Below are 288358 nucleotides of genomic sequence, written 5' to 3' on the forward strand. Positions count from 1 at the left end.
CTAAACTTTTTAAATTAGTTTTAATTTTCTTTTTGTTAATTTTTAATTATTTATATTATCACTTGTAGGTTGCGTTAATCGTTAATTTAAATTACTGTATATTTATTGTTATATTTAGGTTTTAATACACTACCTACATATTTTTTTTATATTTAAAGATCAAAAGTAAAATATACTGTAGGTGATTAGTACGTGTTGTAATGAAACAGTGATGTGTCCTGACAAGGACAGTTGTAAACGTTATCGTCATGAAACAATAATTTGTTCTGAAAAGAACAGTTAATTGGCGTTATCGTTAGACCACGATATCGAACTGTTCTGACAAGAACACGTTCGTACCCTTCGACGGTATCGCGCAGAAAAGGACAACTTTTTGCCTTTTTTTTTTTGAAGAAGGAATCTCGCTATTGGCCTTAAGGGCCTTTACAGCTCAGCTCGGGCTGTTTTGGCGAGCGAAGCTCGGCCAGAATGGCGTTTTATCCCGCGGGTAGCGCAAGGGCGTCTCCTGTGAGACTCGAACCTCGGCTTGGGCCGTCGCGGGGCGGTCAATCGCCTGAAGGGCAGGACGGAAGCTCACTGGAGTGAGCGAAGTGCGAAGTAAAGGTCCTCGCCTTCCCCGGTGAAGGCGGTTTTTTACCCTAATCTGTGATTGGCTATTTTTATTATTTTTGGCCGCGCGGGCGGCTTTTAATTTATCGTTTGCTACGGTAATTGGATCATCCGGATCCGTTAGTATGGGTCGGGGCCTCCTACGAGCCTTTTTTGTCGGGAAGGGGTAATAGTTGATGCTATTACGCACCAGCGGATTGGGATGGTGTTTAGCCTTGTCAAAGTGGCGTGTGGACGCCAACTTCATCCATTGGGCTATGGTAGGGAGCTCCAGGTCGTGGTGGAGATCGACGTTTCTCACATAGAAGGGCGCACCGGTACCTGTAGCCGGTGAATATAGGAAGGGGCACAATGCGCAAAGACTACGCTAGCGTATGTCATGCACGGACGGATGCAGGCCTTGTACAGGGTCACCTTGTGTCTGAGAGACATGTGACTCCTTTTATTTAGGAGGAAATGGAGGCGAGAGAGGACAAAATAGGCCTTCTTGCGAACGGCGGCTATGTGCTTACAGAAAGACATGCCGCTATCGAGCGTGACTCCTAGATATTTAACGGACTTTTGCCATGGGATGGCTAGCCCGTATAGGGTTACCTCTGTCTTGAGGTGAAATTTATCCCTAGCGTTAGCACCGAGGTTGCCCCTGGCAAAGAGAACTGCTACGCTTTTCTCGGGATTTATTTGGAAGCCCCATTTCCGTAACCATTCGCCTAACGACGTGGTAGCGGTCTGGAGTCTGTCCACGATGACACCTCTATCTTTGTGGGTGGTATAGAGAGCGGTGTCATCGGCATAGAGGGCTAGCTCCACATTGGGAGCCCTAGGGATGTCGCCGGTATACAGCGTGAACAGAAGGGGCGAGAGGACCGAGCCCTGAGGGACTCCGGCCATGATGGGGCGAGGAGACGATAACGTTCCTTCTACGCGATAGCGCATTGAGCGGTCGGACAAGAAGTCGTGTACGATACGCACGAGTCTTAGTGGCACATTAAGGTGGTAGAGCTTTTAAACCAAGCCGTTGTGCCAGACCTTGTCAAAAGCTTTCGCTATGTCGAAGAAGAGCGCACCCGTGGCTCTCGGTTTCAGGGAGCTATTCATCCCGGAGAGGATGTGCTCCGTGATTCGATGGACTTGATGAACGCACGAGTGGGCCGGCCTGAAGCCAAACTGCTCATCGGGAATGAGCCCCTTATTTAGGGCAAAGTCTAGGAGGCGCTTTTTAAGTACCTTCTCGTAAAGCTTGCTAAGCGTATTGAGAAGGCTGATAGGGCGGTAACTGGTGGGGTTGTAACGGGGTTTGCCAGGTTTGTGAATACCAATGACAATGGCCTCTTTCTACTGCGCCGGGAAGGGCAGCCTTGAGAGGGGGCATGGACGCCACCGTGTCGGTTTTAAGGGAACGCGCGAGAGACCAATAGGCCGTGTGCGAAGGTGACAATTCGCTGGTAAGACGGTCCCAGCGTTCGTTTCTAATTTCCCGCATACGCTCTTTGACTCGGCGCTGCGAGACGCGGAGTGCTCTGCGGTTTTCGTCGGTCGGTGCTCTGGCGAAGGCGCGAGTCGCCGCGTTCTTCTCGGTCATTAGACGCCTCGCGTCCGGGGGAAGCTCCCAGCGTTGAGCGAACTCATCTGGGACCTTCCGGGACGACTCGGCGACCTTGGTCTGAATGTGATTAGTGACCGAGGAGATCGCGTCTAACGCGTGAGTGGACGAGACTAAACTGTCGGGGACATTTGGGAGGGCAGAGGTGTCGGCGGGCTTGAGGGCCTCGTCTAACTTCTGCCAGTCGACAATGGACTTGAACCTCTTCTCTCGAGTGTTAGGAGGGCCGAATTCAAAGTGATCCGAGTCTAACTCGTGTAACGTCTCTACGCTTCGCGGCTGTAGGGCCACGTTACGTAAAACCGCTACGTCTATGACGTCCGTTGAGAGAAGGCCGTTGCCTGTTATGCCACGGCGAGTCGGTTGTATGGGGGCAATGACGTTGAAATTGAGCACGTCTATAAGCCTATTAAGGGATAACCCATTAGGGTTCTGTTTTGAGCTATTCCAGACCCCGTGTTTGCTATTGAGATCCCCGACTAATAAGACCGAGGGGCCCATCGCAAATAGGGTTCTGAGATCGCTCTCTAGTATGTCCTTGGTGGGAGGGAGGTACACCGACGCGATAATAATCGGCTGATGGCCGGTCATGGCTACGCGCAACACAGAGCACTCTATGTTGGTAAGGGAGGGCGGGTCTAACGGCGAGCAGTGAAGCGCTCGTCTATAATAAATGAGCGTACCGCCTTTCGCCGTAGGTCGGTCGTTTCGCACTACGTTGTAATTCGCGAATCTGGGAGCGCGAACGCTGGGCTTGAGGAAAGATTCCTGTACTAGGAAAATATCTATTTGGTGGCGAACGAGGAAATCTCGAACCAAATCTGCCTGCGGCTTGAAACCGTTTGCATTGAAAGTCACTACGGAACGTGATCGAGCCTTGATCCTAGACGTGGTTGTAGCTATTGCGATGTGGTGGAGTCTGCAAATTGTCGCACGGACTTAAGGAGCTGGACGTGCTCGATTACTAGTTGCTTCTTGTCTTCCGCGTTATTGGCGGATTTGAAAGCCTCGGAGAAGGCGACAAGAGCGTCTATATCTAACGCGTCTACAATGCTAAACGCAAGATTTAAGGCGTCGCGGACCTTTTCTGATTCCGCGGCGGCCTCCGCAGTGTGGCTGAGGACTTTAGCTGGAGGGCTCACCTTAAGTGTGAGCCTCTCCGTTATGACGGGGTCGGCGCCGGCGCTTGGGAAGGCGTCACGGGTGCCGCTTTAGTTGGCAGAGGCGGGCCTCTGACGTGAGCTGGGGAGGGCCCTCCGTATCGGGGGGCTTGGTCCAGGCACTATTCTTAGGAGGTGGGGCCGGCGGACGTGGGCTTTGCTCCCGCGCCACGACGGACCGCATCGCGCCCCGCCGTGCGCCCAGACGCCGGCTTATGCGCCTTGGGGGCACGAGGGCACCCGCGATAATTCGCTGGGTGGCCCTGTTGCCCACAAAGCACGCACGCCAGCGGCTCCGCGCACGGAAGCGTTCTTTTGCAGTCCGCCGTGCCGTGGTCGCCTAGGCACTTTACGCACCGTGCCCTAGCGAAACAGTTACGGGCCGCGTGCCCGTAGAATTGACAGCGGTGACACTGTCGTGTGAAGGAATGTTTGAGGGGGTTTCAACCCTCAGCCCCGAAAGCTTGCAACACTCTCTCAGGCTAAAAATCTTTTTCCCACTCGGGGTAGGATCAAGAACGGCGAGCCATATCGTACTCTTCCTTTGTCGTTCTTTTGAGCATACGGAAAACATCCCTTACGGGGTATCCCTGCTCAATGAGGTCCGATTGGACAATCCCGGAGTCTATCTCCTTGGGATATAAGGAATGCCCTTAATAACTACCCTTAGAACGCGCTCCTCGGGTAGGGGGAAGGTGTGGCCACCGATACCTTCAGAGCGAAGGTATGAAGTTAAAAATCGATGGTGATCAGATGAAAAGACCTGAACGCAAAGGTTATCCCTCAACGTTCGGGCCTTGTAGGTTATCGACTTAGTGTCGAGAATTTTTCATAGGGCCGGCCAGGCGCCCTTGTCCCTAACGTATACGGGCGGGGGGGTTTTGATGCGGTCCGCGGGGGCGGGGGGCGCAGGTTTTCCCGATAAAAGGGAACTAACATCCCTCTTCGGAGGGTTCGTGGCTTGGGTGGGCCTTTTAGCGGGAGGACCGCCGTTGGCCGAACGCTTTTTCTTCTTCCAGCCGACGGTTTGAAAGCCATCGCTCTCGGAAGATAAGTTTATTGCGTCGGCCGCTACCACCGGGGCGGATTGGGTCGACATGACCGAAGAGGGGCGTGAATTTTGACCCGTCTCTTCATCGCTGGCGCTTCCCACTTCAGGGAGTGGTGAGCGCGAGCGTGAGCGAGAGCGGGTATCGGGTCGCGATGCCTTCACGGAGGCATTTTTCTTCGCCTTATGCGGCGATGGCGACGGCGAACGCGGTGAATCCGCGGTTACGGACTCGTTAAAGGCCCGCAATGCGTCGGGGAAGCGCTCTTGGAGAAAGAGCAGAATTCTTCTTATGTCAGGGGGTGGATCCCCGGACGCCATTCTGAAGGCGGGAAGCCAACAGGTTGACGACGGGTGTGTGTACCTAGTTTGCCTAAGTGAGGTGAGTACCTAAGCTAGTGATTTTGCCCTACAATGTGGTGTGTCTCCGCTGGTGATAGCGGAGGTGTGGTTTGTCACCGACCTAACCAGCTCGTAGGAGATTGGGTATAAGAGCCCCTACGGATGTGACAGGACCCGTCCAACAGTGGACCTGTGTTTAGCCGGTTGCTAGAGAGTAGTTGGAGTACCTACTCCCCAATACGTGCCTACTAGGAGGCCCGGCCGTGCACAGGACTTGAAGGAAGCGGAGGGGCTGTTACTCGCCTTGAAAAAGGCACGGTGTATGCACCCCGGACAAAAACACTCCCGCACAAGGCGTTAACCAACAGATAACCGTTTGGCACCGTTAGGTGGCTATCTGAGGGCCGCAGGCAAGCCCGCGTTCATAAATTGCAGCCTTCAACCCGATGTCCAAACACCGAAGACGCGAAGCGACCAATGAGAGGGCGGCAGGCAGCAAGGCAGCGATCGGACAGCGCGTGCGCACTGTACAGCGGCAAGCGGCGATGACTCACACGCGAGCGAGCGAGAGAGCACTAGAGCACTGATGACTCACACGGAGAGAGCACTGGAGCAGACGGACCGCACGGGTCGGCGGTCGGAAGCGAAGTCCAACTTTTTGCCGCGCCTCGATTTTATTGTCTACGCACCCTTCGCATCTTGGTACCACATGTTACCACTAGTGGCCAGTGTAGGATATTTTTTGTATATAAATCTACAGTTTTTAAAAATTAAACACATTCCAGATTCCATCTTCACCTCTTCTTAACGAATTATTATGAAGTTTTATTTTAACCAAATAAGGACCAATCAACATAAACCCACATAACCTAAAATACCTTTGTGTGAAAGTAAACGCTTGGGCATTATGCTAAAGAGAAGCACATGACGAGAGATAGCAGGTTGAAATCGACTTAAAACTTACAGAATGGCAACAACGAGATGGAAAAAGTAAAAGATAAAAACAGAGAAAGAGATGGGAGACGATATAAAGAGAACAGGAGGAAAATTGGACAAGAAGAGCTAACATTAGAAAATCATAGAAGCTGGAAGGCCTATATGTCACAGGACACGCTTATCACCAAAATAGGCACATCTGATGAATAAGGTGAAGTTAAGTTATGTTACTTAAACAAGTGTATATATAAATATATATATTATACTGGGTGTCGGAAATAACGGCTTAATAATATATCTTATTAGTATGAATACGAATATACATGGAAACAAACATAATAACGTGAGACAGACATGAAAGCGATTTTGTACTTAACGCTCAATTTCAAGTAGTAAATTATAGAAGTCATGTTTGACCTCTAGAGTCATAACTGTGGATCTAGTTTTTGCATAATCAAATGATTATATATGTTACGTAATACACAGATAACCAAAATAAAAAAAACACGTGTTGATATACAATTATGTCATTATGTAATAGGAATGCCAGTATAATGAAGGACTTGGATGCAATTTTTTACAGATTTTTAGCATAATCTATCTCATTTTTATACGTATGCGACTGTGAGATAGTGTCCCTAATGCCAAACCCGGTCGTGCGGGAACTAGCTTCCAAGCGAAATATCATCTCAATTAAACTTATTTCCACCAAAACCTGTGTCTCAACGTGTAGTGTCTTCCCCTCAATCTATTTACTAGATTTTTTAATCGAATAACTATGGCCAAAATTGCTAAAGACTTGATTGATTCATGTGGTGAAGTGTTTTCAAAATTAAATTCTTCCCTAATGGATTCGAAATTTAAAGTAGAGAACTCTGGCCGAGTACCTCACTCAGGTAGGTTCGGCATGACTTTTTTATTCCAGTTAAGTTATTGACCTCGACTTCATAGATTATTAATAGATTCAATATTACCATATAAATCCTTTTTAAAATACCATTTTTCTTATAAATAATAATCATTCATGAAATGTCTGCTCTACGAAGACTCTGCGACTACACAGTTTACTTATGTAAACGTAACTAGAGTTTTTAAATACTTAAGGCATATGCAGAAGATTATAAAAAGAGTATATTCAACAGATAGCCTATATTGAAAACAGAGGTGTAAATAGTTATATGTTAGCATTTTAATGTAACTTATGTACCTAAATACGATGTTATAACTACTATGTAAAGTTCTGTTAGATATTCTGAATCGATAATAAATATTAATAAGCCAGTGGACAACCCCATATAGGTCATGGGCTCAGATTGCATACGTGTCTTTGATAATCTTATTAAGTAGGTGATTATCTGACAAAATGTCGTCGAATTTGTTTTGACATACCGGTTTTTAAAACATTTTGTAACAATACTTTCCTTCACCGTACGAGAAGAGTGTGCACATTGGCAGAGAGGTCATTAGTGCGCAGCTAGGAGTCAATCCCAAGACCTCAGGAATGAAAGTCACACGCTGAAGCCACTAGGCCAACCGTGCTATTTTTCTTATTCAATCATATTTGTGATCAAAGACTCGTTAGTTTCAAATATAGATATTTATATTGTACGTTCTTAAAACGCCTGGAATAATATTTTAGCATTGCTATTCGTCATCGTAAATCTCTTATTTTTCTTAACTGACAAGAAGTGGATCAGTGTTTTGTGCCTGACACACGCCTCGCATTTTAAGTCCAAGGCATGTCTCTTCCTTCCATCCGAGCGACTGTTATATGTGCGTAAAGACCTCCCCTGCCATTGCGTGCCGGGACTTTTTCTATCTTTTACACTTTTACTAAAAAATATACATAAATTAATTACTCATTCTTGTTACGCGTCTCGCGCAATACGCCTCAAACTACATCGGTAATATTTTTATTAACAATAAAAAATAAATTGATAAGCGAGCCGAGGCGCTTGCTAGATTCGTTCTTTCATTTTTGTTTGTCTCTTTTAGATATTTAATAATTTTGTCGCAGACCCGTTTCAGGCACAGTCTGTGTTTTATTAACATATCCTGTAAGCCGTTACGGTCTACAGTTATGTGTTTGTTGGTCCAGGTCGTGCTTGGATGGTGCGAATATAGGGCAATATATGGCTCTAGCCCAACTAATACAAACAAATAACTGTAGATAGTTTGATTGTCATTTTTGCAGGCACATGTTCTATCTTTAGCGGATATATGGTGTAAATTAAATGCCCAGATACCTAATAAATTAATATAATTCAAAGAAGAATGTGAATTGTACAATGATCGTAGGTCAAGTGACATGAGTAGACAGATTTGTATGAAGAAGCTTCAAGCGCCTGATGAGGGTGACGGCAATGTTCCCGCGATGGTGTTTTGGCGTCATATTTGCGCAGGCGTTAAGTCTGAACACACATGTTGGGCTTGGCTTAATTTTAAACCCTGTAAGAATTTGCGCCATCTTTGGTGTGAAATGATTATTTTATTAACTTATATGCAGCTTATCATCTCCGTTGAACATTTTGGTAGTTCCAGTTGTTTCACCCCACAGGTAGCGCTCATTCATAATTCATACCTAGTGTAGCCATGAATACTGAAAAAAAAAAAAAACCGTACTCTAAAACTGAGCATAAATCGTAATCCTGATCATACTCATGAATCATAAGACTGATCGAGATCGGGACTAGACGATGGCCAGTGTTCAGCTCTGATGAAATCCGAAACGTTCGTTATCAACCAAGCTTTGTGCCCGCCGCTGAGTTATTAAACATGGTGTAGTTGAGGGGCTTCACTTTCTTGTCAAGAATGGTATCTTGATACACTTGTGCTGATGTTTTGATACCCTTTTCATAAAAGTATGGCTCAGACACTCCTTCATAGCTAATATCCCACCAAACCATCACCGAAGTCGGACTGTGCCCTCGTTGAACTCTGTCGACTAATTCGAAATCTTCCTTAGAGCTTTGACCATAAATACGGTCATATTGTTTGTTAATATATTCCTCAATTGTAAAAAAAAAACTCATCCGTAAACAAAATGTTTCTGTGATCTCACTTTGCATACTGCTTCAGTAAATTATCAGTCAAAAAATGACTAGTACGCCCTAAGTCATCTTTTAAAATACGCGACATGGTTCTAGGTGTTATCTTCATGTCTGTCTTTCAATTCTTTCCTTCACTGCTTTGACAACCTTTTTCGTATGAACACTACATGGACGGCCAGATCTTTTTCTGTCACAAACAGAGGTCTCGTTGTACCTATTAGTAGCTCGGTACACAAACACTAATATAAGTAGCAAGAATACCAAAAGTTAGAAGAGTTTTAAAAATTGCATTTGGCTCCACAGCGATTCGGTACTCTTTATCACCACACTCAATTTTAATGTCGCAAAATATTGTACAATGTATTGGCGCCAAAATGAGAAAACCCAATGAACAATGATATAAAAATAGATAGATTCTAAATTTCTTAATTTTCAATTGTAACATTATTTATGGCCAGACTAAGTAAATGGTGTATGCGGCGTATTCAGGATTTATTCTAAGTTTTTCCGCCGCATCTTTTGCTATAGTGTCCGCCCCATAGTTCCTTGGCGTACCAATCTGCACCTAAACCTAGAAGAGGCTAACATTCCGCTTTTGGACTCTTCTGGGGATCGAGAGATCGTCCACTCACAATTGCATCTAATGCTGACCTATTATATTTGCTGTAGATTTTTGATACACTTAGTTATATCAGGTCTCTTTATTAGACGCTAGTGCATTAGTTAGACGTAAATTACTGTCATATACAATAACGTACTCCTTTGCACTAAGTTTTATTTTTTTAATTCACACTACAATTAATGCAGACTAGCTCAAAAGGATTTTTTTATTTTTCGTTGACTTCTTGAGGTCGAAATTCAGTTTCTTCTTTTCGTTAATATTAACGTTTATAAGACGTACTTACCTATTGGTAATTAATTATATTTAATGAAATACATGTTGATTTACTTTGTTTAATTCGAGGAGATTAGTGTATGAAATCAAACTCATAATAAACAATCAAGTTTAATATAACAAAACGTTTCCATTATTTACAAGATAATAACAAAGAAATATTGATTTATAAAGGTCTTTATTGTCCATGGCTATAGTAGCCAACACCTCTTCGGTAACAATATATAGCTTCTTGTAAAAAAAAAGTATACATACTATAAAAACTAAATAATTCCAATTGCATTTTTCTCTCTCATCTCTTACTGTCAAATTGTCTTTACGGATAGAAAAAGATATGATAGTCGGAACTTGGACTAATTTTTGTAGAGTAATGATAAAGACTATATAAATACTTTTTTGTTTTTATTTCATCTTTTTATTCATACTCATACATTACTTTTGCCATAGTTCGATGGATTTTTTTAAACAGTACCAATTCCAATTATTGAAGTTCTGTAGGGAATAAAATCTTAAACTGGTAAATGCATTTTTAACCTGGCATCGATCATTTTCTATATTTTTAAATCATTTACATACTAGTTTTATAAAACCATAATATATCTCTCATTACATCAACAATTAACAAATAAAATATAATCTAAAACACTTTATAAACGGATTAAATCTATGTATTATTATCTCCAAGACAAACAATCTGCGAAAATAGAGGACACCGTCATTTCTGCAAAAAACCCGTCATCTTTTAGTGGATACCAACTCCGGGGAAATAAATACAGATAACAAAACTTTCTCTACAGTTGTGATACTTTTGACATTCAACGCCTTTTGTCTTCATCACCGTGACCACGCACGCTGTAAAGCACGCGAAACGTCGGAAAAAAAGTTTAAAATCATGTAAATAATTATAAGTTTATAATAATAATACATAGCAAGTGTTTTCTTAATGTGTAAAATTTATGTTAACATAATACAAATATAATCTATTTAGGATATTATTAAAATACAAAAATCTTTACACGTCTTCTTTGTATGGAACTCAGTATGATAAAACGATTTGAGTAAGGCTTTTGACTAAGTTAATCACACTTCATACTTAGCTTCTAGCAAGCATTTCTTTCAAGTAATCAGACATTTCTTAGTATGACGACACTTTCTCTCTGGCTTGGCTTCGATCACAAAATGTTTACTTGAATGCAGTAATAAGTACTTTACGCAAATTAAAATACATACAAACAATAATAAATTCAGTCATCTTCACTATTATAATCATATTTTTTATTTATAAGTAGATAACTTTTTGACTAACCTAAAGACGATAAAGTACTAAGCGTACATTTTCTTTAAATCCTTTCTCAATATCTTACCAGTGTTAGTTTTAGGAATATCATTAACAAATACAACTTCCTCTATTTTCTTAAACGCGGCTACTTTACTCGCTACGAAGTCTTGGAGTTGTTCAGGGGTTGTTTCTTGGCCCGATTTCTTTATTATAAACGCTTTTGGCACTTCACCGTGGTATTCGTGGGGTACGCCTGAAATTAAGTAAAGAACTGCTTAAGTATAATCTGGACAGATTATTTTTATTTTGTTATCTAAATTCAATGCTTTACGGACTAAATATTTTTGTCATTTCATCATTCCTTAGTGTACGCCTACGAACGTAACCAAAATAAATGCTTCTAAATTTACATCTACTACTGCCAGTTCTCAAGTCAAGGGCATGGATGGCACGAGAAGAACTGCCAAGGTTTTTTTTACAAAATGCTAACAACCATTACTGCCTACTTAATTTATACGTTAAATCAGTCAATTATTGAAATAAATAATGTGATAGAAATAATAAGTAAATACAGGACACCAAATAATATTTATTTACATACATAATCATTTTGTATAATCAAGTCCAAAATATTATGTAAAAGCCGTACAAGCTATTTTTATTAATGATAAGATTTTCCGCGCCATTTCTGTACAAAATATTGAACATGCGCATAATGTTGCTAATGCTAAATTAAAGATGTTAAAAAAGCTATTGATGATGATACTGATGAACCCAATTAAATATTTGTTGATTGTTTTTAAGTGTCAGGTGAACAAAAAAGGACTTCTTTCTATTTCCCTTTTGGAGTAGGAACTCATGGGCTGTGAGGTTAAAGGGCACAGGCGAATCAAAGATTTCAGTTGGCTTCTGGTAGATAGAACTGGTGACCTCAGAGCTGGTATTTCCTCGCTCAACGAATAAGTATCGCAATACAGCGAGGAAATGCTGCCAGCGTTAAAGGTATACTGCCACAGGGACCAAACCTTTCTTTATGATCATGTTAAGAATATTATAAATTCAGTGGGATCTCTATAACTCGAATGTGAGAAAAAACGTAGTTATCGCGTTTTTGACTTAACAAGTACTTCGAGATACATATGATGTTGCTATTGAAATTTCGATTTACAGCGGCGCGATTTCTAAGTGTATTGTTCGAGTGTATGTAATGAATGCATTCATTGGACGTGTACAAGACAAAAAATAGATTAGAATCCCCGATGTCGAACATTCATTTTGTATTTTATTGCTATTATTTTGGGGAATTCCAAGACGTCATTATATTTTACTAAGTATGACTCTGTAGTCTCCATTTTGAAATTCGAGTTTTTGTGTATATATATGTATTATTAATACTTCGTAAGGAAATAACATTTTGTTAAAGTTATAAAGTCAAAATAATTCGAGATATCTCGTATTCATATATTCGGGTTCAGCGGAAGGAAATCACAATTTTATACGACTTATTGAAGATTTCGACATAACAAGGTTCGAGTTATAGAGATGCCATTGTACTATGTGTTTTTGTGGGTCTACAATAGACGAGATCTAAGTCCACTTACCAATAACAGCCGCATCTTGTACAGCAGGGTGTGTTCGAAGTAAACTCTCCAGTTCAGCTGGCGCCACTTGCATGCCTTTAACCTAAAAAATATATTATTTTTTTAAGTTGCGGTGTGAAATCCTACGCACATAAGTATTCTCATCACAGAGCCATTGTATTTGTCACAACGATTCTTTTCAAATGAAACCCAAAAATGTGACGGTAATTTTTTTTCCAACGCCGATGAAGAAGTTTCACTTCAAAAAATATATACTACAATAACTAAGTGTAAAAATCACCTTTATAAGTTCCTTAATCCTGTCTGTGATGTACAGACCGACATTCGGTTTATAATATCCTAAATCCCCAGTTCTAAAGAAACCATCTTCAGTTATTGAGTCCTTAGTGGCCTTTTCATTCTTGTGGTAGCCTTTCATCACCGTTGGGCTTCGAATTAGCAGCTCACCTTGCTATAAAAAACTAATCATTATAATATGTTCGGAAACATATTAATACAATTAGTATAAGGCGATGTCTTGGACATTGATGCCAGGGTTCGAAGCCTGTTTTTAAAGTGTTCCAGTGATAAGCATGATCGACCGCAGATCCAATATGCTAGATTTGGAGAAAAATATGTTTTTGGCCTAAATTTGGAAGTTGCTGGTGTTTGAACACCTCTGTGCCTATGAGATGTTTTCATGATACTGCGCGAATGTCAGACACAGGTGCCATAGATGAAAGTTTAAGCATGTATTACATTTGTATCAATTCTTAAACTTTTTGTCAAGTATTTAAGCGTGACAACGACCAGGCAATCTCTGTGCGGCTTGATCCCATGGCGTTGCGTAGAGATGTGGGGTCACTCTACATCTCCTACCGCATTTACCATGGAGAGTGTTCAGAGGAGTTGGTCGGATTAATACCTGCAGCTTAGTTTCATCATCGGACGTCGAGGCTGAATACGAAATTACACCCGTATCACCTCGACGTCCGTCATTCCACAACAGAACGTTTCTTAAGGCAGTTTTTGTCGTGTACCACCACTATGTGGAACGCCCACTAAAGTAATTCCGAACCAATACGACGTAGGGTCCTTTAAGATAAGAGCGTACCAATTCTTGAAAGGCCGGCAACGCACTTGCGACCCTTTTGGCAATGTGAGTGTCCATGGACGGCAGTATCACTTAAGATCAAGTGAATTCTGCCCGTTTGCCTTTTATTACACAAAAAAAGATATTTAATTACACACATATATTAAAAACAAAAGGACGAAGATTCCCCCGGAAAAAACTCAAAGCAAGTCTCAACGAGATATTTCTAGTAAATTTGATATACTCACATCACCAATCGGCAAGTCTTCACCCGTCACAGGGTCCACAAACTTCATCTCAATGTTAGCCATTACTTCGCCGCAAGACGAATTGTCGAGGACCGTCCGGCCTATGAACGTGGTTGACGCCAGCGAACACGTCTCAGTCGCACCGTAACCTTGACCAAATACTAATTTACCCTGAAATTAAAATAATATCTTCAGTCAATAAAATGGATTTAAACTCAAACTAAAAAAAAACATTATTCATATAGGTAAACAAGTACAGTTATAAACGTCAGAGAAGATGTTAAATTGAATCGTCTTTGGTTAACATAGCTTTTACACATTGAAAGAAAACAATTTTTTAACCGGATTAAAGCTATTTTTATTATTATAAACTTATAATTATTTACATAATTTTAAATTTTAATTTTTCCAACGTGTGCGTTTAACACTCGCTAGTACGGTAAAGGAAACCATCATTAGGAAACCAGCCTTAGACCTAAGAAGAGACAGCGCATGTGAGACCTTGAAGAAATAGATACTGAAATCCCATGATGATGAAGTTGTTGCGCCATTGGATTTTACTTAGAGATTTAAAGAACCTTACCTCAGTCTTTTCAAGAACACCTTCCACGTCAGTAGCAGAGAGAGGCGCTGCTCCACAAATAATTCGTCTTAAAGACTTTAAATGATCTTTTGTTACGTCTGGGTGCTTTCCCAACAGAAGAACTGAAATTAATTAATTTTTAATAATGTTTGAATTACAGTCGATAAATCAGTATAAAAAACTTGCGAAAACGACTGAATATATACAAATACATACTAATATTTACCGGCCGTCCATAACATTCTTTTTACATTTTAAGAATTTTATTTTAAGTTATTGATAATGTAACTTAAAATAAATAGAATAATTAATTATATATTTTTAAATTAAAGCCGTAAAGTATACGTACGTAAGTAAAAACTGTGCAAATAAAACACTATAAAACCTATTATTATTGTAATACCATTACTTTTAATACCTAGGTATAAATATCATCAATCGATTGTTTAGTACCAACTTTATCTAATCTCATTAAATTGGGATTGAACGACAATAATAAAAGGTCAATGTAATAAAACTAAACGCGCGACACGAGCACAGACACAGATTAGTAAAATGGTTATTTTCCACATATACTACTATAGAAATTACACATTTCGAAAAAGGTAAGGTAAGGTAAAAGTATCAGCCAGGGATTTAAAAAAACTTACCTATAGGCGGCACCACATACATGACCGTGGGGTTCTCATTCTTCAATATATTGAAAAATGTTGATGCAGAGAATTTAGGCATTGTAACGATTTTACATCCTTTAGCTACGTGACCGATCAAATTGATTACTAAGCCGTAAATGTGGAAGAACGGCAAGAAGCAAGGCAGGACTTCTTGAAATGATCCTGTAATGTATAAAATGTTAAGAAATATTAATAATTAATAGAAAAATATTATCAATGCCATAATCATAAGATAGGTTAGTAGTTGGTAGTGACTTGGCCTTGAAGAACGGATGAATGAGAAGTATATACATGACAATCGTGGTGTGGTGAAGTCGGATTGTGTAAGCCTGGTCGATCCTACCAAATTCAGGAGGTACCAGAGAAGGGAATGGATCATAAGTGGATGAAGCGAGAGAGATTTGTCAAGAGTGTAGCAAGTGGAGATATAAATAAATATATAGATAAATCTTTGTAATTGGATATGGTCTTTGATATATTGTCTCATAATAATTTATCAACGTGCTTGTAAGAGGCTCCATACCATGCCCCACAGAGTAAATCGTAAAATAAAATAAAAGTCTATAAATTTAAAAAAAAAATGTTTTGACAACAATTCATTATAATGTGATTTGGAAAAAATCATCTGTATCAGGGTTCCCAGGTCTTCCAACACAAACTTAATTGTAAATTCCATAAAAGTTAATAGTAATTAGTTACATCATTTTTATTTTTACAACTGTTAAACATAATATATATAAATAACGGATTCACCTACGGTGAGATCGTGAGAAAACCGGCATTTTCAATCAGAACTGATCACCTACTTGTCTATAAAATATAGAGAATTATCAAGACACGGATTCAGTCTGAGGAGTCAGTCAGATTTATGACCCTGGTACAGTGTTGCCAACCTAAGCCAATTAAACATACGTCCATATATGGGTATCTTATAGAAATCTGCCGTATTTGATATTACTACTTTTTGTTCGTTATAAATGGATTTTGGGAGGTTTAGCAATTTGATAGATTCGTGTAACAGTTTTGGGATTATGCCGATAAATGATGGAGACTGTTAATACTTTGTTCCACATCCTATTAATTTAATTTTTTAAATCTCTATGTTTCTTCCTTTTCTTTCCTTTTATGACATATTGTTTCTTGTAACTTGAAAGTGTTGGGGTATGGTGATATCAATTTGAGATTTTGTCTGTTTTTTTATAGAACAGGGGACAAAGGGGCAGGAGGCTGATCTCATGTTAAATGATACCGCCTCCCATTGACACTCTCAATGCCAGAGGGCTTGCGAGTACGTTGCCGGCCTTTTAAGAATTGTTACGCTCTTTTCATGAAGGACGTCGATGTAGTGTATTGTTTTGTCTGCTAATATCTCTTTCAAAGTACAACATGAGTGTAACTTTCTAGAAGCATTTTTAATACGTTACGGGGGTTATGTAATTAGTTATATATATATATCGGAGAAACACCTTCCCCAGTGACGTCATCAACAGTGGTTGCAGATTTGGTGGGCGTCATGAGGGTAAAGCGCGAGCACAAAACACGACGATTGTAGTTTTCACAATATTTTATTTACACTGATGATACACTGATATTTTATGGTAGTTATTAATAATAAATTATAAGTTTTAAGACCGAGCAGTGAGTTCAATGCACCAATCTAGCGACCAAAACTCAGGGATCCAACTCGATCCGTCTCCACTACAAAAAGGCCCCGTAACAACCAACGGACTGGCCTATATATAGATGGCGCTTCGACCCCACTCGAGCAAAGTGCTCTGCTCTCATTGGTCGTTTGTTTAATAACGATTACAATCTTATAAATTAGAAAAACGTAACTAATTTTAACTAAAATCACTAATTTGTTAACAGAAATATGTTTTAGGTTTTATAATATCGTAAAATCGCGTATTAAGTTAAATTAAGATAAATGCAACGTGTTTAAATGATAAAGAGAATTTAATGTGTTATTGTACAATCAACAAGCAACTCGTTGAATGGCTTCCTCCGACATATATATATATATATATATATATATATATTGTTACGAAGACGGGTCGACTGCCATGTTTCTAGATTTTTCCACTAGTTAGAGAACTTTTCAGCAGGCTGTAATATGATTTCTGACCGTTTCAGGAGAGGGTCAATCACATATTAGAAAATTGTAATTTCCATAATGTTACCTTAGTTTTCAGGAAGCTGAAACCTTTTTTCAGTCAGTTTCAGAACATGTGTAGTCGATTGGTGCAGTTTTCAGGAGACCCGTTTTCAGGCGTTTTCAGGCCTAGTTATACCCCTTTGATGAAGGAATATTCTAGACCGAACTTTCTAGGTGTGAGACAAGGACGAAATGATACGAGAGAGAGAGAGAGAAGATCAGAACTTTCTCGAAACTAGACGAGCACTCTAGAACGCCGTACGACAAGGACGGAGCAACGTGCGAAAGAGACAAAGAGTGCGGACGTTCTAGAATTGTGCAATCGCTACTCAGTAGCAAGCCCGCCTAGAAAGTTCTCGAATATTGTTTAGAATTATTCCCAGGGATATATAAGCGAGCCGAAACGCGACTAGTCGCCTTTAGTTTTGAATGCGATTACACGAGAGGAACACCGAAGCGATAAAGTGCGAATAAAGTGAATACAAGTGATAAAGTACAGTGTGAAGTGTGCATAAGTGAAGTAATTAGTGACTGTGTTTTTGCGTGCAATTAGTGCATCTCTGCAATTAATTTGTGCCCATAAATTCCTCATTGATTTATCAAGAAATAAACCTTTGAAGAAATCTACGGCATTTTCTATCCGATCCCCTAGCTCGTAACATTTTGGTGTCAGAAGTGGGATAGAAAAATGCTAATTACTCCAAGGGAGAATCGTGAGAAGTTTGTGGCAGAGTCTGCAGCAGCTGCGGAGATGCAGACAATGAAAACTGATTCTTTAAAAGATAAGTTTGAAAACCTGGACAGTAGGTTATCTAAACAGGAGAAACGCTTGCTTAAGTTGGAAAAGGAGGTTCAGTGCCTTAAGATGTCAGGTTTTGTGGAATCATCTGGGACACTGGAAATACCTACCTTTAATGGTTCTTCTTCTTGGGGGGCCTATAAGGTACAGTTTGATGCTCTGTGCAGGATGAACGGTTGGACAAATGATCAGGCTGTAGCTGCTCTTATGTTGGGACTGCGAGGCGAAGCCTTGACCGTTTTAGAAGCCATGACAGGTGATGTGACACTAACGCGACTGCTGGATGCCCTTGAGTCACGTTATTGGGACTCACATTTGGAGCCAGTCTATAGGGCTCAATTACGGGAGAGAGTGCAGCAACCAAATGAGAGCTTACAAGTATGGGGCCTGGAAATAGAGAATCTGGTAAGGAAAGCCTACGCATCCTTACCAGATGTAGCAGACAAGATATTAGTACAAACCTTCATTGATGGAATAAGAGATCGTGAAGTCAGGATAAGTGTAAATCTTTGTCACCCCAAGAACCTGAAGGATGCTCTAGCCCATGCGTTGGAGGTGGAGGCGATTCGGAAAGATCCTCAACCTTACCGCATTAGGGCTATCACGGAAAAAGCTAAGGGTCAACGTGGGTCAACCTGTTACACCTGTGGGGAAGTAGGGCATATGAGGTTTTCGTGCCCTAAGAAAGACTTCCGAGGTGATGTGAAGGTTAGACGTGGGAATACCTTAGTCATCGACGGAGAAGTCAATGGAACTAAGTGTAACCTAACACTCGATACTGGAGCTTCACGAACAGTGATCAGATACCAGCTTTTGAAGACATTTTATAAAAGCCCTTCTAGAGGATTTGTACAGCTTGTTACGGCAACAGGTCAGCGCATAACCGATCGGGGAGAAGGTATCGCAACCTTCAAGATTGGTGGAAGTTTATACAGACACAAGGTTGTTCTTGCCGACATAGTAGATGACTGCATAATCGGATTAGACTTCATGAAGTATTATAAGTGTAAGATAGATCTAGAGAACGGCACGTTCAAGTGTAGAGATGGGGTAGTTTCTCTAAAAGGTAATACATTGAAGGGTGGGTACGACGTCTATAGATCCATCACTGAAAATAGTACAGTTAGTAAACGAGATATAGTTCAAGAAGTATTAGAGGGCTGTAAGGAAACCTTGTCGAAAGGAGAAATGTTGAAAGCAAAGGAACTATTGAAGTCATTTTCAAACATGTTTGCTACACACGATGGAGATCTAGGAAGGACAGGTGTAGTTAAACATCGAATTGAGACTGGAACCGAAAGACCGATACGTTTGCGACCGCGACGAGTACCTGTCGCATATGAAAAAAATATAGACAAGATGATTGCGGAAATGTAAAAACCATAATGTCATCGAATCATCTTCCAGCCCTTGGTGCTCTCCAGTAGTTTTAGTCAAGAAAAAAGATAACAGTTTAAGGTTCTGCGTCGACTACCGTCGTCTTAACGATATCACAAAGAAGGACAGTTACCCCTTACCTAGAATAGATGACACCTTGGATACCTTAAGTGGGGCAAAATGGTTTACAACTTTAGACTTGAAAAGTGGGTACTGGCAGGTGGAGATAGACCCAAGTCATAAAGAGAAGACAGCGTTCTCAACTGGAAAAGGACTATGGCAGTTTAAAGTTATGCCGTTTGGGCTTTGCAATGCACCTGCTACCTTTGAAAGACTAATGGAGAAAGTACTGTCAGGACTGATAGGACAAGCCTGCTTAGTGTACTTGGATGATGTAGTCATCATTGGGAGAAATTTTGAAGATCACATACGGAATCTGCAACAGGTGCTCACCAGACTCCATAAAGCCAACCTGAAATTAAGTCCAAAGAAATGTTTATTTTTCAAAAGAGAAGTGAGCTACTTGGGTCACATTATATCGCAGGACGGAGTTCGAACAGATCCCGAGAAGATAGTTGCGGTGAAGGAATGGCCAGTACCTAAAGATAAAACTGAAGTCCGTGCTTTCTTAGGTTTATGTTCTTACTACCGAAGATTCGTGAAAAATTTCGCGGATATTGCAAAACCTCTTCACAGACTCACCGAAGAGAAGAGGAAATTCACATGGGATGGAGAGTGTGAAGTTGCATTTAATGAGCTCAAGAACCGACTATGTGAGACTCCGATACTAGGCTACCCGGAATATGATGGCGAATATGTGGTAGATACAGATGCCAGTGGAATTGGCATCGGAGGTGTACTAACACAGGTAAAAGGTGAGCGCGAGGAAGTAATAGCCTACTTCAGCAAGTCGTTATCGAGACCAGAACGAAACTACTGTGTCACTCGGAGGGAACTACTGGCTGTTGTGAAGACGCTGCAGCATTTTAGTAAATACTTACTAGGTCGCAAGTTCCGTCTTAGAACAGATCATGCTGCCTTAAAATGGCTACTTCAGTTCAAGAACCCAGAAGGACAAGTGGCTCGATGGATCGAACAATTGCAAGAGTATGACTTTGCTACTGAACATCGCAAGGGTAGAGCACACGGGAACGCAGATGCATTGTCTCGTAGGCCATGTGAGGAAGACTGTAAACTTTGTACAAGACACGAAGGTAGAGAGGTTGCCCACGTGAGGATACTACGGACAGACACCATAACTACAGATTGGTGTGGGAAATTAATTCAGGAACAGCAACAACAAGATTCCGACATTAAACCAATTCTGGACTGGATGAAATCTTCAGCTGTCAAGCCACAATGGAGTAAAGTTGCATCAACAAGTACCACTACTAAGAGTTACTGGGCTCAATGGGATAGTTTAGTTCTCCATAATGGGGTGTTATGTCGTAAATTGAAAAATGCTCAAGGCGATCATTTGCAGTTAGTTGTACCAAGATTGAAGGTTCGCGACATATTAGAAATGTGTCATACTGACTTGTCTAGTGGACATTTAGGACTAAAACGGACTCTTATGAAGGTTAAGGAAATGTTTTATTGGACACACTATCGTGAAGATGTAGAAGACTGGATCAATAAATGTAGAGCTTGTGCAGCTGTTGAGGATCCGCAGACTAGATCTCGATGGGAAAAGATAATGGCCCCCTGTAAAGAAGGTAATGATGCTCGGGACGAGCATGTCTAAGGAGGGGGTAGTGTTACGAAGACGGGTCGACTGCCATGTTTCTAGATTTTTCCACTAGTTAGTGAACTTTTCAGCAGGCTGTAATATGATTTCTGACCGTTTCAGGAGAGGGTCAATCACATATTAGAAAATTGTAATTTCCATAATATTACCCTAGTTTTCAGGAAGCTGAAACCTTTTTTCAGTCAGTTTCAGAACATGTGTAGTCGATTGGTGCAGTTTTCAGGAGACCCGTTTTCAGGCGTTTTCAGGCCTAGTTATACCCCTTTGATGAAGGAATATTCTAGACCGAACTTTCTAGGTGTGAGACAAGGACGAAATGATACGAGAGAGAGAGCGCCGTACGGACGGAGCAACGTGCGAAAGAGACAAAGAGTGCGGACGTTCTAGAATTGTGCAATCGCTACTCAGTAGCAAGCCCGCCTAGAAATTTCTTGAATATTGTTTAGAATTATTCCCAGGGATATATAAGCGAGCCGAAACGCGACTAGTCGCCTTTAGTTTTGAATGCGATTACACGAGAGGAACACCGAAGCGATAAAGTGCGAATAAAGTGAATACAAGTGATAAAGTACAGTGTGAAGTGTGCATAAGTGAAGTAATTAGTGACTGTGTTTTTGCGTGCAATTAGTGCATCTCTGCAATTAATTTGTGCCCATAAATTCCTCATTGATTTATCAAGAAATAAACCTTTGAAGAAATCTACGACATTTTCTATCCGATCCCCTAGCTCGTAACAATATTAAAAGCGTAAACCAAATGTAAAGAATCGTCTTGAAGCCAAAATCAGCCCTTTAGTTTTTCCCACACTTATAAATTATTATAATATGCATAAAATTCTTGTTTATATTATATAAAAGATCTATAAGATTTTCCATTTTATTGCTAAATTGAAGTAGTATAATACGACGTGTTATATGACTGACTTATGCAATTATATGCTAGATCATAGAAACAAGTTTTGTATCGCTCGTGTATTTAGGTCAGTTGCAATTTTCCGTTTAGCCTCCTTGGAGTACACAATTTTTCTCATTATAAATAGAATTGTATATTACACTGAATTCTGCAACATTTTGGAAAGTTAAAAAACCACAAGATTTACATTTAACTGCAAGAGTTGAGATGAAACGTATATTCGGTAACTAACCGGCAGCCGGTTCCCATTTTAAAGCCGGCATAATACCGGATAAGAAACTAGTATCTGGCCGGATATAGCATATCATGATAGTGCCTTCTATAGTATGTGATACGGCAAATTGTAACTGACCTAAATACTATATAAATGAAAACTTAACCTTCAGCCAAACGAAGGGCAAATTATAATGAATATAATACAATTTCTCTGCGTTAAAAGGCAACAAATGATTTTGCTTATATTCATATACAAGGCCAGCGTCCAAAAAATCTTTCGCTGTATATCCTTTAGACTTTAGTTAACTTCGTTTGGGTATTATACAGCATTAGTGCCCACTCGATTATGTTCGGATATTCGGCTATCCAGCTTCAAGCTTTGCCGAATATTCGGTATCAGGCCCAACATTTATCCGTTTTAGCTCTAAGTAACAGTTTATGTTTAACTAAACACTGAACATATGTAAGACCACAAATCTTTAAAACCATACGTGCGTTGAAATTAGTACCCGATTCTACTGAATTTTACAATTTATTTTCGTTTAGACTACTTACCATTAGCCAGAACAGAGTCATCAACTCTCTCATGATGCATTATAAGATTAGCTGCAACCAGGTTACCGTGTGTCACTTCTACGCCCTTGGGCAATCCTGTTGTTCCACTGGAGAATGGAATAAAAGCCACGTCATCCATTTTCCTCTCAATTTTATCCAAAAGAGCATAATCAGCTTCTCCGTTTTCAGCAACTTCAGAGAAACGTATAGTTCCTTCTGGTATAGGTTTGTTTGTTCTATCTACTATTATAACTTTCGCTTGATTTTTTGCATTCTGAAGTCCCCGTCTAACTATTTCGTAACATTCTGGTATTGTTATCACGATTTTTGGATTTGTAAGGGATATTTGGTGGGTTATTTCAACTGAAACGGAAATACCATTTCATAGCGTTACTACATATATAAACTTTTCAAGATTTTAACTATTTATACGAAAACTTAGGTATATTAGATTGCGCTGTTAGAGGCTCTACTAAATAACAATCTATGAGGGGTGGTTGCTTTCTTCAGGAAAAAAATTCTTAAGTAAGTACAAGTAACTTATAGACTTTCTGTCTATGTGCACATTTAACATTCACTGAAACGGCGAAGGAATACATCGTGAGGAAGCCGGCTTGCCTTGGATCCAAATAGTGGACGGCGTGTGTCAGGCACAGGAGGCTGATCACCTACTTGCCTATTAGGTTGACAAATGATCACGAAACAGACATAGAAATCTAAGGCCGAGACCTAAAAATTTAGCTCTACTGGTTTTTTATAGACACTATTGGGAACCAGGCATTATTTAATTACGTTAAAAATACCTTACATTCTTTATAAATTGGATTCATAGTTGTCATCACCCCGCCAGCTTTAAGTGTGCCAAATGCTGCCACCGGATATTCCGGACAGTTGGGCAACATTGCCGCAACTACGTCATTAGGCTGAAGTCCGAATTTCTTTCTTAGCGATGTCCCAAATATCGAAGTGTACTTCCATAGTTCAGCATAGGTATAGCTTTTCTGTGTTTCTGCGCATTTCTGTAATAAATAATTATATGAGTCTCAGCTATCAGAGTATTATTGAGTAAGAGCTTGCATGAATCGATACGAGAGTATTTTGTACGTTATTTCTCATATTACTATATTGATATTTAGTTTATACTAACAATAATCTGGAATATATAAATACTATAATATATTCTTTAAACCTATCATAGTAATACTAATAATAATTAAAAATTTATAAATAGAAAACCCGGCAGCATTTCCTCGCTGTATAGCGTTACTTGTGTATGTAATTAATACGGAAAATCTATATTTTATTTATTCCATTAATGAATTGTTTCTCTATCTACGAGATCTGGACTAGCTTAGGCAATCAACCATGATTACAAAAAGGATATATCTTCGAAAAAATCGACGACTTGCCGTGAAGGTCTGTGTACATTAAGAAAATCTATATAAATTATTTTTGTATAAATTATGTTGGCTAAAAAGGCTTGTTGCGAATCTTGCATTACCGTTCACATCCACAAGTGGAAATACAATAGAGATTTGTTCAGCTGTTATCAATAAATATATGTATGTTTACATACATACTTCTTAGACACTTATAAAGATTCTACACAGTAATCACACAGATAAACAACTCTTCAAATACTTGATAAATTGAGGTATTTCTCTACGAGTATAAAAAAATAAAATGTAAAAGATATAAACGAACTTAATATTTAATTAAAGGAAAAAACCTATGAAAGACTAGCCTGCGCCATGGTCGAAAAGAAAAAAAAAATGTAAAAGAATTACCCGTCATTACGTCATAATTTTAGCACGATTATGTATTTTAGAATACAATTTTGAAAATCGGAAATTCAAACAAATCTAATACTTTATTTTTATTACATCATTTTCTCGGCTTGAATAGTAATTTCCGTCACTTCCACCAAATATCAGCAGCAATTAAAATCTCATCACATTTTGAGATAGAAACAGCGCCACGTAATTGTGCACAATAAAATGTCAAATTAGCGCCAAAACTTACCAGATGGCGCGGATTTACCACAGACAAGCATAAGCAATCAAAAGAAACGTCTAGTCTACTATAGTGCTATAATAGTATCTACCTCTACATGTTGTTATACAAATAAAGTCTATATTTATGAAAAAAGTGTCTAACTGCAATAAAATCACATTTTAAGCACTTTAATTGTTTACGATACGTCATCTTTGATTTCGAGTTCTTAATTTAATTTTAACGCCACATGAAACAATATAATGTTTTTTTTTATTTTTTTAGATTTTTCGCTTTGTTTGATATTATCGGTTTATATTGAATTTAGAAGAATTTAGTAGTTTATTGCTATTGTGAAAACACGCTAAGGTCATTCATTGTTGTCAGCTGTAATGCATTTCATCATGACATGTTTACGATGACCTTTTATTATTTTAAGTATTTCTGAATCCTATATTTACATATCCATTACAAGATACTTCTTAAATATTACTTATGTTTCAGATAATATTATTTATGTTAATCAAAATTAACATCAATCATAAGATTTGGGTAAAGGAATTAAAAAAGGCTATTTCCGATGTCAGATATTTTCGAAAAGTATTCATATTTATATTTTTCATTGGATGGTTCTCACAAATTTATAATTATTCTTAATTACCATTAGAGATCTTTTTTGAGATGTAGTTCTTAAACTTATACTAAAACAAGTAAATTAAACAGAAATTAAACGCAAATTTTTGGAATGATAACCTAAGTAACGGATTCCTTTAATAAACAAACAATTTATTAATAAATATAATTTACATAGATATTTTTCTTCGTTAGAGCCGTGTTGGCCTAGTGACTTTATGGTTCAATTCTGATCCCTGAGGTCGTAGGTTCCATCCCCTTCTTTCTATGTGCACATTTAAAATCACTCGAACGGCGAAGAAAAACATCTTGAGGAAACCGGCTTAGACCCAAAATGTCGACGGATACAGAAATCTAAAGCCCACATCTAAAAAGGTTGTAGTACCACAGATTGATTTATTTTTAATTTCACTTAATTCTACCAAAGACAATATCATAATACCGTTAATCTAATACAACAACCGTTATTAATAATAAGAGAAAAATATTTGTCCCAACGTCAATGAACTGAAATCTGCAAAACACGATAATGGGTGAATCATATCGCCTGTAAAGATCTAGAAATATCTTATCTAGAAATTTATCAGTATTTATTGTTTACTTAATATTTCAAAGTCCAAAGTTCAGAGAATAACGTTATATTAAACGTACATATTAAGTTTTATTCACATTAAAGGTCTGTTTCACAATGTATGGATACGTTCTACATAAGTTCTGCTATTTATTACTTATTGGTAGGATAAACACTATTGTTGTGTTTCACGACTAGCGCTATTCGTCACATCAACTCCATCATAAGTTGTGAGTCCGATGAAACGCGAAGTTTCTTATGCGAAACTTTTATCTTTCATTTATTTACATGTTTAGGTACATTATTTACACTAATCCCTTTTTTATTTACAGGATTGGAGCGTGGTGGAAGGGGAGGGAACTCATTGTTATCTTTTGTGATGGCAACGCTTGCATACGTTATTTTATTTTTCTTTTCTAGAATTTTATTCATTTTTATCAAACACATTTTAGATATTGCTAAATGAGATCCACTGTAATTTACACAGCAAATTTCATGTTGTTTACTGCAGTCTTTATATGAATGTTCACCTGAACAAATAGAGCAACGCTGTTTGCCATTACAAATTTTTGCATAATGATTAAATTTCATACATTTGAAACATTGTTTTTGAGTTTGCCAAAAATGTGATACTAACAGTTTGTGTTCCGACTAATTCATTGCCAATTTTTTGATAAATCCCCTAACTGCAATTATTTCACTTGTAGAACTTACTTTAGTAGATAGTTCTTTATTTGAAATAATTGCAGTCACAAATCTGATAATACCAGTTTTTTTTAATTTGAGCTGCTGGAATGTATGCTTTCATATCATGTTTCTCAAGAAAACTTATATTGTGTATCAAGTTGTTAGCTGTATTATGTTGTTTAAATATCACAACAATTTTATTTGCGCTAATACGCCTTATTTCCACCACGTCTTTATTTTCAGAGAATATGTGGTTAAAATATATTGGGCTTTTGTCTATTATTTTATTAATACTATTATTTACAAAGAAATAATCTTTATTTTAATTAAAGTATAATTTTATAAAAAATTAGAACCGCGTTTTTTCAATTTCCCGCCAAGCAGAAGTCTATTTATTTTTAAAACCAAAGTCAATTGAATTGACAAATTGAAATAGCTTCAATTGTCTTTGGTTAATAATAACAGGCAAAAGAAATTGAACCTTAGCTGTGTCTCAAAAATAATATAATGTAAAATGAATTAATTGTCACATATATCTGTAAAGTACAAAAATTATTGTGGTGTATAGTTGTCTGCATCGTTAGTAATAATAGTCTATATTATAAATAATAATATAATCTGTCAATTTTTATTACGCAGCCTTGCAACTTCAAAAAGGCAAGAACAAGTGATTCGATAACAGAACACACCCATTTTAATTACATCACCAGCGCCGGTACTCTATAAATTCCAGTAGCGATATCAATCGTGACGTGTTTGTATGCAATTCCGATGTAATTCTCTCAATATTAGAGTCTTCAACTTTCACTTACTCCTTTGGAGTAAAGAGTCTTGGGCCATGGAGTTCAAGTGCATATAGGCTAATTAAAGATTTAAGTGGCGCCTGGTAGATAGTACCAGTGACCCCAGAGCTGGTGCTTTCCTCGCTCAACGAATAAGTATTGCAATACAGCAAGGAAATTTGCATTAAAGGTACACTGCCACAGGAGTCAAAATTTTAAAATTTGTTATTATTTTACTTATCAATTTTTATTTATTATTATTAATATATAAGAATAATGTTAATACTGTATTTTTGTAAATTAATTGTTAGACTTCATTTTAGCAGCATTACCTCGCTGTATTGCGATACATATTCGTTGAGCGAGGATTTTCGGCCAAAATCTTTTAATCACCCATGTGTCATACGAGTAAGATATTTACTAGGTAGGTACATAGGTAGGTCTATCTGTTTTCGTTCATTTCGAACGCGCCGCGTGGTCAGCTAGGACGCCCCGGAAAATCTGCTTACATCGGTTTCTGTCCAGCGTCCCTCTTAAGACAGTATAATATTGAGGATGATTAGTCTTTTACACACTTGATCGATTCCAACGGGCTGGTGAACAGCCACGTGATAAGTTGCCTTCTGTGTTACCAACCATGATCGATTCCTATAAGTTCTCATCGCCTCAGCTCATTGTATGTCCGAAATAAGATGCGGAGTTGGGTCAGGACCGATTTGATCGATGCTTCGGAGACCACGGTATTCGTAGCATTTGCCTCCAGCACCACATCTTGACGCCACCAACCTTTGCTATTCTAGAACTAAGATAGTCCCTCAGGTAGGTAGGTAGGTTGTAGCCCTATTGATTATAATAATAGCAATATTTCAAACATTTTATGTGTTAAATAAAAACAATAACTGGGTTCTTTAAGTTCAAGCTTTTAATTTTATGCACAACGAAGTGATATAGGGATGGTAAGGCCGGCCTGCTTATTTGCTCGCGACTTGACATTGCCGTGCATCTAGATGTAGCGATAAACATGCATTATAACATTCTACGAGTTTGTCAACAAAGAAATTTCTCCTTGAAAGAAATTGTAAAAAATATTCTTATCTTAAGATTAAATGTTTTATGTGTAATTTTATTGTGGCAGCGGTGATCAACATCATTATCTAAATTACATCAAATGCAAATTGTTATCAAAGACTAACTTCTAATCAAATAAAACCCGCGGTAACTAAAATGATAAAACCTTGGTTTCAATAATTTAAATTAATAAACTTTATGTAGAATTCGTTATTTTTATCATAAATAATTGTAGTAATTATTGATATATGATAAAAAAAATAAAGTCCCTATCATACATATAGCTTTATTTTTTTTTCTAGAATCCACAATAGTGTAAAAACAAATATTATATATACATTCTGTATAAATTATATAGTTTAATTATTATATTTTAGTTTTGCTTTGACATATGACACGTGTTAAAATGAGGACTGAAAATATGTTATAATATAAAATTCTCGTGTCACAATGTACGTTCCCCGTTACTCCTCGGAAACGGCTCGACCGATGCTTATGATTTTTTATGAATATTCAGTAAGTCTGAGAATTGGCTACTATCTATCTTTTAAAACCCTAAGTGATAAGGGGTGTCCATCCCAATTTTTTTTTATAACACTTTATTTTTTATTTTTTTATGATCCAAAAATACTGTATGTATACCTGTACGTATACCCTTAATTAAAAATACGATTAACTTATATTTTTTTATAGTAGATAGGTTATTTTTATTAAACTGAAAAAATCCTTTAAATAATATACATAGCAAGACGACGTTTGCTAGGTCAGCTAGTATGTTATAAAAAAATTTATACACACGTGTGAAAATGACATAAGAACTTGAGCGGGCGCAGCGCTATTCGCGTCCATGCAATTTCCTGACAATCTAGTAGCCCGCAATATGGGGACTCTTTGTATCGAAGAAGTCACATGGGTCAATAATTAAAATTCTATGGAGTTAGTATTGTCTTTGGTTAACATAGCTTACACAATAATACAAATAGCTTTAATCCGGTTGAAAAATTGTTTTCTCTATGGAGTTGTTGAAAACCTCCACCGAGTCACGATGAGCCCAAACGTAAGACATGGCGTAATGGTGTAAATGGTATACTATTTCATAAAATAGCTCGTTTAAAGTCAAACATTACAGGGAATTATGTCCAAAAACATCGAAATGACGTCGTCATGTTCATTATTATTCGGCTCAAGGAAGTTGAAATAATAGTTTAAAAAAACAAATATTGCCGCATCTCGACCTTGTTCGATCGCCGGCATTTTCCTGAGACGTTTTTGCTAACTACTTGGCCTGTTGTTTGCAAAGCAGTGTTTGCCTGTGCTTCAGTGTGCGACGCTCATCTCTGAAGTCGTCGGTTCGATCCCCGCCTGTGCCAATGCAGTTTCTTTCTATGGGCATTTGAAAATAGCTCCAACGGTGAGGGTAAACATCGTGAGGAAACCGGCTTGTCTTAGAACTAAATATCGCGAGTCGGAAAGCGCTATTTGTTGCCCCAATGTTGTTTAACCCAAGCGCAGATGCAGGGATAGGGTCACGCATAGAAATACAATTATAATTCCAAAATTTATAACACATTACTATATGTTATATTACTGTGCCTTTAAATAAAACTAAAATATAGTTTTCGTAACAGAAGACAATACGGACACTTGCGTAAATACTTTTAAATAATAGTAGTCAAAGTCTAAACATTTATTTACTGTTTTAAGTTTCTATATATACATATATAAAACTTAAAACAGCGAGGAAATGCTAGTATTAAAGGTACACTCCCACAAGAAACAATGTTATAATTGTAGTTTGTTTATTGATAATTATTATTACTATTTATGTAGATAATATTGTCTGTATTATGTACGAGTAATAAATTATCGTTTAAATCTGTTTTTTTCCTAGAATAAAATTTACAAAAGAGAGTAAGACTTTAATAATTATGGCTAATAAGTAATTATTATTAAGTTATCTTGACTGAATTTTCTACAATACTAGTGAGTAGCTTAAACTTACGTAATGTTCATTAACAGTCTTATTGTACTAAAATGTTTTGACAATATGTTCGTGTTTCTGAGAATATATGTACATATATTCACTACACTAGGTTATTAACTCAAAACGTCTAGTTCACTTTATACGTCTTGTTAATGCCGTATTAAGAAGTTCTATAAGTATAATAAACACGAAGCAGACATGAAAATCGAGACCCAGATCTACACAGGTTATAGCGCAAGTATTTTTATAGTTATAAATTTTAATAAAAGAAAGCGGTACATTCAGATTGATTTATCACAAAAATAGGCCGGCAAATGTCATATTAGTTATCATATTGTCTTAATAATTACACTTAAGTTATTTATAATTGTTGTCAAAATTTCTTAATGTATTTTTTCCACGTTATATAGTTTCCACGTTATAAAGGCGTCCATGCGTCGGGTTGTGTCTCTCCCTAAAATATGGCGAGGGGGCCGATGGCTGGCCATGCGTGTTACTTGTGAACGGCTACTTGTGGTGACTGGTTGTACTTGAATTCGTGTATGCGGTGATGTTAGTTATTTTTGACTATGTATTTGCGTGTTGTTCCCACGAGAATGTAAGTGCGTGCTCCTATTTCACCATGGCTTCTGCTGATGTCATGTGAAACATGGTGTTATGGTTGCAGCTCCTTACAAACGTTGTGTAATACAAAAAAAAACTTTGCGATTAAAAAGAGTGGCGGAGAGTTTATTGCTAGTTCTTCTCTTCCGTACTACGATACGATTTGAGAACTGGCAGTAAATTTAATATTAGAAGCATTTAAAGTACATTTCTTTTTTATTGAGGTTCATAAGTGTACATTGTGTTACCTAAATGATTTTTGTCTTTATGTTGGCTTTTAAAATGTAATTATATTTAATTAATTAAACAGATAAAGTCCAAAATATTCGGTAGTTCTATCCTACCTTTACACGATCCTCACATCAACACCAACTATATAGATACCGGCAAACATCTTGAACAAATGTTGCCTACGCAGAAGCGATTTGTAGGTATCACTGGGAGGGGGGGCGGCGAGAAAGTAACGTATCGATCGCGTGATTGGTAAATCAGTTGATGTTTGTGTCCCGCGCTGTGTACGATGCGCAAACTTTCCCCCATTCCCTTGTTTAATACTCAAGAAGTTTGCCGATATCTGAACCTAGTATAAAAAACTCAGTTTTGTATCACGCTGCCCGGACATACAACGACCACTTTTTAAGCCTTGACTAGTTTACATGCATCATCCTGCATGCCTGCAAGAGCACATCCCACATACAAATACTACGCATCCTCACGTACATTCCCTTTCACTTTCACACCATCAAACAACACAGCCGAATTAGGTAAATAAATGTATTTAAGATTTTTTTTGTTTGTTTTCGTAAATGTTTAAAACGTTTTGTATATTATATATTCCATCTTTGACTATATCTTTAGTATAATTGTTTTTTATTATATGCTTTATGTTAGGCGTAGGAATAAGAAGTAAATATTTTTGCGTTTTACTTTAACATATACGTATATTCTTTTGTCGTTTAATCTCATTAATTTTTTTAGCGAGTTTAAAACCCAAACCAGAACTAAAACTTTATGTGGTTGAGTAGAGGCTACAAACATAAAATAAAGTGTAGAAATACTTCATATAAACAATTATACTTCATAGTTTTACGTGTGTACGGAATACGACCAATTTCCCTAACGTTATCAAACTATTCCGCGTTCACGGTGATAAGGAGTAGAAGGTATTTATACTTCGATTAAGAATCGACACCGGCCGTATGCCAGACCAAATAGATACATTTTTGACATACGCAAGTCATACTTAGCCCTATAGTCCAGATCTTTAACTTAACAGTATAAAATAAAGTGTGAAATATTGATGACTTATGTCCTGCGTTTTATCACATAAACGTACCACGTGCATATTATTTTCTGAAACTACACGTACCTATAACGATTTAACGACAAAATTTAAGATAAAATTAAATTGTTGAAATTAATTAACACATCGATTTTAATTGACTTAAAAGTTTCGATCTGTTAATAGATATAGATTGGGTGATGCACGCAAGTGACATTAAAAAAGTAAATATATCTTACCAGGGCAACATGAGCGCCATCCCAACGATGAGAATTCTCCCAGAGTTGATCCAAAAAATTCACTTCAGGAATAACTATATCTGGTATAGATGATTTAATTAAAACTTCTTTCCTTACAGCACTAACTGATAATTTCCTAATAGATTTCAATTCTTTTATTTCACGTAAAAGCAATTTACGCGCCATTTTTTAACAATTTGCGCGCGCTATTCGCAACAGGCAACAAGCGACTGAGCGGTGTGTGTAATTTACGCACACAAAACGCGCTAATTTAATCCGTAAAGTGATGAGGTAAGTATTTATAAAAATTAATTCCTTACTGCTCTTGATATCATCATAGATAAAAGCGTAATCAATGTTGTATTAAATACCTTGAAAAACAGTTTGCGCCTTCTCAAATGGAGTAACTTTTCCCGATAAAAAATAGGTGACATACGTAGATGTAGTAACGCCCGCTCAGTGAAACATAAAAATAAACAATACGTCAGGTTCAGATCACGACCTTTGAAAGGTTAATGACTCCAAGCTTATTTCTGGGGACTTTGTTTACTTAAAAATATCGTTTTATAGCGGTTGAAGATTGTTAGTCTAAAGTCCAAATTGTTCGTGTTTTTTTTTACATTTTATAGATCCATACTTCCTCTCTTCAATCAACAGCTCATGCCTTAGCGTTGTGTGGAGCAAGGAAGTATCTTTAGCGGATTATCTGTTTCCATCGGTTTCTTTACAGCGCCTCTCTTATGACAGTGTATACTTTTGAGGACGATGAGTCTTTCAGTCACTTGATGGGTCCATCTGATTGATGAACAAATGAATTAATCTTTTGCCTTCGGTGTTACTAAACCCTTATCAGTTTCTACAAGTTCTCATCGCCTCTGTGCATTGTATGGCTGAAATACGATACAATTCGCTGTCGGCATATGGTTGACAGGCGAATCCGTAGTAGTAGAGTTGAGTCAGGGCCGATGTAATGGTGGGTTTCGAAGTCCACTAAACATTCGCCGCCTCAAAGGCATCGATCCTTTGCCTTCCTCAAGCCACGATTCGACTCCATACAGGATTTTAGGGAATACTAGAGCCCGTAACAGTCTTATTTTAGTTTTGATACCAATTTGCTTTTCATCCAGATGTTGCCTAAACGTGTCATGGCGTCTTTAGCCATGCGGATTTGATTTTAATCTCGGGGACAGAGCTACCGTTAGGGATTTGGAATCCGAGATATATAAAGCGGTCAAGTATTGATGCGAGGAATGTTGCACGTCACACATGGAAGCTTTCTGGCTCGGTCTACTCACATTAGGTTAGTTAATGCTCTATTTAATGTGAGGCCTATGTTCCTACTTCCTAGCTCGAGTCTTTGGAACAGTTCTTCCATATCTGCCATGGATGGTGCCAGAAGAACTGCGTCGACTCTTTCTGATGTACAAATTCTGGATTAAAGCTACGAGGTGTTAAGGAACTCCATACTATAAATGCTTTTGTTAGATTCTACTTTTGGCCTATTAAATTTCGAGTTTTAGTTGAATTATTATTGTATTACGTTAATTGTACTATACATTCTGTACAACACACACAAAATATATTCTGATTAATAGATAATGTACTAGCGGATTTATAATATGTAATATATAATGCCGTCAAAAGATGAAATACGGCATTGAAGGGCTAAGAAACTTGACTAGAAACTTGTTAAACAAATGACAACTGATCTGTATTTTAACTATTATTATAACTTTAATTATTTTAGTTCAGATACATAGATAGATAGATAATATGAATTCGTTTTTTTGTGTCAATATATAAAAAAGTATTTTTCCGCTACGTTTTTATAGACGAAAATCGATATTAAAAAGTAACCACAATTTTGGAGAAGAACTTTTTGCGTAAATTTTGCCTTGGTTGTCTTTTGTGATTTACAATTTTTGCCTAACGTATCTACGAAGGCCAAGCGGAACAAACACGCGAACAAACGAAGCTAAACAGGCGTAATATGACGTGTTTTGACATGTTTTAGGCCAAAAACAATCAAAGATACAAATATAAGGTCACCATAGATTTTTATAACGACATTTGGTAAAACTGCCACTAATAACACATAAGTATGATATTCTAGAATATTTAATAGAATACTTCTTACAGTATAAAATTATTAATAATTTTTATCGTTTAAAAATAAATTTTACGTCTGAAGGAATCTGTTATGTTAAATAAATAAATAGATCTTTGTCTCACACTACAAAATTTACCATAAAGTTGTCATAATAGATGTTATAACATAACCTATAACAGGGGTCAAACGGGCAGGAGAATGACATTAAGTGATACCACCCCCAATGGACACTTACATTGCCAGAGGGCTCGCAAGTGTGTTGCTAACCTTTTAAGAAAACTCTCTTTTCTTGAAGAATCCTAAGTAGAATTGGTAAATTTTATATACAAACTATGAAACTAATGACAGCTACTATCGAGCTGTTGATACATAATTGCTATTAATAAGCCTAGCACTGAGAAGAAAAAACCTTGATAACGACATCTAGCGGTAACTGTTGCAAAATTAGCAATTACAAGAAGCAAAGTTTACATATGTAAAAAATAAATAATTAAATCAAAATGGGGATCCGAATCTCTTTTAACGCTACGTGGTGTCCCTATTCTGGTACCAACTGTAAGTTAAATTTCTAGTAATTATAAGTACGCTCTTTACTTGAACATTGATCCGAAAATACTTTGATAAAAAAAATAATACGATTTATTGGGAAATATGATGCTACAAAAGATTTCGATTGGTTGGGAATACTTGGATTTCCTATTGATCCTCGACATCCGAAGGTAAAGCTTATCTGATGATATAAATGCGATCTTCTCCTCACCAGGAAAAACGAAAATGTGGTATCAACGATAAAATATAAGGAAATTATTTGAATCAAACAATAAATCAACAATTTCGATACATTTTGGCGTGACCTTCAATACGATTACGCTCCATGAAGAGGAAGCATATTATCAAATATATATAGGTACTACTGTCTAGATTAGCTAGACTAGCGTTGTTTAAAAATTTTAATTTATTGATAATCCACAAATTATTTAACAAAGTTTACATTAAAAATAAGTAAAAACTGATTAAACCTTACAGATGACATTATGTAATAATTGGCTAATTTATTAGTTGAGGTGTGTGTAGGAATGTGTGAAGGTGTGCAAGTATTGTGGGTGTGCATTTGCTTTGCAAATCTATTCGATTTGCTTATCTCTTTCGAAAAGGCGCATTCAGAGATAATATACACGAGTACTCCTTATTATATAGATTTAAAATACTATATATTCCAAGCATAGTTTGTACCAAGATTGGAAATATGAAACGGTTCAGTATGACGAGTTCTATAATATATTTAAGTCACTTGGACAGACAATATGTCCATAAACCATAAAGAAACATTAAGACTGTCATCTTACGCCTAAGTGTTTGTGAATCAATGTTATTATTTTTAGATTTGATTACATAGAAATATTGTAGTGAATAAAAAATTGCGTTCTGAATGGAAATCGAAATCGACCATATGGGTCCACTTCGGAAACGTGACTTAGCCAAGCATGACTCCCGTTTGTCAAAATACTCTTTCTGCATCTCACCTAATTGCCATATCTTTACTACACCCTAATTCAAACTGTATGTTTTTTATAAAAAAGGGCAAACGGGCTGGAGTTAAGACCGTCGTGAGATGCTCAATGCCGAAGGGCTCGCGAGAGCGTTGCCGGCCTAAGTTGGAATGGATGAAGTGGATCGAAACTCCCCGTGACCACGCACGCTGAAAAGCACGCGAAACGTCGGAAAAAAATTAAAATTTAAAATTATGTAAATAATTATAAGTTTTTAATAATAATACATAGCTTCAATCCGTTCAAAAAGTGTTTTCTTAATGCGTAAAAGCTATGTTAACAAAAGACAATACTATGGATCGAAACTATCAATAAACTTATTAAAGAATATAGTATAAAGAAATGTTTGCGAGTTTTTTTTATCGAATGCGACCCGGATATACCAAGTGAGACATTGCCCCCTTGATAAGTCGATTCCACCTTCGTAGCTGATAAGATAACAAATCTTCCACCCACTTTAAGATTATAGTAATTAGCAAAGTCATTGTGATATTTTACAGTGAAGATTTATAATTGATTAAGTTTAGTATTATTTCTTTGTAATCTACATTTTGTTTTTAATTACGCAGGCACACCTTAAATATTTGAAAGACAGTCACAAAAGCTGACCTGCTATTTTGTTCCTTTGGAATGATCACGTGTCAAGCCAGTGACCAGTCATGCGTGTCCTATATGTATAAAAACTAAAATATTTATTGATGTACGCTAATAGCCTTTATCTTTATCATAAATTTTCACTGTAAAGGTTAGTATTATATCTTTGTTATCTACATTTTGTTTTTTTAATTATACAGGCACACCTTCAATATTTGAAAGACAGTCACAAAAGAAGCTGACCTGCTATCTTGTACCTTTGGAATGATTAAGGTGTCAAGCCATGCATGTCCTATTTGTATAAAAAACTAAAATACTTATTGATATACGCTAATAATGATACAGGGCATTGAACCGCTAATTGTTCCAATTTTAAAGCATTAAAAAAATACGTCCAATTGATAACCACTTCTTCGGTTTTTTAAATTCGAACTATGAACAAATAGTTATACGGCTTTCCCCGGGGAACAAGGTCGTAAAGAACTATTGAAACTGTGTTAATGTTTTCTCATTTTTGACTTCCTTGGGTGATGTACTATTATAGGAATTATTACGGAATTTTTGCAACAAAAATTACAATAAAAAAAGGGGGGTTTTACGAAAATTATTTTGTGAACAATGTGAGTTATACCTAATATAAAGTCAAATTTCTGTCAACAATACAAAGATGTACAAAAATTACACATACATTTATCTAGGTTTGAATACATTTATGTAAACGTGGGTAACACTGAAAATGTTTAGAACTGGCCAATTAGAAACATTAATAAAGAAAACTTTTTTGAATTAGAATTTTAGAACTCTTTGGTAACCTAATGTTTTTGTGAATTGGCGGCAAATCTAAAACTCTTGTTACACGTGAAAATTAACCTTACGCGAGAAAATTTTCGGTCAATGATTTATTATGACTTTCGTTGTGGGCTTACTCAACAACAAAGCTATAATAGGCTGCGATTAGCATTAATATTAATGAAGCCGATCTCGTGCCACTATTTACAATTGGTTTAACGAGTTTAAGCGTGGACGTAGCAATCTTATCCGCGTGAGGGACGTCCTTTAACAGCGACTAATGAATATAACATCAGAATGCGACGAATGTGTAGTGGGGAACGGAAATGTCTTCGAAAAACAATAAAAGTATTAGCAACTTTCTACATTAAGCCGTTTTTTTATTTTTTGGATTTTATGGATTGCCAAGCTAAGTTACATTAGACATCTATGGCAATGAAGTGCGAAGAAGAGTGCAGACAAGATTCCTATGCCAAATATTTTTATTTTTTTACTTATTCCACATCATTATTATTGTTATTGGGATCTTCAGGTTTTGAAGGGTAAGTACACCAACGACTTCCACATTCATACAATAGATATACTACTCTCGAAGAGCGGCTTCATAACCAGTGTTTGTATATCTGGATTGATAATATGCCTGTTGAAAAAAAAACGAAGAAATGGATATGGGCCATTCAGCGCGCTCGGTTGATTCGACGTGCTGTGATTATCTAGTGCACTATCCGGCAACAAAATATATATTCGGCTGATCCGATCTGCCCCTTTTTGGGAGTAAATATACAAGTCAAATGCTTTTCTTCTTCACGCATTGGCAGACTTTCTTCTAGCACTCGACTGAGGTGGACTGTCCATCATATATTTATTTAATTTACTAGTGTTCAAGTTATAAAAATCAGAATTCTTCATCTAGAAATCTTCTATAATTTCCCTTTAAGAATATAAGAGAAAAAAAACGAATAATCAAGAATATATTTCCTTTACAAAACAAAATACATACAAAATCTTACTTAAAGCACCAATATTTAGTTTATCCTAGACTAGGGATTATTTTACAAATTCTAGAATTCTTGTTAGGATTTTGTCTTTGACATACGTAAAATTGTATAAAAAATACTCTACAGATATAAAATTGAATCTTTCCGATTCTAGGATTTAGAATTCGATTGTCGATAACAGAAATAATAATAAGCCAACGGAATAACGCTATTTCTAATATAATTTCTAGAAAACGTTAGACAATTATATGTATATTTATATAAAACATACAAAAATATATCACCTATAAAACTTTAACAGTTTACACACTTTAATATAAATAACGTCGAAATACTGAAATTCAATTAAACATATTTAAACAAAGCTTCTATAATAGACTCAAACTCAAAATAACTTTATTCATATATAACCAAGTACGCTTATGAACGTCAACAGAAAATATGTTAAATTGCTTCTAAATTTACATTTACTACCAGTTTGCAAGGCAAGAAGAACTGGGAGAGAATTGTTAATCAACACGCTGGCGTTCGGTCAGACAGATAGTTAAACGTTTTCGACGCTGCTTTATTTAAATCAAAATGCTAACGGCTTGATTAAATGAACCTTTAATTGACTGTTTAGAGATTCAATTATCTCTCTGATTAAACTACTTTACTGCAACATAAAATATAACATATACCTTTAAATTAATATTCTTATAAATTTGAAGATTATTTTAATGATCTTAATTCTTGAGATTGATTTGCTCCAGTTCAAACAATTTGTATGACACAAAACTTAGCGATTAAAAAGAGGGGCGGAGAGTTTATTGCCAATTCTTCTCTTTCGTTCTACGGCCTTGATTTGAGAACTGGCAGTAAATGTAAAATAAGAAGCATTTAATGTATATTCTTTTTTTGTTCATAAGTGTACATTGTGTTACCTATATGAATAAATGATTTTAACTTTGACTTGACTGAGAGTCCTTCAAGAGTCAATTCTTAAAATGGCGGCAACGCATTGAGTGTCTATGGGTGAGTCACTTAACATCAGCTGAGATTCCATATCGTAAATCCCAGGGAAAGTCTCGGGAAAAAATGTCTTGTGACACGGATGTCCTCCAACCATCAAGGTGATGCGGATGAAATGAGTTAACACGGTTCGTATGGTGATGAGGTAGGATGGACCAAGCCAAACCCTTCAGAACACTCCCCATAGTAAACTTTGTAGAATATTTACTAACAATACTTTTCCTTGATAACGCGTCTTAAAACCTTACCAGCAGGGTTTTTAGGTATTTCAGTCACAAATTGAACCTCTTTAATTTTTTTAAACGCCACCACTTGTTTGTTCACGTATTCTAACAATTCCTTCGGGTCAATGCTCTGTTTGGCTTGTGGCACTACGAAGGCCTTGGGCGCCTCGCCGCTTAACGAGTCCTTAATACCTACGACAGCGCAGTCGAGGACTTTAGGGTGAGTACGGAGAATGGTCTCCAACTCCGCTGGAGGGACTTGGAATCCTTTCACCTGAAATCATATTTATATATTATGTGTTTTTATATAAAGGGATCTGATGACAAAAAAGTAACGAAAAAACTAGAAGATGATCTATTAAACCTAAATATTCGATTTGATTTGGTTTGACAGAATTTTCGAATTTCGAAATTTCGAAGAATGATCGAATAGTGAAGTACCGAATCGGAAATGCAGTCAAATTCAGGTAATTCCTGTATTCGAACTGATTTTCGATTAACATTATAGTATAGAGTTCAAAAATAAATAAAACCAATAAGACGTCTAAATATTTAAAAAATCTAATTTAAATTTTTATTTGTACCATATATTGGTGGTCCAAAGAGATAGCCCCTTAATAAAGACTGTAAGTGTGATTGGACACTTTATGTTATATCCTACTATATAATATCCTTTTTAGTAAATTAGGCGGGTTTTAAATTACTTATTAGTCTTAACTCTGGATAGGTCATAATGTTAAAATATGTCTTTGTGCAGAGACAATAAAAAAAATATAAGCAAATACCTTCGTGTCAAAAATTATAGAAAAAGAAAACAATGTTCTATATTTAAATTAATTTTACCTTAATAAGTTCTTTAAGCCGGTCAGTGATATACAAGTACTTATCCTCATCGTATTTGCCGATATCACCGGTTTTGAACCAGCCATCTGATGTGAACACTTCCTTATTGGCTTCTTCGTTCTCATAATACCCGCTCATGAGCACCGGGCCACGGACCAAAATCTCACCTTCCTAGAGATAAGATTTATAATATAAATAATGGAATTAGACAAAATCGCTTTTCTATAGGCGTGACGCACTAATGAATTTATATGAAAATAGTCACGTGACAGATGTCATTCTCCTACAAATCCGTTAGTGTGCTCTCGCCTGCATGCTCCACCACGATATATTCAAAAACTGTTACACCATGGGTATAAAACTATTTAATCAGCTTCCTAGAAGTTATTATAGGCAAGTTACCTTGTAGTGTGGGGCAGTATTTAGACCATATGTTTGACACAAATTATAAATAACTTAAGTTATTTTTATGACATTATGTTAATGTTCTTGTTATATGTCATTGTAAATATTATATTATTTGTAGTTGTACCACTATGGAAAATGAACGATTTTTTATTATTACTATTATGAGGTGATTTTGTCGCTTGGTCACGTGATTAATTCTATATATACAATTTGCGTCTCGTCTGGTACAGATAAACGCGCAGTTCAATTGTGTATTTATAAATAATATACATCACTATGTTTGCAAAGAAAGTGATACATTCATTATAAAAATCAGCCATATAAAAATAGGCATACAAATGTCATATTAATTATCATAATGCCATAATGAAAACAGTTAGATAATTATGATTGCTGTCAAAACTTATGGTCTTCTTGAAATTAAACTTCAATAGAAATGTAGTTTTTAACTACAAAATGTGTTTAAGCGCCATCTATCGTCGCATATGAAGCTATTTTAGCGTGTTCTATGTTTATGTTTTGTTAAAATAAATTTATCATATTTTTATATATTACAGTCAATATTAATTATCTTTGACATTCGTTCTTATGAGTGTTCGACTCTGTAGTCAATTCGGTTCGGTCGTTGAAGGAGTACACGAAAAACCTGTTTATTACAAATTCGAGTTGTACAAATACAGGAATTGGTTGGTGCGGCCCTCAGTTTAGTAATTCCATAGTCGTTAATTTGTAGATCTATTAATGTTGGCAAATCAATTAACAATATAACGGGTTTGCAGCTAATTTGACTTTGATGTTATTAAAATATAATGAAAATAGCAGTCGATACCAGCGCTATTGCTCCGACATATACATGTTGTCTGTGTACCGTGACAGTCATCCAAATGGACTTTTTTGAAGTGGAACTTCTTTATCGGCGTTGGAAAAAAATTTACCGTCACATTTTTCCGTTACATTTTTCCGTCCGTGCCATCTTTTTCTTGTTTCTACCACGGTTGTTTCGAAGAGATTCGAAGCCATTAATAACAAAAATATATAATAACGATAACAATGATAGTAATAATCATATTACAATTAATGAAATTCTGTAATAATCTTAGTAGTAATAAGGTAAAATGAAATTATTGTATTATTTGTATTCATGTCTATGATATAAAGCCTTTTGTTAAACTTTATCTAATTTAACTTTATTTAACCAATTTCTGTTAAGTTGATATATGCAATATAGATCACTTTTCGAAAAACAAGGTCATAAAGAAGTTTCACTTCTTACGTGTGTACACTAGTACACGCACACACTCCAGTGAGCTTCCGTCCTGCCCATCAGGCGATTTACCACCCCGCGACGGCCCAAGCCAAGGTTCATGTCTCACAGGAGACGCCCTTGCGCTAGCCGCGGGACAAAACGACAAAACAGCTCGAGCTGCCCTTAAGGCCAACAGCGAGATTCCATTAAAAAAAAAGTATCGGCACGCATTTTATTTTAGGTTGCCAAAAAAATTTTGCCAGCTCTCAGTCAGCCGCAACATTAGGATTGCCAGGTGTCAACAGTTATAACATTGTTAATAGGCATATCTTTTAATTGTTACACGAAATTAAAGATATTTATTTCCTGTTTACAATAATCTATGGTTGGATTAATCTAAATAAATAAAACAAAGTCGTGTTAGTAACACCTCTTATAACTCAAGTTCGGCTGGGGATGTTAGTTATCTCAACTTGGTGCATTCCTCTCCGCTCCGAATAGCAGTATAAGTAACAAAATATGGGATATGTTATCGAATAAAAATAAACTAATTAATTAATTTTACGAATGCAAACAGCATGTGGTGCCATCTGTTGACGAAACTTTGCATATAAAAGAAACCTACTAATCAACCGCATATAATACACGCGACGATACTCAAAGACAAATTCAAAGGTAAGGAAGTTCTCATTCCGAGGATTCTTATGATCAAAAGAATCAATCTTTCAATTTCAATTTCAATCAAGAAGAAATCTTTTTTTAAAAAATCATCGAAAAATCGAAATTTAAAAATAAAGTGCCAGTGACAGAACTTTGGGACCAACTACGTATATCTAGAAAATGCATGTTTCTTTTAAGGTCAATTGTATCAAGCACGTTCACGTGTCGGCAAGCCATCAGCCTTATTTATACGTCGTTTACATAAAATAAATAATTATACAAATAAAAAAACTAAAGTAAGTAGGTTACATAAGTTATTAGGCAACAGGCGGCATTTAAAGGTTTTTTTTCGACTTTTATTATTCTATATATAGAAAATTGTTTAGTTCTCACCTGTCCCGACCCAAGCACCTCCTGGGTTTTGAGATCAGATATTTTAATCTGGCAGCTCCCAACCACATGTCCAACAGAGGCATAATTCGTGTCATCATTGCGTCCAATTGCTATGCCACCGTTGGTCTCAGTCAGACCGAAGCCTTGACGGAATCTGATGTTCCTCTATTGAATAAAATTCCCTGATTTTAGCGAACGCATACGGTGTAATATACGGAATATAAATTGAACTTCTTAAGAGAATATAAATTGAACTTTTTAGCCATTTATAGTAACTTTTAAGACAATAGACTCGGTTGGACTGACAAATATGAGAGAATAGGAAAGGATTGGAGCGTCAAGTATATCTTGGTACACCTTTAAGCCAACTTCAATATCACAGGAAACCTTGGAGAACTTGCGCGGACCCAGTGGTCCATTGGCAAGCAGCGTTGAAGACGTTCTCCTGTCGGAGGCTGTTCTGTGTGTTTGAGGGCCACACACACAACACACAGTATAGATAAAATTTCGATGTCTGATCCTGCTGCTGAACTTAGATAGGACTTTGACGTTCCAGATTACGGGCCTATGATAGTATGGCCAACTGCTTTAGTTTTGTTTGTTTAAACATCTTCGAAAATGACAATTGATAACAAAAAGTAAGCTAAGTCAATCTTAGAGAGTAGATATGGAGTAGCAGACTGTACTGGTAGTACTGACTAGAAGTTTTAAGGACTACCGTCATTTATGATATTATTATAGAAATTAGCTTAACGTCAAAATAGATTTTCTATCTTAATATATATCAATCTTATGTGTATGTCTTTGTAATTAAGCTCCTACGAAACGACTGGGCCGATTTTGATGATATTTTTTGAGGTTTAATGTTTTATACAATAGATGAGTTTTCTATATTTCTATCTACTCGTATTTGCTAAAATGGCTTACGTTTTTCTTTAGCAGAGCTTCAACGTCGCTTTTGGCTAAAGAAGCCGCTCCACACACGATACCTTTAAGCGATTGAAGATGCGCGGGCGTCACTGCCGGATGTTTTGCCAGAAATATTACTGAAACACGTTTTAGGTTTAAACAATAAATGTAAAGATACTACTCCAAATACCTGTCAACATTATGCCACCTCATATCTGAGACTACTGAACTAATTTTAATGAAACTTTTATTTTTACTAACATAGATAAGCGAATATATTAACCAATTATCTTTTTTTAATTCAGTTAAAAACAAAGATTAACAAACTGAGATTTTGTTGTTTATAACACTAATAATATCTTTAAATGGTAATATTTTTTTAAAAAACCTTTTTTTTTCACGGCCTACCATCTCAAGAAAATCATAGATTATAAGAGTTCTGACATACTGACGTGGTATATTTTTAATAATTCAACTGTGTCTATACTTTGACATTTGACTTGAGGACTTGAGAAACAAAAATTCGAATATTGATTTAATAAAGTATGCGGTCAATACAGATAATTAATATAAGGAATCGGTTGCCTAGCAACGCTAAAAGCCATAGGTATAAGAATTTCTAATTATAAATGGCTGCATATTACGTGATAATCAATGTCAAAAATAAACTTTTGACAATAAATTAATTATTAACGAACATAGGTTGTATGTCAGTTTCTTCATAATAAATAAATAAGTTCTTCGAAATTTAAAAACAGCAAAAGTGAGTACGTTCATGGAGGTATAGGCAAGTATCAATGTCACTTATAGAGGTTCCCGCGTGACATGACTGTCACGTATACAGGTTTCATGTTTCTCACTTATAGAGGTTTTGGGAGGGCAAAATTACGGGACCTGGTAAATACTCTCATTGATAGAGTTTTCTCGCTTGCCTCGTTGTCGCTTATTGTAGTTGTTCTATATGAAGTTGTATTGTTAAGCATATATGTGTAAAGTTACCGCGTTGGCTGACCCGTTATAAGTTATTTTGTTACATTATTTAAATACATGGTTAGTATACTTTATTCAACTCAAACTCAAAAAAACATTATTCATATAGGTAAACAAGTGCACTTATGAACGTCAGAAAATATGTTAAATTGATTCGAAATTTACATTTACCACCAGTTCGTCAGTCAAGGGCGTAAAAAAAGAACTGGCCAGAAACTCTCCGTATTTTTTTTAAATCGCCATCATAAATCACTTTCACACACAAATTTGTAATTTAATATATAATATAATAATAAATAATATAATATAAGATAAGAACTTTGTAATAGACCTTAAAAAAAACTTACTCATAGGTGGAACAGCGTACATATGTTGAGTTCTATGACGGACCAGGGTCTCCAGAAACACTTCAGGCTTGAACTGACTTATTGTTACCAGTTTAACACCCACACACATCAAGTTCATCATAAGGACGTTGAAGCCAAATATGTGGAAAAATGGCAGAACTCCCGGCATCACTGATTGATAATTCGCTGAAATTAATAACCATAAGTGAAAATTTGGAACCCTGGGTGGGTTTACAATTGATAAATAATAGCTATTGATTTATACGTGATCTTACAGAGCTACACATAAACATATTATAAACAAAAACACTAACAATATACAAACCCAAGTCAAAGTCAAAAATTATTTATTCATATAGGTAACGCAATGTACACTTATGAACAAAAAAAATAAATAAACATTAAATGCTTCTAATTTTCCATTTATTACCTAAATCTGTCTCAAATCAAGGGCGTAGAACGGAAGAGAAGAACTGGAAATAAACTCTCCGCCACTCTTTTTAATCGCCAAGTTTTTTTTGTATTACACAACGTTTGTAAGGATCCAAAACAGATTACATTGATAAACAAAAAAAACATTTATGTGTAAAGGTTACTGACTACTTAGAAGACAAAAACTCGTGGAAATAGTTCCAGTTATATTGTTATAATTTATTTTCTTATCTTTGAAGTGTGGAATGGTGCATGTGGTAAATAACAGTAAAGTTTTTTTTTAATTTTTTTTATGTAATTTTAACGACCTTCCTTTCATAATTTCATCCTTAAAATAATTTTAATGTAGAGCGAGGATAAAACTTCCCGTTCTTCTCAGAACAAGGCCTCCTGGTAGTTTTGCGAACGCATGGCGTAGTCTTGCTGTTTCGCGATTAAGTACAATAATAGATTCAAAAAACAAAACTGAAATTAAACATATACAAATACAAATAATATTTCAATGAAAAAACTAAATTGTTAGTACAGCTAAATAATCAAGGTTTTCCCGCTTCGTAGATCATTTCCTCTCCTCCTCTTTGGTAAGGTAAAAAATACTTAGCTAAACATTGGCTAATTAGCCGACAGTTCGTACGAGGCACATGAAACAAATGTATAGGGAAGGAATAATAATATAATATTATTAAATTTTATTTGCGACAAAATTCATACAGATAGTAGATCACAACTAGATATGAATTAATCCGTGGTACATGGTATGTTTAAACAATATTAGAAAAAAGGTAATTTTAGTGATACTATATATAATTAAGTATGAGTGAATGTGTGAGTGTGTGAATGGGTGTGTATGCGCATGTATTTGAGAGTGTAGCTGAGAGGTTTTATGATCGTGCGCGTGTCTGTGTTAGTTTTTGGAACAAATACATGCCAAGATACGTAGTAAGGCCTCTATAGATTCGAAAGCCAATAACGCTAGGTTATAATCTTAAAGAAATTGATGACACCTAAGCCAATCAATCTACCCATTACACGTGTAAAAATAATAAATCTTTTTGACTCCGCTGAATTACAATGAATTTATATTTACTAATATTGACTGTTTAAAACCAAGGAATTTCAGCTTTCATATAGTATGGAGACCAAATGAAATTTGCATACTCCAGCATCTTTCTAGTATTAGCAAAATAAAAGCATTTTATAATTTTTGTTTTTAAACAGACCATGAAAGATCCTACTTGCTTATATGCTTTGCTTGTTATGTCATGTACATATGTGTTCCGAAGACCAATTTTTCATCAAATAATATTGCAAGGTTTAGACTTTAGTTAAATTGGTTTCTTAGTCATTTTTTTACATTATTCACACAGTTTTAGCCCTGTCTTAACTGATAAAAAAACTTTAAGCAAACACAAATCTTCCCCACAGCTCATGCGCTAATTCCATTTTATTTACACATCTAGCACCAGGCTGTAATTATATACCTTGCTACGCTATGGCAATCAAACTAAGTTACATTCTACTAAAAAATGTACTTTCAATCAAAACAAAGTTAACTTCTACAAAAAAATGTACTTTCAATCAAACAAAGTTAACTTCTACAAAAAAATGTACTTTCAATCAAACAAAGTAAACTTCTACAAAAAAATGTACTTTCAATCAAACAAAGTTAACTTCTACTAAAAAATGTACTTTCAATCAAACCAAGTTAACTTCTACTAAAAAATGTACTTTCAATCAAACCAAGTTAACTTCTACTAAAAAATGTACTTTCAATCAAACCAAGTTAACTTCTACTAAAAAATGTACTTTCAATCAAACCAAGTTAACTTCTACAAAAAAATGTACTTTCAAACAAACCAAATTAACTTCTACAAAAAAATATACTTTCAATCAAACAAAGTAAACTTCTACAAAAAAATGTACTTTCAATCAAACAAAGTTAACTTCTACTAAAAAATGTACTTTCAATCAAACCAAGTTAACTTCTACTAAAAAATGTACTTTCAATCAAACCAAGTTACCTTCTACTATAAAAGGGCCTTATGTGTGCTGCTCTACAGATACTTTTTCTAAAAACTGGAAGCGTTCTAGATCTGCGTTTAACGCCATATCTTGGATAGACCGCATACGAAATACAACCGTGCTGGACAGAATGCAGAAAAACAAAGAAGTGTTAGGGTTAAGAGAAGGAAACTTGAGTATTTCGAACAAATTTTACGTAACACCAAGAAATACGAGCTTCAACTAATCATACAACCCAAAATGATTGAAAAACCTAAGACAAGGTTTGGCCAAAGCACCAAGTCAATGTTGGAAGCGCTTTATCCAAAAGTATACTAGCCATGATGATGCCAACCTTAGCAAGGAGATGACACATAAGAAGAAATAAATAATTACCTGAAGCCTCCTCCACAGAAACAACATTCGGATCTAGAATGGCGGCGTTAAAGGCCACAACGGATTTGTGGGTGCAAACAACGGCTTTCGGGAAACCGGTTGTACCGCTCGAGAAAGGCATTATGGCGACATCTTTTGCACTCCGTTTCACGGCCTTCAAACAGTCCACATCCACATTCAAGTCATTTGCGAACTCTGAGAATCTTATTGTTGTCTCTGGTAGCTCATCATTGTCTATTAGTATAACAGGTAGTTTCTTCTTCATAGAGTTCAGAGCCTCTGCAATGTTCGGATATGATAGCTTTGATGATACTATCGCTTTGCATTTTATCATTTCCAGCTGGCGTTGTAAGTCATCTGAAATTGTTAATTTATTACAGTTATATAACAATACTAATATTATAAAGAACAGTGTTTGCTTCGTGACTTCAGCGTGCGACTCTCATCCCTGAGGTTGTACCTTATGCATCAATGGATTTTCTGTCTATTTGCGCATTTAAAATTCGCTCGAACAGCGAAGGAAAACATCGTGAGGAAATTGCTTGCCTTAGTCCCGAAAAAGTGACAGCGTGTATCAGGCACAGGAGGCTGATCCTACTTGCCTATTAAATTGACAAATGATTACGAAACAGATACTGAAATCTAATCTAATTAAAAAGTTTGTACTGCCATTGATTTATTTTTAAACTATTTGAGGTTTTAGGGGGTAATATACTGATTTTAAAAAGTCAGTTACGAATAAAAAGCCATGTTATGTAGGAGTTGGATTTGCGGTGAAAAAAGAGAACGATTTTACGAATGTTCTTATAAGATTTTTCTGATCAAAAAGTTTATGAGTAACAGTCAATGACCGTCGTGGTAGATTAGCTGAAGTTAATTTATGATTTCATGAAAGTTATACAATAAATACAACAGAAATAAGTTTACTACTATTTATGAATTGCAATACTCAACGTTACGTGCCTTTGATGCTTTGTTGTATATTTACCTTATACAAAAAATAAATTTCTGAACGCACATTTGATAACCAATATCAATCCTTTTCTTTATTCTAAAATACGAATATTGTGGATATATTTTCGATTCGAAATCTTTATTTAAATACGTTCATTAGTTTGAAGGGAGAGTTTAATCGACGGAAACCTTAAATGAACCTTACTATGGACATTGTGTATTGGAATTTCTTTTTCTTTTTCTCGTCAATTTTCCAATAAGTTTATACTATAAAACCATGGTAATCCCAACGGTTCTCGCTCGGCGTTTTACGCCTAAATATGAGTAGGTAGTCCCTAATGATGTCGATATCGTTATAACACATTTTGACTGTATTATCACAAGTCATTAAAAAATAATTAAAATTACATTTGATGTCAGTATTACTATTACAAATACTGATAGGTTTAGGAATTAACAAACCATAAATAACAAATTTAAAACAAAAGAACAATGAAATTTGATTTGCCTGATCGTATTCTATATTATTAAAAAGAAAATATATAGAAACTGCCTGCTAAGAAAAAAAAAATGAAAATTTTGCAGCCAAATCATTTACAAAATTAATTGGTAATTAATAAATGGTGGTAGTTCCTAAAAGGACAGTAACGCATTCGCGAGCTCTTTGGCATTAAGAGTGCCAGTTCTGTTTTATAGGACATGAACGAAAAAGCGATACAATATTTCTAATGTGGCTATCTGAGCGCTAATTATTTTATATTTACACTTCTCTTCTCACGAGACAAAAATTCGATAGGCAATCTAAAGGATAAGTAGAACGGGCAGCCTTATAAGCAATATCTTCTTATACAAAAACAAAGCTAAGATTACTACAGAGAAGTGGCCTTATCGCTTATAACCAATCTCGTCTTATACCAAAAGACGGCTAAGTGTTGTACAGACAAGTTGCCTTACCGCTTATAAGCCATCTCGTCTTGTACTAAAACAGAGCTAAGAGTAACAAACAGAACTGCAAACCGTACAATAGTAAAGCTAAAAGGAAAAAGATCAGCTATCCTAATTAGGAAACCAAATTTTTAAGGAATAAACGTGAATTACACAACATTTTTTTTATTATTATATTTTATAGCCTGGCGTGCTATATCTTATCACTTTAATATAATAAATTTGTTTCTTTGGAAGCCATTTCATATAAAAATAACTCGATATTACATTCATTTCTTTTTTATTCCAGAGGGCGGGCTCGCGAGTAGGCCAGTCTTAAACATCGATACTCTGTATTCTTGAATGTGCATAAACAATGTGATAAACAAAAGGTTATTGATTGATATGAAGTCAACAGTAAACAGAACTTCACTTTAATCTGACCTATTATGGCCATGGCTTTAAGGGCGGTCAGTAACCCAAATCACTGATCGCAGATTTGATTTTATCTAAGAATGTGATGCTTGAATTACAAACAATAAATATGTATTGATCCTTCACTATAATTTCAATGGTTGACTCTAATTAAAAATATAAATTCCTCGATACAAAAAAAATAACACAAAGTCACCTCTAACTTTTGGAGCCAATAAATAATTGAATTACAGAACTTTGGCTGAGTTGTTGCTAGCGATTTGATTAAAGCATTTCGCGTTGATATGGGATGCAACCTGTTTAGAAAAGAATTAGTCAAGCTATTCAAAGGAGATTGCCAGTATCTTCAGAACCTTGCCTAAACCCTTAGTCATTGAGTTTTTCTTATATTCATTTATTTTAGCTATAGGATTATTTTATATAATTTTTTGTTATATTTTGTGTTATTTAGTCCGTTCGGTAGATTTTTAGCGAACGAACAATAAATTGTGTTGGAACCACATCAGAACACATCGCTACAATTTTCTTTGTTTAATGATTCCTATATCTAATAGTACTGTTGGGAACTTCGTTGTATGTAACAATAAAAGTAATCTTCATTTTTGTTATGCGAAACACTGTATCATCCGTCTCATGAGAACTTAAGGGCCTATACGGTCGCCAAACTCCAAAAAAGTACATTGTTTCTTTGTCATCTATTTTTTGTCATCGTTTCTTAAAGTATGGCGAATGGAAAAAAATATATGGTGGAGTTGAGTTAATGTATCCATTTTGAAAGATACACGATTTAAATAACATCACTCGATAGAAAAAAAAAACCAAACATAGCTAATTTTTGACACTTTGACTTCATTTTACGACGAAAATCTATATTGAACATGATTTTGAAATGTACACGATATATTTTGTCGCAAGCCAAGCAATCCATTTCAAAATAAAATTTGTTAAATTCACATTAATTTAATGTTTTACATAACTAATTGTTATTACGGGCCGGCGCGTCTCAGCGCTCCAGCTCTCCACTGCGTACCGCAGTCCACCCCGAGAAACTGACACAGCAATCCGTTCTGGTATAGGGCCTTAAGCATACGTTCGTTGCACTAGTCACTGGGGCGAGAGGAAGACGCGCGGGTGAAATCATGAATTTTGCTTCCCTATTGCGCGCTCTTAAGACAAAACATTACGGCAGGTGATCGACAACCGCCAAAGGCATTTGTATATGAATGCGTTTCCATACAATGAATTTTTTTTTTATTCGTTTGGCGTGGATCACTCATGTCGCAAAGTGCGTGTTAAGCCCCTAAGGAATCTCAACCTACATAATAATAATAATTAATAGATAGAATAAGCAAATTTAAAAGTTTGATCCTCACTGTATTGAGATACTTATTCGTTGATGAGGAAAGCACCAACTCTGTGGTCACCGGTACTATCTACCAGGCGCCAACTAAAATCTTTAATTAGCACCTGTCCACTTGAGGTTCAAGGCCCAAGAGTCTACTCCAAATGGCAGACAAAATATGGTTTCCCATGAGCCATATAGGTCTGCAGATCGCCAAATTCCAGGTTATGTCTCAGAGTCGCCTTTTGATTATTTGGAAATATTAAATTGTATAATTTCTCTAAATGTATAATATATACGGGACGAGTAGATAATAGCCAACGTAGATGTCTCACTGGACAACAACGGATCCATTACGGACTCCGATATACTTGTAACGATGATTTTCATACATGCTGTCTCCGCTTTGGTGGAAGCACATGTATGACAATTGTCGTTACGAGTATAGCGGAGTCCGTAATGGAATAAAAACTAAAGATGATAAGTTGCTTAATTTTAATAACAGCTGCGGCCATATAATAAAACCAAACGCTACCTTGTAGGTAGGTGTACTGAGATTTATGTATCTGTTCCGCGATTATTTGTTATAATAGGCAAGTAGGTGATCAGCCTTGAGCCTGACAGACGCTGTCTTGTGTCTAAGGCTAGCGTTCAGTCCAGTTCAGTTAAGAATATTCATTTGAGTTAATAAGTAAAAGTTAAAAATGTTGCGAACATTGTATTGTATAAAACTGAAGATAACTTTGATCAATTGGCAATAGTTTATTAGCATTATATATTAGTATATAACTATTTTTCCCCACCTTGGCTAACGTCAAAGAATTGTTCATATCCAAGGGAATTCAAGTAAAATTCTCTCTTCATAAAAAATTGATCTAATGACAGCATTTCTCCGTAATCTCTTTTTTGATCACAATTTGTCAAAACTTTAGTATAAGACTAGTAGGTATATAAGGAATAAGTAGGTATGTCATGAGCAATTCTTTAAAATTTAATAAAAACCGGTAAAACCTCCGAATACATAATTATATAAGATTATAGTAATTAATCGTGTATTTATTAATTAATAATTAATTGATAATTTTAATTCCCGCCAAATCACGTAAAACATAAATTTTTACGTGATAGCTATGATTGTTAAAGTACACAGCTACCCATATTTCGTAGGAATTAAACTCCAAGACAGTGTTACGCTTAGACAGGCGAAGACAATTTTCAAGTCGAGCATAATTTGAGATGTCTTGGTTATACATAAAGGAATGCAACACATTTTACAGTTTTCCCAGCATTCACTATTATTATTATGTACATAAACACACTAGCAGCTTAATAAGCTGTTGCGCGCGTATTTGGAGAAACCATCCAACCTATTTTTAAAAGAGTTCAAAGAGGGTGCACTAATTACACTTTCCGGAAGCCTATTCCACTACTAGGTTTGTAAGAAAGTTCTTTAGGGAATTTGTGTTATATTGAGTGGTCTTCAGTTTTAAAGAACTACCCCTCAAATGTGTATTTTCACTTAAAATAAAGAGCTTCTCAATTCCTGGAACATTATAGTGGCCAGTGAGGATTTTGTAGGTTTCAATGAGATTTCCTCTTAATCGCCTACTTCCTAAATCAGTAAGGTTGTCTGCTTTCAGAGATTTGTTCCCAAGTGACCTGATCATTTTCGTGGCTTTTCTTTAAACCCAGTCAAGTACACTAATATCCTTTATGAAATAAGGATCCCAAATGCTGTAGGCATACTCTAATAGTGGTCTAATGTAACATTTATATATCTTTAAGAGTGTTCTTGGTGAAAGGCATTTGAATAATTTTCTCAATAAATAGAGTATGGAATTAGCCCTTTTTACAACATTCATGATGTGTCATACTTTCTTAAAGATCTTTTAAATATATAGAATATATATTTTAGAGTACGTTTATATTTGTATATAATCACTGATCTATGAATAAAAGGTTTAAAAAACTTACGAGCACTATACGCAGGATTCATCATACTGATTATACACCCAGCTTCCAATATTCCCAGTGAAATACATGGATATTCTGGAACATTCGGTAATATTATGGCGACTGTATCGTCATTCTTCAACTGCAATTTCGTCCGGAGCGACGCAGCAAAGTTTATCGACATACGATGTGTTTGTGCGTATGTATATCCATGGCCTGTGGTGGCACACACCTGAAAATATTCATTTAAAAAATTATAAAGAATATTTTTATTCATTTTGTACAGAAATATAGAACACGGTACGAATACGCATCTGAGGAAATTAATATTTTTCGTAGTGTGTATATATATATGTGCGTCGCGTGATTAAACAAGTTTTTAATGGATTTTTTCGAATTATCAGAACCAAATTCTAGTACACAAACCTATTAAATTCAAGGTCCACACTACAAAAACTTATAACTTTTTTTCGTCATATGTATTTCTAAAATGTAAATTGTTAGTACGTAGGATGAAAAAAAGTGAAATAATTAATGATCGGAAAAACCGTTACATAAAATAAAATAACATTACGTAAACTTTGTACTGTATTATTTACATAATATAAAGGGGCCTACACGGGCTACACTTTTAATAAAATGTGGCTACATCATTACCGCCTATATCCCGAAAATAAATAAAAAACATTTTAATGCAGCACATGGCTGAAAAATGTATATCTCGGCCATATTTCTTCATCAGTATATAGCTCATTACATCGTCATTTACTTACATAGCTTGGCTAGTACTTATAACCAAAATAAAAACAAAACAAACACAAAACGAACATAGCACAACAACGCTACTCGAACCAATCGTGGCAAACTTCACGTTGCGTCAAAAAGGGGCTTAAGCCGTAAAGCAAGACAGCAATAATTTGGTTGAGAACTATAGCAGTATTTTCGATTGCAAAGCGATCGTTTCGGCCATACTGTTACTAAACATTCATCAGACATACAAAAAATATTCGGCAATATATCCCGGTCATACAAAAATATAGCCGACTATTGCATAGTCTAGCCGTAAATGCTGGCTGATGCGACCAGCGATGCCCTTGCAGCTGTACATTTTCGTCAAAAATGCCCGTCTTTTTACTAAAAGAAATTCTGTTAAACAAGAATAATGCTTCATTATGTTTTTATAGAAACAAGGACGACAGGAAAAAGTAATTAATAAAAATATCTTTACGAATTACGACACGCCCATTTCAGGTGATCTATTGACCTTGCAAAATTACGTACCTACCTAAATATTTGTGAAAAACGCAATACATTTCGTACAGTAGATGCGGCGAAGGACATGCTTCTACACAATATAAAAAAAACATATTCTTTCACTGAATAGATCCATAGATTATCGCCTCGAACCCTACTAACTTTACCTTTTTTATATTATTTTAGATAATAAATATTTTGTTTGGTTTAAACGGAAATTCATTAGGGTTAGGTTAGGCTAAAATTATTGGCATGTCTGGAGTGTTATTTCAGAGTAATCAGGGCACCAAGTAAATTTCGCAGTTTAGCATAGAATTTCGAATTGGACCAACTAGTCCCCCCCCCCACCCTTCTATATACAAAAAAAATCACTAAATTAAAAAAAAACAACACACCACAACAAATTGCAACTGTATAATTAACATGAACAAAGCAACAGGAAAATGGTATATTTTTAATATTACAATTGATCAGGTTTTAAAAACTTGTTTGTTTCATACAATGATGTCACTTGTCTTTGTAGAACAAACCACAAAGAAAAGAAACCATGACTTTGTTTTAACACTCTAACCACAAGTTAATTCAATATTTTAAGTGCAAAACTGCAAAAGAATTTAAAACAAAGACAAAAACAGCTGTGCTGTATTAAAATAAAATATATACTTCACACCACAATTCTAATTCATCAAAATTTGTTCAGCAATTGAGTGAAAGCAAGGTTTTTTTATAACATTTTCCTTGCAAAACCATTGAATGTTATGATTATCTACTAATAAAAGCTATCTAGCTAGCTAAATACTGCAAAAAAAGAATTAGTCTAATTAAAAGAATTTACATTAGAAATTGAATTGACAGATCACGGAATAGAAAATATACTATTTGCTGATGTAACTTTACATATAAAACTATGAAGCAACAAATTTATAGACATAAGTACCTGATAAGACTGACCTTAATAAGCACTAACACTAGAACATGTTATGATTATTATACATTACCACAGCAAAATCATGTCTATGTTAATAGTATTTGAAAATTAAATATTTTGTGTCAAATTAGTTTGTAATTGGGGTCTTTTATAAATAAATAATAACAATGAATAAGTTAACATATATTCAGTATTAATTCCATACAGAATTAATAATTAATGCATTTATTAAGAACAAATTAATAGTTTATGCAACATTAATTGCAAAATTTCAAGTACATTTTAACAATATTAATATGCCATTTGAGACAGTTTTAATAATTAAATGTAAAATACTTACTGTAAAAGTTTTGTCTGGCCATCTGTCCAAGTTTTGCCACACAAATTCATTAATTGTAAGATTTGAATCTTCTAAATCCTTAAAAACTGATGTTAATATTTTTGAATCTGTGCTGTTTTGTAAAAAAGACGTTTTATACACATTTCGTTTTTTTATTACTAGGCTTAAAGCACGTCTTAATGTTGAAGCCATAAGGCACTACGTTTTTTAATATTTTTAAAATAAAATTTCAGACGTTTATTTCAAACTTTCTCTTGTGTGAACTGGTTTATTAAAAAAAACACGAGTCTAATAACGACACACCTCCACACATCTGAGTCCAAATAACAATTAAATTTGTTTCGAAGTCGGGTCCGTCTTGTGCTCGATTCCGTGCTAGTAACGGCCGTAGCTCGCAGTCTTACGAAAGTTGAATACTGAATAGGCTTTGTACTCAACAGTCAACACAAATTATCATATCGCATACATATGGTAGTGTAGGTTGACGGTGACCGGTTAAATGGCCTTGCAAAGATGGAATATAAACAATGCTAAGTTTTTAATACTTAACAGCTGCAAGCAAGCAGAAACAATTATATGTTGATTGGAATTAATATTATTTTTAGTTTGTTTACTTTAATTTATATGCATTGATATGGAGTACAAATTTTCCATTATGGACAATAATTAAATTTGCTTGTACAGTACAATACGTATAATACTCAGTCTACGCACTGGTGGTCGTAAGATTTCATTGTAGGTATAAATTAAATTTTCTGCTACGTTTATTCATGTTAAGTAAAGTTATTAAATAATAATTAAGAACTATGACGATATTAAAAAATAAACAAAACCTAGAAGTTAAGTCTATTCACTATTGTCAAGATTAATGTTGTCAGATGTCACCTAACAAGTGATCTTTACTTACTAATGGTTCATTACTTTTTAGATTATCATTCTCTCCCAAAGACGGGTTATGTACAAGTTATGAAAACAAAGTGATTATTACTAGTACTACGTAAGGTGTTTTTCAGAAAGGAATAGGAAATTGTGCTTGTGCGTTCGCATCCCTGCTACGCATAATACTAATTTATTTTACTTAGGTATTATGAAGACCTAATTCGACGGTCTTGGCGTAAACCCACCGAGAAAAATATACTTATATTAAATATTACTAGAAGTCGAACTGGTTACTTAGTTTACCCTAGGAACCCACGGCCGCGCAAAACGGATATTGCTTGGTTGTCCCAAGAGTGAAAGAGTGAACTTGGTGTCCAATTTTTATTCAAAACGTATTCTAACGGCCTGCAAAGACAGTATTGTTAGAATTTCGGTGCGATACACAAAGCGAATCAAAAAGTTGGGACAGTCTCAGTGTTGTTGAGAGAAATATCTCTCAAAAATCCTTTTCTATGAAAAAGTTTTAAAAAATATATAATTTTGTATGGGAAAAAGTATGTTTGAAGTTTCCAGTATTGCTATCGGGAGTTATGTTCACAGGCGTAGCTGTAATAGCGAAGCGCACATTTAACATAGTCTTGAGGGTTTTTCTGGGCGTGGTTTAAACGGTTTCATATATATTTAATTTTACTCATGGATTTCTATTGCGGATATATATAGTTACTGGTAAAGTCGTAAAATTTTTATCTCACAAAGGCTTGGTTTGCGGTGTGCACTTTGAGGCATTTATACTTACGCTGATATTTCTATTATGGACTCTCAAATCTTCACAAGTGTGCAAGTTTATTTTACTGAATATAATTAGTGGCACAGCCACCTATAACACATATTACGTACATAATTATGCCGATTGCAAAAACACATTCTTCGGAAAGTTAGGGATCTCAAAATATTCTCAGGGGATATTGTCATAATGTTGACGTGGCTGGGTTTTAACTTGCAGCGCTGCCACCTATAACCTCGATTTATGGATTGTGTTTATGGTTTTGTTTCTTTCAATCGGTATTTTAGAATAAATGCAAATGTTTTGCGACCACAGAATATTCCGCTTTAGGGTAATGTGCGGACGAGGATTGCCTGGCGAGTCTTCCCGGCTGGATATAGGGCTTCAGTGCCACTGGATTACACACATTTATATTCACTATATTTGTTTATCATTATTTATTTATACATAATTGATGTTAATTAAAAAGCTATAGGTATTCAAATTGTTTATTAAACAAAAATGGCGTATCTTAAATGTAACAGCTAAATCTTAAATGCTTTCAAATGTCAAAATTAACTCAACTGTACGGCTAAAATTTACAGACAATTTTAATTGACAACTCTCATATCTGTCAAAATGTATCAAACTAAAATATTATTTTGACAGATGGAAGAACTTCTTCGTACTTAAGATTGTGTGATGCATTAATTTTAGTCTATGGTTATGTTGAGACTAGAGACAAGTTTATTTGCGACGTACCTGTCCAGTCAAATTGAATCTATAAAAATCTAATGACGAATTAACAAATGGATCTATTCACAATACGATTCAGAAATGAGACTCGACCTTCGTATGTCAAAATCCAATACATTTCAGACGTGTGGGAGTAATACTTAGCGGTAAGTCTCTGTGTGAAACAAAATCTGCAAAAGTTGAAGAGTCCTTGGATATTGATTCCTATTTGCATAAGCTGATTCTCTAAATGAAGTTGACAAAAACTTAGCTCACTAGTTACATACTAATTTGGCTTAAAAGCTTTGCAAACTAAAAGGAGTAAAAAAATATATTAATTATTAAGTACTCTAAAGTAATAAAATAATAAACGACAAAATTTTGTAATTGCCATTCTACATTGAAGATTTTGGCGCAAATGTAGAGACAAACTTATGACAGATGTTACAGACTTCAAACAATGTGACAGTTCCACATGCTACATTGTTTGAATTTTGTTATAGAACACTAACTGTAGCTAATGCAATATGCATACAACACAGAATATAACAATAGTGCCATAATTATTTCTCTTTTTCTTATTTGTACAGTTTACGTCATATAACCATAGATTTTATATTTAAGCTATTATGGTACAAATATAAATCCAATACAAATTAATACATATTTTAAGACTCATAATATTTTCGACATATTAAATCAATATTTTGTGTGCATACAACTTACACAACCCTATCTCTAAGCAACACAAATAATATACTATATAAAATAATAAAAAATAGAATAAGTCAACCATCATCCTAACCATAAATATCCAGTCTTCCAATTCAAACACTACCTATGACCAATCCAACATAAAATGAGGTGTGCAGCCTCCATAACACATTAAACAGTGCATTGCAGTATCATCTTTATTACACATAGAAATGGTTAACATAAGAATGTGAAATTACTATTTGACCAACTTTTGTCTGTCACTATGCCCATGGCCATAATTAAACGAACTGACTGATTTTCTCAAATATTTATAGTTATAATAAAATCATTAGTGAAAGTTGAACTCTGAATTAACTATAAATACATAATATTTTGTATTTTTGTAAATAATAGGTTATAACAAAATTAAATGAACAACATACATTAGCGTGACAAAACGTAACAGATTATTATTCTGGTTATGCTGTGATTGAGATTTAGGACTGAGACTCATAAGAATCATAGCTAATGACAATTCTCCTGGTATTGCTTTCTGAAACAGATTAACAGATTTTAGCAATTTCATAGTCTTTTAATACCTCAATATAATATGTAATTTTATCGCGAACAATAAACATCAAATACCGTATACGACAATACAATCCGTCAGTTTTTGACAGTTCAATGTCAAATGTCAATCGCATGTAGCAAAAGCTACTAAGGCAGTTGCATTGTGATGGAAACTTTACTATATTATTGTTGAACTATAAAGTTCAAACAAAAAGCATACATCGGAAAGTTTTGTAATCTTTTTGAAATAAGGAAATGTCTGATTGCTGTAATTAGTAATTTAATTAGCAAAAACTAGTAATTATAATGTTTTCGTCAAATTAAAATCAAAACGATTATAGCACTTACCACTCTTTAGAGATTCCCAATCTCTGTCTCAAACAGTTTCCCGCCCTTCAATTGCTTCTCAGATTCATTATTGAATTTCTTCATATATTCTTCTAATCTTATCAACCATTGTGCCCAGTGTTCTCTTAATTTATCTGTGTGTAAATGATAAAAATCTGCTTTAGAACCATCGGTGTAGGCTATGACCAACAAAGCATCTCGTACATTCATATGTTTGTAGTTAAGGTCATTGCACACAGCTCCAAAGTAAGCCGCTAGTTGGACAGGATTGTCATATGTTAGGGCTATGGATTTTCGAGGTTTGTCTGATTTCTTCCATTCAATTAGTGTTGGTTTATCTCTGGAAAGAATTATAAAGTACAGTTTGTATGTACGTGCCTAATGGTGTAAAATAAATTCTATTTCCCATTCCCTGCTTACTTTCACAGCTGAAAGTATTTTATTAACATAACTTTTACGCATTTAAAGAAAACACTTTTTTAACGGATTGAAGCTATGTATTATAATAAACTTGTAATACATAGCCTCAATACATTAAAAAAGTGTTTTCTTAAAACCTTGTATGTGTATTATACTACGATTTAAAAATATAATTTTCTGGTTTTCTGTTAATTAAAAAAAAATTGTTAATTGTTTAATAGTTTAATCATATTTTTTATGAAATTTGGACATGTTTATACTATAAATAAATAAATTATACATATAATCTCTAATATGTGCTAATTTATTTGTAAAATTTGTGTCAAATAGTTAATAAGGTAATTGAGTTAATACACTTTAATTGTTGTTTCTGTTGTCAACAATGCATATCTTTATTAGAATATTTCCAATGTCTTCTTATTAAATTGTCTTTTTTGTTAAAACATCTTATATATTGTATTTAATATAAGTCTTGGCTCGCATTACAAATATTTTTAGCAGTTCAGTCTAAATCAAAAGGGGTAAATTTTTAAAAATAAAATATCATATACTCACTCATAATCAGCAATGGCATCAAACACCCCTCTATATTTCAGTACAGGATGTACAACATTGGACTCTATTGCCTTAGGTGAAGATATATGTTTCAATACCTCTGCTACAGAGACCCACACCCCTTCCACATCTTTTTCAATTCGTAATTGTGTTTGCGGCTGAGTAAAATAGTTCTTTAGTGTACTGTGGAACTTTGTACCAACTGCCATTTGTGCTGGAATCATAATTATACATATGAACCTAATTTAATTTTATATTTTATAGTATAATATATTTCTGTATCTGCTTTTGATAATTGATTTTATGTAAAAATTCATTTTCATATCATTCTACTTATATTCTAGTATGATAATTAGGATTCAGAGTGAAGAAACTCATTTTAGTTGTAATACAACAATTCCATCATTTTTTTAGGCCTGATATTCCTAATTGATATTGTAAAATTTAATACCTTTCGTAAAGAAAGTCAAGTTGCCAATTTTGCAAGTTATCCCAGTATATCCCATGTATACAATAACTACTACAATGTTTTAGGAAACAACATAAAATAGGAATTTAAATTGGCATCAGTCTGAAACTTGAATACATAATACTATATTGTGCTTGTTTACCAGGTCACCTTGCAACAAGCCATTAATATTTTTGGGTTCAATGTTCTTTCACAATTCAAACAGCACTTAATTCAATGTAGAAACCTGTTATATATTTTAAAAAGTATTTTTTAAACAACACTGGCAATGTTTTTTCTTTGTGAATATTAGAACAAATATATATTATTATGATGCAAAATTACCAGATACATAGTCATATTCTCTAGGACTGATACTGTAGCTGTATGTCAAATCCATTACACATGTTTTGACATACATTCCCACAACACTAAACAACAAGCAGGTATAGATAGGATAAACTGCCACTTTAGCTGAATAAAATCTATAAATAACAGCATTCCAAAACGGATGTGACATAAATGTGGACTGTAAAACTTAATTTACTATTTTAAAGGTGTAAAAACATTCAAATATTATTTAATCTGGTCATTATAAAGAGCCATAGAGATAAACTAAGAAAGCAATGACAGTACTATCACATTATCAATATTAAAACTGAGGTGTGTTAACAATCGACCAATAAGTGTTTATTATTTGTTTTATTATGTGTTTATTAAACGACAGATAAAAAGTCCATGAACTTTGTGAATCTAATCAATGTAAGACATACATGGATTATCTCTTTGTTCATATGGCAATGACCTTGCCTTATATTGCTTCTAAATAAAAATAGAATGTTATCACATACAATAATTTACTTGATTTTGAAGTTCCAACAGTTTATATCATTCTTTAGATTTTATTTTATTTAAATGTTCTTCACATACCTTAAGATTTGACTAAAAACAGTTAAACAATATGTATTGAACATACAAAACTAACCTTCATGATACCTATTAAACTCCTCTACACCCATTTCTTCAATCCTTTCCTTCTTCCATTTTTCTAATGCTTTTCTTGACTCCTCTGTCATTGTTTTGTTAAGAATTAAAGTAACAGATGGAAATTGTTTAGTATAATCATTTTGATGTTGCCTAATTTGAAGAATTTTATCCTCACTAGCAAATCCTGGTTCAGCAGGAAAACTCTTTGTTGCATTTGCAACAGATGAAGTTTTAATACTTCTCACAGCAATGTTATAAACTACACCCGTAGCATTAAATACATTTCTTGTATTCTGGTACATCTTGTTTTTATTTATAATTGGAAACACAGAAGAATTGTAGACTGGTGCAATTAATGTACTTAAAGTGCTAAAAAGACTGCTTGCTGCTGAGTGGCAAAACTTTTGCATACTGTCACTCTGAACTTTTGCTCTGTTTTGATGTGTGTTATTTTTAGCTGCAAGAGATAATTTTAAATAGTAGATGCGTATATCGCACGGCGCTAATGTCATATGATTATTTATATTGGCAAAAACACCAGGCACGAGTACGCAATAACGCGTAGTTACCAAATAATAGCAAGTATGTTTATTGTGAGAATTATCTATTTCTTTTAAGATTAAATAAGTAGTATAATTTAGAATGTCACGTGTAAATTGAAGGCCCAACGTCGTATTAAAATAATTACAGTGAATAATAAGTTCCTTGTATGATTGAAATAGATTTTGTATTAAATGAAAACAAATCGAACTTTTTAGCCTTGAAATTTGTTGAAAGTGAAAGCTACTAACCTTCTTTTTTCAATCTACTTTTCTTCTGCTTATTCGTTTCCAACAATGGACCAAATAATTCTTTATTTTCCTTGTTATATAGTTTCAATTTACCAGCAGGATTTAAAAGTGAAGCAGGGCTAACAATTTTTTGTCTTATAAATTCCTTTTGAATAGAAGTATTGTAACCAATTCTAGAAATTCGCCTCAGCATGATGTTATCCAACAATGTTAGTGGATCATTTATATCTCATACGTTGACTAAATATTGTATAATATAGTACATATTACACAAATCTGTTTCCTTTTTTTTATGTATGAAATGGAATACTAATTTAAAAAATTGTTTAAATTTTTGAAAGCAAAATACAGATATTTATCATTAGCAGTCATATATTTTACAGATACAATATAGATAACTGTTACAATCACAGAACACTATTACTTCTAGCGAGGAAGAACAACAACTTCATAGGAAAAAAAATGCTTACACCAACGCTCCAGTTAATGCCATCCGTACTATCGTATGGCGCGAGAATTTAAAATGGTATGCAAGTATTTAAGGAATAATTTCGATTTTCATGTAGAGAAATGAAACAAGTAAATGGGTAACAATATTGTAATTTTTTTTATATTATGCCGCATTTTAAGCATTTTACACACAAAGCGTCAATATAGCACAGTAAAAGTCTCTATCTCGTTAATGTTAATATCACAACACAAAAGCGTCAATACAGCACAGTTAAGTCGGTTACACAGTTACATCTTGTTAAAATGTTGATATCACAACTCAAAAAGTCAATTTTGCACTGGAGTCTCTTCGTAATTGATGATTATACAGCACAATTAGTTCTTTTGCAGTCTCGCTCTCTTTTCAGCAAGCACTATTTACATTAATTCAAACACTGAATTTTTTAAATCAATCGGGTGTTAGAAAAGAAACAGCAAAACGATTTACGAGCTTTTCACTTTGCAACGTATTTTGTACAGTGTTACTATTAAAGAAAAACCTGAAGTCCCATTAAAAAAAATAGTAACAAAAGTTTTTTTTACACTAGATATGTACCCAGTGTAGCTTTTTATTGTAATGAATTCAATAGATAGCCATTATTATAATAAAATCATATGTCTATAGATAATGATGTTATTAAGATTAATAACAAGAGCAGAGTTCGCTAACGTTGAATAGTTTTACCTAACAATATGGTAGATATGTATTAATTAATACTGATCTGGATATAGCTGATCGCTTCTTTTCTAGAGCGCTTTCTCACTTTCGCAGATAGCGACATTGTTTGGCATTGGCTTATATGAAAGCTGACGGACTGTGGTTACAATGCTTTTTATCAGTGGAACTTTTTGTGGATATATCCAATGTGTTAATTTTATGTCAATTTTTTGTTTTATATTTTTAGAGATGAATCTGTTTTGTTTCCTAAATGAATAAATAAATAATTAATTAATTATGCCGTATGCGGTACCCAGATCTAAGAAAAGGAACAAGAAAAGATACCGCGTACAAGTAGACTGGTAACACTAGGTCACACGACTATTAAAAAATATCCAAAAATCAACACCCCAAATGTTTATTTTCATCCAGTTTTTTTTCCTTATGCGATGTAAACATTTTATCATTCATTAATAATAAAAATATAAAAGAAATAGTGGTTATCACAATTTTTTTAGTATTTAACGATAAAAATGTCCTGCATATGATATGATATTACAATGAAATAAAAATAATAATTTTTGGCGCTCGCGGCCTCTTGGCCCAAGAGGGTCCAAGGGTCCTTGGGTCGGGGGCCCGTGGCATTTTGCCAGCCACCCTATTGTTACGCCACTGTATCTCAAGTAGATAAAGTTTATATCTCATGTTAATAAAGTTTATATCACAATTTAATAACGTTTATATTTCAAGTTAATAAATTTTATATCTCAATTTAATAAAGTTTATTGCTCAAGTTGATAAAGTTTATTACTCAATCTAATAAAGTTTAACCTATTGTTACGCCACTGCTACCGCCTATTATATAAAAGCAAGAAATTATTAAAGAGATGTAGAAATTTGAGGCCCAGTCCCAAAAGGTTATAGTCCCACGGGTTGTTTGTTTTGCTACTTGGAGTAATATGGATTAGCAAAATAAACCCAATTTAATATGAAGTTCTTTCATCTAGGTTATACTTTTGCACTAGATTTGTTCTTTGTTATGCTTTTTTGGCTAAATAGGTACTATTACTATATAACCTATAACTGTTTCTCTGAACTTTTTTATGTACATTCTGCGTTACGCAGGCTTAGATAGATCCACAGATATTAAAATGGCGAGAAAGTTGTATCATGGTTTCAGAGTGGATTTTGATGCTTTTCGGCATCTGGTCACTCCCAAAAGAACCACGATGGGAATAATGAATCCACACTTCGCCAACGGCAGGTGAAGTAGTAACATTAATATGGGGTTTGTTACTATACCGTAAGTATGTCGAACGTTGGCTCTTACACTAAATTTTGAGTTTATTATGAATGCGTTTTATTTACATAATTACAGTTTGTACAGTGATTACAGCGGCGGCCATCGCAATTCCACATACTTGGCTTTAAAACTATAATGTTTGCATGTCACCTTCCAACATTGATGTATCCTATAGATCCATTGACTAAGCTGTGTATTAAACTAGTACTGACAACTGACTATTAACACTATTAAAAAATATTATTACTACTATGGATTGACACATGACATACGAATTGTGAAATTTGTCTGTTGTCACTTAGTATTTGCTTGTTCTAGGTCAAATATTTGTGAAAAATTGTTATTAAACACACTTGCAGTTAATAATTTACTGATTCTGAGAAGTTTTTTTAATAAATAATCTTAAATCCTGGACTTATAAGAACTCTACGTTACGTGAATTTGTCTTTAAAACAATGGATTCATGCCTGGGCGTAGAACAAGATTTAGACAAAGCAACAACAAAATTTACAGGGATTCACGATCATACGAACAAAATACTGCAGGATCTGATAACTCAAGTCGAAAATATAAAGCAGGAAATAGCTAAACGTAAGAATTGTCCTCTATTTCCATATAATTGTGATGAGCTTTAGGAATTTGTATCGTCATGTACATGAACTAGCAGTTTTGTACAGTTTAAGGTTTCACGATTACGATTGTTTTTCAAGACATACTTGTATTATATTACATACAGAACATTTAGAGAACAAGTAGTATCATACTAGATTAGTTATGAATCATGGTGAGCCTCATAATAGGATTATTTTTTAATGTTTTCTTGATTCTTCTTCTGATTTCAGAGCCTGAAAATGAACAATTATCTGAAGATCAGGCATTATTGGTTAGTGAGTTAGCAGCCACTTTGAAACAAACAGTATTTCAGATGTCTACAGGTATTTTAAATCTAGATTGTTATAAAAAGTCAGATGGTAAATCATATCTCTTATATGCAAGACATTCATATTTATGATTCCTGGGTCGAGAAAACATAATATTTTTTTAAATAAATATTAATGATAATTTAATTCAATTTGATATAACTCAAGGAACAGTAAGCCTTCAGGGTTTCTTTCTAGACCACTTTTTATTTCTTTATAAAACCTTTTATCTAAACACAACATAGACAAAAAGGTCAATCATGTATAAAAATAGAAAAAAATTGTTATATTTCTGTTTCAGAGCATCGTGAACTTCATGCAACAGTATCCAGAGTTGGAAAGTCTATTGACAGGCATTTTATTGTGGATTATGCAGCAGTTGCACCAAAAGCTGAATCATTTTGTAGTGAAACTAATAGACCCATTATGGAACAGGCTATTGCACAACATTTGTATAGACAGGTAAAGTCGTACACAATTTATTTCGAAATCAATGACTGCTTGCCTGGAAGATGTCAATAATTAGACTAAATATATAATATTATGTATAAGAAGGTTACATTTAAATGAAGGCAGAAACAAATATAGTGTATCATTGTATGAACAACTTTTAATAGCTAGGTAACACTGAAAATGTTTAGAAAATGAAAAACGGCATTTGTAGAAAGTTGCCAATACTTTTATTATTACTTTCAAAGTAATCTCCACATATCGTCACATTCTATGGAACCACTGAGAAAAGCAGTGGGCCTATTCTTCCTTAGGCTTCTCTTCTAGGGAATTTTCGTACTTTCACTGCATTTTCAGAGCTTGTCAAATTTTATCTTTAGTTATTGGGTATAAATGTAAGTCACAGGGCGCCAGGTCAGGACTGTATGGCGGATAACTCATTATCTCGACACCTGCCATAATCAAATATTCACCATGCGAAGGTGTTACTGGTCGTCGGTTAAAGTATGGGGAATCCATCTGGTACAAAACTTTCTGACGCCTACATGTTTGTGGAATATTTTTTGAACATGACTCATACCAATGACTAGGCTTGCATGTATCTGCTGAAAGGTCACTCTCTTATCTTCCTCTATCATGCCTCACACACCACTGATGTTACCTTCATTAGTCGCTGTTAAAGGACGTCCCTCACGCGGATCATCATTGAGATTACTAAGTCCACGCTTAAACTCGTTAAACCAATTGTAAAAATAGGAACGAGATGGGGCTTCATTAAAAAATGCTAATCACAGCCTTTCATAGCTTTGTTGTTGAGTAAGCCCACAACAAAAGTAAATAATAAATCGTTGACAGAAAATTTTCTCGCGTTAGGCTCATTTTCATGTGTAACAAGAGAGAGCAATTCACAAAAAACAAATGACAAATGAATGCTACATTAGGTTACCAAAGAGTTCTAAAATTGAAATTCAAAAAAAGTTTTCATTAGCAATGTTTCTAACTGGCATTCTAACATTCTAAACATATTCGGTGTTACCCACGTAGAAGACTGAGAATGCCCTGTGCAATTCGTGGAAAAAAAAATATAGATAAATGTATTTTTCATATAAATAATCTTCTTCAGTAGGTGTCATCTATAAGCTTTTGAAAATATGTAAAGAGTTCATGGCAGCTCATAGTCTCATATAAAATACGATAAAAGTAATTTAAAGAACAGTCAAACGAGTTAAAGAATATATTGTAGTATTTGGGTCATTGAGATGCAGAGGATTTGTCTGATGGCGCTGATCTGGAGCAAGAAAGAGCATCAGTTGTAATGGGAATATGCTGCACTGGAGGTTTGCACTAAGAAGATGACTAACTTATTCTGTTCAAAGCATATTGTCAGACATTTTGCTCATACAGCATATGGACCGGTTTATCAAAAGGTGTTGAATACGGTCCGCATTCAGTATAACAACACTTTTAGGATGCTATTGGGCTTGCCGAGGATCTGCAGTGCGTCAGGTAACGAGACCTGAACTGATGGATTTAATACAATCAATTGGTAAAAGGTGGCATTCTGTACAAACATTACCTGTCCACATCGTATCCCTAACTTTCTTTCCAACTACTAAATGACGTGAGACTTATCTTAAATTATCGTGATTTATGTTTCTTTTTACTTTCTATTTTTAATGTGTCATCTTTTTAGTTTAGGTTTTTTTTGTTCCTGTTAGTTTTGTTTTAATAACTGTGTATAACATGTATTTTTGCACTACTTGCCTATCTTATGTAATTTAATTATTTATATTTTAATTTTATTTTTATTCTTTACTCACAGTGGTTGCCTGGAAGAGATCGTTCGAAAGCGATAAGGCCGCCAGTTGTCCTTTTGATTTAATTATGTACAATTTTTTTTTATTGTAGTGTAACGAAGTGGTTATAAATAAAATAAATAAATTCTTGATGCATCCTCTTAGGCATATCACCAGTGGTATCCTGAATGTGTTGATTACAAATATTAAATTATCGAGTAAAGTTGTGTTAAATTCTTCCCAAGATTGGTACGCGAAGCCTTTGAAATCAAAAAGCACCCAAATTTCAATAGAGAAGACGGGCTAAAATTATCAATTATCACCTGGTTTCCAATAATAACCAAATTAAAATCACAAGATAAACAATCCGCGAAAATAGAAGACGCCGTGAGTCATTTCTGCAAAAACCCTTCATTTTTTAATCGATATCAACTCCGGGGAAATAAATACAGATAATACAACTTTCTCTTCAGCAGGAAATTAAAATTATGTAAAATAATTATAAGTCTAAACATAGCTTCAATCCGTTAAAAAAATGGTTTCTTATGTGTTAAAGAAGTTTTGTTGCAAAGAATAAATATTTTCAGAGAATTAATTAAAAATTGAAAACTTTTGGTTCTTATCTTCCCGTTTAGTGGGGTTGAGTGCTTTGGAAAGCAATTATATTCAGCAAATAATGTATCAAATGTCTATTCATATCTGTTCAAGAAGTTTCTTTGTGTATTACGAGTATGTTTGTATTTTATATTTAGGGTCTTGAAGACGTGGGCGACGTGTTCGTTGACGAAGCGCACATTCCGCCTGTGGAGCGTACGTGTACGTTCGCTCAACTACAGCGCTGTGCGGCTGCACTTTCGGACGGAGACCCGGCGCCTGCATTGCAATGGGCAGAGAAAAGAGTGCAGGAACTTGCACATTCACCGCTCCCCTTTACCCTGCATAGGATGCAGGCCCTTAAGGTGATTACGGTACCTGAACCGACTGAAAGTTAAGATTCGGTATATTGCTCTTATGCATAGAAACGAGAGGAGGAAACAGTGGTTTTATAATTTTACTTTGATCCTTAGAAACATATATTCACTAAAAACAACATTTAACTTAACGGGTTCATAGTTTGGATATTATGGAGAGACTGGGTTTACGGGTACCAAGTAGAAACCTGAGGCTTCCGGCATAACTTTTGGATGTACCGCGAGCACATTCCAACTTGGTTAGCAAAGCGCCAACCACACTCACAAAGTTTCTACTGAGGTAGACCTATTTGTTTGTACACTGACTGAGTTCACAAGAGTTGCTTGCTATATTGTTAGTTTTAAGATTTAGGCATATAAATATAATTTTTTTAATGTTTTTTTTTGTAGGATAATCGGTGTAGGTATTATTTTGACGTTCTATCGAATTAGTTGTAACTGTTAAGGCAGAATAATGATGTGGTGTGATAAATAAATAAATATTACGTAATAAAATGTGACGGTCCTATTTTCCACTTTGACTAATTATTTTCAGCTAGCACGCGAACAGGGCGTAGTATCGGCGATAGAGTATGTACGCAAAGAGTTCCCGGCGTACGCGTCCCGCCACGAGCGCCAATTGCAGGCCGCGGTCTGTGCACTCGCTTGGTGCACGCCCGGTGCGCCCACTCCGCCCGCTAACTACGCGCACCTGTTAGATCCTAAGGCACTTGGTAAGTTAAAATTGAAGCATTGTGTGTTCTGTTTACGGTTCATACTTATTTTAGTACTTTTAATTATTTAAATTGGAACCAAATATTAATTGCGTGTGCGAATTGAAAATGGCTGTCGTCTACGTCTCATCGGAAGCACCACACGTCATTTTTGTCTAGCTACACATTTCTTTTATACATTTGACGATTATTTAAAAGATCCTAATCGAAACTTGGCGATTAAAAAGAGTGGCGGAGAGTTTCTTGCCCGCTCTACGGCCTTGACGCAATTTAAATTTTTGCTGTTGACGTTCATTAGTGTAGGTACTTGTTTGGTATATAAATAAAGTTATTTTGAGTTTGAGTGCATTTCCGTTGGATCTCGAAGTTTGTTCAGTTATATGTTGTCATTAAAATTAATATACAGTTTACATGCAGGCTATCTTCAAAACAAATTCAAAATATAATTTATTATTTAGGTTTAAAAAAAATATTGACGTCTTATTATCGACGATTATCGTAATGCCGGTCAAAGAATAGAACGGACTGTAACTGACAAACTATCAGTTTTTTAACCTAATTAAAAATAGGGGGCAAACGGGCAGAAGGCTCATCTGATGTTAAGTGATACCGCCGCCCTTTGACACCCACATTGCCAGAAGGCTAGCAAGCGCGTTGCTGACCTTTTGAGAATTGGTAAGAGCGTTGTTGAAGACCCCTAAGTCGAATTGGTTCGGAAATGATCTTAAAGTTCTCATATTAAAATTTCTGGTTGTCTTTTTTTCGCGCGTATGCACCAATGCCATTTGTGACTTATGGAATATGCTAAACTTTTTTTACATATATTATTTTTTTATCAATAAATCAATTAATTAATGTAAAAATTGTTATTTCATCTACCCCATACACATATTTATTATTTTATAATAAAGAATTGTCTAACGATGATCTAGAAATAAAACAAAATCCTCGATCTAGGCGCAGAGGCAGCGGAATTGTTCATTCGCGAATCCTGCGCAGTGTTGCGATTGGCCGCGTTGTCTCCTTTAGCGGGGGCAGTGATCGCCGGCGCAAGGGTTCTACCGGCTTTACACGACATTCGGGCTAAGATGAGCCACCCCAATGTTATAGCAGCCTGGGCTGATGATGAACTCCCTCTGGAGGTGAGTGAGTTGACGAAAATTTTAACTTGTACCATTTTATTGATGAGCATACAAATTACTGAAAATATTATTTTTGGTTATAATATTTATTTATATTATCACGACTTTTTACCTTAGGGTCCGGCAAATACCACAGATCACATGCTACACTCCAGATAATCCTCTCGCTTCAACCACTTTCATGACATCATGATCGTTTCTCTAGTATCTCCTGGATTTAGTCTGACAAGGCCCTCCGACTTCACCATCCACGGTTTTTTTTCTTTTTAAATCCGCACACTCAGCATTTATAAATAGGCATGCAAATGTCATATCAATTTCTACAATGTCTTTTTAAGAATATAAAGTAATGTCAAAGTTAAGTTATTTACAATCGGTGTCAAATCTATGGTCCAAATACTAGCCTTGGCTATAAAAGCACCTTGCCTTTAACAAATTTATCACCTTGCCTTTAACTAATTTATCACCTTGCCTTTAACAAATTTATCACCTTCGCCTTGAAAGAATTATATGGCAGTGATCTGTAACTTCTAGGTAGGTGATTAAACAGTTTTATAGCCATGGCGTAACAATTTTTTGTATACATCGTGGTGGAGCATGCAGGAAACCACAGCCGCGATCGATCCCCCACGGCTAGGCAAGTTTCTTGGAATGTTTTGAACATTTTTGAATAACTGCTTCAAGAATATATAAACTTGGTACTGTCGGAATACCCAGTTCGTAAAAAAATGGTCTACGGTTTCCATGTATATCCATCCTTAAGAAAACACTTTTTAAACGGATTGAAGCTATGTATTATTATTATAAACTTATAATTATTGACATAAATTTAAATTCTTCCGACGTTTCGCGTGATTTACAGCGTGCGTGGTCACGGTGACTGAAGACAAAAGGCGTTGAATGTCAAAAGTATCACAGCTGTAGAGAAAGTTGTGTTATCTGTATTTATTGCCCCGAAGTTGATATCGACTAAAAGATGACGGGTTTTTTGCAAAAAAATTACTCACGTAATAATAATACATACCTTCAATCCGTTCAAAAAGTGCTTCTTTTAACTATACAATAGGAATGAGATTCGCACGCTGAAGTCAACCAAAGATTGTTTTTGCAACAAACAAAAATGAGAAATCTAAGTGTAGGGTCGGAATTGTTACGCCTTTGTTTTTCTTACCACAGTGGCTTGGAGAACTATTTTAGCATTATCTAATAAATAAATATTACAGGTGGAGTTGGGTGAAGATGGCGGTGGCTACCATTCAGTGTTTGCGTGTCCGATTTTACGCCAACAGGCTTCTGAACTGAACCCGCCAATGAGGCTTCTTTGCGGTCACGTCATATCACGGGACGCTTTGAATAAACTCGCTATGGGCGTCAAGTAAGTAACACTTATTTACACAAACAAACACATACAAAAATATATTTCAAAGGAAGCGTAGGTACATATACTATTCCTTATAAAAAACATTACTAAGGATTTACCAATCCAATTTGTGTATGTTTCTGAACTTCAAGAATTTCTAAGATTATTTTAATTGTATTATCATAACCACACAAAAAGTTATGTATCACGCTGACTTGACTGCGTCAAAATTTTTATTAATTTATTTTGCCGGGATTCAAACCCACGATCTTTCTTTTACCTCTTAGTTAATGTTTTAATTTCTAAACGGTAAAGGAAACAAAGAAATCGCCCTTAGTCCCATTGGCCCTATTTATTTTTGTTCCAGATTGAAATGCCCATACTGTCCCATGGAACAATCACCAGGCGAAGCCAGACAAATTTATTTCTCTTGAAGTGTTTAATGTTTATTTTAATATTAAGTCTGTACATAAATTTTACTTAAACTAAATCAGTTTATCTGTTTTAAAATCAACAGACTTAAATTAAATACATAAACGCCAATTTATTGACATTTTGAATGCTTGTCAACTTGACAGATAACTACGTTTTAATCTTTCATGTTGACATCCTATGACGTCTATTAAAATGTTGCCATGCCGCAGGAAAACATTTGTTGTCACATTTTATTAAAAACGACACGTTCGTTGCTGTTAAATAGTGATCTTGTAAAAACAGAATTAGGCTGATTTAGTTTTTTAATATTGATGAAAAATTAATTGTCAGTAAGCAAATATACGATTATTAAAAGACTTTTACTTTATATTACGTTTTTACCCTCATGCGATCCTTTGTTTCAGAGGAAATAACGAAAGTAGTGATTCCTTAAGAACTCGGTGATTATTACACATATATTAAAAATATTGAGGCCAAAATTTGTTTCCATGTCCTTCTGATATTTAGATAATTGATGATTTTAATTCTTGATATAAAATATGCAAGTATTTAATCACATAATTATAGCGGTTCTGGCTTTAACGTGCGACTCATTTCTGAGGTCGTAGGTTCGATCCCCGGCGTTCATCAATGAACATTGTCTATGTGCGTATTTAACATTCGCTCGAATGACGAAGGAAAATACATACATCTGACGACAAGGTTGAAGCTCCACCGATTTATTCTCCATGTATTCAGATTTTTTATATTAACAACAAAAAATCGGTTCTTAGGCCTTCATAATGTAATAAAATTCACATAAATAGAAAATACCCATTTCAACTAAATCACTTTTATTATTAGGAAAAATAAGCAGAATTATTTAAAGTTATAGATTTGGTCTATTAGCTTTATATTCCTCTTTATATGTAGTTATGTAAATGTTTAGTAATGTGTAACGAAATGATTTAAAATATTTTAAGTGATTAAATTTTAGAACCTAATAAACTCGTATTAGTTATTGTACTTTGATAAAATTATTATACTAATTTGGCTGGTTATAATTTAAAATCAAGACAAGATGGCGTCATTCGATTGTCAACCGGAATGTTGCGTATCTGTGATTTGAATATGGTTGACGTTGAATCAAGCTAAACGCGCCATTTACATTCAAAGTCTTACACGGATTATTATGAAAAATACCTTTGATTCTTTTGTTTTGGCACAATTTTTGTGTTTGTTCCTATAATTGGTTTTGTATATTTCCAAAATTTATATTTAGGTATAGTTATAATTTTAACAAGTATGAATACTTATAAACGCATTCGTTTTTTCATCTAAGCATCTGGATGCGTTAACGGGAAACTTATGTTCCAATGGGCAAATAATAGTTAATAAAAATGTAGTTGACTAGAATAAAATACATAGATGTTTTAAATTATTATGTATGAAAATTATATATGAAAACTCGATCATCAGAAATATAGATACCAGCAAACATCTTGAACAAATGTTCTTTCTTGCCTGCGCAGAAGCGATTTTTTGGTATAACTTGGAAAAGGGGGGCGGTGGGAGAGCGACGTCTCGATCGCGTGATTGGTAAATCCGTTGACGTTTGTATCCCGCGCTGTGTACGTTGCGCAAACATTCCCCCACTCCCTTGATTAATGCTCAAGAAGTTTGCCGGTATCCGTACCACTATATGAAATGATAACATAAATGTCTTTATATAAGATTCGCACTGTGACAAACAATTCTTGAAAATCATTCCTCTTTACGATTTATAGTACGTTTAAGCAGGACTATGAGCAGTAGGTGTCTTTGACAAAAAGGTGTCTAATTTGTCGCAGAGCGAATCGTTACGAGCCAAAAGGAGATTTTATACATTGATCAATTATATATTAACATAGAACTATTGCATTATAGACTGGTTATAGAATATTGTTCTTTTGTAATAAAGCATATTTAGAATTATTTGTCTTTTATTTATTACCTTGCTTTCAGTGCATATTGACACTTTACTATAACCAGGCAGCGTATTTAGTTAAGCTCAACAAAAAAAGCTCAACCCGTGGCGCTATTCGTACCACTCATTTGAAATTGTTTTTGATTAAATGGAATGAAACCTCCTATTTTTTTATGTAATAGGAGGCAAACGGGCAGGAGGCTCACCTGATGTTAAGTCATACCGTCGCCCATGGACACTCACACTGCCAGAAGGCTCGCAAGTGCGTTACCGGCTTTTCAAGAATTGGTACGCTCTTTTCTTGAAGGACCTTAGGTCGAATTGCAGCTGGTTCCACATAGTGGTGTGTGGCAAAAATGCCTTGGAAAATGCTCAGTTGTGGAACGACGGACGTCGAGGTGGTACGGATGGTATTTTGTATTTTGCCTTGACGTCCGATAATGAAACTCAGCTGCGAGTATTAGACCGAACAACTCTTCTGAACACTCTCCATGATAAATGCGGTAGAAGATGCAGAGAGACCCCCATACGCAACGCCAAGGGTTGATTCCTTGGCGCCGCACGGAAAGTGATTGGTCTTCGACGATTCGAATTCACTCTTCGTTGAATACGGTTAAGTGGAAGGAGCTGGTACTGGGGAGGACCGTCATTCGATATGTCAACACCCAGTATTCCGATGTTAGCCTTCTTCTTGTGTCTCCGAAAAGAGGAGTAGCAACAAAGGGAGTTTGTTTAGCGGAAAACGCGCAGACTTGTATCTTCTTGGGTTTAAATTGGATTAGTTTTAGTCTACCCCAGTCCGAGACTCCACGTAGAAGAGTTTCGACTTCAGACACAAGTTTGTTCCGGTACTCATCGACAACATCCCGAGAAATACCTGCCCGGCCAGTGTAAAGAGTATCCCCAGTGCTGTCGTCCGAATAGCAATGAATGTTGCTAAGTAACATCATTGATATGCAGAAGAAACAGGGTCGGGGATAGGACCGAAGCCAACTCAGGAGCACAAGTACGCAGCACAATCTTGCCCGCTCGACTTATGGATGTCCAAGGAAAATAAAGCTTTATTTTGTCTTTATAGGATATACACGTTCATTTATTTGTTTTATAGGGGCCCACATAATGTTAAATAATACCACCTCCCATGGGTACTCAATGCCAGAGGACACGAGTTTGATCTACCTTTTATGAATTATAACGTTTTCTTGGATGCTAAGTCTAATTGGTTCGAAAATACTTCAGTGGGCAGCTGGTTCCACATAATCGCTAAAACTATCATAAAATCGCTCATTTATGGAATGGCGGACGTCGAGGTGATACGGGTGGAATTTCGTATTCTGCCTCGACATCTATATGTAACAAATAACTAGACGTTTCGAGTGCCTATCAGTAATCGTGGTAACTGTAATAAATCGTGTTTTTAAGAAGTTTAATTAACATTAGAATTCTTAATTAATCCAAAGACGTTTTAGCATGAAGTATAAGGGTTTATTTAGGTAGGACAGTTGACATCAAAAGCTGCTCCATTCAAATGTGTTTACACAACCAATTGTGATCAGTGCGTTCCTGAGTTCCGAATGATTTTTGCTAGGTGCAGTCTTATTAAAAGACTTCAATGTTACTAATATTTTGGTTTGTCATCAGAGCATTTTTCTTCATTGATTCATATAAAATTAATTGTTTTTTACTTCCTAAGGAGTATGTACAGCAAAAAAAAAAACGCAGTGACGCAACAACCAAAGGTCTGGGCCTCAGATTTATGTATCTGTTTTATAATCATTTGTTAATCTAATAGGCAAGTAGGTGTTCAGCCTTCTGTACCTGACACACGCCGTCATCGTTGGGTTTAAGGCTAGCCTGTTTCCTTACGATGTTTTCCGTCATCGTTCAAACTTACCGTTCACTTAGAAAGTGCATTGGTGCACAGCCGGAGGATCGAACAGAAGGCTGATCACCTTCTTGCCTATTAGATTAACAAATGATCATGAAACAGATACAGAAATCTGAGGCCCAGACCTACAGAGGTTGTAGCGCCATTATATATTACACACCACCTACATCATATAATTAGTTTTAGTAAAGTCCTTTTATAGGAAACGGGAGATCCAGCTGTTCCTCGGCCAAAGATTTACCTGACCGCGTGGCTATCAAAACGAATACTTCATTCCTGCACAACCGGGAATTATATACTGGAATTCTTAGGAATCGGTGTTTAATAAATAAAACATAAACTCATCGGTACATAATTTATTTTAATGGATATGTACAGAGAAAGATTTTTGACAAATAAAAATTTTGGCATAAATTTTCAACAATAGCAATAAATATAATTGGTGTCATTTGCAAGCTGGCGAAAATATAAACAACATTATACTTAAATATAGTTCGGACATACCAACTTAACCTATGTGACGTCACTATCGCTATATTAGACGTATCATGGAATCGTTATTCATACACAAGAGACATTTCGTACAATATGTACGAATTAACGTAATGTATTTTGTGTGAAAATTTTATATCCCTTTTAGTGCCATAAAAGTTTAACCAATATATTGGTAAAAATGCCAGTGCATTTTTATAGACAATTTATATAACAAATGGGGGGTGGGGGGCGGGGTGTTCCTCTTGTATAACGTTACGATGAAAGGCGGGCATTGAATTACGAGTTATTGTTAATATTATTTTCCACTTTCCAGTACCTTACACCACATAATGGTAAGTTTTAGGTATTAAGAGTCACTGGATGTGGTCACGAAACGTTTTACTATTGGATACAGAAAACGTTACAGCGGCGTTTCATGGGGGGGAGGTCAAGAATCTCCAAACATTGCGTGACGTAATACTTGAACGCTTCCTTACAATACACAAATATTAAAAAAAATACAACATTCTCTTCAGGATATACTATGATAATACAGAAACAACTGAAATTGAATACTACATATCTACTGTCAAAAAGAGCGCTGTCGCAACGTTTGCATTTTTGAAAACTAGCGAAACTAGCGCGTCGGCGCTCCATGGCACTAAAAGGGTTAAAAACCACCAATTTGTATTATGCCTTCCCCCAAGCATTGTATTGTTATATACATTTGGACATACATAACATATATATAGATGTATTCTTATTGTAATTACTATAGTCGACGCATTTTTGAACTGAGGCTTTAGGTCTTTTTCTTTTTTGGTGAATACATCAACAGTAATTATTTACTTTTTTACACATATTACCCACACATTGTCTATATTAGAAAACAAAATGCATTTATTTTTGAGAGCTGTGCTTACTTTGCTGACAGGGGTGGGGGGGAATAAATTGCAGTAAATGCGGTAACGTAATACTTGACCGTCTATTTCAGTATTCGTGTTAAATTATTTGTCGGGTAAATGCGATAGCGACATCAACAAATTCACAAAAATCATAACACCAATCAAAATCAACATGAGTGTTGTCGTTTTACGAACCGATCACTAGGAAATAATAACAATTTTACTAACCTAAAATAAAATAAATAAATTAAATTTATGATTTCGATAAATGAGCCGTAACAATTTTAATATCATATCGATATAACTTCAGTTTGGAAGCATAAACAATTTACAGCAGTCCGTTTAAAACGAAGACGATTGTTTATGGTTACACAAATTGTAGAATAGTTTGATATTCTGTGCTTTTACTTTTTACAGTTCCTTTTATTTAGATGCGCTCAATACTTCTATAATAACATTTAAGTCAATTGCATAAATAACTCCAAAATACATCACAGAAACACATTCCATTATCGACATTTATTATGCATTCTTGTCTACGGTTGACAGCTGACAGACGTCAACGTCACTGTCAAAAGTAAAAACACAAGCCGAATAACTTCAAAACCTCAAGTGTATCACACTTAATATTAGCCTACGAGCGAAAAACCTACATTATAATTAATTATTGCTGTAAGTTCTACATGTTTATAACACCAAAAAGGCTAATAGGCGAGGCAGTAAAAAGTCCGCGATTTAAACCCGTAACAGACTAAAACTATCCACGCGGGCTCTTTACCATATTTATAAGAGAAATTATGATAGATGGAAGACGCTTCTAAATACAGCATTCACTTAAGCGAACTTAGCCTAATATATCTTTCTGGTATTTGGATTCGCTTGCATAGGACTCTCATTTGGCACAAGTGATATGAAATAAAGCGAGGAGCGAAACTTAACTTCGGATTATTTCCTAATAAAATATTGCTTTACGAATCAGTCGTCCATCAGTCTAAGTTAATCTAATGTATATAAAGATCAGACGATTATGTCTACGAAGTTCTACACACGCTACGACGGTTATTGAAAAGATTAGAAAAAATTTCATACTTATTTAATTTTGACAATTTCCAAACGCGATAAGAGCAGGCACTTGACACAAATTGCGTAAATAGCCATTTTATTATATCGAAGTAATTTTAAGCTACAACTCTATTTAGATTCCCTTATTTTTTATAAACATGGGGCAGGAGGCTCAGCTGATGTTAAGTGATACCACCGTCCATGGATAATCTCAATGCCAGAAACTCGCGAGTGCATTGTCGGCCTTTTAAGAATTGATACGCTCTTTCTTGAAGGACCTCAAGTCGAATTGATTCGGAAATACTTCAGTGGCAGATTCCACATAAACAAATTACCAACAGTTTACTACTCGAAATTCGAATTTACTATTCGAAAACGATCGTGCTTTCGTTTAGTTCTACATACACATGTTATACAATTTAAAACCAGTAAGATCTCATTATTTATAAATACAACCCGATAGGCCGAGAATGTGGTTTTAAAAAAAATTCATTAACAGTCGAAATTTTATAATTTGTTTCATAGTAAATTTCATTAATTTCATTTCATAATAAAATCAAAAATAGAGTTGTAAGCTTCGTCGTTATGAAACAACACGAAGATACGAATAGACTCGAAGAACACAGCGTTGAACACAAAACTTTGCTTACAGCTAATTATATACATATTCTGTATTAAAATAAAGTTGATCATTCGTTGGTGATGTTACGAACCTGGTATTAACGCTCGCAACAAACCCAATTTAGAATATAGTTATTTTTAAAATTTCGATCGTAAATGGTCGTCGAAAATTTCGACGTAAAATATCTTTTGCATGAAGCCATACGTAAAAGACGTCTTTAAACTATGGCACTTATAGTTGTGATGAGATTATTTAGAAAATTAATTTATTGTAAATAATAATTATTGTTTCATCAAAATTGAGCCAGAATTTCTAAAATCCAATATTTTGACGATGCCGTCACGCTCGCGTACGTGACGTCACACGTCGCGGTCGCGGTAATTTATGAAGAAAAAAAAACTTCATTAAAAAGAAGACTTTTCCCGCTTTAGAGACGCACAGTGAAAAGCCGTTCAAAATAAAAATGGCGCTCATAAGTGACAGATCACTATAAGCTATTTTGTGTCTTACGCGTAGTTTTGTTCTTAGAACTAATATGTAATAATCACTTTGTGGGCTTGGCCCAGGTTATATATGAACTTCCAGTTAACGCAAATTATGAAGGAACTCCAATACTTATATCTGTCACCGTAAAATTGTAAATACCGTTAGTAGTAATCTATCTCGCGAGATTGTGCACCTCAACGTACTGTTTACAATTTAACGTATTATTATTCGGTAGATTGTAATCTATCGAAGTAAAACCGTTAAATTGTGAAACGGAACGCAACTCGCGCGCTGATTGGTTGAACTCCATACGCCCCGCGCCACCATCTTCGTTTGTTCTACGGCCTACTATAAAGCCGACCAATCAGGGACAGCCTTCGGACAGTTGACAATTTGACAATTATAAGATTGTAATTTGACGGTTTCACTTCGATATATCACAATCTACCTAATAATAATACGTTAAATTGTAAGCAGTACGTTGAGGTTCACAATCTTTCGACAGTTCACAATCTCGCGAGATAGATTACTACTAACGGTATTTACAATTTTACGGTAACATATCCAAGACTACTACGAGCTTCTGCTTAACTACGACTCGTAACAACTGTAGTTTGGATATGCAAACCGGAAAACCTACTTATTGAGCAGAGAAACGATTGTTCAACGTATTACTTAAAACTAATTGCTTTTTAGCGTGTTTCTGAAATAGATTATAGAAGATACGACGACAAAATAAATTTGTTTGGTGTAAATAATATTAAAAACATTGCCTTTCCAAAACTAATCTATAAAATTCCGGTAACTGTAAATTATTCTACATTCCAAAAAAAAAAAAAAATAACAACACAATCCAAATATTAACTAACCACGATTCAACTAAATTTAAATTAATCATCAGAGTGGCCAACGCTTTGGTTATTTTCAGTTTTCTAGTTTCACAACTCACAAAGTGGGATTTTATACGAATTGTTAATACAAAAGTTTTTTTAAAATTTAAACACAAACACGACAAACGCAGGAATGACAGTTATAAGATATATCTTTGTCATGTTTAAACAGATATTCGAAAATTGACAGCCGTCAAACGTCAACCTTCAAATTGACAGCAACCTCAATTAGGTTTTTTTTAATGTTTGGTTCTTGCCGATATAAGTAAAACTTCTTTAACGGAATATAAGTCATGTTGTCAGATTTCTCTGGACGTGGAATTAAAAAAAAAACATTTTCAACTATTTTACTCGCTAGACAGTATACGCGTAAATTTGAAGATAAATATATATTAGACCTAGTAGTATTCCGTTAAAGAAGCCTCCGCAAACACTATATTAAATACCAAACGCTGGCCACCCCGAACGAAGTAAACTAAACGCCTCACCCGAAGTCCCGCTAGCTAAGTGCGGCGTGAGTGTGGCTGGTCACCCCGGCTAAGTTGAGCAAGGCCTCGGCCGTGCGCCTCTCTTCGCCACTGCCGCTGTACGAGTGCTCGTCTCTTGCACATCGCGATATCACTAAGTGTGCTTCTGGTGGCAGCTGGAATTTCATTCATAAATGATTAACCCCTAACTCTGCCGTTTCGACGGACTTCAGTTAAATTACCAGTAAAAAATGTAATTGATTTAAGTATACATAAAGATACAAACAAAAGTAAAAGGAAATTAAGGAAAAACAACTTATCAAGAGCGATAACTTTGTATGAATGTGTAAATTAGTGTGTATGTACATACGATTGATACAATATGAAAATACATTTCGATATTTTATTGCATAGAAGCTGTTTGTAAAAATATATAAATCGTAAAATATTGTATTGTGTATATGTATATGTAAGAGCTGCGATCCCTGACGCAGGTATTTTTTACTTAAAAGGGTTCCCAAATCTTAGGTATAGGTAAAAACACATTTTATTTTTTTACTTAGAACCCACTAAAGGGGAGTATCATCATAAATACTTATACAGTATGAGATATAGTGTTTTGAGAGCAACCTGTATAAAAGCGTTATGGAGTTAAAAATCTAGTACATAATAATCTCTATACACATAAAATTCTCGTGTGACAATGTACGTTCCCATACTCCTCCGAAACCGCTCGACCGATGCCTATGATTTTTTTTATAAATATCCAGTAAGTCTGTGGATCGGCTACTATCTACCTGTAAGTTATAAGGGGTGTCCACGCCAAAAAAAATAATTATTATTTATGATACAGCAGATAGGTTATTTTTATTTAACTAAAGAAATGTTTCCTGGAAATAATATACATTGCAAAACGACATTTGCCGGGTCAGCTATTTCATTAACAAAAACTAGATATATTTAATATTGATTTTTATACGTCAGTCACGTGACACGGATCACAGATTACTCGAATCGATGACGTAGCATGCTTGTAAACAATGTCCTTGCCTGTCAAATCCTATTACTGTCTGAGTTTAATTGTGTCAGATCCTATTTCGATCAAAATGTATGTGTTTGTATAATTTAAGAATGATACACGTAAAAACTTGACGTTTGGTTACATGTTTACAAGCATAACACGTCACAGGTCCTATAGTCACAAAAAAATATCTGAAATGGCTTTTGGAACGACGTTCCTTATCGCGCGTTGCGAAAGGGGGCTAGACTGAAGAAATGAAGACCAAAAGTTGTAACGAAATGTTTTGCTATAGTTGTAAGCCGTGAGGCGTGCTCGTGTTTCTGTCTCTCTCTTTCTCATAGGAAGCACGCCACTTATTTTCGTTTCGTCTTTCAATTATGTATCTCAAACGCTTAGCAGATACAAAAAATTTAGATAAACTGCCACTCATTTTCGCGGGTGATTTTAACAACAACTTCAGTAATGAAAAATCCAAACCATTGCTACAGTTTCTAGAGGAAAAAATAACATATGGTTATCTATTTCAATAAAATAGATAAACATATGTTTCCTACTTGAGTTAGCACAAGCAAATTATTACTAAAAAATGTATTTGTTGATAATAAAAAAAAAACTAATACAATTCCTTAACTAACTAATCGAAAGAAACTTCGTTCCATTCGGGTGACCCATAGTATTGTCTTTGGTTAACATATCTTTTACAACTTGAAAGAAAACAATTTTTTAACCGGATTAAAACTATTTGTATTATTATAAACTAATAATTATTTTACATAATTTTAAATTTAAAATTTTCCGACGTTTCGCGTGCTTTACATGTGTGGTCACGGTGACTGAAGACAAAAGGTGTTGAATGTCAAAAGTAACACAGCTGCAGTAAAAGTTTATAATAATAGAAATAGCTTTAATCCGGTTAAAAAATTGTTTTCTTTCGACCCTTGACCTCTCGAGTTTAAAATCTTGTTAATCGTTAATACATTATTTTTAAATAGACAATATTTATTCTGATGGGAGACTTCAACGCTTGTCTTATCAGCAGCAAAAAAAAGAAGAACGCATTATAGGTCATTATTGTTATCTCAAAACAGAGAGAGATGGATCCAATTGGAGGAGGCCTATACTCAGTAAGAGGTCCTTGAAAAAAAAATTATATATATATTATGTGTGTGTATATTTTGTAAACTTTTCAATGAATATTATTATTATTAATAATAATTAGACAATATTAACCTGGTCTAAGACAGCCGGGCCATACTTCATGGCGAGTACGGTAGCGGCTGCCAGATACTCATCAGCGCCAGGCTCACTGGTGTCGGCCAGACGGCGCGCCAGGTACGGGAACAGTTGTGGGTCTGGGGCGTTTTTGCCCGGCTCTGGGGTTTCCACCTCAGGCGGTGGGATTGGTTGACGACCGAATGCCTGGAAATTATTAAGTTTAGTTATTATCATTTAGTTTTTCTTGAGGGATTTTAAGACTTATTTTTTTTTGTCTAACAGTGCCACATCTCGAAAATTACTATATCAATTTATATGAAAGTTTTTCTTTTATTCTTCTCTTCCCTTCTTCAGTCTTTTGTTCCCTAATTTACAATATATAAGACTGGACTTGGATGATTGACTTGAATTAAAAAAATAATATTTAGTACATAATTTTTATAACATTGTCTTAGGGAGCATTCAAGTATTACGTAACTAATTTTGGTTGGGTCCTCTTGTAAGACGTTACGATGCGGGGCGGGGATTGAATTACGCGTTATTGTTAATATTATTTTCCACTTTCCAGTAATTTACACCACAAAATGGTAAGTTTTAGGTTTAGAGGCACTGGGGGTGGTCACGAAACGTTTTACTATTGGATACAGAAAACGTTACGGTGCGTTTCATGGGGGGCGGGGTTTCCCCCAAGAATCTCCAAAAATTGCGTGACGCTCCCTTACACATATTTCACCATCTATAATAAATTAATATATAATTACATATTTCTAATTAATTAAAGAATTGAGATTTACAGATAGGCACAGGAGTCTATGACCTCCAAATCACCAACAGCTCACCTGACTGACTAACAATACAGGCTTTAAGTTAAAGACTCTCCACCAATTCAAAAATAAATGATTTAACCGCAGCAATAAAGATTCACACTGCCTTTAACTATTGTAGCAACTGACCTGTAGCAAGGTGGAGCGATGTTGAGGGTCCACAGTCCATAGAGAGCCTTTTCCTACTCCGGGAGCTGCTGCCACCTGAAGTTATTGAATAACGGATTAAATCTATATAAAGCCTATACATATAATAAATATACAAGTAACAAGATATCTTGTAAATGAACTCAAATAAAACTAAAAAAAATGCGCTACCACCTTTTTATGTCTTTAATTCAGAAACCGGTTTCCTCACGATGTTTTCCTTAAACATTCGAGCAAATGTTAAATGCGCGTATAGAATGAAAAGTAGATTGCCTTACAGCCGGGGATCGAACCTGCGGACCGGACAGACATTGCCCTGCATGATATTAAACAAAGTAGTACCGAGTGCGGCAATATTTGCCGGGCTGATTCGTCTGAACCAACCAGGGCGCCACCCAAACGCATACAAAAAAATACATTAAAATCGGTCCAGTCGTTTAAAAGGAGTTCAGTAACATAGTGATTATTAGGAAATTCTGGCGCATGAAAATCTGAATGTTCTCTACAAAGAAAACTCAACTACTCCAGCTAAAGTTCTTATATATTCTCTGGTATGACGCCTTATGTATATCACGGCTTCAGAATATAGTTTAGGTAATGGTTTTAAATAATTAATAATATTAGAAACATTGGGAAGCAATGTAACTATCACATAGTAATTGCAATAAAGATATTATAATTTCCAATTTCTAATCGACTTCAGATAAACTAAGGAGGTCATTAGATTTTTAGATTAGTAGGAAAATCTTGATAAGCGAGTATTCAAGTATAACGTAACGAATTTTTAGTCCTCTTGTAAATCGTTAAGATGCCGGGCGGGATTACGCGTTATTGATAATAATATTTTCGACTTTCCAGTACTTTACACCACATAATGGTAAGTTTTAGTATAAAGAGAACGGTGCGTTTCATGGGGGGGGGGGTTCATCAATCTCCAAAAACTGCGTGACGTAATACTTGAACGCTCCCTAATATAAATACAAAAAAAAACATATATTTTTAATAAATACTGTAAAAAAAAATCTCACCTTATGAAAACATTTATTCAATGACAAGTTGTGCCGAACGCTGTTCTTCCAGCCTTGGGGCGCGTGCTTGAAGTATGGAAAGTGGCGAATTATCCACGCGTATATCTCCTTCACGGGCAGGGCTCGAGCTGGTGCGGCTTCGATGGCCATGAAGATGAGGCACGAGAAGGAGTAGGGAGGCTTTGTGTGGGTGGGGGAGGGGGGAGACTTGCAGGGTGTGCGAGGTGGGGAGGCCACGCGGACCGAGGGGGGAGGAGTTTTCGATTCTGTCTGTGAGATACATAATATTATAACGATTGCAGCTGTTCGGTCGGATTGACTCCTGATATTTTTACCTATAAAAAGTTCGAGATGCCTATCAGAAGTATGTACTCGATATCACGTCATAAATCAATATTTTTAGAATTTTTATTTACACAAAAACATTGTAAAATTATTTTGTTCACAAGAGGTAACAAATAACTCACTCCCAGATAGCTTTATTATGATGAGATTCAGAAACGAACAATGTCCCTCAAAAAACCTCCACTAAAATGGGTGCCCATGGGCGGCATGACTGCCCATTTTGGGCATCTCGTAGGCTCGGTTGCCGCCGTATGCTATATAAAACAATTCCTGTTAGTTGTGCTTGCTCATGGAGACTTAACATACCTTGATAATAACTTCGTTCCTTAGAATTTTTGAGTCCTCCATATCACTCTTCGTAGTAAGATTGATGCCTGAAAGATACGAATTATCTTGTTAGATAAATAATATTACAAGGTCCTGTTATATAGAACCAAGTTTTATGAACATTATTTACGCGAGTATTTATAGCGAAGGAAGCCATTTTAAAATACAGTCAAACGTGAGTAAGCGACAACTGGGTAAGAGAGAAAACTTTATCAAAGAAACTATTTAGTTATTTGTTTATAGTTTTAGTTTAGTTTTCTATTGCATTAGTATTAAGTTACTGTAAAAATAGGAAATAAATAAATAAATTTTTCAGGTCCCGTCATTTGCCCTCCCAAAACCTCTATAAGTGAGATTGATACTTGCATATACCTCCATAAGCGACAGCTAATTCTTGTTTTCTATGTTCAATAAATAAATACAAATATAAAATGTTTATTATGGAATATAAGAATCCACGTCATATGAATCGGTAGACATCCTTACTCATCGGCGAAGAGCCTCTGGGATTTTATTAAAGAAAAGTATCCAAGTTTAGTACGGGGAAATTTCAGCCTGCGTTTGTTCTGAGTATTAGCTTTTTCTTACTAGTCATAGAAGTCTAGAAAACTGAAGAATTCCTTTTTGTCTTAGGGACAAAGGAGCGTACGGGACACCTAGTTTAGTGAGCAGACAATTGAGAGAGGAATATACACGCTCTTTAAAAAATTGTGGGATCACCCAGGGAACAGATTCCACAGCTAATTCGCTAAAGAAATTGTCTTGTAAAGCGGACCGTGAAGACTTCCAGACATCAATGTTATGCTGATGAAATGAGTTAATACGGCTCGTACGGTGATGAAACGAGACAGGATCAACCGAAACCACTCTTCAGAACACTCTCCATAGTATACTTTGTAGTATACGCATAGAGACGCAATGTCTCTGGGTAGAGAGAGAGAATCAAGTCGATGAATAATACAAGACATTCCGGCAAGCCATACGGTGAATTTGGACAAAAGGCAGAACCTTTTCTTAACCTGTTTCATTTCTAAGGTTTCTATTTATGGGGTCACACTAAGCTCGTCTCTGAACCCTGGGATCAGATCTAGTCCTATTAAAATTATTTAAACGCAATTCGAGTCTTCATAACAGTCTGTCGAAACCTAAGTAAAATTATAAACGAAAATAACGTGTTTAAAGTTTGTCGGGCTTCTGCTTTACCGAAACAATTTCTCCTAAGTCACGTGTCGACATTATAACTTTTTAATTTACACAAAGTTTTATCGCACGTGACGATTGAGATACTGTTGCCGAGGAATAAAATATCAGAATTAGATTAATACAAGTAATTCTTTCATACCGATAAGGTATTTTGCATTGCCTACAGGTGAGACCTTGGCAGGCTGATTTATGAATATCATTTCGTCAATAAACGTCTTTATTTTAAATTAAAATCTCGTGTCAGAGATAGTCATTAAAATCAGTCAGTTTGTTGTCAATACACGTTCCCGCTTAAAACGCGTTTAAAGTGAAATCTTAAATTGTTTATTTATTAACACTTCGTTACCATAAACCTACATATAAGTTTTTAGGCCACGGGCGGCTTCATCGCTAACAAGCGATTTCTTCCAGGAAACCCCAGTATGGAAAAAAACCTACTTAGAGTAAAGTACAAGTAGTGCATATATAATTAATAATTTGGAAACAATGTTTTACATCTTGGAAAGAAAATAGCGTTCAGATTCACGACATTACGATGGTATTTGATCAGGAGAAAAAACCTATTTTAACTAAGATTAACATATATACAAAAAGCGTTTATATTAAGAGCCAGAGAGAAATCCAATTACCTCTGAGTAAATTCCTGTCCTGTAACCAGCTCAGACTAGTCAGATCGTCATCATTGTCTGCTGGTGGGAGGGTCCCGGCATTACCACCACACGCTAGTCTGTAATTTGTTAAACATAAATTTTAGATACATTTTGAATTATAATATAACCATATATGCAAAATCTGTGCCATTCCAGAGCTGTCCGGACAGATCACGATCCTGGTGGGATCCACGAGGTTACTTATTTATATTTTAATTAGTTAATTACTTAAAAATAATAAATATTGATATGAATAATAAAAATTTGATTATTTACAGAGTTAATAAATATATTATAAATTAACTTTGCATCATGCTATGTAGAGTGTATAATTGTATGACAGACAAGCTATTTTTTTTTTAATGGAATCTCGCTGTTGGCCTTAAGGGCCTTTACAGCTCAGGCTGTTTTGGCGAGCGTAGCTCGGCGGAAGACAAGCTAAACCAACCAAAGCCAATTTCGGCGCTTTACAAATTCGTCGTTATATCAAGGGACGTTACATGGAGTTTACACTTTGTAAATTATTAATTCAGTTTAATTAAACCGACTGTTACACGGTCACCTAAAAATCAAGATATCAAACAGTTGGCATTGATTGATCGAAATGATAGCTTATCATATAAAACATATAGGCGACCTAATTTTTCTTTTCCTAGTTCTAATCAAAAACACGTTCAAACAAATGTTATGCTTAGCTTATGGCTTAATAAGAGACAAACTAGAAAGTTCTCTTCTCTAAATAGCTTAGAAATATTCAATTCTGTCATGAAATTGTCACCACTTATGATTGAATCGTCAACGCTTAATGACATTCAATTAACTTTTGGTCACGTCATAAATTGATAGTCTCAAACATCACACAAGGAGGACAATCAGATACTTATGAAAATATGTTACACAAAAGATATACACATGTGAAAATGACATGAGAACTTAAGAAGGCGAAGAACAAATCTCTACGGTCGTTTAAGTGGAGTTCAGTGACATACACACCTACACCAGAATATATATATGTAAGCTATCCTATCTTTTAAGTTAGATCATACTGCAAACGGTATGCAAATTCGATTGAAATCGGTTAAGTAGTTTAGGAGGCCATAGCGGACAAACAACGTGACGCGTAATTTATATAGATTAAGATATGTTTTAAATGTGTTCGTATATAAGGAATCGGTTTTGGCAATTTTTACAATTTTAATTGTAAATATTATCTTATGTTGTAGATAGTCAATAATTAAATAATCCGTAAATATTCACAAACAAAATCTTTTTAGTAACAATATAAATATTTGTGATACAGCAAGACCTGTCCAGATAACAGCTGGGATTCCAGACCAACATAGAAGGACCTATATAATGTATTGTGCTTTCTGGAACACATTTGTTGACACAGTAAATGTACTATGTTGTATAAATGAATGTTTTGAACAAATGTGACAAACAGTTACGTTCACGACGCTGACATTTTCATTAAATGAGACAGAAAACCTCCAAAAACACGATTTAGAGATTGGCGTCTAGTTGCAACGTATGGATTGCATAATATATCAACTTTCATTTACCTTTCAAAATTTAAACATACATGAATTTATTACAATTATTTGTAAATTGAACTCAGGAAGTACTACATGAGCAGTGTTAGTCTAGTGGTATCAGTGTCCCTTGGGTAAATTGCCTGGCGAACCCCGAAGGCCCATCTCAAGGTCGTGTGAAGGGCTGAGGTGTTTTAGTGGGTGTGGTCTCCTACCCCTCTGAAAAGCAGGGCTTTGAGTGTAGACCCACCCCCACAGTCCCCGCGTCAAGCTTGACATCCTAGGTGCGGGCCTGCGAAAGCGCATTTTCACCTCATTTAAAAAAAAGTGGTATCAGTGTGCGACAAAGACCTGACATCGAAGGTTCGTAACGCCGCACCAATGGACTTTGTCCTTTACTGTACAAGCGAGTGTTACATACGCTAAGTGCGCAAAAGAAAACACCGTGAGGAAACCAACCATAGACCTAAAAATAGACGGCGTCAGGCTCACTGATCACGTAGAAAAAAAAACTACGAAACAGATACAGATAACTGAGAGCCAGACCTAAAGTCGTGACAATTGTTGACAGTTAAATATTTTTTATAGTTCACATAAAATCTAACCTTCTTTCAAAGTTCTATAACCATAATAAGTTATTTAATATTATGTTGACCATATCGCAGTGCATATTTGTCTATGGTATATAACACTCAGATATATTTTAGTGATTGTTTTAATTATGATATCAATCAACACCAGCTCTATATTTCGTTATAAAACATTAAGTTTCTCTATATTCTGTATCGAGAAATAATAAATCTTATACCCAGAATATCAAATCGGCGTATATCTTTTAGAAGAATAACCTATTCCTTTAATTAAACAAAACAACCTTTTAATCCAGCTTAAACAGCTTTTTATTAATTAAGAGTATTGAACTGAATTGTAATTGCGTACGCAGCGAAAAGTGAACTTTAAAGACTATATGGAAAGTACTAAGGGAAATATGGAGAAGAGAGAAGAGGGCGCCCCAAAAGAAGATATAATAAATACATGCGTTCGCAGGAATGGAGAAAGAAAACCATGAATGGTATTTGTAAAAATCTGGAGGCGAGATCGTGATGGGCTTCCGTTCAATGAAGGAAGCTAGGATATTAGGACAATAAAAATATGTATACAACAAATCTAAGTTGTATATTCATTCTTCTTTTGATTCAGTTATATTGTATGCCGATGGAATTTGGCAACCATCTTCCTTACATATTCCCTGAAAGGTCATTGCCCTTTAGTCTGGTTTATAACTACTGGATAGACCTTCCCTTATCATTAATGTCTACTATTACCTCATTACCAGGATAAAGAGGTGTTATTTTCTTGGATATCATACGAGCGAAAGTGGTATCATTATATGGCTTACGCAATGGTTCATTAGCACAAGTCTGCGGTTGATATGTCGCGATGTGTAGCCGTTCATAGCTAACGTTACAATCAACACGTTTAAATGAATCTAGGGTCACTAGCCTCATTGCAGGCCTCACGCACTGCCAAAAATTAAGTGTCATGACTCATCCAAGTGCTGCAAATACTTTCTATGTAACTGGCTAGTACATTAATCTCATTTTACTATTTGTAACTTTTTATAATGTATAATAATTTAAATGAAGTAATACTTCGCAACGCCTTTTTAGGTCTGGGCCTCAGATTTCTGTATCTATTATATGATAATTTTAAATAATAGACAATTTTTGCTACGCACCACCACTATGTGGAACCACCCACTGAAGTATTTCCGAACCAATTCGACTTAGGGTCGTTCAAGAAAAGAGCGTACCAATTCTTGAAAGGCCGGCAACGCACTTGCGAGCCTTCTGGCAATGTGAGTGTCCATGGGCGGCGGTACCACTTAACATCAGATGAGCCTCCTGCCCGTTTGTCTCCTATTACATAAAAAAACAAGTATCATCCACCTGTGCCTGACACACACCGTCGACTTTTTGGGTCTAAGGCAAGAGTTTACTCACGATGTTCTCCTTCACCGTTCGAGCGTTTTTTAAATGTCCATAGAAGGAAAATCCTCAGGGATGAGAGTCACACGCTGAAGTCACTAGGACAACACTGCTTCTTTACTTTGAGAACCTTGGATATAAATTACAGAAAACTTGATAAAATGATTTGTCTGCATCGTGCATCACTCAGCACTTACGATCTATCACGTTTAGAAAATAATTCTCACGATCTTTAAAGCATATAAAGGACTGAGAAAAACTTACGCAGGCTGCGGAGTTTCCATATCCGACTCATCAGATGCGCCATCCAGGTCATCGAAATTGTCAATCACGCGACCGGATACTTCAAGTCTACGAAGGGATCGGCCGCTGGAGGCCACATGCCTGGCGATTTGCCGGATGAGGCGACGCGGAAGTGGGAGTGACGCGCGTGCACCTCGTGCTGGGGAACCGCCACGCTCACCACGCATCGGCGCCATCTTTGGATGAAAAAATATAAATACGTAAGACGAAAAGTTGTTATATGAAAATAACACGTACTCCTAACATAAATTAGAGTAAGACATCTTTTTGCGTATATTTCACGGAGTGTTATGAAAAGTTAAACGCTAAACGTGTTCAATTTAATCACAATAAAGTTAATATAATTCATTTATATGGTTTCATTATTATTTATTTATAATCTACAACAATATTTCAAAGGAAAAAGAACATACAGTACAAATTTTTACTGTATGTTATAACAACGAAGCGACTAACAACCGATGACGTTGTTATTCAGTATATGAGACTAGATCTAATATTCAGTATCTAATTAATACAATGTAATATTTGACAGGATTTTAAAAAGTCTTTCAGATTTATTAGTAACTTTAGATCCTTTACAATTTGTTATATTTAATCACAGTCAAATCTGTTATAACGACTCTTATGTTGTCGTAAAAACTAATAGTCGAAACAGCCGATTTTTTTTATGTAATAGGGGGGCAAACGAGCCTGCGGAATGCCCGAAAAGGGCAGTCATCGCAGCCCATAGACACTCATTTTAAGTGGGTGCGTTGTCGGCCTTTGAGGGTCAAATTTTGAATCGATGACGTTGTTATTAGGTACCTAATATTTTTACCCGCCGAGACCTTTGATTTTGGTCAATATCACCTGCATGTTGCTCTAAACTATGTCATCGTAAACTGTTTTGACTGTATACTCTCTTTGTGCGGAGAAATATTTAGTAATTGCGTTCTGAATCAATTTATTAATAACTGTAAAGGTAACTGCGTATTTTCCTATAATTATATAAAGGTCTCCGAGTCAGGTACAATACTGTGTACCAGCCACGACTTGTTTACAACCACAAATATGCAAACTAAATTCATAGTGATTTTATCAGAATAAGAAATTGTTCTAGCAATACAAATACAGTACAATGTATACACCCGCTGTAAGTTAAAAACTGTGTTACGGCCAGATGGCCCAGGAAATGTACCCATCGAAACACCAAAAATATATTTTCAAAACAAAGCAACATAAGTACGAAGAATAGACAACAACAGGGGAAACTTAGCCGTCACACCGAAGCCCAATAATTTTATTGCCAAAGGAAAATTTTTGAGTGAATCTCAAGCGAATCTTTATGTGACCGCACTTATCAATCACACATTTGAATATTGTATTGTTAAGCAATTTCATAATAATACTAATATCTAAAAGTATTTCTAGGAATCCAGGCTCTAATATATTACTAATCTTGTATTACCCTGTAAACAAATGGGGACGTAATGTGACACAAGTCTAAACTAATAACAGAAATTGCTGGAGGATGTTCCCCTCCAAATGCAACTCTGGTGCTGACAAGGACACTCAAGATACGAATGACCAGAGATAAACAAATGATCTTCGAACTGACACTGAATAATTCATGAGGAACGTCCTAAACTATATTTTTTCAAGTTTTATGTGTCGCGGTTGCCCACAGCCGGGGCGGGTCGTAATATATAAATATCATACATATATAATTTTCAAATGTCAAATTAACATATTAAAACAAATGCATAATGAATAGCATTTAGTTTCTAGGTTATATCAATAATTTACTACGGAGATTGCATAACATTTCGATTCTTGAGAACAAAGGACGTCGAACAATAAGCGTATCTTCCATTTAATAGTAAACATTGTTGATTGTATTCATAAACAGTCGTTTAAAAAATAGTGGTCCTACAACCTCTACGTCTTGGAAAATTTCTAGGTGATCAGACATGTCCGTCCTGATAATGTTTCTAGTACACATTACGAGCGGGTATTAATTGCGTATTTAGAACTCCCTAACAAAAAAAAAACCGAGTCGAATGAAAAACTTCAGGGTTGAAAAGCCTCTGCCAACTCTGTTCTAAACAGTCAACTAAAGTATTTTTGATGACCCAAATAAATCACTATTTTGACAGAGAAATCGCATTTAATCTATTTTCATTTTTAATTTCGACATTATCCTTATCATGTGGTAATGCTATCCTGGGTCGTCAGGGTGCTTTAAATAATACAGGATTTTAGTTTGACACTATAATAACCACTCGCGTACAAAAATAGAATACAAGCGAAATAATGAATGTTAATTGCTATGAAACGAATTACTGCAATATAATAGTTAGAGTGTCGCGTCTGGCTATACTCTTGGGGCGTTACTGCGACGATTTAGGAAATAGTCACGCTTATAAAACTAAGAAAGCCTGAGTGAGCAAAATGTACAGCCTTGGCTCGTACATACATAGGAAATCGTCATGCTTGTAAATGAGCAAAATGTGCGAGCCTTGGCGCGTACATAGGGATCATCACGATTATAAAACTAAGAAAGCCTGAGTGAGCAAAATGTAAAGCTTTGGCCTGTACACTATGTATGCTTTATACATTTTAGATTTAGGGGACACAAACACAGCAAAGGTTCGCTCAGTTTTAGGGCTGATTGCAAATACGCGCAGAAGAAAAAAGAATATGGGGAAAGAAACGATGGTATGTCAAAAACTTTGGCAAAAACACCCTAAAAGATTCGGTTTTAATGAAGTTTCTGAACGAGTTGTCGATGGCCAAGCTTAGGTGTAAACGGCCTTAATTTATTTTCATAGAAAACAAAAAAGCGTTGACCTAACCACGTGTTTTTTCGTGTAGCTAAAATTACACTAGCCATATTCAGGTCAACTATTAATCGAATTAAACGCTTAAACCAATAGCCCTCAAGAATATTCTTCAGGGCCATGCTTCGAAAAACGGGTTTCCTTTTGTGATTTATGCAAAAATTATTTTTTATATTTTGGACTTTAAAAAAAGGTAATCTGTTTGAATTGTATTCTACTGGAGTTGGTTTATGAAGTTAAACACAAGTGCGAGATTTCGTAAGTCTTGTTTTGCCTTTAATGTGTTACTTAAAGACCCTGACACATGCAGAGGTCCTGATAACTCGGATATGGTTGTGGTGACCAGTTGACTGGAAGGCACGAAACGTAGAGGCCGATCCCCTACCCGCTGAACCGACCATGTCTTTACCGAATGGGGGGGGGGGGGGGGGGGGGAGAATGATGTAACACCAACACGACCTCCATTAAGAACGCGACTTAAAGAAGATGTAAGTTTGTCCAAGAATATGACTTCAAATCGAGATGATCCTTCCTAAAATATTATCAAAATCAGCTTAGTATTTCTCGAGATATGGGTATGACATGGGGATGGAGAGAAATTTCTGTATAATACCAATCGGCGTTCAAGAAAAGAGCGTACCAATTCCTAAAAGCCCTCTAAGCGGCGGTATCACTTACCATCAGGTGAGCCTCCTGCCCGTTTGTTCTACAAAAATAATACAGTATCTCGCATATTTTTAAAACACAGGTTTTAACAATAGTAAGGAATCGACCGTAATTTTAAACTCGTGATCTGGAAACACTGATTACGACACACTGACCCACTGATTGACATAGTCGAGTTGGCAGTTGGCACCGGGTGATAAGAATTTCTAAGATATAAAAAGATACTATTATGTAATGATAACAATGTAGGTATATTTAAGTTTCAAGTTTAACATTCTGGGATAACGTTAAATTATCTTGGTGTATCTTTTTACGTGTTTTTTTCTATTAACCTCTATTGTTGCATTATTATAAAAACGCTGGCCCTACTGGAACGTTCCTGTGTGAGTTACCACTGTTCCGGGGTACAATAAAACCTACTTAAAAACAAATGATTAGTTTCCTCTTTGTATTTTCTTATTTAGGTCCAAAGCAATATTTATTGGTGGTTTCCATACAAATACTTTACTGCGTTGTATTATCCAAACCTATATTGCTTATATGTTTTTTAACATAGATAAAAGGCGATGAATAAATACAGTACATGTATTGCTATTTCTGTTGCTAGGTCTTCAATGATACATCGATTCGTAGTTCACGTTTAAAGGTCATCCAGTGACGTCATTACTCACTCCAACAATGCTGTACATTGACGGGATTTTAGTTCTCTATTCTTATATGACGTTATAACACGGTAGGAGGGTCTGGAATTCGCTTATAGATAGACACTTATCTATCTCAAAAAATTAGCAGCAGCCAAGTCTTCTATACATTTTAATCACTTCACCAGGAAATTCAACCCCGAATCCCGGTTTAACATCCTCTGCGTTCTTGTCTGTCGTATTCTTCATTGCAGAAGGTCGTGTCTACTAGCCTGTTAGTGATAACCACCATGTTTGGTTTGTAGCTTCCGTAAGCACAGCTGGTATGGGGACACCAGTTACAATCGTGGCTTAGTTACAGCGGGTTGGCGTTCTGCTCCACGACCTGTTGCCTTCCACCTTGCCGGCGTCAACCAGCTTCTCCAGGTTATCTGGTTCGAGACGGGCGATATTATCAAAGAAAAAACTCTTCTATAGTTCTTGAGAGCCTCGTACGAAATCCGAGTTGATTCAAGATTGCATGGTTAGTCAGACCGGTCTAAGGAAGGTAAGGCCATACACCATATCTCCAGTAAATCAATTGTGTTAAGAAGTGTTAAATATTAGATTATTTATTCAGTAGGACTAAACCTTAACTCAAAAAAATATAATTATTAAATACACTATATATATTTAAATAACATTCTTAGGTGTTCGACTATTTATAGATAAGAATCCAACGCTACAAATGTTCGACACCATATCGGGTTTTTTAAATGTTTACACTTGAATTTGTTTTAAATAAAATTGAGAGAGGTTAGTAATGGCCATTGTTAACGTCATCGCATTTCTTGTATATCCACAATCTATTGACGTAAGTTTATGGCCCACAGAATCAAATAATTTGTTAGTACTCAAGACGGGAAACCATCGTTAAGTGCAACAATGCTTAATATTGGAATTGTGTCTTTAGCGACTTAAATTTCGGATAATTTGTATTAAATATTCTAATTTAATATCGGATATAGTACATCTATTTTTATTTACACGTGTCTCTACGGTATTTCTATGCGTATAACCTTGACACTGACAAAATCCGTGGCAGGTACCGTATCACCCTAAAACGCCATAAATAACGTGCTTCTTTGGAACATTATATAACAGGACTAAACGGATGTCCCAACAATGAATTTACATACGGATATCCGGCCTGGATAATTTGTCTAATAATTCAGCTCTTTTATAGAACAGGGGACCAACAGGCAGAAGTTTCAACTGATGTTAATAGATACCGTCGTCCATGAATACATACTCAGCCAAAAAGATAAAGAAATGCTGTGTTACCGGTATCTATATCGCACTTGCCTCGAACTGTACTTCACTTAACAGTGAAGTTTCAGCCCCCTATTCTAGAAAAAAGTAATATTACAACAAAACATAATATGCTGAGGGAAACAATCGGAGCTACTTAATAAGTTTTTTGTTAATTTGGAGAAGTAATTGAATCTCGCAAACAGGAAAAGGCAACCGCAAATTTGTGACATCATCAAACATTCCAAAAACCGTGATAAACGAAATGAGTAGATAAACATTTGTATACTGTAAAAGACGCGTGACGAGGTGACGTCAACTACTTTTATACTAGTCAAGTACTGTAGTACACATTGAAACGAGGAAAATACTATCACAGATAAATACGTGATTGTCTCGGAAAATGTCGAATTAAGAGTTTTTAATGTCGTGTGCACGCCTCAAACGGTATTTTTTCTCAGTAAATAATGTACTATTATAATAGAGACAATTGTACTCAAGGGCCTAGCAAATTTATTAAGTAGTAATTGGCCTTACTAAATTGTACTTTGTTTACGCGTAGATACGCTTCTGTTGCGTCATCACAGCCTTCATTATATGTACAATCATTATAGTATTCATTAATTCTAAACAAACAAAAATACATGTAATGTGTATGGCATCCTAGTAGTTCTATCAGATAAAAGTCAAATGCATATATGGTAAAAACATGTGTGGTAAAAACTAAATATTGATATTGCAATATAGTATGTTGAAAATAGTTTCAGAATATTAAAACTATCCACCAGTGCATAACGGCACTATTTTGGTTATTTCAAAAAAAGCTCCAGATTATAAAAGTATAATCATAAAATGCATGTATTACAATAAATAAACAATTAGTTTAAGGTATTTTCTAATGCATGCATAAGATATACTAGGAGGTTTATAGGAATTATATAAAATTTTCACTTGACTTGGCAAATGAGTAGCTTTTCAAAATAAACAGTGACTAAATTGATGCTCCTAAAGTTTGATTATATATGATACAACTCTATAATCAATAACAATAATAGTCATGATGATGTAATAGTTACATTACCAAAAATCTGTTTACCTTGCATTTTTGTATTAATATAAAACTAAGCAGTACCTATTTAAAATAAAAATAATAATAATAATAATTAATTAGCATACAATATGTAAATAATAAAACTCAGGGAAGTTCTTAGTAATTGTAAGATGTATATTGTATATCTATTGAAGATGAAACGTCTAAATAGTTTATAATAGATTTTTCAAGCAAAATGTAGGTCAACTGCGGTGTAAGATAACAAGAAAAAAAATTACAAAATCAGTTGATTTCGCAGCTTGCTTTATGAAATAACATGATCAAGGTTGCATGCAAGAAAAGCTTTACTTACAATAAATATGTCCACTTGCTATGTAAATTACAGTTGAATGTTATGGCTAATCAAAATACCTAGCAACGTGTAACGCGAATAGCGACGCGTGGACGTGATGTAACGATTACCATGTGTTTTTGGGTTCATTAGGTCAGTGCAGGCGCCAGGGCGATGGCGTCAACGATAGGTTGCTAGGAAACTTAGGGTTTTGCGACCGCGTGCCTCGTCTCTACGTGTCGCGTGGTGCATATGGTATGTGCACGTGCCAAGCAACGTTAAGGGTCATTACATAACTGTAGGGACTAAACTTTACTAACATCAACACAACGCAAATCTCAGCTAAACGATTTACGAATGCTTGGTTCCATTTTTAGCAAGAGTGAAGCCGACATCGCTACGTTACTCGTGTCTTGTCACATTTTTAGAATCGCATGTAAACGATACTGCACCCCACGCTGACACACGCAACGTGATCCTTTATTTCTGTTCTTTACGAAAAATACGAATGCCTAAATTTCTTAAGCTTAATGCGTCTTATCTATCCATGTATTGACGAATTGCACAACTACAAATACCACTTTTATACAAAACAAACTATATATAAAGATTTTTTACTTGGTAGCTACTTGGCGTTTACTTACCTTTAAGTATGTTGTTTGTTTATCGCACTAATTAAAATTGTATAACAATAAACAGCATTACGCTGCCTTCGCTCTTAAAAATCAACACTCAATAAAAGACAAACACTTTGCACAAATCAACACCCAATCATTGATCCATAGGCTATAGAGTAACCTACATAAATAAACATATGATTTTTTTGGCAATATTTGTTTATGGTCCGTTGTAATGTCACCGTGACATAATTGTTTTTTTTCTAAAAAAAGATATGGTTGTGTAGAATGTTTAGATCTTTTATGCAAATTTAAAAATAAATATTATTTCTGTGAGCAAATGTTAGTTTGTCAAAGTTGCCATAGTCTGTCAAAGCAACATGACAGATTTCATTTATATTTTCCTCTGGCAATCTTTTACACTAGCCAAAAAGAAGAAAACACGTTAAAATTGACGTGGACTAAAGTAGCTGGCTCGCATAGAAATAATAATGTACTACATTTTCTTTTAAGAAGCTTATTGATCAAGGAAAATAAATTTAAATTAAGTTAACTAATGGTATTTACTGAATGAAGATGGCCATAACTTTCGTAAGTTAATAGAACTTTATTAAACAAGCGCGCAGTGACAGCTTTAAAGAAAATTCGGAGATGTGTTTCCAGTAAATTTACGTTCTTTATCGTTTTTTTACAGAAAATGTATGGTGTAGTGTTTCCGATACTGCTATCTTTATTATTAAGTCAAGAAACCGATGCTGCTGCAGTGATATCCATTGATTATGGTTCGGAATGGATAAAAACGGGAATCGTTTCGCCGGGAGTTCCTATGGAAATAGTGCTAAATAAGGAATCCAAACGAAAAACACCAGCTGTTGTTGCATTTAGGGATGAAGTTAGGACATTCGGCGAAGATGCTGTGACAGTTGGAGTTAAATTTCCCAAAAATTCGTATAAATATCTTCTAGATCTTTTGGGCAAGCCATATGATCACCCATTAGTACAAGCCTACAGGTAAGAAAGTGCCGTTACTTTGACGTATTCAAAACTATTCCGTAGCAATTTTTAAACCTTTAAAATTTAGCTTAATTGTTTATGACTTTTCTAATTATGTTACATTCTATCTTTCTCATGTTTTAGAGAAAGATTCCCATATTATGAAATTGTAAAATCAGAAAGAGGAACACCAGAATTTGTTCATGATGATAATACAAGGTTTACCCCAGAAGAGTTGGTAGCTCAACTACTTGCTAATTCCAAAGAATTTGCTGAAATAAGCCATGGTAAGTAGTCCAATGTATTCTTTCTATACCAATAACTTAAAATTTTTAGTTGAAAGTGACAATATAGTGTGATTTAAAATGCTTACTAAATCTGTGTTACTATAGGTCAACCAATCAGTGAGTGTGTCCTTACCATCCCCGGCTACTTCAACCAAGCTGAGCGTAGGGCTATGAAGGAAGCTGCTTCTTTGGCAGGCTTGAATGTACTTCAACTAATCAATGATTATACAGCAATTGCTATCAACTATGGCATTTTCCGGAGGAAGGTAAGAATTGCTTTAGATTATTGTAGTCAAACTGTGACTACCTATTTTAGTTTTAGATTAATTTTTATTTTCTTGAGAAGTTTACTGGCTTGAAATATTTGTCTGTTACTAGAATATCAATTAAATGAAACTATTTGACTGTAGAAACTGAATTCTATGTAGAACATTTCTTTTTTTATAAAAGGAGTTTATGCCATAACATATTCTGGTTACACTATGATAAGAAATTATCTAAATTTATAAAAAAGAAAATAGGAGGTTAATATAATTACATATATAGGAAATGAGAAGATATTTTTATCATTAAGAACATTTTTTTTAGGAAATCAATGAAACTGCATGGCACACACTTTTCTTTGACATGGGATCGGCATCCACAAAGGCAGCATTAGTTGAATACAAAACGGTGAAGACAAAAGAAAAGGGTTATGTTGAGACAGTACCTCAACTGCAAGTGATTGGTGTTGGATTTGATAGGTATTTATTAAATACAAATTCACTTAAACTCGAAAATCAAGTATTAATGAATGTCATTTTTGTTGTGTAAACCACAATGTTTTTCTTAGGCCATTCCATGTTTTTGAAATAGTAGGTTTTGGATCTTATGAGCTGGTTTTAAATAAGTTTTGTTGCTTTTCAGAACCTTGGGTGGCTTAGAAATGACTTTACGTTTAAGAGAGCATTTGATTAAAGCATGGGAAGCAAACGGTGGTGGTGATGTAAGGGCTTCACCCCGGGCTATGGAGAAATTGTTCCGAGAGGCTGAGAGAGTCAAGATCGTATTATCAGCCAATACAGAACATTATGCGCAGATTGAGAGCTTACTTGATGATAAGGACTTCAAATTACAAGTAAGTTTCTTGAATATTTTTAACTTTATTCTCATACATTTTTTTCTTGTGTATTATTTTGTGATTGTAATTGTCATAAAGTTTATATTTGGTATAAAAATATAGCCTTACAGGATCTTCACTCCTCTTTTATGTAAATAGAAAAGTTAACACTTTATACATTTAGTTCTGTTACCAAGCCAATCAAAATTATATGAATAATAAATATTGTTATTAAATAATACGATATTTATTGCTTATCATACTTTGAAAGTTTGTTAAATGAAGTTATTTTATTTATTTATTGTTTAATTTTAATACATTTTACGTATTTTATATGTATGCATTTCATATTATAAAGGTGACCCGTGCTGATCTAGAAGGCTTATGCTCTGACCTTTGGGCACGAGTGTCGAACGTAATCCACCGAGCCATCTCATCAGCTGGTGGAGCGGGTGCTGGAGCGAAAGTGATAGTGGCCGGTGGTGCTTCAAGAGTACCCGCAGTACTTGAGGCTTTGAAAACTGCAGCCGGTGTTGATCCCCATAAATCCATCAATGCTGATGAAGCAGCTACTCTTGGGGCTGTTTATAGGTGACTATAATATCATATAAACCATAAAATCCCAGCATTGTATACAACATATATATGTATATTTCGGTGTTCCATTCATACAATTTAAAATAAGTCCCTTAAGTGAACATTATTATCCAATTTATCGTAACTTTCATTACACATTTTGTTTTTTTATATATAATTAATAAACCTTTAGAAATTCTTACTGTATAAAACTCAAATGATTTCTCTATATATTTAGAGCTGCTTCTCTCGCGACGGGATACAAAGTGGCAGCCCTCAACGTCAGAGACGCGGTTCTATTGCCCATACAAGTCGTATTCAGCAGACAGGTTGATGGAAATGAGAAGTTGGTGAGTTATTGTTTTGTTGGCTATAGTGGATTTTCTTTAAGTTAAAATATAACATTTCAAATAAAGTTACTCAAACTTTGTGATGTCTAATTTTACTTTTACATTTCACTGTTCAAAATACTCACAAGTTATTTCTTTATTTCAGGAAGTGGTAAGATTTTTATGTACTTGGTGCTATTTGTTTGTGTGTTTGTAAAAATACTGATTTTTTTTTACAGTTGATTGATTGTGGATGAAGTATACTCTTCTACAATCATTTCATTGTTATTTTTTTAAACTTCTAATTTCTCTGGGCCTTTCTTTTTATCTTTTGTTTATTTTTTTCCAATGCATTTACATCTTATTTATTGCTTATAATAATTGGTCTTGGGAGTTTATTATAACATAACACTGTGTTTTAAATATCTAAATAACTTTTACAGATAAGAAGAATTCTCTTCGGCCCGATGAACCCCTACCCCCAAAAGAAAGTAATTACCTTTAACAAACACACAGACGATTTCAGTTTTAACGTCAACTATGCTGAATTAGATCACATCCCATCCAATGAACTGGAAAACATTGGTACATTAAACCTAACACAAGTTGTTCTCACTGGTGTCAATGATGCTCTTAACAAAAATGCGGGAGACAACGTAGAAAACAAAGGCATCAAAGCACATTTCAATATGGATGATTCTGGAATTCTTAATCTAGTTAACGTAGAATTCGTCGCAGAAAAGACTGTCACTGACGACGAAGATGCGGATAGTACGTTATCTAAAATCGGAAGTACTATTAGCAAACTATTCGGCTCGGACTCCGAATTGCCAGAAAAACTTGAAGAAAAATCTGAAGAACAACCCCAAGAAGCCGAGAAGAATGATACAGCCAAAGTTAATGAAACCACAACTGAAAAACAAAACGCAACGGAACCGGAAAGCAAACCGAAACCCAAAATTGTTGTTCTAAAAGAACCCGTCAATGCTAATGAACAGATACTAAACTTACAACCATTGTCTCCAGATCAATTCAAAACCTCAAAAACTAAGATAAACAAACTCAACGAAATCGACAGAAAACGAATCGAAAGAGAAACAGCACTTAACAACTTGGAGGCGTTCGTCGTTGACGTCCAAATGAAAGTAGACATGGAGGAGTATGCAGAATGTGTTACTCTAGAAGAGATTGAGGTAATCAAGAAACTTTGTAGTGAAGTTTCCGATTGGCTCTATGATGATGGGTATGAGGCTGAGACTGCTATGTTTGAAGAGAAATTAAACGCAGTCAAAGAAAAGACAAACCAGATGTTCTACAAACATTGGGAACATAGGGAGAGACCCGATGCGATTGCCGCAATCAAAAGTGTTCTAAACAATTCTCGGGAATTCCTTAAATCGGCCAAGAATTACACTAAAGAAGCTAGCCCTGAAAGAGATGTGTTTACTGATGTAGAGATATCGCTTTTGGAAAAGAAAATTGATGAAACTAAAAGTTGGCTGGACAAATCCGTTGCAGAACAAAACGCGCTCAAAAAGAACGAAGATGTGAAACTGACAGTCGAAAGTATTAGGGAAAAAATAACAAACTTGGACCGGGAAGTCAAGTATCTGCTCAACAAACTGAAGATTTGGCGCCCCAAGAAACCGAAGAAGATGGAGAACAAAACGGAAACCCCAACTGAATCGGAAAAAACGGAGGATCAAGAAAAACCGGTCGAGGAACCTGAAAAGTCGGAAGAACCGGAAAAAGTAGCAGTCGAGGAAGAGGCTACTGAATTACCGCAGTTAGATAATGAACATTCCGAGTTATAATGACGATAACTTAATTTATTTAGTTAATTTAATTTTATAATTTTTTAGGGCGTTCGTTTTTATACCGCGTAAAGCACAATTATGTTTCAGATTTGGCGGTGTTGATTGTTGAATATATTTTGGTTCATTTAATGTTCCTTTATTTGGATGTGAAAAACGAATGTTACTTTTTATCTCAATGCCGCATTTTTCATGTTATTTTTTATTGAAATTTCGTTAAAACAGAATTTCCTTTGTTGAATTTATTTACGTCCAATTTTTACAGCGGCGTCGTAAGCTAAGAAAAAATGGCCCCAATGAATTCGCTATGTAATTGTAATTTATGTGAAAATGTGATATGTACTGTCTATTTATGAGTGTGGACCCTTAATGTTCTCCCAATACGTGCTTACAATAGCGATTTTGTTTGGTGTTTTTGGTTAGAAATGACGCTATAAGTCTACGGAGTGGAGTACCAATTAGAGTCGATGTCGTTATCCATGAAACTGTCAGTATAATGTAAGTGAGATTTATTCTGTACCCAGTCGCAAATGATAATAAATTATTGGAAATTTATTATAGTTTTATTTTGCTTCATATATTAGAATGATGTATGTGATGAATTTTTAAAATTATTCATTTATATATTTATTTCAAAAACAATGACGAAATAAATGATAAAAAGCAAGTAGGTACATCTTTATATATAATTCTAGTGTACGTGTGTATGTTACTGACCCCTTAAATGTGTGTCCGATTTGAATGATTTTTTGGAGTGAAACTTTAGGCGCATGAGGTTATTTTTTTTACGGATGAAACGTCACAAAGATGTGCAGCGTCTTTGTTGCAGAAAAGGGAGAGAACGATGAGACCGATTGAGAGAGAGTGAGAAAGGGAGATCGAGAAAAAATACACGCTATTGGTAGATGTATTCGTTTAGTAGTTACTATTAGAACTAGATAGCAATTCTGTCGCATAACGTCTTGTGCAGTAAACGCAGATTTTTTATTTATTTTGATTATCATTAGCACGTATACTGTTTACACACAGTGTGAATATAGATATACAAATACGTGGAGTGATCGTATACTGGTACATGATCATCTATTGGGGCTTCACCTTAGTAATAATTAATTTACAAAGAAGTTTCACTTCTGACATATGTACTTGGTACGCACGCACTTTTTTGTATGTGTTTAGGTGGTCCAGGGCGCCAGCATGGTTTAGACAAATCAGCCCGGCAGGTGGTGTTGCAGTCGGTGACTAGGTTATTTATCTATACAGCAAATAAACAGCTGGTATATAATATATATATATATATATATATAAATCTTCTGTAACCTAAACGGTATGACAGATTTTAATGAAATTTTTTGTGTGTTCAAGTGGAGTCGGGAATGATTTACAATTTACATCTTAAGATTATTTTTGTATGTATATACGTGTTCAGGACAACGTCCGTCGGAACCGCTACTGTATTAAAAAAAAGTAAGAACAACAGTGACACATAATTCACAATTTTAATGATAACGTCGCTCCAACGTTTCCATTGTAATAATAATAGATTGGAATAATATTGTAAATGTTTTATATTCAATAGAATTAAAATAAAAAGCGTTCCGTTTTTGTAATCGAAACAAAAAAAAAACGTAAATAGGTAAATATACTATCTATAGATTTTTATAGACAATATTTGTTTCGTTTTGGAATAATAATGCTTATTTTTATCAAAATTTTAAATTTTCTTATATCAGCCAACCAATTAGTACACAACCTCAAAGTAGCTAACTTTTATGTAAAGATGGCTTCCGAAGTCGAAATAATTAAACAATTTGAGCTGATTACACACTGCGCTTCTGATTAAATTTCAAAGTAAAATGTTTCGTTTATTTAAAGATAACGTCACTCGCAGCAGGCAGATTCGTCTTAAAGGTGCGTCCATAAAATTAAAGACACGCACATAGAGAAAGAAGAGATAATATCGCGCGACACCTACAATCTTTGGCTACAAATCACAGCTATGACGCCAAACAATGTAACGCGCTAAAAAAATATTCCAACCATAAATACTTCTTCAAGCTTAGCCACTGAGGCCTTCGGAGCATTCTGTGTTAGACTTCGAGCCTCAAGGCATCGTTACTCCGAACAAATAGTACATACACGCTTACTCCGAACGCAATTTGATTTATGATTTCTGATGACCTGAACAACCTTTTAATGACTGTCTTTTGCTTCTAATATAGAGGTTTGGTTTCATTCCCGGTAAAGCGAATACTATCGGCTAACTTGCAATTAAAGCGATCCTAATTTTACTACTGCATTAAAAAGTTAGCGGTTTCTTTAACGTAAAGTATAAGATAATTTTATAACAAAAATATGTTGTATGGCAAAATAATCTTTATATCCAGTAACAAGAACAATCAAAGCAAAAATATTTATTTATCTATTTCCTATAGTAGTTTTAGTAACAATTATTCATATTTTCTATTTACTACATACTTTTACACACAAATCTTCAAAGACTTCTTTACTAACACTGTTAATTTTTACTATTATTATTGTTTCTTCTATTATTAGTATTACATCATTTATCTGTCTGAGGCGCAAACTAACTATAGCCTATGCAGGATGACCAGCGCTGTGGAAAACGTCTGCTCCACAGCATAATGCTGAGCCAGGGCCAGTTACAACCACAACACACACACACATTACACACTTAAAATGAAAACTTATTACTTTTTTTCTCCATAATTTTTTTGCTTATTATTATTTTGTGTGTTTCGTTAGTAATAAATGTTATGTCTATGTCTAACAATGTCAGGTTTTACCACTGACAGTATTAACTTAATACGCCTCTATAAACAAGACCTAATATTTATTCACATTTAGTAGACGACCTTTATAAAATAAGGTAAACACACTTAAAATATTTGTTGACTAAGTCATCTTTCTCCTAAGTTTACCTAAGAATAGGTTTATCATTTCACAACAAACATTTGAAATACACTTAAATATTATGATAGTCAAATTTGGGCTTGTTGCCATCAGGCTCTGTATACATTAAAAATATTTAATAGACGTAAAACCCTTACTAGGACTCCCGTAAATATTTGAGGTGAGTCTAGGCTTGGCTTATACACATTTTTGCTTATTTTAATTTAAAAATAACTCCTAAGAAATTTTGCGCCAAGAAGATCCCCAGGATTGCAAACGGGCAGGAGGCCCACCTGATGTTAAGTACTGCCAGAAAGCTCGCAAGCGCGCTGCCGGCCTTTTAAAAATTTATCTCTTTTCTTGAAAGTCGAATTGGTTCGGATATACTTCAGTGGGCAGCTGATTCCATATAGTGGTTGCGTGGCAGACATTGCCTTAAGAAACGCTCAGTTGTTGAACGGCGGACGTCAAGGATGTTACTTTGTATCCTGCCTTGACGTTCGATGATGCAACTCTGATGCTGCTGAACAACTCTGAACTCTCTCCATGGTTCGTGCGGTAGAAGATGCAGAGTGGTCCCACATCTCTACCCTGTGCTTTTATCCGTCTAATGAGTGCTGTACTAAAACTAACAAACGTCTTGTCTTTAAACCTGCGCATAAGTCAAAGTTCTTATGCGTGCGTTTAAAAATTACGATAATGTCTATGATGAATATTATTGTTTATTATTTAAAAAAAATGCCATATTTAATTAATAGTATTAACCTTTATAATTTTAGTACGTAGTTTAATGGGAAATGAAATAATTTATTTCACAGAGAACTTGTCTGCAAGAGATCCTACTGATAGTCTTTAAATAATTAATTAATGGTAAATGATTGAGCCAATGTCTGGAATCGCAGTATGTCCTTCCGTTCCCAACGTTCCCAGGATGGTACAGTTGCCTACAAAAGTGATTTATTTAAATAAATCATAAATATTAATAAAACTATTTTTTTGGGGCAAGCGACTGGCCCAAAATTATGAGATTTCAAGGACTTTAGGTTGATTACTAGGTATGGTAACGTGTTCCTTATATGTGTTTATATAAAGATTAGTTCGGTAGTGAATTGGTAATTGTGTATAGTAAATAATGCTGGTCACATATAAATATATTGTATACAAATCAATAGAGAGTTACAAATTAAATTGTAAATAATAAATTACCTATCATTATTATATAATCTGTTAATTCGTTTGACGTCCTGATGAACAGAAAAGCTATGTAAGGTTATGTTTTTAATTCCTTTTTTATGATTTATAAATAAGGTTTTTTAATAAAATACAACAGTGTAAATAAAGTGAACAACTGAACTACGCAAATAGTTTAAAGTTACTTTGTATTATATCATAATAAAAGCGTAATTCATTACATTAATTTTCAAATTGACAGTACTTGTCAATCGTCGATCACAGTAGTAAAAACACAGAGGAAACGTATCAATAAATAATAGCCAAGAGTTAATGGACACTATGAATTTATTAAAAAAGATATGTCGTTTAATGATGGGGGTTTTTATTCTTTTCCACGTGATTCGCTAATACTAAGGAAATTGTTTCTTATGAGGCATGGGAACTTGTTTTTCACATCATATTGACTCAATTATAAAAGAGTGACCTGGCCTTTTCCAAGACCCTTGGAAAAAGAACACGAGGTCGCCCTCTTGCAAGGTGGGCTGACGAACTTAAGGAAGTTGGTGGAGGAGAGGATTGAGAGAAAAATGCCCAAAACAGAGTGAGATGGAGTCAATTGGACGATGCATATAGTCAATAAGAGGTCCTTGAAAAAAAAATCTATTTTAAGTGTATATATTTTGTAAATTGTCAAGGAATAAGTGAGGCTTAATTACCTTTTATTTTTATTTATTATAAAAGAGTGAGACAACAACATAGTAGGTTAATTTACCTATTTGTGTAGATTACAAAATTTCAGTTTAAGTACGAGAATATAATAAATAAAAAAGTTTTTTTATTTCTTGCAAAAGACCAAAGTAAACTTAACCATTATTATATATGTATTATAACATATATATGTATATATTCCTTTAAGAACCTTTCCTCAGGTGAAAGCCTCCTCTAAGGATCTCCAGGTATCTCGAACTTAGGTGAGTTGCAACCAGCTCGAGTCATCCGTTCTAGTAATGTCATCCGCCCATCTCATGAGCGGTCTTCCTCTGTTTCATTTCCCAATAGGGCCTCTAGACAGTCTTGCTACATGCCCTGCCCATCTCTATTTAAGCTTTAGAACATAGTTTAGGTCATCAAAAGCTTTAGTGACGCTTCTTATCTTCATGTGTCTTATTTTATTTATAAAAACACGTTATTATCGATTTGAAAATAAAACCAAGGACGCCGTCAGAGGAGCAGAGGGCAAAGAGGGCTTTATTTTTATTTATTAATATATCTTATTAGTTAATATGTTTTCGCTTGCTTTTTAGAAACTCTTTTCTTTTTAGAAAAAAAATAAAGGAAAAAAAAACAATTGTCGTAATTAATAACAACGGAAGAAATATATTTGAATCTTATTCGGAAATATTGGTATAATGTAAGCAGTTCAATAATTAATTGATAATTTACTATACATTAAATTGAATAAATGTTCAATGCAGCTGTCCCTTAGTACAAGACTATTGTAATAATTATTTTTAGTTAAGCATAAAAAACAAGATACATTTCATTCATTCCAATACACTAGTTCATGAATGACGTGTTACGGGTCGCAAAATACGCCCCGGCTACATCGGTAATATTTTTATTTACAATCTTCATGGGCGAGCCGGAGCGCAATTCCTCGCGAGACTCACTCTTTCGGTTTTGTTTGCCGCCTTTGTATATTTAATAATCTTTTAATTAATAACTAGTCTTCAGTAAAGAGTAGTACTAACGGATGAAAAAAAATGTATTTTACGACACAACTATAATTTCGTGTTAATAATGTTGAGATTAATTCTCGGCGAAAAAAAGGCTTTATTTTAATAGGCTAATACGCGATTAAAATTGTCAATGCGTAGTTTCAATAAAATCAATTAATTTCACTTAGATTTGCCGATAATATGTTATTTAGTTTTTGAACTGTACGTGTACGAAAAAAATATATTGGTGTCTTGAGATAGCATAAGCCAAGGGTGTGAGTCGTATGCAAAAGTGCTAAGCTAACAATTATCCAGGAATTTTTACCCATTTAGCCCATATCCCCCATTCAGTTGACGCTTGGCCGTCCTAATCAAGGAAACGCTTTTTTAAATACATGAAGGTCGTAACTCCTTGGAAAGAAACAAAAGAAAATTACTAGATATTAAAGTGAATGAGTGCAAGGTCAAGTCATGAAGTTGGTCCGCTGGAAATCTGGAATTCTTACGGCTTGTGCGGCTTTACTATAACAATTGAAGCTAGTGTACATTATAGGGCTATAAAGTAATTAGTATATTAATCTAAACTTTACTTTTTCCTGTTGAATTCGAAAGGTATTCGCTGATTTCTTTGATATTAAAAATCTCTTTTCACAACGTTCTGCATCATTGTTCGAATTTTAAAAAATGTTTCTGCTAAAGGCTTTTCGTTTTTTCCCCGAACGCGCAAAGAATTTGTTCAGCTCAACATTGCATAATTACACCGAGTATTTAAAAGGATGCAGCAAGATATTTTCTTGTTATTTCGCCGTTGGTTCACGACAATGAAGAAATTTTTCGTTCGCCTTGTTTAAGTAGAGCTCATTTCCCGGCACTCTGCTTATAATTTAATATCGTTTGTTCTTTGTGATTGCATTATGAAAGTTGAGGATAATGAATGCCAATTTACAAGTGCAATATTAAGTTTAGATTATTTTCTCAGGTGGGTTATATTAAATCCGAATGCAGGCTTTACCAGTGTTTCTCTTTTTTATGACATGCCCCACCTTAGCCTCTCTAGATGCCTTCTATGTAATGTAGATAATTTTTAATGTTAATAAATTAAATTGTTCATTTAAGAAGCTAACGAACGAAGTAATTGTTATAGAAACACGGTAAGTAAATTTTCAAAAGATAATGAAAACCCGAAATTCTAATTACAAATAATTATTAAATTTTCCCTTAACAATCTCATAACCCCTGTGGGCCGTGACCATTAAACGTTTTTTACCAAAAGCAAAACCGAAGGGTTTTACTATAATCATATAATTAAACTTGCCTGTAAATAATTAGAAAAACCAACCTTGTTTTACATATGATAAATATGTTTTATATATGATTAAAGTATTGAACTTATTTGTACGCATTCGCCATCATACTCCTAATCCCTTGTTTTTTACTTTTGTATTGCGAGACATTTATAATAATGCAAAAAAACTTCGAGTCCTAGAAGTTCATTACTCTACACCTGAGGCCACGAAGACCCATTACCGACAACTTGTTCAAAAGAGCTTTTGTTTTGTTCAAGAATCCCGAAGGAAGAACTCGGCGCCCGCGCCTGCATTGGCGCCTTCCTTTCCTAAATTGAGATAGCAATACGTCTGCTCTGGGTGCAAGAGAGACAAAGTACATACGGTCGAGCCGGACGGTCGGTCCGACCGAATCCAGTTTGCTTGTTATACGCTAGTTATTCGGGTGTGTTATTTGGTGTCCGTGCCACTGTGAACTAATGTTAAACAAAAGATTAATTAACGTGTGTGTTTAAAAACAGTTTGACGAGGTGACAAACGGATATGTGCTAGTTGACTTCCGTGCACGTCCCGAAACGGTAAGTAAGAATGCAGTTTATTCCCTCTCCCGGCCCTCTTGGAAGAATGCAACGACTCAAGCGCACCTTGTTTAAAAACTTGAATCAATACAATTACAGGCGTAATCGATTGTTGGGGAACAAGTTACTTATTGGGCCAGATACCTCAACTTCCTCGAATTCCGAACAAAAAGCTATCATGTTTCTGTGTGAATTTGATAACAGTTCATTCATAAGCTTTTGTAAATGCATTTACGTTTAATTGAATAAAATAATAGAAAAACTTGTGATAAATATAATTACTTATGTATTTGGATAATGAATGTCATCTAAATAACAATTTAGACGCCTACATGAACCCGAATACAGTAGGCTAATCCAATTCTAAATCATACTCGCTTTGGTACGTTTGTTCACATCGAATATTTTTGAACTAAAATAATGAGTTCAGCAGTTTTTAAGGAAAGTTTGAGCCAAAATATTACAAATTTAGCTCATTATTTTTATCGGGTGACCTTAATACAACAAAATTAAGATAATTGAAGATGTTTTTAATATACAGTTGTAATTTTATTGTAGGTGTAGCAGACACCTTTTGTAGTTCTTTAATTTTTTTTTTTGATTCCTTCCTTCCTGTTATTTTATTATTTAGACTTTCTTGGAATAATAAATAATAACCGGATTATTAAAAACGTAGAACCATTTAGTATTTATCATGGTGTGTTAAAGAAACTATTGATACTTTAAACATTTAAAATAGTTAAAAACTTCAATGTTATTGCATAAGGTAGGAATGGTCTGTCTTAAATAACGATAGTCTTATTATTTACGGTAAAAACTTTATGGCAAACTGATCATATTTCTGTTATTAAAATAATCATTCGTCTCTTTCTTTGTTTTTAAGATCATAAGAGACAGATTATATTTATTTAATTTTTTCAATAAGAAATATTTTTTATTCAATAATGTTTGTTTATATATTTAGATGTGACCCGCGTCAAATCGGTGGTGGATTAATCCCAAATAGTTTAAGAAATTATCGTAAACACTTCGCCTTTATTAATTTTCAAGTATTATTTAGATGAGCCACACTCATTCATACATATAATAAAAATCGTAATTCCTTTTGCACAAAAATAATGAAACTTGAAAATCGTTGACATGTTTATATAATCCATTCGCAGAATAATGAACCGGACATTCTTGCGAACCATTTTTGGAACGTCTCCATACGATAAACCACGTGTGATAGTTGTGAATGCGGTAATCTGTGGTATTTGTTTACAGTAAAAAAGTTGTACGCTAGACACGATTATATTCTGTAATACATTAACATATATTGACAGAAAATATATTTATGATTATTTATTTTAAAAAAATACTGCGAAGATATTTTAGGCCATTTCTCCAGTTACAAGTTGTATTTCTTTTCATTTCATTTTTTATGTGTACATCACACACTTTCCTTATTAAATAAATAAATCTTAGCGATGAATACATACAATGCACTCATTCGAACTTCAATTAAATAGGATTAATAGTCGGTTATTCATTGAATGCTTATTAAAAAAGACGACGGACGCGTTCTAACATCTGTAGTTTAGAAATTATCAGAACCAACACTACATTAGGGAGTTCATAGGTTACTTATGAAACACGTAAACAAGGGATTTAAGGTATTTTTATTACTATAGAACAGGGCAGGAGTCTCACCTGATGTTAAGTGATACCACCGCCCGTGGACACTCTCAATGCCAAGGGCTTACGAGTGCGTTGTCGGCCTTTTAAGAATTGGTAGGCTCGTTTCTTGAAGGACCCTAAGTCGAATTGGTTCGGAAATACTTCAGTGGGCAGCTAATTCCACATAGTGGTGGTGCGCGGCAAAAATTGCCTTATATAAATAAAAAAAATTGTGTTATAAGTAGATTATGACTTACTCTATATATCTAAATGTTTGTTGAAATACTATATATATATTGAAAGTACGAACTTAAATACGAACCAGCCGCTAGATTTAAGAGTTGTAGCGCTACTGGATACTGGATACAAATATACAAACAGCGAACAATTCACAATCCTTTTCATGAGCATTGTGGCCAACCGTTTTTATTTTTTATTATCCTCACGAGACGCTGAATGGAATTTCCAAGTCTTATGTATTCTAGATGGGCATAGAAATCTTGATAGAAACCGTCTGGCAATATAAAAGCTAAAATGAACTGTAAACTTTTGTAAAAAACGCGACACTACGCTGTTGAATGAGAATTTTCTTTTGAGACGCAAAGTAATCTTTCAAATATATATTTAGGCCGGTAAACATATAATATTCTAAGGTTTTTTTAATTGTATTTATGATTTAATCTGGCCTAGGGGCTTGCAGCGTGCTTCTTATCCATGAGGTCGTAGGTTCGATACATCAATGGACTTTCTGTCTATGTGCGTATTTAACATTCGCTCAAACGGTAATGGAAAATTTCGTGAGGAAACCTTCTTGCCTTAGACCCAAATAGTTGTCGGTGTGTTTCAGGCACAGGAGGCTGATCACAAACTTTTCTATTAAATTAGACAAATGATCATGAAACTTACATAAATCTGAGGCCCAGAGAGAAAAAGGTTTTATTTTATTATTAGGCTATGTATTTAAACCTATATATGTGTTGCGAGATACGCAGTCACCCAGCTGCGTCACTCGACATATTGTCGAGCATTTATAATAATTGAGGCAAGGAAAGCAGTATGATTGTTATTTGTAGTTATTGTTCATTTGTTTTGACTATTTTTTACTCAAAACAATGAGTAAATGGGGATTAAAAAAAACTTTAATCCCAGAGAAATTCTCTGATATGAGAGAGAGTTGAAGGAAAAATATAAATTGACGTTTTAGTGCAGCATGAGCTCATAAATAATTTAATCGTATCCAATTGTGTTTTTATAGATATGCTTACCAATTTTTTAATCGATGTATGTTTTGATTATACAATGAGATTTTTACTCCCCCATTATTGGGCAGCAAAAATTGCTCGAAATTGTTACGTAACTATTAATATTATATAAGCAGAACTCGTAAAATCAGTTGAAAAAAATATTTTAGTGTCCTTCCGTGTTCTTGGAAGCGTGCGGGCTTGCGTGAATGTTAGTTTGGCCAAAACATATGTACGATACCGGCAAACTTCTTGAGCATTAAACAAGGGAGTGGGGGAAGGTTTGCGCATCGTACACAGCACGGGACACAAACACAAATCACGCGATCGAAACGTCACTCCCGCCGCCGCGCTAAAAATCTCTTCTGCACAGGCAAGGACATTTGTTCAAGATGTTTGCCGGTATATTTTTTATATATCCATACAACCCATGGAGGCAAGTCAGTAAAACACAATACATCTAATCGTCCGCTAATAGATTAGATAATGTCTGAAAGGTCAATTTCTTTAATCAAAGACGTCATCGTAAAACGTGATGATGATGAATGTTGAAATTAATGGAGAAACTTTACGACGACACCCGTCAATAATAAAATATTGGGGACTGTTCAAAATTACGACTGCTAAGACCTTGGATACGAAGAATGAAATTTTTAAAGCTTTGATATTTGGATCATTGTACCAACTTGTAAGTCTCGTAGACCACGATCGTTGACAAGAACACGAGTTATTATTTAATTGTTCAGATAAAATAATCCGTCATTATGTTAGTATAAACTTACAGACTAGTGTTAGTATATTATTAATAAAATGCTAAACATAAAACTCATGAAGAAGTTTTCATACACCAGTTGGTCTGTACCGACAAGTGTACGCACAAAATGCCTCATGATAGCCGAAGACAGGTCATCTGCCACAGTCTTCATGATGCTGTTCCAATGAGATATATAAATAATGTAATCAACTGATTAATTATCAGTTAAAGGCGATTTTAAGTTTCCTCATTACGATTTTGTTAATACTATGATTTTTCATAAATCTATTTTTAATGCAATTTAGTACACCAAATACGCGTGCTTAACCGACTTCAAAAACGGAAGTTAACAGTTTATCCTGTTTGTGATAGAGTAAGAGTATATTTGAGTATTATTTATTTCGGCTTCTAGGTACGTCACCTTATTTCGTAAGATTATAAATTTCACAGAAACTTAAACACTGGTCCAGTTTTATCCTAGTTCCTTATCCTCCTATCCAACAGTTTCACTATCCTATATATATATAATCTTAATCTTAAAAATATAAAAAGCGTGCTCTTCACTACCGAAGGTCTAATTAGTGACACCGCACAATTTCTATTGCCCTGTCTTTGGCAAGCTTCAGCGCCTGGTCGATGGTAAGACCTGTAAGTTTAGTAGGCTCAGCCTCGAGGCTAGACCTCTTTCTCAGCTGGGTGAGCAGAGTGCCCTCCAGTTTGCCAATACGATTTGCTTAAATTTCAGGACTTCACCGTTAGTAACAAAGTATCGAATGAGTTTTTACCTGTAACCGTCTTAGTATGAACTCGTGTAAAGGTCAACTATGTTGACAGGTATTTGAATCGGTTTAATACGAAAGTAATAATAATAGCGTACCTAAAGCTATTTCACATTATCGCCAAATATTTGTTGTTATAATAACTAACTAGAGTTGCCTGGAAGAAATCGCTTGTTATTGATAAGGTCGTCCTTTGCCTAATAACTTATGTAGTCTGCTTAACGAAGTGTTAATAAATATATAAATAAATAATTCGGACTTAAACAGCATCACTGCTAGACATTTTCGAGTGCACAACAGAATTTTTGTGTTCTCCGGGGCGGACCATACAAGCTCATTTATTACGGATTATTATGGATTACGTGATAACTGTTTATTACACTACACTACACTACACTACACTACACTACACTACACTACACTACACTACACTACACTACACTACACTACACTACACTACACTACACTACACTACACTACACTACACTACACTACACTACACTACACTACACTACACTACACTACACTACACTACACTACACTACACTACACTACACTACACTACACTACACTACACTACACTACACTACACTACACTACACTACACTACACTACACTACACTACACTACACTACACTACACTACACTACACTACACTACACTACACTACACTACACTACACTACACTACACTACACTACACTACACTACACTACACTACACTACACTACACTACACTACACTACACTACACTACACTACACTACACTACACTACACTACACTACACTACACTACACTACACTACACTACACTACACTACACTACACTACACTACACTACACTACACTACACTACACTACACTACACTACACTACACTACACTACACTACACTACACTACACTACACTACACTACACTACACTACACTACACTACACTACACTACACTACACTACACTACACTACACTACACTACACTACACTACACTACACTACACTACACTACACTACACTACACTACACTACACTACACTACACTACACTACACTACACTACACTACACTACACTACACTACACTACACTACACTACACTACACTACACTACACTACATTACATTACATTATATGCTCATTCAATGTTCGGCTGCAGGGATTTGGTAAGTGCCGGGATCCGGGGAAAGACGTAACGTTATATATTATTAAGCGCTGCAAAGTATCTTTGTTTAGATATATAAGGTGGAACTCCTTTGGCTGACCTGTTTTAAATAAATAAATAAAGTATTGAGGCGTACCTCAAATAACGATAATGTTTTGTCTTTATCACTCTTGGCACGTTTGTGAATACGACCTATGTTCGTATTTTAACTAACGTGGTCTATATGTCTCAAATCACGTAGGCAACGCTTTATCATTACTAAACATTGTTTATGATTTAATCTTAAAATAATTATGATTATATCAACTTGTTTGCGTATTGTTTACGTTTGATTAGTGATTCGTGACGGTGTCACTGTTACATGGCTATTTATAGGTTTTAAAGTTAGAAACCTTGAATAATTCTATACTAAGGATAATATTTCAGACAAAATTGGGATAATTTTTTTTGCTAAGTCTCAACCTCAAAGCAACCTGAATAAATCTAACGGGAAGTAAGTTGTAGGCAGTTTTTGCCGCGCAACACCACGGTGGGACCAGCTTCTCACTGAAGTGTTTCCAAATCAATTCGACCTGTTATATAAAAAAAGGTCAAATTGAGGAAAAAAGGTAGTTACTCAGTACGAAATTTAAATATTTAAAAGGAATGAAATAACAATTGCAGACTGGCAGATTGGATCAATCATAAAAATGATAAATTTGTCAGAGATGCTATAAAGAAATTAAAAACTAGCTGCAGAGTACCAGCACTTCCCTTTATAGATCTGATCCCTATGCATTAGTACAATATATATAGTCTCTCAACCTCCGTTGCGCTGATGACATAATATTGGAAGTCGTTAGGTACAAAGACACAAAATTGATCGCGATAGCTATTAGAGGAATAGATCTCCTGGTGACATGATATTACGACAAACAAACAAATTAACGTACATACAAAAATGTAGATAACAAAATGTGTGCGTGTACTAGTGTACACACGTAATTGAAACTTCTTTATGACCTTATTTGTCGAAAAATGTTCTACTATATTCAACTTTACAGAAATTGGCAAACGGCTTTGATTATCATAGACATGAATACAAATAATACATTTATTTCATTTTACTTTATTACGAATTATTACTATCATTGTTATCGTTATTATATATTTTTGTTATTAATGACTTCGAATCTCTTTGAATCAACCGTGGTAGGGACAAGAAAAAGATGGCGCGTAACGGAAAAATGTGACGCGTAACGGTGTAATGTGTTAATTCACAAATTTAATTATCGGTACTGTATCAAATTCAACTCTTATCCGAGGCCAGAGAACCATGAAACACGTCAAAACTGAGCAATGTCATTATAGGAGCGACATAACCTATTAATTTATTAATTGGAGAGTTTCAAGGATTAAGATGCTTAGTTGGAGACAAAGAGAAACGAACCATGACGGAACAGTTAATAAGAGTACCATTGTCCCACTCTTGTAATAATTCTAATATCGTATGATATTTCAGAAACTTACGAGGATTCTTAAACTGAAAACGCACTTAGCGTAAAATTTTAAAAGCCCACATTAAACTTTTCAAAGCATATGACAGCCTCCGTGGATAAAAGTTGTAAAAACGCATTGAATCCCAGCTCTCCGAGTCATTAAGGAGGCCTTTGTCCAAGGGTCGTAATGGACTGTTACTTTACGTTTGCCTTTTGAAGCATTGTAATGGATAACTCAAACAAGTTCAGGGCACTCGTTTCGAGTATTGTTTAAGCAGAATATAGCTATGTATATGGGGCAGGGTTGCCGCGCTTTTCTTTGTCCATGTACTGCTAAATTGTTGTGTATGATTTTTTAGGGAGTCACCTATTTGTTATATAGTATTTACAATTTTCTTAACCTACATAGTAATAATAAAAATAATTAAATATTCATAAAAGGAATATTAAAACAAATTTTAAAAGTTTGGTCCCTGTGATAGTATTCCTGCTGGCAGAACTTCCTCATTGTATTGCGATACTTGTTCGTTGAGCTAGGAAAGCACCAGCTCTGGGTCTCCAGTACCATCTACCAGGCGCCAACTTAAATATTTAATTTCATATATTAATTTATTATGTTTTTGTTGATATATTCTTTGTTGTAATTCTCTATACTATAATGGCCTCGCAGGTATTATGTTACTTATGTGTATTAGTTTGTAGGCTAAGAAAATTTTATATACTGTATATTTTCTTAATTAGTTATGTGGAGTATGCTTCATTTATCAAAAATAGAGTTGTAACAAGAATCTTATATGTATATTATTAGCAGCATTTGTAACTAATATGATTAAGTACTATTTATTTCGGTTAAGAACTTTTTATATTATATTTCGAGCAAGTTTAAGAAAGGTATCTTAAGAAGTGTTGCGACTATCTAAGGTCGTAGGTTCGATCTCCGGCGCCAAAGGTTCTACCTAAAACTGATTAATTTTATTAACATTAAAATACTATGTTCAAGTGAGTATCGACTTCTTCTCGGGTTTTAACTCCAACGACTTCGGAAACAGTGCTTGTGAACTATAAAGACCCGAGTGAAAGAAAGTAGTCCGTAGCTTGTAAACAAATAAACAAAATAAGATGTATGTTTAAAATTAATCACGATTATTGGCATAGAAACGCGATGCGTAACTTTATAATTGTCGTTTCTATATAAATTTTTACGCGGAATTCCCGCGGCTTGACTGGTGGAGGCTTATGTGATACGCTACTGTAAACCCACAAACCCCACAGCGCCTCCAGCAATCGCCCGAGGCAGGACACAGTAACAGCGTAGACTTGTCCGCATCCCAATACTACCACAATATGTTAAGCTAATTACTAATTATCATAAACATGCTTCATTTGCACACATTCGCAACTAGTTAACTCTACAATACCTCACACAGGCAATGTTCTGGAATTCCATCAAGATAACCTAACACTACAATCTTCATAGCCATAATTAATCTGACACGGCAGACGGATCTCGGAGATTATCAAATGAGCCGTTTGTCTATGAGAAAGATTAATTAATGTAATTACCGACTGTGAGACGTTTTAAGGTCTTGCGGGAACTTGAGACAGGTATTTAAGGTGCTTATTGGGGCAATGTACGAGGTGGTGTTAATAAACAGTTTGTTAGTTCAACTTGAATATTTCTGATAGATTTGTATTACGCTGTTGTTTGTGTCTGTTGATTTTAATAGGATTACATTCGTAACATACAGTAACCTTTATAACGCATTTTGCGCGATTTCAGTCCGACATATAACGCGAGATTTCACACATTATAATATATTATATCGTAATATTTATAATGATTTGTACGCACTTATTTCGTCCATAACAGTTTTCTCTTAATATTCGATTTAAATCTTTAACGAGAAACGTTAAACGTGAATTACATTATATATATAATGTACATCAATGTTACATAATACATATATACGAAGACCTGTTAGGATTTTATTCGATTTTCAAGAAATTCAACAGATTTTTAATTGAAGATTTAATTTATAATGAAATCTCCCTATGTTTAATTAACTTTGCTGCTCTTTGTCTTACTGTAAATTTTCTCATCCAGTCTAGAAGAGATTTCCTTGTGACTATGTATTTGTTATGGTAATAAGAAAAGACACGATAATGTATCCTGGTATAATTACCAGATAGGAGAGAGAGAGAGAATAAATACTTTATTAACTTGAGATATAATCTTTATTAATTTGAGATACAAACTTTATTAACTTGATAATAATAATAATAAAAAAATATAAATAGAAATTTAAAACAATTTTCAAAAGTTTGGTGCCTGTGGCAGTGTACTTTAAATGCAGCATTTCTTCTCCGTCTCGTCCTATGGTCATTCTGAACCTTTGGGAACGCACTTGCGAACCTTCTAGCACTGGGTAAGAAGGGTGTTATATGAGCTTGAAACTTTAGCGGTCCAAACGTCTGCGATTTCGCACAAGAGTAAGATTCTTTAGATTTGGAACGAATTGCCTGCCCGTTTTCCTTAAAATAGTCACGAAAAAATTACAAAAGAAAACCATAATAAACTTATAAAAAATAAACTTTATAAATAACAACAAAAATTTGTTACAATTTTACGTACATAAATTTTGGGGTTAAAGTGCACAGGCGAATCAAAGATTTCTTCTGTTCAAAGTTGGCTTCTGGTAGATAGAACCGGTGACCTCAGAGCTGGTATTTCCTCGTTCATCGAATGAGTATCGCAATACAGCGAGGAAATGCTGCCAGCGTTAACGGTACACTGCCACAGGGACCCAACTTCTGGAATTTGTTTTAATTTTCTTTTTATTTTTGTATTAGGTTAAGGAAATTGTAAATACTGTATATTTGATTTGTTAGTTGTTTGTTTAGGTTTTAATAAACGTTGTTTCCGTTAAAGAAAAGCAAGTGTAATATAAAATTGTGGTGTAAGGTAATTCACATGGGAATTTAATTAAAACAGTTAGTTTTTGTTAGACAACGCATGAGTATTGGCTACGCCGTTTAACCTTAATCGAAGGTTGTAAAACTATTTCGTGATAATTATTTTAATTTCACACAAAGGCTCCGAGATATTTTTAATGTAAAACAATAATTTTTAAATCTATTTCTGTGGTATAGCTGTCTTCTATCTACTAACGGGGCGCATAGCTTTTCTGTCTATTTGCGCATTTTTCACTCGCTCGTACGGTGAAGGATAACATCGTGAATTAACCAGAATGTTTTAGACCTAGCCTAGATCTAAAGAAGGAACCTACTTGACTATTATAAAAACAAATGAGCACCAAATAGATCGATAAGTCTGAGGACCTAAAATGTTGTAGGGTCACTGGATCATTGATTAAAAATGGTATTACGCCGTGTACAATTATAACCATATTTAATGAGCTAGGAATCAACCACGATGAGTTCCCACATCATATAAGCCAACACTAAACAAATGGGGGTTCGTTTACATATTACCTTACTTATTTTAACCCCACAGAATAACTTAGATACCTCTTTGATCTTCTCGAACTTTCAAAACCAATAATTTGCTTCGTTTAGTGTTTACTCCATTAGGCGAGAAACTAATCACTATGTACCCGCAAAAACCACTAATAAACTTGAATAAAAACTTTGCCAGTAACCTATTAAGTATGTCAATCAATAACAACATAAATAGCTTTTCCGGATAAATTACATAATAAAGACTACTGGAAAACATATAGTTACACATAAATGTTTTCTATTTACCCACAACACAGGGACTAGTATATGAATTTTGTCACAACCCTTTTGACATAAATAAAGTTTTTATTATTATGAATGTATTATAAATCGCGATAAAATTTGACTAGCAACAACTAGAGCAATTGCGCCGGTTCTAGCTTGCGTGTCAAAGTCAAAACTGACAATTGACATTCCTATTTGACTTGTAAATTGGAATGAACAACCTGACGTACAAAATATTTGCGATTTACGGCTATCACACAATGGATAAGGCTGATGTTACACTGCCTCACGTCGCCTCATAACACAATATAGGGTGGGGCCTGCTCAAAAAGCTTGCACGTGTGAATAGTACTTAAGCCACGAGCTACTCTTCAGCGAATTTTCAACTCTACGGCTTGAAAAATCTAGGTGGTCTTCTAAAGGCCTGGGGTTTATAAATGGCACAGCAAGTGCTTTCAAATGAAGTGCTGTATCTCGGAGTAATGAAGTATGCTTAATTATATGGTTTAACGGTAAAATGAGATAGCCCGATAAAACATTCGTTGAATAGCGAGGGAAGACATTTTGCGCAGTAGATGTTATAGAATATTTATACAGGGCATTTTGTGCCTAATTTAGCGTGCCAGCTGAGAGGGATTACAAAAGGGTATTTGAGAAAATATTGAGAAAGTTTGTGAGGGTAAATGTCTCGAGAAAATCTTTGGATTTTTACACTAAATAACAATGGGTTGGCTTATTACTTAGCTTCCTTGTAAAATACGAATTTATGTGATGAGTTTTATATAAGGGATCTGTTGAAGGCATTGAATTGCTCATTCTTGCTTTTCGTATTCAAAAATCACTTCGGTGTAACGTTTTTGAAATTACCAAATAAAATACAATCTAAACTAAATATATAAAATTACATTGTTTATTTCCACGTTTTAGTTTGTTCATGAATCTTGCTTTTTTTAACGGTACCATTGTTACAGCTATTGAGAGAACACAATTTCTATGTGTACATAATTTGTATCACTATGGCTTTTGGAAGATAGTACGGGACGGATCTAAGTACATTGAAATTTTAATAATTGTTTGAAATATATATTTTTGTTTGTTAAATTTTGTGAGGATTTTTGAGGATGGATTTATGGACTCAGCCGATAGTCACATTAGATTCTCTTATTTTTATCTTTAGCTTGAGTTATGCTAGACGTACTTGAATTTGATTACACTTTTGACAATTATAATTATTAATTTCAATTTTTTCTAGTGAGTGTAGGAACTATTAAAAGGCAAAGTATTATTTATTTACACTTCAAAATCAAAATCATTTATTCATACAGGTAACACAATGGACACTTATGAATGTCAATAAAAAAGAAATAAACAATACATTAAATGCTTCTAATTTTACATTTACTGTCAGTTCTCAAAGGCGTAGAATGGAAGAGAAGAACTGGCAATAAACTCTCCGCTACTCTTTTAAATCTTATTTTTTATATATTTTTTATTTCTTAATTTTTTTTGTATTATACAACTTTTGTAAGGAGCTGCAACCGTCACACCATGTTCCACATGACATCAGCAGGAGGCATGGTGAAATAGGAGCACGCACATATTACATTCTCGTGGGGACAACACGCAACTTCGTTACATTTATAAAAAAAACAATTAACAAAATTATAAGGAATGCAACGGGCTTTATCGCTAACAAGCGATCCCTAACTAATAAAAGATATATGATGGGTAAAGTGCATAACCAAATCTTACAAAATAATTATAGAATCACCACCAACCTTTATCTTAAACAATAACAAAAGAATTTAATAAAATAAACTAAAACGTTCATGTCACGGATTCATGAATTGCGATACAATAAGAAATACAAGAATTACACAAATTCTAAGTACTACTTACTTTATTATCCCATAGTAATTGCCTCCTTATCCTGGACAATTGTGTGTCATTCATGTTAAGAATATATCGAACCGAGGTATGTTAGGGGCTTATTATTTTAAGATAAAATTGTGTAACAACTCCCGCAGAACCGCTCTTTGTCGTACAATTACTAATAATAGTAAAGTGCTTCTGTAATTTCTTCTTCTTTATAGGCAAGTGACCAGCTATCTGAATCATTTAGCTGATTCCGGTAAAGCAAGTCAGTTTGCACATAGAAAATACTTCAATCTGATGACAGAGAAATTATTTTTATTTCAATGTAACAAGAGGCAAACGACATTGCCAGAAGACTCTCAAATGCCAGCGAATTGGTTCGGAAACACTTTAAAAACGCTCAGTAAATAGTAAGCCACGAATCACTTATATTAAGTTTAAAATATTGTTTGAACCCGCCCGCTATTATATTAACCTTAAACAAAAGACGCGAGCATGCGCTCCAAACTGCATTAAGGTCTTCGTAGAATCAGATTAGCGATTGTTTGTAGGAAAGTGCTCAAGGCGTCGTTGAAAGCTTTTACATATGCGAATTACTAAAGAAAATAGTGTTAAATTTTCGCTGGAGTTTATAGGAAAGCTGTTTGACACAATCGTTTGTATTGCACTGTTTAAGAGCAGGCACTAACTAACATCACTTATAGAAACCTTGATTTTAGATGCATGAATTAAAAATAATAAATATGTTGATTGAATTGAGCCTTCACTATAATGTCAATGGTTGACTCTAATTAAAAATACGATACAATATAAATTCTTCGATACAAAAAAAAAACACACCTAACTTTTGCCGAATTTCATTTTTATTAAATCAAGGCGAGTATTGTGAAGCCAACACAATAATTAAATTAAAGGACATTAGTTTGGCCAAAAGTTGTTACTAGTGAATTGATTAAATATTGTATATTTTACGAGTTATTTAAATAAAAAGCATTTGGCGTTTACTTCATTTTTGTTACGAGAAATCACTATATCGAACTTATGCAAACTTCACGTATACTTTTGTTTCACTAGTTACTAGAGCGGGCGGAGGGAGGCGCGCGTAGATCATGAATTTTGCTAGCATAATGCGCGCTCATAAGCATGAGGATGTCGATACTTCTGAGTGATGAACTGGTTTTTTTTTAGTATTGTCTTTTGTTAACATAGCTTTTACACATTGAAAGAAAACACTTTGTTATAAATTTATAATTATTTTACATAATTTATAATAATACATAGCTTCAATCCGGTAAAAACTGGTTTTTTGTGGTCGCATGTTATATGCGTTGAAAATAACATTTTTACATTAATTTCTTTTCTGTGCTAAAATTGTCCCGGCCGTATACAAATTATTTTTGTTTCTAAGAAATCTCCGTAAAGAAAACTTAAAGTAACGTATACGAGAAAATGCTAAGTAATTAAAAAATATTACACTGTTGCAACATGAGAAAATACAACCTTTTTTCTTATTTGTACAAGCAAACATTAAATGGGCGTAATTATTACAATTGTTATATGTTTCACGTATGCCCGGGTTTGTATTACATATAAGATTCTACTTCAGCTTAATTAAATGTAAGAATTAAAATAATTATCATTTACATATTGTATATGATAATAATGTATAATAATAATAATAATAATATTATTATTATTATTATACATATTGACATTGTCTGACATCCTTTTTACTGTATTATCTACTTGTGAATACTGCTGTCATGTTTCTATATACCCGCATGCCATGCAATGCCTTTCGGATATAAAATAAAAGGTCTACGTTCTGTGCCTGACACACGGCATCGACTTTGAGCCCGGTTTCCACACAGTATTTTCCTTCACCGTATTGAGTTTTAACAGGGCATATGAACTCCATAAGCACAGCAGTGATTCGAACATACGACCTCAGGGTTAAGGTCTACTGTTCAAGCCACCACTGCTCATATACATATAGAACGGTTATGTAATAAATAACAACGTTCAAAACATCTCGCATTTTCAGTTTTATTAAAAATTCTCGCAATTGTTAGGGGCGCTATTAAAAATTACTCTTATTTGAATTCATTCCCTTATTACGGATTTAACGACAGTTAAAACTTTTTCGTGAAAAGCTGGGATTAAATCGACTCGCGCGACCATATTTACCCAAAAGTTTGGGTTTATTACTGTGGAAAGATTAAATTGAATTGCAAAGTGAGTATAAAGACGCGACTGATAAGTTTATTTAAATTTTCATGTAATTCATATGCTGTTTTGATGACTAACACAGCGAAATTAAGTTATTCGAAAGTTTATTTCAAAAACTGTTTTTCTTATAAATGTTCTAAAAGATATACGTAGATTCTGATGATCTAGCTGGTGTGTTTTTGATCTAAATTGAACAAAACGTTTGATAAAATGAATGAATATCTGTCTTTATTTTTTATTATGGGTAGTTACAGTCACAGACTATAAGACGGTTAATGAAATATAGAATGTTTAGCCAAAGAGTATAGAATGCACACGGAATAAATATTGTAATGGAATTAATGTTAATGGTGTCACATACAATTAAAAAAAGATAATATTTGCATCAACGATTGGCCTGCAATTATTAAAAAAAACTTTTTCATCGCAGACCTGTTTTATTCTACATATTTTGTATCCAAAAATCGAAAACAGAACCAGAGGTGGTAACGAACTTCAATTACGAGGCCATGGGTGCTGTGATAGTGTTTCTAACAATTCCAGTTTTTTTTATCAGCGTGCCGAGCGTTGGCAAGCTTTTATAAATAAAGTAATAAATATGATTCAAACATATCATATACTGTGGGAAATCAATCTATTATACAATTTCTAGCGATTTCGATTTGAATTAATTTGAGTAATTCAGAAAAGTTTCATCGATTTCCAGTTAAGATTATTTGCCGTTTGCATAGACGTTGAATCGGAGGCTCTTTGTATCGGTTTTAGGTTAAACCAGCTACATATTATCATATAGGATATCCCATACATACCCGCGAATCAATAAAATCGATTACCGAGTGGTTATTTTGAAACTCTATAGTGTCGATGAGGCCACCAACGGCGTTTCCGGTTTAACTTGAGTTTCATTGATGCTACACTACATCCTTACACGAATCAATCAGTTTTTTATGCCTCTATAGAGTTTATTAATTATTTTAGGGGTATAATAATTTGTTAAATAAATATTTATTTCCAATATACAATATACCTTTAACGCTGGCAACATTTCCTTTATGTATTGCGATACTTACTCGTTTAGCGAGGAAAGCACCAGCTCTGTGTTCACCAGTACTATCTACCGGGCACCAACTTAAATCTTCAAATTTGGAGGAAGAACTTGTATTTGAGCTGTTTATTATTATTCCCCTGCTATGCAGCCGCGCCAGCTTTTATGCTTGTGCGAGGGAGTTAAGACGGGGCTAACGTATAAAGCGATGTCTGCTAGCTCCAAAATAGCTGGAACATGGACAGAGAGAAGAGAGCGGCATATGATAACAAGACTAGCGCTTATATCGAGTTGGATGTTGTTTATTTAGACTACGTATGTTAAGGGTCACACATCAATTTGGAAAAGGGATCGTTACCGTATCACCTCGAGCCGCTCAGTATTGTTTGTATAAATCTCTCTACTGCAACGCACACTAATCGGAATCGTAACGTAATTGCCGCGCCTCTGGACAGGCTCCGAACCGCAACTCAGTCAGAAGTCTTTACTTCAGTTCAGACCCAAAAAATAGACGACATAAGTCAGGCACAGAAGGATGATCACCTACTTAATAAAAAAAATACAAAAATAAAGCTATTTGGTATTGACAGTGTCCATGCACGGTATCACATAGCATCAGGTGAGTCCGTTTGCCCTCCGTTATATTTTTTAAATAAAATTAATATTTTAAAGTGTTTTGGCGTGATGTAGATTGGCGACATCAGATAAGCACAGTTCTGTGTTCCTTTTTTAAATAAAAGAAAATATTTTTGCTTTAGATAACATTGACTTTATTCAAAACATAGAGCACGTTGACGTAATTCTGACTTTCTATTAGCATTTATTTGTTGGCTTAAAGGTCCCGTTAAAATTAGATGCATTTAATGTATTTTTTTTATTGACGTTCATAAGTATACATTGTGTTATCTTATGAATAAATGATTTTTGACTTTCGACTTTGTTACCAGGCCATAAAATAAAAACAAATAGCATTAATTTGAAATCGCCTCAGTAGTTTTTTATCTAGATACAAAGTTTATCGCTTTATAACATCATACATGTATACGTACATACTACAAGTGCATAAATATTAAATAAAAAATCTATATATTTAAAGACATAGCACGAAGTACTTAATGAAATTAAATGCGCATTTAGTGCTACGACTCGTAGCTATTAACTGACAGGTAGGTTATAGCAACCGTGTGAAAGGAGCTATACAATTGATAATAATGTCTTATGTTTACATTATATGGAATTAAATTATGATAAAATAAAATATAAATTTACATTATTATCAAACGGAAGTAGTTAATCAGCTTAAATAGTAGTTCATATTAAAACCAGATTTAATGTTAATCTGGCAAAAGCTCTACAACCTTTCGTAAAACACAGATTCGCGTATATATGCCATTACTTAAATATTCACAGAAACATATTAATAACGAATTTAATCAAAATTGTAATATTTAATAATTAAAAAGCGTACGAAACCCGTTACAACCACAGCGCAACACATTACACACTTGAAATCTACATTATTCCTTTTATTTCTTACTTTATTATTTGTAAAAAAAAAAAATATTATTATTTTGTGTGTTTCGTTAGTAACAAATGTTATGTCTTTGTCTATAAATCGGCTATTATATTACTTTTATTTATTTAATAGGCACTTTGTACTATAATATAGACCCAATTGCAGGCCGACAGCGCCAATACACAACATTAAGTTTTTCCGCGCGCCGACCGAATCTCTGCAGCCGAACCTTGACCAAGTCACTCACTTCTACATTACGAAAACCCTGTTGTGCGTGACGATATACTAGAAGTGATGCTGTTATAGCCTAAATTAGTTCTAGAAACCTTAATAACAAATATTTGACGATAATCAGCGCTCACTGGTTGACTCGGCTGGCTCGAATCTCCGGTAATACAAATTATTGATAACGTTATAAAACAGCTGATCAGCTCCACCTTCGATGCTCGAGTCTGTTTATTTTCAATTGTGGTGCAAGGAATTTGCAATTTTCTTCTACTGCTAATAAGAACAGGTTTTTTGTTAAATCGGCTCGGTTAATTTAGCTTGAAATTGGCTTTAACAATAGAGTGATAAATATATCTTAAGAACGGTGCCTTAAAGCTAAGACTCTTTATATACCTTACTACTTCTTGTTAAATCTACGAAGGAATGAATAAATTATCGCTTTCGATGGTGTCAATGACTTTGGGTAAGATTTAGAATTGAAATTGAGCGCGAAGCAGCCCCGTATGTAAATCCAATACATTTTTGAGATATGGAAGACATAATTATTATAATAACAAGTTAAAAATATAAAAACAAGTGACATTAGTAGCCCCGTCTAAAAAGTAGTTTTATATGTAAAATATTGGGCAATCCAATCCAACCTCCACACTTAATCTTTTAAAATTCCTTTTACAATATTTTGGCTATCGTACTCGCGGACGTCTAGCTAGCGATTGCCGATTATTAAATTATTATGCAGATACTTACATATGACATTTGTTAAACCGTTTGAATGCCTTTGTATTCAGAAATGCTGAGAATTCGTAAATATAGCAAGACATAAAAAGATTTAATTTGGAAATTATGAAATATCAATGCTTTTTTTTAGCGCAAAGTATTGGGCTTGCGTATATCAAAATCTAATACATTTAACGGAAGTCGTACTTAACTACACTGTCTGAACTAAGAATTTTACCGTTTTTGATTTCTAAAATCGGCTCAGTACCTCCAAAGATTAGTTGCAAACAATTGTGTTTAGAACAATGAATATTCTGATAAAAATATATTTTTTGATGGAGTTGCTTACAAAATCCTGAGATTTACACTATCATTCATTCATATGTTATAGCCAAACGCAAATAGCTAAAGGTCAAGGCCAACCTGAAAATTATTTTCTTTCTTTTGATACAAAATTGTAATTGATATTGCGCTTCTCAGAATAGTTTCTTTCGTATTATTGTTTTCTTGGGCTAATTAAAGACCGGGATATGGTAACACAGGCACGTTTCCAAGTATAAATATATTCAAGTACTTAGAACTTATTACCTACATAGTAATAATAATATTTTTTTACATAGAAAATTAAAACAAATTTAAAAAGTTTGATCCCTGTGTACTATTAATGCTGGCATCATTTCCTCGCTGTATTACGATACTTTATCGTAAATCGCTATTTAATAGGCGCCAACTTAAATCTTTAATTAGCATAAGTAGTTATCTGATGTAGCAAATATCTTACTGACAACCCCTTTCTTAAAATAAAAACGCATCACACGTCTTTACGGTTACCTTATGCCAGGCAGTTTGGTACAAAACTTCGAACGAGTTTGTTTAATACGACGCTATAATGCGTTACGTTTATGGGCTGATATGTTTTTAGTGAGTGGGGTCTCGCTGTGATTCAGAGGGCTTTGAGTTCGACATTCATGGCATGCGTAAGCGCATTTCTACTTCGTATAAAAAAAGACCACTACATTATGGTACATACAGTTCACTTTGCTAATTGAAGAACGAGTTACTAAAAACACGGTCATGTACAAGTTTTTCGTTCTTTGTTCAACAAAACCTAGGCTAAAGGTATTTAGGTTGCGGATTGTACGACTCCGCTATATTTATTGAATTTCCAGAAAGCCGGCTTCCAATGTGTAATGAGAATAATCTTATTGACAGTAATATTAAAGTGAATATTTTCATACAGTTTTCTGGCATTTCTTGGCAATATTTTGGCAGTAGTTTTCGCTGACTTAGAACTTATTGTCTGAGGAAAATTTCAAGATATATTTTGGTATGGAGTGTAGGGAATTTTGTTAAATTCTTTTGCATGAATTTAGACTTTACAAATTATGAATTTGCTACTATCATGGCTTCCCATAACATTGTTTTTTAAATATTTTAGAAATAAATAGAGTTGTATTCAGGGATGTTATTGTAATTAGTTTTTAAAATTAGTAGTTTTAAAGTTTATTCGTTACATACATAAAAAAGTCCCCTCTTTGTATATTGACATAGAGAAAAATAAAATAAAAATGTGTTTATTACAATGTCAATTTGTAAGATTTGGGAACCCTTTCAAGTAAGAAAAAGTTGTGTCGGTGTTCCCGTAAATTTTAATTACAATTAAAATATCTACGGAACTTAGCCACCCCACATTAGGCACTAAAATTCTTAAAATTTAAATTTCTTAAGGTCTGGACGTATGAGTCTGCCCCACACCCTGTTGATGGGTCTTACATAGATAGGTATATGTCGTCTATATTGTAAACTTCATAACCAGATTCCCACCATTCAATTGAAGCAATTGATTTGATTGAGACTGCATTGGGACTTGTAAACAGTTGGTATAAATGAAGTCAGCCAATATTAACCCCCGGTAAACTATGGTTAGTAGAAATATTTAGCAAATATTCAAGCTCGGAACCGCCGTGCCTTATTAAATTCCTTAATAAACAATTTGTGTTAGATCTATAGCTTATGGATTTGTTATACTAACTAGGTGTTAAAGTGATTTTACTTGTATGATACAAAAGCTGATATGTTTGTTAGAGAATAAAGAGAAAACGAGGTACAAGAAACCAGAAAGGGGAAAATGAGTGGATACGCCATGCTCGTTAGATATGTTCTATGTAGAGAATTTTCTTTTTTAATGTAACAGATAGCATAATGCCATACCTGATCAAAGGCTTTGGCTATATCTAAATTATGCCAGCGCCTTCACTTTAGGCTCAAATGCCTCTGCCCATCTATGTGTATGGTAAACGATCACGACGAAGCCGTATTGAAAGTCGCTGGAACAGTCCTCCGTTCCTTCAAGAAAAGAGCGTATCAATTCTTAAAAGGCTGGTATCGTACTCACGAGCACTCTGACATTGCGAGTGTCCATGGGCATCACTTAATGTCAGGTGAGTCTCCTGCCCGTTTGCCTCCTGTTCTATAAAAGAAAATGTGTTCCACACTTTGTTGACACCTCAAAGGCTTCTTTTATGCGGTCGTGATGGTGCTACCCGAGGTGGTTTTAATGGGTGTAGCGCACCCGGTACTCTTAGTAGCAAAGGTGGGTTGTGGTCGTGTCCCACATACCCCATTCGCTTGTAACGCATCTCCAAAAGAAGTTTCTTACCAGTTCTTCTTGTCTGCTCTACGCCCTTGACTTGCGAACTGGTAGTCAATTTAAAATTAGAAGCAATTTAACATCTGTTCTGTTGACGTTCTTAAGTGTACTTGGTAAGTAATATGAATAAAGTTATTTTGAGTTTTAATTTTAGAAATTTATGTAGTTAAAGAAATAATTGAGTCCTTATTTTTTAGATTATTACTCTTACATTAAGGCATTTGTATTCATAACTGGACCTCCGCGAATATGTAATAAAATATATGAACTCTACCGCGGTAGTGTTGTATGGACCCGCATATATTAATATGCAGTCTTCGATCGTAAAATGTTTACGGGACGGTTAAACAGACTGCATTAAGTGCAAGAACACAATGCGGTCGTAATTAAGGATAAAAAGCGCTTTCCCGCACACTAAACAAAGGTATTTACGAACAATAATTACCATTAAAAATATTTTTAATAGATACCATTAATTAAGAAATATATTTCAATTTATATAACCTTATTTTGTCACAGTAAAAAAATAGATGCCAACCTGTACCAGGTATGTTTCAGGCATCATATTGAGTAAAAAGTATTCTTCTTAGCAGCCATCTTGGCATTGTATATTTGTAATTTCTTAGTGTCCTTTTTTTAAGTACATGACGCAAACGGGCAGGAGAACTCCACCTGAAAGACACCTTATATTAAGTCCTGCCCATTGATTCACATTTTCTGAATTTCCTTTACAGTTCATGCAACCGGGCTTGTTTTGCTCGAGAATTACCAAAATTATATTTTTCTAAGTATACATTGTTTTGCTTTGATATGAGTGCAAGATTTGAGATATGAGGAATCACACACTACATGTGTTTATATAACATGTATTTTTGCACTACTTGCCTATCGTATGTAATTTAAGCGATAAGGCCGCCAGTTGCCCCCCTTTTGATTATGTTCAATTATTTTTATATTGTAGTGTAACGAAGTGTTGATAAAAAAAGAACAGTGGTGTTGTTTTGGATGTTGGAACGGATAATGGAATTTCAATTAATTTCAATGAGATAAGAATTTTAGAAAGGCTAAGGTGGTAGAAAAAAAGGTTCGGAAAGACTATTTATTATAGAGGATCGATCTTATTTAAAAAAACTTATTCCTGAATAAAATATTCTATATTTTTTTCCAAAATATTTTAATAATGCGCAAAACTAACACATTTATATAAAATATAATTCGGATCGCCTTTGATATAACTAACTTTTGAACTGTATATGACGTAGTGATAACGACTGTTTTGCTAATTAATCACGTCCGTGTCCCAATTCTCGACCAATTAGGGGAATATTGGCCCATTCTCCAATAACGGGACGTTACGTGCATGTAACTATTAACCATATTAACTATGTTTGGAATAAATAGGACTAATCTTGGTTGACATGTCCTTTCTTTTATTACCATATATATGCCACGGAAGTATAAGTATTTAATGATTGCTAAGTATTTTTAAATTAATTTTCTAAGAAAAATACTTTTCCTGATAAGGCTGGTTAAAATGACAACTGTTTGAATTTGGAATATTTTATAAGACACTATTAACAAATTACACGCCTAATTTTGTATTTGTTATTTGATTTATTTAATTACTAGTAATCTTATAGCTAACATACACATACACATACATAACGGAAAGCCAAAACAGATTACATAGATTCACAATATATATGTAACAGAAAACAAGTAAGTACATTTACAGACAAAATATATTAAAAAAATTAAACTAAAGAAAACTGAAATTTAACATTAGAAACAGCAAATAATAATTAATAATTTAAATTACTGCTAAAACAAAATCAGAGTCTTCCGGCCTCTTCTAAAGCTTTCTCACAACTATGGTGAGGTGGAAAATATCAATATTCTCATAGTTGGTGTCATAGTTAGATAATAATTTAATGTAATATAGTAATGTAAGCATTTAACTATGTCCCTCGACGTTTTAATGGGGGGTGCATTTCTGTGTTTTTAAGTTATCACTTTTGAAGCAAAGAAAATAAAGTAACCGATCTGTTTCTATTCAACAATAAAATATTATATAATTAAATCCCAGGATCTGCTTACATGCCCTTTGTGTTTAAGTGTATGGGACGTTATGTCACTTCACAACGATCAAAGCCTACGGAAGTCCATGCTTGTAAAAAACAGGAAATGATGAACCTGTCATCCAATTAACGGTCGTATTAATAAAATTCAAACACTGGTCATTTGCGATACAGGACGCTACAAAAGGATGTAACAAGGTGTTAGGTAGATTTTAACCAAGATCACCTAAAGATTTGAGGAATAATTTCATTTCCTAATTAAAATACAGGGTGTGTACGTCTGTGCCTGTGGCTGGGGTTTTGTTTAGCTTGAACTGAGCAGAAATAAGAGAAGGGTGAATCAGCTCATTATGCTGTTGTTCCATTGTTGTCAAATACATACATCTTAATTCGTATTTATTCTCTAGACTGATACTGATACTAGTTAAGGATTGAAAATTTTGCAGAGAGATCTCTAGTATATATTAACTTCAAAATCCACAAATTACTGTTGGTCTAGTGGCATGAAGGAGCAATCCTGTCGTGAGTTCTCTGTGCACAGCGAGTGTTAGGCACAGGAGGCTGATAACCTAGCCTTTTATGAAAAATAAATGACCACAAAACCGACACCATTAAATTTAAAATTATTTAAAATCCATAACGTATGCTTCACGCTTATTCTGAGCTATTAGTTCCCTCTGAACTCATGGTTACGAGATAACGATATATCAAACGAGCCTGCGGGACGCTCAAAAAAGGCAGTCATTGCAGCCTATGGACACCCATTTCAGAGTATGCGTTGCCTTTGAGGGAAGAGTATACTCTTTCATGAAACAATTAGAGGTCGTACCTCTCAGGGAAGGCCATCAACGATACCACAGTTCGCTAGTTCGCTAAAGAAAGTGTCTTGGAAAGCGAAATGTTTAAAGAAATTTCATCAGCATCACCTTGATAGCTTTCAGCTATTCCGCTGTCCAGCCAGAGATTACGGTCCGTACGTGTGCTTTAAAAAAATCTAAATAGCCATTCCAGTCCCGTTTACGACCCCTCATGGAAAGCGAAAACCTAAACCGTGGTATTAAATAACGCTTACATCCTGTATAGAAACTTCAAGGATACTTTAAGTTCGAGGATTAGCGAGAATACGTCAATATATACACGGTGTGAATAGTAATGAAATTAAATTGTGAATGACGTGTTCCGATTACAGTTGTGAATGAACGAGTGATTTTGCGTTTGGTTGTGTATTAATTTATGCATCTGCGTGTGATATTTGATTATATAGTCTTAGATTCTAGAAAAGTCCGACCGCAAATTTATGCTCAAAATACATTTACAGTGCCTTATACTTTTCTTGGCCGGTATGACGTCGTCGGCCGCTGTAGTAGATATTAGTATTGCCAGGAAATAAAAATTAACCATCATAAGGGAAATAATTTGAAGTCATTATATTGAAACGTCTTAATAAAATAATGTATCCTATCTAGAAAATACAGTTCTAGCTTAAATAAATGTAGAACTTAGGAACAACTGATTTGATGGGGTTTCTATTTTAATTTTATATCCTCACGCCTTAAGCCTGAAGGGGTAGACAGATGGATTTCCACTTGCATACCTGATTCCATTTTTCGACATTAGGTATTTTTGACCTGCCCCTTCGACAAGGCCTATCCAACGCGATTTCACCATTAACGGTTGCCTTAAATATCCTACTCGTAAACAGGTCTTTAATTCTTTCTTATAATTAAATAATATACAAAATAACAAATATAGTATAAAATATAGGTATCCACAGAAAAAAAATACGTCCGTTTGTCTAATTGTTTTGTGTAAAGCTCAAATCCCAAGAATTCTGTGTCAGAAAAATATTTTACACATATTTTCCGGTGAAATAAGAAATAAAATTAAATTCGCGTGAATACTCGTTTCGTAGCATTCAGTCTGCAAGTTGATTTTCTTTTTGTTACTATTTGCTACAATTTTATTCCGAAATTATAAATTATCTCCTTAGTTTTCTGGAAAATAACTAATGTAAATAAGCTTTAATCTTTTTCTATACGAATCACTTAAATACAATGTCGAATTTTGTCCTAGATCGGTGCTGGTTTGACTTCTTATTACTCAAGAATTGAGATTAAGTAAAAGGCATATTTGCATTTAGTTTATAAAAACTTGTAATAAAATCTCTTTGGTTGTACTATTAGTATCTGGCTGGTTGCCGATTGTAAAGGTTTTTCTAAGAAAAAGAAAATATTTTAAAATGTTGCTATCATTTATTTTTCTTTCTGTTAATATGTTTAAAGAAGATATTCGATTCCATTTTTAAACTTCATTACAAAACAGGAATAATGCAACACAGATAACAGCTGTATTTAGTACAAAGTTATTTTTGCGCCATCTATTATTAATATATTACGTTTAAACACTTTCTTTAATATCTTTCAAGAAAATCAGCTTGCAGCTTTAGGTAATAAGTTGAAAAGGTAAACTATGTTTAGTGCCGTTTCATAGTTTAAAAAACAAAATAGCTTTGTAAGAAATACGACACAACATGCCACAGCAATCACTGCCTGCGAGACGCAGACCTTTTAAAACCCCAAATTATTATAAGAACCTAAGTACATTAAAAGACAAAAAAATAAAAACAAAATGAGATTAACAAAAAACAAGCGACAATTATTACTTAATATTTCAAAGCAAAAACTAAACTGTTTCTAAATAAAGTCAAAGTCTTTATTCTTTTCCTCCATATCCTCATTGGTGAGGTGGAAAATATCAACATCCTCACAATTAGTGTCATAGTTAGCTAAAACCCGAAACATTGGCGAATTATGCAGGTAAATCGTGTTCGTACAAGGAACATAGAATTGTAAGTATCTTGTCGTATACGGCAGAGGGATTCTTAGTGAAATTAACGACAGCAAATAGGGCTTATATATTCGCCCATTATCGTGCAAAAATAATAAGTTTTGGTGACTCCACCTACATCCTAATGAGACTAAATTAAAATATTTCCAAGAATCTTTGATGATTTTCTGACTTTGATTTTTTTCTCTGTGTTAATGTAATGGTAATGTTTTCGTTTCGTTTTTTCCAATAATTGTAGTTCTTTTTGACTTAAGCAATATGTTCTGTGGTTTTCACCACGGTTAAACCCTTAGTGTTTTTTTGGTGTTTTCTGTTGTTTTAGTTTTATATTAAGCAAATTGAAAAAAATATCTTAACTTAAATATTCATAGACAATTTAAATAGAACATTTAGTTTTATTCGAGTAAACAAGGAAACTATTCATAGTAATTAAACTCTAGTGTAGCTACTAACGCTCCAGTAAACGAACGCAAACAGTCGAAATAACTGTTTTTCCTCTGCCATTTCTTTTTAAAACACAATTTTCATTTGAATTTTTGCATACATACTGATTACTTTCTTTGTCCATGTTTAATATTGAATTAATCATTTAAGAGAATTCAAGGCTATTCACAAAAAGGCTGACAGTATGTTAAACAAAGATTTATTTTTATATAAAACAGGAGGCCCACCGGCAGTCACCCGAGGTGATGTTAAGTGATACCGCCTCCAAGGACGCTCAATGTCAATTCGTATGCTCTTTTCTTGAAGGACCCATAAGTTGAATTAGTTCGGGAATCTATATAAAACATGAATTTTAAAAACGTTATACGGTGAAATAAATTGGTAAAAATCATTAATTTATCACAAAAATGAATAATTACAAATGTTAGTTATCGTCAGTCACGTGACACAAAACAGTTACAAATTAGTCGAATCGACGAAAGACATAAATAATATGCTAGTAAATGTCTTCGCCTGTCTAATATTAATATATATATATATATATATGTACATAATCGAATCGTTTACGACGACATCGTTTAGAATAACATATTGACGAAAATCGAAGGTCAAGGCAGGTGAAAGTATATTAAGTACATAATAATAACGTCATCGGCTGTTACAACTATCAATTTTAACGACCAAATACGAGTAGTCCCTTCGATGTCGTTATAATAAATTAAATATAACAAATTGAATAGGATCTAATGTCACTAATAAATAATATGAAATGGTTTTTAAAATCTTGTCAAATAGTACATTCTATTATTTCAATCTCATTCTCTCAATTTGTGTTTCTACTGTTATGAAGAGACATAATATCTCTTTTATCTCTGCCTTTTAAACTTAAGAAATGTATTAGAGAAAAGCTGTGTAAAAAGATTTACTACAAAGTTAACGATTACCTAGTTGATAAAAGGGCCTGGGACTAGTGCTACACAGGCCACTTCTAATTAATTTGCGATATTTGTTTAAAAATAAGTAATGTTTGATGATTTGCTATTTTAAAAGAGTACCGAGTGTTTTTTCACCCGGCTTTTTCTCTCTACACCCTCTGTCTTCTTTACCGATGAGTAGGGATGTCTACCTAATCAAATTTAATGACGTGGAATAAAAGATACCTGTATCTTATGTTCTATAATAAACATATTTTATTATATTTTAATTTTAATACTTATAACGTTTATTGCGGAGAATGCTTGGTTCTCACTGTTTAACTGATTTAAATTTGGTTTAGATGAGAAAAATAATACACGGCTACTGAACAGTGTATGAAGTTAAAAATATAATACATTTTTTTTGCTAGTTTTATTCATTCATGCGGAGATTGTGATTTCGTTATAATTGTACTCAGTTGAGACACCAATCAAAACATTAAAGTTGAAATGATTCTGCTCAACTATTCGTATATCATCTGTTTTTTTTATATTTATAACAGGGGGCAAACGGGCAGGCAGGCTCATCTGATGTAAAGTGATACCGCCGCCCATGAACACTCATTGTCAGGAGGCTCAAGTATGCGCCAGCGTTTTAAGAATAGCAAATTCCCCTTTTTTTTAGAAGGACTGGATGGACTGAGGATCTTTATCCTCGTAAATCATCAGACACTACGGAGGGATGATGTCGTGCGGCCCCAAAACCAAGTGATTTAAATCCTTTAAATCCTTTACTAGAAGTTACAGGGTACCAAGCCTGAACTTATTAAAAAAGTAGTACCATGTAACACTTACTTATTAATTACGGGACTACAGATACAGCCGTTACGTTTCTAGCCATTCAGAATATCGAATTAAGGTTGGAAACTAATTTAAATACTAATGGACGTATCGACCATAAACAAACCACTTTAGTGTTGCCACTTGTAGATAACGATATTACTTGTCTATTAGCTGAAATAGGATCTGGATTCTGTGTAGACCTTTATGCAATATTGAAGACCCTTGTACTTGAACAAGTGCTCTTCGATATTAAATTCATTTAATTTAATGTATAAATTCTGAATTATACATACTGCAGTACTTTCTTAAGGGGATGAAAGCGACCTTTGGTACTTAAGATACTTACTTACCGTCTAGACAAAATCACTTTCCGGCAGTCATGGTAGTCAATTCTTAAAAGGTCGGCAACGCACTTGCGTGACTTCTGGCAATTTGGGTGTCTATGGGCGTTATCACTTAACATCAGGTGAGCCTCCTGCCCGTTAGCCTCCTGTTACGTAAAAATAAAAAAAGACTCCTCGAAGCATTGACTAAATAGGTGTCCATGGCCCACGGCCTTTTAAAGCTCGATTTCCCGCTGCCTTTAGCTAATAACATCCTCATACAATTTTATACTTCGATGGTGGGAAGGTTTGCTCCTACGAAATAAGTTACAGCTTGTCAGAGCCTGGTATCTCAAAATCAAAAACACATTTTCTTTTGCGAACTAACGACCTGGAATCGACTGGTGGGGGTCTTCCCTAGAAGCTACAAGCTCCTTAAAACCCCTCTAGTTTTACGGCCTTCTCTTGGAGATAGGATGTGCTAGCAAATGCAGCATACAATTGTTACAGCATTTAAGAGAAAACTATACAATCACATAAAACAAATACACTATCTCCCTTATTCATACAAACTAAATCAATCTTAAAAATTCATTTAACAATATGGAAAATGAAGTTTGATTGAGGGTTATCTTTTAAGAACATTATTTGCATGTTCTTAACAGATAATCATAACTTTCAATCGAACATTAAACATTTTTATAGGTCAGTCACGTGACACGAAATAGTCACAGACTAGTCGAATCCACGATGACATAACAGGCCAGTTAATAATATGTATATTATATCTGTCTATTAATATCTATAACTATCTAATATTAATCTGAATTTAATTTCGTAATCTGTATAAATTATAGCTTTAAAAGGGTTAAGGATAACTCGCAAATTTATCAAACAAATATATTTAGTCTGCTTACAAATAATGTCTTTTATGCTAACTAGAAACTAACGAGTTACTTTTTGATTGAAATATGTATTTGCGTAACTTAAGAATGATACAAAGACGAAATAATCTTGATTGTTTATATTATGTTTACAAGCGGTTTGGCGGGTGCTAGAAATTATGAATATTTAATGTCATTAGGCTGATGATGATAAAGGAGTATTTTACTCCTTTATTTATATTAGCAGAGCAGTGTTGGCCTAGTGGCTTCAGCGTGCGATTCTCATCCCTAAGGTCGTAGGTTCGATCCCAGGATGTGCACCAATGGATTCTCTTTCCATGTGCGCATTTAACATAAGCTCGAACGAGGAAAACATCGTGAGGAAACCGGCTTGCCTTAGACCCAAAAAGTCGACGGCATGCGTCAGGCACAGAAGGCTTGTCACCTACTTGCCTATTCGATTATAAAATGATCATGAAACAGATACAGAAATCTAAGGCCCAGACCTAAAAAAGGCTGTAGCGCCATTAATTTATACATTTTATTTATATTAGCACCATAAAGCCGTGCTATGTATGTGAAAGTATATCTAGTTCGTACTTGTTGTAGTATTTTTACCTAAATAATGTATTCCTAATCGTAATGTGTAACATTACACACAAAATCAATTACTAGCGTACGTTCTATTAAAATGTTAAATGAAAGCGAGACATTAATTGCTACTTCAGATCTTGTTTTGTAAAAGGTTCTACATTTATCGCGGCCCTCACCCGACCTGAAAATAACTTCGTGATTTGTTTTAAATGAAAAAGAGCTTAGGTTTTAATTGCCTATAATTACAATTTTATTTAGATTCAGTTATTCATAGAGAAACATATACATATAACAGACTTCTATATAAATACTAGCCAACCCGACAAATGTTTCCCCATTTAATGATTATTGCAGTTAGGGGTTGTTTTTATTTTGGATTTAGATGCTACCAATGGAGTTGTCAAGGCCCTCATTACCTAAGGGGTTCGAAATAGATTGCGATAGCGGCATATAATTGAGGAAGCAAAGGCCCCTAAGAAGACTGTATAGCAATTGATGGTGATGATGAAACGTTGGTTACAAAAATATCGTAAAAGAGGATGTAAGAAAAATGAATATCGTTTAAAATAAATGCTTATGTTATTATATTGATAAAATACATATAAAATAATTACATTCGCTAATTGTTTGTGGCTCATAATAATAAGATTCATATCTTGAAAATCCATGTTTATCACATGGCAAGTTATAATTATATATGCGGCCAGAAAAAAAAGAGTGTTCATCATAAAGCATTTTTAGTTAATTATACAAATTCGAAATCAATATTCATAGTTAAGACAGGACAACGTCTGTCGGGTCCGCTTGTATAAATAAAAATGTGGTCATTCATTTGACAACAATTCATTATAATGTGTAAGATTTGGGAACCCTTTTAAGTAAAGAAATACCTGTCAGGATTCCCAGCTCTTCCGTAACTAACTTAATAGTAAATTCCATAAAAATATATAAATTTAAACAACTTTTTTTATTTATATTCGTTTAATAAATAGTGTATATTTTTTTATAAGTGTTGTTTTTTTAATGTTTAATTATATATTATAACAGTTGGAAACAATTTTTTTTCGTAAAGTCAGAATGTATGAATCGTGGACCTTGTTTGGAGGGAAACTATTCTTCGTATAAAATGTTTTTGATTATTATAGAAATAATATGCTATGTTATTATTTCCAGGAGTTACGATGGCTGTTCACCTTCACTTGCTGCTGGTAGCTATCGTGCCCGTACTAGCAGGTTAGTTAATTTTCTGACAGGCTTAAATTTTGCATATCATTGTATGCCCTAAACGTGAATGAATACGAGTAAATACCAGTTGCTAATGTCATAGATACATGATAAATGTCACATTTAGTATCCCGATGTGTTCTGTGTTTTGGCTCGAACCTACATATAGTTCGTGTATTCTGTCCTAAGTGTTATATTTAGAGTTGACAACTTCTTAATATGTATTTTTTTAGATTAATTTTAAATTTAAACTTTAATTAAGTAAGGCATCTGTATACCTACCTATTTATACAGCCAGCTAGATCAGGAATTTGTTGTCATCCTCTGGAGGAATTTATTTTTATTGTATGCATTGGATGTGTTGTAACATAAAGCTTCTAATAGCTAATTAATTTAATTTTGAAATTGTTTGACTCAATGTTAATTATTTTATTTTTAGTAATTTAGATGTACACTTAACCGTTATTATTTATTATTGCTTACTAGGGTTGCATTTGGGATAATGCCGCCCGTTGTTAACTTCATATGTTATATAAGTTCTGCGAGTGTAAACGTAGAGAGCAGTGTTGGCCTAGTGGCTTCAGCGTGCGAACCTCAACCGTGAGCTCATAGGTTCGATTCCCGGCTATGCATTGATGGACGTTGTTTCTATGTGCGCATTTAAAATTCGCTCGAATGGTGAATGTAAACATCGTCTGGAACACGGCATACCGCCCGAAAGGTTGATGGCGTGTGTCAGGCACAGGAGGCACATCACTTGGCTATTAAATTGACAAATGGTCATTCAATAGATACAGAGATCTGAGGCCCCGATGACTGTTGGCACTGATTTATTTATAAGCTACAATTATTTTGTATGGCCCATTTTTAAGTATTGTTCAAAAGCGCGTTAATTTCGAAACTAAAACTGGGTTGCTTTGTTCTAAGTGCATTCGTCGCATATAGGGCACTGCAGTAACGAGCACTTAACTTACATGAAGTTTTAATCTCCCTGACAAAAACTAGTTTCTAACATGAAATTTAAAGCATTTATCTGTTCGGATGATTTAAAATTGTTCATGGTTTTCATTCCTAAAACTAAGGAAAATTAGTTTGTGCAATATCTAATGGATTGGTTAATTTTAAGGTCTTATATTTTCTCTCCATATTTAATTTAATTATCGTGAAGGAGGCTTTTAATATATTTTTTTATAAAATAGGATTTCTTGGCTATGTTTTGCAGTAAGTACAGAATATCATTTAGTTTGGAATTAAACCAATTAAATTCTATAATAGCATGTTGTGTAAAAGTGTTTTACGCCGTGACACACAACCAACGAACAAAAAGCAAAAAACAAAACACAATCAAGTTTGAGAGTTCCAAGAAAGCATGTATGAACCATCATCAAGAATGTTTTGCGATGATAGTATCTGTCATCCTGCTCAATGTCGTATAACCTCTAGGTGGGACAGACGGCGTCCATAGTGAGTCTCCAGTATGTACGGTCTTGATTCTCGTATTTCACCTAGTTCCAAGTCTTTCCGGCTCTCTGCCTCATCTGCTACTGAAAGGTTTGCCTGGGATGGCCATGATTCCGCTTTGCTTGCTGGTTCCTTTCAAGAGCCTGCTTAATAATATCATTGGGATCCCTTCGGAGTGTATGGGCCTATCTATTTCCATTTACATCCTCTTTATCTGCTGGTTAGGGGTCGAAGTTTCTTAGCAGCGTTCCCAAAGTTGCTCATTTTCGAGGTATTCAATTTTTTTAATGATTGTTAGTTATAGGATATTTTCTACGTTTTAATAATGATAAAAATAATTTAAACTGATCAAGGATTTTGACAAATCATACCAAAATGTATAATTGTCACAGTTAAAACTTTTATATATATAAATGTTATCCGTTTTGAATAAATATACTCAATACTACTAGCTAGTACCTACGATGAAAGGAAACATCGTGAGGAAACCAGCATGCATTAGTCAGTATGTCAGGCACAGAAGACTGATCACCCAGCCTAAAATACAAATATCCGAGACCCCGACCTACAAGTTTGAAGCGTATATTTTGTACTTTTCTTAACGTACATAAGAGTTAAGGCCAAGACGCAGGCGAAAGCTTAATGAATCAATAAATACAGCGTTTCCACCTCAAACTTGTATTTAAACCATAGCTTTCGGCTTACGCTATCTTTGCATCACGATTGATGAGTTCAACAAAAGATATCGTTTAAAATTCCATGTTCATTATCCGTCGCTGCTTCAAGACAGATGACGTATAATTTGTCATTCAGTAAAGTAGCGTTGTAATCGTTACGGTTTTTTATGTTAAGCGGATACAGCAGGTAGTCACACACACTTCGACAATTGTAAATAAATAATCCGGTAGCACCAAAATGGGTTATTGTAGACTTATGGACCCTCAAATAAAGCAAAGACGGTTTAATATTTGAACGTAAATTTACTGCATTAAAATTCTAGTGCCATTTAGCGGAATTTGACTGAATATTGGTGTTAATTAAACGAAAGCGGCAAAATTAGGAATGGAATCTTCGATTTGAAATTAATATACTATACTATATAGGTATAAGACTAAACAAGATATGGGAATAAAACTAACAGAGACGAACTTAAAAGAAATAATGTTCAACAAATATTAAGAGAAACCTTTCTGGAATTTTCTGTAAATGTTATACAAAAAGTTCTTAAATAGATAGTTAAGCTTAATAGGCCGGGTTACCAATACCATTTACTTAATTTGTACATATACGTATGTTATTTAATACCTCTGACGACATAAACGGGGAATTGGCTAGAAAATAATAAAACAGGCCCTGTATATTTATAATAAAACTAGCTGACCCGGCAAACGGCGTTTTGCCACGTATATTATTTCCAGGAAACACTTTTTTAGTTCAATAAAAATAGCCTAACTACTATAATAAATATAGGGGTTGATCGTAGAGGGGTTACAATTAAGGATTGTATGTATTTTTGTACGCTGTATCATTAAAAAAAAAAATTGTTTAAAAAATTAAATTTTGGGGTGGACACCCCTTATCACTTAGGGGTTTGAAAGATAGATAATATCCGATTCTCAGACTTTATTTATTTACAGCCCATGCACGGCCAAATTCTAACTAAAAATTACATAAAAATAAAATACAAATAAGACTTACTGAATATGCATTAAAAAATTCATAAGCATCCGTCGAGCATACTCCTCCGAGTATGGGAACGAACATTGTGACACGAAAATTGTATATATATATATGTAGAGATGAACCTAAGCTAATATTGCTAAATAAATAAATAAACTATCAAAATGGGGAACCCTGCCAGTATTTTCGGAACCATGCCTCCATTTAATAATATAGGTTATTTATTGTTTTTTGTTGTTTAATTTATGTTAGTTGTAGGATTTCTTAGATTAGATTATTTAATACTAATTATTTATATGTTTAATAAGCGACAGTTGGGACTAAATATTTGACATGACATATGTGAAAATTGATATATGACAGTTGACACTGTCAGTCTGTATCTTTATCTTTTTATTATTATATATTTCTGTATCTTTTTATTTTTATTTGTCAATATAATAGGCAAGTAGGTAGGTACTAACAGTAGTAACCCTATGTACCTGACAAAGGCCGTCGTTTCACCGTTTGAGCGTATGTTAACCGCTGATAGAAAGTCCATTGGTGCACAGCCGGGCATCGAACCTTCGACCTCAGGGATGAGAGTCCCACCCTGAAGTTATTCTTTATAGAATATACGAATTAAGAACGTGTATCAATTTCTCAGATGTAGAAATGTGTCTCAACTCTGCTCCTCAGCATAATGCTGAGCCAGGGCCCATTACAACCATATCACACACGCATTACACAATTAAAACGAACCCTTTTCTTTAAAAAAATGTTACCTCTCATTCTTTTTTTTATGTGTTGTTATTTTATATGAGGCTCATGTGATGTTAAGTGATACCGCCGCCCAAGGACACTCAATGCCAGAGGGCTCGCAAGTGCGTTGCCGGCCTTTTAAGAATTGGTACGCTCTTTTCGTGAAGTGTTTTGTTAGTTATAAATGTTATGTCTATGTCTATGATTAATGGCATATTTTCATAGTGCACCAAGGTAACTCTCTCTTAAAAAAAGACGTACACAAAAACAAATTAAGCGCTTTAAAGAACGTGTATAAATGAATCAAACACAGAAATGTGTCTGCTTTATGGCATAGTCAGTAAGATAACTCTCTCGCAAAAGCTATTCAAAATAAACCAGAATATGAATATAAACCAGAGTTGCAGTGAGTGTGTAACTTTTTAATCAAAACTTTACTTAACTTCGCATCTACTTTCTTGTTCAGACTTAATTTATTCTAAATAACACCCTGTAAAATGTCTTTATAAGCACGAAGCTTTTCTTTGCCCGAAACTTTCGGAGAAACAAATATAATAAGTCCTTTTTATTGACGTACCTAACTTGTCAGAAACAAATTATTATTATTTATTTAACAAATCTACATTAAAAGAAATCACTTTTTTACCGGATTGAAGATATGTATTATTATAAACTTATAATTATTTTACATAATACTTTTTGACATTCAACACCTTTTGTTTTCAGTCACCGTAACCACGCACGCTGTAAAGCATGCGAAGCGTCGGAAAAAAATTAAAATAATGTAACACAATTATAAGTTTATAATAATACATAGCTTCAATCCTGTAAAAAAGTGTTTTCTTTAAATGTGTAAAAGTTATGTTAATAAAAGACAAACCTACATACAATGAACAACACGACATGAAACAGTAACAGTTTGAAAACTTTACAGAAAAAAAAACTATTTCTTGTTATTGTTAATTATTTCATTATTTATTAGTTCATTATTTTCATGAATTGTATCATGTGTGTCCTTAGGTTAGTTTTTACTGAGGGTGAGGCTGAGGTATGAATAGTTTGTTTTTTATTTTCTTTTGTAGTACCCTGCATGCAGGAGGCTCACCTGATGTTAAGTGGTACCGCCGCCCATGGACGCATGCCGGCTCGCGAGCACGCGACACGCTGCACGCCTTTAAAGAATTGCTACGCTCTTTTCTTGAAGGACCCTAAGTCGAATTGGTTCGGAAATACTTCAGTGAACTGCTCGTTCCACATAGTAGTGGTGCGCGGCAACAACTGCCTTAAACGCTCAGTTTTGCAACGACGGCCGTCGAGGTGATACGGGTGGAATTTTGTATTCTGCCCCGACGTCCGATGATGAATAGTAACGAAGGTATAGTTTCTTGGGTATGAATAAAACAAAAATCTAGACGAAGGACGACCTTCTCAAGAACCGCTTGTCTTAAGTAGTTTAAAGTTGATGTAAAAGATGTCATACATCTCAGAAAGTCAGGTTGATCAGACACTACCTACGCCAAATATTGTTATGAAAGGGCATTTTTTCTACTCCTTCAAAAATTCCGTCAATGTGTTCGAGAAATCTTAAAAACTTTATTTTTATTGATGAAGGCAAGCGAATGCGTTTTATTTGTTATATTATATTTTTAAATGCTCTCCTTAAGTAGAATAAAATTAAATTTGAATAATTATTGAAAGTCTGATTTATGAATAATACGATTACTAGGGTGATTAATAATAAATATCATTAATAGTTGCCTGATTATAAGTTTCAAGTACAATCTTGAATAAAAGTTAATTTATTACATTTTTCTAATTCTCTCCCCTCGTCAAACACCTATCTACCCTTCCTGATGTATTTACCCTCCAAAAAGTGACACAATATGATTAAAGTGCCTTGCCCTTCCTTAAGACACTGTGCGCTCGTTTAGTAGAAACATTTTTTGTTGTTGTATTACGGTAATTTTATATTTCCTGTTAGAGTCAAATTAGTGTGTTAAACACACAGAAACTTCAGTGATAGTATTATTTACATGTTATTTAACAGCTCACTATGTTGTCTCTGCTAATAGAGTGTGATATGCACCCGAATTACTTTGATGGTCGAGTTTTAAATGTATGTCATACTGCATTTATTCATAGCCTAGGTTTTAGTTTATTTGACGTTAAATTATATGAAAGTCTAAGTCTTTTACGTAATAAACTATAGAGGTTTGGAGGGTTTAGCGCAAATTAAGCAAATGGATTACGCGAATACCAGATCTGGATGGTCATATCGGAACCAATTCGACTTAGGGTCCTACAAGAAAAGAGCTTACCAATTCTTGAAAGGTCGGCAACGCAATTGCGAGCCTTCTGGCAATGTTAGTGTCCATAGGAGGCAGTAACACTTAACATCAGATGAGCCTGCTGCCCGTTTGCCTCCTATTACATAACAAATTGCGTTATTATACATTTAACAAATAGGGTATATAGTCTCTGTATATATATATATATATATATATATAATTCTCGTGTCACAATGTTTATTCCCATACTCCTCCGAAACGTCTCGACCGATTCTTATAAATTATGCATATTCAGTAAGTCTGAGAATCGGCTACTATCTATCTTTCAAACCCACAAGTGATTTTTTTTATGATAAAACATACAAAAATACATAAAACCCTTAATTGTCACTCATCTACGATCAACCCCTGTTTTTTTATATATATGATATTTTTATTGAACTAAAACGTTTGCCGGGTCAGCTTGTATTATTATAAATATACAGGGCCTGTTTTATTATTTTCTAGCCAATTCCACGTTTATGTCGTCATAGGTATTAAATAACATACGTATGTGTAAGTAAATAGTATTGGTAACCCGGATGATTAAGCTTTACTACCTATTTCACAACTTTTTGTATAAAATTTACAGAAAATTCCAGAAAGGTGTCTCTTATTATTTGTTGAACATTATTTCTTTTAAATTCGTCTCTATAATTTTTATTCCCATACCTTGTTCAGTATACATTGGACAATCGGTCAGGACATGTAACACCGTCTCTTCAGCTGTATTGCTACAAGAACAGGCATCACTTTGTCTAACCCTGAACCTGTAAAGATTCGACAAGAATCCACCGTGACCTGTCTACATCTGGGTAATCAACCCCGATGGTTTTATTAGTTTAATTATCGAAAAGGCCGAAACTACATTTGGAAGGAATAACTTAGTTATTAGGGAGAAATAAATGAGATAGAATTGCAGTATTTATGGATAATAAATGCTTTACGCTTTACGTTACGGAAAGCTCGTGCGCAATTAGTCAATAAAATATTTATAATTAAGCTTATCGTGGTTTATAACTTATTTTTATTTTTGTGAAGTTAGACTTGTTAAATAGCGTCGTCTGTTAATTGCTAAAGTTTGAAAGTTAAATTGAACATTGATATATTTATACATTAAAAACTGCTCCATTTAATGTAGTATAACTAACTTCTTCATACAAACGGAAATAAAATAAATCAATAGCGCTACAACCTTTTAGGTCTGGGCCTCAGATTTCTGTATCTGTTTCATGATCATTTGTTAATCTAATATTCAGCTTTCTGTGCCTGAGACACGCCGCCGACATTAGAGTATAATGCAAGGCAGTTCCTTAACCGTTCGAGCGAATTTTAAATGCGCACATAGAAAGAAAGTCCATTGGTGCACAGCCGGGGATCGAACCTACGGCCTCAGGGATGAGAGTCGTACGCTGAAACCTAACCTAGGTTAACCCTGATCAATCGGAAAGCTTCTAAATTCTGCTTTTAAATTCTATCTTTCGTACGTCAAAAATGTATAAGATTTTTGGAGAAATAGTTAGCGTCTGGTTTCAGATTCTTATAGAGAAAATAACAGTGAAATCTTGCGCCATATAAATAGGCACACAACGGTAAATTGTTCATTTTATCTCCACTTTTCACATAATTTACACCGATCGTTAAATAGAAGGTTATGTTAGCTCTGAATATTAAATTATATGGAATCTTGTTTTCGAATACCATACAAAATTAAAGATAATATGTATTTATTATAAAATTTATGTATCCATAATGATCGTTAAAAATAAAAAAAGCCTTTGGTGGTGCTGCTTAACTTAGATGTCAGTTATCGCTCATGCCCTGCGGGAGACAGCAAGTCTTTAGTAAATATAGTCCCTTCTTAGGAAAGGGGAGATTTGACAACCTTCTGCTGTCTAATTTCTCTGCCACAGATCTGCCTGATTCTATAAAAATGTGTGCGTGTACTAGTGTACACACGTAAGAAGTTTCACTTCCTTAACAAAAGGCTTTTATCATCATAGACATGAATACAAATAATACAATTATTTCATTTCACCTTATAACTACTAAGATTACAGCAGAATTTGATTAATTCTAATAGATTTATTACTATAATTGTTATCGTTATTATATATTTTTGTTATTAATGGCTTCGAATCTTTTCGAATTAACCGTGGTAGGGACAACAACAAAAAAAGGGCGCGTAACGGAAAAATGTGACGCGTAACCGAAAAAGGTGACGGTATTTTTTTTACAACGTCGATAAAGAAGTTTCACTTCAATAAAAAAAACACATGATATATTCTGTAAATATGAATAATAATCCAGTGGCGCTAAAAGCCTAAATGGGTCTTGGCCTCAGAGTGTATGATCATTTTAAATTTCATATGTATAGTCATCTATCTCATACATGACGATTTTTAAATTTGAGATATATCGGTTTCCTCACGATGTTTTCTTTCATACGACTAAGTGAACATTGACAGAATTGCTAAAATGAGGACAATCAAATACTTATTAAAATATGTTTAAAAGAAATATACACGTGTGAAATTACATGAGAATTTAAGAAGGCGCAGCGCCAACCATGTAACCTCACAATCGAGTAGCCCGCAATGCAGTACACAACTCACGAGGGGACTCTTTGTATTAAAGTCGCATGGGTCCGCCAAGCATCCGCGAATATACACTGTCAATACAAAATTATGTACGAATAAAGAAAATAATACAAGGAAATAATGACATAGCAAGATATCTAAAACGACTCGGCGGAGGACTCTCTATGGAGTTGCTGAAAATGTCCACCGAATGTTTCTCTATTTTTGTTTGCGCTAACAAGCCATGTACAATGTACGACACATTTTTCTTTCCTCTACTTAGAACTTCGACCCTTACCTGTGTTTTGATGTATAACTAATATAATTGATAAATCATTTTGATCTCCAAAACATTCCGTCTCCGTACGTGGGAGTGGCTTCGAAATTCCGTACAGGTCACCGTCGTTTATACTAAGTGCGCGTTCAATTTAGAAAAATCTTTATTTTAGTAATATATTTCATTAACATTTACTTGATACTATTGATTATTTTAAACTAATAAACGATTTGACAGTTTAACCTGGTTGTAGCGTGATAGTTGTAGTCCTTATTAACATATAATGTATTTTGAGCATTTCAAGCGCGCCTATTTTAGACATATAGCATTATTCGAATTGTGTTCGAAAAATACATTTCCGTTAATAAAGTGTACCACAGCATATGCAATACAATGTTCTACAGCGTGTTTATGGTTTTTTTAATATTATGGAAATAGTTTTAAATGTGATTTGTTGTTTTAAAGAGACAACGGTTAACGTAAAATATGTAAAAAATATTAATTTATAAAATCGCTTACAAATGCGTTAAACTTAAGTTTTTCATACAAAATCTATTATGTTAAGATATTAAGTAAACCCCTTGTACATGTGTGAATGAAACAATAATCTAATTATTATAAAAAAAAAACATAGCGTGGTGAGTCAGCAACAAATAATTTCTTTATTTAAAATTCTTGAAACGGTCATTGGCACATGGGAACAATCTGATACACCTCTGAGATTCTTTTTCTATGATCTTGATATAAAGCTTATATCACTTGAAACATGATATAATAGTGTTATGGTATGTATATTAAGTTGCGTTGATTGGTCTTTGTTGTATAATATATGTTAATGTGAGGCTAATAATTATTTTATAAGCTTTAATATGTTTTGGAGCTATGAATGTTTCCAAATTAAATGGTAAAATAAATGAAAATGGTTTTCTATTTTATGCTTTTAATTGTACTAGGTATATGAAATAAAAATCTTTCACCAATAATTGATTATACGTACGAAAAATCTGGTCCCAAAGCACAGCGTACCAAGCTTTAAAAAAAAAAAAAAAAAAAAATATATATATATATATATATATATATATATATATATTCAAGATATGTATTTTCTCAGGACCAGGACTTGTCTTAAACATTTAATAAAGTAGATTATTTTATACTTTTTAACAAATCTCGCGTAAAACATACCATGTATTACTATATTATATTTCTATTTAGTAACAAGGATGCGTCATTTGATAATAATCGTTCGAAACATAATCGCGTTTCAAGGCCAAGTTGATCGTTATTTATTCCAAGTTTTGTTCATAAGAATGCAAATAAAAAGCGTCCGAAGTCTCGCCGCTTGCGCACCTTCGCTCTTAAAAAATAATAATATCTTTATCCACTACTATAAAGTGGAATTTGAATAATGTTTATAGCCTGTTCGAGCAGCGTTAAAGACAATATATTATCTATGATAATTGACTTTAGTTTTTAGATTGGTACCAGGTCTCAAATCTAATTAATATTTAAAAGTCATTTATCAAATCTACACATTTATCTTCCTTCATATCGCAAAATTCGTAACGCATGTATCAAGTCAATCTATTTATCCCATATTTATAAAATAAAATATTGATATAGTAACTAAGATGTTGTTAGGTTATCCAATTACGTAATAACTTAAGACGGCAGACTCCGAAAGTAGGAACTGAATAAATTAACGGACTTGGTATTAGTGGATCTCACTTTTTATGGTAGAACTGAGTTACGAGTCTTGGATTGCATATCATTTCTTTTTTATAAATAGTCCATTTTTTCCTTTTAGGTACCTACCTAATTATGAATAAAATATACTGTGTTTATACAATGTCTGCTTGGTTACTTGGCTTCTAGTTTTATTTACACCGTAGTTAGTCGAGAATGTCTAAAAACTATTCTCATCAATCAAGAAAAGAATAGTACGGTCGTGCCACCTTTTTTGAACGATTAACGCTTATTGGAAATCATATGTATAATCTGTCTCTATTCACTCATATATATATATTCATAGTCTGTAAGGATAATGTATGTATTTCTGTAATAAATAAATATATCATATATCTATTCACGTAAATAATTAAAACCGAAACAATACTTTCTCAACAAAATATTAATATTTTTTATTCCTCGACAATAATAAGCATAACAATTTTCCCACCATGGAGCTGTCATCATTTTCGTGATTCGAACGCATATTCAAGCGCCATCTCTGTGGTATGTCATGTTCCAATTTTGACTTATCTGTGGCAGCGTCCAAATGAGCTTTGGCGCCATTTCGTATAGTATTAAAAAGTCGTGACTTTTTCTTATGATTCGTATTTATCTAATTTGATTATATCCAGATATGTTTTGATGTCGCGTTTTAACTGAGCGAGTAGACAAAATAAATACTTTTATATATAATTATTTTATTATGTTTCTGGTATAGAAAAAATTACTATTAAATTTAAACATTCCAGAAATCGAAATGGAGTTCACAAAGTATCCTGAATCGGTAGCGGCCCCGGTTGGTGATGAAGTCACCTTCGAGTGTGCCGTCAGAGTTCCAGGAGAACGTCTACAGTGGAGGTGGAAGGCTGCTGATGGGGACTGGAGGCAGTGGAAGGAGATACCAGCACGGGATAATGACGGAGTGTCCACCAAGCTGGTTGTGGATATCAATGAGAATATGGTTGATGGCTTATACCAGGTTCGTTACACAGGAAATATTTCATAAACGAAATCGCAAATATTTTATTGTGGTCTATTTATTAACACTATACTAGGCTTGTTGAACGCTCACTACTAAAAGTTGTTTGAAATCTAATCTCTGCTACCACGGCGTAAAATTGAAATTCTTTTAAGGATCGGATAAAAGGACAGCTTACATAAATTCAAGAAAGAACGCAGTCCACAATAGTTTCAAATCATACCTTTATGTCAACAGAACTACATAATATTAGGGTGTCTGTGCCAAGACACCATACTTTTGTTTTACCACAGAAAGGTTTTTCTAGAAATATTCCGAAAAAAAAATTCCTTTAAAAAAATTGAACCGACTCCAAATGCGTTAAAAATTATTATATTGTTACTTTGGTGTTTATTTCTTTATAAGGGTTTTGGCTCGCTTATATATCCCTAGGAAGAATCTTGAACCATCTTGGAGAATTCTTAAGGCAGGGTTGTTACTGAGAAGGGATAGCACAATTCCAGAACGTCTTTACTCTTTATCTGTTTCGCACATTGCTCCGTCCTTAGGTCCGTCGATAATTCGGTCTAGAATATTCCTTCATCGAAGGGGTATAACTAGGCCTGAAAACGGGTCTCCTGAAACACACATGATCTGAAAACAAAAATGTTTCTGGGAATAGGATGAAACGCCTCCTGAAAACTTTGGTAACATTATGCAAATTATAATTTTGTAATATGTGATTAACCCTCTCCTGAAACGGTCAGAAATATAAATATGAATATTTCAGCCTGCTGAAAAGTTCTCTGGTGGCAAAATTTAGAAACATTGCAGTCGACCCGTCTTCGTAACAATGTGATATTATTTATTATATTCATTGATTGGTCTCCAGATCAACGGACGGCGAAGCTAGCTTCCTTGGTTTTTTGTCTGTATGTAAAAATACTACATACTCATTCGCTTAGACACCAATTTAGAGAATAATACACTAGACTGTTCAAGGAAATTATTTGTTACAGTTGTAAATTCTATTAAAAACAGAATATACTAAGAAGCAAGTAACGAAGTACTAAAAGACAAACACATAAATCTTGTCGCCGTTTAATTTAATTTGTATCAATAATTATTAATGGTTGTAAATCAATTACAAGTTTAAAGTAATAACAACATGAGTTATTTGCAAAACAATACTCGCAATCAATGTTTCAAGTCTATTGATAAAGCAATTACATATTACTTATTTTTTACAGCTGCTTTTTTAATTATTATTTTTTGTGACTGCGTCAATACTATTGCGGTAGTTTGTGTGTGTGTGTTTTCCTCGCTTCAGCCAGATGGCGCGGTCACTGGTACACAGATGATCTTTAAAAAAAATCGCGGTCGCTGAAATGTGACTGATGCAAAAAAATAGATAAAAACAATCCTCGATGCTGATTATATATCATACTAAAATTTCAGCTCGATCGGTGCAGAAGTTTTTGAGTTTTTGAAACGTACACAAACCAACAACATTTTTCTATATATATAGATTTTTTTAAATCTATAATAATCGATTCTGTGTGCCTACGGGCAAAAGGCCTACCCCATTGTCCTCCATCTTTCTTATTGTAGACCAATCTCATCCAGGTCTTAGTCTTTCCAGCCATTTCCATTTCATCGGCCCATCGGCTTTCAAATGGCCACTTGGTTGCCATAGTGTTACGATTTTGCTCCATTCCATTCTATGGTATCTGTAATATGGCTTAAATTATTATTATTATTTAAAGACAATTTATCAATTTTTCAAATCGAATAGGCAAGTAGGTGATCAGCCTTCTGTGCCTGACGCACGCCGTCGACTTTTTGGGTCTAAGGCAAGTCGGTTTTCTCACGATGTTATTCTTTACCGTTCGAGCTAATATTCAATGCGCACATAGAAAGAAAATCCATTGGTGTACAGCCGGAGATCGAACCTACAACCTCAGGGATGAGCGTCGCATGCTGAAGCCACTAGGCCAACAATGCTCACACTATGTGTGGGTACTTACAAAAAAAAAACAATACTGCTTCAACCATAGATCTGGGCGTCAGATTTGTGTATCTGTTTCATGGTCATTTGTTTTCTCTAATGCAAGTGATCAGCCTTTGTTGTTGTCCAACACGCACCGTTTATTCCTAGGTCTAAAGCCTGTTTTCTAACGATAATTTCTTTCACCGTACTAGCAAGTGTTAATATATATGTATACATAGACAGAAAGTTCATTGGTGAACAGTCAGGATTAAAACCAAAATTAGAATTGAGAATCCCACGCTGAAGCTACTAGGTTTACATCTTGTGTCATATGACACATACACTTGCTATTTTGTGGATTAAACAGCTTAGCACATATTCTTAAAAGCGCAAACATAATCGCATCGCAATAACGGGGATCTGTGCAACAGATCCGTTAACAAAGACTTTGCATTTATAGAATACTGTCTCTGACACTATCGACATATTTATATGTTCGCAGAGTGTGTTCCCAGTAGCGATATTGTCTATCTTATGTTTTTAATATTACATTGAAGTAACTTCTTTATCGGCGTTGGAAAAAAGTTATCGTCACATTTTTCCGTTACTCGCCATCTTTTTCTTGTCCCTACCACAGTTGATTCGAAGAGATTCGAAGCCATTAATAACAAAAATATATAATAACGATAACAATGATAGTAATAATTATGTTACAATTAATGAAATTCTGTAATAATCTAAGTAGTAATAAGGTTAAATTAAATAATTGTCTTATTTTTATTCATGTCTAATCATTTATCTTTATTATTGCAATTTCCGTTAAGTTGCAAATAGAAGATAATTTTTCTAAAAATAAGATCATAAAGAAGTTTCAGTTCTTACGTGTGTACTAGGACACGCACACATTTTTGTTTAATTGCGACATTATCGTATTAGCCTAGTACTGTAGTAGTACTTCTTTTGCTAACTAGCGAACTGTGAAATCCCGGTGGCGGTCTTCCCTGAGAAATACGACTTCAACTATTCGAAGTTACAGTGCTACTACTCCCCCTGAGAGCCCGGAAATGCACCTACTAAAAATGAGTGTCCATGGGTTGCGATGATTGGCCTTTTTGGGCGTCCCGTACGCTCGTTGCCCCTATTTATAAAAAAAAAAAACTAAGGATAATTTGCGTATTTTTGGGAATAAATGTTTAATTAAGGCTGATAAACTAAGCTCCGAATGCAAAAAGGCAATTCTTCGAATGCAAAATCTGACGTTTTACACAAAAGCTCCATATATCTATATCTATTTGATTATTTATTGTTTATTATTACATTATCACGTCTTTTTTCGGATGGCAGAGACCAACGATCTCAACTCGTTACGGTCTTGAGAAACCTCTTTCGCTTGATCCACTTTCATGACATTCACCAATGCATGGTGTGGCTCATCAGGTATGGGTACTTTTAACTTATCCCTTCTGCCGCAAAATGTACAAAAAAGCTTTAATAGAGAAATTTTGTTATAGACGAGTTCAAAAGTTATTAGACAATAAAGTCCTAGTCCACAAATGATGCATGTCTTAACGAGTCAAGAGGTGTTAGTTGAATACCTGCACTAATTTAGAATGAAGATTTCTGCAGTAATATAGTCACTCACTGCAACAAGAGCGTAGCGGAGGCGAGACGACGTGTCCACACTGGCCTATGGGGCCGTTCAAGTATTACGTAAGCACTATAGAGGGATGGTTCTTTGATTTCTTATTTGGTGATTACATCAACAGAAATTATTTACTTTTCTACCCATATTACCCACACATTGTCTATGCTTGAAAACTAAAGGATCGAGGACTCGAGGATTCCTACTTGTCATATAGTTATCTTTTAATATGTGACAAGTGAATTATAATGCTCCAAGTATGTTTGAAGTATATGTAAATTGTTAGACGATAATGTATCGGGATAATATTGCGGGACTTCTCCTAACAACAATGACAGATGTTACATTACGCAATACTGATAAAGCGTGATTGCCAATTCGTTTTAGGAATGATGACAGGAATGTCTAAATTGAAACAGGAATGCCTATTCGCACAACAAATTTAACCATCGATGAACGTGAAGCGATTCAATCGTTACATATCCTATAATTGCTATTGCTTCTCACTGCTGACATTTAGGATCTCTTTAGTTCGAGTTGCGGGTCTTTTGTTCTCACAATTTTTGTTCTCAATATCATAATAGAACCAGAAATTTGTGACATACTTGATTTATTTCAAAATAATATGGTGAAATCTGGTGAATTATTTAACTACTGTTTAAAAAGATGAAAGGCGTTAATCGGAAAGAGGATTTAACACGAGCAGCGTTTTAAATACAAACCAATTTTACATATCTTTTATCTTTATTATATGTTACAGTTTACATCCACAAAAGAATACAATTCATTCCGAATAAAAGGCATTTCATTATTACAATTCAATTTAAGCGTCAAATTTTAAAATTTAACTATAGATTAATATATAAATGTGACACTCGCTTGAATAATAAACAATATTAAATTTATATGTTATTACGCGGTACCTATTTCCTTTATATAAAGAATTTCTTTTCAATTTGGCCGGTCGAATTTTTAAATTTTTTTGCCTTTACTTTTTCGCATGGTAATAAAACAAAAGCATATTTCGGAATACAACTTTTATCGTTAACAATGCTAGTTATTTCATACGTATGAGGTCTAGATCAGTTCCCAAAGTGAAACCACGCCTCACAGGTGGCCAATTTGGTTGTTAGGACGTTTAATTATCAGTACTTATAATGACACATAAGACTACATTAAGCGCTTTTTTCCTTTGCTTTGGAAGCAGGTAAAATGTACTAAAACAAAGAACACATATAGAAAAAATAAGACAAGCGGAGCGGAGGGCGCTTCAGAAAATGGTGGATAGAATAAAGAAGCGTTAGCTGGAAGGGAATTGAGATGGATGGATGCCTCAATCAAGGATTAGGATTAGGAAGTTAGGATTACGAGTTACAAGAAATAAAAATGTTTACAACAAATCTAAACTGTACATTGCACATTTGAAAAATATTGGACATAAACGGGCTTTATTATTTTTAATTTTTAAGCACTTAATTTAAATTTCCTTAATAATTTACATTTTGTGTCCGTTCCTAATTAGTAACTAAAATATTTATTTGTAGCTTAACTAAAGTTGGGTTACATTACTCGTGTTAAACAAATTAATATACCAAATTGATAAAGCTAGAATGAATGAATGAATTTATAATTATTTCGATGTTTAAACATAAGCTTTCAATAGACTGAAAACTTGGCTACGATTAATTATTCTTGGAAACCAGAATTTTGCCCCGTTAGATATTCCTATCCTTGGGGTATTCCCTAAGGCGAATATTTATCTCGACGTTAGATTTAGCATTTCATTACGTACCATTTCAATATTCGTCCTACACAGTTTACCAAATTTATTAAAATCTTATTTTGCCCCAATTTTTGACTAATTACCGAACTTGCTTAATCCTCTTTGTTTTATTTATTTTTATTTTAAGGCTTAAATTATTTCCGGATTCACTAATATCTGGTTATCCTTTGTGTTAGTAAATATTTGTAACAGTTACTATGTATGAGGAACCCTCTCCGGTAAAGGCCTCCTCCTCCAAGCCATCTCTTTCTCGAGCTATTTGCATCCATTGAGGACCTGCGATTTTTTTGATGTCATCATCCCATCGAGCGTAAGGTCTGCCTCTGTACCGTTTGCCTGGTGGGCCTCTCCATGTAGTTACTGCTTTCGTTCATCTTTAAGGCGAGCTACATGACCCGCCCACTTCCACTTCAGTTTTTTGGCGTAGCTTAGAACATCAATTGCTTTATTATGCTTTGGTCTCTGATATTATTTCCATGCCTCGTTGACATGTATTTATATTGTTTTTTTTATTTTATTTCTAAATTTCCATCTTTGACATGCATATGTCAGACATGGAATAAGGCATGAGTACATAACTCTCTTCTTAAGCATTATGGGCATAACTCACTCTTAAATATTTCTTTACAACTTAAATATTTATTCCACGTTCTTCTAACTCTTCAAAGCCTTGTCTTTTCCAGTTTAGTTTACATATAATCGATTCTAATACCAATTTTTTTTTTGGGGAGAGTGGGTCACCTTGCCTGACTCCTCTACGCACTGCAAAGCTTAGTCCTATGGATTTTAGCTTCACTCTACTGTTGCTGTTTTTGTTTATATATTTTAGTATAGTTATGTATTTGACTTCTATATTCTGCGCTTTTAGTGGTTCCCATATACTTTCGTGAGATACAGTATCAAAGGCTTTTTGGCAGTCAATAAATGCGATGTAGAGGGGTCTTTGTTGCTCTTGATATTTTACTATTACTAGCTCTAATGTATGAATGTGGTCAACAGTATAAAAGTTTTCCGAAAACCAGATTGTTCCTTAGGTCGTTGCTGCTCTAAGGGCCAGCTTATCCTGTGGTTTATTATTATAGTTTAATCCTCTTTAAAAAGGGGCAAATCCTGGCACGAGTGAACGCTTAACGAAGAAGAAATCTAGTTGCACCACAACTCGTGGTCTGGGCCTCAGATATTTTTCTATTTTCTCTATCTGTTTCGTGATACCTATAACTTAATAAGCAATTAGGTGATTAGCTTCTTGTACCTGAGACACGACGTCGACATTTTGCGTCAATGGAAAGCCGATTCCTCACGATGTTTTCCTGTACCGTACGAGCGAGTGTTAAACGTGCTCATAGAAAATCCAATGGTACACAGCCGGAATTACGCCTTAATTCAGTATAATAAAAATAATAAAGCCTTTTCTATTTCCATATATAAGTTCCATTTGTTGTCATTGTAAGGGGCAACACAAGGGGCTCCCTAGTGTGGGGGACTAGCGTCTATTTTGTCACAAACATATTTCTGTCATGAATAAAGTTTTATTTTTATTATTAAAATGTTGTTAGTACACTACTACTGTTCGTATCTACTTATAGCTAAATGTTAGTAGCCTGTAGATATGGTCTCCTCTTGACCCCTTGAAGGCCTTCTGCCTGATGCCGCTATCTTTACCAATAGTCTGCCAGTCTTTTCCTGCTATTTCTACAGTATTATGAGCCCACTTTCTTTTGGCCTGCCCACTTTTCTTATAACCTCGGTATTATATTTGTATTTAAAAGCTATTATAATGATTAACTATGATGATTAATTAAATTTAATAAACATCATTCGGGGTCACCTTTGATATTCACATTTTCAGGTACTCTCTATAAAGACCATGCGATGTTAATTATTTGTTATTATTCTATTCTTCGCTTGTGAGGAAGTTGTATGGATCTGGTTGGCGCTGTGCTTTCTTAAGTTCTTATGTCATTTTTACACGTGTATATCCCTTTTTTAACATCGTCATTTTAACATGTGTGATGTTTGAGAGCAAAAATTAATCAGAAATATAAGCATGATGTTTTTCAGTGTGTAATATGGTACGGCGCAATTAGCCTGGTATCGATACCAGCAAAGCTGTCCATTGCCAGACTGGACATAACCCAGAACACGCCAGAGAAACGGGTGATCACTGCACCATTGTACAACACCGTGGTACTGCATTGTAAGGAGCCGAAGTCTGAACCGCCGGCAGTGTTGAGCTGGTGGAAGGATAATGGCAAGGTAAGCTATTAAAAATAAATTTGTGTATTTATTTATATTAAAATACCTTGAATCTTTATTCCATTCCCGTCACTAATAAATGAACGAGACAAAAGATTAAAAAAATAAATATTTTCAAATGTATTATATCACGCTCGTTCGTACATTATTACATACACGGTAAATTATTTTAAAATTTAAACTATTTTTTTTCGTATAAAGTTTGTAATTAAAACGGCTTTTTTTACTTGGGCTTCAAACGTTTATTTTATTTATTTATTTGTTAAAGCTTACCACATCATACATTGTACTTAATCTACTGCATATTTTTTATAATCTTTCATCTAAAATGTATGGAAAATATACATTAGAAATACAATTAAAACATATAATACAACAAAAAAAAAACATCAGCAAAACAGCGAATTAGATTCGTGATAGGCACCTAACAATGCTTTCTCTAAAACCGATCAGCCTACTTCCGAATATATCCAGCTCCGGATAAGCACTTTTCAATTAAAATCACGAAGAATTCGTCGAAAGAGAGGTGCTTGTACTCCTAGGTTGGTTTTTATTGGAGGAATTTGGAAGATATTTCTGATTTTAGACCGTTTATTACTTGCGCAGATACTCTCTTACCCTTAAAAGCGAAATCTTCATAGCGCTATGTCATGAACCTTGGTTGGTATATTCTACTGTTATCTTCATACAAATAAGCAGTGTTAACCTAGTGGCTCCAGCGTGCGACTCTCATTCCTGAGGTCGTACTGCATCAATGGAATTTCTGTCTATGTACCCATTTAACATTCGCTCGAACGGTGAAGGTAAACATTGTGAGGAAACCTGCTTGCCTTAGACCCGAAAAGTTGCGTGTGTCAGGCACAGGAGGCTGATCACCTACTTGCGTATTAGATTGATAAATGATCATAACCGATACAGAAATCTGAGCCCCAGAATTTTAAATTTTTAAACCTTACTTATTAAATGAATGTCAAATTAGGGCTCTCGCAAGCAACTGGACACACCGCACGGTGTGCTAGTCATCCACAACGTGACAGTTGCTGATGATGGCACCTATGGATGTGCCGCTACCAACGAGATAAGCGGGCAAAGTATCGACCTTCCCGAGAGGACCTATTTGAGGGTGCAGCATGAGGGAAATGGTGGAGCCAGGTAGGTTTTTGTTTTCAGTTCAGTGTAATATTTTACATTTAATGTTATATCGTATTATATTTGTATATCACTAATTCGTAACGATAGTAAGTCAGATTTGCCTGACACAAGTCTATTTGGGTCTATGATATTCCGGTATTTTTAATCACGGACATGTGTGCCTGACGGTATTCTGTCTATTTGGGTTTATAATATTCCGGGGTTTAATTCAAAATTATAATGTAAAGGTTATGTCCTTTATATTGTAAATTTGAATAATGAAAATGAATTCGCAAAATATGAAAAATCTGTATGTTCTGTATCTTCTGATTCCAGGGAGTCGAACACACGATCTATGAAATTATAATGTATATCTTCTAGGATCCCCGTAGTAATTTCTAAATAATAAATATTGTATTATTTATTTATTTCGTAATTCTACAGCAAACATAAACTAAATATTACATTTATACTAAAGATGGTCTTTGTAATCACCCACCGTAGCCTTTCTAAAATTCTTTTATAACATACATAATCATTAATACTAAAAAAATAATAATATAATAAACTTAATTTATATGTTTTACTTAATCACTATTTAACTGTTAACGAAATACAGTATATTAATTTTCAAAACATAATGAATAACTGAAATTCAAATTCCAAATAATCCAAAGGGCCTTTGGGAAATATTATCTATATATATACAAAAATATTCAAATATAAACGCAAGATTTTTTTATTACTTAAACAGATTATTAACTTAATAGTTAAATAATTTTGTCTTTCGATCGAAACCTTAAACAATCTATGGTCTACAGATTTCTAGAAACAGAAGAATACGTTGGTAAATACGAGAAAGAAGTTCTCATAGCGCCAGTGGGTCCTGATGATGGACTGCGGCTCTGGTGTGGGGCAGTGGGCACTCCTCCGCCGAAGGTCACTTGGAGTAAGGAGGGATCACCGAGCCTCCCTCGAAGACATGACCACACTCTCACAGTATCACCGTTTACTACAGAAGATGAGGTACGTAACCTTTAAAAGTTTTTACGGGTTTGGTTCAAAGTTCTGTATCAATCAAATTCATTTGTATAGGTCGATAATATGGTTAAAAGGAGTATTAAAAATATCCATACCGCAAGATGAGCACATACACTCATTCACAAACATACACTCACTTTTACACCAACACACAACACAACCAAATTACGTATTACTTAGGTAATTATAGGTATTGAATAATTTTTATTGTTTTCAACCTTTTGTAAATATTTGAACCTTTTCGTAGATATTATATATTCCATCTTCGGCTATATTTTAAGTGTTCTTGTTTGCTTTTATATATGATTTTTGTTAGTTGTAGGATTATTAAATCAATGGCGCTGCAACCTTTTTAGGTTTTGGCTTCAGACTCATTCATCATTTGTTAAACTAATAGGCAAGTAGGTGATCAGCCTTCTGTGCCTGACGCACGCCGTAAACTTTTTGGGTTTTAGGCAAGCCGGTTTCCTTACGATGCTGTGCTTCACCGTTCGAGCTAATGTTAAATGCGCACATAAAAAGAAAATCCATTGGTGCACAGCCAGGGATCGAACCTACGACCTCACGGATGGGAGACGCACGCTGAAGCCACTAGGCCAACACTGCTCTAAGTGCTCTAGTGCTCTAGTTGTAGGATTACCGAAAAAAAAACCATTCATTATTTCATGAAATGGCCAGTTAGATTTGATTGAGTCGTCTGCTTAAGGATACTTCAATAAATAATTATTAAAGCTAGATAAGTGTACTATCTCAAAGGTTGTCAACGCACCCACTAACATGCCTGTCCATTGGCAGCAGATGCCTTTTCTTGCTAATCCGTATTCCCGTTTGCCATCCTATAATAAAAAAACGTGAATAGTACAAGAACAGAAAAGTTTTGTTACGCACTTGCTTACGTCTTTATTTAAATTAAAAACATAATCGAAAAAATAGGTTTAAATATAAGACACAGTGTGTACAGGGACACAAAGGATGTACAGGGCGGTCTTAGCGCAAAAAAAATCATCCAGTTAACTTCAGTCTTTTTTGTCTAAGGCGGATTTTTGGTTTTATAAAATCCTTTTAGTTACCTTATACGAAGTCAGTCTAAAGACGAGTCTTAGATGAAGACGTTAAATGAGATCCATACATACCTTTAAGTACATATAATATGCATTATTATTTACAATAAAAATTACAATTGGTGTCACAAACCCAAGCCCAGGCCAGGCCAAAACAGGCCCAGACGTAAGAACGTCTGGGCCTCGGATTTCTGTATCTGTTCTGTAAGATAGGTTAGCCCCATCACGATAAGATAAGAGTCGCACGTTGAAGCGACTAGGCTATTGTAACTAATATTGTCCATTGTCAGATTATGTATCATAATATTAATAAACCTTATTTATTCCGTGAAATTTTAAATTTTTACAAAAGATCTAATCTAAATATAAAACAAACTCCTGTCAGTCACACGACTTATAACTCAAGATCGGCTGAAACGATGTTAGTGAATTTGTACCTTATTTGGTATTCGTATGTCATAATAAGGTATGATGCTCTTCGGGACACAAATATTTAATATAAGTGTTGGTACTGATTTATATGAAAATATCATAATATAAATGTATCGATATTAATCATGCAGGCACAGATTCTTCTCCGTTCCGAAAAATTAGAGTAGCAGAATAAATAATAAAATAACGGATATTTTATTGAATAAAAATAAACAAATTAATTAATTTTACGAATTCAAACAGCATGTTATACATGCGATGATACTCAAAGAAAAATTCGAAGGTAAGGTAGTTCTTATTCCGAGGATTCCGTTGATCCCAACCGATTTACCCTTTGAGTTCCAGCGAATTCAATTTCCGATCCGTCTTGCATTCGCCATAAAGATTAATAAGTCAAAAGGACAATTCTTGAGTGTTTGTGGTTTATATCTAGATGTTGCATGTGGCATGTTCACGTGTCGGCAAACTATCAGATTTATTTGTTCTTGCGCCGGATAACAAAACAAAAAATATTGTCATATCAGAAAGTGCTTTAACGTGCAGTTAATATTGGCGCTATAGATAAGGGGCCTAATGTGTATAACTGCCATTCGTCTTTCGCAATGGCAAGCAATAAAACATTTCTGTCTTTGCAAAAAAAGTTGTATTAATGTTATTACCTTACTCAAATTCTACATTAAGTTTAACTAGAGTTAACACGATATTATAAGACTTTTTGGCGGAACGGAGTTCGCCAGGTCAGCTAGTAATATTAATAATATAAGCCTTTATTCATACAAGATACTTAAACTAGAATATATGTGTTTAGTATTGAAAAAAATACTTATTTATTTATTGTATAAATGATCTTAATATAAAAGAACTTAGTATGGTGGAAACACAAACTGTACACATATTTAAATCATTAACATATATACTAAGGCCAATGACATATAAACTATAACATTATAACAATCAAACCATTAAAATTGCACGTAAAACGTCATAAACCAATTGAAACATTGACGCGCCATAGATAGCCGATGCAAGAAATCTGTTCTTGTCGAGAATTCACATTCGAATAAAGGAATATAGTAAACGAATATATACTTAAATATAGTTGAGTATTTAAATAGTCTCGACAACCGTGTCTGTTTGCCTTTTCCTGGCAAAGGGCACCTCCAAGTTCCACCATTAATTTCTGACCTGAGCAGTTCGGGTCCATGTACCACCTACCACGGCTCTTACTTCATCGACCCACCTTAGGAATGGTCTACCCGTTTTCCTCTTCATGTGACCTGTGTACCATTGCATTAATGACTTGCTCCATTTTGACTGTCCTCTGATGGTATGCCCACCCTACGTCCATTTGTTTTTAATCGTAATAGTTACATCTATTGTTTCTGTGTGATTTTTTTATTCTGTCTGAAAGTTTTTTCCCCACCATGTTTCTATTCATTGCATTCTGTCATGTTTCAAGTTTTTTGGTTTGTGCTTTTGTTAAGGTCCAAGTATGACAGCCGAAAGTCAATATAACACACATTAGAGTATAGGCTTCCTCCAACTGGTTCCAACTCTCTCTATCTTGAGTATTTTTGTTGCAATCTTCACCACCAACTTCTTGAAGCTTGTTAGATCTATATCTTTTTTATAATATATAGCAAACTAAATTTATCACTAAACCGTGTTTCATATTATAAATAGTATTTTAAAAATATTACATACATGTAAAGGGGTTTCCCTTAAAACATATTATAACAAATCCCTCGTATAACGCTGGCATTTCACACGTTATATTTCTGTACTGTGACATTTATAATGATTTGTACGCACCTATTTCGTTCATAACATAGTTTTAACATTCAAATTAAATCCCCTTTAACGAGTTAAACGTCAATTATTTGTACATAACACGTTAGCGCGTTAAGCGAGAATGTTTCAACAATAAGTTTCCTATAACGTGGTACCAATCTACCTTGGGAGTGATGACTTTATACCAATATTACAATTCAATATCTGAAATAGAGCTTTTATAGATCTAAAAATATAAGAAATATGAAAACATAACTTAAGATCCAGAGATGTGCGTTGAATATAAGCCGATTTGGGTCTTTATTTACCCGAGTTGTGAGCACTTGACATTTGCTAAGCGGATTGAACGAATGCAACATTTGACGATACTATTTCAAGCATTTGTGGCTTTGTGTAATGCAAGAGATAAATTTATAAGGAACTAATCCTTATTTATTACTTTGTATTTTTCATACTTCAGTGTTTTTAAATCTATTCTAGTCTAAAGGAATATTAATTTAAGTTACAGGGTAACTAAGTTCGAAAACCGTGTACCAATTTTTAAATGTTTGATGATGTTACTTGTGTTCAGATTAATAACAGCAGCTGAGTTTTATCATCGGTCATTTAGAATACGAAATTCCACCCGTATCACGTCGACGTCCGTCGTTCCACAACTGAGCGTTTTTAAGGCTGGTTTGGGCCGCGTATCACAACTATGTGGAACCAGGCCACCAATTTCCGAACCAATTCAACTTAGGGTTCTACAAGAATAGCGTACCAATTCTTAAAGGTAACGCATTCGCGAGATCTCTGGCAATGAGAGTGGCCATGAGTATTTTAACTGGTGACCCAGGAGGGTCGGATCGCTAACGGGTATGTCCCCGTTTGCCCTCAGTTGAACTATAATAAAAAGAAAACTCAAGAAAATGAAATTGTGATTGAAGCCGTGGTCCCAGTGCCGAAGTCTTTGCGCTAGTGATGGGCAAAGCCAATTACGGCCAAGCCAAACGTTCGCCAAAACTGTTCTCTATTGGCCCTAGCGCTTAAGATAGATTCCAAAAAGAAAACAATCAACCGAAAGCAAGGCTTGCGTCTTTTGTTTTTCACCGCTTAAAGTCAGCCTATCACTTAAACGACATGATCACGAATCGGTCTTAAATCATGGGTATCATGTAGGCTATTGAAAAATATTTTTACAACATGCAAAAAAAAAATTGAAAGTGTCAAGAAAACCCTTTCTCTTAAAACGAATTACCTTATACCAAAAGGTATTGATTTAGCAAACCTTTTGCCAATAGGACGCATAATAATGGCGGTAATTTTTTGACACACAATTTATCAATTGTTCCTGTATTGTATATGTAGAAAGCAAACTTGCAAGAACACTGTTGGCATCAATGGTATCGATTTCAATCGTCTGTCATTAATGCTTTGAATTACAGGAATTATTCTCGGAAATATGTTATACGCTTAATCAAAGGCATCATATATGTATGTTTCAATTCAATGTTTAAAATTAAAGGTCAGAAAAGCTTTTTGTCATCTCAGCCAATTACTTTCCGTTAGGAAGCTGTATGTCCTAAGTTTAATTTTAAAAGCACATAGAACGCTCCCGTATTATAGTAGGCTGTATTTAAGAAAGAGGAATGTTTTTCGTCGGACAGACAGTAAGTACTGACATCGCTAGACGCAATTCGCAAGCAGTTAGTATAAAAATAACGTAACTAAAAAGTGATCCAACTGAAGGGTTGTACAAGTCTTGCAAATTTAGGAGGTACCCAACCTCTTCACGTAGTCCCGACACACCCCAAAAAAGGACTCAACAAAATATAATTAGCTAAGCAATTTGCAAAACTGTCTTTGCACGTAATCAATACATTAATCGCTCAGCTTATTTCTGCAATAGTTTAAATAAAACCCTTAACTTTTATAATCTTACATACACTCGGCTCGGTACACTCAACTATAACAAAACAGAATCATTGTTAAATCCTCTAATATAAATTTTTCCTTAATCCATCTTTTTATTCACACTTTCACTTAGATTTGTTTCGTCCTTCACACATATACACAGTTACACAGTCATTATCATATATTCATATATTTATTATTTTTACAGTATCCTTGTTTTAAAACCAATTGTGTTGGATGTCTTTTTTAACTTATGTTATTTTAACGAAGAGCGAAGCACACAGGTTTCTAACTTACTAGGGAGGCTTCAATCTGAATTGTATTGTATATAGCTAAACAAATGAAGAATTTTGAATATAAATAATAAATTAAATAGGCTGCTTATATATACCCGCCCATGTACATTTAAAGGACTGCTTATGAACACACTTCACGCAGTGAGATGCTTCTGAGACCTAATACGTAGTTACACATTTCATTCATCCCTCACTCACATGCACTAATACACTCACTCATGTACTCACGCGTGTTGAAAACAGTTAAATAATCAAAAACAAAAATAAATAAAATAAAATATGTAATTAAACTACTATACTAACTTATGTATATATATATATATAAATATAGAAATTTTTAATTAAGTTTGCTATGGAGGAGCTGGAAACCCAGACTCAGGTATTTTTTATACCTCAACGGGTTTCCACATCTTACACACTGTAGTGCAAATGTACCTACTCATAATGAATAAACACATTTTTTATTTATTACATTTGACAAATTGATATCAATTAATAAAGCTTAACAAAGTTGTGTGAAAGTAAAGTGAGGTCTAATTCCCAGATTTCTATATTGTATCGTTTTGTGATTATTGTTTTTCTGAATATATAAAATAAAAAAGAAACTAAAAAAACTAAACATAACACGCCAGTATTCCGCGAGGTGTGTGCATCTCGCTCCGTTAGGAGTCGCCAGCCGTAGTCATTTGAAATTGTATAATATGCAATATATTATTAGGTCAGGGATTAATTGTATCTAATAAAACCTAACCCGATATTTATACATTAAAAAGAGTGTCTCAGTACTAAAGAAAACTTTTACCTACCCTTTTTTTTATATAACAACTCAATCCGGTAAGAAACTGGCCTGATGTTAAGTAATACCGCCGCCCATGGACACTAACATTGCCGGAAGGCTGGCAAATCTGTTGCCGATCTTTTAACAATAAGTAAGAAAAGATCTTGAAGAAGACTGAGTCTCAGTCGAATTGGTTCAGATATTCTTCAGTAAGCAGCTGGTTCCACATAATTGTGATCGCCGGCAAACACTGCCAGTTGTTGAACGACGTCCGATGATGAAACGTGTATTGATTAAAGCTTTTTTCCTCAGGGCATATACTCGTGTTCAGCGAATGGGATTCGTCGTTCTTGGAAGGCGATTTCCCTACAACCACCGCATTGGGAAGGCTCAGCTGGAAGTGTGAACGCAAGCGAAGGCGGAAGTGCGCATATTGCTTGTGGGAGACTGTATGGTCAACCACCTCCAGCAGTCCATTGGATTCTGAACGCGGAAGTCATTGAAAGTGGGAAGGGAGTTAGGGCTACTGGTATGTTAAACGAAATCTGATAATTCATATTAATTCAGCCGACTCTTTTACAATTCAGAGACGAGACATAGTATTGTCAGGTTAATAATAAAACATGAAATAACTTCTTCTTCTTATCCGGTACACTCTTGACAGAGAGGTCGTGATCGCTATGTAGTAGTGGCAATCGAAGGGGCAGATGTGATGCGCTTCACGATATTTCGTCATCGTTGCCTATTAGTGGTCATCCTGCTACACTCATTGAGTGTACCTCCTACGGCAGACTTGATCTGGTCAGTCCAACGCGTAGGTGACCTTCCGCGCGGTCTAGTGCCTTCTATCTTCCCCTGAACGACAAGGCGTTCTATGGACTGAACACCACGCTGAGATACGTGTCCAAAGAATGTAAGGATGCGAGATTGTACTGTTGATAATACACGCTGCTGCCGAGTTCTTGAAGTATCGAGACATTTGTACGAAACTCGGTCCACGAACCCCAAGGATTCTCCTCCAGCACCACATTTCCAGAGCGTCTATTTTCTGTCTTTTCACATCTCGCAAGGTCCACGTTTCGGCCGTGTACAGAAATATGGGGAATATAAGAGTATTCACGAGCCTGGTCTTAATGGCTTTTATTATATTCCTGTTTCTCCATATCTTTTGCATCTTGTCCATAGCCTTTCTTGTGATGCCCATACGTCGTTTGACCTCATCGATGCATCCGCCATTGTTTGAAATCTGAGCCCCAAGATAAATATAAGATTGGACTACGTTGCATTTCGCGATTTGAGTGACTTGAGGCGAATTATTTCTGGCACGGTCAACGCAAGTTTGCAATCCGGTATCCACCAACTGTTACATCGTCTGTCCAGTCTTCCAAGGTGATGCGCATTATGTTCCGTGTACACGTTGAATAAGAGCGGCGATATTATGCACCTCTGGCGTACGTACACTTGGATGGAAATCACCTGATATCTAGCAGGGTCTTCCACAATACCGGCCAAATCACCGAGTCGAAAGCATTGGAGAAATGACTATGGATTGAATTTCTTTTTTAGTCAAGAACTGCAAATATCATCAGAAAATTGACATAATGACTCGTAATAGTCTATAACAGAAGTGACATGGCCTATTAAATATATATGAAATCTAATCAAATTAAATATCTTTATATAATTATAATTGATTCTAATTAAATAACATATTAAAGTTAAATGCATGTTTGACACACGAAAGTCACACTCAAGGCTAAGTTTCGAATCTAAATGTTACCATGAACTTAATTTAAAGTATGATATATGTATAAAATATTTAAGATCAGCTGCTGATACTATGAAATTTGAGATTTTCATACAAAATAATACATGATTTAAATAGAGCTACATTTTTTTCTGAATCAAACTTGTTTTTCAAGTACAATTAAAGTAATCACAATGTGTCATCCACAAGTCTATTGATTTTGTGTGTTCATTGCCCGATTTGTGCGTGGCTACTTATATTTACATTCATCGATATTTTGATTTGCGGCAATAGATGGCGTAAATGACAATATTTCATCTGACAACTGATAACACACAAGCAGTCGTGGCAACTTGCCATTGTTAAAAATCACAAAACATCGTAAATGATTTTATCGCGATTGATATTATTTAAGAAGTTATATTTAATATAAATTTAATAAGGAATGTATTAATTATACAATTTATTATTACTATTTGTTAACTGAAAAAGTTGACGGCATGTGTCAAGCCCAGAGGTTATATTAACGAATTGATTTTTTTACATATTGTTCATATCATCGACGTCCGCCGTTCCACGACTGAGCGTTTTTCAAGGTAATTTTTGCCGCGCACCACCGCTATGTGGAACCAGCTGCCAACTGCCAACTGAAGTATTTCCGCGCCATTTCGACTTAGGGTCCTTTATCAAAAGAGCGTACCAATTCTTAAAAGGCCGGCAATTCACTCGCGAGCCCTCTGGCATTGAGAGTGTCCATGGGCGGCGGTATCACTTAACATCAGGTGAGCCTCCTGCCCGTTTGCCCCGTTGTATAAAAAAAATATCCATCCATATCCATAGCTTTTAAACCATACATTATGAAAAGTTGATGCTTTCCTCACTCTACTTTGAGTATCACAATACAGTGTGCAAATGCTGCTAGCATTAGAGAACTCTGCCATAGCGTTCAAACTTTGTAAATTTACTATTACTTTTTATAAGAACGGTGTTGGCTTAGTGGCTTCAGAACCTACTCTCATTCCTGAAGACGTAGGTTCGACCCGAACTGATTACCAATGGACTTTCTGCCTATGTGCGCATTTAACATTCGCTCGAACGCTGATCGTGAGGAAACCGGGCTTGCCTTAGACCCAAAAAGTCGTCGGCGTGTGTCAAGCACAGAAGGATGATCACCTACTTGTCTTTAAGATGACTAACGATCATGAAACAGGTACAGAAGCCTGCTCAGACCTAAAAAGGGAAAGCGTTACTGATTGCTAGTATTATATATTTTTTAATGATTTTTTATTTAAAAATATTAAATTTCATTAATTTTTCTTTCAGACTCGGATCTCTACATAGACCACGTTGAAAAGCGTCATGCCGGAATCGTCCAATGTTTTGCGTGCAACGAATTAGGATGCGCATACGACGCTGCCATGCTTACTGTTGTTCCTGTGCAGATATCAGAACAGGTACCTTGATGGAATTCCCCCAAAGGGGACTAATACATTTCCGCGTATTATTAATATTCCTGCATATTTTTTGCTGTTATAAGTCTAATTTTCAACACGATACTTCACAGGAATCGAAGTCGTCAGTGAAGAGGAGGTCACCTTCTTTCTTTTTTTAGAATCTCTTAATGGCAGAGGGCTCACCAGTGTCTTGCCGGAGTTTTAAGAATTACGCTATTTTCCTCTAGAGCCCTAAGTCGAATTGGTTCGGAAATACTTCAGTGGGCAGCTGTTTCCAAATAGTGGTGGTGCGTGGCCAAACCAACAACTACCTTACATAACGCTCAGTTCTGAAACGATGGTCGCCGAAGTCTTCCATGGTCCCTTTTCTTTCTTAGCGGGCTGTGGTATCAACTTCCGGTGGGGGTCTTCCCTTTGAGATACGATCTTCAACTGTTTTTTTTTGTTTTTTTGCGTCTCATAGGTTAATTTGCCTTCCCCCCTTATAATGAAAAAACAAATCACTCATAAACGATTCAAGTATATTAAGTCCATACTTTGGTTATAGCGATGTAACCAGGGACTGATTTTTTATGAATAAGGACAAAACTCTTTTATTCCTTAACGTAAACCAAATAACGAATACCAAATGTTTCTAGGATTACACAGCAGACATTCCCAAATCTATGCACATATCCCAACCTCCGAAGAAACACAACAGAAAAAACTCCAGAAAGAATAAAGGTGAGAAAAACTTTCGACTGATTTTGTAATGAATTGAATTATGTTCACTAATTTCCCTCAAGCGTCATAGCGATCTAAATCTATTTTTTAAGTTTTCTTAAAATCGTGCTAAACTGATTTTAACTTAATAAATACTATAATTCACTGCAGCGATTTTACGTACTGATTACTGTATCGCTTCAAAGTTATAGGAAAATCCTCGTGCGCATGTGCATCAACTTGTTTTATGATCTAATCCCTATTCTGCGGTTATTCGACGTGAATTCCTAACCAACCGAACGAGTCATATTAGCAATTATGCCACATGGGCGTATATGGCAGAAATTCTTATGAATATGTTTATATATTTGGATTTCATTAAATAAATATTAAAGCTAACACGTATTTCTGGAACGAGGTTATCATTTTCTAGATTATCAAAGATACTGAACTCAATCAAACTTTGAAAGAAAACAATTTTTAAATAATTATAAGTTTATAATAATACAAATAACTTTAATCCGGTTAAAAAATTGTTTTCTTTCAATGCGTAAAAGCTATATTAACCAAAGACTATGTCAATCAAACTTATTGTTATTCTAAATCCAGGATATGACAATTAGGTTAAGAGGTTTTTAATTACGCAGTCTGTTTTGCGTAATTAAAAAAGTCTGCTACAAATAGTCTGTGAATCTTGGCCTAATAATAATAATGAATAATCGCCTTGATTTAGTAATAAATTATTTTTTATCTTAATATCAAAATTATAAGCTCTATATCATATAGTTTCAGATGATGTAAGCTATTCAAATAGATGAAATAGCCATTAAGGGTTATTCATAAAAGTTCCTTTATATGTGCTTTATATATTCCAGTCAGTAAATATTGTAGTAAAATTTTATATATGTTTACCAATTTTATAACTTTTTAATTTGCTTATAAAATGGTGTGAAAGCGCCATGAATATTTATTGTACAATCCTGTGATATATCTATACAAGTTTTGCTGAATTTTTTTACATCCTTATTTGAAATATATTTTTTTAATACGAAAATTTTTCAACTATTAAGTTTATAATAATAATTTGTCTCATCCATCCAATTAATGTTTCGAGTTTAATTTTTTTATATTTTACACTTTTTCATATTTATTATACATTTATAATCATTATAATTATAATAAAATATTATTTTTAATTAATAAAAAATACGTTTACAGCGGTCCTTATAGCTCCTACTCGACCGAATGTGACAAGACTCTCTGATGAAAGAGTAATGGTTTCTTGGACACATTCGAAACACGGCCTGCCGATACGGTTTTTCAAGGTAATATAGCTTTTACATTTAAATACATCATATCCCCGATGTTCCATATGAATATTTTTTTTAATATGACGGTGAAAGTTGACAAATTCGAGTATTATGACTGTATGATAATATATTCTTAAAGCCCTTTTGTATATACAAAAAATATATTCGATTTTAAACCAAATGGTGGCTTTCATTAGTATAATACGCGAAAGAGAATTAATCTTGCTCCAGAAGACAAATCACTCCTTGTATGGAAATTGTATTTGTTTCTACAACAAACTCCCAAGCGAATAAATTAAAATCTCGAATAAAATAAAAATGTAAATAAATCAATAAAGCTTTTTGTAAATTTGACGAATATTTAATGATCCTAATCCTTGGGATTGATTTGCTCCAGTTCAAACAATTTGTACCACACAAAACTTGGCGATTAAAAAGAGTGGCGGAGAGTTTCTTGTAAGTTCTTGCGCGCTCTACACCCTTGACTTGCGCACTGGTAGTAAATGTTATTTAAGAATCTCTTTAACATCTTCTGTTGACGTTCATAAGTGTATTGGTATATATGAATAAGGTTACTTTGGGTTTCAGTTTGATCCGTTACTCATTTGCAGCTATTTAGAATTATTTCTCGAAACAAACTTGAATTAGTTTCCTATATTACACGCGCATTGTTATCCCTTTATTATTTAATGGGCTTAAGAAGAGGTCTGTCCGCCTATTAATAAATATATAAAATTAATTTACATATTTGAACGTATCAGAAAATATCTCAATTTTAATGGTTTACGCACGAACAAACAATAATTAAATTCGTTAAGGAATGTAATATAATGTAATCCCTAAGGATTATCAGAACAGTATTAATCTTAGAAATAATCTATATACACATAATTGATTTCATATTACTACACCACAATTATATTTGCAATAGACGGTAGAACAACACAGGAAGTACCCTAGCCGGAGTAAGAGTCGTTATTAAAAATAAACGAATACTTATTGTAAAGGTTCATAGCTCAAAAGGTATTCAATTTTGTATGTGCGCCATTCCTTAGATATACGAGTGTAGTTTATTGTTATATAAATAAAATTTGGATCAAGTTAATAATATGAAAACCGGGCAAAGGTTAAATTCGAAAAAACATCTAGGGACAGACTACATATTGGACGTGTTGAGCATTTATCTTCTGCCTCGTATATATATTAATTGGGACTCATTAACCATTGGATTAGCTTTTACATTTTGTTTATATTATTATTATACTTCATCTTAGTTATAGTTAGTGTTACATGTTATTTTATATTCTTTATTATTAGTTTTTTTCTTCTGGTATTTTACCCTCTGTTGGTGTTTATTTTTGTATTTTTGCATTTTTGGGTTGTCTGGAAGAAATCGCTTGTCAGCGATAAGGCCGCCCGTTGCCTAATAGCAAATGTGGCAAATGAAGTGTAAATAAATAAATATTCTGTGTGTAAACGTACATCGTATCATAACCGAATGAGCCATAATATTTAAAGAACCCGTTTCACTAGTCATTTTATTTTGCGAAACGGTCTACAGAAACGGTTCCAGATTGAGGTCTTCCATGAGACATCTAGTTATTTAAAAATATATCTTACTGTTCCCACAAAGACCAGCAACGGCACCCACAAAATTAGATTGTCCATGGGCTTCGTAAACTTTCATGGCTGACCGGCGGCCCCGAAGGCTTCTATGTTAAAAAATCCGTAGCAAATAGCTAATTGCACTCCCTTTTGAAGTGAAACTTCTTTAGAATCGTTGTGATTTCAAACCGGATGCAACGAAAAAACGACAGGTAAGAGACACAAATACAAAAATGTGTAGGATGAAGCCAGGGGAAAGAATGAGACAGAAATATACATACAATTTGTATATTATCGGTCTCTCCTCTTTGTGCCATACTTCGTAGCGTCCCCACTCCCGTCTTCTAAGCATAGTCGCCTGTAATTTGTGAGCCAGAGCGAGAGAGCAGATGTCAGTGTGTATGTATATTGCACACTGTTTAATACGTGCTTGTATTTGAGCATTTAACGTGTGTAGTGCATGTGAAAACTACGTGAGCTTACTGTACACTGTATGCGGCTGCGTATTACAGCGTTTTAGTAAGATAGCGTGGTGTGTTATTATTTAACTGTTTGTGAGTATTTTTATATCTTGTACTAAATAATAAATTTTATAAAATGCCGAAAACTAATGCCGAAATGTGTCCTCAATATCGACGCAAAAAAAATGAAATTAAAATGAAAAAAAATTCAGCAAAAAGTTCAACAGAACGTAGTCGCGAGTTTCGTGCACGTAAAAAACAATTATTGAACAATCAAAATAGATGTTCAGATATAAGTGTCAATGTGACTGATGTAATAAATGGTAAGTGTAAATATTTTTTAATCCTGTTTTAAGTATAAACTAATATATCAATGTTTTTCAATCAATAAATTTGATTTTTATTTTAAACTGATCATGGATTATATATATATATAACCTCAATACATCATGTGTCTAACCTTATTTATTTTTTTCTGTTTTAGACCACTCTCAGCAACAAAATAGTGTTCCAACGGGATATAATTTAGTAAATAATGATTGTAAGTACTAATAATTAATACTAACTTTCATCATTTAATGTTAAATAATTTAAAGAAATTTTTCAATTTAATAATAATTTTAATGAAAAAACTTAAAAAACTTAAAAATTTAATTTAAAAACATGTACCTAATTTACAATTCATGATTTAAAATATTAAAAAAAATTTAATTTAATTTAAACTTATATTCAATAATTCAATAATTCTTAAATTAACAAAATGATTTAATATTTAAATTTATAGGAAAAAAAAAACAATTTTAAGACGGATGAATATTTTTGAATGGTAAAATAAATTGTAAAAAAATTCAAAATTAAAATGATATTAAAAAAAAATAATTTAATTTTAAACTAAAGAGTGGATAATTTTTAAATGGTACATATAATTTAATAACCATATTTGAAAATAATCATTATCTTAAAATGAGTTTTTAAAATTAATTTTATATACATTTTTCGAATTTACGATGTAAAAAATTTTAGTTTTTTAAGGAATTGATTCTCAATACACAGTCGATAGATAACTCGTTACATACTTTGAATTGTTTTTTTTCAGATAACCCTCCAGTAGATGTACAGCCAGAAATTCCATACTCACGGTTTCGTCGAAATAAGTTTGCTCATAAAGAATTTAACGACAAGTTTTTAAACAATATGTTTGGTCATAAGTGCTCCGTTTGTGATCGATTGTGGTTTAAGTTAGATTTAAAATCACCACGTGCTGAAGATGAACAATTATTAAGGGTAATAGTTGAAAATTACAATACAGTTGAAGATATTTTACTGTGCAACACGTGTTACCAAGCAATTGGGAGGAAAGTGATTCCTATAATGTCTACTTATAACGGTTTTAAATATGAAAAAATACCTGAGGTTTTACCACCGCTTGACTTAATTTCGGAAAGACTTGTCTCACCACGAGTTCCATTTATGCAAATTCGACGGTTACGACATGTTCATGGGCAATATGGAATTTATGGACAAATCATTAATGTACCAGTCGAGGTAAACAATATGGTAAAACTCTTACCCCGTAATGTCGATGATGATTACTGTATTAACGTACACATTAAAAGAAAAATAATACATAGATCAAGCTATTTAATGGGACTAGTTAATAAAAGGACAATTCGTGCATGGCTTCAGTATTTGCTTCAAACTCCACTTTATTTATTTTACGATATTAAAATTGATGAAAGCTTCTTCAACAATAATAGTAATAATGAAATCGATCTAGAAGAAATGAGTGAAGATATACCGGTCGAAGAGAGTCTAACAGCACAACAGAAAACTCTACTTTGGAATGAAGATATGTATTTACGGATTGCTCCTGGAGAATATAATATTCCCAAAAGTATAATTTTTGATGAACATGCCGAAGAACTTTCTTTCCCATCGATTTATTTGGGTCATTTCCGAAAATTCAGAGAGGGAGTAAATGCAACACCGTTCGCAATAGCAACTAGCGAATTACGAAGATCAGATCGGCGTGGAGTTACTCCACATCATTTATTATATCTAGCAATGAAAATTATGAGGTTAAGAGTTCGTGACTCGCTTACGATTGCATTTAAACATGTGGGAAAAAATACTAATATTACACGGCAGCAAGTTGAGTCAGCTGACTACATTAATAATTGTATCGAAAGTAATTTAGCTTTTCTGCGCTCAATACCAAATTCAGTATGGTATTGGAGCGATCGAAAAAGAGATCTTTTTGCGATGATTCGGCAACTAGGAAAACCTACGATGTTTCTTACTTTGAGTGCCAATGAAATCGGATGGACCAATTTAATACAATTATTGTACAAATTAAAAAATAACGGTACTGAAATTTCAGCTGAACAAGCTGCGTCACTGGATTACATATCTAAGACTACACTAGTGAATGAAGATGCTGTGACCTGTGCTATCTATTTTAATAAAATAGTCAATATATTGATAACTATTCTCCAATCAAAGAAGAACAGCCCATTTGGAAATTATTATGTTGTCGACTATTTTAAACGAATTGAATTTCAGCATCGTGGTAGTCCTCATGCACATATTTTATTGTGGCTGAATGACGCTCCATCAGATCCTCTTGGTACAAACTATCAAGATACTGTAATGATGATTGATCAATTGATATCAATTTCTTCATCAGAAGCTTCTGGACATATTCGCTTGCAAAGTCACAAACATACCTTTACCTATTATAAAAAAGTACATGCCAATCAACATCAGAAATGCCGATTTAATGCTCCATTTATGCCATGTAAATCCACTACAATATTAAAACCAATGCAGAAAGATCATCCAGGATATGCTGATTACGCTAAGCGGTATAAACAAATACAAATTAATCTTGAGAACAATGATTACGAGAATATTGAAATGTTTTATGCACAAAATCATATAACTTCTGATAATGATTATTTTCATATTCTTGAAGCTGGAATTACCAGACCTAAAGTATTTTTGAAGCGACAACCTAAAGAAAAATGGCACAACCCTTTCAATCCTTTTATTCTCAATGTCTTACAATCAAATACAGATATGCAATTTATTATCGAAGAATACTCATGTGCAGCGTATGTTGTTGAATATGTCAATAAAACTAATAGGGGTATAAGTAATTTACAAAGACAAATTCATGAAATCATGGATGAAAACCCTGAGTTTGATATAGTAGAAATAACTAGAAAAATGAGTGTTAATATGCTCAACACCGTTGAATTAACAAGCCAGGAAGCAGCGTGGTACCTTCTTCGTGAACCTATGTCTAGAAGTTCAGTCTCCATAGTTTATATTCCCACCGTTTGGCCTATTGAACGACAGCGTATTAGACGAACACAAAAAGAATTAGATGAATTAAATATCGATGAAGATTCAACAAGTATTTGGAAGGAAAACTGGTTTGATAAATACGAGAAGCGGCCACAAGAAATGGAAGAATTATCACTTGCACAATTCGTTGCTAATTTTACTAAAAATTCGCAAGGTGATTATATTCGTCGAAAGCAACAACGCATCATTCGTTATAGGAATTATGACATAGCCTCAGATATAAATGAGTATAAAAGAGAAATGGTGACTTTGCATATCCCATTTCGGAATGAAGAATTCGAGATTCTTGAAGAGATGAAATTTATTAGGATTTACGACGAAAATGAAAATCAAATTCTAGAGCGACGTAAAGAGTTTGAATCTGACTTAGACATTAATAAAACTATAGAGCTATGCCGAAAACTATGTCGCGAAAATGAAGAAGCAGACGATGACGATGAGATTCATGATATTGCCACTAGATTTCCAGAAATTAATCCATTCCAAACGCTATATGACAATCCGAATTCGGATGTAAACAGTGATTTACGTCTCGCAACCCTAAATAAACTTGGTGCCATTGCAAAACGGAAAGAAAATTTAATGCCTAACGACCAATATTATGAGCTGATGAAAATGGCAAACCAACAACAAAAGGAACTTTTGATGCACGTCATTTACAATCTTCAGTTGGAAGATCCTCCTCCGCTGCAAATATTTTTTACAGGACCAGCTGGATGTGGTAAAACATTTGTTATTAAATTATTAATGGAAATTTATAATCGATATTCTGAAAGTGATGAGTTTTGTAATGCTTATATCGCTTGTGCTTCTACTGGTAAAGCTGCTGTGGCTATCAATGGGACAACAGTACACACTGCACTGAAGATAAGTCTTTCAAAGTTGCTTCCTTTATCAATTGAAGTAGCCCAACAATATAGATCACTTTTTAAATATGTTCGTGTATTGATTATCGATGAAATTAGTATGATTGGAGCCGAGTTGTTGTCCCAAATAGATTCAAGGTTAAAGCAAATCACCGGTAATTTTAAAGTCCATTTTGGTGGATTAGATATAATTTTGATTGGTGATCTACGTCAACTACCGCCAGTTCGTGCTACCCCAATTTACAAACAAATAAAACGACAAATAGCAGGTTCAACACTATGGCGAGGGTTGAAATTTTTCGAACTAAACGAAGTTATGCGACAAGCTAATCAAAGTTTTGCAACAATATTAACAAAAATTGGTAATGGACAGTTGTTAGATCAGGAAGAGCTAGATTTAATTGAGTCACGGATTTACTCTGAAGAAGAAGCTGAGAGACTTTGTCCAGACGGTATACGATTGTTTTTTAATAATCATTCAGTTGCTGAATACAACAATAAAATTTTGAATTCTATAGAAGAAAAAGTGAATTCAGAGGCAACTGATATATATATTGGATGTAGAAATGTTGAACAGCAAACTTCTATGCGTCAAAAATTACATAAAATGTCAACTATTGATACAGGAGGTTTGCCATATCAAATTACATTGGTTTTGAACAAACCATACATGATAACAACTAACATCGATGTATCAGATGGATTAGCAAATGGTGCGACGGGAAAATTAATTTTCATTGAATATAATGACAAAGGAGAGATAGGTCGTTTATGGCTAGAATTTCCAGAATCTCCAAAAATCGGAGAAAAATTGAGAAGAAAGGCAGCGGCATCAATTCAAAAAAATAATCTTCATCCACTGGCAGTACCAATAGATCGCAGAACATCATCTATACCACTAGTACCTAATAAAACCGTTATTGTAAAACGTAATCATTTCCCATTAGTCTCTGCATGTGCAATGACGATTCACAAGTCCCAGGGAGCTACTTTTGGTGAGATTGTATATGAATATGATAAATCACACGTTCAACAACTCCTGTACGTCGCATTATCACGAGTTACATCAATAAACGGCTTATATCTCGTTTCAAAAAAAAATGATAAAAAATTTTACCATGGCCGAAGAGCGTCAGTATCTACAATTGATCTACAACATGAATTTCGAAGGCTGAACTTGAATCGACTTGAGACAATTACAAATGTTTTATATGATTTCTTAAATAAAAGAAAAGGTATGTCACTGTTTACCTTTAACTGTCAAAGCTTACGAGCTCATGTACAAGATCTGCAACATGACAATATAGTGTCATCGTCAAATTTTTTAATTCTTTCGGAGACATGGATGAATAATGAAGATATTGTAGACATTCCAAATTTTAATATTGTTGTTAATTACAAAAGACCACGTACGAGGGCAGGCGGAGTAGCAATTTATCACAACGTAAATGATGGAGCCCGTGTTGTTACGCCACAAATGGATCTCAATGCACAACAGCTAGAATCATTGTCTGTTCAGCTTTCGAAAGTTGGAGAAATATGTGCCTGTGAGAGCAGAAATGACCAAGGAGATTTAATTTTGATCGTAGCAATTTACATCTTTCCCAACCAATCAATAAAATCAGTTATTGAATTTATACATGAAAATTTGATCAAATATACCCCAGAGGTATCGCGAATTCTCAAAAAGAATTATGATAAAATTCCGATGATTTTAAGTGGGGATTTTAACATAAATTTTGCATCAGATACAGCGCTTCCTTTGATTGAGTTTCTCGATACAACATTTTATTTAAAAATGTGTAACAATCGCACTCAATCAACTACAAGATCAAAAACGGTAATAGATGCAGTGTTCCAAAGATATATCAACCAAATTGAAACTAAAATATTTGTATCGTATTTTAGTTATCATAAGCCTCTTGTATCATTTGTTGAAACTGAAAATATGGAACTTGAGTAATAGATTATGTAACATATGTTAAATAAAATATAAAATATCTTTTAAAATTAATCAAAATACTTTCATTTTTGAACAATTAAACTTTGTAATTATCCTACCCTTGTTATAAATATTCATCTCATTCTTTTGTCGATTCACTGAAGTTTCACTTCTATCGTGTGTGAATCGCACACACACCTTTTTTCTTTAAAATAGTGTTTACGCTATGATAAAAAGACTGTCATTCCTAAGGATAATGGTACAATTAGTATGAGTATAAAAAGTATTTTTTTACATAGATTGAGAGGATTACATTCAAATTGCATACAAAGACACAGGTGCTGTAAAATATGGTGATTCTATAATTTTTTCATGAGATCTGGTTATGCACTTTTTGCACTTTACCCATCATATTTATTTTTTCCCTTATCGGGGTTGTTTGAAAGAGATCGCTTGTTAGCGATAAGGCCTCCCATTGCATCGCTTATAATTTCTATGTATTATGTTATTTGTTTTTCTATAAATGTAACTAAGTGTAAATAAATGTATTTAAAATAATAGTTACCACTATTATATATACATTTATTTTATCATGCCACTTCCCTCGGTTTGTTAGATCTATATAATAATAATATGACAGTTATCTATAAAACTTTCCAATTATTGTCAATAGTAAAAGCGATAACGTTACATAAGTACTCCCATTTCACATTTATTACTCGTATAATTCGATGAAATAAGTTAATTATATACGGGCCTTATATATTCCTATGTAATAAGAAGTACTAATAATATTTATTTGTTTATATGATCACGCCTTTTTACCAAAGGCGTAGGCCGCACGCTCTCCACTTGCTACAGTCTGGACATACCTCTCTGTAAAGGGGATGTCATAAAGGGGATGAAGCCTTTCATTCATCCATGTTTATGTAAGAGAAGGCCTACCCAACCCGATACCATTGTTGCTTAGGTTATCTAAAAACGTTTATCCACATCAACTATCCAATAATAATGAATATACTCTTAATAAATGGTAAATATCAATTCAGGTTCAATACAGGGAGGTGACGAATTCTTCGAATGTGAATTGGAAAACTGCCACCGATGAGATCAAGTCGTCTACAAACTCGTATGAGATCAGTGGACTACTGCCAGATAAGTACTACAAGTAAGTCTTCATTATCCGTAGGTATTAACTTAGTATAATTACACACTTAAACCTACTGAATCATTCATTTTCAGGTACATTATATTGTTTATTATCTTTGTACAGGGTAAAGAGTATTACAGATATCCAGGGTTAAATAAATATATATTATTTCTCTTTTTAGTGTATATAAGGCATACCATTTTTGTCCATACTTAGTTTAATTGTTTATTGTTAAATATGTCTGTAGAATGCTAAACGAATATTAATATATGCGAAAATTTGGCATCACGTGGAGTACTGTTCTACTCTGGGCTCCCAGCTCAGCAGCAGTATCTTTATTTGATCGCATCCAATCCCTGGAACCATCGACCGCCCTGCTCATTCCGAGTGACTTGTTACTTTGCATAGGGCTTTTCCTCTCTGAAGAATTGTTTGAATTTCATAATCAGGCGTCGAGCCAGAATGTGGAATTCCATCCTTTCCACCTGAACGTCTGGTGTTAGAAAACACAGTGCGTTTTATGACACTTTCTGCCGCGCACCTTTTTGTGGAACCAGCTCACAGAGGTTTTTTCGAGCCGATATGAGACTTAAAGTGCGTACCACCTTATACGTGGGTAACTCTGAAAATGTTTAGAACTGGCCAGTACATTGCTAATGAAAACATTTTTGAATTTAAATTTTAGAACTCTTTGGTTTATTATGACTTTCGTTGTACATCACACTACAACATCAGTACTGTGCGACGCATGATAGAGGAAGATAAGAGAGTGACCTATCAGCGGATATGGGCAAGTCTAGGCATTAGTATAAGTTAAGTTCAAAAAATATTACACGATTAGACGTCAGGATGCTTTGTACCAGATGGATTCCCCATACTTTAACCGACGTCCAGAAACACCTTCGCATGGACTGGTGTCGCCAAATGTTACACAAGTTCAACGGCGGTGAATCAAATGCTGTATTTGACATCGTCACAGGTGAAAGCTGGATATATTGCTACAAACCCGAAACCAAAAGACAATCAGCTCAGTGGGTGTTTCCTTTCGAGGATCGGCCAACTAAGGTAAAGAAAATCAAGGAAAAAAGATGATTGCCTGATTCTTTGTTTGGAAAGGACATTTCGCGATAGTTGTGCTAGATGATGGAAGGACAGTTACTGCAGACTGGTAGGTCAATCACTGTTTGCCTTAAAAAAATTCGACGGCAACCTCCTCAAAGCATGATCCTCCAAAATGGACTGTTAAATATTTGACTATGGCAGGTGTCGAGAAAATGAGTCATACATTCATACATACTCAGTGGTTCCATCGAACGCAACGATGTGTAGGCACTTCTAGAGATTACTTAGTAGAGATTACTTCGAAAAACTATAAAAGTATTGGCAACTTTTTACATTAAGCCGTTTTTCATTTTCTGTAGTGTTACATACAAACATACACGCAAGACTGCTTATTTGTCTTTAGTTCGGTAAATCCTAACCTAATCTATCTACTAGAAATTTAAATTTTTTGGCACTGCAAATTGAATTATTACCACAACATCATGTGAAAATACAAACAAGAATAATCGAATCAAACAGATACACTGAAATACAAATTAAATTCTATTCAATAGGTAATTACTAATTAGTATCGCGGTAACGTGTCGTATTAAGCATATTATTAAACATTTATTTATTAAGGAACACCAACAGATTATATGTATATATTTTCTAATTAACAATATTGGGTTTTATCCTAGCATGCAATCTAATAATAGGTGTACACAATATTGGCTCTAATAAATGATAGCGGACAGAGTTCACTTAAGTATTTGTATCTTTAAACATAAATAAATTGAAACGTGGAAAATATTACATGACTTATGGCTGAGATGACTGAATTTTTTTCTTAAAACTAGGAAGTGAGTCATAATACACGTCAAGACCATATCTACAATTACATTGGTTAAAATTCCTAAGCATTCTACTGAGGGGCGCATGTTTACCTAGATTGGTTAAGGACTGTGGAACGACAAAAGTATCAGTCTGTCTTCTTCTTGCGCTGATTCTAGGCACTACGAAGTAAATCTTTTTAAAAATATCTGGACAAATAATCGTGCCGTGCATCAATTTGTACAAAAATACCAGGTCCACAATCATACGACGATCCTCGAGAGTTTGCAAATTGAACTTCTGTAATCGATCAACATAATCACTGCTGTAGCAAAATTTTGGGGTTTTATACGCCAGGAACCGTGTGAATGTTCTTTGTGGACGTTCTAGTGCATACTTGTGTGTTTGGTAGGTGGGATTCCACACAACACTAGCGTACTCTAGGTGGCTGCCCACCAATGTATTGTACAGAACAATAAGAGTTTTAACATTCTTAAAGTCAGTGGTATTACGCCTAATGAAACCGAGCATCTGAAATGATTTCGCTATAATTATTTCGTGGTGAGGAATAAAACTGAGAGCACTATCCAGCGTCACACCAAGGTCTCGTATACGAGCAACCTCCTCAAGAGCAACTCCATTAATTGAGTAATAAGATTGGAATAAGTTTTTATTCCCAGTAAATTTTATATGAAAGCATTTAAAATCATGAGGTTATTTTTTCACCAAGTGTGTATGGCAAGTAAATCCTTTTGCAATAGAGAAATATCATTCGTTAAACAGTTATTGCCTTAAACAATTTCATGTCATCGGCAAACAATGAACATTCACTATAATGAAAATGATCTACTATATCATTTATAAATAAAATAAATAAAATCGGCCCGAGGTGAGAGCCCTGAGGCACGCCCGAAGTTGCCACATACAGATTTGATGCATAACATAACATTAAAGATTATGAAACACTAGCCAGTGCCTGTGGCTGCCTGTATTTAAATTAATGATATCATCGGGCTTTCGAAGATTCGAAGAATAGGATATAATATATTAGAAGACCAAGAGCATACTTTTTTTTCACTACGGCCAAACTAAAGGGTTATCTGGCGTCGGTTTTCTAATAAGGAAAACCTAAAACCATATTTTTATAGTTTTATAGCAATCATATTATAATCAATTATTCAAGCATATTCTCCTACTAGCGACACCAATAATACAGGGATGTCATTGTTTTACGACCAACTCCAACACGCTATTGATCAAAGCAACAAAATCTTTTTCTGATAGGAGACTTCAACGCGTGTATCGGTCAGCAGCTAAAACATGAAGAACGCATTATAGGTCATTATTGTTATCTCAAAACAGAGAGAGATGGAGACAATTGGAGAAGGCCTATACTCAATAACAGGTCCTTGAATATATATATATATATATATCTATTTTATGTGTGTGTATATTTTGTAAAATTTTCAAGGAATAAATGAGGCTTTATAATAATTATTATATAATAATGAAAAATCGGTACAGATATACAAAACGTCTACAAACCGAATAATTTCAAGTTTCAATTTATATTTGTACAAAGCATATGTTAATTAAATAATTCCTAGTATTCAATTGTACAACAATAATTGTATTTAGTAATCATTATTTACAAATATATCTTTACTACAGTGACTTTATACTAATGCAATACAAAACTTATTACAGTGTAACTTGTGTAGAGATCTCAAGGGACCAAGGATTTTGTACCATTTGAAGGTTTCATTTATCCAGTTTTCCAATTAGGTTTAAAATTATACTTGACTTTTACAAAGGCTTTTAGAGGTCGAAATATAGACTTTCCTCAATCATATTGTTACGAAGATGGGTTGTTTTATGGCTGTTTGAGGAGAGGCTCTATCACATTACAGAAAATTTCATGAAATTTACCGTAACCGTTCACAACCTGATAAATTGTCAAAGTTATTCAGGGGATTCTGGTACAGAATCAATTATAGAGGTAACCATCCTAGAACTAATCAGATTCGAAAAGTTCCTTTAACAGAGGTAATTCGATATAAATTTCGGATCTTCATTTCAATTCTCCATAATAGAGGATTTTACCTGTTAAGTTCCCATATCCAGATTTCACTGTAATAGAGAAATTATACACAGAACAATATCACAGAAAGAATGATAAAAATGTTTTATAAATAAATAAATCAGCCAATAATAATGCCTTGTAAATTCTGAACGTTTTTAGTGGATATGATCGCGAGTTTTATTATTTACCTAACTTTCTCGTTTTATGTAAGTGCTTTTAAACAAACGTGGTCAGTGAAAACTCTGTCCCTCGTATTAAATGAATCGGTCCAACTGCACCGTATTTACTAAAGCACTCATCTCTTTTCATCTTAGTGTAAACACAATTTGTTAGAAAGAGACGAAAGATTACCATTATTACAACCATAGGAAAACACGAAATTTTGTTCACACTTAGATTTCTATATATCGCTGTCCAACTTTCGTTTGTTTTGTATAGATATTTTAGTAATACTGTTAGATGGTGTGGCTAGCAGTGTGGGTTAAAAGAGGAAACAAGGATACGAAAGGTAATGTTTTGGTAGTTTGGCCATGTAGAAGGGATGAATGAGAACTTAACAACTAGGATCTACAAGGCAACCGTGGATGGTGAAGTCGGGTTGGGGATTGTCGGACATACCTAGATCAAATCCAGGAGATACTAAAGAAGGGACGATTTAAAAGGTCATATAAACGACGAGGTTGCATGGTGGATGTCATGAAAGTGGATGATGCGAGAGAGGAATGTCAGGACCGTAGCAAGAGGAGTTCTGTGGTACTTTCGGGAATAAAGCGTGATGATAAAAATATATCTGTGACTTTAAAGTATGTAAATGTTAGTTTTGTGAACCTCTTTGTAATATTTTATCCACAGATTCCGCATAGCAGCTGTTTATTCGAACCAGGACAACAAGTTAGGACGAAGCAGTCCCAAGTTCTATTTGCGGCGTGGAGGGTCTGGGACCCGTCCACGAACACCGAACATCGCTATGGCGGTCGCGTTGTCACCTCATAGTTTATACTTGAATTGGACCGTGAGTTGTTCATATAAATAACTTTGGCTGTTAACGTTTTAAAAGCCTAGTGTCTCCTTTATTCCTAAAATATTTGGTTAAAAAAAGGAAAGATTTTTTGAAGTTGCTCCTTAAGTTTTACAGTTAATTAAAAATGCATGAAATGTTCCCTCACTCACGTCGCTGGTTTTGTGACCCAAAAAGTGTATTGGCCTCCAGTAGATCGGCCTAGGCTGGATTGATTGAATGGAGGACCAGCTATAGCTAAAAGCCAGCAATTGGCGGAAAATGGCACAGGACGCGAGGCGCTCCCTGCGCTGGAAGACATGTTCATAAATAATTATTTTGACAAAAGTTACCGAGTTTTATTAATTTTATTTTAAAGCTTGGCACTTTTTTCAGCACATTAAGGGGATGATAATGTAAATTTCATATCTATATATGTATGCCCGTTATAACTTTCAATAGTTATAGTGATTTTCAATGTAATAATGTGTAACTTGGTGTTTAACTAGATCCGTAGCGCAAAACTTTGGATCGCCTGGTACATACCCTTGAACATATCTTACAGGGCCCTTGTTCTGTAACTTCCATGAACTTAATGATGAGTTTTGGTGATTCCAAGAATACTGCGCTACTGATATTGAGTGAACTACATCGAAATGCATACAAATACGTCAGGATCATCTGTAGCTATTGGAAGTTGCAGAATACGGGTGCTGATATGAGACAGTATAGACGATTGTTTCCTAACCTTTGCTGTGCCTTTCTAAAATCTAACATATCTAATTTTTAATATTATTTTTTTATTGTTCACTTAAATACTTAAATAATATAGTAACTAAACACAGTAAGAATATTTACAAACATAATAAAAAATTAAAATTCCAATTTCATACGATTTCAAAAAATACGAATTTCCCCCTGTGGGGCACCTCAAACTGGGAACCACTGGTATGGACACATTACGCTATAGTAGACTCCCAGTAATTTCTGTAAGAATATTAGCAAAAATTTAGATAACTTAACCTTAAATAACTAACCTTCGTAAACGTAGCGTCATACTTGAAGTCAAGAGATGATTAAAGTAAGTAAGTAGTAAGTAAGAAATTTTTCATATTTAAAAGTGTAACAAAGGATGTATGTACAGTGGTCAAGCGAGGGTGGCGTGGAGGCGGAAGGTTTCTACGTGTACTTCCGAGCGGTATCCTCGGCCGGGGCATATGAAAAGGTAAAATACTTGAATCTTGAATTATGGTTGTATTTAATTTGAGAATTTTTTAGGTCATTTACATAAATCAAAAACTAATAAATTTATCATCTTATACAATGGAAATGGTAATTAGAATAGTTTTTATATTTTCTTTATTATTCATTTACTCTTAAAATTACTAGTGCGTTTTTCGAAGTAGATTTTGAGTTTCATTCGGAATAGAATACTAAACCCTACCCGTTTCACCTCGACAGCTGTTCCACAACTGAGCGCTACTATGTGGCATCAGTTCACTAGAGTGTTCTGAACCAATTCGACTTAGGGTCCTTCAATAAAAGTGCCTACTAATACTCCAAAGCAACGCACACGCCAACCTTCTGGCATTGAGAGTGTACATCACTCAACATCAGGTTAAGCCTCCTACCCGTTTGTCCCTTGTTCCATATAAAGAGAACTAGTATCGCGATTATCACTTGCTCATACGGTGAAGGCAAACATCATAGGGAAACCGGTATGTCTGAAACCCTACAACATTTGTACAGAAGGTCACCTACTTGTCTATAAAAAAAATTACAAAGAAACGAACGAGGTCTGCGTTCCATGCAAGGGTTGTAGCGCAGCTGGATTATTATTTAGGTCGCGGAAAGTTATCGTAATTAAAATATGTACAAAGTCGCTCGCCTGTTATGCAAAAATATTAAATTTTATTAACAAGTTAGAAGTCGCCGGCCTTAGTATATGAATATTAGTTTTTACAATTACTGTGCAGCTTGCCAGTGGACTGTGAAATGTGTATTTAAATATGTATGTTAGTCGTTTCTGTACATGTAGTGTATGTATTAGCCGCCTGCTTCAGATAACTATGAGAGGGTAAAACCTAAGAACAATCCTACAAATGTACCCTAATATATAAATAGTATATACATAAATAAGGACGGGCTGTCTACACCAAAATACCTATCATAATAGACGGAGCCCTATAGGCCTATGGGCCTCCGTCTATTTCGAACTTAGAGGTTCGAGGTGGTGAAATTTTCTCAAAGCCGATAATTATTGCCAATTTTTTTAGACTTTCAATTGGTTGAATGAAAAAATAAGCAAATCAGTGGTGCTACAACCTTTTAAGATCTAAGTCTCAGATTTCTGCATCTGTTTCATGATCATTTGTCTATCTAATAGGCAAGTAGGTGATCAGCCTCCTTTGCCTGACCGACGCCGTCGACATTTTGGGCCTAAAGCAAGCCGGTTTCCTCACGATGCTTTCCTTCACTGTTCGAGCGAATGTTAAATGCACATAAAGAAAGAAAGTCCATTGGTGCACAGCCGGGGATCGAGTCGTGAGGGAAGAGAATTTCACGCTGAAGCCTCTAGGCCAACGCTGCTTTGATTTGATAAAAAGACTAAACCATGTTTTGTTCGATTATTAATAACTTTGAGTTACAAAAAAATAATAATTAAATAATTATGCTCACTTTATAGTATTATTTTATAAGTACTTTACACGTTTTGACGTATTTTGTTGGTATTACAGGTAAATGTCGACGGCTCCGCTCGTAGCTTGTCTATCTCACATCTTGCGCCGGACACGGCCTACGAGCTCAAACTGCAGGCTTATACTACGCAGGCGCCTTCAGGCTTCAGCTCTAGATTAGTAAGTCATAAATAACAATAATTGATTAATCTAATTTATATTATAGCACTAGCAGATAGATGTCATCGTGTACACAACTTAAAAAAAACTCTAATTGAAGCGCTCAGAATATTTATAAAAATAATACTTGAAATTTAGACTAAAAACTTCCATTTCTACCACTTTTTAGCGTGATATATTAAGTTAATATACCTCCATCATATTGTACCATATTTTTGCAAATAAAATATTATTATTATTAATGTCATGAAAAATTTAAGCTGTTTGATAGTTGGTCTGTTCGGATATTTCTAATTTTAAGAAATTTGTAAGTTTTAAATATATCCCCCGTTTCGTACTATCGTAGCGAACATATACCTAAATAATTATTCTTCGAGACCGTGCTCAAATATTCATTGTACTAAATCGTTTATAAGTTTTATTTACGAGTAGTAAATAGCTAAGACAATATTATTGTTTTACAAATTAAAAAAAATACAAAACTAGCAACCGTGACCCGTAACAAGAAAATATACCTACCCTCATGCATCATTTTAGATATTGGTGAAACCCGCAATAAATTCCGTACATTGTCCATTTCTGTAAATAGACAAGTAGACGGGGCGGAGGCCTTGTTGTAATATAATATAAAAGTTAGACATATGATGTACTTTCTCTAAAACTTTACTCTAGAACTCAATATATCTCTAGTTAAGTTCATTGTCGTCGGATAATTTTTGGGTTAGTATTTAATATAACTTATTATTGGTATCACCCCATCCAACCTCACAAACTTTACTTCTTTATAAGATTAATATTTTCGTACAATGTAAAGTTTAGTATACTCAAAAAGATGTTAGAAAAACTATACCTTTTATAGGTTGCGAAAACTCTGAGAGCTGCAACAACCGAACCGACAACTACCGTGTCTCCGAGTGAGGATGTCAAAGAGGAGGGTCCCACCACGTTGGTTACAGCTGGTGGGATAGTGGGGGCGACAGCTTTGTTGCTCATACTTGCTGTTACCTTGCTGTTGTGTAAGCGCAGCCGGCGGCCAGCGTCAAGTAAGTATTTTTAAACTGAAAACTATTATTATTAGTCCCATTTTTTGCTATTTATAACTTAGTCGTAAGCCATCGAAACGTTAAATTAAACAAACTTCATTGAAAATGATATTTGACCAATGAATTAAAGCTTCTAAGTTTCCATTACTGCCAGTTTTCGAATGTTGGCCATAGAACGGACATAAAGAAATGCCAATAAACTCTCCGTCACTTTTAAATCGCCAAGGTTTTATATATTTTTAATCTTTGTTAGAACCTGCAACCATTACTTCGTGCTCCTCATCTCATGTTAATCATTGTAATTAAATAGAAAATAAGTAACAAATACATATTAAAATCAAGGCACTGTGAATTAGAACTATGCAATTACATCACTGTGGGTAACGCAAACACGTATCAAAGCAGAGAATTATTATGACATATACTCTTTTGTAATATATAACTTTTAAATGTGGTACACGATTCCTAACACGGTAAAACGTGACGACAATTATGTATATATTAAAATTGACAAATTTAGTTTCGCTTTACACGTGAAAACGACTTTATAATATAGAAAACGGATAAAAATTGAAGTTGCCATGTATTTTGTAAAGTGTAGACAATTAATATTCGTTATCTATTCGAGGTTTATAGAAGGTTTTATAAATAAGGCGATAAAAGTCTTACTAGCAGAAGTGTCTCCAAAGTCAAGTCATTTATTCCAATTAGACTACCTAAAATGGCACTTTTGATCATTAAATAAAATATAAAGATTATTTAGTTGCCCCCTTCCAAAAGGTAGTTTCGTGTTTAGTAAAATGGGCAAGAAACTCCACACCTTTTTGTGCCATTCCCAACATTACTCTTTCTAAAATTAATATGTAACATTCATAATTAATATATTAAAAATTGAATTGTTCCATTAAGACACTTAAAGGACATATTTAAATTACTAGGAAATTGTAAACGAAACACAGTAAGTTAATTTTCAATACATATAAAAAAATTGAATTCCAAATAATTTTAATAAATTTTCGAATATAATAATAAAGTTTGCCGCCTGTGGCTATTGGGACTACTCACGTTAGGAAATACTGGTATAGAGTATAGAATGTTCTGTTACGTTACTCAAGACTTTCTCCATGAAACGCAATTGAACAGTAAAAGACCAAAGATTTCAAATTATCCTCATGCTCAGTAGCTATTCAAAGTTAAGTTTGCAAGGCTGTGAACACCAACTTACCTATGATAAATGAATTGATAAAAATAAAAGGCATTTCTATGCTTGCATCATGTTCTTAATGGGACATGAGCCTAAAACACATCTTACAAGAGCCTTGTTAGCCCCGCTATCGCATTGATAATAAACGCATTCGTAATGGTTGTATACTAAAAGTTCAAAAATGTATTTTTTTCTATTTAAATCAACGTAACTTCACTCGTTCTTTTATAAAAAAGGGTACCAATTCTTAAAAAGACCGATGAGGACCGACCATCACTTCATATTGGGTGAGTCTCCTGCCCATTTGCCCCCTTTTTCAAAGACAAAAATCACTTAACATCGAGTGTACCTGCAATCTGTTTGCACCACCAGAGAAACTAAGTCATAGATAGCAGAACTGTCTATTTATATTGTAGTACAAATTTGCATTCGAGAACAGCCTTCAGATTGCCACGAAGATAAAATTAAAACTACTTTGATACTGCACAAATAGCACTGTTTGAACCAAAATGCAAGATTTATCTACAACTTTGTATTTGAGTTACCAAAAATATATTGTCATTCCGTATTCATGAAACTATGTATTTCATTTCCTCGCTGTATTACGAGATTTTACGGGCGAGAAATTATTCTCACTGTAGTTACCGATACTGTCTATCGTTCTAATTACCAAGAATTCCCATTAATTCTGCAGTAAAATCTGAATTTAATTTTTATTGAATATATCAAAAAGACTGGATGTTTGCTGTTCTATACTGTTTGCGGTCTCACACAGAACTAGAGATTAAAGTACAACTTAAATAAATGTAATGACACACCATCGTGATTTATTTATTTAATTTACACATTTATATGGTGATGGTTCCCTCAGTAGGGACGGGACATCCCTGGGACCAGATACACTTCCGTGGTTCATATATACGTGCGTAGAACAATTCAAAACATTCAATAATTATTGTATAAAACAATTGAAAATTTATTACTTACTTTTTTAGTTTCGCTCGAGTTATGCTAGACGCATCTTGAATTATATATTTTTTTCAAATATTTATTAGTTACGCCCTCAAATGTATAATCTCTTAGTGAGTGTTTGTGCTTATTATGAACTATTTCAAGGCAAAGTATTTGTTACTATAATATAAGTCTAACCTCTAGTCTATAAGTGGCAAACGGGCATGAAGCCCACCTGATGTTAAGTTATACCGCTAGTCCATGGACACTCACATTGCCAGGAGGCTAGCGAATGCATGGCCGGTCTTTGAAATCTACTTTTAAAGCATTTCAAATTGTACGAAGACTTCCTTTAAAACTCTCCTCTAGATTACAAAAATTTCTCAGGGCCAACTGACTATTTGACAATCGTCAAGGCAACCTTGGACAGTGAAGTCAGGTTTACATGTCTTACATAACTAGGGCAAATCCAGGACAAGTTGAAACTACCCATAACCGTGCATGCTTAATGAATGTCATGAAAGTGCATGAAACGAGTGAGGTTTGTCAGGACCGTATCAAGTGTAGATTCGTAGTCTCTGCCTACCTCTTCGGGTGAAAAAAAAAATACAAATAAATTAATCAAGCTCAATGGAGTATATTGCACTACTAATAAAAACTTGCTTGCGTTTTCGTAGTCAATATGAATGCAAATGTCTCTAGCGTCTTCCAATTGCCCGGTTTCCGGTTTGCCGATTCGATAAAACTGTATTACAATATTCCGTGAACGTAGAAATGGTTCGCCCCAAAAAACCGCATTTTAATTAAGACAAAACATCTATTCTGCATCTCGAAACGATCCCAACTAGGTAACCATCTAATTGTACACGTACAAAGTGCCGTTATACAAACCACTACATTTGATAACTGTTTCAACTACAATACTATTCGCGTTTCCTTTGACGTAAAAATTAGAACAATTTCGAAATTAACTTAAGTGTTATACCAGCCTTGTTTTAACGCTTCTTCCATATGGACGAATACTTTTCAGCTATCGTAGTCAGCGAGCATTTTTTTATAGAACACTCTACTACGTTGCCGGCCTTTTAAGAATTGGTATTGTCGAATTGCTACATTTGTAGTCATTTATTTCTGCGTAAAAAAATGTTCTTTATATAATAATAATTGCGTAATTATATTTTTATTACTATCTATATCTTTAATTAAAATATAATTATTATACTTTATTCCCTTATTGCACAATGAAACAAAACATGATCGTTTACTGTTATAAAGAATATGATGTGACATACTATCGTAATATTAATTGATGTATTATGTTAAGTTTATTTATATTTAACGGACAGGCCAAATTACCTATAACCGACGAGCATGTATGGTGAATGTCATGAAAATGCTTGAAGTGGGTGAGGTATGCCAGGACTTTAGCAAGTGGAGATCTGTTGTATCTTCCTACTTCTTTAGAAAAAAGGATTAAATATATACATTAATATTTAACGTGTACTGAAACCTTCGTCATAACACTAGATTACGTTAAATATTTTAATACATCACCAAAAGTATTGCTTTTTAAATAAACTTCTAAAAATGTAAGCCTCGATATGTCCGCGTATTTTTCGTAATAACTTGTTGAGCACATATCTAATGCTGGCTAAGCAAACCCCATCTGCGCCAGTAAATCACCTGAACAGGGCTATTTGTTTATGTAAAATATTAACTCGCTTAGCAAATGAATGGATAAGGGAACAGTATAAAGCGTAATAAATGCCAACTGTAAAAAATTGCGAGCCGATAACTGAACGATTGAACGAATAATAAACGAATGAGTATTCGAGAACGAATGTTATGACCGACGATACAGATTCTCATTTCCCTTTGCGTTTTTGGATTCGGATTCAATGGGCTATAAAGTAAACAAGCACTCTTATTGAGTATGCTTATCGCTCGTAAAGCTTACAAAAATAGGTGCCATAAAGTGTCAAGTTGCCAGTAATAAGGTTAAGTTTTATTCGAGGTTGCCACTATCTGTCTTCTTTCCCTTTTATTCCAACTGAGATTGTGTTTAACGACCACCGAGCTTTTTCATTATACTAGTGCATGAGCTTCAAGATGCTTAAAATAACTAAAAAGTTACAATGTTTTAAGCTTGTGGTTAAAATTACAAATTAAAATTATGCCAGAACTTTGAACATTTATTTGTTACTAGCAGTGCTGTGATGTTTACCAAGCGTATTTCGGTCATTGTGCGAATATATAGTATTCTTATATTAACTATGATATATAAAATTGTTCAATTCGTAGAACAATCCTTCAATCTTCCTTATATTATAGATTTTTGGGATTATATACTCGTAGCTTATGTACCGCATTACAGTGAGGAAATGCTGCCTGTGTTACCGGGACCAAAATTTTTACATTTGTTTTTATTTTCTATTCATTAATTTTGAAGTGAAACTTTTTTAGGCGCATGCGGGTAAAATTTACGTTTTTATAATAATAATATTAGCGTCACGAAGGTGTGTAGCGTTTTTGTCGTAGAAAAGGGAGAGAGCGATTGAGACCGATTGAGAGAGAGTGAGAAAAGACTAACGTAACATGAAGCAAATAGCCATGGAGCAAGCAAGTGAAAAAGAACGAGAGAGAGAGAAAGGGAGATCGAGAAAAAATACACGCTATGGGTTGATGTATTCGTTTAGTAGTTACATATTAGAAATTTGGGTGGCAATTCTGTCGCATAACGTCTTGTGCAGTAAATGCAGATTTTTTATTTATTTATATTATCATTAGTGTGAATATAGATGTACAAATATATGCAGTGATCATATCATCATCTATTGCGGTTTTACCTTAGTAATAATTAATTTACGATGAAGTTTCACTTCTGACATGTGTACTTTATACGCACGCACAATCTTTTTAATAATTGTTATAATTTTATACTAATTAAAACTATTTACTCAGCAACAGAATTGCAGCATTCAATACATTTTATAATTTAAAATAACTACCTGAAATAAATATCACACATATTGTATTATCTGCAAGCGGCAATAGTCGTATATTGTAATAATTGCTCTTTCTGTATTGTTATATAATATTAAGGCCACCCACCACATAATATTTTAGCGTGTTATTTATATGTAAACTAGCGGACCCGACAGACGTTGTCCTGTCTTAACTATGAATATTGATTTCGAATTGGTATAATTAACTAAAAATGCTTTGTGATAAACAACTTTGTTTGTTTTTCTTGGGAGTATATAAATAGTTTTTTTGGTATTCCGATAAGGGAACAGGCGACATATGGCCAATGTGAAATACATGGATTTTCAAGATTAATGCCACAAACATATACCGACTGTAATTATTTTATATGTATTTTATCAATATGATAAATCCGAACAAAGCATTTGTTTTAAACGATATTCATTTCTCTTTGACGATATTTGCTGCACGCATTCTGGCAATGCTATGTCAGACGCCATAAGCTTACATGAAAAAAGTTTGAATTGTAAAAGCGCTATGCACTGCTATTTGCTATTGTAAACTTGTTATTGTAACAAAAGTAATGATAACTTAATATAGTGGTTAAGTATTCTTAAATTTTCTAATTTACCGCGTAATTTTATTATTTTATTATTTCATAAGAACTTTCTCCTGACGATCATAAACACAACAAACAAAGAATTAGCGATAGAGACCAAGGGAAATAGGGATTAATTTATTGAATTATAATAGGGATTAATATATATATATATATTCACCGGTTTACAATTGAATGAAGCAGAATCAACAATTAATATGCCAACAAATAATATGATAAACTAAGGGTATAGGCGGCAGGATATATCAAAAGTTATGATGTAATTTTCATCTTAATACATTTCAGTGCTTTAAGCGAAACCTAGTTCCCTCGGCTTTATTTCAATGAGACTAAATCCTCCGTTCAAAGAGCGGCATCCAGTCGCCTAATTGACATCGTCCACTGTCAGAGAGTTAAAGCCTGCTCCGGACAATGGCAAGTCCTAAGCTTCAGAGTTTTATACTTTATTTAAGTCGATATCGCGATGTATAAAACCCTAGATTTAAGTTTCAGATTCTAAATTAAGACCCGAAGTATTATCGTATCAAACATGTAGAAAGCGCAGCTGAAATATTAATTAAAAACATTATTTAAATGTAAATATGAAAAGAAAATATAATTTTTTAAATCACAAAGTTTAGTATTGAAATACAAACATGTTTTTAGTATTTGACTCATTCTGTTGTTAACGTCGAATATACCTTCGAAGTGGATTAGTCGTGGCCATAATTAATAGATATTTAATTGAACATTTTAATCGACAATTGCACGAACTCAACGTTTTCAATAATAATACGTTACCTCTTCATAATTTTGTATATATAGACATATAGCTAGATAGCACTATAAAACCCCTGTGGTAACAGGTCACCAGCCAGCATTATAGAAATGACTATTTGCATCGACTAAAGTAACAAATAAAATATAAGTAAAACACAAGTGGTTGTGGGTGTGTGAATATGTGTAAGGATGTGTGAATATGTATAAGGGTGTGTTAAATAATTTAATTCAATTGAGAATTAACTCTCTTTTGCCGCTATCAAGGGTTTTAGACAGTGGCTTCAGCCTACGACTCTCATGTCTGAGATCGTAGTATCGATCCCCGGTTATATGGGCCAAAATACTTTCTAATCCGAGACTACGATTTTCATTTTATTTTTTAAATTAAAATATTTTTTTTAATACAAATATAGATATGTTGTAGTTTCATTCATGATATACCTACCTCTGCAGCGTTAGTTTTAATGATTTAACTGTATTTGTGGCATATGTACCCAATATTTTCTGTCTATGTGCGCAATAAACACACGCACGTATAAAGGAAAGCTTCGTAAAGAAACCGGCATATCTCTCAAAAAATCGATAAGTGTCAAACACAACCCTGATCACCTAATTGTCTATGAAATAATAAATACATGCAATCCCTTATTAAGAGTTGGAGGATTATTAACAATAATCCATACAAAAAAGGCAAATGAAAGTAGAATATATATACCAAGCTAGGCTAATAATTTTAAAGTCTATAACGTCGCCTAGTTTAAAGTGGTCTAGGCATAACGAGATCTAATTAAATATTTATTTATAGAAGAGAAAGGTTCGGCTGAGGGCGGTGGAAACGGCTATATGCCGGCCAAAGTGCCCATCACCATTACAGCTAACCCGATGCACACTGAGGTAAGCTATTATAAACTCTAACTTACATATTAATGCGACCCAATTTGAACATTGATTTAGACTAAACGTTAAGTCGATCTTTCACTATTGTATAGAGGATTAGAAAGATATTTAACTTAGAAAATAAATCAATAGAATATATATTATATAGAATAGATCTATTGCACGTCCGTCGCGTCAAATAATCCGAGTAGAAAAGAAAAAGTGAGGTAGTCAACACGCAGTGCCAACTCCTAGAATGTTCCCCCTAGGACAAACTTCAAATACTCTTAATTTCACAGTAAAATTGTAAATACCGTTAGATTGTAATCTATCTCGCGAGCTTGTGAACTGTGAACCTCAACGTGCTGCTTACAATTTAACGTATTATTATTCAGTAGATTGTAATATATCGAAGTGAAACCGTCAAATTGTGAAACGGAACGCAACTCGCGCGCTAATTGGTTGAACGGCATATGCCCCGCGCCGCCATACTTGTTTGTTCTACGGTCTATTGTAAAGCGGACTAATCAGGGACAGCCTTCGGACAGTTGACAATTTGACAATTTTAAGATTATAATTTGACGATTTCACTTCGATAGATTACAATCTACCGAATAATGATACGTTAAATTGTAAGCAGTACGTTGAGGTTCACAATCTTTCGACAGTTCACAATCTCGCGATATGGATTACAATCTAACGGTGTTTACAATTTTACAGAGACATATATATCGATTAAATATCCCTATACTCAGTCCTTGTTGTACACTTCGTTACCTTTAAAACACATTACGATACCTTTGTGCTATATATCAGTTATCACCAACCTTAGAGTTTTTATTAATGTTGTTGAGTTCGAGGAGATTGAATGAACCGAGCTTTTTTATGAAAAAAAAAAAATCAATGGTGCTACCTTTTTTAGGTCTGGGCCTCAGATTTCTGTATCTGTTTCATGATCATTTGTTAATCGAATAGGCAAGAAGTGATCAGCCTTCTGTGCCTAACGCACGCCGTCGACGTTTTGGGTCTAAGGCAAGCCGATTTCCTCGCGATGTTGATGCGAACCCACTAGGCCAACACTGCTCATTTTTATGAAAACAAACTAAATTTCTTGAATAGAGTTCCCCCTAAAAAACGTACCCTCTACAAAGCCCTTGACCATCTTGATTCCCCCTAAATTTGGGAGGAAAACCCCAAATTGGCATCAATTAGGTAGTCGTCACGCAATACCTCGTTGCATTAAAATAACATGTGATGGTTTCTGCGCGCGAATGTCTCGATTCATCAAAAATACACTAGTCTAGGTACTCATTATGTAAAACTCTGTATTTGTTATATTATAGTATATTATGTTAGATTCAACATAACTTCATAACTAGCAAACGGGAAGTCTTCATACTTCAAATTGTTGCTTTGTTTTACATACACGAATACTTCAAGTAATATTGTAAGTTGGGTCAATTATTTCCTTATTAAGTACAATTTTCCTCTGAGTAAATTTGAGAAGTATCTGTGAAGTTCCCTTCGAATATATAGTCGGGTTTGCTCAAACAAGAACGGCTGGATGTCATAGATTGATTTGGTGTTACAAAGAAGATTGGGAAGATATAAAAATCAAATACAAAATGTTCATCGACTGTCAACCATTTAATTCCCGTCGATAAAACTCTCCCCACAAACAAAATAACGTATTTAAATAAAGATTTTGCATCGACATATATCCACAATATTCGTATATAAGAATGCCAGCAATTAAAAATTATTAATATATATTGGCTGTCAAAAATTTATTCGTGCGTTCAAAAGTTATGTATAAGGAGAATATATCTACTTAAATATACAACGAATGAATACACATAGTTGAGTATTGCCATTCGGTGATAGTAGTGATTTTTTTTTTGAAGTGAAACTTCTTTATCGTCGTTGGAAAAACATTTACCGTCACATTTTTCCGTTAAGCGCTATCTTTTTCTTGTTCCTACCGCGGTTGATTCGAAGAGATTCGAAGCCTAATGGCTTATTTATGGCCCAACAAAAATATATATAATATCTATTACAATTAATGAAATTCAGTAATAATCTTAGGAGTAATCTATGATAAACTTGATCTTATTTAACTTTATTTAACCAATATCTGTAAAGTTGCATACAGTAGATCATTATTCGAAAAATAAGGTCATAAAAAAGTTTCACTTCTTACGTCTGTACTAGTACACGCACACATTTTTAAATGAATTGTATTACTTTCATAAAAATCATAAATTAAGTTCATCTAATCTATAACATGCTGAGGCCACTAGGGCAACACTGCTCTGTTGTTTCTCCTCTCATTCCTAAGGTCATAGATTCGATCCCCGGCTGTGCACCAAAGGACTTCCTTTCTATGTGCACATTTAACATGCGCTCGAACGGTGAAGAAAAACATTGTGAGGAAACCGGCTTGCCTTACCCAAAAGTCGACAGCGGGTGTCATGATCACAATGATCGTGCATTGTGACTGTTAGTACGAAATTCGCCACGTTTTGTGTATAACTATACATATTACATTCTCGATATGAGTTTGATATTTTTCATTTAGCATTTATACAATTTCCTCAAATCGAATCTTTTCAGGGCGAAGCTGGCGTGGAAATGTCGTTCCTTCACAATAACAATTGCGGGAATAACGGCACCAACGATGACACCCTCCCACATTCAAGGAAAAATGGACCTTCGAGGCAATACGTATAAGGTTAAAATAAGACTGTATATGGTACCGACAGTGTATCAGGCATTTTTTGAAATGCCTAAGCAAACTTGGTAATGCAAAATTTCCATCACGGCAATATATCTGTATCAAAAGTGGAACAAAAAAAATAGTTAGTAATAGAAAATTAATAGATTTTTTCATCCTGATGTCATCGATATGTTCATATTTAATGTAGTCCAGTAGGACCATTGACACATTGACACACACGCAAAAATGATTACATGAGTAATTTAACTACTTTTACGGCTAAATTCGAAAATTATTTCGGCGAAAACTGATGTTATGTAATACGCCATGGACACTCAATTGCCGGAAGGTTCGCAAGTGCGTTACCGGCCTTTTAACAATTTGCCTCTTTTACATTATAAAATACATTTTTATGTAGTGTATTTGTATGTGTTTAGGTATTGCATAGAATACCAGATTATACACATTGTCGGTAACTACTTAAGACTATTTTGATAGAATTTCGAAATAAGGGGTTTAAAATGTGATAGCGATGTGCACGGTCTTTGACAGTACAAAAATATATTTATTATAGTTAAGGAGTGAATGTTTAGCGTAAATATCTATGGACCGTTTTGAACCTAGCAGACTCATTAAATCTCTAATAAGATTTATGCCTAGTACATTAACGACTAATTCGTCTTAAGTGACTGTAAAATCTTATAGAATAGATGCGAAGTTCAAATAAGTTCTATAGAGTCGTAATTTATGATTAGTTAAGAATAGCAATATTTTATATAATTCATAAAACTATTTGTATTTGTCTTTTGTCTATGGAATTTAAATTTTAAAATCGGTATTATCGCAGATTATAGTTACCATGGTTACATGATACATGGCAACAGAACATACAATGTTAACTTTAATCCTCGATTTATTATAACATGCGTTTAATGATCACAATTGTATGTGAAATGGAAAATAAAACTTGTGCTTACGCTTTGATTTAACATGAGCAGTTTCTTGAGATTCTTTCGAGACATTACTTGAGATTACAGGAGACCATCGTTCGATTGTCAAAATAAAAATTGTAAGACGAAACGATGACGCTTTCACGAAACACGATCCGGCGTTCGATTTTCAAAATTTAAAATGTTTTGTCCAACGAAACGATGACACTGCATGCGACCCGTCGTTCTATTTTCAAAATTCAAAATGTTACAAGAAACGATAACGCGTAGCTTGGTCGTGTTTTGGCAAGGAACACGATACGTCGTTCGATTTTTAAAATTCAAAATTAACGAACAATTCACTTGACTGTGATCTATAATCCAACCACAAACAGGCGACACGTCGTACGTTTCACCAATCGTTTTATCTCTTCATATATATATGTAACTTTATGTAGCTTTTTCTAGATCTGACATTAGTCATAAGCGACATTCCTGGTAAATGCATAGTAAATGGTGGAATGTGATTTATTGACGCTCATTTCAATAAGCGATTTCTCGACAGCTGCGGTTGGGTGAAATTTTTATATGAAAACTTTACGTTTCAAATATTTTTAAAAATAACTTTTCAAATTGTATGTTGTTATAGTTATCACATTTTCTACGATTTAGGGATTCATATAATTTATTTGTTGGATACAGAGAGGCCAGTGCAGCGTACTGGAGGAAAATGGAGCCTACGTCCAGAAATGAACCTCATAAAGTTGATGATGATCATAGTTCCTTTAGTTTGACAAATAAAATATTTGACTGAAATTTTATGAATTTAACAGTGAACTTACACTATTAGACATCTGTATCAATGTTTGTGTGGTTTAGTAATCTCAGTAACAACAGGTTCATCATTTTTTTACCATACGAAGGAAATGAATCTTCGAAACATTGTTACAAGGGATTCGAACCCCACAAGCTTCCGCTTAGCTACTAGTTAACAAGTTTCACTACATTATTTGTACATAAGGGTCTTCAGAGTCGAGACTTAGTGAAATCTCGAATCTACACTTAAGATCCTAGAATATATGATAACTTTCGCAACGAAGACAAGTTAACGAAATATGGCTTTATTCGGCATCGTACTTAATTAGTATAAATGCATTTATTGTTGTGTGAACAAATGGGTTGTGAATGAAGCATATTGCATTGAATCAATTACTATTTGAAACATATATATGTTATATGTAATAATGCCATTGTTCAAAAATATTGTATGAATCTAACTTTGGCTGTATTAAATTAATACACAGTAAATTTCATATTCCGTCACTTGATTTAACGTCTAGCTAACCTAAAACGTGTAATAACTCCCTTTAGAGTTTCTATTGTGTTTAATAAATATTCCTTCCTCAAATTCCGGCAACGCATCCATTAAAATGAGAGTTCATGATTTGCGGTAACTGCATTCTGATGGCCGGTTGCCTATAAAAAAATAATGTTGTATACAGATATTGAAAATGAAAAATAAATAGAGAAATAGAAAACAAATTCTGAAGATATGAGCATTTTTATTTAATTTTTATTTATTTACACAATTTGTCCGAAGCTCAAACCACGTAACTCATTGTAAAACTAGAACGACCCTGTAATAATATTATTAACTCGTACAGACGACATTCGAATATATTTAAAGTCGGGAAGTAAATTACAATGGCCGTTTGCATTTGTAATTTACAAATGGTGATAACTTTGAAACTCACTTCTGTACAAATTCTATATAAGTCGATCAATTCGACATTAAGATTACATTAAGTCGTCGAGCGACTTTTTCCGTGACGTACAGATGACACTTTACGGGCGTATTCTCTTATTTCTAGATTGATGTTTTATCAAAAGTGTTCAATCGCAAAGAATCGCGTGAAATTCAACTTATCAAGTATTTAAAAGTATACGAAAGCAAACACTTTACTCAACTGGTCTGCAGAGCATGAAGTGTGACCTTGGAGCTTCTGTGAAGCCCTTTAGGGTTTGATTTTATCTCGGTTCATATTTGTTTTAGTAGCGCTGACCTTTGCCTATTTTTTACTGTTAAAAGCGGTCAAGATTGTGTCCGATTGTGTAGAATGTATTATGCTACACTTTAAATTAAGTAACTACATACTGAAGCTTTGTAACAAGTACTGACTGATATTTAACTTATCCTACTCTGTCCACAATTTGTACATGGAAAATAAACAATTATGATAATAGATGTGTTTTAATTAAACCGGAAGCAATTTATTGGGTAATTAGGTACAAGGTATTATACAATTCGTAGCCAATTAATAGCGAGGCTGTCGAACAAATTCTTCTTTAGGGGATTGTTGGATTTAAGTGCGAGCGTGGCGTTGCGCCAAATCGGCTTTTGTGCAGGTGTCCAGCCACTCGACAAAGATTGAGGGTCGATTTGATCTAAATTAATTTCGGGCGAGCTGTTCTACAAATTAACGAGCTTTGTAAGGAAAGGGGTATTGTATTATAACATTTGGTAAGACTTGTTTTATAACTATAATTTGGAAAATTCTCTGTCTGTATGTCTCAAATCCCATGACTACTCTAAAACCTTAACTAGTTAAATATAAGTGATATATGCATTGAAAGAAAACAATTTTTTAACCGGATTAAAGCTGTTTGTATTAATATAAACTTATAATTATTTACCTAATTTTAAATTAAAAAAATTCCGACGTTTCGCGTGCTTTACAGCGTGCGTGGTCACAGTGACTGAAGACAAAAGGTGTTGAATGTCAAAAGTATCACAGCTGTAGAGAAAGTTGTGTTATCTGTATTTATTTCGCCGGAATTAAATAATATAAATAAGTTTATAATAATACAAATAGCTTTAATCCGGTTATTTTTTTTTCTTTTAATGTGTAAAAGCTATGTTAACCAAAACAATACTATGAGATATGCATACTTTTTAATAGAACAGGGGACAGACGGGCAGGCTCACCTGATCGTAAGTGATACCGTCGCCTATGGACACTCAGTGCCAGAGGGCTCGCGAGTGCATTGTTTTAAGAATTGATACGCTTTTATTTTATAAAATAGGGGGCAAACGGGCAGGAGGCTCACCTGATGTTAAGTGATACCGCCGCCTATGGACACTCTCAATGCCAGAGCTCGCGAGTGCGTTGCCGGCTTTTTAAGAATTTGTACGCTCTTTTTTTGAAGGACCCTAAGTCGAATTGGTTCGGAAATAAGCAATAATTCACAAACTGCCTTAAAAAAGCTTAGTTGTGGAACGACGGACGTCGAGGTGATACAGGTGGACTTTCGTATTCTGCCACGACGTCCTGTGATGAAACTCAGTTGCAGGTATTAATCTGAACAACTCTGAACGCTCTCTATCGTATATGCTGTAGAAGATGCTAAGTAAATCCACATCGATCGGTCGACGATTAAAAACCGCTCTTCATTATCAGTATTTATAAAAATCGAGTATATACAGTAGTTAAAACAGCATAAATCTAATCATAATCATAAAGGATGCTTATTTATTTATTTATCAAGTTCTTAATGGTGAAGTAGCTTCCAACTATTAGTGTAGTGCAAAGTGGACTTAGTAAGTCTAGTGAAGTGTTCACTCGTGTCAGACAATACCGTTGTGAGTCTGAAGTATGCCGATTTTCAATTAGCAACAATTCTTCGTAGACGATTACAACCATTCCCTTTCAATATTATTATTACTTTAAAAGCTTTTAAGGGTCTACAACCCTATGTATCTCAGGTTATAATCTCTGATTTTTTTTCAGTTTATGTCAAATAGAGAAAAGGTATGCAGACATTTTTCTTATATTAGCCGTTTATCAGGCATCATTTAAGTGCTTCTTATTTACACTTCGTTGCAGGAATATAATATATTTGATATAATTAAATGGAAAGCAGGGCAACTGCCTTATCGCTTCGAGCGATCTCTTCCAGGCAACCACTGTTTAAATTTAGTTTTTAATTTAGTATCATATTTATTTAATAATTATCTGGTGAAATTTAAACTAACTTTAGTAGTTAATACACAAATTTAAACATTACAATGAAACAAATACGGGATATTATGTATGCGCCTATATCGGTTCTGTGATTAATGTTTGTAAAACAGATACAACGTAAAAAGCAAAGCAATTGCTGATTGTTATAAAAAAAACGGAACAAACCTTCTGATATTTTTGTAAATACAAAGGGAAATTATTCCGCAGCATTTCATTTGCATAGAAATGTGGGACAGACTCGCAAGTAGACGACAAGTGCCTATCGATGCAATCAAATACCAAATCTGAGGATTACTGTAGCCTTTGTGTTACGTTGTTTATACTCAGCGAAGCAAATTGTTAAATCAGAACCGATCTCAAAGGATTAACGTAGCCTTATGGCTACGAACGTTACGATCAGCTACGAATGCTACGAGATATGCTACGATATCGAAATCATACGTTCTTTAGAGTACTGTGAGAGATCTGTTTTCATTACATAATATGAACTGTTCAAATATTTACCTGTTTCGTCATGAATACAGCCTTTACTCAAGTATTATTTCCACTAGCAATACACCGTAAATTTTGTATCTAAAAATGTTCACTTTAAAACAGCTCAAATAAGTCCTTATTAGTAGTAAACTTAGAAATTATGCTGCATTCGTTATTATATTTGGTGGTTTATATCGTTTATATAACGCCACTGAAATTAGAACGTAATCAACCGAAAGTGATTCGTAGTGGGTTTTCCATAGAAAACAAAATCGATTATATTTCTTTTGAGTATATTTAATCAACCAAACGGCACAGATATGAACAATATATAGTTATATATATACAAATATTGTCCTAAGTGGTTTGATCGGCAAGTCATTTATATGCAAATTAAACATTGCTTATACAACGTGCAGTATATCACATTATATTGTAGTTATTCAATTATTTTGGCATGAATTTGTGTAACGGACTTTATATATTTAAAATAATTCGGGCAGTAGGCACGTGATCATAGTAATTGGGTGGAATGTGGTATGGAACCAACAGTAGCAATAGTGTACGCAAAATATAGACACTTTTGATTTGACTATTATTTTGTTATTAAAATAATAATATTTAGTGCGCCACCTGGAAGCAGTGTTGCCAACTCTTAGAGAATGTTCCGGCTACAACAATCATCATATCCCTTAAGTGTTGTACACACTCGGTTTGAGGTAATTTTAAACATGAATTAAAAATACAGTAGTACAGAGTAAGTTCTTTCGATCTGGAGTATTATTACACCATTTTGATATTTCAGCTATAGCAATGCTTGAAGTTTATATTTGGTTTAGGTTCTTAGATGGGTTTGAGACTTAATATAATTGTATAAAAGTTTTAAGACAAAAACTGTTTTTTGAATAAAGCAACCCCTAAAAACCCACTGGACAACTTCATTTCCTCTAAATTTGGGAGGAAAACATAAAAATGGCATCGCTGCCTGGAACTTGGATAACATCTTGCTTTATCACTAATTTTAAATTAAATACATTTGAGATTAAAAAACACATCCTACTACGTTTCTTCACTGCGAATTGTGTGTTTTAATTGAATGTATAAGTCATAAAAAGACGAATAACAAACCTTAAACGTATAGTTTTGACAGTTCTACAACTTTGTCTGTGTGTAGCAAAAATAGTGGAGCAAGTATCATTTGAGACGTATGCTACGTGACGTTGTTTTATTATGTAATACTAGCATATTTATATAGTATTGTTCGTTTTATACATTGGAATATTGTACGTCTCAAAAAAATCGTTTTATTTGATTTTTTATCACAGAAAGGTACATTTTTATGAATTAACAAACTCCTGAAATTAATATGAACAAAGGTTTTGAAATGGAGTACACATTTCTCCATGGACGATAAATTAAAAGACAATACTGGACTGTGAGTCACCTACATAACTAGAGCTACAACGCTGATATAAACTTAAAGATATATCAAGCAGTCTAGGGCTCAACTTATAATAGCCGAGAATTTATACTCATAAATTATAAGCGAAGTCAGTTCATAAATCTTGTGCAATAGTCGACAGCCCCTGTACTCGATGCAAGTGTTACTAATAGTTCTGTGCGATTTTTAATTAATTTAAATTGACACTAAAACCATATACATATATATTATTTTGTATTTAATAAAATATTTATAAAATTATAACCAATAATTTTCTTTTTCATATAACGTAACTCAAATACGTTTTCAATAAATATAACTTAAAAGCGATAAATGAATTTTCCAATAAAACTGTTCCTAGGTGAGAAATATCTGAGGTTTTGTCTTTAAAAAATTGTCACTTTGTTGTTATATTAAATTTGTGTTTCATAGTATGAGATCCGATATCTTTTAACTGTTTTAAATATTTTGTAGTAAGCTAATAAATTATGACACATATGTATGTAGATGTTCTAATGATAATCAGTAATTTTTGTCCACAAATCGGACGCTAAACCGAACACGAATTACCTATATAAGTCGACAATGTTTCCATTTTAGCCTACAATGATACTAATTATGAGGATATTATATGTATATATATATATATGATAGTATGTGAGAATTATGTTGATATTTTCCACCTCACCAAGGGATGTGACGAAATATTTGAAGAGGCGGAATAAATTTAACATTGTTTAGCAGAAACATCTTAATTTTTTTTTAAGTTCACTATCGTTTGTTTAATTTCGTTTTCGGTCGTTTAATTTTTATTTTGTGTTTTAATCTATTAATGTAGTTATGTTTTCTGTTTCATATGTATTATTTATATATGAAATCTATTTTGGCTTTGTATATTGTCTAAATATTTTGTTCTATAACATGTATGCTAGCTGTTATAATAAATAAATCGAAAACGAGTTTTAATTTTAATTAATGTCCTTCAATGTCAATTACTTAATTTAAATCAAAGTTAAATTAGGACCATTTCCAAGTTTCAACAAAGGTACAGCAGATTTTGATAAATTACTAACTACGCATTTCTAGGGGATTATTTAAAAAGCTAAATAATATGGACATGTATTTGAAGTTAGTCAATTATATTTATTGAATAAAATTTCAAAATATACTATATAAAACGTAGACTGAAGATACTACTAGCAAGGTCTTCAGTCAGTGTGTATGTTTTTAAGACGGATACATTACGTTGACTTATTTTTACGGCAATAATAACACACGGCAATCACAATATATAGTAATACAAATGATTAACAGACGTACGGAAGCCATATATAATCTTAATCAGATTTCTAAGCTAAGCTAAGCCACGAAATCAAGGTACATATAAAGACGTCTAGTTAATTATTGGCAATGATTGCGGTTGTCAAATCTATTAATTACAACCAGTTAAGCTAATTGTCAGCTGTCAGCAAATATTAGTTATACGGCCACAGATACCGTACAAGTCCTGGATATAAATTAATTGTATGATTACCTGAAACATTCAGATGTTTCGAATTAATAAAATAGTATGCCGTATGTAGTAGGGGAGCCTACGATGCTAAATGGGGATTTACTCGAGAGTCATACAGATCTATTGAGTTGCGAAGCTTAGTTAATGAAAAGAAAAAATATATAATGTACCTTTTTATCGATGGGAGGATATGGCTATAGAATTTCAAAAATTGCAAAAAAAAAACACTGTGCCATGGACATACTCGAGCGCGTAAGATATTAATAGCAGCTATGTCCTACGTATTTTTAATGTACGTTAATCTGATTATTTGCATGTTGAGTGTGGTCATTTACGGGTTAAAAATGAGAAAAACTATTCAGTCAGATTTTCTAAGAATATGTTAGTCTTTCTTCATATTGATTAATAAATTTATATTATTTTTCATGTCCAATCTGAATTTTGAACAGCTCCCCACTGACAGGATAGGTGAGCAACACCTATTAAAACTACTTGAAACTCAAGAGGCTCCCGGGGTCTTCGTGTTCTGGCACGTCATAAGTGACCTGAATAATATCTAAAAATAGAACTTTAATAGTGAACCTCGTATATTCAAGTGACAATTTGGCATCGTTTGTCGCGACGCTCATTTGTACCAAATCATGTACAAAGGTCGTGATTCTGTTCATGTAAACAATGCGACAGCTGTAGCTTGATTAAGCTATAAATATGCAGCGTGGGTATGAAACACGCGGGTTGTTTCTAAATTTTATTAAACTATGTAAATTGTAGTTTTTTAATATATTTTTTACTTTTATACTAACAGAGATAGTTTAAGGAAAACTTCGAATTCCTTCAACGGCAAAACAACACAAAAATTTATTATATTAATTTATTGATTCATTGAATTAATCTGCATGTTCTACTGTATTTACTACTGTATAGTTAGTGTATTCAGAGGAGTTGTTGGTGTTAAAACCGATATATCCCTATTTATAAAATAATAAAATCCACTCGTATTACGACGTCTGTTGTTTCACAACTGAGCGTTTTTTAAGACAGTTTTTGCCGCTATGTGAAACCAGCTGCCCACTGAAGTATGTGAATCAATTTAACATAGGGTCGTTCAATAAAAGCGTGTACCAATTCTTAACAGACCTGCAACGTACTCGCGAGCTCTCTGGCATTGAGAGTGTCCATGGGTATATCACTTAAAATCAGGTGAGCCTGCCCGTTTGCCTCCTGTTCTTTATAAAAAATCTTGCTAACCACGAAATACGAAAGCTGAAAAGCACTCGTTTATAATTCTCCTGTCTTGGAATTTTATATTCAATAAAATAATAAATGATATCTGTTACCCACTTAGCTAGTAAGAAAATTCTTGCGATGTCGGTTTATTACATACAATATATATATATTCTATATCTTAAAGCACATGCGTAAAATATTAGAGCTGGTGCTTTCCTCGTTCAACGAATAAGTATCGCAATACAGAGAGGAAATGATGTTAAAGGTACACTGCACAGGGATCAAATTTTTTAAATGAATGTTATGTTATTTTTGTATTAGATTAAGGAAATTGTAAATACTGTATATTTAATTGTTATGTTTAGGTTTTAATAAAAAATAATTAATATATATTAAGTAAAGCTTATATTTTAACTACCTGAAGTTGCAACGCAGTTGCAGCAAAGTTTTGTGTAAAACTTGGAGTAATTTATCTATATTTATCGCTATACATAGGAAAGTCAAACATTTGTTATATACACTTTATGTTTGTTATTGTTGTTACACCATGAATTAAAGTTTCCTCGCGAACTTGACAGGTTGTTAAATTAAAGCAATCTATTGATTCCAAAAAGAACATACATTTCACAAAATCCAGAGTGAATCAGTACATTACATGGAATCCCAATTATCTTGTAATCCAATGGAAATACATTATTCATGACTTAACAATAGATTAAAAGATAAATGGTACAGATTGAATAAAAATGAGGAAGACAAATTCTGTTTCAATTTCGACATGTGCGGCCATTTTGATGGGTTCCAGCCTTTGTTATTTTTAATTTATCGCAGGGCAATACAGGTTAATTAAATTACTGTGATATGGGTTTTTGGGATTGTTTTAACTTTCGATATAGAGATTAATTAAAACTGGAATGGTTTAGTGTTAGTATAGTTAGTTTTAAAGATTAAAATTAAATTATTAGAATTAAAAAAAAGAAACAATATGAATTAAATTTACAATTGAATTCTTACTTTATCAATTTGATATAACTTTCTTATATTGTTTTTTATTTCTGTGAGTGGCTTCAGTTGTGCACCTCTTATCTGTGAGGTTGTAGGTTCTAGCTCCGGCTGTATGACTATCTATGTGCGCATTTAACATTGGTTCGGTGAAGGAAAACATAGTGAGGAAAACGACCCAAAAAGTAGACGGCGTGTGTCAGACACAGGAGGCTGATTACCTACTTGCTTACACTTCATCTATTAAATTGACAAAATATCGTATTTTGTAATGTAATAGAGGAACAAACAAACTACCAGACAGCTGGCTCATCTGATACCGCGCCCATGGCGCTCATATTGCATATTGCCAGAAGGCCCGCAACTGCGTTGCAGGTCTTTTATCATGAAACAAGTACAGAAATCTGAGGCCCAGACCAAACAAGGTAGTTACGCTGGTTTTTTTAGGTGAGAACTACGCATTTCAATATTTTTAATGAATTTAGTCTCAAATTGTAAATATTCGTAATCGTTTTATGGCATGTACCTAATTTAATTGCTTTATACAAATATTATTTATAAAGTTCTGTATCCCTAGTATTTATGCTGTTATAATATATAAATGAGTAGCCCCGAAGACAACGTTTACTTTGAATAAATAAAATTAAATAAATTAGTGGCGCTACAACCTTTTCCCGTTCTGGGCCACAGATTTCTTAATCTTTTTCAAGATAATTTGTCAATCTAAAAGGCAAGTAGGTGATCAGCTTTTGTGCCTAACACATGCCGTCGACTTTTTCGTTTCTAAGGCAAGCCGGTTTCTTCATAATGTTTTCATTCACCATTTGAGCGATAGCTAAATGTGCACGCAAAGTCCATTAGTGTACTGCGTAGGGATCGAACCTACGACCTCATTGATGAGACGCACGCTCAAGCCACTAGGTCAACATTGCTCACTTTGAATAAATACTCCCATATAAATTGTATATTCGTTTTAAAAAATTTTTAAGCAGGTATATATTCCTTTCAGTATGTTGAGTATTCCTTACACGATAGGTCTATTTCTACTGAAATTTCACCAGCTACTAAGAGAGGATTGACAAATAAATCTCATACATCCTACAACCGAAGCATGCATTACAAATTTATGAAATACGCTCTGACCGGGATTCTAACCGATAGGCCTTACCTAATGTAATCAATAGGAAACCATTTAGCGACAAAGCCTTCAGCCAAGTATAAAACCTTATTGATTATATCATGAGTTAAGTTCGGTGACGGTTGTTGGAGGGATATTCAAATGTATGTTAAATGAAGCTTTTTGTTTCAAGCTGGGTTCAACTGTATTTAATTGTTTAAATATGATTGTCGCAAAGCTCATAATAAACTAACTAGGCTTATTTACGCGTTCTTAAATATAAGTGACATTTCAATATAAGTGTAGTCTACCTTTTTTACATTATCGGAAACAAGAATGGTATATTCAAGTTATGCAATTTATGAGTGCGGGAAAAACAAAAGCACTAATTTTGGCTTTAAGTGTGATTGCACAACCAAGTGGTTCCGCTTCAAATGATTAACTAAAATATATTTAAAAAAATACATGTGCCTTGTATGAACACGACTTTCCTGCATAATTCGCCATTTTTGGCACAACTTTGGCACTAATTATGAGATTTTTGATATTTTCCACCTCAGAAATGAGGATTTGAGAAAATATTTGAAGAGGCGAGAAGACTGACTTTGTTTAGCAGTAACAATCTTGATTTTTCTTTAAAATATTAAGAATTATTTGTCGTTTGTTAAATGTTAAATTTCAGTTTTCTAAAAAAAAAACATGTTTTGTGTACCAATGTCCTCACTTATGTTATTTGTTTCACATATATTGTTTATCTATGTAATATATTTTGGCTTTGTGTATTGTCTAAGTGTTTTGTTTTATAGGTATGTTGGCTGTAAGATTTCTAATTAATAAATATATATGTAACTTTTCTAATGTTAGGTTACAGAATTCACGTAAAAAAAATATTTCTCTATAGTAAGTCTTAGTTTATAATCTGTGGCTAGGCTTCGTTGTCTTAATTCTTGTTACAGAGCTTGTTACACGTTACCGGCTTAGCGCAGGAATTCAGAACAATGCTTGCGGTTACTATTAGTTCTCTTTAAACTGAAGCCAGGAAAAGGGCGTATTTTCATTAACTTGGCGAGCCCATAGCTTTGTTAGACTAAAACGGTAACATTGCTACGAGTATTATAATATTTTGTAAAGATATTCCAAAAATATAATTGGGGGGCAAACGCACCTATGGGACGCCCAGATGTAACATATATAATCCACGGTGAACATAGCAATTGTATTAGAGAAGCACAGTCCAAATGTATATTCTTATGAACAAGGCCAAGGTATTTATTTGTGAAATTTCTTCTTAATTCGTTTTTCATGGATATGACTTGCATTTGGATACGGAATCTAAGAATACTCACTTAAGCGGCGAATAAATAGCATCCCCTAAAAGGCTCTCCAAGGCCGCATCTCACCTAACATCATCCAAATTTCTGGTAGAATGCGTAAGGGCCAAGGGTCTCCCTGGTGTGGTTATTTTGTAACTACCAGTGGTTTTGTTTGAGACCAATACATGCATTACTTTACCGTAGTAAATCTTGAAATTCGCTCATAAGAAACAGCAGAAGTTTAACCACAAATCTGAGAGTTGGGTAATGTTATAGGGAAGTAGGTGATCAGGCTTCTGTGCCTGACACACGCTGTCAATTTTTTTGGTACGGCACGCCGGTTTCCTTACGATGCTTTCATTCACCGTTCGACCGAATGTTAAATGTGCACATAGAAAGAAAGTCCATTACTTATTAATGAAGATATTAATAAGTTTTGTGGCCGAACTCATAAGCACACGGCAGCAGATTCTTAGCGCGGCTCGAAATAAGTTTCTCCGTCGCACTTACGCGGAATCTCTTTAATTAAATGAGAAAATGTTTATAGTGACGTGGATTTGTGCGGTGTTTGGATTAAAAGATGTTATTGCGGTTTTGTGACAATAAAGCTATGTCTTATATAACTTAAAGTTTTATATGGATAGATATTGTTTTTTTAAATCTATGTAACACAATCAACTTATGAAGGTATATAAAGAAGCTCTGACAGCTCTCAAAGCAAGGCGTAGAATGGACAAGAACTTTTTAAATCGATAATTAAATAACATATTTTCAATATTTAATAGAAAAGTTGCAATATAATTAAATAGGATAAATTCAAATCAAATGATAGGCCTGTGCTAAATATATAAAAAAAAAACAGTGGCGGTACAACATTTTTAGGCCTGGGCCTCAGATTTCTTAATCTGTTTCATGATCATTTGTCAATCTAATCTGATCAGCCGCCTGTGCGTTACAGACGTTTTGAGTCGGTTTCCTAACGATTTTATGCTTCACCGTTCGAGTGACTGTTGGCACATTCCGTCCTTTGATACACAGCCAGGAATCGAACCTACGTCATCAGGGATGAAAGTCGGGCGCACGCTAATTTTAAAGAGATACTTTTTGAGTGGATAGCAATTACAAAAGCGCGCTAAATTACGAAATCTACATACATATACATACTGTTCTCCATTACTATGACACTACAAATAACTATGAGATATACTATTGTGTGTATTCCTAATCCTCACGGTTCTCGCATTCCTTTTTTAAATATTAATTACAAATAACCTGACCTGACTGAAGACCTGTCAGATTACAGTGTATCTATATCTAAAGATCTATCAAGATCCATTGAATTGTAACTAATACAGTAAATAAGGAGTGGGAACATCATAATGGGATCCATGTCATTTGGCCGGCGTCCCTCGTTATGGCTTAGTGCGATGCGGTGACTATAATAGGCATATGTCTAGGATTATGTAGCATATGCTTATACATTGAACATGCGGTTTGGTTCGGAACAGTAAATTGGTTCGTTATTGATTCGAGTTTGAGCAAAATTATTTACCGTTTCAAAAGTACGATATATGTAATTAGTTTTCTGTTGGACGTGCGTGACTTTCACCCGTGGGGTCGTAGGTTAGATCCTCAGCTGTGCACCAATAGACTTTCTATGTGTGCCCCCTAACATTCGTTCTTATGGTCATGGAAAACATCGTGAGAAAACCAGCATACCTTAGACCCAAAAAGTTAACGGTGTGTGACAGGCAAGCGCTGATCACCTTCTTGCCTGTGAAATTGACAAATCATCATTTTTAAAACTGTAATTGGAGGCAAAAGGACAGCAGGGTCACCTGATGTAAAGTGATACAGCGCCCATGGATACTACCATTGCCAGAAGGGTCGCAAGTGCGTTGCCTGCCTTATCGTCCGGCATTTTCGTGTCAGATACAGGCTGATCCCCTGATTGCATATCTAATATGCAAATAATTATAAAACAAATAATTTTATTTGTTACGAAATTTGTTATATTACGAAACCGATATTTGAGATCCCGATCTAAAAGATTGTAGATTGGTATATTCATAATAACATCATATATGTAATATATTTTAGAATAGTCACAGTTATTACTAAAGGTATTTCAATATAAAGTTTTCTCATGTGATATTTCTGACTCATGAATACAGACACATTTAGGCATCTGTTTAAGTGGTTTTCCAACTCAAAAACTAACTAACTAACTAACTCTGACACGTCACGATGAACGAGCAATTTCTAAATGTATATAAAGCTCCTTCCAAATATTGTTTTCGCCTTTTAGGTAATTAAATAAATGAAACCAAGGGGATTGATAATTATTGACAGGTCACCGTGGATTCTTGCCGTATTTATACAAGTTCAGGATTAGACAAAGTGCTGCCTGTCCTTGTTGCAATGAGCTGAAGAGATGGTATTACATGTCCTGTCCAATGTATACGACAGGTATAACACTGAATAAGCTATGGGAATAAAAGTACAGAGACGAACTTAAAATAAATGATGTTCAACAAATATTAACAGGCACTGTTCTGGAAGTTGCTGTCAATGTTATATAAAAAGTTATTAAAAGAAATGGGTAGTAAAGCTATAAAGCTTTCTTTCGTTTTCTTAAGGATAATTACATCCGGGTTACGAATACCATTTACTTAAGTTGTACATATACGTAAGTTATTTGATACCGTTGACGACAACATAAAGAATTTGCTAGGAAAGATATATTTAAGAAATGTATATAAAGAAAGAGTAATCCCAGGCATAGCCGGGGTTGGAAAGTAGAACCTTAGATGAAGATTACACGTTAAGCCAATATGCACACATTGTCATAAATATTGATTTTTCTTTGATTGTTTTACAATAAATATTATTGTGCATTGTTTGTCATAATATTTTCTATTAAAAGACAACTAAAAAGGCACGTCTAACAACAATAAATTTTCGCTAGAACAAAACGACCTCTGGGAAAAATGAGTTTTCCCCCATGATTAACTACTTGTGAAGTAATCCCGCTCCGAAGGCTTTTTAAGTTTTACAGTTCTTTAATTTCTAGATACAGCCGTTACCTTTTTAGGTAAAATGAGCGGGTTTATGATGAAACAGATCAGTACTATAGCTTTTTACAAGAAAAACAATGTTATGAATGTGAAACCTTCTAAAGAAAGTATTCAAATTCTGCAGAACACTTTTGTATTAATTTGGTTGTCTAAAACTGATATATATATTTAAGACTTAATTAGTATTTAATATAAGTTTCTGTTCTTGTAGTCTTCTTATTTTTTATTTTGGTGCCTCTCCATTACTAGAGTTTGGCCGTCACTCTAGTTAAGCGTGACTTGATCTGAGCCAGATGAAAAAACTAATCCGCAGTGTCAAGGTAATTTTTTATGTTGCTGGTTTCATATAGTGTTGGTGCGCAGAAAAAACTACCTTAAACAAAGCTCACTTGTGTAACAACGTACATCCAGGTGGCACAAGAATTTCACATTCTGCCTTGACTTCCTATAATGAAACTCGGCTGCAGACATTAATCCGAACCACTCCTCTGAACACTCTTACCGACACGCTGTTTACCATAGCTAATAAAAGAAGGTGGTAGCAGTTATGGCGCAACACGAGGAACGCAACTTCCGCTGCTTGATGTTATGCATAAGTTTTCTCGACGTTAAGAACTTTCTCGTTAAAGATCTTGTGGATCCAACTAATACGAAGCAAGTGAAAATAGAAATGTTTCTAAATTCCGGCAGGTGTCTTCTTTTATTATCCAATCTTCGTAACCGTACATAACAATATTAAGCAAATGAGAACTCGTAGTAACTAAAATAAGATAAATATAATGAATATTTGGTTTTGTATACTATATTTTTAAGCCCATAGTAGCATGAATGAAAAGTTTCCGCATAAATTAACTGGTTGATGAGTGCCGAAAGTCCCCAGATTAAACTAAATGACGGGAATGCGAAATATATTATCATTTGCATTGAGATCACTCATAATTACACTCCGTTAGCAAATTTAATTAAAACTTATACAATTTACTTGTATATTTAGTTGAATGGTAATTATAATAGTTTCATATTTACGTTAAATTATTTAAATAATAATTAAATAACATAAAACTCAGAAATGAAAACCTAAGCGTAACAATCAAACATACGGTGTTTACAATTTTCTTACATAAGTATACAGTAATAATAAAAAAGATTAAAACAAATTTACAAAGTTAGGTCCCTATAGTATTGCCTCGATGTATTATGATATTTATTCGTTGAGCGAGGAAAGCACCAGCTCTGGGGTCACCAGTAAGAACAACCAGGCGCCAACTTAAACCTTTGATGGTTTGGACATTCATGAGCATGCGCTAAGACGCAACTTAACTGAATAAACGTATTTGATTTTGACTTTAATTAGCGCCTGCACTTGTACCCTACGGCCCAAGAGTCTCTACTCCAAAATCGAAGTCGGAGGAAAGACTCTTATATTTGAGGTGTTTATTATTTTATTCAGTTAATTAAGTTATCGCCGGAGGTTCAAAAAAAGTTTAATGAAAGTAAAAATTATAATTTAATTTCAATGTGTCGCACGTCGCTTTTAAACAAGTCTACATTATATTTAAGTAACTTATACTAAAGTGTCCCACGGTCTTCACCACCTGAGCACAATTTGACACCATGGAACCACTGACACGATAGTGTAACTAGAGATACATATTAAGTTTATAAGCATATTCGTTAATGGGAAGATTTTTTTTATATAGTCATAAATAAATCATTATCTATATAGAGAAAGCAAACGACGTGTAGAAATCGGCACTTGACTTTGATAGAGAATAAGCGAGGTTGTCTTGCATGTTGGTTCATTGACGTTCTTCTTATAGTGCCATCTCCTTGGTAATGTAACCAACATCACCATGGCTAGTTTAATTTTGGATGCAGCGCTTCAACAATGACTTGGTACGTGCGTCAGCGGCCAGGTTTCCTTCTATCTGTCACTTTGCCTTGTATAATTAGTACGTACGGCGTACTTTTTGGTGTTACGTGTTAGAGATACTCAATTACTACACTTCTTAACCGACATAAGCACTTCTTTGTTCTTCTGCATTCTATCCAGGTTCATTGACCTACTTAATCAATAAAGCTTTTTCTAAATTTGACGGTCATTTAAATGATAGGATCCTTGGCATTGATTTGCTCCAGTTCAAACAATTTGATTGACTCAAAAGTTGGCGGATAAAAAGAGTGACGGAGAGATTTTTGCCAGTTCTTATAGCCCACTCTACGCTGTTAACTTGCGAACTGGTAGTAATTTTAAATTAATTTAACATATTTTCTGTTGACATTTATAAGTGTACTTGTTTGTGTATATGAGTAAAGTTATTTTTAGTTTGAGTTTCTACACGAACAGCACCTTGGTTATACAAAATATAGATGCAATATTTGTAATAGATGCAATTTCCATATATACGATAAAAGACATCGTATACACTGCAACGTCTAACAATGGCGTTCGCAAGTTGCATTCGGCTGGATGCCCGCTACCAAGACACGGTTTAGTTTAAACCAATTACTATTACTGTTAACGTAGATTGTTTAGTTAATCTTAATTTATTCTATCCTAAAATCTCAATTAAACATTGTATGTCCCAAAAATGTTAATGGAAAGACGTGAATCAGACACAGATAAACGTAGTGAAGTGCATAAAAATACAAATATCAGAAACCAAGGCTAATATATAAAAAATATGTATATTAGCCTTGGTTGGCCTTGGTTATAAGAGTTATATATATAACTCTTTTTAGCATGCCTTTATTACAAAACATCTCAACGAATCTATAGTATGTAGAGGTAAAAATGCTGATTCGTAGGGTTGTCGAAGCTATAAGATCAATTTGATAAAGCCTCCCTTTGATCCCCAATATAAGTGTTCCAGACTTATCATTTCTTTCACAAATAATCATTTAAGCCTCTTCAACATCAGGTTTAGTGACAGTCAAATTTCACGTTTTCAATTTGGGAATCTTTATTAGGAAATACAAGTAGGAATTATAAATATACTCTATTTGTCCTTAGCTGTATGGTGACAAGTATAGGAAAATTGCCCTTTCGTATACCAACATGCGGCTTCAGCGTGCGACTCTAATCTCTGAGATCGTATGTTCGATCCCCGGCTGTGCACCAATGGACTTCCTTTCAATGTGCGCATTTAACATTAGCTCGAACTGCGAAGGAAAACATCGTGAGGTAACCGGCTTGCCTTAGACCTAAAAGTCGACGGCGTGTGTCAGGCATAGGAGGCTGATCACCTACTTGCCTATGAGATCATGAAACAGATTCCGAAATCTAAGGGCTAGAACTCAAAAGGTTGTAGCGCTACTGATTTATTTAATTTTTGTTCATATATTACAGGTTGAATATAGTAAAATTACACTGTTAAAAAATTTGATTATTACCGCGCTCTGAAGATATTTAGTTGAATGGTATGGTCTCCAAGTTTGTGAGCGCAACATAATAATAATATAAAATATTTTTTTAAACTCCTATTTATGTTTACAAGAGATCCTTTACCTAAGACAGGGATATTTTAAAGTCTACAATATTTTATAGTTATATAACCAGACGGGACTTACAGTTGTCCTACTATGTATTGAAAGTCTTGAGAGGGGTGCAATCCAAGTGTGCTCCAAGAACTTGGTTTCTTTGTACCCATGGGATATGTGCAATGACGTAGGCCAAGGTTATTTGCGAGAACAAACCAGTCTGTTCCACAGATTCCCGTCATCAAACACGTTGCGCCTACTGAATGCTGTCTCCGATACTATCGACATGCTTAGATATTCGCGCAGTTGTTATATTATGTATATGTATGAATATTATATAGTTTATCATATTTGTTTTCGACATTATCATATTGGCATAGTTCATAAGGATCATGTATGTATTTCTGTAAATAAATAAATTAATGAGGTATATAGTTAAGATTAGGACATGAAATAAATCTTATGCGACAATTATAAGGGTAACAAATCCTTCCCATCAATTAATATTTAAAAGAATATAACTCATCATACCAAAAATTATTTATTCGGATTGAAAGAGAAAACTCAGACGATTGAATGTTGCGCTTACGAATATATAAGTTAATACATAATTAGAATTAGCAGACTTGTTGAGTCCATTTTAATTACAACACTTTTCTATTTACTTATAACAGCGGATGTTCGGATCTGTAAATACTTTGCATTTGCATTATAAGGTAGAAAATTTCTCGTCGGAAATTCTCTTTTTCATTGTATTAAAGTTACCTATTCAAGAAGGCTGTACAGACGTCGTGTCTAATAAGCGCTGATATTAGTCTAGTTTGAAGAGCCAGCGTCTTTAGCCAAAGTTATGGTTTTAATACTCTCAAAGACGGTTTATTAGGTAGCCTTTTATGGTGTCATCCGCTTTGGCTTTACGGAAAATTTAAATTAAATTTGTATGAGGAACAAAGTGAGGTATTGTCACGAAACAATTATTTTATTGAAGTGAAACTTCTTTATCCGCGTTGGGAAAATATTTACCGTCACATTTTTCGGTTACACGTCACATTACTCCATTACGCGCCATCATTTTCTAGTCCCTACCATGGTTGATACGAACCATTAATAACAAAAATATATAATAACGATAACAATGATAGTAATCATTCTATTACAATTAATGAAACTCTGTAGTAATCTTAGTAGTAATAAGATTAAATGATATAATTGTATTATTTATATTCATGTGTATGATAATAAAAGCCTTTTGTTAAACTTTATCTAATTCAACTTTATTTAACTAATTTCTGTAAAGTTGGATATAGTAGATCTATTTCCAAAAATAAGGTCATAAAGAAGTTTCACTTCTTAGGTGTGTACACTAAGTACACGCACACATTTTTATTTTGAGTTATGCGGTAATTTGTCTGTTTGGGCTCCAGATGAAACTAAGTACTGTCTTATGGTAGAGCACATATATAATACGTTTACCTACTATATCTTAACCACATGACTGGTCTTAGGGTTGGTGGGGTATAATAAATTATAATAAAGACGGGGCCAAGTGTTCTCCAAGAACTCGGTTTCTTACCTAGATTGGTGCAACGGCGACTGCCAAGGTTGTTTGCGGTACCAAGGACTAGAACCAGTCTGTTGCACAGATCCCCGTCAACAAAGACTTTGGGTTTATTGAATGCTATCATATATATATGTTTGCAGAGTGAGTTCACAGTAGCGATATTGTGTATATTATGTATTTAACGTTATATATTTTATTAAATTATCGTATTGGCTTAGTAATGTGTGAATAAATACATAAATTTGGACGTAGCATTAACATCCTTTAACGCGTCGAATAAAATGACTTTATTGAAAAGCAATAGTAGCAATAGTTCCTAGATTACTGCCAACAGGCAAAGCTTTAAGTAATCTATAGGTTTTATTTGTAAACGTATTATTTAGCTTAGTTTAATAATATTTAGTTAGCATTTATAAGCAAAATATAAAATAAAGTAGGAACGATAAATCAGTTCCTAGCGTAAGATTAAATGTCAAAGCTTTAACTTTTACTCATTTGAAAACGTATAGGACTTTGGCTATCCTACTTTCGAATTTAAGGATAATTAAATAGTTTTCTCTCCTATGGTACCGAGATCCGTACGACTACCAAAAAAACTTATTTGACTATTAAAAAAAAACAATGGCGCTACAACCTTTTTCTATATCAGTTTTTGTTCTAATAGGCTATTAGGGAGCATTCTTCACCGTAGATTAGTGCTTAGCCGGGTTTCGAATCTACGACCTCAGGAATGTTGCACACTCGAGCCACTAGGTCAACACTGTTATACTTTTCTTTTGACTTATAAAATAATAATTTCGTAGCAATTCTAAATGACGTCAAATATGGGCACGATCTCATAGCAAATTTTTAGTATGCTATTTTCGCTTCATGTGTTCTCATAGTTTATAAGCACGCCTAAGAGCTTTTGACCTTAATTAAAGCTTAGTTACCTGGCCTGGAATAAATTTAATTTAGTGAACAACTAATGTGAAATAGAACTGTAAAAAGATTTAGTGCTCATAATATATATCACATTAATTGTAAACTTTATTCATGTGTCTCGCACAGAACATTTGTCTATAGATTTTCTTTGGCCTGAAAACTTTAAGCTGCTACTGTATTTAAAATTTAAATGTGTAATTTACTGTATAGGTACTACGAGTACATAACAAAGGTAATATGAAAGATAATATAAAGGTCTCTGAAGTCGGTCACTCATTGTGATTGTGAGTTAATTGTTTAAGGCCTAGCCATTAGAGTGAATTGTATAATCATTATTTTTATTATCCAAATTAATTTTGTTTTCTTTATGAACATGGATGATTTATATAATGTAATTTTGATTTAGCGTTAAAAGTTATTCCATTTTAAAGCCCAGAAAGATTTTAGCAACATAGTTAAGTGAATTTATCCTCAGTTGCTGTAAGGGAAATTGAAAACCATCCAATGTTAGGGTTTAAGCAAATGGACGGAGATATATTCCAAATACTTGATGTACGGCTTCGGAAAATATTACGTTTTATGACGGATAGGCGCTCGTATTGAGGATATTTGTGGGTATACGAGGAAAATATTTGTATCGCAATCAGCATAAAGGTTTATAATCTTACAAAAGATAGATTTATATGGAGAATGGCAACTAAATAAATATAAATATCAAATTAGTTAAAGAAAATAATGGCAGCATTTTGTTCTGTAATGCCTCCTTCTGAACGGGGACCAACTTTAAATCCTCCTTTATGTATTTATTTATTAACATTTTGTGGCATATACAGAAATATAATACAATTGACATAGTTAACTAAAAAGGAGGGCAACTGGTGGCCTGCTCGCTTTCGAACGATCCCTTTCAGGCGACCACTGTTAGGAAAATAGATTAAATTAGGTAAGGTAAGCGCAAGCAGTGCTAAATACATAAGACATGTAGTAAGTAAAAAGGACAATAATAAACTTTTTCATACGTCCTTTACACATGGTAATTTCAAATATGCATTAACAATATATTCGAGTAGTATAAAATAACTCTGTTCTGTTTATTTTAGTATAAAATACTGGTAATTTTTTTGGTTGGGTTCAAATCTTAATATAAATGGTATAGATCGTGCGCTTTTTCAAGATATCCCCTAAAAATCCGCCTAAATAATTTTACACCACAAAAACCTCTAAATTTGGGGGAAAATCTTCCAAGTTGGCACCACTGATTTTGCTATCTGTCTTGTGGAGGATTTATGGTGAATAATTCTTGCAACCCAAAGAGCTACCAACCAAACAACTAACCAACTAACTCGAAGGCCCTAATGGGTAAAATGGAGTTGTCCACCCTTAGCCGCCGGAATCTTTTATTTTATTCCATGAAATAATTGAGCCAATTTTAAAATAACCGGGTCTCTCTGCAGATAAAAATGACATATTACACTATTTTTCTTTATTAGTGTAATGTTAACGAATGTTACTGTTTTAAATGATAATCAGTGATACCAGTACAACAATTTTAATACTTTAACCGACAAAAATTCAGGCCACCGTTGCAATTTAATTTATTTACAAAGACTTGCCAACGTTGGCACACTGATACATGGTAATTAAGAAAAATAAAATACAAGATTTATGTGGCAAGCATTTATTGCCTATTTATTTATTGAAAAAAATACATCGTTTCACTTAATAACTAAACGAAATATATATATAGGGAAATATGTATACATAGCTCAACCTTGCTCCATCTGGATATCGATTTTGGCCAAGACGCGTTCAGGGGGGACAAATGGTATCTAGGGTTAAACCTGACTCTTAAATATCTTAAATTCAAACGAAATATCAATTAATTATTTACGTTTCCCCAATGACAACATCTTAAAGTAATCTAGTTTTCGTATGTTGGCAAAACTTTTTCGGAGGTGCCAATGGAGGAAAGTAAATGATAAATAAGTTATTTACGTAATAGTTTTTAATATTTTAAATGCAGTATCAGGTCTGCATGAATATATATGAACCAACAAATCCTTTGTTCATTCATTCCCATACCATTTGCATCATAAATACGATAAAAGTACCACTTTCAAAGTAAAGTAATTGATATTGTCGTTGGTTAACACGAGCAAAACATTTAAACATTATAAAACCGTTATATTAAAAGCAAAGTGATATTACGTTACTATAAAAGTAGGTTTAAAAATGTTGGGATATTGTGTAAGTAACAGCCGCTCCCGGCAGCACATATTTTATCAAACACTAGATACTCTGTGGTCATCGAATTGCCACCTACACAGACACTATGTTACTGCTTTTATGGCCCATAGACTAAACGTTGCCATTTGTCCATCGGTCTAGGTCTACTGTCTATGGAGTGCTAGAAATTTAATGTTATATAGATACATTTTTGTATTTGTGTCACTGTTTTTAATTTATATATTATGTTTTTCTTACATACATTACATACAAATAGCGATATAGTATAGGCGATAGACTTGGTTTCGATTCCCGGTGTAAGAATACTTATTTCGTGAACGATTAGATAATGATAATAATAATACCTTAAAAGTGATCATAAATATAGAAATGTGTTTGAGACCATACTCCATGAAGGAGACGAGACTCCATGCTCCATGAGAGAGTTTTTCGTTTCGGAAATTTTTTAACGTCTTTATATCTTTTATGTAATCCTTTAAAAACGTTTGTATCTTTGGATATATGTTTAGTATAATTGTTATTGAATTTGGACGAGTTTTTTTTTATTTTATTCAATAATTGGAATAATTAAACTCTATTCATTAAATCATAACAACATTACCTTACCATAAAAACGTACCAATACATTAATTAAAGCTTATTAATTAATTGTATATTATAATATTAAAAATACACCAGCCGGCAAGAAACAGAATACTTATTAGATAGACAACAAATACAATTTTGTAACAGTTTTGTGTTTGTGTAACAACACAAAAAACAAAACAAGACAAAAGAAGATTATTAAACAGTTTCGAATTGAACAATTTTGTGTTAGATAGTCAAACTAAGCGGAAGCGTGGCCTTCCCAGGCAATCCTGGCGTGGTATAGTTGCAGATGGGGCAAAGAGAGCCGGAAATACTTAAAGCAAGGTGAAGTACGAGGCTCATCACACAACGCGATGGAGACTCACCGTGGACGCCCTCTGGCCCATTTAGGGGTTATCAGACATTAAAGCAGACAAGATAGTAAATTTATTGCAAAATGATTTAGTTATAGAAGCCGTTCAAGTATTACTTAAGCAGATTTAACTTTACTTGTTAATTTTTATCTTGTCAGCAAAAGTAAGCAAAGCTCTAAGGAATATAGACAATGTGTGGGATATATGTAAACAGTAAATAATAGACCAAAGATTCTCCTCCCCCGCTAGTGCTTACGTAATACTTGAACCGCCCCATACATGATATCCTGCTATAAGTTAATTATGAAAATAAAACGGGCCATGAATAGAGATAATAAAAATCCGCGTCGCGGCTTCTATAACAAAGTGGTTTAAAATGGCTTCGAGATCGTACGCGGCTTTTCCAGACGGTGAAGCATATTTTAACATCATTAAGCCTTATCGGAAGGTTTATATGTCTTAACTCCGACAACGAATGATAATAGCGAAGTTTTAACGATGGAATGTGAGTTCGGAGATCTTTAAGTGGGGCTTAAGTAGTATGAATAGAAATTTTAAACGTATTGCAGGCAATATATCGCTATATTACTGTGGTTTTTGTATTTGTGGGTCGAAGTCAATATATCACTTTTCATTTTTATAATATTTTAATAAAAAAACACACTATAATAATAGTAATATTCACAAATACATTTAATTTATAATTAATTGTACAAAGAATATGTGTTGGCCTAGTGGCTTCGAGTGGCGTGCGTCTCTTATCCCTGAAGTCGTAGGTTCGATCCCCGGCTGTGCAATGGATCTTCTTTCTATGTGCGCATTGAACATTAGCTCGAACGGTGAAGGAAAACATCGTGAGGAAACCAGCTTGCCTCAGACCCAAATACGATGGCGTGCGTCAGGCACGGAAGCCTGATCACCTACTTGCCTATTCGACTAACAAATTATCATGAAACAGATACAGAAATCTGAGGCCTAAAAAGATTGTAGCGCCATTGATTTTTATTTTACAAAAAAATATATGAAGTTTTAAGAGATATCAAGAAATATATTGGATTTTTTTTAATTTAGTAAATACATTTGTCGGAGCAATAGCATTACTGTCACCTGCTATTGTCGTTATATTAGAACCTTACCAATGAAATTGGGTTTTTGTATGGGATGAACAAAAATATATAATTTTTAAATAGAATATATTTAATTGATCAAAGTAATTGTAGTCGTCTGAACAGATTTAAGGAAGTTATAGAGAACGACCCCGGCACCAGTCCACGGAACGCTCACAAGTAACTTTTTCGGAGTAAATTTTACCTTCGATCTGGCTAGTTCGGCTGGGTTCAGCCATTGCGATGAGCCCTTGCGATTATCGTACAAGATCCACTTTTCATCACATTTGATTTAAAACCCCTTGATTATTGTGCCGGTTGACAGTTTGTCGATTTGCTTCACTCAATTCGTGAGGCAACAATATCCTTCAATTCTTCGTTATCAACTTTGGTCTCCGGACGTCCACGGGGCTTGTTCTGTTGGTCGAAATTTCGAACGATACGTTAGAACGAAAAACGCATTGTGTTTCCATCTGCAACATCGCCGCCATAAGCATCATTAATCCTTCAAGCCGTTTCTGCAGCACTGGTGCCACGGTGGAACTCTTATTCGTTAATAACGCGATATTTCATGTCTTCCATTTAATAAATAGACTGACGCAAAATTATATAACGGGAACATGAATCATAGTTTTCGAAAAACATCCTGTTTTGCTATCCTGTTGTAAAACATCAATATTCATATCATTGATTGTCAGTCTCTGAGATTATTTTTTAGCTTTCTCTGTGTCAAATACCTCTGTCTGCTTTTCGACATTATTAATCTGTTTCGTCTTGATCTAGTTTTTGGTTGTCATATATTCTCTGTCTTTCATATATTTATATCTAGCTCGAGCGCGCGACTTGGGCCGCGTGGCATTTGCATACCTCATAACATCGGCCCTTCTTTTTATGTTTTATGTAAATACAATAATTTAATTTGATATGACTTGAAAATTACTTATTTATCAAAAGCACATATCAGAATTCATAATATTGAATCTATAAACAGAACTACATATAAAATAAACGATGCGTTGAATTTTAATAAATAACCCTAGATTTCGTTAAAATTCCTTTATTTCTGCCGGAAGCAGTTCAATTTATCGCTGAAACTCTAAACAAAGGCAGTGGCTCAGCCGTTAGGCCAGTTTTATATTTAAGGCTATTGATCAAAAACGAGGTCGAACGTCTAATTAAATAAAAACGTAGTCAACTTATTATTTCTTTTTTAATAAACTATAACTAGGATTGAATAATAGGTATATATATGTATTATATAACACTCAACATTGCCAAATTAAGTATTACTTAGTTAAAATGCATTGAATATTTTTTATTGATTTTCCTTTTTGTAAATGTTTCAATCCTTTCGTAAATATCATGTATGTTTTGAGTAATTGTTTATTTTTACATATATTTTTGTTAGCTGTAGGATTACGAAATAAATAAATAACTTAATCAAATCTTTACCTTGATAATAATAGAAGCATAGTTTTATATCTTCATTAAAAATGTAAGTCCTACATGGAATCCAAGGGAATCTTAACCTATTTTTGTATCGAGTAAATAAATAATGTTTATTTGCCATTTTAAGAAAGTGTTATATTAAGATTGATTAATTATAAAAAAAAAAACATCAGCCATATAAAAATAAGCATGCAAATGCTTCAATGAGTTAACTTGGTAGATAGTGCCGGTGACCCTAGAGCTGATGCCTTCCTCACTCAATGAATAAGTATCGCAATACAGCGAGGAAACGCTGCCAGCGTTAAAGGTACACCGGGACCAGATTTTGTAAATTTGTTTTAATTTTCTATTTATGAATTTTTAATAATTATTATTATAAGTATATAGGTTAAGAATATAGTAACTACTGTTTATTTGTTTGTTGGAAGTATACAATATTCTTTATATGACATCGAGTATATGATGTACATAATACAGTACTATTTATATCCTAGTTAAGTTTTATAATGTCGGCACATCCACAGATTAGTGAATTCAAGAATACCAAGAAAGAACTACGTGGTAAAAAAATGGTACTTAGGTGATATATGGAATACTAATGATTATTTGATGAATGTACGTATTTACCCTTTAAGGTTAGGTTAGGAAATAGGACAATTTAACATGTCAATATTATGTTTTATTTGTGAGAGGTACTTATCGCTAAAGTGGCAATCAATCACAAGCAGGTTCATCAATCAAATCAGAACTGGACATATTTATACGTTTTGGGTTATCATTTACTTAACACCTTTATTAGGAAATTTTATTGAACCTAAAAGTAACCGTTTTCAGGTCTGCAATCATAACTTAATAATCACTTACACACACAATTACTTCAATAGGCATGGGTATATCCAAAACGGGTAAAAATATATATATTTGAGACCAGAGGCGTTGCAACTTTTAGGTCTTGTCTTATTTCTGTTAATTCGTGACCTTAGTCTTGACCTTAGATTTTTGTATTCGTGATCATTTATATTTCCTAATAGGCAAGACAGTCATCAGCTGTCTTCCTCCATGCGAGCGAGTGTTAATCGTGTACAAAGACATAATAGTACGTGCGTACACGTGACGAAAGTACGACCGTGAGAAGCACCCAAGCTACTAAGCCACTGCTCAAAACGTAACAAATGACGTAAGACATTATATCTCAAAGCTTAATAATTCTCAATATCGTGTTACAAACATTTTTACTAAAGGATTATATCAAAGAGAAATCGTTTATGCTTCCTAGAAACACGTACAACGGTAAAACATCCGTAAGGCCTATTTCCTCCGCTCTCACGATCCGTCACGGTACGTGACCCAAACAGATGAATCCGGAAATACTGTACATATCGAACGTTCGTTACTAATAAATGTCATCTGCCTTATTGAATTGCTATCATTGCGAACTAGCAATATAAAACAAGAACATAAAAAAAAACTGTAGGACCATACGTGTGACTCTCATCCCTGAGGTTGTATGGTTCATCCCCGGCCGTATAACAATAGAGATTATTTCTATGTGCGTAGTTAACATTCACTTGAGCAGTAAAGGAAAACATTGTGAGGAAACCGGCGGTTTGTCAGGCACAGTAGGCTGATCACCTACTTGCCTATTAGACTGACAAATGATCATGAAACAGATACAGAAATCTGAGGCCCACACCTAGGTTGTAGCGACATTGATTTTTAATTATTTAACAAATAAAAAGCGACTAGCGCCGGGAATCATGTGTCGTTTTGGTTAATTCAAGGGGGCATTAAAAATGAATGTCAAAATGAATGTAGTGAACTAAAATTGGGACGTGTATCTCGCAAATATTATTTAGTTTCTCATGTAAATAAAATATAATTTTTGGTAATGAGAAATAAAGTTTTTAAACGTTAATTGAAACACTGAGGCAAATATAACAACAAAATTAACTTTAAATTAAGGAAGGTGAAAATATTAAATTTCTTGTTAATATTTTAGATGAAAGCTTTTTTTAATAAAGCTATTTTACGGTGAATTTTAAATGCAGTAAACTTTGAGATTGAATATTTTAAAATAAAACCTTTTAAAAATGATAGTATATTAAAAAGAATTTTATAGCGACAATGTTAAGAGTAATTTTGTTTAAAGAAAACACTTTTTTACCGGCTTGATGCTATGTATCATTATAAACTTATAATTATATTTTAGTCAATATCAACTCCAGGGAAATAAATACAGATAATACAACTTTCTCTACAGCTGTGATAGTTTTTGAATTTAAACACCTTTTGTGTTAAGTTACCGTGACCACACACGCTGTAAAGCACGCGAAACGTGTTTTTTTTGTCTTTAATGTTAATTTAATGTGTAAAAGCTATGTTAACAAAAGACAATACTATGTGCAGCAGTAATTTTGTTTATTTATTTCCTTACTCACTATTTTTACAGTAACTTATATAATAGAAAACTTATTATTATAAAAATTAAACTAAATACATATTTAAAAAACAAAACGAAATCTTTTATTAACTAATATTAAATAATGCAATTCAAAAAACCTCAAATTTTGACCTTTGACCCCGAATAACTTTTGTAGCACACATAGGATCGATGGGAATTTTTAAAACTTTATTTTTGTTATTTGACCACTATTTTTATATCTAAATTAACCGGATAACAGTATGCAACTAAATAATATTTAGGGTGCGCAAGACACGTAAATGGCGCTTCTCTGAGTAAATTGTATTGTATTGTGTATGTATGTATTTTATTTAACGTCAAAAAGCTCTCTATACGATATAACATAAACTACGGTCTATATAACATTACTTCATTGCACGATACCAATGTTGCGCAGTGTGCTTAGAGCTGTGCACATAACTCTTTTGATTGTCTTTTCTTTAAATATTGTACGTGGTCTTCCTATACTTCCGCAGAACTTTGGGAGAATGAGAACTACTCTAACGTAGCTTTGTAGGGCAAGCCGGGTAGTCACCCGATGGTTAAATTGGGTATTTCCCACTGAATAGCAGAGATTTTGGTGTAGTTCAAGTCCCACTTTGTTAGATTGGGAGGCGAGCGATGTGTGTGTATTTCTGGGATATCTAAAAAAAATCCTATTTCACAAAAACTATGTAAACTGTTGAAAGTATTCAATATCTTTTACTTTTTAAGGTATTTTAATATTTATAAACTAAGTACGTGTGACTGAGTTACGTAAATACAAACTATTTACGTAACTCATTCATGTATTGTATACCTTCTGACTATAACACAAATTACCAGCAAATATATATATTTAAGGTAACTAAAAAATGTTTAAAAATCATTTATGGTATATTTTATTAATAATAATGGCCTTGTTACTCTTCCTTTATATTAAATATATGTTGTAATGATCAATGCATTTTAGAACTAAGAATTTAGATTTTATCATAAATATTTGTTTTGATTTTGTTAATTTTTTTAGTACAAAGAGGTAAAAATTGTTAACTGCTTTATGTTAATGTTTGATTCCTTATGTGTATTCCGTTTATTTGTCTTATGTATTTATTTGGATATTGTTCAGTAGTAGGAGTAGCTATAGGAATAATGATGAGCTAATAAATCAATAAATAAATTAAAAAAAAAGAATTTAATTGTTATGACCTTTCAATAGGATTGCGTGTATTAGGTCGGTTCGATAATATTTTTTGCTTTGCTTCGACTACCAAAATGATAAAAAGTTAAAAAAAGGTTTTTATAAGTTGTCATTTCCCGATTCGAAAATTTTCTTTTGGTATCATTCAGAAGCTTCACCTGGGGTAACCACCGCTCATCTTGCTCTCAGATTTTATTATCTGTCTCGTGATCGGCATGTTCCTGGTACACAATGTCGTCTTATTGAGCAGGGGTTCAACCTATTGTGAGAACACAAAATAACCAAAACATTTTTGCATAGTTGACTAACTATTGCGGTGATTATTTATTACCAGTCTTAGGTAACTAGGTGACATGATTAACAGCTTTAAATGTCAGCATCAGACCTTCACCGAGATTCACGGAAATATATTTGTTATTTACGAGCTGTTATAGCACTTGTTTTTTATTAAAATGCCGTTTGTCAAAAAAGAAAGATTTAAAAAGAACGAAATATAATAACAACTGAAAGTAAAATCACATATATCATCCAGTCCCCGGCTTCTACATATTTAATGATCGGTTTGTTTGCGTTTCGCAAATGTAGAAATAAAGTATAATCTCCTGGGTACGGTTAATCCTTTCCTTTTCAAAAATTCATTACATTGCTTACGTATTTTACGATTCAAACGAAACCTAAATGTATTTAAAGTCTTAGGTGGAATGTTAAAATGTTTACTGCTATTTATATTGAAATTTAATCTAAGTTACATGATTTAAAATGTCAAGTCCTTGGAGGAGAACGTCACCTGCGGAGTTCTGGGAAACTAATATAAAATAGGTAATTAGTATAGACCAATCAACCAATTCAACTTAAGGTCCTTCAAGAAAAGAAGGACAATTTTCAATTCTTAAAAGGCCGGTAGTGCGTTTGCAGGCCTCCTGGCAGTGCGAGTGTACATGGGCGGCGGCATCACTTAATATCGGATGAGCCTCCAACCTATGTATATAAACCTTCTGTGCAGTGGTCGTAATTAAACTTCTAAACGGCTGAGCCGATTTAGATGACAATTTTTTTTGTATATTCGTGTGTACAGGACAACTGTAGGATCCGCTAGTAGTAGTACTACTAATTTGGCCAAGAGAGTACTGAATAGTCTCGGCAACTTGGTAATGGGTATGGAGGATTTATTGTAGAAGTCGGGGTCGATCGCCAAATTAGGACAATTCTGGGTCTCAACACGGAGGCAGTAACTCGGACCTTTCAGTCAGGGCTTTTCAAGACAGGCAAAACCTTCGGTAATGAAGACTACGAAGAAGATATATAGAGTCAGTATTTTTTTGGTAAAAGATTCTATTAAACCTTCCAATCGTGGAAGGATAATGCCGAGAGGCGATGAATTAGGATATTTTTAATTTGATTAACACGATACATTCATTTGTTTATTAATGTATAGTAAAACAGAAAGTAGAATGTAGAAAGGGTACTGTATAAGCCCCTCGACGTGGGAACAATGTTTTGCGTGACCAGTCACGTCCCTGACAACTAGGAACCTGATGAATGCCCTGCTACAACTTGTTTTTAGGTTCCATATATACGGCCTGTGGTTTTATTTATACATCTCTCTTAATTTTCATAAGGTCTTACGAAATACTTTCCAGTTTCCACGCAGTATTTTCTTGCATTGAGTTATTTTAGTCCATTTTTTGTCCATTACGAGAAATATTGTTAAAAAGTTAATATAATAGTTAAAAAAATATATTTTAACTGAAACAAATATCTATCAATATATAGACTCGAACCAAAGTTATTTAGATAGTCTATACTTTTAAAATAATTAGTAATTAAATTTTTTGAACCTGTTTCTCAGATTCAAGCCTAACATGCTCGTTTCTCTTTATTATTTCCGCTATGATAGGCCATGATTAATGGGATAGGAAAATATTAATAATAAAGCCTTTGCACTACGATCTATTTTATATTAATTTAAAACGCATTGCAACATACTATTTCAATTTTATCCGAAATACATATATTTATTCAATATAAACCACTAACTAACATGTATAGAAGATATTATTCCAAATTATTTAACAAAGCCTCAAAGAAAACAAGATGTTGCTACCGTAAATAACAATATTATCAAACTTTACACCTGGGAAAATTCACTGACAAACTCGCCCGTTTTCGTAAACTTTTAGTATTATTAAAATTAATTATAATTACATCGTCAGCGTTAAATCGTGTTTTTGTTTTCATGTAGTTGAAATCCTAGAGGCGAATTTATTATATTATCAAATCAAATATTACTGAATAAATATTTTTGATTAATCGTTAATTTGCAACGGAAATGGGACATTAGGATCGATTAATTATTAACAGCTAACTAAAAAATAAGCATGCAAAAGTCATATTAATTTTCATAATATCATAATAATAAGTTGAGATATTTATAATTGTTGCCAAACTTGATCTAAAGTATATTAGTACGAGTGTTGTACATACGAGTATTTAACTCGCCAATGCTATAAAGGCACCTTGTCTTGTAGAAAGGTGATTAAATATTACAAGTTTTTGAATAGATCGTGGTGTAATATGCAGACCTGTTAGTTTATATTTTGTATTTTTTGAGATTAAGATTGCTTTTATAACATTTGGTTACGCGTTTCTTGCACTTTACCCATCATACATAAAAAATAGCAATTTCTGGTCACATTTCATTGTCAGGTCATTTTAATAGAACATTCTAAACACAAAACGTGTATGCACTATACGGTCCGCTTCATAAAGCCCTCCCTGGATTTCCAACGAAGAGCTTTATTTTAGGCAAAACATAATTTATTTATAGCAATGTAAAATTAGTTTAAACTAACGCAGCTTTAAAGTTGTGTAAAGTGATTCTTGTAACGAACCAATTCTTTTTAGTAAACTTGTGTTGATAAAGTGCAGTATATATATACATCTTATCTATATATATATATATAGATATCTTCCTATGTAATAAAAGGTGAGCTGAAAAGTTCGTAGACACATAGATGGCGATTTTAATATTAAAGATAATTTGTAGTTAGCACTTACCATCATGCGAAACCTCTGTTCAAAGTGGGTGCCATGCAAGCTCACAATCGATCAAAAACAACAACGAATCAATCGTAATGATTTTTTTTGAAAGATTTGGCCCCCAGCTACTGTTTCCTGTTCTTAGACTTCAACAAAAAGCTCGCTACATATATAGATAGAAATGTAGCGCTAATGAAGTGGTAATCACCGAAATTGATACCTATTTTGAGGCTAAAGACAAATCGTACTATAAAAATCGTAGCGAAAACACTAGAAGCTATACAACATCGCTCTCGAAGTCAACTATTTTAAATAATGAAATAAATAAAATAAAAAAAAATTTTAGCCTACGACTTTTCAGCCCGCCTGTTATCTGACATTGAAGTTGTGTGCTGTGTAAACTAATATTTAATACTTACATAGTCAAGACTGTGAATTTTTTTATCCATAAATCTTGTTATATTTGTCAGTGCTCAGTCGAGAGTAGTTGAGGTCGAGCTGAAATAAAGTGTTAGAGTTAAAGTGTGATTAACTATTAAACATACTAACATTCGAATTAATTAATCTAAAGTTTATCTTGTTTGTTTAAAAACAACATCTTGAACATATTTGACTGACGAGCTTTGACACGTGACTTGATCGTGCCTCTAACTTCTAGTTCGGTATATCTAATGCATTTCTCCAATGCTAAGTTGAACAGTAGGAATGCAAGCGCGTCACCCTGTCTAAGGCCATTTACATGGAAATGCGGGGGAGATGTCACTTTGTATCTTAACATAATTAGTGGTACTAGCCATCGATATTTTAGTCAACCGTGTAAGTTCTACGGGAATATTGAATTCTGTCATTGCCTCGTAAAGTTTTTGACAGATGGTGTGTGGGTATTCCGAATACCGTCATCTTTTCTAATATCGTCCTGAGTGCGAAAACTTGGTCCATAGTATATTTGTTGGGACGGAAACCACATTGATACTGACTAATTGTATCCTCGACATATGGCTGAAGCTTACGATAGATTAGGTTGTAGAGAACTTTATATGCAACATTAAGTAGTGAATTGCCTTTGTAATTACGGCAGTCCAAAGCGTCACCTTTATTATGTAAGGGTATGATTACTCCCGGGTTCCAATGTTCTGGAATAGTCTCATCAATCCACACCCTCTATATAAGCGTGTGGAGGACACGAACAAGGCTGGGGCCAAGAGTTATGAGTTCTGATGGTATACCATCGTATCCTGGGGACCATTGGTTCAATATTGGCATTGATAGTTTTCAAAAAACATTTAACATTATTCGAGCACATTATAATTACCCTAAGTCCATGTCATTTACGTTTTCACTAGTATTCGACCTCCGACGGAATTAAGGTCTCCTTCAGCTTCTTCCATTTGTCCCTATTCCTTGCGACATTTTTCCAATGTTTCCCAAAAAAACATATTACATTTAATTAAATATAATGAGAATAATTATTTTATGTTAACAGACAAGCCATATGGTTATTATTTTGTTACTTACAAAATTGTTTTAAATATTAGTAGATCAGTTTCAAGGTATATTCAATCGTAAAATTAAAAATTACTTATAAAATTATTCCGCTCAAATCGCAACAAAACTACACAAACCGCTTTTTTACCATTTAATGAATCATGTTAGAATAATTCAGCCTAGAGGTAATATAACCTCGTATAACCGCCAGCATGCTGCAGGACCCTTATACAGCTCGCTTGCGCATCATGGCGTTAAAACAGTCCACATCTGCACGAACAAACATTGACGCACGGCAATAGCGAAGGAGCCCCATCGATATCCCGAACACATTATTATACAATGCGCGTGAACTGAATATGGATATTGTAATTTTTTTTGTATGTGCTACATCCATTAAATGATGTGGTCTAGAATACTTACAACTAACAAAAGAAAGTACTTATAAGTAAAAAGAAATTCTAGTGCAATAACTAGGATTCGGAAGTTTTCATATTTCATTGAAGCCGGAACTTGACGGGCTGAAAATAAAAAATGAAGACAAGTTAACTGATAAAACGGTTCTCCGCAGTGTACTTTTTCAAGCTAAATTGAAAACTTTGAATTCTTTATTTACGATGCTTTTCGAAGGCTATTTTACTCCTTAATTAATTTTAAACCGCGGACTAAAATCGCAAGGGAATAATTAGCGTTATCTAACAAAGATCGTATATTTGATTTGATATTAGAAGTTTATTGGCTTGTATTGGTCTATTCTGAACTAGTTTTTTCTTCTTCTATGTAATAAGAGGCAAACGGGCAGGAGGTTCACCTGAATGTTAAGTGACACTCACATTGTCGGAAGGAATTGGCCTTTTAAGAATTGGTACGCTCTTTTCTTGAAGGGCCCTAAGTCGAATTGGTTCGGAAATACTTCAGTGGGCAGTTGGTTCCAGATAGTAGTGGTGAGGGGCAAAAACTGCCTTATAAAATGCTCAGTTGTGGAACGACGGATGTTGTGATGATACAGATGGGATTTTGTATTTTGCCTTGACGTCCGATAATGAAACTTAGCTGCAGTTATTAATCCGAACAACTCCTCTGAACACTCTCAATGGTAAATGCGGTAGAAGATGCAGAGAGACCCACCTCTCTGCGTAACGCCAAGGGATCAAGCCGCACGGAAAGTGATTGGTCGTCAACGATTCGAATCGCCGTTCGTTGAATACAGTCAAGTGGAAGGAAGTGGTACTGGGGAGCTCTCGCCCAGAGGTGAGAACAGTATTCCATGTGGGGCTGAATATGCGCTTTATAGAGTTGAAGGGGTGTCCCGGAGTGAAGTACCGTCTCGCCTTGCAAAAGTGTTATTCACTTATTTTATTCGGTACCTAACTTACGGAACCTTAATGGGAAGACCCATAAGAGAATTGTCACTTGGCACTTGGTCACAGCAGCGGCACTTCCCAGACATATCAAGGTTCATCGCATACGCAATCAGATATGCTTACCTCATCAAATCTAGAGTTGAGATGTTTCAATTATATCGGTCGTATCAATGTACTCTTAAAAAATAGACCTGTATCACGGTGTTGTCAAGACATAGACAAAGTCAGACAGATAAACCAACCTAAGAGTTCAGGCACCTCTTATTCAAATTCTTCGCGATTATAACGGATTCAACAGTACTTATCCGGAGCTGGATATATTCGGTAGTCCGCTCATCAATTTTAAAGTCAGTATTGTTAAGTGCCTATATCATACCTAATGCTGATTAGGTATCTGCGAAGTTATGGTGAGAATTTCCGTTATGTTAGTATTTTTATTAATTTTTTGTAAAATTTATCTTTACCAAAATGGTCATTTATTTTAGAAAAGATCACCTGTAACATTTTCTGTATATAATGCATTATGTGTGATGTGGTAAAAATCAATAAATAATAAAATAAGACATGCCAGTTTTCTTACAATTGGTTTCTCGGTAACAGTAAGAGTGAACCATGACCGGTGTACTCATATGGTTATATATATATTTAAGCATTAACTCTGTTATCAAAATAACTGTTGACTGTGGTTGGCATTAATTTCATTGTAAAACTCAACATGCACTTAAGTAAGCATAATCGTCTGAAAAGCCCTGAGACGTGCAACTGACATAAAAGATTGATAGGCTAGATACAAGCACTTATCGGACCTAGATAATATTTAAATATTTTTAGTAAATCCTTTTGTAGATCAGAGAGGTTCATTCAGAGTTAACGTTTAAAGCATCTAGTAAACTTATTTTATGTCTTCAATTAAATTTTTGACACCATATGTATTTCTAATTACTTAAAGGGACTTGTATTGTAACGATTTGAATATGTCTCATTTTTATCAATATTATATTAAATTCGAAACGATTACCAAAAAGGACATTGGAGGGCAACATCTGTATCGGCTTAGTTATAATATGATTTATATCCAACACACTATAAATTATTTACAATATTCTTAACCTACATACTAATAATAATAATATTTATAAATAAAAACTTTAAACAATTTTTAAAAAGTTCAGTCTAAGTGACAGTGTACGTTGAATGCTAGTATTGCGATACTTATTCCTTGAGTGAGAAAAGCACCAGATCTGGTCACCGGTACTATCTACCAGACGCCAACTTATATTTTTAATAAGCGCCTCTGCACTTAAAGCCTACGGCACAAGAGTCTCCACTCCAAAGGGAATAGATAGGGCATGAAATTTTAATATATTTTATATGATATTAGAAGTTTATTGGCTTTGATTGGACTGCCCTACCCGTGTGTTATTAAAATTTTGCTTTATTAGTTATATTTTAATTTCTCTTGGGCAACCTATAAATCGGTCGTAGCCTCGGAGCATCTAGCAGCTCTATATCCGGGTGACCGTAGCGGATACCAGAACTCAGGAAATTAATCTTCGTACAAATTTAGACAATAGACTATTAGCGACGTAATATAAACGCGTTGCAGAAATATTCGACGTTTACCTACAATTTTAACACAATATACTTTAAACATTTTTATTTACATAATGGTCAGTGATAGGCCCAAGAGTTTTACTAAGATATATGCGGAATTTCACGTTCAAAATTATCGTAAAAATCGGTCTGGGCTTCATATTTTTGTATCTGTTTAATGATCATTTGTCAATCATATACACTAGTAGGTGGTTGTGACACACGCCGTCGACTTTGGCTGGTTTGCTCATGATGTTTTCCATCGCCGTTCGAGCGAATGTTAAATGCACATAGATAGAAAATGCATTGGTGCAAATCCGGGGTTGGAACCTAAAGTCGTACGCTGAAGCTATTGGGCCAGAACTGTTTCTATCTTTTGTAAGTTAATCTTATCTTACAGCCTCGAATTAACTTCTGTGTTTTAAACATCAGTAAACGCCAAATCAACATGAAGTAGATAAAATAAAATATCAAACTTTAGCCGTTCTTTTAACGGATGACCATGCAAAATGTCTTTATGCAGTAGATTCTTGATACTAGTAAACACCAGAAAGTGTTTACGACAGCGCTCTGTTGTAGAATAAAACGTGTTTTATTATACGGGTCAAATTTCGTCTTCGGCGTTGTTTATATTTACTATTCTTTAAATAAACCTTATCTTTTGATAATCAAGCGGATATCCATGTCTTCTACATATATGAAGATGAGAATGCGGACAGCGAGAACGATAGGTACATGGAAAGGAACAATATATATTTTTTATGAGCAGTGTTGGCCTAGTGGCTTCAGCGTTCAACTCTCATCCCTGACATCGTAGGTTCGATCCCCGGCTGTGCACCAATGGATTTTCTTTCTATGTGCGCATTTAACATTAGCTCTAACGGTGAAGGAAAACATCGTGAAGAAACCGGCTTGCCTTAGACCCAAAAAAGTCGACGGCGTGCGTCAGGCACAGAAAGCTGATCACCTACTTGCCTATTAGTTTAACAAATGTTCATGAAACAGATATAGAAATCTGAGGCAAAGACTTAAAAAGTTGTAGCGCCATTGATTTATGTTTATTTCTTTATATACACTACAATTGATTAAATAAATATGTTTGTTTATATTTTCATACGACTCACTTTATCAGATGTGCCTGTGTCTGATACAGGCACAGGCAGATATCATACCAGAAAATATTACGCCAAACAAATACAGAGCATGTGAATATATGAACATTAATAACAAGCACGATATTTAGACACAAAAATAGAATCTCTATATCAATATATCTATATTTCTTCAAGGTTGATCCCTCCTGTCTCGTTTCAACACCGTACGGCTCGTACGTATTAGCTCTTTTATAATTTTATCCGCATCACCTGGATGAAGGCGTCCACGGTCCACTTCACAAGACAGTTTTCTTTGTAAACTAGCGAACTGTGGAATTGACGGGGGGTCTACCCTGGGATACGACCTTCAATTGTTTAAAAAAAGAGTATACTCCTTCATCAAAGGCCGCACTAAATGTATGTGAAGGATGAATGATGATACGATAAAAATCAAATTTCTCAGAGTTAAGTAAGATTTTATTTAAGTAGATACAAATAAGCTCATAGTAAAACTTAAAATATTTTTAATACCGCTTTACAAATCTCCAAAAGTGAGATTCGCGTATATGCACCGTATAACAGAAGTTCTATACAAAGCAGGTCACACTGCACGCCTTTGTGCACACAAGTCTTTTAAGCGCTTATCTACCTTGAAAACTTATTCACATACTTTAATATACTAGCGAACTCTTGATTGCAAAACTCGCAAGTTCTATGAGTTAATTTCTCACTTTATATCAGCAAGTAGTTCGTCAATGTTTTAATGAAGGCAACATGGTTTTTTATTTAGGTAACATTTTCAAATAATTAACAATGCTGTCAGTTTTCTGGGATTTCCTAAACTATATATCGTTACGTTAGGAGTTGATCCTTGAACTTCCGGGGTATTCCTTACGTCATGATATAATAACATATGAGTCAGATTTATATAGCTCATTAAAGCGGAGCGTACTGTGCAAAGTCAGCGGCGTCATTTACGAAATGCCGATGTGTCCACTGAATTCGGATTCAGCATCGGTTAATTAGGTATTTGTAAAGCAACCGTGCATTATGGAGGATAGTGCCGAGGATATTATTGTTATTCACTGTATTTTATCAGAGGAAAAAAGACACAAGAGGTAACAAAATATATAAACTTAACAATATTAGTTTTCAGAGAATTACATACTTTATATTCTGAAGATGAAATTAGATTTTTAAGTAGAACGCTTGGAAGTGGTATGACGCGGTCACTGCGGATGACGTCATCAGCTCAGGCGCAGAAATGCCGAAATAGTGAACGCAGTACCATAGAAATCAATACAAAGCACAAATCCTATCTCTCCGATTTCGATTCAGTGGACCTGTAGCTTAACAGTTTCCCGTACGAGTTCGATCAGCACTAGAACTCTGTAACTTCTAATAGCGAAAGCACCTTATACAACGTGGGATGTCCTCACAAACGTAAATTATTAATTCTATCATATATATCTATATCATGCTCGCTTAAATGTCATTGCTTGTGGCGGCGTCCATGCGTCGGGTTGTCTCTCTCCCTAAAATATGGCGAGAGGGCCGATGGCTGGCCATGCGTGATACTCGTGAACGGGTGCTACTTGTGGTAATGTTAGTTATTTTTGACTATGTATTTGCGTGTTGTTCCCACAACAATGTATGTGCGTGCTCCTATTTCACCATACCTCCTGCTGATGTCATGCGCAACATGGTGTTATGGTTGTAGCTCCTTACAAACGTTGTGTAATACAAAAAAATCGTGGCGATTAAAGAGTGGCGGAGAGTTTATTGCCAGTTCTTCTCTTCCGTTCTACGCCCTTGAAGTGTACATTGTGTTACCTATATGAATAAATGATTTTTGACTTTGACTATCATAAAGCAACTCAACGTTTGATCCCATCACACCAACAAACGGCGTACACAATTTGCAAAGCAAATCTATTTGGCTCGCAACATTCGCATAACTTTTTCTGCTTTCTTGGGCCATTTGTACAATAAACTTAATTCTTCCTTAAACTAATACTAATAGCCTTTTAATTCAGATACTTTTACATTTAAAGACGTTTCTATTTCAATCTTCTTTTAGGTATGTGTCCCCTTTTTTGTGCCTTCTCCAAATCCCGCCATTCCTCTCTGCTCTGTGCCATCTGCTGTTTCTTTAATTTGGTCTACCTTCGGAGTTGTCTTCCTTTTTTCGTTTGCTGTAACCTGGACACTAGTTTCCTACTTTCTTGCGCCGTTTCCTGTCTCCACTTCCTGAAGTATTTACAGTCAGTAAAAAGAAAGTCTTATCCGTAGCATATGAACCCGTAAAATGCAATATTGTGTAAAAATAAATAAACTTATACCGATACCGGTCACATTGTTTCTGTATGTTTCTACTTTCAACCTTCTTAACAATTCTTAAGTATTGGCGATCAACAAATAAAGTATTTTGTGTTATAATTATTTGTATTGTTTTTGCGTTAAAAGATGAACAACCAACCAAAAGCAAGCCCAGCGAAGCGCCCTTAAAAGATTGTTTTAATTTCATTTTTTTTCATTGTATGCCAGACAAAACGTTCTCCTTATTTACAATTTTAAGGATTACAAATATCCCAACTCTTAAATGTTCGGTTAATACTGCACTATTTAAGAATGGTTCATTGCGAATATATGTTGATGTATTACTAAAACGAAAATCTTTTTAAAGACATACACTTTTATTTATACAACAATACTAAGAAAATCACAAAGCAATCATAATATTGCGAGTTGATTCAAATATTGTATAGATAATAAACATAAAACTAAATGTCAATCCATGAACTACATCAATAATTGAAAAACACGAATATAAAAATATAAAAGCAATAATCGAAAATTTTTACGGATTTTCGACTTTCGATGTTCGTAAAAGCGAAAAAATATACTCGGACGAGCGTCAACTTATACAATGGGATGTTTTCACAAAAATAATTTTTCCTTTTTCTGTAAATATTATTGAGAAAATCTCTTTGTGATGTCACAGCGAGGCTGCAAAACAGGTGTTATTAATAAGTCGGAATTATTTAAGTGAAAAAAGCCGTTATGAATACTAGTTATTACTAACATCCTTGTCCTCTTGATTCTTGTTTAGATACCCTGCCAAACAATTCTGTCAGCTTAATAGGCATAATCTTAATATATATAAATCTCCTGTCACGATGTTTGTCCGCGATGGACTCCTAAACTACTTAACCGATTTTAAATTAAATTCGCACACCGTGAGCAGTCTGGTCCAACTTAAGAGATAGGATACCTTAGATCTTTAATTATAGTCGCAATTTTATTTTATTGCAAATTATTTGTCTATAATTAATTGACGGTCACAATTATCTCTTAACTCCAAAAGATTCTAACAGATGTCGATGCTTTTCGACTGGATTGAGTAAGTAATCAATAGATGGCACTGCTATGGTAAACCGACGTGTCATATAAGCTACAATTTAATATCATGATTACCCCGTGCTATTGGAGGTATAAATTAAATTTATTTTGTATAAACGAAATACCGTGGATTTCAATTATTTCTAATTTTTTAATTTTTGGTGTTAGCATAGTCAACCACGTGTTACTTAGACCGAAGTGTAAATTAAATTCAAATTATAGAAACGATAATACAGTGAAATTATTCTTTCGTGTCACGGGTTTAAGGCTAACTAAAACCACATTAAGGAGAAACGAATTATATTATGTTACGAAATATTTTTTTTTAATACTTTGAAATTATATACTACAAGGGTACAAATAATAACGGCGGTCGATGTCGCCCCCTAACGAAACCATCAGGCACCCTGAGGCGTTGGCTTTGGAGCACTGCCGGATTGTTTTCCTTTTCATGTATATATATATGCTATACATTAATCATTTTAGATATTATTTTTTAATACAGACCCAAAAACAATCATTAGTCACTAATATCGTAAACTTATATTACCATATATTACTAGAAGAAAAACGTTTTGATACGATTTTTTTACACAGTAATATTTGGTATTTTTACAACTTAAACACAAGAATATTACTTAAAAACAAACCAGTTGCGCTGCAACCTTTTCAGGTCTGAACCTCAGTTCCCTAAATCTATTTTGAGATCATTTATTTTTCTTAATAGTCAACTACGTGATCAGACTTCTGGACCTGACACACGCCGACGATTTTCGGGTCTAAGACCGGTTTCCGGTCGATGTTTTTAACGTACACACATATATAGAAAAATAAATGTATTCCACGCCTAAAGAGAACTAAACCTTTTGAATCACTAAGACTGGCAATGAACGTTACCTTAGTTTAAGCTATTCACTACTATTGTAGAAAATTCAGTTAACATAGGTCTCGGATCCCTGTTGTAGGGTTGCTAGGTAGTTCTCACCCTCTCATATATTCTTAGATATATAGTGCAGCCTACATACACTACATATACCATTTATACTTCTGAGGTTTATTACATATAATTTTAAACACACATTTCAGAGATAACAATCATTTTTAGTTAAAGGTTCGACTTAAGTTATTTATTAGCCTTAAGTTAGGCTAGATCGTAATGTTCCATGATGTCGTAGTAAAGACACATGTATATAAAAAAAAACATTTCACAGCCCACGGGCTGGTAAGCTGTACAATAATAACGTTTAAAGAACTTTATTTCTCATTACAAAAATATATATTTTATTTACATGAGAAACTAAATAATATGAGCGAGATACACGTCCCAATTTTAGTTCCCTACATTCACTATGACATGCGTTTTTAATAATATTACTTATTAGCTATAATTATAGGCTAGATTGTAATTCATGTTAAACCGTAATTTCTTTTGTGAACTTTTTTGTTAAATAAATAATTTGAATGCAAGACGCGCGAGGCGCACTTAAGCCAGTAGATAAGATGTCTTAGTTACAGCTCTTAAATAATGATATATTGTAATATTAACAAAGTATATCTTATCACGTACACAATTTTCACATCTGCTATGGATTATACATACCCCTAGAAAACTTATTTGTTTGCCACAGTTAATACTAATAAAATTTGTTTCAATCCAATCACGGGATCAAACGGCCACCATTCAATTCACGTCGAAACATTCAAAGGTAGGTTTTATGGCGGGAAATTGTTTTTGATATGTGTTTTTGCGGGATTTCATGAACGGTTCGTGAACGTAATAAAAATTGCGACGCTTCTAGCAATTTTTTATTCATAGCTTTCGTTCGATATGAGACCTAGAATGAATAACATGTTTTGTATTTTTGGTACATTATTTTATTTCGGCCACAAATTAAATTTAAACCATTTCCACGATTATACAACTTTATTTTATCACCAAAACAGTTTTAGCACATGCCTATACAAGAAACATTCAAGAACGCACCAGTCTAACAGAACAAACCGAGAAACTTAAACGAGTAAAATTACTTAAAATAAGAACTTTTGAGTAAAATTATATATGTTTTTATTTCAGTTATAAAACGAAACACACGAAAATATATCTTATATTGTTAAAGATGATACTGTAAACAACACAACGGATTTGTGATTGTTTAAAAAATATTGTTTTATTAAACTATTTTTTTTTGTTAATTAGAAAAATGACACGACATTTCCGTAAGTATTAATACACTAGCATTTCATACTTAACAGTTTTGATAAATAAAATGTCAGATTAGAAGAAAAAGAAATGAAGGCTCGGCGGAAAATTACTCGGATCAGGCAGATTTTTTAACTGCAAAAGCCCGGCTTACCGCAGCTATTTCACAAATCCCTGAGTGGAAATTGTGATTCGTCACTAAATTATCTTGATTTTTATTTTTCTCACACTTACAGTTGTTACATTATTATAAGAGAGAGCTATTGTTATATAGTTTGGAGGTATATTCGGTATGTTTTAGACAACGGTGTATGTTATTTACAGAAGACTAATGCTACTTATCCCTTTAATACATCTGCCTCGTGGCGGGTTATGGGCACAATTTCACCTCAGGGCATAGGTTAAATAAATAAATTACACGATATTTGAACAGAACCACAAAAGAAAAATCTCGAAGATCCATTTTTCGTTATCTTATTTGAGATCTTAACCACATGAAATTATTTTTTACCGTGATACTAAATGCATTTATTTATAAGGGTAAGCACGGCTGTGTTATGTCAAAATCCACTATCGTTATTGACATGTGGCAGTCATGCTTAAAGTCACGACCCTGAATCTGAGGTTATGACATATAACGTTGTGCCCATGTGACGAGAAAATAACAGCACATTTAAAAGCTTTACATAAAAGCCTTACCACTAAGGGCTTATTTAGGCGAGTCTAATTAATTCTATTTAAATGTTACAAAACAAACAGCATGCCCCAATTTACTTAAACCGTTGACATGTCTGCCGTGAATGTCTTAGAATGCTTAATGCGCCGTGATATTTAACTCCATAATAATATTTGGCCGACTTTGAACTTTAATATTAGGGCCATAAAGATATGAATGAAAGTACGTAATTTTCTTAAATACATACCCTATTTGGGTGCTGAAACATTAATGTAGGGTATCAATATATTTTGCAGAACAAAGACATTTTCTTTGACTGGTCAGATTGTCATCGGACAATTTCGTTTTATTTATTTATTTACACTTGGTTACATTTATAGTTAAAACAAACAACATAATACATACAAATTATAAGCGATACAACGGGTGGCCTTGTGGCTAAGCGATCTCTTATAGGCAAACCTAGTAAGGAAAATATCTAAAATAAAACATATGATGGATAAAGTGCAAGTAGCACATAAAAACAAAAGCTTAATCTCAAATAACACAAAATAAACTAAACAGTCTGTGGATGCCTGCATGTTTCACCACGATGTATTCAAAAAACTTAAGCCATAGCTATCAAGTCAATTAATCACCTTCCTAGAAGTTATAGATGTCCTGTAGCCCTGCCCTGTGATGGTTTCAAGGTGATTAAATTTTTGAAGTCAAGGTGCCTTTATAGCGTAATTGGACCATAAGTTTGACAACTTAACGTATTATTATGCCAATGTGTTTATGTTCTTATTATATGAATTTACGAAAATTAATATAACATTTGCAGGTCTATTTTTATATGGTTGTTTATGCAATATTATTGATATATAATTCATCGATCTAAATATTCCACTACTACTACTAATTACTTGCAAATAAATAATTTATTAATATTTATTTAAAAACTAAAATGCTTACGTCACAGATTCATGATTTGCTATGCAATATACGTATAATAAGAAATACAAGAATTACAAAAGTCATTGAGGATAGTATAGGTTCAGATATGTTTATGTATGAAGAGTTTTAAAAGATATTAGTGAGGTAGCCAATTGTATGGACAACTAAATGGCCGAGATCCTTTACTAATTGCCTAAGAGGGTTGAGGAGCGTAATATATTATTATATATTACGCTCCTATCCTGCTCCAAAATATGTAACCTACTGTCGCTGATACGTATAATCTTCTCAATTCTATAGAAGTACAACAATACAATACGCAGAGGTGACGAGAACTAGAAGAAACTGATCGTGGTTTGTAACACGGAAAGCTAAGGATCACGTGCTACAATCACTCACATGGACCAATCAAGTGAGAGACTCATCGTCGTCGAAACTGAACACTGTACAGAATTCGGTGAAAACAGAATTTCCGCTCCAGAGGTTTCCTTGCTGACCACAACACTCAGATATGAGATATCGACTGAGGAGAGAGATAGTAGTATATACTACTATATATATATATATATATATGTAGTATATATATACTTGTTACAGTATAGAAACATTTTTTAACAGATTACATGTATAAATAAGTAAATAATTTAATTTAAATTTTGAATTATAATGTCAATTATTGCGCTTTGTGTTAACAGTCCTCACTTTCCGTTCAGCACTCTTCTATCCTCATTTATCTATTATATGCTCTTAGATGTCAGTGTACCATTCAATAAACAAGATCAAAGCTGTATCTTCTAATAGGGATACATACAGGTACAGTGCACACTTTTCTTGGCCGGTCTTACCGGTTGTCATAGGTATTGCCAGTAAATAAAAATTAACCATTATAAGGGGAATAATATGAAGTCATGCTGGCTAACCTAATAATTTATTGAAATATCTTAATATATACTAGTATCTAGCAAATACGGTTCTAGCCTTAAATAGATTTGACGCAAACATAGGAACAACTGATATGATAGCTTTTGTTACCTGTACTATTAATATAATATCTTTTAAGATTTCTAACAATCAGAACCGTTCGATAATTAAAACTTTGCCAACGTAATTAATAATGCAAGGAATAAAAAAATTGTATTTTTATTACATGTCGGTAGATAGTAAAATTATTTGTTGTACCAATTTCAGCAAAAAAGTATGTGGCACTGTACAACGTTGTGACATAAGCCTGCCAATGTTAAGAGTATTACATTGAACTTGCATACAAAACCGTCAGCATCAGTATCGTTCTCTACTGGAAGTTACAGAAGTTACGGGCGCAGTAACTAAAAGATAAGTAAATAAATAAATGAAATGCTCGGATTAAGCCGCACATAGCCTACTTTCGCACTTTGAAGTTTGAAATCCACTATAGTCTAAGAAATATAAATGAAAAGTAAAGGATAGTTTAATGAAACTTCAGCGTTTATTTCACGATTAAGTGAAGCTAGGAAGCTAAAGTTGACGGATGCAACGGCTGCAGACTAAGTTTAAGTTTATTTTTATTCAAATGCTCGGACTAGTATTATTTTGCGGAAGTTCTGAAGATATTAAAACATTATTGCATATTAAATTTTGCTTTTCACTGGAAAAAGATTTTTAATTAAGAAGTAAGATTATTTTCGTAGCCTTTTTCTGTATACATTCTATTCGAGGGTGTTACGTTGGTTTAATCTAGTCAGTTTTTAGGTAAATAGGGTAAGGGTAGGTTAAATATAACCTATTACTTTACCTTTTTTAAATGTTCAGACACGATGTAAAACATATATTCAAATACTCATAATTTTCTACAATGAAACACTAATTTAAATAGAATATGCGTTCCTGCTAGTCAAACTTGCGCTTATGAATGGCTTCAAAAAAAAGTAATATTGAAAACAGTAATCATTAATATTTTCAATATTAAATTTTTCGTAAAGGCATTCATAAGCGCAAGTCTTACTAGCTTTCAGTAAAGGCTCTATTTATTGTGCATTATTATTATTGGCATTACTTGATAATGAGTATAAAATCTTCTTAGTACTTGTAACGTAGTATAATGTAAAGTTCATTTTATTATGTAGTTATTGTTAGCTTTTTATTTAAATAAATCTTGTTCAATTTTAGTTAAAGAAATAAAATCATGGTGTTTATGGTAAGCGCGCATGTGGCACAATTGTTTTATTTACTTATTCTGTGGTTTTACAGAGCTGACGTCAAAGTCAGTTCGGAGGGGGATCGTGTCGAAGTGGGGGGATATAAAACAATCTGCACATGCGCACGGGAAGTTAATCGCTGAAATTTTAAAGTGAATATTGAAATAGTAATCAGTGGAGAAAAGTGTAAACAACCAACGAAAGTAATAACACCCAATATCTAATCGACATATGTATCCTGATAGTTATTTTCGTAACCATGGTCACCCCAGCTACATGTAGGCATAATATGAACTTGAGGAATTTATGTGACAAGCATAGTAACGGGTGTTACAAATTAATTACTGCCCCTCGCGGGTTGCGGTTAATTACATTATATAGCTGCGAGTTGTGTTAAATACTTTTTGCAAATAGAACTAAGAATTGCGTGAATTATTAATTACATGTGTTAAGGTAATCTGAGATGATTATTTATTTTATAGAAATAATAGATTATTACGACTAATTGTATGTAATGAAGCTCTGTAACTTTTATCGAAAATTACAATAAGTTATATTCCGAAGTCTGTAATCTTTAATATATTTTCACTACAATATCTCTCGGATTTGGCGAGCCTCTTGGCAAAGGCCTCCTCTAACCCTTTCCACTGTTCTCTATCCTTTGCGACTCTTCTCCACTTGTAGGCTGCTGTTAGTTTGGGTTCGTCCTTCCATCTTTTGCCTTGTCGGCCTCTTCTTCGTTTTCCGTCTATAGGGTATTTTTCATGGAAGCTCCGTAGCACATGACCCGTCAATTTCCATTACATTTCGTCTATCTTATCTGTCATAGCTGTTCTAGCTCCTAAGGCTGTGTTTCTTTGCTTGTCTAATTTTCTGATTGTCAGCATGCTATGCTATCTATTCATGGCTCTTTGGCAGTGTTCTAGCATGCCACTATGCTGATTAGAGAATATCCAAGTTTCACAACCATAGGTAAGGCACAGTAGACATTTAAATTAAGAAATACCTAGTCAAGCCATAAGTTCAGATACAAATGAAATGCATTTTTTTAAATGAAGTAATGTTATATTATTAAAATGTATACCTACGTAGTCTTAACAAAAATATACACATATTAAATGCTAGCTGAGGATCAGTCTTCTTTTTTGCATAACACACGCTTATCAGTCTTACGCAATAAATATATACGCAAAAAATAATTTGTACACAGCCGTAATTCAAACACATGATCTCAGGGTTGAGCACATGCTCAGGCCACAAGCCCAACACGGCTTGTGAATGTATTGTATTATACATTAATGTACAAACAATGATTTCACGAAAGATAAGTTAGTAAAATATGTATATAGTTATTAAAGCCTACAGAACGCGTAACAAAAAGTAGGAAGTGGGGGAATAAAATGGTATTTTTCATGATTAATTTTTGAAAGAAAGAAAGAATTATTTTTTTACAGGATATTTAGGTAAATGCACTGGCACCACGTGACGGGTAAACTGTATTTTATTTATTTATTAACACTTCGTTACATAACAATATTGAAAAAAATTGAACATAATTAAATGAAAAGGAGGGCAACTGGCGGCCTTATCGCTTTCGAGCGAACTCTACCAAGCAACCACTGTGAGTAAAGAAAAAAAAGTAATAAATTGCATAAGATAGACAGATTTTACTTTATTCTTAACACAACACATAAAGAACACACATTTATATTTAAATCATTTTTACATAATAAGAATATTTTCTGTATCAGCATAGGACAGATAATTTTGTTTTTAAGGAAGTGGTTCAAGATGAAAGGGCTTTGAAAGGAGAAAAAGCGTTGTCCGAAGAAAGTGGGTGAAGTGAAAATTTTATTATTAACCCTTATACACGTACCAAATTATTAAGACCAACCTTTGCCAACATAACGTAACGAAACTGTCAACTGTCATGTCGTTACACTATCAACACAAAAATCAAATTTCGAAAAAGTCTTTTTTAAGAATATTTCTAATATAATATATTAAGCGGTCTTTATCATCAATAGAAATAATCTTTATCGATACAATAAATCTAATAAGAGTTGTATTAGGAATCATAGGGATAAATTACTGGTCATTGAGCGAAAAAGCTTATTAGTCTTGGATCGTGGGCGACCGCTTAGTGGATTATCAGCATTATGAAAAGGTTTTAGCCTGTTAACCGGGATTTATCTTAGTTTTATAAGAATGAAGATTATTTTTGAGGTAAAAATAAGTATGTATCTACTTAGTTAAACTGTTGAACAAAATGTCGTAAAGTCTTTTAATGTGCACGTCGTGGACAATATTATGAAATTTAAAAACTGTGTAAAACTAGGATGAAATAGCAAGTATTGGCCGCAAAATATAATAAATAACGGTGGAATTATTTTTGAGAAATAAACTTTTAGATCTACGAAATAAATTGTTAAACAATATATAATTTCTTAATTATTTAGTTCACCTGGTGGCATTACTATACTTAAATTGGAAACGTCTGAACTTTTGCGAGTAACCAAAATATAATAATTTTATATATATTAAACATATAAGTGCAATGTGGTTGATCCCTTCGAGGATGGGACGGTTTTTGATCTCCATCCAAGCAAAAAAGCTGGTGCGGCCGCAGAGCAGGCGATATTTTCCGCCAATGAACGGCTCAATAAAGAAGTGTCCAACTCTTTCCTGCAACTTCGATTTTGTTCCCTTTGGAGGAAACTCTTGGACCGTGGGTTTCAAGTGCACAGGGGCTAATTAAAGATTTAAGTTGGGTCCTGGGAGATAGTACCAGTGACTCCAGAGTTGGTGCTTTCCTTGCTCAAGGAATTAATATCGCAATACAGCAAGTAAATGCTAGCAGCGTTGCAGGTACACTGCCACAGGGACAAACGTGTTTTTATTTGTTTTAATTTTCTATTTATTAATTTTTCATTATTATTATTATCACTATGTAGTTTAAGATTATTGTAAAGACTGTATATTACTATTCTAAAAGTTAAATTTAATAGCTATGTAGCAAGCACAATTCAATATTTCAAATATTCGAGAAAAACTATTTAACCCCTAAACCCAACCCAATCACATCCCTGTCATCCCTAAGTTAAATGGAATAGCCTGAACTTACAGAGGGATAACAAAAAATCCCGACCGTCCTCCAAGAAACTTCCCAGCCTATTAGGAAATGTATGTATTGTACTTTAACCCAGATAATGAAATTGACTTCGTATTTGTGAACATTATTATGCAAACGAAATTAATAAAATTCCTTCCTCTCGTCTTTAGGCATACATTTCAATTTGAGGGTAAGAAGAATCAATTGATTAACATCTTATATGAACGAGGCACATTGAAGTGACGGAAACATAGGTAAAAAATGTGTAGTAGATTTGTAGATTAGTAAGTAGATTTGCTTTACACTGTTAAGATTTGGGAAACTTAAGTAATCAGTGTCAGCGTTCCCAGCTCTTCCATAACAAAGTTAAAAATGTGTATAATGTGTGTAAAAGGTAATAAGCGAAGGTAATATATGTGTCTTTTATTTTCAACATGTTTCTTCTCCTAATAACACGTAATACGCGTGAATGCAACACCGTGTGTGTGCACGTAAGTAAATTAGTAAATGTAAGTTGTATGAACCAACTACAAGGACTCAGTAGTAAGGACTCACTCTCCCACTCTGCGTGGTTCAGAAGGCAGTTCCTTAACTGTTTTATTTAACTACAGACTGTTCAGCTTCGTGAGCGGGAAGGTATCAAGTATACTGAATTAATTTTAGATGTGGGCTACCTGCAAATATTTACCGATTTACCGACGCATCGATCAAAATCTAATCTGCGTTTAAGCTTTTGATGCTGTTTATGTTTGCACTATATTGCCTATATTGCCGTTGTTTGTACTAACATACCGTGCATACTTGACATAAATAAAATTTTAAGAGATCAGGCATACAAAGAGCTCTTATTGCGAGTCTATTGACAACCTACAACTTTTCGCCTACCGTGAGCTTTTAACGATCCAGTTGAGATAATGATGAGTTAAGGTCCGTAAATTGAATCGTATTTTTACGTACCATGACTTGAATTAGAAAGGTTTTGAATCGTGAGACCGAACGGACGATCGATAATTTTGTTTGTGGTTCGGTATTTTGAAATTTAAGCGTCCAACTTGCGTAGAACTTAACTTAACTTAACTTGAAATAAAACATAAATAAAATAAGCTTTTGTTTCAGTACATACAATTATTTAATAAACACAAAGTAATAATCAAAATTATTAAAAAGAAAATCAAAACAAATTCCGAAGAAACGACCAACACTTAGTAAGTAATTTTAATGTAAAAATACGAGAAGTAATAGATATAAAGTCGATTATTTTTTAGTTCTTAATTGAGTGCTGTAACTCTGTTCATTTAAATAAATTATTTTCAAACTATACGTCTGTTGCCGTTCCTTTACTCCTGCTCACTTGAACCCCATGGCCCAAGAGCCTCTACACCAAAAGGAATATTTGTTCTAAGTTCATTTAAAACTAACTGTTTTTTGGTGCTTTGCTAGTTGATACGTACATTAATAAACGTTTTAAAATTCTATTTCATATTAGATAGTTCAGTTCAGTTCTTCTGACGTCTTAACTGCGCAGGTAATTAGAGTATCTTAAACACATTATTTTAAAATTCAGCCTTAAGTAAACAAAGAGAGTCTTTAGAGTGTCTAATCACTTAGCATTTCAATACGGTTCTTATAAAAATACCTGCCCACTGAATTATATACAAACCAATTTGACTTCAAGTAAAGAGGCCGCCAACGCACCTGCGAGCCTTCTGGCGGCACTATCACTTTACATCAGGTTTTTTATAGAACAACATTTAGAATTGTATTTGTATAAGTATTATTTTTCTTAAAAATATATCTACTTCATTTTAATTGTTTTGTATGCAGTAAAAAGAAAAAGGTAAAAATTACCACACGTTTTGCACATTCTAAGACATTTTTAATTGGATTATACTTTATATTTGAATATGTGGTGTAACTAAACAAATATTAATGCAAACGAACACAGGCGTCACACAGTATCTAGGTTCTATACCTGATTGATTCTTATTATAAATTATTCAAATTTAAAAAGAACATACAATTAAAAACACGGAAACGACTGTGCATAAAAATCTCCCAAATTTAAATTCAGAGTACAGTGTTGGCGCGTGGAACAAGTAAATAAACGAATTGGAGAGTGTTTGCAATTACGCGTGCTGCTGCACAAACCGTTGCGTGCAGCCAATTTTGACTATAAACAAGCTAATCAAGCCGTTACTAGCTGTGTACAGAAAAGCAAAGGCTAAATGAATGACACAAGCTACTAAATAGAACATGTACTGAATACTCAGAAAGTGTCACGCTTTAAAATATATTACTGAACTAGGGCTGCATTAAAATATATGTAGTAATTAAAATAACTTTTTATAGCTGTAACTTATAATGGCGAATTGCAAGGAATTTTCTGTAAAACGTCAGTTTAGTTTTCCGATTTAGGCATTTAAAGTATGTAAAATTAAAAATATATAATGACTGATGAAGCTATGGGGCACGTAACACGTTATAAAAAAAAATAAGTCAGTGGCACCTCAACCTTGGATTTGTGCTACAGGTTTCAGTATCTGTTACATGATCATTTGTAAATCTAATAGGCAAGTAGGTATTCATCTTCCTGTGCCTGACACACGCCTTCGACTTGTTGGGTTTAAGGCAAGCCGGTTTCCTCACGATGTTTTCTTTCACCGTTCGAGCAAATGTTAAATGCGACATAGAAAGAAATCCATTGGTGCATAACCGGCGATCGAACCTACCACCTCATGGATGAGACTCGCATGCTGAGGCACTAGGCAAACACTGCTATATATACTATATATAGGTATATATAGTTGTATGACCCAAAACATATTCTAACATAAGGGCCAGATTGCCGCTTTTTATTATACCGTCTCAAATATGACGTAAAAAAGATGTGACTGCCAAGATTTGACATAACTTATCGCATACTTACAACAACGTGAGAATGGATTCGAAAAAGATTTCGATTTCAGTTTAATTAACTATAAGTAATATCGCTTCACAATCTGCAGCCGACATGTTGAATGTTGAAGGCTACTTAGCCTATTGCGTGATAGCGTGTAAACACGGTTATCTAGACCGTCTATCAACTGTAGATATGGTTATCAATGAAAATGTTAATTCAAAATACCTCGATCATTTCTTTTAAATGTGGAACTACTAAATACGATTCTTGAGCAGATTCTGGCATGTTTGGTTCAATCATACAAGAAAAATATACATATATGTGATAACTGTTGAGTGTACAAGTGTAACCTTTTTGTAACTGAGTATGTTTGCTTTTAATAAGTGCTTTAAGCTGATGATATATTAGACAATGTGTCTTTGAACACGAACGAGATGGTTAACTAAAGAAGCATCATTAGAGTGCAAAAAGTTTTACATACAAGTTGCAGTCTCACGCCTATCGCACTTAAGTATTCGAAATGTAACAAATTCACATTTTTAAGCTACTATTGAAGTGTAACTTCTTTTGGAGCATGAGGGTAAAATTTTTACCGATACGTCCCGATTGTGCAACGTTTTTTGTCGAAGAAAAGGGAGAGAGCCATTAAGACCGATTGAGAGAGAGTGAGAAAGGGAGAAATCGAGAAAAAATACACGCTGTCGGTTGATGTAATCCTTTAATAATTACATCTTAGAACTTTAGATGGCAATTCTGTTGCATAACGTCTTGTCCAGTAAACGCAATTTTTTATTTAATTATATTATCATTAGGACGTATATACACTGTATAAATAGTGTGAATATAGCAATACAAATACACAGAGTGATCGTATATGGTACATGATCATCTATTGGGGCTTTAGTAATAATTAATTTACAAAGAAGTTTCACTTCTGACATGTGTACTTTGTACGCACGCACTTAAGTTTTCTAATATCTGCTGCAATTATTTAGGTAGTGCTTACTTCTGGAACTGTTATACAATTGTCTAATACATTTGTGGAGACCACAAATTTACTTTTAAAAATTTAATCAAGACTGCATTTAGCTCGTAAATTATTTCTTAAACTGCATCGTCGTAATGAACGTCGTTAATTTAATACGTTTTTAATACAATTTCCGTGAACATTATACAATATTCCTATACTGAATTATTTATTATATATTGCATTTCTGTATCCACCTCTTATCTTTCTTCATTTATTTAGATCATTTAGCAGAAATTAGAAGAAAAACAAATCTAAATATATATACGAACTGTTTGTTAATAGGCACGTTCCTATATTAGCTCTGGGATTATGGTACAATTAATTACTTATCATAATTACATATGTGGGGGCCGGGTGTTGAACTTGACTCATCCCTAGAGGAATACGTGGACTTATCTAGCACATTTTCTTTGAGGAAATAATAAGACATACACATAATATTTATTACTAACGGATCACACACAGAGAAACAGTAATAAAAATAAATAATAGTAAAAATAAAAATTAAAGAAGTCTTGAATGATTTGGGCGTAAAAGTATATATTATGTAGTAAATAGAAAATAAAAATTAAGAATAATTACTAGTATATATATATACTATATTTCACTATGCCTCCTGCTGATAGAGGATCTTTGACAATCTTTGTTCTTAATTAATTTTATTATAATTTATTACTTAAGATGTCATGTGGAACATGAATGGTGTAATGGTTGCAGCTTCTAACAAACGTTGTGTAAAACAAAAAAAAACTTGGCGATTAAAAGGATTAACGGAGAGTTTATTGCCAGTTCTTCTCTTCCGTTCTACGCCCTTGATTTGAGAACTGGCAGTAAATGTAAAATAAGAAGCATTTACTATGTATTTCTCTTTTTGACGTTCATAAGTGTACATTGCGTTACCTATATGAATAAATGATTTTTGACTTTGACTTGACATATTGTTTATTAACAATAGCTAGTTTAATAATACTGCTCATAATACCGGCTATCCTCAAATAAACAAATAATTTTGATTAGTTCCGCCGTTACCCCTCAGTTCATTCTTATTATGTTATCAAGGCTTCCTAAGGCAAATACAAATATGATGTTTCAAAATATTTGATCAAATCGAGCTGTTTCGTAGGTGTACACAAGCACCGTAGCACCAGATTTATGTATCTTATAAATAAATGATAAAATGATACATCCAATATTTCGTTAGTTATTTATTTACTTCTATAAGGCAGATAATAGGCAATAAATATAAGAGGATGTAAATAAATCTCGGTTAATATTCATAATTTTCGTACCGGGAAAATATGATTCGCAAATATAACGAATTCCGGTTACCATCACAACGGCTTTATTTTTATCGAACATTGATATGTGAAAATATAAGGGATTTTGCAACTAGTTGTTTTTACAAGGGTTGTTACTGGAATCCACAGTTTTTCATAGAATACAGGAATTGAACAACGACTTTTATGAATAAATCTACTTTTTCAGGGTGGACTCTTAATATTTTAAAAGTCATAACAAAACTAAAAGAGTAATATAATACATAAAAAATATGTATATAGATTTAAAATATTCTTAACCTGGATAGTAATAATAATAATTTAAAATTGATGATTTTTGGTGTAAGTTGGTGTCTGGTAGATAATACTGGTGACTCCAGAGCTGGGGCTTTCCTAGCTTAATCAATATAAATCGCAATACAGCGAGGAAATGCTGCCAGCCTTAAAGGTACACTACCACAGGGAACAACCTTTTTTTATTTATTTTAATTAAAATTGTGATGCATATTATGATATTCCATAAAATATTATTTACAATCCAATGTTATTCTTAATTTTATAAACTTCGATAGAATAGCATATACGAAAAATTGTTTGAATTACGATACAATTTTCAAGTCAAAGAAAATTGAAGTGAGTTTAGTTCATCTTTCATAATAAGTAGAAAATAACGTTTAAAACCTTTAAACACTTAAATACAAATAAATTCGTTGTTTTATACCAGAGGTCAACAGAGCCTATCCATTACAGAACTTCTTTTTGCTGAGGTGTCCGCGTCAGCAGCAAATGTGAAACGCATTAATCAACCTTCAACCGTCGGTTAACGCCGGGTTACCGAGTTAAGTGTCTTCTTATCGCTTTTAAAGTGAGACGTTCAACGTCGTAATTTAATGTTTGAACTCTCGTATATGTTTTATACAGCGTTTATATGAGCTGTGTATTTTCTAGAGCAGTATTGGCCTAGTGCCTTCAGGGTGCTACTCTCATCCCTGATGTCGTAGGTTCGAACCCGGCTCTGCACCAATGGACTTTTTTTCTATTTGCCCGTATAACATTCGCTCTAACAGTGAAGGAAAATATCGTAAAGAAATCGGCTTTCCTTAGTTACCATTCCAAAAGTTGACGGCGTTTGTCAGCCATAGGAGGCTGGCATCATCTACTTGCCTATTAGATTTACAAATTATCATTAAACATTTATATAAATTTGAGGCCCAAACCTAAGAAGGTTGTAGCGCCACTGTTTTATTTACGAGAGCAATCTTGACCTAGCTGCTTGACCTTATTTCTGAGGTCATAGGTTCAAACCTCGGAACAATAGACGTTCTGTCTAATTCCGCTTTTAACACACGTACGGGAAAGAAACATATCGTGACTACTTGCCTATTAGAAAAAAAGTTGTTGTTGTGTACTGGTTCATTTTATATAACGTGAAGCATTTAAAGAAGGAGGCTTATTTTGTTAGTTATTTTACCTAGGTTACTAGTTAGAAAATTTTTATTCTTAACTTTTCGGATTAAACACAGTACATGGAACACTGTATCTGAAAGTATTTTATGGGTTTATTTATTAAAGTTTACCACATCATATATTACTTACAAAGTACGGTATATATTTGAAACTCGTTTATCGTTATGTATGACAATGTACTACGAAAAATATACAATCTATATACGAGGATATAAAAAATAATCCCTATTTCCCTTGGTCACGGCATCATGCGGTCACACGGTCCGCTAGTATAAAATAAATAAAAAATACCAATAAAACAGCAGATTAGGTTCGAGATGGAACAATGCTTTAAAATCATTTATCAATTTCTTAATTGATTAATTGATACTTATGTAGGTAAAATGCTCGACACACTTCGTAGATTATAGGATTCCAAATCTATTTCCTTACAATGTTTTTTTTCATAATTAACATTAAAGATGTAATTTAAAAAATATAGTACAGTAAAAACTCTATAACTCTAACCTCGTTAAGTCGAAACGACATTCCCTTCCGATCAAGGCCTCTAGGATCTCGAACTATTTAGACTTTGTTACTCGAACAAAATGTTATTTCCCTACGAAGTATTGATAATAGAAATCTATACTCTATAACTCGAATTTCAAAAAGGAGACTCTGCAAGTCGTAGTTAGTAAAATATAATAACGACTTACTTGGAATTCTCCGAAATTATAAAATCCCAAATGAATGTTCGGGTTTGGGGCTTCTAATCGATTTATTTTGTTGTGATTCAAAAACTTTCAAATAACGTAACAAATAGTTTAAATCGAAAAAATATAACGGATTTTTTATTGTATTGCATAGTTAATTAATATGAAATTTGTTTTAATATTTATATATATATATATATATATATATATATATATTGTACTTCAAACCTTAAGTTGAATTTTTATTCAAATTCGACTTTATAAATCGAAGAATACACTTACAATTACGCCTCTGTAAGTCGAAATTTCAGTAGTTAAATCATATGAATCTCGAAGTTCTTGTTAAGTCGAAAACTCGTTAACTCGATTTTTTTGAATTCCTTTGAGATTCGAATTAAAGAGTGTACCTTAGATTATTTTAAACTGCGCCATCACTATGTTGTGTTTCATTAAACTTCAATAAGTTGGGACGTGAACAATTCCTAGAAACTTTTGAGTTTAAAATATTAATAATGCTTTAGAAATACAGAAAGCGCATTACATAGTCTAGACAGTTCATCAAAATCTTATTTACCCTTTCAGACTCTTATTAACAGTGAAAAGTAACTTGTAAAGATAAACAGTACTGAATAAGTACTGAAGTTATCTGCGAATTCATTCCATGAACTCTGTTTATCGCGCTGAGGTAAAAAAATAAAACGAAACTTTGAAGAGTAGATATTATTTTTCATGAATTGTCAAACACCTTTCATTTTTTAGTACTTGATTTATTAATATGTGTTAAAAATTTCTAATGGATAGGGTGGCACGTTTATGCGTCAGTTCAAAAACTGAGAAATTGGATCAATCTACGCCTATTATCCCCACTATGACGTCACATCCTGAATAGAATGAAGTGCTTTCATGCGAGTATAAATTATTATTATTGGAATGGTTATGTTAGTCCAGTATCCTCTCTAGGTTGGGTTGGTTGGATCAGTTTTCGGGCTGCTCCTCTGGAATATTAGCTATGATTGGGTGTTGCGAGGTGCGCCTTTTCTGCTATGCCGACGACACTCGTGTTGAGTAGAGGAGGTGGCTCCGTTGGCTTCCAGTATAAAGTATCTTGGTCTTGTTCAGGATGGTCACTGGACTTGCACTTGGCGCGCTCCTACCAAACCTGCGTGCGGAGGCGCATGTCAGAGTGTGCGACGGCTGAATTGCGGAAACATTCGCGGTATGCTGATATAGTGAGCGATTGCGGTTCGGACAGCTCGCTGCACCTTCGAGGCTAGCCTGTGTGTTGCTGGCAGCTGGCACTCCGCCCTGGGAGCGGGATGCGGAACTCCTCGCTGCTTTATACCGCGAGGTAATGGTTAGCGGTAACCACTGGTGAGGGGGAAGTAGCGAGGTATATTCTCGAGTGTGAAATTCTTTTCGAGCGATTTAAAAGAACGATAGAAAGAAAGACATAATGTTATAATTTCTCTGATCGTTATACAGCATATAGTACAAAATTTATAAAGATCTCATGTAAAAAAATTGGAATTTAAAATATATTTATAATTTGACGTTCTTAATATTATGATTATATTTTATTTTTAACTGTATTGGTACAGATTGAACAAACCGAAAAGATTCCATTTTAAATGGAAGATTTGTATAGAACATAAATCGAATATTATGGTTCAACTTATATTTTTTTAAGCTTGCGTATACAGGTATATTAAAGACCAGAGGGCAAACGGGTAGGAGGCTCACCTGAGTAAAGTGATACCGCCCGTAGACACTCCCACTGAAAACTCGCAAGTGTGTCTTCGGTCTTCTAAGATTTTTTTATGATTAAAAAAGTAAAAGTAAACTAAAGCATTTCAAAATTCCATCTTTTATATCAACTAGTAACAATAAACATGTACAACAAATTAATGACGACATATTTAACGACAGCAGAGATTAAACCAACAAATACCGCAAATGTATTGTATAATAAATCAAAAGCACCATTAATTATTGTATTCGGGCGAAATAATATTCTTTCCGAGTGAAAAGTGCGTATAAATTGTCCAGACGTTGATTAATCGCATTCGATTCAATCAGGTTTTCAATGTGTGCCTAAAGAAATCACACACATAATAAAAATAAACAGTGGCGCTACAACCTTTTTAGATTTGGGCCTCAAATTTCTGTATCTGTTTAATAATCATTTGTAAATCTAATAGGTAAGTAGATGATGCCAGTCTCCTGTGACTGACACACGCCGTCAACTTTTGGGTCTAAGGCAAGCCGGTTTCTTTAGGATGTTTTCCTTCACCGTTCGAGTGAATGTTATTTGCGCACATATAATTAAGTCATGTGGTGCACAGCCGGGGACCGAACCTCAGGGATGAAGTCGGACGTTGAAGATAGTAGGCCAACATTGGTCACACATATATAACTAGTCTGGCCATAAGTTCTGTTACAAATGAAATGCATTATTTTCAACTTTTTAATTATTTTAAATTTGGAACACGTTTATGATTTTAAAAGCTTCTTTAAATTTTGCGCCATTTCACATATTTTTTCGTGTTCATTTTTAAATTATAATATGGAATGGGGTGTTAAAGATAATCGTATGTGGGTACGGAGCCGTCGGTCATATTCCAGACACTTCAAAAGCTTGGTGTCGGCCGTATTTTCGTAAATCTTAATATCGACAGATACAACAACACTTTTTCTGTCGAAGACCAGAAAAAATCCGAGCGGCCGCGTGCTGTTAGAGCTACAAAGGCTGTTATGCGGTTAAAATCAGAATTCGTGGAAACCCTATTAGGAAGCCAAGATCTTATCGCGAGAAGTGAAGATTCCCACAAGGACTCTGTCACGTATTATAAAACACGCCCTGAAGCTCATGCTGTGCTTATTGTCAATATACAGGACATGCCCTAAACCAATCTTAACAATTAAACTGAGTGGATCTTCTTCTTTACTTCATAAAAAAAAATCATTTGTAACAGAACTGATGGCTGGACTATCTATCTAAGAATATAATTTACAGGTATTTAACCTTTATGAACAAATTAGAGATAAAAAACAGTTCAATAGTTATTTGTTTACATTTTAGTACCCATTGTGTACAAATGATAACTCATTAACCGTTTTAAATAGGGTCTGTAGTACGTAGTAGTTAGGTAATGTACAATGTCACAAAATACACCACATCTTTACGTAGTTTAAGTATACAGATTTGACCTGCTATAATAGCATTTAAATGTCATTAAAACGACGAAGGGGTTAATGTTTAATCTACGGTAACGTGCCTACGAAATGCTTTATAAAAACAACACAGAATATAGTGTATACGTATAATATAGTATTAGGGTTGGTGATTTTATAATTTTTATTTTATAAGATTTAGTTATACACTTTTTGCACTTTACCCATTACATTTTTTACTTAGCTTTTTCCTAACTAGGGTTGCCTGCCTTTGTTTTTCTATAACTGTAACTAACTGTAACTAATTGAAAGAAAACACTTTTTTACCGGATTTAGGCTATGTATTATTATAAACTTATAATTATTTTACAGTTTTCTTGACGTTTCGCGTGCTTTCACGGTGACTGAAGACAAAAGGTGTTGAATGTCAAAAAGTATCATAGCTGTAGAGAAAGTTATGTTATCTGTATTTATTTCCCCGGAGTTGATATCGACTAAAACATGACTCACGGTGTCCTCAATTTTCACGGATTGTTGTCTTGGGTTTCTTTCAATGTGTAAAAGTTATCTTAACAAAAGACAATACTAAGTGTAACAAAATTATTTAAAATATATTAAGTATAATTATTATAAATATATAAACCGAGCAAGCGCTTTTAAAAAGCAAATAATAATTGCGAATATCTTGTTTTTCCTCGCCGCTGGCGTACAAATTATAATTTTTTCGAACAAAATGCTATCAGCTTCGTTTCTAGATTAATTTCATATAATCCAGATTAAATTCTTTAATAATTTTCTATATTGTTACCCTGTGGCAAAACAATTTATCTCCAATCATCATTGAATGTAATTTATTAGACATCCCCGCTTCGTGATTTGAAAGATGTTATACCTATATTATATTTCTGTATTAATCGATATCAAAATCATTTCCAAATATTATATTCTTTAAGAATCCAAAAAAACTAATTCGTCTAGGTTAGGTCTATATATTTTATTATTATTATTGAACAAACGGGCTATAAGCTTACCTGATGTTCAGTGACTTTCTCAATGGAAGAGGGCTTGCCAGTGCCTTTTTGGCCTCTTAAGAATTGGTAGGCTCTTCTCTAGATCGACGCTATACTTCAGTGGGCAGATGGTAGAACATAGTGGTGGTGTCATACACAACTGCCTTAAATAACGCTCGGTTGTGGAACGACGGATGTTGGGCAGATACGGAATTTCATCTCGACGTCCAACGAAGAAACTCAGTTGCTGATAATCCGAACAACTCCTCTGAGTATTCTCCAATGTAGATGCAGAGATTACATTACAACACAACGTTAAGGGATCAAGCGGCACGGAAAGGGATTTGTCGGCGATTCGAACAGCTTTTCTCTTCTGTTTTTTATTAATATTACAACATTAGCTTGCTTGACCGCAGTTTTACATTTTAAACTCAAAATAAGTGAATATAAAAATGTGTTGGTTCTGTAAGCTGTATTGTTCGCAAGAATAGAAAATGTTGCAAAAACATTGTTAACTTTATTTTCCGCATGTGAAAATGTACATGAAATAATAATACATTTTAGTTTTTACTGAAACTCTCATTTACAAAATACCTTTGTAGTGCTCAGTAAAAGGCGTATTATTTTGTTTTGTTCCTACAATACGTATCTAGGTTTATGTTAGGTAAAAGTTTAAATATAATTTCAAACATGAATGGTTAGGACTTTTGTATGTAAACCACGAAACAGTTTGAATTATAGAGATAACCTAATCATAATAATGTCTCTAAAAGACGTTTAAATTCTATTAGGGAGAAATAAAACGCAGTACCTCGATTTAAAAAGTGAAATCGATTGCACTGAAAACTTATCTGTAAAGCGATTTGAAAATCGAACTGAACGGAAGACACCCAGTGGCGCTTTTACTGTCGTGTTTATTCTTTTAAAAGCACAATTGTTTTTATTATTTCTTATTCATTTGTATGTAATGATTTGATAAGTATAATTTAGAGAATTTCCAAATGCATTTGTTGATAATAAGCGATCTGTTAGGGATTACAGCTGTAAGAAACAGAAAATACATTAAACTATATTTCATGAAAACTATATGTCTATTTGTCTAATTTTGACCATAATACTATATTGTCGGTCTCTGTGAAATTGTGTTTACGTATTTTCATCACGAAAATAAATGAGTAGCAACAATGTAATCGGATTGATTTATAAGCTGGCTATAATGTATAACTATACTTGAATACAGACAAAGTTACTAAGTCTGTCCGAAACATTGCATGTGATTGAAGCCTTTGATACATACATAAATAATAAGGTTCTTATACCGACTTATTCCCATATCCTGCAAATCAATCAATCAAACAATTTAATGTCTCTGATATGTTGTCATAGCGACAAATTATTGTTTTTTGATACTAACAAGTTTGTTAGTAATTTTCATTTGACAAGCAAGTCATGTACTTTCCTAATAAATATAAGGATATAATAGCTACTTTGTTAGCATATAATATTAACATTGTCATAGATAATAATATGACAAAATCTAGGTTAAGTGACGAATCAGTATTGTCTAGTTATCCTAACAATACTGTGATTGAATATTTAAACTAGGCTCTGTGACAACAGAAAAGCGTTGCAATAACTTAATCCTCTTTCATCAGAACATAAACCGCTTTTCTGGCAAAATACTTGATATAGAATTACTAGTTGATAGATATTCAGTAGATATAATATGTTTCTGTGAGACTTGGTTAAAGCCTGACAAAATGTCATTTAATATTAATAATTTTATGGTTGCCAGTGTGTTCAACAGAGTTTCAGCAGAGGGTGGAGGTACAATAATATTATCTAAAAACAACTTAAAATTTAAAGATAGAATATGTGAGTTAGCATGTGCAGAGATAGAAAGCCATATAATACTATGTGTTTACAGACCACCAGCTTCAAACTTTTCCTCATTTTTAATAAATATGGAAGATACTCTAATTAAAGTTCTTAAATCCAATAAGTTCTTAAAACCTGAGAAAATAAAGCTCTTAGCATTATTTAATTCATATAACTTAAAATATTTATTTAGTGAACCCACCAGAATAACAGCTTTCTCTAGTACATGTATAGATAATATTTTTACTAACTGTACAGGCATTGAACAGTCTTCCATAATACCTGGTGTAAGGTCAGACCACAAAGGACAGCTTGTTAGTTTTAAATTAAATAAAATAAATCCGCCAAATAAAAAAAATACACTTAGACCATTAAATGAAGAAAAAAAATTACAAAAATTTAAAAATAATGTTTTAAATAAACTATGCTCTTCTAGCTTAAATACCAAAAATCCAAATAAAAAATTTGATAATCTATTTAGTATACTCTGCCATGAATTTAATAAGGCATGTCCAAAAAAGAGTATAAAAATAACTCACAAGTTTAAATTTAATGAATGGTCTACTAAAGGGATAAGGATAAGCAGGGATGTCTTATATAACTTGTACCATGAAAAGTCACTGACATCTGATTTATCATTTCACACTTATGTAAGAAACTACTCGAAGATATTCAAAAGGGTATGTATTCTTGCCAAATCGAAATCAATTAGTAATAAAATTGCTAAGTCCGATAATAAAGTAAAAACTGTTTGGAATATTATTAACTGCGAAACTGGTCAGACTAAAATGAGAGATGCTGACCCGCGGCTACTTATTGATAATGTTATCATCTCGGATAAGGTAGAGGTAGCCAACGCATTCGACACCTTTTTCTCAAACATCCCTGTAGAGGTTACCAAAACACTTCATTCATCCTCTGCACAAGCGGTATCATTACTAAAAGAGAATTTCAGTAGATAAATACCTCATTTTAAATTTCAATATATAAATGCTTTTACTATTAAAAGATCATTTAAGACTCTAAATCTTAAGAACACAGAGGATTTATGGGGCTTTTCTGTTAAAGTCATTGAATCCATTATAGAGTATGTCGCCCCCATACTTAGTGAAATATTTAACCTCTGTATCGACAACGGTGTCTTCCCTGACTTGATGAAACACAGCAAAGTTATTCCCATCTTTAAATCAGGTTGTAAGAAGAACCCTTCACACTATAGACCCATCTCAATTCTTCCAGCTTTCAGTAAAATCTTCGAAAGAATCATCCTAGATCAGATGCTAAGACACTTTAATATGAACAACATATTACATGACCGTCAGTTCGGCTTTACAAAGGGTAGGTCTACTACTGAAGCAAGTGCAAGATTCATTACCCAAATCTTAGACGCCTGGGAGGACTCGCGGGATGCCGTAGGCATTTTCTGCGACCTATCCAAGGCGTTTGACTGCGTTGACCACGATACTCTCATTTGTAAGTTGAGCCACTATGGTATTCGTGGTAAAGCTCTCGCGCTTGTCCTTTCCTATCTTTCAAACAGACAGCAAAAAGTAGAAATTACTGGTTCGAGATCATCTGGATCAATAGTGAAAATGGGCGTGCCGCAGGGTTCCATATTGGGTCCCTTTTTGTTCCTTGTTTATATTAATGATCTCCCGCATATGATGTCTGAGATATCGGAAATTATCTTATTTGCTGATGACACTTCCCTCGTTTTTAAAATCAATAGGAAAGATTCCAGTCCAGTAAACGTCAATGATAGCTTAGTAACTCTATCGAAATGGTTTGCCGCGAATAATTTACTCCTCAATTCTGCTAAAACTAAATGTATCAAATTCTCACTGCCTAATGTCACCCCAGTAGGGCTTAACGTAACTATCGATGGTGACAAACTTGAAGTCATCACTGAAACCGTTTTCCTGGGCATAACCATTGACAGTAAATTACAATGGGGAGCTCACATCGCAGCATTATCAGGTAGACTAAATTCTGCAGCTTATGCAGTCAGAAAAATAAGACAGCTTACTGACGTTGCTACAGCTAGGCTTGTATATTTTGCTTACTTTCATAGCATAATGTCCTATGGTATTCTACTGTGGGGCGCAGCGGCTGACGTAGATGCCATATTCATTCTCCAGAAAAGGGCAATTCGTGCAATTTACAATCTTGGCCCCCGCGAGTCTCTGAGAGAATTATTTAAAGAAATTAATATACTCACGTTGCATTCCCTTTACATTCTAGAGAATATCATGTTTGTTCGTAAAAATTTGCATCAATTCACTGTCAAAAGTGTTATTCATTCTATAAATACCAGGAATAAGCATAAAATAGTAGTCCCAAAATACAGATTAACAAAATCGAATAAATCGTTTCTTGGGAATTGTGTCAGATTCTACAACAGGCTACCGAATTGTGTAACTGATCTTACGACTAAAAAGTTCAAAAACGTCATCAAAGGAATCCTAATTAAAAAAGCGTATTATAAAATCCAAGACTATGTTGACGATAAAGATGTATGGCGCTAATTCATCTCTGCATGAGCGGCTTCCCTGGCAACTTGCGCTGTGCAAGTGTGTGTATCTCATTTTACACTAATAGTAAAAACTCAATTTTCTTTTGCATTGTATAGAATCTCTGTATACCTTGCATTATATAAACTTCTCAGCCGATTATTACTATTGTAACCGAGTCTTTGTAAGCTAAACCATTGTTGAAAAGAGTGTCCATGGAGTTTCTTGCCGGTTCTTCTCCATGAGACCCACTTTTTGGAACCGTGCAACTAGACGTTTCATAAGAGCCTGTAAATGCCTATTTGAAATAAAAACTTTTGTTGTTTTTTTTTAAATCATGGAATATAATTATGCGCACTGTCTATTTTACTATCTATGAGTAGTAATAATGCATTATATACTAATATTATAAAGTTAAAGTTTGTTTGGTTTTACGTACGAATTCAGTAAGCCAATATTAATGTGTTGGTTAGAATGAAGGCCGTATGACCTATTTAGGTATATAATACATCGATCCATCGAGGCAGCTATGCGTGAAAAACATTTATAAAATCCTAATTAAATGCATAAAAACTCAATAGAGCCTTTTGAAATTTAGATTTCGTGATCATTTGTTGTTTTCTAATTGTTTTAGGTCGAAAACATGCCGATTTCCTCATGATTTTCCTATATCGTACGAGTGACCGTTAAATAGACAGAAATTCCTTTGGTGCACAACCGAGATTCCAACCTACGACTTCAGAGGTAGGAGTCGCATGCCGAAGCCACAAAGCCAACGCTGCTCTCTCTCATTTAAATGTCTAAACCAGTTATTAAAAAAAATATTTCTAACGATTTGGTCAATTACATTTTTCATCTGTGTCATGCGATACCCAGTATATATTAAATTCAATTTAGCCATCGCAAAACTCCACCGCTTCATCATACGTTCAATTTATAATATTCGTAACACAAATGGAAAAATAAACGTCAATAAATTACGTGTATGAAGCAAAACTTTCCCTAACTTTATAGGATTCTTCAGTCTTAGCGTTATTATTTGTATGAATAAAAGAGTTTTTTGTACTTTTTTAGACATTAAAGATTTAAACGAAAATTTGTAAAATTATACATGACTTGATAGTAGTAAGCAAGATAGTGCCGGGTATAGCTATTTTATATTACGTTAATGTTACCACACCACATTTTGGACTACGTATATAATAAATTAATAATTTAAAAGCTTCATGAAGTAATAACATCTTTTGCCGTGAAATTGGTATTTCTTAGAATTTTTACAAAAAATATTAACACATTTTAATACCGCGTAAATATTCGATAAAAAAGTTGATATATTTCTTTAGATATATATCAAATTGTAGAATCAATCATTTCATGAAATATTGCATAGCTCTAATAACTTTTGCTCATAATATCGTGTATATCTAATAGGTACGCTAATTATTTACCTAAATGGCGAGAGAAATATTTATCTAAGAGTTTACCGATCTATATTTATTCCGCAAACCTGGTGGAATCCATGATAGAATGCCCGCTGTAAGGAATGACTAATGAAATTCCCGCGAATGGTGCCATTCTGTTAATGTTCTGCGTTAAGCGTAGTACTCATTAGGGGTATTTTAAAGTCAAATGCCGTGATAATCAAGCCTAACAGTAAAAATCATTAGCAAGGAACTCTTATTTATAAAAATAATAGTTACATTATTTCGAAATAAAATCAAACAATGAACCAAAGAGAATTTATATCTTTATTTCCTCCCAAGGTTGCTGTAGCCTTTACCAATCCGTTGCTGAATCAGCTGTATACCGCCATTGGTCGGGAGCCAGAGCTCGTTATATAACAGAAAACACCACAATATGTGGTATATATTCCAATGTTGCGCATGCAGGCGAGTTTACAACAAAAAAAAAGGTTGGTTCATCGGAATTAACAAACATTCTTAAATAACACAAAAGTAAGAATGAATATGATGTTATCAGAAGTAATACGTTTCTTAAACTCAGTTGAAATTAAATATATATTAATTAAATTAAGTATATTATAACAACTGTATATTTATAAATAATAATCGAAAAGTAGGAACATATATTATAAGTATACGAGTAACATAAACTCAAAATCTCTGATACCCACTTTAAATATAATATTGAACATTCTACCCTCGGTTTTAGTTGGATGCTCACAAATATGCCAACGAGTCGAGGCGAGATAAATATTTCTAACAACTATTTTATTTCATTACTAATGACGTGGATTTATGGTTGCTATAAAATAAATTATTATAATTTGTATGCTTTTTAAATAAACATTATTTTAAATTAACACTCACAGCATCCGTATAATATGTTTTAAGATTCGCAAATAAAGTGAAAATAAACGTACTCGGATTCGTTAATGAAGTTCCTAAGCAGTTTACCCGAATGTTATCCACGTCAACGTAAATGTTAATTATTCGTGGTTATTCCCAAAAGGAAAGGCAAATAGATACCACGGATCTCCACTTGCTGCGGTATTGACATACCGCTCTCGCTTCATCCACTTTTACGACATTGCATGTTCGGTCTCATTTGAGATTTCTTGGTTACGTATAAAGGAATTATATACATATAAACCATAGCCTCGAAACACTCAACTACAACAAAACATAAGCATTATCTATTCCCTTATTATTAGTTTTTCCTTCATCTGTTTCATGCACACATTAACATAGGTTTGTTCCTCATTCACGCACACAATCACACAATCACACAATCATCGATTATATTTATTATATTACTGCCATTGTTTTAAAACCAATTGTACAATTTTTTTTTTCTATTCTAACTATTAATAGTCGACTAAATAGTTAACATAAAGAAACATCCAAATTACATAAAGGCTTTATTGTTTTGCAATACTTATGATTCTGATATTATCTTTATATGTTGAGTGAATTATATAGTTATTTTCGAAAACTGTTACATGATACGCTATTTATTAAACAATATTAATTAAAGAAGAGCGAAGCTTACTTGTCACAGGTCTTTTATCTTACTAGGAAGGCCTCGATCTGAGTTCTACGATTTATGATATATGATTAATAAATAAAGAAAAGGCATGCAATGCTCCATTTACTAATTCCAGTATTATCTTATTATTTGTCAGCGTCATACTTTCCAACCGGATATTAATTATGGATGGTCCAAAATCCAATTTTGTACTATCGGAGTAAAATGCACTCGTTACACGTGCTTCATATGTATTAACGCCTCCAAGAATATGCGAACAGTGGAATGGAGTAACTACTGTTGTTTTCACCATTTAAAAACAATTCCAATTCGTTAAGTGCATTTTGTTTCATAACACTTAACTTAATAGTCAAAACTTTGCACGTTAAATTTCAGTAATATCTAGTTTTAGTCTAATCTCGCTAACAACGCTAAGTGGATTAGCCGCGTTGCATCACGTTTTATTTTATTATACCGCAATTTACATTAAACGCAGCTTGATATGACTTAAATGAATTGGCCGAATAAAATTATACATTTTGCCACTGACAATGGGTAATATAGCTATCGTATTATGTTGAATAAAGAATTAATATTTATTGAGAAACACTTAAAGTAATTATTTATATTATTTTCTTTAATTTTCATTATAAAAAACTAAAACAATAAATTGCTACATGTATAACATATCTAAATTTAAAGAAGCAACAATACTATAATAGCATAGAAAATAACTAAACTTTTTAAAATTGTACATTACATATTTTTTGTTACTCACGTTTGGCGAAGCGGATTTTGTCTGCTTAAGTTTCGATAATTACTACAAGGTGACCTTTCGTGTCCAAACCCAACTAGGTGACCCGGTATTGGTATCAGCGTAGTATCTCCTAATTGATTGGACTGTACCTCTTGAACACAGAAATACAATCCACTTTTATACGAATAATTAATTTAAATTTCTATTAACATTTATAGCGTATACAAAGAAACGGTCTACAAAAATGTATTTCACAACCATTCGATTGCCTAGAATTATATAGGGCAGAAACTCTTTGCTTTACGCGAGTATACTATTGTACTTCATTAATATAAACATATATTTTTTACAAGTTCCACAACGCTTAGACGTTTTAAATGAACTCGTTTTGATATGTGTATGTTGGTCAAAACCGTTAATATCATTACATGAAATTGACGTTTTGTCGTACTGGCCAATTTGACCTCAAATATCTCCTCTCTGGTTAGAAATTCCAAATTCATATTTTTACAGCTATTTACTAGAGCATTTGTTTTTTGAAAACTATGATTAATTTCATTTCCCATTTTAATTGCGTTTGTGTCACTCTATTTATACGACGGAAAACATGAAATTTCGCGTAATTTACGATTAAGAGTTCCACCGTGGCACCAGTGCCGCAGAACCGGCTCGAAGGATTAATGTTGCGTATGGCGGCGGTGTCGCAAAAGAAAGCAGATCCATCGCAAAGTATGTGTGAGCTGCAGACTGGGGTGTTAGTAACAAAATTATATAAATCCACTTAAAGAAAATTGGGAAGGTGAAAAAGCTTGAAAGCTCAGCTTTTCACCCTCACAAATTGAGTGAAGCAAACTGACTAAAGAACGTCGACTGCTGCTCAACCGGCACAATAATGAAGGGATTTAAATGCCAATGCCAAAAAACTTATTTATAGCTTCAGCATAGTTGACTGCACCACTTTTAATAATTTATCTGCAGGTCTTGTTTTTGGTAATTCAATTCATACTTTCTAGTTATTGTTCAGGTTCTCGTTTGCTGCTTATTTAAGGTCCCTGTCCCTGCGTTTCCGTTGTTAGACAATATACATACTATTCCTTGTCAGTTTCTGCCTTTGTCTTTCATTTTTCCTTTCTCCATGTCAAATCCTTGATCCTACCATGTAATTATTTTGGTACTTCTCTCGTCCCTCGTTCTGTGGCTTCTTATCTATTCCCCTGATATTCCGTCATTGAGAATGTCATCTTTTTTAACAGTTTTGCAAGAAGTGAATCTTCGGGACGATTTGGCTCAAGTTCTGTATGACTTGGAATACTACAATGAAAAGGGAACGATAACTGATGAATAGTTATATGAAAAGGGCGTAATATAAGACTGAGTACTTTCTGAAGTTAAGACACCAAGAACGTGCATATAGCACTCTCGAGTTAAAAAAGTGGTAACAAAAGGACTACAACTCAGGATACACTTGAGACAAGGCTGGCGGCGCGTGCGTAAGTGTCCGTACACTCAGCTTCTAATTAAATGTGTACAGCCTTAACGAAGACAACAAGCTTTTGTTTTAGCCAAATACATTGCTTAGAAGAACAAAATAACTTTTGACGTCTATTTCATATTATTATTAATGGCTTCGGTAGAGGATAGAAATTTCAATCTCATGTTACATTGGAATGTTTAGACTATACTCCTGTCTATACATAAAGCCTCGGCGTTTGTTATGTTAGACACGCCTATCTCATAAATTATTCTCAAAAATCTTAGCTAATGTATTATTTATTTTTAACCGCGCCAACAAGAAAACATCAAAAAACAACAAAGAAAGAAACAAGTCATAAAATGTATTTAAACAATATCGGGTCCCGATTATATGTGCGGACAGCGCCCACAAACATAATGCTTATAATTAACAAGTCTACAAAGATAAATTTACTTAAAACATTAGTCCTTAAATTATAAATAATAGCGAAAAACCTAACAGAGTTCCCTGTAATTGGATTGGAAATATTGAGATTTGATCGTTTTAATCAATAGTTATACTTATAATATGTTATGTTAGGTTAAACTTTTTACTGATGTCTAAGAAATACCAGAAAGTGATCTCAGTTTTCAATTTACAGGTTTCTACCAGAAGGGAGGGCCCGGTACTTTAGGAACCTTACAGGCCCAACGCAAAGGGTTAAAAGAGACAAATTTGTAATGTGTAATAAAGCAGTAATGTTATTATTCATAATAGTAATATTCGCAATATAACACATTTACACTTCTCTAAGTATATTTATTTAAGTTTTAAGTTTGTATGTGTGTGTCCTCAATTTACGGTCATAGAACGGACAAAAAGTACGCAATACTTAATCCACCACTGGCCAAAGTCAATAATGTTTTATAAAAATAGATGCGAAAGCCACAATTTTTGTAAATATCAAAAGGATGTTTATTTATAAGGCAAGGACATAGGAAAAAAATACACGGTCTTTCACCTGTCATAACTTCTAAAGTTGTTCCGTGTTTTCCGGAAGTTCATAGCTTTGAGGCTTTTCATATTCATAATCTCTTCCGAAATACATATTGAATTTTCGTTTATTCTTTAAAGTTAAGTTCTAATAATTTAAGTTATATATATTTAATATTTTTGTCTTGAATGTATACTACATTACTACATATACATGAATAGAAGAGACGTGTAGATAGATACAAATTAATTGCATAACCTTTCATTCCTGTAAATGTTTGATAGTCCTGTTTTCAATTCTGTAGTCGCTTATTAAATATTTATGCAAAATATCAAGATATATATTATATATTGACATAAAGCCATGAAAATGTACTTGAGTAAAAAAAAGATTATATGAATTTTGCATCTATAAATAAGGAAACTAGTTTCCATGCTGTGACACTCACAATACGAGACAGAGCGCAAATGATTGAATTGAGCCCTCATAATTAGGAACTAAAGAAGCCTGAATTACACTGATTTAAATAAAGCTCTCAACTATTTTATCACGAGTTAACACGATCTGACATCAAATATTTTAATAAAATTTCACTTATCAACAAAAGCATAGATTGCTGACACGGTGGGCCCCGTCCCTGTGAATATTGCTGTTGTATAATTGTAGATGTGGCTTTATGCCAGTCCTTTTGCGTGTTCCATTACAAGATCCAGCACCAAGCGTCGTGGAGATTAGCAACAATTTATTAGAGAAATTAAATACGAGTTTTAGTTGCAAATATCATTTTATATCTAATCATTATGTTATGAAACCATGGGAACGGTATGTTAATGCTTAATCAATCATAAAATAGTCAAAAGCTTCCTTAAAAGCTCATCCCACTAGAGAGACGCATAAAATAATTGAAAGATAAAAAACTTTAACATAAAAAGTAATATTGAAAATTGAATATTGTTTTACGCTTTTTAGCCCCGCCGGAACTTAATAAACCTCGAATTCCTGATTCGAAAAATTTTACATTTATATTTCACATAACATTTTTTTGCGCGGTAGATACCTATAATTGCAAAAGTTGGTTCTATCTTGCTCATGAAAAATTTCTTTACTATAAATAATTCTTTCATCAAATTCCAAGAATCGCTATTTTGAATAGAATTTATTATGAATTCTCTTTTTTCACGTTTCTATTATCTGTGGCACGTGTACGCATTTGTTTTTCTATGTTATATAAGTACAGCATTCGATAAATTACAAAGAAATAATTTTAATTTCAAAGTAGATAGAAACTTTTAATGGTGCTATTATATATATATAATTTAACAAACAAACTGAATTTTGTACTTTTTTTAATTGCATTCTTGTTACTTTTATAAAATACAGAACGCTAAAACCATATATTTGGGTCTTGACAATGAATAACCACAAAAAGGTTTGGGGCTGTTTACACGCACTTACGATAAGATACGAGACACAAATACAGGCGATTTGGGATTGAAATAAACCATGGAACTAAGAAAAAACTTTAAGAAATACTTGAAAATTTATATGAAGCTGTGTTCTTAGTTGCGTGCTAAGCTAATGTTCGGTTTTAGTTGCGTTGCATACTGGCATTTCTCCGACTTAAAAATCAAGTGTATCATATAAAACTACTATAATCGTAACTGATGCAATAGTTCCTCTGTCTCATACATTGGAGTATTCCGAGTTACTCTTAATTATATAGGTTTTAAATATATTAATAGTATATTATGGCCTAGAATAATAATATGTGACTAAGAATTGAAAGATTAATTGTGAGTAAAGTTTGATCAAATTTATATCTACAAGACAGTTTATTACATATCATGCAAAAAACTAAATGCGGTTAGGGCACTTTATCACTTTTTTAAATATATTTCAAAGTTAGAAATATGAAATAATTAATTAATTTGATACAGGTTGATAACTCTAATATCTATAGAGAACAAAGTCTCCACAGACGAAAACTAATAAAACTAGTAAATTGTTTATATTGTACTCTACAGCTACAGTAATAATTACAATTAAGATATCCAAACCTTCTCACCTCATAGTGAGCTGTAAATCTTGGACGCCGAAGTAGACCAATAAAAATCGGTGTAATCCAAGCAACAAAGCTTTATGGCATCACCCCCGATTCAGAATAGAAACACGTCTTAGTTTTTTTGTCTGTCGCAGTTTTCTTAAGTAAAAGTAAATTTTATAGAACAAAACTATACACGTTATTTCTCTATTAGTAAATATTTATTTCAATAAAACTGAAATATAACAATCAAATACAGTATTTCCGATTAACCTACCTACTAATAAAAAGAAAATAAAAACAAATTTAAAAAGTTTGGTCACTGTGGCTGTGTACCTGTGTACCTTAAACGCTGGCAGCATTTCCTTGCTGTATTGTGATACTTATTCGTTGAGCGAGGAAAACATCAACTCTGGAGTCACCGGTACGATCTACCAGCCGCCAAGTTAAATCTTTTATTAGCTCCTGTACACTTGAACCACACAGCCCAAAAGGAATAAAATCGAACTTGGATGAAAGACATATATTATAGTACTAAGAAAAAGTAGTAATTATGACTGTACATTTTTGCTTTTTCTTATTGATTTTTGGGTTTTTTCTTAGCTTACAAGAGTTTTACTGCATTAGCAAACGATGTAAAAAGACGGTCTGATTAGAATTTAAATCAAATAAATATATTGTCTTAACATACTCGTTTTATTATATTTTGGTTTTCCTTTTATTTATTTATTCATTTAATTATATTTACCATATCATACATACTATATCTATGGTATATGTTAAAAGCTCTTTTATGTAATGTCACTAAAAATCTATTAAAACATGTATAAGATCGAATAAGAATACAATAAAAATACCAGATTTTTTTTACTAAGCAGAAAAAAATACAAGCAAACGTCGGAATTACTAGATAGGCACTAAACAACTTTTCTGCTATAGAGTATTCTAAGCCAACATAGGTACACCTAACGATATCTATATAAATATATTTTAAAAAGTTAAAGCCATTAGCTTTTTACTAGAAAATGTTTGAATGTAAATTACTTAATTTTCTCAAACTTTAGTTATCCGACTTACTAAAGCCGAGGAAAAGAAATTAAAATTTTCTTCCTACTTTCCGGTGTTTAAAGATTTAAATAGTTTTATAATTTGTTTCCTCGAAGTTCACTTAAAATATAATTCTTTGAGTCGATTTATCAAAAGTAGATGAAATACATTTCATATTTCTCTATTTTGACTTTGGCTTTGCAGATTAATTGTTGATGAGTTGTACTCTACACAATATTTGGAGATAGTTATAATTAAGGTTATAATTTTCAAGTATTTTTTTTCTTATAATAAAGTGCACAGAAGGGAGTGCGACTTTACATGAAATACAATCTAGCTTAAACAGTAATTATAGCTAATAAGTAATATTATGTTTACTTAATTTTCTACAATACTAGTGAAACTTAAACTAAGGTTATGGTTATTAACAGTCTTAGGGTCTGTTTCACAATGTATGGATAAAGTACGAAATAGCTATGCAACACATAAATTATTTGGAAGATAAAAGTTCCGAATAAGAAACTTATAACGTTAAGACTCATAACTTATGATGGACTTTATGTGACGAATAGCGCTATCTATAGACAATGGGCTATAGACAGTTGTGAAACGCAACAATAGTGTGTATAATGATTTGACACTATGTTTGTGAGTTCGAAAAAAAAGAATTATATGCGTTTTGTTCCTTTAAATGTGTAATTCTTGTATTAATACATTAATAATAAAATAGTCTGGAATTAAGATCTGTTAATTTTGTTCTTTTATAAATAAATAATAACAATATATCTAGATTTTAAATACTAATGTTAATTCTTATTATTACAGTAGTGTTGGCCTAGTGGTCTCATCCCTGAAGACGTAGGTGCGATCTCTGGTTTTGTCCTTAGGGACTTCTATGTGCGCATTTATCATAAAACAATAAGAGGAAACCGGCATGCCTTAGGCCCAAAAGAAACCGACAGCATATGTCAGGCACAGAAAGCTGATCACCAAAAAAACCAAATGATCACAAAACAGACACAAAAATCTGAGGCCAGACCTAAGGGTTATTGACCCTAGCTTTTTTAAACTTATTATATGCATATCTCCTTATAATCTATTTCTTAGAGCAAATAATAATACCCCATAGTCAATATCTGTTCCATATAACAGTGGCTAAAATCACTAAAGCTCTAAAGTCCACTTAGCATCACATTAAGGGTTAGTAAGCAGGCTAAAAGCCTGATACTTTTAAGCCTTCTCCACTGTTGGTCTTCACCGCTGTGGTCAAGCTAACCATGAAATATATTCTAAAATTGTGTTTAATGACTTTTGAGTTACGTTATTAATATTAAGATTTCATGTCCTGACATTGTGTTTAATAAATACTATATTATACTATACTATATAATAATAAAGTATTATACCTCTAGTTTCATTTCAGATGGAAAGTATATTATGGTTAAACGGTTATATAGACTGAAGATCGACTATAGAACTCAGCAACTATGTTTGGTACCATTTCTTGTTGATGAATACTGTTTAGTTAATTTTTTCCCTCTTAAAGACCAAACATCTAGCCTGATATACAATATATAGTTTTCTCACACAGTTTTTACAGTACGATAAAGATCTTATCTATTTCGACTTGCGGCTATCCAATGCATTTTTCGTTTTATGCGTTTAACACTCCTTGGTGCGGGAGAGTAACATCCAATAATTGGCGTGGAAACAGAAGGCTGATCACAGATTCAGAAATCTGAACCAAGACCTGTAGAACCAAGTCGTAGTGCACTGGATTTTTGTTACAAGACAAACTATTTCAGCATGGTTTTGTTATCTCAGTGTTAAATCACTTAACGGCTTCAACTGCTTTGTTAAACGACTTTTGAACGTTTTTTTAAAGTTTTAATCGGCGACTTGTTGAACAACATATTGATAGCTAGTATTCAACATACCCCAGAAGACGGCCATGTTACATACGTACATCGGCGAGAATATACTTAACATACATGCATTTTGGATGAATGTCCACAGTTCACATTAAGCTTGTATGATTCGAGCTATCGAATTCCATTAGCATACGATTACTGGTTGATACTGTTTACGAATTGAAATTTAGATGTAACCACGATGTGGTTCTATCATTGTTTATTGCAAAATTCAGTTTGCGTACGTGACTCGGTAAATTATAAATCTTTTAATATCGAATGTTTCGAATAAATATTTATTGTTTAATACTAAACCAAACCAAATGAAATGTGTTACATATAACTGATTTGCATATATTATACATGAATAACAGTTGTTTCACTTCCGTAAGTCTTAATTATTACTTTATAAGTGTTATTTGTAGTAGGCTACTACTTGAAAGACGATATTATATTTATAACTAGCGGGCCATATATACGTTGTCCTGTCTCTGAATATAAATTTCGAATTGGTATATTTAACTAAAGTAGTATTTCAAACTTACGAAAATTCTATATTTAATTGAACTGAAGTAACGGTGATGTGCACTAAGAAATAAGTTTGTTTTTAGAAATCATAAATTAATTATTTTATATGTATTTTATCAATATAATAACTCCGATATTCTGTTTTCTTACATCCTCTTTGAGGATACTTGCATCACGCATTCTGTCAATGTTATGTCAAACGCTATAAGGTTACATCAAAAAAGGTTGAATTAAATAAAAAAAATTGACATAACAAATACAACAAAAAAGAATTAGCGAAATCGGTCCAGCCGTTCACGCGTGATGCCGTGACCAAGGAAATAGGGATTCATTTATATATATATATATATATTTTCGCAAGTCTCGACTCTGAATCTTACCCTTTAAGTGGTAAGAATCTTAAGTAAACATTTGGTGTGTAGCAGCATACCAGAGTAAAAACATCAATTCCTCTCAAAGGAACATTTTTTTTTTTGATTATTTAAATGTGATAGAAAGCGAATTCGGTTAAGAGTTTTAAACAAAACTTTGTCTAGGTTATACTAAGTCAACGACAGAGTAATAATTGTTCCTGTAATATAGCAACTAAACCCACTGTTAGCAATGCTAAGGTTAGTTACAATATTTAAACTAGTGCAAAGATATGAGAATCGCTTAGAACTTTGTTTTTTAATAATATGAAATAAAATAAAAAAAACAGTAGTAAAAACCATTTCAGCTCTTGGCGTGAGGTTTCTGAATCTGCAATAAAAAACCATGTGTGTGTACTTATATACACGCGTTAGAAATTACACTTCTTTGGTGTAACAAGATAAAAATCTTTTCAAAAATTTTATTCTAGGTTTGTAGAAAAAACTACACTTTATTATATAGCATTATATAGTTAAATAAAGTTTATTAAAATATCACAAAAAATATTTCTACATAATTAAAGAAATGGACATTTTTTTATTTTAAAATGTTGACTTACTTCAGGGGGTCGGTTTTTTGTTTCGGTGTGCGCGCGCATAGTAAAAATTTACTCTCACCATTTATCCCTAAAGAAACATATCTTCAAAAATCTAATAAGCAGGTGATCAGGTGATCAGCTGCCTGACACACGCCGTCGACTTTTTGGGTCTAAGGCAGGCTGGTTTTTGGATGATGTTTTCCTTCAACGTTTGAGCGAATGTTAAATGCGAAAATATATTGAATTTCCAATGGTGCACAGCTGGGGCTCGAACCGACGACCGGTGGGATCAGAGTAGTGTTCTTTAGAGTAATTTCGTTCTCATTCCACGTAGCGGGAGTCTGACTACAAAATAAATAGCATTATGAACACATTGTTTATTAAATGTCTCTATAACGTTTTCGCTTGTATATGATAAAAATGTTCCTTTTACCAACCATAAAAAACCCAAAGGAGGAAGAAAAAATATAATTTGTTTAGGTATTTTATTCATATACGCTCGAAAACTAATAATTTAAAATCAGGTAAATGACAAAGATACGTGCATGAGATCGAAGCGTAGGCGAAAACACACTGAATTATCGAAAATCAGAAAGCTTCCTGTTGCGTATCGCTTACCTGCATCCTCCATCTCGCATCCTCTCTGGTCATGAAGGATACAACAAAAAAGATAAAAAATCATACTCGTATGTAGCAAAAAAAAATATCGTACATTAATAATTAACAACGATTTTTACAGTGACTAACTGACTCTGTTATTATTGCTATAATTATCTATATTATTTGTTAGGAATTTAATTTTTGTCTGCTCTTAAATTGGTAGGATTTTTTTAGGTAAGGATTTTTATAAATTTATAGTAATGGTATTAATATTAAGTTTAATCATTTTTATTATTTTTCTATTACAT

The 288358-nt window shown here is 34.1% G+C and overlaps 7 protein-coding genes across 11 annotated transcripts; 3 read left to right on the top strand and 4 right to left on the bottom strand.

Annotated features, from left to right (window-relative positions):
- Positions 1-10903: 10903 nt before the first annotated feature.
- LOC123714238 (4-coumarate--CoA ligase 1-like) lies at positions 10904-32951 on the bottom strand. Its single transcript, XM_045668435.1, has 9 exons — positions 32703-32951; positions 23670-23880; positions 22862-23224; positions 15077-15262; positions 14427-14548; positions 13844-14014; positions 12804-12974; positions 12524-12605; positions 10904-11175 (listed from the first exon to the last, which is right to left on the bottom strand). Exons 1-9 carry the CDS (start codon positions 32886-32888, stop codon positions 10967-10969), a joined length of 1701 nt encoding a protein of 566 aa, XP_045524391.1. The 5' UTR covers positions 32889-32951; the 3' UTR covers positions 10904-10966.
- Positions 32952-39669: 6718 nt separating this feature from the next.
- Positions 39670-57562, bottom strand: LOC123714460 (4-coumarate--CoA ligase 3-like). Its single transcript, XM_045668704.1, has 9 exons — positions 56734-57562; positions 54233-54443; positions 48604-48960; positions 45775-45960; positions 44456-44574; positions 43529-43693; positions 40822-40992; positions 39935-40252; positions 39670-39821 (listed from the first exon to the last, which is right to left on the bottom strand). The coding sequence occupies exons 1-8, from the start codon at positions 56923-56925 to the stop codon at positions 39962-39964; spliced, it is 1692 nt and encodes a 563-aa protein (XP_045524660.1). The 5' UTR covers positions 56926-57562; the 3' UTR covers positions 39670-39821; positions 39935-39961.
- Positions 57563-58870: 1308 nt separating this feature from the next.
- On the bottom strand, positions 58871-64265 carry LOC123714196 (mitochondrial genome maintenance exonuclease 1-like). Of its 2 annotated transcripts, none has more exons than XM_045668384.1 (5): positions 63926-64265; positions 63133-63591; positions 61700-61913; positions 60725-61064; positions 58871-60355 (listed from the first exon to the last, which is right to left on the bottom strand). In XM_045668384.1, the coding sequence occupies exons 1-4, from the start codon at positions 64116-64118 to the stop codon at positions 60731-60733; spliced, it is 1200 nt and encodes a 399-aa protein (XP_045524340.1). In that variant the 5' UTR covers positions 64119-64265; the 3' UTR covers positions 58871-60355; positions 60725-60730. The 2 variants fall into 2 exon arrangements, with proteins under 2 accessions (XP_045524340.1, XP_045524339.1); XM_045668383.1 differs by having other exon boundaries at positions 58871-60359; positions 63926-64260.
- A 2397-nt stretch (positions 64266-66662) lies between these two features.
- On the top strand, positions 66663-76115 carry LOC123714324 (E3 ubiquitin-protein ligase RMND5A). Its single transcript, XM_045668542.1, has 8 exons — positions 66663-66966; positions 67218-67310; positions 67597-67757; positions 70294-70500; positions 71048-71225; positions 72183-72367; positions 73591-73742; positions 74095-76115. The coding sequence occupies exons 1-8, from the start codon at positions 66831-66833 to the stop codon at positions 74159-74161; spliced, it is 1179 nt and encodes a 392-aa protein (XP_045524498.1). The 5' UTR covers positions 66663-66830; the 3' UTR covers positions 74162-76115.
- Positions 76116-78363: 2248 nt separating this feature from the next.
- On the bottom strand, positions 78364-101062 carry LOC123714041 (forkhead box protein N3-like). Of its 2 annotated transcripts, none has more exons than XM_045668079.1 (8): positions 100930-101062; positions 93446-93660; positions 89641-89738; positions 87788-87855; positions 87137-87406; positions 86091-86165; positions 85153-85341; positions 78364-83077 (listed from the first exon to the last, which is right to left on the bottom strand). In XM_045668079.1, the coding sequence occupies exons 2-8, from the start codon at positions 93658-93660 to the stop codon at positions 82934-82936; spliced, it is 1059 nt and encodes a 352-aa protein (XP_045524035.1). In that variant the 5' UTR covers positions 100930-101062; the 3' UTR covers positions 78364-82933. The 2 variants fall into 2 exon arrangements, with proteins under 2 accessions (XP_045524035.1, XP_045524034.1); XM_045668078.1 differs by lacking the exon at positions 100930-101062 and adding an exon at positions 100307-100329.
- Positions 101063-101332: 270 nt separating this feature from the next.
- On the top strand, positions 101333-106555 carry LOC123714110 (hypoxia up-regulated protein 1). Of its 2 annotated transcripts, XM_045668246.1 has the most exons (10): positions 101333-101493; positions 101597-101913; positions 102040-102182; positions 102288-102448; positions 102771-102925; positions 103089-103299; positions 103640-103872; positions 104096-104207; positions 104353-104358; positions 104630-106555. In XM_045668246.1, exons 1-10 carry the CDS (start codon positions 101473-101475, stop codon positions 105998-106000), a joined length of 2730 nt encoding a protein of 909 aa, XP_045524202.1. In that variant the 5' UTR covers positions 101333-101472; the 3' UTR covers positions 106001-106555. The 2 variants fall into 2 exon arrangements, with proteins under 2 accessions (XP_045524202.1, XP_045524203.1); XM_045668247.1 differs by lacking the exon at positions 104353-104358.
- Positions 106556-113528: 6973 nt separating this feature from the next.
- LOC123713998 (interference hedgehog-like) lies at positions 113529-209461 on the top strand. 2 transcript variants are annotated; one of them, XM_045667972.1, is made up of 17 exons: positions 113529-113668; positions 144840-144899; positions 156436-156665; positions 164121-164315; positions 165295-165467; positions 166268-166472; positions 173051-173267; positions 175809-175939; positions 176578-176662; positions 177860-177966; positions 187244-187362; positions 192155-192314; positions 193444-193524; positions 195038-195157; positions 196017-196200; positions 203524-203612; positions 206208-209461. In XM_045667972.1, exons 2-17 carry the CDS (start codon positions 144848-144850, stop codon positions 206322-206324), a joined length of 2265 nt encoding a protein of 754 aa, XP_045523928.1. In that variant the 5' UTR covers positions 113529-113668; positions 144840-144847; the 3' UTR covers positions 206325-209461. The 2 variants fall into 2 exon arrangements, with proteins under 2 accessions (XP_045523928.1, XP_045523929.1); XM_045667973.1 differs by lacking the exon at positions 203524-203612.
- The last annotated feature ends 78897 nt before the right edge of the window (positions 209462-288358 follow it).

This window comes from Pieris brassicae, chromosome 9 (genome assembly GCF_905147105.1).
Source record: "Pieris brassicae chromosome 9, ilPieBrab1.1, whole genome shotgun sequence".
NCBI lineage: Eukaryota > Metazoa > Arthropoda > Insecta > Lepidoptera > Pieridae > Pieris > Pieris brassicae.

Bases quoted from the DNA above. Each gene is read 5' to 3' on its own strand.
- LOC123714238 (XM_045668435.1), bottom strand. From the start codon at position 32,888: ATGGCGCGTAAATTGCTTTTACGTGAAATAAAAGAATTGAAATCTATT. The intron at 14,015-14,426 runs GTAAGGTTCTTT...TTTTAATTTCAG, and splicing joins GTGTTCTTGAAAAGACTGAG to GGTAAATTAGTATTTGGTCA. The intron at 12,975-13,843 runs GTGAGTATATCA...AGTTTTTTATAG, and splicing joins AAGACTTGCCGATTGGTGAT to CAAGGTGAGCTGCTAATTCG.
- LOC123714460 (XM_045668704.1), bottom strand. From the start codon at position 56,925: ATGGCTTCAACATTAAGACGTGCTTTAAGCCTAGTAATAAAAAAACGA. The intron at 54,444-56,733 runs GTAAGTATTTTA...GAATATTTTCAG, and splicing joins GGCCAGACAAAACTTTTACA to GTGTGTGCCACCACAGGCCA. The intron at 45,961-48,603 runs GTAATTATTTAT...TATTAATTTCAG, and splicing joins TTCTGTGGAGGAGGCTTCAG to CGAATTATCAATCAGTGATG.
- LOC123714196 (XM_045668384.1), bottom strand. From the start codon at position 64,118: ATGCTGAGGCGAATTTCTAGAATTGGTTACAATACTTCTATTCAAAAG. The intron at 61,914-63,132 runs GTTAGTTTTGTA...TTATGATTCCAG, and splicing joins GTTTAATAGGTATCATGAAG to CACAAATGGCAGTTGGTACA. The intron at 61,065-61,699 runs GTGAGTATATGA...AATTCTTTCCAG, and splicing joins GATGCCATTGCTGATTATGA to AGATAAACCAACACTAATTG.
- LOC123714324 (XM_045668542.1), top strand. From the start codon at position 66,831: ATGGATTCATGCCTGGGCGTAGAACAAGATTTAGACAAAGCAACAACA. The intron at 66,967-67,217 runs GTAAGAATTGTC...TTCTGATTTCAG, and splicing joins AAAGCAGGAAATAGCTAAAC to AGCCTGAAAATGAACAATTA. The intron at 72,368-73,590 runs GTGAGTGAGTTG...TAAATATTACAG, and splicing joins ATGATGAACTCCCTCTGGAG to GTGGAGTTGGGTGAAGATGG.
- LOC123714041 (XM_045668079.1), bottom strand. From the start codon at position 93,660: ATGGCGCCGATGCGTGGTGAGCGTGGCGGTTCCCCAGCACGAGGTGCA. The intron at 87,856-89,640 runs GTAATTGGATTT...CGTATCTTTCAG, and splicing joins GGACAGGAATTTACTCAGAG to GCATCAATCTTACTACGAAG. The intron at 85,342-86,090 runs GTCAGTTGCTAC...AATAATTTCCAG, and splicing joins ATCGCTCCACCTTGCTACAG to GCATTCGGTCGTCAACCAAT.
- LOC123714110 (XM_045668246.1), top strand. From the start codon at position 101,473: ATGAAGATGGCCATAACTTTC. The intron at 101,494-101,596 runs GTAAGTTAATAG...GTTTTTTTACAG, and splicing joins TGAAGATGGCCATAACTTTC to AAAATGTATGGTGTAGTGTT. The intron at 102,449-102,770 runs GTAAGAATTGCT...CATTTTTTTTAG, and splicing joins ATGGCATTTTCCGGAGGAAG to GAAATCAATGAAACTGCATG.
- LOC123713998 (XM_045667972.1), top strand. From the start codon at position 144,848: ATGGCTGTTCACCTTCACTTGCTGCTGGTAGCTATCGTGCCCGTACTA. The intron at 177,967-187,243 runs GTAATATAGCTT...ATATCAATTCAG, and splicing joins TGCCGATACGGTTTTTCAAG to GTTCAATACAGGGAGGTGAC. The intron at 196,201-203,523 runs GTAAGTATTTTT...ATTTATTTATAG, and splicing joins CAGCCGGCGGCCAGCGTCAA to AAGAGAAAGGTTCGGCTGAG.